Raw genomic sequence first — 240,717 nt, 5'->3', positions numbered from 1 at the left:
GTCATAAGTAGCTGGGCATTAAGGTGCAAGTGCTCCACTTTCTTGTAATTGGGGACAGGACCAAGAGTTGAAAGGGCCCATACTGCTGGGGAGGGGAGGAATCATGGAGGTGGCATAATGCTACATCTCCTCCTTTGCAGAACCTAATACAGGAAGAGCAAATTATCAGACTGAACAAATTCATGTTCTCAATGGTCCATTAGAACAGGCTGCTTCCATTTCCCTTCTGTTCTCAAGGGCTGATGCAAAACCCAGAATCAAAGGAAAAAATCACAGAATCATACACAGTTATGGTTGGAAGAGACCTCAGGAGGTCATCTAGTACAACTACCTGCTGAAACCTGGATCATCCTAGCCAAGTCTGTCCAGGTCTTAAAAACTTCCAAGAATGGAGATTCCACAACCTTTATGGGTAAACTGTTACAGCATTTTACTACTCTCCTAGTGAGAGAGCTTTTCCTAATATCTAACCTAAATTTCCCTTGCTTTAGCTTGAAACCATTTCTCCTTGTTCTGTCATCTTCCAAAGATTCCATCTGAAACCTATGGACTTTGGATCACTTCTTAAGAGATCATGACAGGTCCAGCACTTAAGATAATCTTATGTAAAATACACCAAGAACAAATCAGACTACATCAAAATATTTTAGGGGTGCACCAATAGATTCTGGGGGCCGATACCAATAGCAATTTTTAAGAAGGCATATTGGCTGATACTCATCCGATTTCCAATACAGCTACATCCAGCTGGTAAGTCTGTTGTGGTGGACAGGGAGGGGGGAGGGAAGAGGTGTGGGGGGCAGATAAATGGCCCCCATTGTGAGGGAGGGAGTGGGGCAGGGTCTGGGGCAGAGGCTACCTAGCCAGGGTGGGACAGGCATGTGACAGAGCCACAGTTCATCCGGGGGGCATGGGGAGGAGGGGGTGGCTCCCGCCACTGTGTGCACCCCAGGAGGGCATGTGCCCCCAGATCTGTGTAGGACACAGTGGGGTGAAGTGGGGCAGGCTGCAGTTGCAGACTGGGAGTGGTGCTGAGCTATTCCCAGTGCATGGGGGAGGGGCCTAGGCCATGCTGCACTTGGGGTGGGAAGTGGCAGTGCTGGGAGCGGGACTACAGGGGTGCTATGGTAAAATTTGGGGTGGCTGCAGCCCCCTCCCAAGCCCCCTTCAAGCACCGCCACTGCCTGCCCCAAGCAAAAACACAGCTCAGCCCACAGCTGAAGCTCAGCCCCTGGCCCCAACCCACAGCTGAAGCCTGCCCCACCCCACCCCATGCAGATCCGGGGGCACACCGTGTGCCCTCCCCATATGCGCGCAGCAGCGGGAGCCGCCCCCAACCCTGCACTTCCTAGACAAGCCACAGCTCTGTCACATGCCTGCCCCACCCCTGCTGGGCAGCACCTGCCCCAGCCCCACTCCTTCCTCCCCACATCCCATCCCTTCCCCTTCCCCATCTACCACAACAGACTTACCAGCTGCATGCAGCTCTCCAAGCTGCCGGGCTCTGCTCCTCACCACCTACGTGCTGCACTGCAGCTGCATGGAGGCACAGGCATTTATCAGCCACATCAGGCTAATTTCTGATATAGTCAATTTTCTTTATATAGGTGCCAATCTGATATCAGACTGATGTATCGGTGTACCTCTAAATATTTTTGCTTTTTTGACAACAACAGTCTATTGAAGTGAGTCAAATGAGTGGCACGGGGCTGGTCTGTGAGCTGGATTGGACTCCACTCCCCATACATCTGGATCTGGACCATGCATATGGATCTGGACCCTGCCCAGCCCTGCATGCCAAGATTGCTTCTGCATGCCTTGTGACCCTGCACCACCCCCACCCAGCACATATGCTGGGAACAGGGTCTAGGACCCTGAGCTGCCTCTGCCTGGCCCCAAATGCCAGGATCAGGGCTTGCAACCCTGAACTGCCTCTGCCAGGCTCTACAGTCTGGGATCCAGCCCCATGTGTGGAAGTTGGTTCTAGGGCTTACACTAACCCCACTAGGCTCCATGCACTGGGACTGGGGCCCTGCACCACTTCTGCCTGACCCTGCATGCCAGGTTCAGGCCCTGCGCCACCACGTGCACCAGATCTAGCACTCAGGACCACAGCCTATGGGGCTCCCCACAAACTGGAAGGGAGCCCTGCAGGCTCCAGGACATGGCATTGGCAGTTGGATCTGACCGTCAGGCCAGAGGTTGAGCACTAGGGTTGCCAACTCTGAATCTGTTCTGGGAGGTTTCATCATATGATGTAATGACATTAATGACTGATCTACTGCACTGTACTCAAAAAAGCAAATGTACATTTCTATTACATTTTAAAAACCCACTGGACTACTGTATAGTTTGGATTCAACATTTAATATTTATTTTAATGAATACTCTATCGTTTATCTCCCTGGAGACTCCAGAGCAATCCTGGAGGGCTGGCAACCCTATTGAGCACCCCCTGCACTATTATAATATTACTCCTAATTTTCATTAAATATTACACAAACATAGAACTTAGCATAACTAAATGAAAGGATTTCTTTTAACTTTATATGCTTTATTAAATGTACAGAAATATTTCTTATACATTTAAAGAAAAATACTGGAAATTTCCAGGGGGCCAACCTAACACTCCTTAGATCCTTGAACTGCTTGTCAGAGTATGCAAGGATGCATCTATGCATTGTGATGCCACAACAGTTAAAAATTCTTGTTCTGGCTCCAAGCAAAATTTTGTAGATATCTATATCTATAGATATATATGTTATATGCCAATTAGACAAGTTAAATGAGACAGGAATTACACACAGAACATATTAGACTCCACTGAATACCCATATGCCTTATGTTAATTATTTGCTTAAGGAGTGTGTTGGATTGGGGATGCTAATACAGAATTGAGTCCTAAGCAAACAGCACCAGAGAAGTTTCAGCCTCAGCGTGGGCTGACAGTTTTAACATGCAGAACCAGCCGTAGCATTTTTCTCTGGACCTGAGGAAACATTTCTCTCTCAACTCTTTTGTAAATATAACCATTTTCTGTCTACTGCACCAGAGTGAAGATGTGGGTGACAGCAAGGTAGTTTTTTTGTGATATACTGTAAATTAGAGATTCATTTTGAAGACAAAATAGGGACTCTGGATATTTGCCACCCTTCCCAAATCCCTGCTATGAAATGGTAACTTGGATGCTTATACTTCAACTTGAATCATCAAATTACATTTTTCAGGAGACCTGCACAAGATAAAAAGCTAAGAATGAAGCAAAGCCAAGCTTCTTTTTCCTAGGATGCTACCTCTTTTACCACTTGGCCTGTACAAATCTCTGCAAGTTCCCTGTATCTCAATGACTGGATAAACAGGTAATTGGACTATTAGCAAATAGAAGTATGTTGGTATTAACATAAATTTGCTGTGTCTCTTGAGAAGCACATACTGACTAGTGAAGAAATATTTCAAACAAGTTATGGCAGCTCTAAAGACTACATCCCAGATTGTGAGTTTCCTTTGTACTGCATTGAGACAGGACTTTAAAACTTGGCAAGTGTTATCCATTGTACAGATCCCTATCTATCTATGGTGCTATATGAAGCGTTAGTAATTGTCTATCGATCCACTGTCTTCCCCAGTCAGTGGGAAGTCAAGAATGGCCAGTGAATTATAATGATCAAGCTCTGTAATAAATGGAGACAATACCCTCAGAATCTTTTGCTAAGATGTTCAGCTCCTTTGCTATTCTAAACAGATTGTTTAAAATACTCCCACTAGCTATTCATTTTTTTTTTCTTGGTAGTGATGCCATGACAACCACCACATGACCTGCTACAAACATACCAGTCTCCAGGGCTTTGCTTAAGAAGGCTCAGACTGATATTAGTCATTCTTTTTATGAGCCACAGATTCAGAGATGTTTTATGGTGTTTAAGATGCACCGTGCCTACCAGCCAATTTTACCATGTGGCAACAAATATCTTCAGGAAAAATGGGACAGAGCAAACTATGAAGACCACAAGAAGAGGGTAGGTACAATTCTGTGATAGAGTATGGAAGCCTTCAATGAGAGAACAGGCTTTACCAAATCTGTTAAATAATGCATAAGAATTTTTGCATTAACATTAGTAGGAAGGTATATGTTAACGACAGGCAGTAAACTATCAGACAAATGAGACTTCAAAAGAATGGTATGCACCTGGAGATTGTTATCTTTTGCCACCAGTTTGAAGTCTGACATCCATAAAATTTAGAGATGGAAAAGATCTGTTCAGTCACTCAGCCTATCACAATGAAAAAGCAGGATTGTTCCCATCAGAAAATTCCTCAGTACTTTATTTAATGCAAGCCTAAATAACTCCAGTGCTTCTACTATGCTGCTACCTTAGGAAGTTGACATATAAGTATTGCAGACTTTCTTGTGAGGAAATATTTCTTATTTACAGACATGCTCTGTTTCATTTACCATACACAAACTATTTTCTTCCTGTTACTTTCCTCCTTACCTAGCACAGGAGGAGTGAATTTAAACATGAAAAATAAAATTACAAGCAGCATCCTATCTCTAACCAGAATACAAGATCCCTTTTTTTCCTTAGTGAAAATTAATCTCTTGTGAGAAGTTGAGAGCTCTGTTGTTATGTCTGACTAATGCTATTAATTTTTGTATCAGGAGACTGATCCAGAAGTGGGTGACACGGTCAACATCCATTGTGGATCTACAATAATCTCTTAAGAGTATAGCACACTTCCTATCTAGCCTATGGCATTCAAAAGTTAAGCCTATGAACTAATTTGATATTTGGAAACTGTGTAGGCTAGAAATGTATCTGTAGTGTTAACCTCCATATGCAAAGACTTATAATTTAGCTATAAAAAAGCTGCTTAAAATTAAACTTGAATGATAACATCTCAACTCAGAAGACATTTAATGGAAACATAATGTCTGGAAGTGGATGGTTCAATGGATTAGGAATTTAATTTCAAATTCATATCAGCTGAGTACTGGCCACAAATTCACTAGTCTCTGGGCACATCTACACGAGACACTACTGTACAGTGGTTACTGCACTTGTGATTATACAAGTACTAAATAAATGCACAGTAACTACTGTGTTCTTAATATGCTCTCTTTCCACTACCTCTGACTACATAGGCCCAGTGTTGCTGATAAAAAGGATAATAATGTCCCAAATGACAATACTGTGCATTTATTTAGTAGCTGTATAATGTAGTTACTGTGTATAATCAAGTACTAAATAAATGCACAGTAACTACAGTGCAGTAGCCCTGGCAAACACATTTTTAGTGATGCTACTGCACAGTAGCCTAATAATACTGTGCAGTAGTGTATTAGCGCTGTTTGTGCTATGACGTGCTACTAAGTAGTATTATTTGGCTACTGCACAGTTAGCATCTTGTGTACATGTGCCCTCTGATAGCTAAAACTTGAGCCACTACACCACTTTACATCCAAAGACCTCAAAACACTATAGAGACATTAAGGAATTAGGTCTTGATGCATAAAGCGGTTCGTTTCTCTGGAGGCCACAAAAATCACAGACACACACTCATTAGATGGCACAAAAGGTGTATTTGCAAATAGGGTCAGAGCAAATAGGGTCAGAGTCAAAAACTCCGATTACTCTGAACCAACAAAGGAATTTTGCAGTGAATATTTATCTTCTCCCTCCTGGGCACGTGTGCAGAAACAGGAACTCTTACAGCTCACTTCCGTTTCATACAAGCATACATGTGGTTACATCACTACATACATCGCATGTATAGTATAATTAACTACTTAAGTATGCAGGGCGGAGAGGTAAATATGCATCAGCTAATTAAGCATGCTCAGAGACTACTATAGGTCACCAAGAGTTTAAACCCCCCCCCCCCCTTTCAAGAACACAGTCAGTTGAATTCCAGCTTCTGTAATCTGTATGAGAAAGGCTAGGGAGAAGCTGGGGGAGAGTCTGCGATTTAGCATAAGAAAAGCTGTGGCAAGGCTGGGAAAGGAAAAAAGTCCTTGGCAGTGTTTCTTTCTTATCGGGTGCAAGATGCAAGCTGTGCATTTCTAACAATACTCCATTTCTAACAATATTCCCACCTCAAGATGCTTTCTGCTCCCTATTTTCATTTAGGCAGATCAAGATAATTACGAGGAATTTTTCTGAGTACCATGACTTTTGCTACAGTCTGCGCTTTGAGGGGGACTGCTGCAACTTGCATCCCTTCAACTGTGGTGGTTATCAGTCTAGCGACAGTACGCTCCTAATACCACTTGGGAAAGATCCCAGCTGCGGTTCTCATCCCATTCTTGACCAGTACTCTTAACATCCGCCTTATCACTTACCAACCATTTTGGGGCCAAAGGAAAAGCCCTCCAAAGCCACTGTTCTCCGGCCTCTCGGAGTCCCCCACAGGCCCAGCAGTTGGTGAGATTGAAGGTACCTGCAATTCTTTCCATCATGTCAACATACAAATTTGTCCCTGGGGGAGCAATTGGGGGAAGCGGGGATATAGGCTGGCGGCTAGGGCTGCTCAATCCTGCTTCTCTTACTACATAGATAACAACAAGGCATATTAAGATTCCCACCATATTCTCCCTTTCTTGAGATCAAATACAGCCTAAACTTTTTCTTTTTACTTTCTTGTCTAATTTTCTGAACTTTGATTAAGCCGTCTCAGGCGCACTTGGAGATCACCAGTAGGTTCACAACTCCACTTGCTGGCTTCTTGTTCCGAGGATGACTCAACTTCTGGAGTGAGTTCGTCCTGGGAGTTGGTGTCCTCTGACGCTCGTGGATGTCGTTTCACACGGGTGTGGTGTATCCAACAGTCATGGCCAGCAATCTTTACAGCGGTGTGGGTTGTTAGAAGTACCTAGAAAGGGCCACTCCACCTCTCAATCAAAGGTTCCTTTTTCTACCGCTGCACCAAGACCCAGTCTCCTGGGCAGAAGTCATGTACCGGAACGTCTAAAGGCAGACGCTGAAAGGAGGCTGCATACCTGTGAAGAGAAGACAAGACAGACTGCAAAGCAATAACGTACATATGAAGCTTGCTATTACCTAATTCAAAAGTTACATTTTCTTGCATCCCAGGGGGTAAGACTCGAGGGGGCTTGCCAAACATAATTTCATATGGGGTTAATTTAATGCCCCATCGGGGAGTGTTTCGAATGCAAGTAAGAGCTAGCGGCAGTGCTTGAGGCCACTTAAGGTGTGCTTCAATACAGATTTTGGTGAGTAGAGTCTTTAAGGTCCTATTCATGCGTTCCACTTGTCCTGAACTCTGTGGTCTCCATGGTGTGTGTAGTTTCCAAGTGATCTTGAGAGCTTGTGCAACTTCTTGAACTGCCTTTCCCACAAAGTGTTGTCCTTGATCCAAATCGATGGATTCAGGCAGAGAATACCGGGGAATGATCTCCTGCAACAAATACTTCACTACTGTAGCCGCAGTGGCAGTCCTGCTGGGCCATGCCTCGACCCAACAAGAGAGCTGGTCTACCATGACAAGTAAAAACCCATGATGTCCAGACCGTGGGAGCTCGGCAAAATCAATCTGCCATGCTTGTCCAAGGTACCCTGCCCAGGGTCTACCTCCCATTGGCACAGGGGGTTTCCTTCGAGGGTTTACTTTCTGGCATGTGATGCTCCTGGGAGCAATACGCTGAGCTTCTACATATAGCCCTGGGGCTACTGCTTGGCGGATCACTAGATCACCCATAGCCAAGCCTCCCATATGGGTTCTTGCATGAAGCTGATGCAGCACTTCCCGAAGCAATGGCCTGGGTATCATGACCTTTCCTCCCGGTACTATCCACCACCCCAGGGAGTTCTTTTCTGCACAAGCCTTCTGTGCAAATTTATCTTCTTCAGAGGAATACTGCGGGACTAAATCCCGGACGTATGGCCATATGGCATGGGACAAGGCCTGCCTGGATACTTCCTCCGCTTCTCCACCAATAAATGCGGCTTCCTTTGCTGCCGCATCAGCCTTTGCGTTTCCAAGCTTATGCTTTTCCTCAGCAGCCTTCCCATGGGCCCGCACATGAATGACTGCTACCTCTTTAGGCTGGTGGAGTGCCTCTAGTAGCTTGATAATCTGAGGGCCATTAGCAATTTTATTCCCAGAAGCCGTAATGAAACCCCTTTCTTTCTACAATAGTCCGTGCGCATGGACCGTAGAAAAAGCATAGCAAGAATCAGTGTATACATTAACCTGCTGGCCTGTCCCCAGTTGTAATGCTCGGGTGAGCGCAGTGAGTTCCACGGCCTGTGCTGACCATGAGCTCGGCAATGACTCCCTCCATACTACCTTATCCAAGGTTACCACTGCACATCCTGTTCGTCTTTTTCCATCGATGACAGAGCTGGAGCCGTCCACAAAGTATTCAGCATCTGGGTCCTCAATTGGGTCCTCAGCAAGATCAGGCCGCACCTGTGTGGTTTGATTCAGGACCTCAAGGTAGTCATGCGTCGGTTTCCCTGGCTCCGGCAGCAAGGTTGCAGGGTTCAAGGCTGTAGTATGTTTGAAAGTAAGTCCTGGATTAGAGAGCAAAAATATCTCATACCGTTATTGTCTGGAGGGGTTGAGAAACTTTCCTCCTTCAGTCCCTAGAATCTGGGGAACTCCATGTGGGGTGTGTATTTCCATATCCGCACCCATGACTATCTTCTGGGCTTCTTCAACAACCACTGCTGTGGCTGCCACAGCCGGAAGACAGGCTGGCCACCCGAGTGCAACTGGATCTAGAACCTTTGAGTAATATCCCATGGGTCTCCAGGTTGGGCCTGATGGCTGTGTCAGCACCCCGATGCGACCCCTCGATTCTCATGAACACACAGTCGATATGGCTTTTTACTATTTGGGATGGCCAGGGCAGGGGGCTGGGTTAATGCTGCCTTAAGCAGATCAAAGGCATGCTGCATTTCTTTATTCCAGTTCCATTCAGTGAGACTCTCCTTAGTCAGGGAGTCATACAGTGGTCTAGCCTTCCCACCATAATCTGGTATCCATAGTCGACAGAACCCAGTTAGCCCTAGGAATGCCCACAGCTCCTTGGGTGACTTAGGTGAGGTTAGACCTTGGATTGCCTGTATGCGATCTGCACTCAGGGCTCTGACTCCTTTTGAGAGCTTATATCCCAAAAATGTAACTTGAGGCTGACATATTTGGGCTTTCTCTCTAGAGACTTTATATCCTTTTCCCCCTAGAGTGTTTAGCAGTGACCTGGTGGCTTCCTCGCAGAGTTGCAAGTTTGGGCTTGCAACTAGCAGGTCATCCACATACTGGAGAAGGGTCACTGCGGGGTGTGATCCCTTCCACTCCTCCAAGTCCTTCTGAAGGGCAAGTCCAAAAATATGGGGGGCTGCTATGAATCCTTGTGGAAGAACTGTCCACATGAGTTGGGCTTTATGGAAAGTATCTGGATCCTCCCATTCAAAAGCAAACAATTTTTGACTCTCTCAGTGAAGGGGAATGGAGAAGAAAGCATCTTTCAAATCTAGCACTGAAAATATTTCAGCTTCCCCCGGTACTTGTGTCAAAATTGTGTGTGGGTTCGGGACTACAGGATGGTCTGAAAGGACCTTCTTATTTACTGCTCGCAGGTCTTGGACCAGTCTGTATGAGATCCCATCTGCCTTCGGCACTCCAAGAATGGGGGTATTATATGGTGAGGACCCTTCCACCAGCCATCCGCACTTCTTGTATTTCTCTATTAACGGCTTGAGTCCAGCTCTGGCCGCTCGGCTGAGTGGATACTGCTTTACCCGAATGGGCCCCTTCCCATCCTTGAGTATGATCCTTACCGGGGAGACCGACTTAGCTAGTGCAGGGGTTCCATCAGCCCATACCGAAGGGTCTACTCCAGTCATGTGATCTTCAGAACTTACTACAGGGCGTCGGTCCTCCATGAGAGCCATCTGATAGTTCGAGCTCTGCTTGACAGGTAGCTGGACCACCATCTGGTCGTCTCTGAAAAATATCTCAGCTTGCAATTTTGTGAGTAGGTCCTGCCCAAGTAGTGCAACCCGGCAACTTGGAGAATATACAAAGGAGTGCTCAAGCAAATGGTCCCCCACTTTGGTGAGAAGTGGCTTACAAACAGGGAGTCGGGATTGCGTTCCCTCAATCCCTTCCACAAGTACATGCTGTTCACTAGTTCCTGCACAGGGTGGGTTTTCTGGAATCATTGAAAATGTAGCCCCAGTATCCACCAAGGCTTCAAAGTTTTTGCCACCAACCCTAATGGTTACCATGGGATCTTCTCGGGCTCCAACCCGAAGAGTAGTGGTCTTAGATCCCCGTCCCCTTCATTCTGTGTCCTCACCCTTTTCCTCTGCCCGCATGAGGTGACCTCTTGGTTCACCCTCTCTCTTCTCCTTTAATTTGGGGCATTCCCTCTTCCAGTGTCCTTTCTCCCTGCAGTAAGCACAAACGTCTGCTCCCTCTCTTTCTCCTTTCCCTTTCTGCATCCCAGCCTTTCCAGGGTTACCTCCAGTTATAGCAGCTGCCAGCACTGCCATCTGTCGCTGAGCCTTTTTATCCTCCTTGCGCTCCTGCATATGCTCACGATTCCCATATACCTTATATGCAATTTCCACCAGCTCTGAAATCGGTTTCCCAGCACCTCCCTCAGTTTTCTGTAACTTCTTACAAATATCAGCAGCAGATTGCCCAATAAACATAAGATTTACCATGCGTTGATTATCTGGGGCTTCTGGATCTAGGTCCGAAAACCTGCGGAACGCCTCATACAGCCTCCCGAGGAAAGCTGAGGGATCCTCTTCTCTTCCCTGTCTCACTTCATACAATTTAGACAGATTAGTAACCTGAGGCACTGCCTTCCCCATTGCTTCCATTATAATCCCCAGATACCGTGCACTCAGCTCTCTTCCTTCTGCAGTATGATTATCCCATCTCGGTTCCTCAACAGGGCAGGTATCACGCAAGGTACGACCAGCAGCTCCATCCGCTTCTACCCTGACTGCTGCAATGCGCTTTGCCGTCCCCAACACTAATCTTCTCTCCTCCGGGGTCAGGAGGGTTTGGAGCATTATCTGGACATCAGCCCAAGTGGGTCGATGGGTTTGCCCAATAGAGCGAAACAGGTCCCTCATCTTTTCAGGGTCTTCAAGAAAAGAGGGGCTCTGATTCTTCCAGTTAAATAAATCTGAAGTACTAAATGGGGTGTAGACAAAAGTTGCATTGCCCCCCTCTCCGATAACCTCTCACATCGGGCAATTCAGCACCGGCTGTGATTCTACAGTCTTGCGCAAATAATAGCCCTTATTCCCTGATTCAGATGGGGCGCTCGGCTGAGGCTCACGCTCTGAATCATTAGGTATGCTTTGATACGCCGGTGGTGGTATCCCTGAGGGACGGAGCGGTGGTGCAGAGGGACTGGATCCCGAGGAAGTGTCTGATTCATCCTCGCTACCTGACAGGGTGACCGGAGAGCGGGTCCAATACTCAGCCAATTCAGAATTCTCCCCCTCCTTAGACTCAGGGAGTACAGGCGGTCCTCCTCGAGTCTTTCCTTCAACAACCATCACATGAGACTTTACTAAGCATTTCTTAATCCAAGGTGGCTGATTTTGAACCACCCACAACCAACAATCGATATAAGGAAATTGATTCCAATATCCGTTCTGCATAACTATTTCATGGATAGCTATCACTTCTTTTACTACAAAGGATCCTTTCGGGGTTCAGTGGACCCCAAATGTTGGCCACTCGAGTTGACAAAACTTAATTAAATCACCCTTTTTCATCTTCACTCCATAATCTGCCTGCTTTGCAAATTTACTGAAGTTTTGTAATATATAACTTAAAGGCGTATCCGAGTTTTCTACACAGGAGCGACCCACACCCATATTAATGCCCACAAAAGTGCGCCCAACGCACACCAAATACCAAAAGATCCTAGTTACAGACAGTTCGCAACAAAAACCAGGCCGAAAATCCCCCGGTAAATCGAACACGGTTTTGTTCCCGGATCCAGACCAAATTGGGCAAGGGAATTCGTATACTCACTCAGATACCCCAGAGATCTCGATCAGAATGCCGGAATGTGTGTCTGGCGTCCTCAGAAACCAAAAATTTTGCACAGGAGCCTTTAATCTCTCGGGTGCCCCAACTCACGTCTTAAACCCCCTGGGCAAGCCCAAAAAGGCGGCTCGATGCACACTCCCCGTGGTGGCAGAGACGATCTTGTCACTGAGCCCCGAGGTGATCCAGAGACGTCCCATCTGGGGTGCCAGATTAATGCATAAAGCAGTTCGTTTCTCTGGAGGCCACAAAAATCACAGACACACACTCATTAGATGGCACAAAAGGTGTATTTGCAAATAGGGTCAGAGCACAGTCAAAAACTCAGATTACTCTGAACCAACAAAGGAATTTTGCAGCGAATATTTATCTTCTCCCTCCTAGGCACGTGTGCAGAAACAGGAACTCTTACAGCTCACTTCCGTTTCATACAAGCATACATGTGGTTACATCACTACATACATCGCATGTATAGTATAATTAACTACTTAAGTATGCAGGGCGGAGAGGTAAATATGCATCAGCTAATTAAGCATGCTCAGAGACTACTATAGGTCACCAAGAGTTCAAACCCCCCCCTTTCAAGGACACAGTCAGTTGAATTCCAGCTTCTGTAATCTGTATGAGAAAGGCTAGGGAGAAGCTGGGGGAGAGTCTGCGATTTAGCATGAGAAAAGCTGTGGCAAGGCTGGGAAAGGAAAAAAGTCCTTGGCAGTGTTTCTTTCTTATCGGGTGCAAGATGCAAGCTGTGCATTTCTAACAATACTCCATTTCTAACAATATTCCATTTCTAACAGTCTCACCACCTCACTTAACATATTAAGTATCATTATCCTCATATAATGGATGAGAGAACTAAAATAAGAAGTGTTCAAGTGATTTGTAGCCAGTCTGTGGCACAGCCACTGTGCTTACACTTTGAGGGAGTGCTGGGGCCTACCAGGGAGCTGGCTGCTATTTCCTGATTCTTAATGTTCCGCATTTTCAGTTTTTATTAAAAAAAAAATCTGGGAATTTTTCAGGGTTTATTTTCCAAACATAAAAGCCAGGTTGAAATCAAGATAAAAGGAAGAAAAGAAAAAAATGGTTTAAATTGGGGACAATAATAATACATTCCCATGGAAGTGAGGAAGGGAAGGAGTAAGGCTGCGGCTAGGGAAGGGGTGGAGGGAGGGGTGCAGCTCCCGGGGCAGGGAGCTGTCATATGTGGAGGGAACTGTCAGTGTGTGTGGGGCGGGGGGCATGGTGATTGCTGCTACACACACCCCAGGAGGGCTGTGGGACTGTGCCAGGCTCTTCCCAGGAGGCGCATGCCCCTGGATCTGCACACAGGACAAGAGCAGGCTGCCACTGCAGGCTGGAGCCGGCAGCAGCACCGGGGTCTTCCCAGTGTCTGGGGTGGGTGGCAGCCTCCTCTCGTCTGGCACACAGATCCAGGGGCATGCGCCCCCCCAGGGACACACCTTTTGGGGTGCATGTAGCACCAAGAGCCGTGCCTCCATGCCCCACTGACTTACAATTCCCTCCGCAGCTGGCATTGGCTGTTCCTGGGGCTGCTGCAGCAGGGGCTAGAGTAAGTGGGAACAAGCGGAGCCCCAGGCAGTGTGGGACACAGCACAGCTTGTCCCCACTCACCCCAGCCCCTGCTGCAGCGGCCCCAGGAGTGGCTGATGGCAGCTGCTAGGCTGTGCCGTGCCCTGAACCCTCTGAGGCTCTGCTTGTCCCTACTCACCCCTAGATTAAAAGAACAACCAAATAAGAACATATTAAAGTAAGGTTGCATGAGACTATACATTTGGTGCATCTTTCCTCTGCAACAGTCTGCACTGAACTAAGCATTTTGCTGGAGCTAGAATAGTAGAGTAGCATATACACACAGAGTCATAACAATGAGCTACCACACAGACTAGGAAGGGGTTGGAAAATTTAGATTTTACTTTCTTACTTACTCAGTTTGAGAGAGGTATAAAATGACTTTTGGCAACTGATAAGCTCAAGAGATATTTTTACCTCCACCACCACCTTCCTTTGTATTATGAAAAAATGCAACTCATGAGTAGTTATTACTTTCCCAACAGAGAGATGAAGAGTGAGGAGATAAATAGTCTCTTTAAAACTTCCAACTCCCAAGGATATGAGCACCATTATGTACCTTGTGACCTGGGACAACTAATTATATTGATAGAATCCACAGAGAAGAGATGGCAGTATCAGTACCCCATTTCTAAATTAAACAATGGGTGCTTTACATTTTGACAACAGCTTTCACATTAATAAGCTTAAACCACAATTTGTTTAGTTGTTATGCTTTGTTATTCTATTCAGTTGAAGCCAAAACTCCTAAACTAACTGGTATAGCAACAACTGATTTTTCTAGCGGGCTATAATCACATGAGTATTTTATAGTGCAAGGTTGCTTTAAACTTGTTGTAAATTTAATGATCATGAAAAATGCTGGCCTGACAGCACAAGAAAATAAAATCTTCTAGAAAAATGCAAGAGCAGTCCACATTGCTTCTGCATAGCCTCCTTTGTGAGATTTACAAAGATCATTTTGTGGGATGAGAAGGGAAAGGTTAGTAGTACTTTAAGCTTGAAATTCTTCATGGCAAGATGCTAGACAAGTACTTTAAATGAGCAAGTAAGTGCCATTATCCCCTTTACACATGGAGAAACTAGGGAATATAAATAGCATCTTTCCCAAATCATATTGTCAGTGGTGGAAGCAAGAACAGAACTGACAGCTTCTGGCACTTGGTTCTGGACCCTTTGTACTTAGACTGGCTGCTCCCCTCAGCAATTTGGTCATCAGGCTTATTCATTCCTTGTCCTGTCTATAAAAGCTGATGATTATGACAGTTATTTTGTGCACATTGAAGCCCCAGGCACATGTTCATTTAAAGGCACCATGGGCTCTGATCCTAACCATCAAGCCTCCTGCCATGCCATACATTCATGGTAGGAGGCATGATTTTGGGATCAGGGATCACATCCCAATTGCACCCTTCCTACTTGGCAGTGCAGTGGCACTCCAGGATCATTATCATGACCTTGGGCTCCCCCTGCACTGGAAAGGTGATGGCCAGAGCTGCTACATGTTCAATTTAACAAACTATACAAACCAGTCATAAAAATGTTTCACATTTTTATGCCATTTATGCAGCAAGTATAGCATAACACATTCATTAAAGCATAAATGTAACATGTAGAGGGAGGCTGGCATGCAGACAACCAAATCGCTTCTTATCAATACAGCCAAGGACTGGCAGTAAAACCATTTGCTTTAATTCAAAAGTCACTTGCATTTGATAACTACTTGGATCATGAAAAACAGCAGGATACAGCTGAGGACAGAACAGTGATGACAGACAAGAATAGTCAAATCTTGGGGGATGCTGCAAGTGCAGCTCTGCTATTTAGTAGACTGTTTCCATTCATTAAGGCCCAATCTTGTGATACTGATGTCACCCTCAACTCCTCTTGAAATCAATGAGTATTCAGTATCTCACCAAATCAAGCTCTGTATTTAAAAACTCTAACAGGAACAAGTCAACAGTGTAATTCTAGCTCTAGTACTGCAGCTCCAAACACCACCCCAATTAGCAACATGGTTTGAAGCCAAGGGCCAGACTTGGAAGATTTCTCAGTTGTCCAGGTATCAAAGAATCAGGGTTGGTCCCTGCCACATAACAAGGCTCTTCACTGTGCCAGGCTACCTCAGGAGCTTTGGAGGGCTGTATGTAGGCTGCAAGTGAAGCTTTGAACCTTCTACTTGCAACGCAGCTGTTTTGACCTGTCGCTATAAAATTTGCATCGACTTGACAGCCCCTTTTTCTTCCTGTGTAAATATTTTACTTTTCTTTATATAGCACAGGGGTGAGCAACTTCTAAGAGGCTGAGTCAGCCAGGAAGGGCACAGTTGAAACATGATTTATATGTGATACAGAAGAAAAATGTATCACATTCTGCCCCCCCTGACTTTTCACTCCCCACCCCCTGGGTCTCTCTGACCCAAGAGGATTCACATGAACTACTGTGCACAGGGAATCACTGTCAGTGATCTCTTCCTGTCAGCCCTTATCTCAATATTCCTGCAAAGTGTCAGAAGGAAAAAGATACTTACTTTGCCTCTGAATTCGGTGCAAACCAAGCTCCACCAGTGATTGTACCAGCAGTTTAGCATCAGAGAATGGTATTATAAGGCCTTGCTGCTGGAGAGCAACACTGGGGTTACTTGCAGCAAAAGAATTCCATGGCAAAGCATTGCAGAGCTCTCCTTAAATGTAAATTGACTCCCCTAGGAGATACTAATGCAGACAGGTAGGGATGTAGTTAGGGTTTTCTTGGGTTCCAGCAGTTCTGTTCCCTTGTAACAGCCCTGGGTATCTACTGCTTCAAGGATGCAAGCTCAGGAGCCTGTACAGTGAGCTCAACAAGACCCAACAGCCCCTGCCAAGTAGAGGTGCAAGCTGTCTTCCCATTGCCTTCCTGTGCTCTCACCCCAACATTATGATTCATCTGGCCTCAAGTTTTGTTTTGTTTTTGGCTTCTCTGAGAGAAAGAAAGATTGGTTCTCCACCTCTGATACAAATGTCCTTAATATGCTCTCTTTCCACTTGCTCTGCTTACATAGGTTCAGTGTTGCTGATAAAAAGGATAATGTCCCAAATAACAATACTGCTGACAATATAAAGGACTAAATGTAAATTATGCCTATGAGAACTGGTGAGAATTTTACTTTCAACAAAAAATGAATAACAATATCTTTCCTACTGCAGATTCAGACAGCCAAAGCAACGGTGGACACTTCTTCTCCTCCCACATATGGCCATCTGCATTTGAAGTTGAAGAAGCTGAAGGTATCCTGTTGGTTATCATCACTTAATTAAACTATGGAACATATAAACTATGTCATAGTGTCTCTCTCCCACCAATCCAAAGAAAGCTGGGCATAGCAACACAGATGAGAGAGCAAATGGTTAAAGGTTTAGTCCCATTCCTTGTCCCTTCAAAGCAAGACTTCTGTGCTCTGCATAGCTGGCCCCCTGGATACTGCCTTCTCAATCTCACATCACATAAGCTCTCATTTTCTGACTGATGCCACACATTCCTTCCAATTGCTAAGTCCAGAGCCCATGGATTCTGTCTTAGGGTTTGCACAGAGGGACTGTCCACACATACCCACATACACAATTTCAGCCATTGTGAAACCCCACAACCACAAAGACACACGCACAGTGAAATTAAACAAACACCACAACATGTAGCTATTCTCATGTATAACAATGTGTCAAAATATTTTATCTTTCCACAAAGACATTTTTTAATTAAAAAAAAAAAAAGAGTGGGGAAAAAAATAATTGGTCATTTTTGTCGAACTTTTATACAATCTCTCTTAAGCAATGGGATTATCCTCCAGGTGAAAGTTTCAAGATTTAGCCTCTGAAAAATCTTGTAATACCTCATACATTTCAACACTATCCAAAGAGCTTGAGATTGTCTCACTATCAAAACGACTTTCTCCATGATGCACACAGGCTTTTATGCTATTATAGACTTGACATTAGTGCTGATTGCTGTCTAGCATTTTTCCTTTACTCTAAAAATACAAAAGCATATACCTTTGAAGGGAAATAAATAGGGGGCAAGAACCCACACAGGTAAAAAACAAAACAATAACACCCCTCTTACCTGAGCCCAACTTCTAGGAGTATCCTTTAGGGTCGCACTGTGTTTCCTATTGATCTGCATTACCAGTTCTTCAAGAGGTGTTATGTAAACATAGAGCACTTGAACACATGATGGGGATTTAGTTCCCTAAATTTTAACAATTAAAAACCCACCGTTTCAATTTAGGGTTTTCTGTCACTGTTATGGCGAGGGGCCCAATCTTTTTCTTTTTCTTTTTTTTTGTGGAGCCTGTCTGTGTTTCCCATGGCTGAGGAGCATGCTGCTGGTGGCCCCTGAGCTGTGGGGGGCCCTGGTCCTTCCTTCTGTATTGGAAGTGCCCTCCTGGGCCACCTGGGTGGGCTGCTAGCAGGTGGGTGCTGCCCCAGCTTGGGGTCAGGGAACAGTTGGATCAGGCTGGGTGCTGCCTCCAAGCTGGGGCAGCATCCGTCTACCTGGGTGGCCCTGAGGGATGCTGCTGTCACAGGGGGAACCATAGGCGACTGGTAAGGGGTGCACAGGGGTGTACATGCACGGCCAACACTGATGCTGTCAGCAGGGCTGGTGCCCCCCCTGACAGGGCCGCCACCCCCCCTGACAGGGCCGCCACCATTGGCAGCTTCTGCGGGTCCCCCCCAGATTCAGGAGGCACCAGTTGCTCATGGAGGGAAAGACCAGGGCCCCCTGCAGCTCAGGGCCTGCTGGCAGTTTGCCCCCAGCCGCAGGAAAGGCGGGCAGGCTCCATGGGGGGTGGGGAGGGTAGGATCAGGCCCTTCACCACTACTTCTTTCCCCCGGTTAAACCTGGCTGAGCAAGCTTCTTTCAGGTTGTGTAGCCCCTGAGCTGCAGTGGGGCCCAGTCCTTCTCTCCACAATGGTGGTACCACCCAAATGAGCTACTAGCTGTGGAGGTGCTGCTGCAGCTCGCAGGCAGCAACCACTGGATCCAACTCTTCCCTAAGCCAGCGTGCTGGAAGCCCGCCGGATGCTGTTTCCCTGGGCAGGCTCGGGGAATGGTTGAATCTGGCAGGTGCTTCCTGCAAGCTGGGGCAGCACCCATGCAGCTAGCACCCTGCCCAGACAATCCCAGGGGGTGCTGCCACTGTGGAGGGAAGGACTGGGCCTCCCTCAGTGGGGGAGGGTGAGCTGTCAAAAGGCTGCAACATTACAAACAGCTAGGCTGCAGACTAAACTACAATGTTTGCAATGTAACAAACTAATTTAAATCTGCACATGTACAGCGTGATGCAATTAAACCACAAAAATGGCCACTTTTCATCATATGTACAAGCACCCATAGTGAGAAGGTCTCTAACATTTCAGTGAAGCTTATCTTCCCTTCATCAGGTTCCTTTGTAATCACTACTCCTCTGGGCTTCTAGAGCTCAATGGGATTACTTAACAGCACCATTTTTAGGTACATCTATAATGCAATATAATCTACATTTACCCTGTTACAAAGCCAGGCAAACACAAAAGACAAATGAAGTGCCCCTGCAGTCACTTCCTTATAGCATTAGCCATTGAAGATTATCAGAGCAACAGAAGGCAATCTTTCATATAGGGCATGCTGAAGTGCTAGGATCTAGTAACAAAACAAAAAGGCACAGAATGAACAGGCCTGTACAGAATATGTTCTTCATTGATGCTCCAGCAGGGGCTCCTGATGGTATTATAAGCTCTGAGAGAATGATGGATTTCCCTGCCACTCCACCTCTGACTATTTTTAATTCACCCCTGCTAGAGGTAGCATCCTTGGGCCACGGACATATACTTCTGCAGAGTACATTGTTTGGTTCTTTTGGGATGGATTAAATTTCCCCAAATGGCAGATGCTCAAATAATATTCCTCCCAAATCTGGCTAGCTCTGGCAATTTCCTGTAAGATCTTCATCTTCCAGCCTATTCTCTTCTTTAGGTTCATAACCTGCTCTCATCACCTTCACGTTCCACAAGTTAGTCTGTGTTAAACTGAGGTTATGTATATTAATATTCTACAGTTATAACTTAAAAGTGATCTGAAAAATTACCCTAAATTAGCTAACTGAGAATGTAAGTAACTAGTTTATACAGCCACACATACCTATTCCACTTGCTCCCTCTGCAGCTCCTTCCATTTTTTCATCACATCCCGTTGTTGCTTCTCATCTAAAATCTCCAGGGTAGGGAAGGCCCATTACCGTAGTTCTCTGGATCCAACTGAAAGGCTGTCATTGGATTTTAGCTCAGTCTCCACTGTTTGTGCAGTGTCCAGCACAATGGAGTCCTGGATTTTGACTGGAGCCTATGATGGCCACCAGAACTAACTAGTAATAAAGTTCCTGAAAAAAAACCCCAACCTCCTATTGACTGAACATAAAGATTTTTGTTGTACACCTATTAATGCATTTGCCAAGTGGTGCAAACTGCATAACTCTCCTGGTTATAAGAAAGAGTTTCTGTTTCAGGGTGAAATTTGCCCCTTTCCAAAGAGTCCCACTTAAAACCCTATTTACTGCCAAAGCCCTAAATTAATAATTTTGCAGGATCTTCTTCAGCACCTGTGCACCAAGGTGAATCCTTACTCTAACTGGAGCATGTGACTGGTCTTTAGGGCAAAGCAACAAGAGTTGCAGCAGCTCCTTGGTAGATATGCATAGTGCATCACTGCTGCTTACACAAGGCCGTAAGAAAAACCAAATCCTTCTCTGCCTCTTCTGTACATAAAGCTTGAGGAGGAGCGACTTTCACTCATCGAAAGAGACAACCGTTTGCTGCTGGAAAAGATGTCCTGCATCATGAGGACGAAGGGACGAATTGATAACAAAAATGACTACGAGACCAAAAGGTAACATCCACCTTGACATTTGTACAAGGTTATTGAGTTATTCTGCTAGCCATAAACATAGACAATCTGCTCAGCAAGGACATATTTTTAAAAAAATTCAGGAGAGCAGTACCCAGGGGCGCTAAGATGTCTGCATGTCAGATACTCATTCTTCTGGCCAAGATGGGGGACTCCAGCTTCAAAGTCATCCTTCTCCAACTCTGCCTGGAAAAGGAGGAGCCAGCTTTAGGTTAATGCTTTAGTTTACTAGCCAAGGGAAAGTGAGAGACTGGGAAAATGTTGCCCCAGTTTAGGCAAAATAAACCAATTATATCCCAGGTAAACTGTTATTGCTAAGTGAGTCACAGACTTTTGCTTTTTCAGTCCTTTCTACAGACATCACTGGAAATATGTGGGTCCAAAGCTTCAAGAGGGAATAAAACACCCAACAAAGTAAAGTAAAATAAGAACACTGTGGAGCAGCCACATTAAATAAGAAGACTCAGAAAATAAATACAAACAAGGATTTAAGCCATAGCTCAAGAGAAATGTGTGAGACTTTTCTGGTGGGAATACCATTTATAGCATCCTAAATCAAGGAGGAAATTCTTAATTCTAATAGATCATTCCTAATTCTGATACAGCATGCTCTGCTATCTTCAACAGCACAAAAGAGAATGTAGGAATGGATGAAGGAACCCAAAACCTTCAGTGGTGGATGTCTTGTGAATTTCAAATGTTGTCTGCTACTCCTTATGACTCATGTACAGACAGACTGGGTGATAAGAGAATGATAGCTCAAATCAGGTCCCAGGGTGTCTCTGCACTGTAGAGTCTACACAGAAGGTTGCAGCTTAGCTTCAAGTAATCTAGGTGGCATCCAGAACAGCGGGTCATTATATAACCGGGAGTATCAAGGCATCATTGTGCTCCAATGGGAAGGGAGATATAATCTGAACATGCTTTAGTTAATGGTTGGATATACCTTCATCAGCATTATATTACACATATGTAAACTACTGCATTGACTTTAGGTTGCAGCAGCAATACATGTTCCCACCACGTAGATTATTGTAGCTTCTTTGGAATCAATCAGCATCTGTTAATTAACTCCGAGCACTCATGTTTGTGGATAGCATTAGGCAAGATACTTGCCTTACAACTCTTCACTTTTTCATTTCCCAATTCATTTGGTTTGTATCTGAAATTTTGATGGGACATTTTCCTTCAAGAACTAATGATACAAGGACAAAAGCCAGGCTAGGATGGCTGACTGTTGATAGTCATATCCTCTCCTTCAGTATAACAACAAAAATGATTCAGGGGCTGAAAATAACCATTTTTAATTTAAGGTGAAGGTTGAGATTTTCCTTCTTGTAAGAAGGATCTTTATAATGGACTAGCAAATTGCCCATCAAGAATGATGGGGGGGGGGAGGGGCAGGGACAGCACTACCACCTGTCACCCCATGCTACAGCCACCTTCCAGAAGTGGGGGGGAGGGGGAGGGAGCTTGCCCCACTATCTCCTCCATCCCCCTCCACCAGCATCCTGCACCGCCGCCGCCTCCAATGCTGCTGGCCTGCTCCTCAGAGGCAATGGTGCACCTCCATGATAGCAGGGATGGAGTGGGGGGAAGCTGGACGAGTGAGGCCAGCACCACCTGCCTCGCCCCCCTCCCCCCCCCCCCCATCCCCTCCATCCCCGCTATCATGGCAGTGCTCTGTACTCTGGCTGTTTCGCTAACCAATCAGAGTGCTCCAAGAGCATTATGGACAGACAGATGGACTAAAGCCTTTATTGCATAAGAATCTTTACAGCATTCCTGAAGAGACACTGTTTTTGAAGGCAGGGTGCAATGTTTCATTAAATGAAACTCCTCTCTTTCAGACAAACAGAGGGCAGATTTCTAAAGGTTGGTTAGTATACAAACAGGGTGTTCAAACTCTTATCTTGTGGGCCAATTTTGGCCCACAGAGCCATGGCATCCAGCCTGCAGCATTTCCCATGGGTCTGGAAATTTAGTGGTGGGGGAATGGTGATAATTAACAATTTGTCTCCTCCACTGCCAAATGTCCAAGCCCTGTAGGCCAGATGACATGACCTTATGTGCAGGGCTGGGATCATGGGCACAGTTGGTATGATGCAGGGACAGGGCAATGGTCATGATCCAGTGAAGGATTGGGGGCTGACCTAGTGCATGGGGCCTGGGCTGCAAGTGTGATCCAGCATCTGGGGCTGGGGCCATACACCAGCCTGGCTCGGTGTGTCAGATCAGATCCACAAACCATATCCAGCCTGTGGACCAACCCTGCACCACTCATCTGTCCCTCAAAGCCAAAAGGTTGGACACCAGTGGTATAAAGCAAGAAGAAGAGAATCCTCCTAGAAGAAGCATAAATGTTTTTGTGATTTCCAGACAGAAGATTTACAGTGGATTCAGACACTGAGGTTCCAGCTTTGACCTACACATTCTTTAAGTACATCTGTGACTGGGATTGATCTTGTTTGTGTGTTTTCTAGTTTAAATAGGGAAAAACGAGAGAAGGAACTGCTGAGAGTGAGAAAGGAAAACCGTGCCATTCTGGATAGGATTATGAAGTCTGAGCCTCAGTATCAAGTTCAGAGGTGGCATGAAGATTGGCAACAAGCTGAGAAATACATGATCAGCATTGCAAGATATCCTCCTGGCTGGTATAAACCACACAACCAAAAGGTAGCCCTGAACTTCTGGGACTTTTTTCTTCTTTTCAATTGCAGATTAGACCTATCCACTTTGTGAATGTTGCTGTATCTTTGTACTAGTAATTAGAACTAGCAGACAGTTATGTAGTTAATAATCTTACGTTTATACAGCACCTTCCATCTAATGAATACCACAGGGCTTTTCAGACTTTCTTGGGGAACTGCAGGAACTGTAGTATTTGTCCACTGATCAAATAACACCTTGTGATGCACTTGATGACTGGTGCCACAACAGAAAAAGCTAAGTACTACAGCAACTTTTTTTTTAAAGTATAAAATTATTTAATATTTTGGCATCACAAGACTCATGGTTGATTTCCACAGAACATCTGTTATTCAGAATAATCAGAATCTTGTTCTCTTCACAAAATGCACAGTTGTAAATCAGCTACAAACAATATTAAAGAAACGGGTCTTAGTGGACATGTTTACATGTGTGCTTTAATGAACAGTAGACTACTTCATTGTGCATGAAAGCATCAAGTAAAAGATCTATGCTAATTTTTTATGCATAGCTATACATTCTAGCTATACAGATATATAGCATATGCATAGCTATACATTATGCTAATACATAGTAAAATAGTCTACTGCACATTAAGTGTCACTTAAAACCATGCATGTGTGCTACTGCACATTAAGGCAGCCTAATGGGCATTAATTTAGTACCTCACATTGGAAGTGCTAAATTTAGTGAATTAGAAAAGGCGCATTAATGCACATGTAGACATCCCTAGCATCACTACAGTGTCATGTGTATAACCCCCTGCAGGTTTAAAAATGGCCATTGGGGTGCTTTAACTAAAGCTTATCAAATGAGCTTTAGTTAAAGAGTCCCACAGCCATTTTTAAATGCATGGGGGCCTAATACACATGAAGGTGTGGCATTTTAATTAGAGTGGCTCTCTGGGAACCACTCTAATTAACCCCTCCTTCCCCCCACACCCCTGAGCATGTGTATAGGCACCTGTTCAGAATTGAGGTGTAGTAATTACTAAGCATGTGTAAAATGAGATCTTCAGAAGTGTATAGCTCAGCCCAGTCTGGGTGACTTTTCCTGAAGACAGGAAAAGGCAACTTGCTAGGCCTAGGACTACCCTGGAGTACTGTGTACAGTTCTGGGCACCCCCGCTACAGAAAGAATATGGACAAATTGGAGAGAGCCCAGAGGAGGGCAACAAAAATAGTGAGGGGGCTGGGGATATGACTTATGAGGAGACACAGAGGGAACTGGGCTTATTTATTCTAGAGAAGAGAAGACTGAGGGGGGATTTAATAGCAGCCTTCAACTACCTGAAGTGAGGTCCAAAAGACAGTGGTGATGCACAGGAGGTGCGTAGGGGGTACACGGGAGTGCATATGCACCCCCGGACAGCCAGTGTTTCCACTTAGGTGATGGGTGGGGGAGCAGGCGGGAGGGGTGGTGCCCCCCCTGAGAGCACTGGCTGAGGAGTGGGGATGCCAGGAGAAGCACTGCTGGCACTTCTGGGTTGGTGTGATCATCCCTAACCCCCCTCCCCACTAGGCATGATCAGCCACGGGGGCTGACTGTGGGGGAGAACCCTCCCCTGCAGTCAGCAAGTGCCTTCCCGACTCAGGAGGTACCAGTTGCCCATGCCGAAAGTGGATGGAGCTAAACTGTTGTCAAACACAGAAGACAGAACAAGGAGCAATGGTCTCAAATTGCAGCAAAGGAAGGTTAGGCTAGATATTAAGAAAAGCTTTCACATGTGGAGTATAGTAAAACACTAGGACAGGTTATCCAGGGAACTTGAGGAATCTCCATCCTTGAAGGTTGGTAAGACCCAGCTAAACAAAGCCTCGCCTGGAATGATATAGCTGGGGGTGGTCCTGTTTAAGCAGGATGTTGGATTAAATATCGTCCTGAGATCCCCTCCAAGCCTAATTTCCTATGATTCTATGACTTGTGAGAGTGCAGCAGTGGGGGCAGGACAGTTTCCCAGATTTCCCAGATGATGTCCTGGATTTCCGGGATTTCCAGATAGTCAGCCTAACTGGTACATCCCCAGCAAAAACTATTTCAGTCCAATTAGTCAAAGCCTGGTAAAATCATAAGCATTAACAAAAAGTGGGCTTGGGAAGCATCAGGCAGCATTTATAATTAGTTGTACTATCAGCCCATCCCACAATGCACATACAGCTGTTGAACCTAGATCCATCTTTAACAAAGGATAATTTTTGCTTTTTTTTGGTCAGACCTTCCTCTCCTTCCCATTTTATGAGTGCTCAGATCTTTCTGTTGAAGCACATCTGTGTCACCAAAGATGGTATGTGTTGGGCAGGGGGGAGGCTTCCTCCCCTTTTATATTAGGGCCATTTTTACTGATCCAAGCAAATTCCCTCATCAGTGGACTGTATCATCCATTGGTGTACCTTACTCCATTCATGAGAGCCAATCCAATTCCAAAGGGCAGAACAAGTTCCCTTTCCTTGCTCCAGAAAAGGATTTTGCTTTCTCTGACCCTTGAGAACTCCACTATAACTTGTTCTAACTGTGGGTTGTGCTTGGCTGAGGAATTGCTTCTAAAATAATTAGAAAATATAAGAAACTTCAAATGCTGACATTTTGTTTACTTTAGATGAATTTTTAATGATTCCTCTCTCTTCTCTTGTAGGAACAAAAATTTAAAAAGAAGGCATCAAAACAAGAGCAAAATAGAGATAAGCAACTGAATGGAAAGAGTGTGAAAAGTGAGGAGGAGGAGGAAGAAAGAAAGCATAGTCAAAGTGCAGAGCACAATGATCACCAAAAGAAAAACAGTGTCTCAGAAAAAATATAATGCCCTCCCTCCCTTTTTGAGGGCAGAACTATGGGTGAGCAGTGGCTGCAAGAGCCTAGCATATTATCATCTTAAACAGGCTACTGTAAGTGTAGGTTTTAGGCATGTCAGGTCTTTATTATAATTAGGGAAGTGTAGGACAAGTAATGTAGGGTAGGATATGAAAACTTTTCTTTGTCATTGCCAAGAAATACCTAACACTGTATGACGGCTGATAAACACTAGTGAAATAGGGAGCAAAGCTGGACCTATGAATTGATTTTAGTATAGGTAACTAAACCAGCTGAGTTAGACTAAATTTTTCCTCTTTTTTTTAAATCATTTCAGTGTCCAAAGATCTACCAGTGAAAACTGACTTGGGTGACTGCATTTAGTTTTAAGCAGGGGGTTAAAATGTGTTTAGGGGCTGGACCATCTCTTTTGGACAGAGCAATGGCTGGATGAAGAACCTTCCCTCCTATTCACAATTACACAGACCACTTCCTTCCCTATTCATGACTGCATACCACCTTTGTGTTAGTTACAGTAGTGTCATGTGGGGTGGGCAAAGGAGCACATGCCCTGGGTGCTGCCTAAGCGGAAGCCAGAAGGACGGGGCAGAGGGACTCCGCTTTCCCCCAGGGCTACTGCCTGCTTCACCGTTACCTTTACAGGGGGCTGCAGGAAGGAGATGGCACAGATGATGTGTGTAATGAAGCTCATGGCATTCTGGGAATCACAGTTTGGCAGGGCAGCAGTGGAGTTCAGCGCTGTTGGGGGAAGAGCTGAGCTCCTTTTTTTGCCACTGAAATCAGCTTTTTTTTTTGCCCTCTGGACATGCACTTCAGTGGCCAAACTGGAGTGAAAGTTTCCCCCTGGTACTGCTCTAGAAAACTATGATTTCCAGAACACCTTGTACCGGCTGCTGCTTGCTGTTGTTCCTCCACCTGCAAGCCAGAAGGTACAGGGAGGAAGGGAGTTTAAGAGAGGGTGAGATGACTGCCCAAGGTACATTTTGTCCATGATAGGCCCCGGTCAGTTATGGTAACTGCATTCAGAGACTGTACCATTAGAAGTATATGAAATATATTCCTAGCTTCGTTTAATGGAATCAAGTGGCTTAAAGCAAGGAGACACAGCACAGTGTGACCAGCTAGCCCTATATGCACAACCAGAAAGTGTTCTACAAGCCACCAAGGGCCTACAGTATAGAGCGTGGGAACTTCCCTACTAGAGGATGCATCCCATGTTATTTAGTTTTAAAACATGACACTTCATAAGCAGGGATCCTGGTTTTCTCTGATTTAAAAAAATCCATAATTTTAGTTTTAAAAAAAGTAACCCCAAATCCACATTTTTCTATAATTTAAATGAAACACCTAAATATCTATATATTAGTGGTGTTTCATTTAAATCATGGAAAAATGTGGATTTGGGGTTACTTTTTTTTAACCAAAAATTAGGGATTTTTTTAAAATCAGAGAAAACCAGGATCTCTGTTCATAAGAAACACCCAGTAAACCCACAAACAAGTGTACTAAGCCAGTCAAATCAAGTGAAACTTCAGGTCCCTGAGGACAGAAAACCTGAAGCCAAAAAAAAGCTGTATTAAGTACTGGCTTTTGCTTGTTTGCAATAAGATTTACATCTCTGACTAACATACTCTTGGAGACTAGTAACTCTCTTTAGAGATATTCTTCTAATAATATTTTACATGTTCGAGACAGTTGAACTGTACATGTTCTCAACTGTAATGGAACTATGGTTCAAATAACTGACTCTGTGGTCATCATGTACTTTTCAACTATTACCTCCGGAAAATCCACCAACCCCTAATATGTCGTGAACCAAAGTCTACTGAAGTCAAGAGAAAAGTTAGTATTGGCTTATGTGCTTTGGATCCTGGGCAAAGCACTAAAGAGCTTAGACCAGCCCCCTTTTTCTATGGGTCAGCCATTAGAGTGCAGTATAGCTGCATAACCTTCAGCAGGTATGCTCCATATCTAATACCATTACCCATACTAGACCATTGAACAGGTTAGATGACACTTGTTCCCAAACATCCACGATTTGCAGGAGTGCTAATACAGGAGTGTCTATCCACAGCAAACCTATTGTTTCCGAGCACATATTTATTACAGGATATTATGCAAGTGCAAGAGCACAGGGTTTGATTCAGCATCATATAATTCTTAGGTAAATATTTAACATCACAATTAATCTAGCACAAAAAACCTGTAGTTCACTCTAACTCTCCCTTGGTACAGAAGAAATAGGCTGGCCTTTTTTTTTTTTCTTTTTTTTTTTAAAGAATTAATACATTTCATCAGTATATATACCAGTACCAATAAACCAAAACAAAACACAAAAAACCCCTCCAACAAATGATCCCAGGGAGTTGTTATACCATTTTTATAAAAAGGTGCAAAGTATCCCTAGCAATTTTGGTGGCTGAATCAAAATTTGTGTTTGCTTTTTGTTTGGTAAATGCATCAAAATAGGATAACACAAACCCGCCCCCCTTCCCCCCTCTCCCCCCGTCTGCTGAAGTGTAACTGATCAGAATTGCTATTCTTTTCCAAAGCCTTGGAACCAAGATGAAAAACTTTTTTACTTTAATTGTTTAGACTTTAGGTTTTATTGGAATTTCAGTATAAATGGCTATTTTGAACACAATTTAAGATTACAGAAAGAACTGTCATAGATTTGGGGTCAAATTCCACTTCCAATTATATTGGATTTTTACATCTTTAGAAATGACATAATTTATTTCTTTATGTAACTTAAACTGATTTTGTTAATTGTGTACCAAACTTGTTCGCATGGATTTGCAGTTCCTGACTTGCAACAAAATTAGCATTTGGTCTGAAACTCTTTAGGATTGTCTAACAAAAAGTTTTAAAAGCATGTGACTGGCCTCTTAAAATAATGAGATTGTATCTGAGGTCATGAGATTAACAATCTTTTGCATTTTTCTATTTGCATTGCTGTTTTGGAGCCTTTAGGTTCCATGTTTTCAAGCTCTTCTTTGCAGTCATGAGAACTGTAAACTTTCAAAATAAGGAAACTAAGATTCTAACATAATATGAGATGAACAATAAATAACCCGCCAAAATTAAAAGTCATGATAAAGTTAACAACTTTGAACTCTCACGGGAAGGGTTAACCCATGAGCAAAGTTTGAGTTCAAGCACATTCTCCTGTGTCTGAATAAGTTTATAATCAGTTCATCAGAAAAGTATTCACTTGGGAAAACACAGTGGTGGGTTTTATTTGGAAAAAGAACAAAACATATATATATTATATATATTAAAAGCAACCCCACCAAAAAAACAGTGGAGAAGTGAAAGCAGTAGACTAACGTGTAGTGACACCTGGTGGATACCCAGATAAAGTACAGCCTAGTTTCTGAGACAGTTTTATTGCAGGAAGCTATGTCATCTCCAGTCCAAATAACTTGCATGGCCTTCATCATCATTATCTGAACATGCCTAATTATTAAAAACTAATTATTGGCCCAACACACCCCTCTGCAAGGTTGCAAAGCAATATTATTTCCTTTGTAAAGAGGAGGAACTGAGGGACAGGGAACCAAGGCCTAGACGCACACAAATCAGTAGGAGTTAGGTGCCAAAATACCTTTGTGGACTGGTCCTAAGTGAATTACCCAAAGTGCCATAAGAAATTGGACTTCAACACAGTGCTGGACCCAGGTTTTACCCAAGGGAAAGTACCCTAACCACTAGACAAACCTTCCTCTTTCAGACAGACAGAACTGGCTTGATCTGAACAAGCAGGATTTACAAGGACATGGAAGCATTTTGGGGCTGTGGAAAGATAGGAGAGTATTTCCCTACAGAACGTCCTATAAACCTTGACAGATATCCTTGCAGGCCAAGAAAGAAGGAGAACTTAAACAATGGAGAGCAAGAGTAAGTAAATGGACTGGGGACTTCTGAAGGAGGCAAAAATGACTCTTAAGAAAAGGTAAAGGTGATCCAACTGCTCCCCTACTACTCTTCAACAATCCAGTGGTGTGACTGAGAAAAAGGCTCCTTGCTTCTCAGTCCTCCAGTACAGATGCATCATTTCTGCCTCAAGCAGACAAAGAAAAGTTAAATGAGGAAGGAAAATTGGAATGGAAAGTTCCAGTCAACTCCACATCCTGCATCACCCTGGCTCTCTTTACAAGACAAACATAGCCTAAATTTGTTTATTTTTGAAATGGCAGATGGCCTTCCTTTTAAATTAAACCTTACAACATCGCTAAGAAAATGTATCAGCTCAAACACAGAAGCAATTCACTTGCCCTTTGCCAAAATAATACTTGCAAAAATTATGTATACATTTACATATCTTTGAGCAACTGATCTGCCTGTCAAAAAATCCTGATACTAGCCATAGCCAAATAAAATTTTGCTATAAAAATATGTTTAACTAACAATGAGTTCTTTCTCCCAACTATAGGAGTTTGAAGTTTAATACCGCATTACAGGAATAAGAATAAAATGTATCAGCAGAAAAACTTGACATAAATTTTAGTTACCTTCATTCCATGACTTGCTGAAAGTCTTTTTGATCAGCCCTTAATGGTTGTATAAAGGAGAATTTCAGAGACAGGTGAGTGAGAAAAGCCCTGCTCTTTGAAACCTGCTTTTTCAATGTTTGCCAGCAAGACAAACATGCCCAAAACTCTGCAGCAATGTGGTGCAACAAACAGCAAGTTCTATAAGTCTTGTTTAAATTTTAAAACTTGTATTTTATCATGAATTCAATACAGAACCACGTTATAAGTACAACAGTACTGGTGGTTTTAAATTTAATAATGCATATAATTTAATACTCTCCCCTGAGTTTCAGTAAGCCAAAACTTCTGTGTTGCCATCCAACAAGTATATGAAATGGTTAGAAAGATATTTGAAATTGTGCATCTCACTTGCACAGTGCAGACACACGTCTACCTATTAAAGTGCATTGAACCAAACTACGGGGTGGTTTAATTCCAATGATTTCAGTATAGCTCAGCCCACTAAGAATTTGGTCCATTAAAAAGCAGTAGCCAATCCCTTCTTGACAATCTAATTTTGTTGCTGTTTTAGGTCTGCCTGTTCTCAACACCAGAATTTTTAGAAAATAGCATTTTATTGATAAGTAATGTTATTTACCTGCACTGTACTGCATTGCAGCAGAAACACACAAACCATTACATAGTGCCATGGTGGCCAAACCGCAGCTTGTGAGCCACATGCGGCCTGCTGGCATAGTACGTGCAGCTCTTGCCCCACTTTTTGAAGCCTCGCTCACTTCTCCTGGGACTGCTGGTTTGGGCTGCCGGGGTGGGGGCTGAAGTTGCGCTGCTTACCTCTGGGTCGCACTCCCTGAGGGAAAAGCCAGAGCAGCTCAATGCTGAACACCTCCTCCGCACTCTCTCAGTGGGTCACTCAGCACCCCCACTCCACTCCCCCGGCTTTTGAACTGTAGGGGAGAATTGGATGTGGCTCCCAGGGTGAGTAATTTTTTGACAAATTAAAAGTGTGCCTACATGGCACAATCCAACAGTAACTGAGGCAGCTCTGGTGGAGCTAATTAGCCCTGCAGAGAAGCAAGTAGAGTAGCACAAGTAGCTTTCTAAACTAGACTTCAGCAACCTGAAAATAGTGTTGCATTTTGCTGTATAGACACACCAAACAGATACCCTACCTTGTCTACAGGAAAAAAAGCAATGTGTTCATAATTTGGGTTTGTCACTCATGTTATACTAACAAAGTAGACAAGAAATTAGCAACTTAATTTCAAGCCCATGAGGTTAGGTCTACACAGCAAAATTAAAGGGGTGACTGCAAGATGCAGCTGCATGGATTTCAACCCAGCCCAGCACAGCAACAAAAGCACGAGACTTTCCAGACCCCAATTCCTTTCCCTGCTTCTGTATCATCTGCCATTGTTTCCTGTGCTAGCTAGTTTGCTGATAATGCAAGCTTGTCTACTTATGCTGCAGTCACACCTGCAACTTGCTAATGCAGTTAGTCTAGTCATGCTCTTACAGACTTGAGCTCAAGCTGCTAACCCAAGTTAAATTCCAAATTACTTTGTCTTCATGGCTACTTTAACTTTAGTTAACTCACTCATGTTAATCGAGCCAAGTTAAGAAGGATTAAGGGTCTGGGGCACATGACTTCTGAGGAGAGGCTGAGGGAACTGGGTTTATTTATTCTAGAGAAGAGAAGACTGTGAGGGGATTTAATAGCAGTCTTCAGCTTCCTGAAGTAGGGTTTGAAAGAGGATGGAGCTAGACTGTTCTTAGTGGTAGTAGATGACAGAACAAGGAGCAATGGTCTCAGGTTGTAGGAAGGGAAGTTTTGGTTAGATATTAGGAAACACTTTCTTACAATGAGGGTAGTAAAGCACTGGAACAGGTTATCCAGAGAGGTTGTAGAATGGCCATCCTTCAAGGTTTTTAAGACCTGGCTAGACAAAGCCTTGGCTGGGTTTACCTAGTTGGGGATGGTTGTGCTCTGAGCAGGGGTTGGACTAGGTAACCTCCTGAGGTCCCTTCCAACCTTAATTTTCTAAGATGCTAAGAATGCCTTTTTTTCCTGGTGTCGCTACAGAGTATGTGGAGACATTGACAGTGCCCTCATCCCCCTGCTTTACCTGTGAAGTTAGAACATTCCTGGTGTTTTGGGGCACTGTCCCTGGTAGTAGTGCAAGAGGGTTGTTCATGCTTTTTTGAGAAAGTTAGACAAACAGTTGCATAGGATAGTTTAGATAGGGCTATCCTACCTTGAGATATATGGGGGGTGCAGGTGGTAAGGTATGCAACAACTTCATAGCTCAGAAGTCACAAGTTTGAGGCCATAGTAGAAGTGCTCAGGGCTTGGCCCTGTCAGATTTTAATGAAACTGTGAATTTTGCTAAATACCTTGTCAGAGGGACATGGAAAAAGAAGGACCTTGAGCCAGGTGACCTCCTGAGGTCCTTTCCATCCCTATTTCTCTAGGATTCTGTGCCTTTGAAATGTTCCAAATCCTGGAGTATTTAAAATTTGACACACTTTAACACCATACAAATGTGCACCCCCACACTCACCCCTCCAGAGCATTTCAAAATGGTCAGGAAGGCATGCAATGACACTGCTAGCCAGTCAGAATGTAAAGCTGTGGGTGTTACGAGGTCTAAGCTAACACATTTTATAGAGCACCTTCTAAACCTGCAGCAAAAAATATAGCCGTAGATAGATGTGATTTTTGAAGTGCTCCGAGTGCCTTCGAAAGAGAAACATCTCTCCCGGATGCTGGAGAGCAGTAATCCCTGAATGTTTCTGGACCTACAGCCTCTGACCACTGGAGAGCTCAAGGACAGCCAAGCCTCAGGAGAGCAATCACTGTGTGTCCATCCTGCTCTGCTGTCTGCATAGGAAACAGGGTGGGGCACAGAACAGTGTAGCATGCCAGAGGGATACATACGTTTCAGGAAGAATTTAAGAATGAAGCACTTCAAATATTATTATTGTTATTATTATTTAGATTTATATCCTACCCTAGCCAGAAAGGCTCCAAGCAAATTACAATATACTATAGGCAACCCACAGACAAGAAAAGAAGTTTCTCTTTTTTTTTTGAGGGTCATTCATGAAGTGCTTTAGATATTTTTTGAAACACTTCTTTGGCTGTGAACATCAGTACCTTGCTGTTTAGAGCATTTCAAAGGCACTTGGAGCACATCAAGCAGCAGAGTTTCCTGCAGTTTTAGAAAGTACTACCTTAATGCAGTAACTTAGACCATTAACACCACTGCTTGAAATCTAGGCTAGGCAAAGCTTCACCTATGGAACTAAAAATAAATAACAGGCAAGATGACAGAGACTCGCAGAGCCAGATAAAATATATGAAAACAAAAGAGAGACAAGATTTCAGTGCAACTCCACTGACTTCAGTTGACTTATAACAGCAGTGAACTATGTACTTTTCCCCTCTGAGTCAAGGAAACTCAGCTGAAGTGCACCTATGTCAGGTATGAGAAGTCAGGTAAAATGATTTTGGCAGACCATCAAGTACTTTAGTTATGGTCATCTAATCGGGTGTGTAAAAAACCCAAAAAAACAAAACCCTGGTTCAAACTCAAGTCAGTGGTGAAAAACTCTGTGGCCATGTCCAGATGCGCAGGGGCACGCATTTGCAGCAGCAAAAGTAATAGCGGCACAAATTTGTGCTGCTATTTTTTGCCTTGGCGTACGCCCTTGTATGTGCGTTTTGCTGAGGGACAAATTGCTCCACTTCAGGCAAACTGCCCTTGCCCAGATTCTCTCAGTGTGCTGGAGGAGCTTAGGTACAACTGAAGGAGTGGAGATGCTTTGGCTCAGCCAAAGCATCCCCCTGGAGGACCATGACTCTCTGTCTGCCAACACATGTTCCTGTTATGTGTGCCATGCTGTGTTATTTCCCAGCATTTTTTTCTCCTATCAGGATTTTCCAGTACCAAATTATGGCCCTGCTCTGCAAATTTGCAGTGCAGGGCATGTTTTAACATTCTCCATGTGCAGTTTGTGATGCCACAAACCGCACACCCCTCCTCGTCTGGATGCAGCTGGTATCTGCACATTTTCATATACACTTAAAAGGAGACTCATGCCCATTTTTTTGCTGAAAAGTTGACACAAAATTCCAGCAAACCAGTGCCAGTGCAAAAAAACAGTCTGAACTTGACTCAATACTGATTTCAATTGTGTTAGAGGTTTGAGTTGAATACTTTGCACAGTTATAGCTTTCTCAAGCTTTGATTTTGCAAGTTGGAGGCTACAGCCCATTTATTTTATGCTGAGTGCAACTAATAACAGCTGTAAAATGGTGCTGGCTGCTTGACAGAGCATAATACTTTTATCCTCTGACCTTTCTGAGAGAAGCAGCAAGGTTGGAGTATGTGCACACACACACATTTTTTCCACAGTAGAAAATATTATACTGATGCATTTAGTTATTATACAGACTGATTAACAGTTTCCACTTTTACTAAACTAGTAAACAGCTATGTTTTAGATCATATTTACTTTTTGTACCTTACTTGGAAAGGGGCTCTATTGTAAAGGGGCTCTATTGTAATGTACGTTGAAATTACATTACCTCTGATATCAATCTGTTCTCCTTGATCTGCAAATTCTACAGCCACCAGGATAACAGAGCAGTCCTACACAGAAACCTGAAACAAATTTGGGGCACTAAAGTTAGGCACCTAACTGAATTGTCTCTGTTCAGAGATGTAAGTGGTCAGTTCCTGTGGGAGAGGGAGACACAAAATAAAACCCAGCTAACAGAGGTGTAACAACGTGGCAGGGCAACTTCTGGTTGCTGCTGCTATCAGTGCTGTGGTCACATGGGACTGGTGGCAGCCATTCCACTCCTCTCTCATCCCCCCACCCCTCCCAAGTCACCAGGGCAGAAACTCTAGGGTATTTCTTCCTCAGGATAGTAGTGGGGGTGCAATCTTCTGTACACACTGTGGTTGTAAGAGGTTTAGCTCACTAACTCCTGCAAAGGGCTTGCAGCATATGCAGAGCATGGGACTCCCACAAACCAGTTGCGCCCCAGCCCAGGTGACTGGTAGGGGGAGTATGATGGGTGGGGGGATACATGCTCCAACTGAGTTTGGCCCCTGACTTGGCACCGCTCAGGCAGGGCAGCTTTTTTGCCATGCAGGCCAGCAGCATGTTGCGGGGGTGGGGTACTAAGCCAGGGCACAGAAGTATAGGAGTAGATATGGGGCTTTTGGCCTACCCCCGGGCCCACCCACAAATTGCACCCCCCCCCCAGACTCAGGAGGCACTAGTCACCCCTGTGTCCCAGATTGCCCCAGATTTCAAGATGGAACCAGTTCTTCAGCTCTCTTTTCATGCTAAATGAGCTATGTTGCTATGTGACAACTGCTGGCAGCAGCTGCACAAAATAAATTCAAGCAAATGTAAGAGGGAATGGGTGGAGATTTGTAGTCATACAGGGAAGTATTTTGTTATCTGTCCAACCAGCAAAATCTTGTGGGAAATATGCCTGTATCCAAGAAGAATTGTTTCCTACCCTTTAAGTGGCAGGATTCTATTTTTTAATCCTGAACGGTGTGAAGAAAACTTCATCCATATCACTGTTCCCACAACATTGTGGGTTTCATCCCTCATGGTGGTGAGTGAAGTTTTCCAGAGATAAGTTTTTAGCTAATTACAGACAGTTAAAAAGCCCAAGGCTGAATCGATTCAATCTTTACAGGTTAGTCTAAGCTGTGTAGACTAAACCAATACGCAAGCAGACAGACATTCACTTGTGATTCCCAAATGCAGCCACATGCTTGCAGTGGCCCAGGCCAGAAGCCCCAGGGGGGCACTAAAGCATGCCTCCCTGCTTGGCTGGAGCTTGGGCCAAGGCTAGCCCACCTACCCTGTGGGGGCAGGAGGGGGGAAGGTTGTGGGGGGGGGGTATAAAACATCCTGGGGTGCCATGGGACTGTGAGTTAACTTGAATCTGCAGAGAATCAAGGACAGAAGTTCAATAAACAAATTTAACCTAAATCAGTTAAGTATGATACTACATTTATCCAGGTTTATCTTAAACTGGTTTTGGCCAGTTTAAAAGCAGTTTACGTGAACAGAACTTCTGTTGTGTTACAGATTGGAACCAGTTTCTGATCACTTATACTAGTTTATGTGTAATTTCTGTCCCTTATAGACAAAATGTTTACATTTTGGGTAACTGAAGCAACCAAAATTAACTGAAAAAAGTAAAAGAAGTTTAAATAGCTTGTTGACTTCTTTAATGAAAGTTTCTGATTTTGTTTCAAAGGACAAATTTTAAATATAAGAATAGAGAAATTTGAAGATGATTAATGCCCTGGCCCCCTGAAAAAGAACACTTAATTCAACCTGAAACAACCTTTCTGTTTTTCATTTCAGCATGCAAATGATGGTGGAGGTGGGAGAACAAAACAAGAACAACAACAAAAACTGTAATTGCACAGCTGTAGTCTCTAACCCAGCACACTGGGTAGAAGAAGGTAATGTACAACTCTAACTTACAGTCAGCATTCAAACTAGCTGAAATGATTGAAGAAGTAATAAGTACAATCTGACTGCATACAGAAGTGCCTAAGATTCTTGGAGGGCTCCATGTGTTGTCAGATACAATCTGTCTGTCTCTTTCTCCACCGTTCTGCAGCAATGACTTCTCCAGATGTCTCCATATTCCCAACAGGGAATTTCAGTTTCAAGGTGATTAAACATATAGATTGTTTAGTGCTCCGTGATTGTGGCTTACATCTATAAAGACATTCCAGTCAGTACAAAATTGGTAAGACACTTCATAAGTTAAATTCCAGTAGGGGATTCCAGAGTTCTCAGCCTCTTTGAGCTGAATATTTGAGTCTTTTGAGGCTCAGAATCTTGAAACCAGATAGTGCTACTTTCAGCAAAGAGAAAAGGGCTGTTGTCTAGGGCTAAATACAGTCAAAAAGCCCAAAGCTGAATCAATTCAGTTTTTGCAGGTTAGTCTAAACTGTGTAGATTGAACTGATAAGCAAGTGAACAGACATTCACTTTTGATTCCAAAAATGCAGTCACACGCCTTGCAGTGGCCAAGGCCAGAAGCCATGTTGCAGGAGGGCACTACAGCATGCCTCCCTGCTTCGCTGCAGCAGACAGCTTGGGCCAAAGCTAGCCCACCCACCCTGCAAGGGGGCAGAGGGGGTGTTGGGGAGGTGCAAAGCATCCTGGGATGCTGGGGGACTGTGTGTTAACTTGAATGCCAGAGGGCATCTGGGACAGAAGTTCAATTAAGTCTGATACTACATCCATCCAGGTTTATTTTAAACTGCTTTTGGCCATTTTGAAAGTGGTTTATGTGCACTGAACTGTTGTGTTACAAATTTGAACTGGTTTCTGATTGCTTGTACTGGTTTATGTGTAATTTTTGTTCCTAGCCTAGAAGTTAGAATGGGAAATGTTAGAGCAGTGGTTTTCAAACTGTGTTTTGTGGAACCCTGGGGTCCGCAATAGGTCATCAAGGGCTCTGGAAAGAGCCTGGAGGTAATGGTGAAGTGGGCCAGGAGGCAATGAGATGCCATTGTGGTACCAAATTTCCTGGCTTCATGTCAGTCCTTAGGGTAGGGGCAGAAGATCTGTGGCAGAAGAAGTGATACGAAAGCATTCTGTGACTTTAGGAAGTTTGAAAAGCACTGACTTAGAGGTATAAGAGTTGCCCTATTTCCCTTGTTTTGTATTTGTAGGTGACTGGGAATTTAAGATTTAAGTAGCACGAAATTTCTAGTCAAGCTGCTCCATGGTATATTTTCTCCACTCCTAGCACAGAGAATAGGATGGAAAAGAAAAGGAGCCATTGATGCATCAAGGAGAAGGCTACATCTCCCTGATCTTGGGGAGACTGTTCTCTGCTAGCCTCACTAAATAGCAAACTAGGGCCTGCTCTAACTCAGTTCGAATAACCACTCCCTCTCTGCACTAATCCCTAGGTCTAGCTCTGCCACAACCCTTGTCCCACAACCTCCAGCTGAGACCCTGTTCCATCAGAAAGGAATGCTTGTATTCATCCTTCCACCAACAGTAATCCATTTGAGTGAAGGCTACCCCAGATGGAAAAGCTCTTTCATTTGTCAGATGGAGTAGTTAACAAGTGCTGGCTTTATCAGGCGTGTAGCAGACAGATGCCACAAGTGGGTCTAATAAGAAAGGGTCACAAAGCATTTGATAACAACCTATAACAAAGCTATCCTGTTATGCTACTAAAAGAATGTGTTTAACTAAGTTGCTAGAACAATCAGATTGTCAGTTACAAAAACAAAATGCAATTCTGCCAAACCATCTGAAATGCTACCCCTGTTCCTAATATTAACAATTATGAATAGCCAAAAAAACATATTTCAGCATGAGGAAATGCAGCACTGTTATCCATGATAAATGCAGATCTCAATGAGGAGCCAAAAAGAGACAAGGGTTGTAATTGTTAAATACCACCTGTGAGACATTGTGTCAAAATTTCACCTGCTGTGTTCAATTCCTGTGATGCATCAGTAAAAGGAATGGGACCACAAAATGATTTCTGGTTCTCCCATTATAATTTAATTAATATGTAGCGTGCCTGTAGTTCAACAGTATTTTGCAGACATATTAAGAGGGGAGCTTCACTGAATATAGTAAAAGCTCTGTTATCCAGCATCCATGGGGAATGGGGGGTGCTGGTTAATTAAATATGCCAGTTATCTGAGAGCTTATCTCCAGCGGGTTGAAGGTGCCTTAGCTGGTGCACCAGGGCTTTCACTCCCTAGCATCAGTGTGCCAGTGGACAGGGAGGGGGGCCCCATGCAGGCTGCTTTGCCCCGGGCTGTGGTCCTTGAGGAAGAAGTGGGTGGCAAAACCGGAAGTGCCATGATGGGACTTTTGCCACATTGATCCACTGTCATAAACAACAGATGCCATCCATGACAAATGCTGGTTAATGGAGCATTCCGGATGGTAAAGCGCCAGATAACACAGCTTTTACTGTATTTTCAACATGGCATAAAATATGGGGGGAGGGAGTAAGTGGGGCACCAGACCCTAGCACCAACTTAGTGGGGGGCTCAAAATAGTACCCCCACCCTTGCAGCCTTTTCCATGGCAGAAACAGCCCTTCACCTATGGCTGGAAGAGCTGGGCTGGGCTGCATCAGCCCTGTACTACCAGCCAGAGGAGCCAAGTGCAGGGACACCTGGGGAAGTAAGGTGTCCCTGCACACTCCCTTTCCCTTCTTTCCAGGGCTTGGAATCTATGTGCCCTGCAGTGCACAGAACTCATTAGTTCTGTCCCTGTGGGCAAGTCTTAGTGATTTTTTTGGAACCTCACCACTTGATGACAGGAAAGAAGTTCAGAAGGTCAGGCTGAGGATTTATATGTCCTGTGGCCTTTGAGGAATGGTAACACTCCCTTGAATAACACATAGAGGAACAAGCTTTAGGACCTGTTTCCGAGTCTTTGCCCTTTTCTTGGTGGTTTTATAATCATCGGCATATTTTACTGCAGATACTAGAAGAAAGGACAAACTGAGAAATATCCTTAGAGTAAAATGCAACCCTGGGAACAAATGATGCATGAGAGGTCAGATGGTTTGTATTAAATGTGAAATTCTCACCCATGCCAATAGCCAGGCCAAGGCCTAAAAATACTTGTTTTACTTTGGCAGACAAAACTCTTGGTGTAGTAGTGATATTTTTTTATTAGACCAACTAAATAGTAGCAAAAAAAATCCTTTCTTTGCAAGCTTTTGGGCTCAAACCCCAGATTCAACTCCAAAGTGAGTCCCATTTTCCATTTCTGGTTTCCCAATTCCCTCCCTCTCCCCCACAAAAACTGCAAACCAATAGGACTGATGACTAGAATATAGCCTGAAATTTTGAGGCTGATTCCATATAATTTTTTTAAGACCTGATTATATCCAAACAAGAAGTATAATAGAGGCATCAGGATGCACTTTCTAAATCATATAATGAAGGCATCAAGACACACTTCCTAAATCTCTTTTCCTGTGAGCACTAATTTACCTTATACCTGGCCTTCCTCATTAGCTCTACCAGTCATAATTTTTCAAATTACTAGACAACTTTGTCTAGCTTTAGATATGGATACTTTTTGAGACATATTTATTGCCTTTCTATTCATTTCATACTACAAAACCAGCTATCATGTGGGCTCTATGAATGCACATACCACACTGTCCTTCCCTTCTCCTGCATGGTTGAATGGCGATGGACACATGTCAGGACCCGGTGGACTCAGAAGTGGACCAGAATTACTTCCTGAGTAGGGTTGGAGTGTTGTTGAAACAAGCAAAAGTGAAGTATGGGGATAAGCAGAGAAATCACTTGATACTTAGCAATTATGTAGTCTTCAAACTGTAAAATAGGTAGAATATTCCAAGCCAATGGTGGCTGAATTTCATTGACTCAGTGACGGAGCAGAGGAGGGCTATGGAGCACATGGAGGGCCCCCCCCCGCCCCCAACACTCCTGTGGGAGATGTGCCCCATCATCCAGGCATTCACAAGCCGCACTGGTACCTCAAGGTATGTAGAAAAAACATTTAAAGCTGTGTGCCTGTCTGAATCGTTGATTCTCCAAATCATCATCAAATCTTCAGATTTGGATTTGGTGGAATCTAATCAATGAATTGAATCACTGTCCTGGATTTGGCCCAAATCCAAATTGAATAGGATTCACGCACTCCTACCGATCATCTGAATAAGTGTTTAAAGCTGAACAGGTCCACAGACACAGTCCTGCAGAAATTCAGCACCGTGTTCAAATTTGCTGATGACACTAAGATGTAGGGGGATGTGGGCATGCTAGAAGGAAGGAATAGGCCGCAATCGGATCTAGAAAGGTTACAGGGGTGAGTGGATGAGAATAGGATGGGATTCAACACTGACAAGTGCAAGGTGCTGCACCTGGGGAGGAAGAACCAGCACCGTACCTACAGGCTGGGGAACTCCCTTCTCATCAGTGCAGAGGCAGAAAAGGATCTTGGAGTCATCATTGATGCCAAGATGAACATGGGCCGGCAGTGTGGGGAAGCAGTCAGGAAGGCCAACCACACCTTGGCATGCATCCACAGATGCATCTCAAGCAGGTCCAAAGAGGTGATCCTCCCCCTCTATGTGGCACTGGTCAGGCCACAGCTAGAGTATTGCATCCAGTTCTGGGTGCTGCACTTCAGGAGAGAGGTGGACAACATGGAGAGGGTCCAGAGGAGGGCTACTCGCATGATCGGGGGCAGCAGGGCAGGCCCTTTGACGAGAGGCTAAGGGACCTCAGTCTGTTCAGCCTCCACAAGAGAAGGCTGAGGGGGGATCTAGCGGCCTGTAACAAAGTAGTCAGGGGGGACCAGCAGGCACTGGGGGAGTCCCTGTTCCCCCAAGCACTATCAGGAGTGACTAGAAAAACGGTCACAAGCTGGCAGAGGGTAAATTCAGATTAGACATCAGGAGGCGCTACTTCACTGTCAGGGCGGCTAGGATCTGGAACCAACTTTCAAGCGAAGTGGTGCTGGATCCTACCCTGGGGGTCTTTACAACAAGGCTAGACAATCACCTTGCTGGGGTCATTTGACCCCAGTACTCTTTCCTGCCATGGCAGGGGGTTGGACTTGATGATCTGCTCAGGTCCCTTCCGACCCTACAAACTATGAAACTATGAATAATAAACGAATCAGTTGATTAAACTCTGTTCACTGAGTCAATGAAATTCAGCCACCATTGGCTTGGAATATTCTACCTATTTTACAGTTTGAAGACTACATAATTGCTAAGTATCAAGTGATTTCTCTGCTTATCCCCATACTTCACTTTTGCTTGTTTCAACAACACTCCAACCCTACTCAAGAAGTAATGGAAAGACAGTCAGTCCATGTGATGTATCAGAAGCAGCAACAAAAGCCAATGGCGTAAGTATTCACATTTACAGGGGAAAACATGAAGCCAAGGGAATAAGAAAACTGACATTTTCACTCTCTACCAGAGACATTACAAAGAGAAAGCAGAACCTCCTGATCACAATGCTCACTTTTACAAAAGCAGTTGAACAGTTTTGTTAATGTAGGCTAGTACCCTTTGAATAAATTGCTGTGCTGGCAGATACTGTCTGCTGCTAGGAACTCACATCAGCATCAAATCCTGCAGCAGTAAAAAAACCAAACTAATAGGAATACTGAGGGCCTAATCTGCAAGTAGGAGTTGAGGTTGCTTAATGTCTGGCAGTAAATTCTCAGCACTGTATAGATTGGGCTTTACAGAATACATACCTCTAGTACACTACTCTCAGGGCTGGGGTGCTGAGGGTTGGGGGGAGGGGATAGGATTGTTACCGGATTCAGGAATTTTAAAAGCCCCTGGCTGCTACTCTCATGGTGTGATCTCTCCACCCTTAGGGGAAGGGGGAGGAACTGGGAATGAAGGTGTAGCCACTCCTTCTGCACTACTCCCAAGTCTCCCTTTACAAAACCTTGGATCTGCCCATAGAAGTTGATAAAAGAATGTTGTTAAAGTAAAAAGGAAAGAAAGTAACTAATAATAACTTTCAGATAAATGGGATGAGCTTATAAAGGAAGAGCACTTTGATTTACTGATACAAATGTTGCTCAAGAAGTTTTTTAAGGCACTTGCAAAGAAGCAGCCCTTGAGCTAGCAAAGCCAACAATGGCTTGAAGTTGCATCAAGCTAGGTGTAGACTTAATATCCAGGAAAACATCTTCACTGTTAGAATAGTGAGGCAGTGGAGAAGGCTGCCTGGGGAAGTTGAAGGTGATCAAGAAGAAGAAGTTGGATAAGTACTCGTCAGGGACGAACCAGAATAGAAGTAGCTATTCCTATGCTATGTTCATAGAAAGTGTTATAGGAATTTCCTGTGCTTCTCGGTTTTGCTGGTTGCTGCCTGGGTTGGAAAAGAATATTTTCTCCCCCATTTGTTTCCGGGTTTGGTTTTTTTGTTTAGTTTGTTTGCCTCTCTCAGTAGCACTGGTTGCTGGCTGAAACCAAGGCTGAGGTGTTTGACTGGGGAGTACCAATACTCCTGCTGCAAGTAAAACTGGGAGATTCCTGGCTAGAGGGTCTTGACCCTCTACTCGGGGTCAAATCAAAAATATTTTTACCCCATTGTCAGATTGGTATGGACTGTGTCTGTTAGCTTGACCCCTGAGTAACCTCTGATAGTTGCTTTCTCTTCTACTTTTGAAAAAGAGGCTTTTAAACTACTTATAGCCTCTGGATCTGTTGGTTCTCAGCTGCGTTACTTCATCCTGGAGTAGGAAGTATGTGCTTGCCTTCAGTAACTGCCAAAAGATTGTTTATCTACTACGTTTTCCTGCTTCCCTTCCACTGTCACCTCTTAAATGAGATCAATAATTTATAAAGGGGAGGTTAATAACCACATAACCTCACCTCACATATAGTATTCATCAAGTCAATTCATAACATGTATCCACATCTGTCACACTTGTAATTCTCATAAAGGCACTGATACAGCAAAGAAATAAGCTTATGCTTAACTTTAAGTTTGGGATTAGTCATGGGCCAGGGGTGAACAAAATGTGGCCCGAGGGCCACATGTTGCCCACCAGGCCATTCTATCTGGCCTGCGGGGCCCCTAAAAAATTTAGAAAATTAATCTGCCCTGGGCTGCCTGTCACGTGGCCCTCAATGGCTTGCCGAAACTCAGTAAGTGGCCCTCTGCCCAAAATAATTGCCCGCCCCTGGCTTAGACTCTGATCCAGCAAAGCACTTTTGTCTATAGAAGTACTATAATTCTCCTCACATCAACATTTACTATTAGAAGACTGGGCAGATATGCACCTGTACAGATTGACTAAATAAGATACATATAGAGAACAAGCTTTCATGAACCCTAACTCACTTTATCAGGTGCTGTGAAAGGATATGCAGAAAGCAGAGTACAAGGAGAGAGAAATTAGAATAGAAAAACAAGGGAAGGGGTCGGGGGTAGAGAGAGAGAGAGAGAGAGAGAGAGTTTCATAGTTTCTAGGGTCAGAAGGGACCTGAGCAGATCATCGAGTCCGACCCCCTGCCATGGCAGGAAAGAGTACTGCAGTCAAACGACCCCAGCAAGGTGTACAGGCATACCTCGGAGATATTGCAGGTTCGGTTCCAGTCCACCGCAATAAAGCGAATATTGCAATAAAGTGAGTCACACGAATTTTTTGGTTTCCCAGTGCGTATAAAAGTTATGTTTACATTATACTGTAGTCTATTAAGTGTGCAATAGCATTATGTCTAAAAAAAACAATGTACATACCTTAATTAAAAAATACTTTATTGCTAAAAAATGCTAACCATCATCTGAGCCTTCAGCGAGTCGTAATCTTTTTGCTAGTGGAGGGTCTTGCCTCGATGTTGATGGCTGCTGACTGATCAGGGTGGTGGTTGCTGAAGGTTGGAGTGGCTGTGGCAACTTCTTAAAATAAGACAACAATGAAGTTTGCCGCATCGATTGACTCTTCCTTTCACGAAAGATTTCTCTGTAGCATGCGATGCTGTTTGATAGTATTTTACCCACAGTAGAACTTCTTTCAAAATTGGAGTCAATCCTCTCAAACCCTGCTGCTGCTTCATCAACTAAGTTTATGTAATATTCTAAATCCTTTGTTGTCATTTCAACAATGTTCACAGCATCTTCACCAGGAGTAGACTCCATCTCAAGAAACCACTTTCTTTGCTCATCCATAAGAAGCAACTCCTCATCCATTAAAGTTTTATCATGAGATTGCAGCAATTCAGTCACATCTTCAGGCTCCACTTCTAATTCTAGCTCTCTTGCTATTTCCACCACATCTGCACTTACTTCCTCTACTGAAGTCTTGAACCCCTCAAAGTCATCCATGAAGGCTGGAATCAACTTTTCCCAAACTCCTGTTAATGTTGATATTTTGACCTCCTCCCATGAATCACGACTGTTCTTAATGGCATCTAGAATGGCGAATCCTTTCCAGAAGGTTTTCAATTTACTTTGCCCAGATCCATCAGAGAAATCACTATCTATGGCAGCTATAGCCTTATGAAATGTATTTCTTAAATAATAAGACTTGAAAGTCGAAATTACTCCTTGATCCATGGGCTGCAGAATGGATGTTGTGTTAGCAGGCATGAAAACAACATTAATCTCTTTGTACATCTCCATCAGAGCTCTTGGGTGACCAGGTGCATTGTCAATGAGCAGAAATATTTTGAAAGGAATCTTTTTTTCTGAGCAGTAGGTCTCAACAGTGGGCTTAAAATATTCAGTAAACCATGTTGTAAACAGATGTGCTGTCATCCAGGCTTTGTTGTTCCATTTATAGAGCACAGGCAGAGTAGATTTAGCATAATTCTTAAGGGCCCTAGGATTTTCGGAATGGTAAATGAGCACAAACCTTCAATTTGTAAAAAACACAATATCTGCGAAGCGCAATAAAGTGAAGCGCAATAAAATGAGGTATGCCTGTACATCTAGCCTCCTCATAAAGACCCCCAGGGTAGGAGCCAGCACCACTTCTCTTGCAAGTAGGTTCCAGATCCTAGCTGCCCTGACAGTGAGGTATTGCCTCCTGATATCTAGCCTAAATCTACCCTCTGCCAGCTTGTGACCGTTATTCCTGGTCACTCCTGGCAATGCTCTTCCCCAGTGCCTCCTGCTCCCCTCTGACTAGTTTGTAACAGGCCACTAGATCCCCCTCAGCCTTCTCTTGTGGAGGCTGAACAGATTGAGGTCCCATAGCCTCTCGTCAAAGGGCCTGCCCTGCTGTCCCCAATCATGTGAGTGGCCCTCCTCTGGACCCTCTCCATGTTGTCCACATCCCTCTTGAAGTGCAGCGCCCAGAACTGGATGCAGTACTCCAGCTACGGCTTGACCAGTGCCGCATAGAGGGGGAGGATCACCTCCTTGGACCTGCTTGAGATGCATCTGTGGATGCATGACAAGGTGCGGCTGGCCTTCCTGACTGCTTCCCCACACTGCCGGCCCATGTTCATCTTGGAGTCAGTGATGACTCCAAGATCCTTTTCTGCCTCTGTACTGACAAGAAGGGAGTTCCCCAACCTGTAGGTATGGTGCAGGGTTGTTCCTCCCCAGGTGTATCACTTTGCACTTGTCGGTGTTGAATCCCATCCTATTCTCATCCACCCACCCCTGTAACCTGTCTAGATCAGATTGCAGCCTATTCCTCCCTTCTAGCATACCCACATCACCCCACATCTTAGTGTCATCAGCAAATTTGAACAGGGTGCTTTTTACCCCCTCATCTAAGACACTGATGAAGATGTTGAACAGTGCAGGCCCAAGGATGGAGCCCTGGGGAACCCCACTGCCCACATCCCTCCAGGCCAAAAATGGCCCATCTACCACCACTGTCTGGGTGCGGTCCTCCAGCCAGTTGGCGACCCATTTGACTGTGTGGGTGTCAACACCACAGCCCCCCAGTTTCTTAATGAGAACGGGGTGAGAGACAGTGTTGAAGGCCTTCCGAAAGTCCAGGAAGACTATGTCCACTGCTACCCCTGCATCTAAGGATTTGGTGACCTGGTCACAGAAGGCCACCAAGTTGGTCTGACAGGACCTGCCGCTAATGAACCCGTGTTGGTTGCCCCTAAGCATAATCTCCCCTGCTAGCCCCTCATAGATATGCGCCAGAATAATTTTCTCAAAAAGCTTACCCAGGATTGAGGTAAGACTAACTGACCTATAGTTTCCCGGGTTCTCCTTCTTCTCCTTTTTGAAGATGGGAACCACATTGGCCTTCTTCCTGTCCTCTGGCACCACACCAGAGCACCATGAGTGCTCATAAAGCTGTGCCAGGGGTCCTACAATGACCTCAGCCAATTCCCTCAGTACTGTAGGGTGGAGATTGTCCAGACCAGCTGACTTGAATACATCCAGTCCCTCCAGGAGTTCCCTAACTAGTTCCTCACTAACCCTTCGCCTAGGTGAGCCTCCCCTGGGGCCTGAGGGGGACCCAGCGGAATGGTGACTGTTCCAGTCCCTGCTTAGGAAAACGGAGGCAAAGAAATCGTTAAATACGATGTAGGTGAATGGGGCAGTGCTAGGAGAGAAAAGCAAATGAGCAGTAAACACATACAGACAAAGTGGGTCCTAAGATTATTATTGCTATTAGAAATAAGAAAAGAAAAACAGCGTCCCTTTGCAGTTCTCTCACCCAATAAAAACAAGTTGGATACTAGCTAAACAGCAGGATTAGCTTGAGATACAACATTTGGATCTCAGAATTTTTCCTGTCAGCATCTTATGGTCTTTTCACCTAGACTTTTTGTTTAGTCCATTATATCAAGATATAGGCCAGCCATGGAGTTTAGATCCTGACCCAATCCAAATTGCTAAAAATTGAAGAATAATCAAATATAGGTTTTGATTTGGGCCCATCTCTAAATAATATGGAATAAGATTACAAAAGTCAAAAATTACCTTCAAGGGACTCCAGTAGAAAATATCATAGCCCTGCCTAGGCATGCAAAGCACCCACATTACTTCCAGAAGAGAAGCTTTCTAATGTTGACAAAGCTGAAGAGGCAAAGGTTTGATTTCCCTTCTGTTGTAGATCAAGAGTGAAGTCAGTTGAGTTATATACCACGTACAGGACACCTGCAGAAACACTTCTTTTCAATGAACATGAAGGGCACGAGTAGTGCCCGACAGCAGTTCACAGTATGTCAAATGCATCAACTCTCTCTGCCAGAGTGGCTCCACAGTCCAATTTCACCCTTGACAAGTACCCTAGTTTCATGCCATGAAATCAAAGAGTTGCATAGTAACATTCACATTCACTCAGCAGTGATGGGAACAGAGCTTTTAAATTAATATACATTTCCCTGACTCAACAGATGTGACCCCTTGCCACATAATTAATCTTCAAAAAGTGAACAACACATTGGAACTGTGTACTCAGATGCAGGGGTGCTTAGAACTAATTCTTACTACTCACTTACTTAGATCCCCCTTTCAAACACTGGAAGTTGTAACCTTCTCATTGTACCATTTCTGTCTCATTAAACTCAGGTCTATCTACTTTGCCCTTCTAGTGAGCATAGGTGGGGAACAGTACTTCTCAACAGCAATCTTACAAAGATGCCTGGAACTGAATAAGAACTAATGTATAATGGGACTATTAGGGTAGGTCCCAGCATTCACAAAGGTGAAGATAGACTGGATCTAAGTGTAACCCTTCTGCCAGGCACTGGTCAGCAACAAAAAGGGCTGGGTTCAAAGTACCTTGTAAATTATACCAGTGGCTCAAACCCCCACCCAGAAATCTGGGAACACTAAATTTGCTAGGGCATCCCATATAGACAACTCCCACCCCTACCAAGCAGTGTAAACACAAAACACAAATTCATTACAAAGAACAACAAAAAAAGCCAGAAGATAACACTAACTATAATTTTAAAATACTATACACTACAAAACAAAGTCTGTAGGTAGCACCCCCTTGGGGAGGCTTTACCTGTGCCCAGGGAGTCTGGGGCTTGGAGCTCCCCAATGGGTAGTTCTGGGGGCCAGCACCTCTACACCTGCCCTTCAGCAATGGGCTGGGGAGTGGGGCCCACGCTGGAAAGTCCTTCTTGAGTTCACTGCACTGTGGCCAGCTGCTTGAGAACATGGGTCCTTCTGCATTGTAAGGGGCTCCTGGAGACATGGTAGAGCACCAAGCTCCACTTCTGCATGGTGGCTTTGAGGGGTTAAGTGCGATTCTCATCAGCATAGATTTCATAGACATTAGGGCTGGAAGGGATCCTGTGAGATCATTGGGTCCAGCCCGCTGCCCAAAGGGCATGAAGTCAGCTGGGGTCAGATTACCTCACCAAGGTAAGCATCCAAGTGTTTCTTAAAGGTATCCAGAGTATGTGCTTGCACCACTTCTGTGGGGGAGTCAGACGGTAAAGAATATTTTCCTTATGTCCAGTCTAAGATGGTCTTCCAGCAGTTTGTGACCATTAGACCTTGTCTTCCCTTGGGGTTCCCTGATGAATAGGCAGTCCTCCAGTTCCTGATGCACACCCCTTATATACTTATAGGATGCTACTAAGTCCCCACTGGAGCCTTCTCTTCTCCAGTCTGAAGAGTCCTACGCCTCTCAGCCTCTTCTCATAAGGCCTGTTCTCTTGACCTCTAATCATGTGCACAGCTCTCCTTTGGACTCTCTCAAGATTCACCACATCCTTTCTAAAGTGTGGAGCCCAGATCTGGATGCAGTACTCCAGCTTCAGCCTCACCAAGGCCAAATAAAGTGGGAGGATGACTTGTGTCTTGCTTGAGATGCAAAGCCGAGTGTTATTTGCTTTGCTGGCTGCAGCATTACACTGGTGGCTCATGTTCATCTCATGATCAATCATGACCCGCAAGTCTCTTTCAGTAATGGTACTAGTGAGTATAGCACTGCCAAGCCCGTAAGTATGATGTGGGTTTTTTCTCCCAAGGTGGAGCACCTTGCATTTCTCTGTGTTGAATGCCATCAGGTTTTGATCTGCCCATCTTGCAAGCCTGTCCAGGTCAGCCTGAATTGCCAGCCTATCCTCTAGAGTGATCACCCTTCCCCATAATTTGGTGTTGTCTGCGAACTTAGCCAGTCTGCTTCTGACACCCGAATCTGGATCATTTATGAATACTAAAGAGTACTGGTCTGAGTACTGAGTTCTGAGGGATGCCACTGGTCACCACATTGACTCGGTTCCATCAAGTATCACTATCTGGATCTGACCACGGAGTCAGTTTCCTAGCCACTGGACTGTAAGGTTGTTGAGGCCGCAGTTCTCCAATTTTACCATAAGGACATCATGGGAGACCAAGTCAAAGGCTTTTTTGAAATCTAAATATATGGTATATATTTAGATACCGCACCCCAAAATTGCTAGTTCCAGTCCCAGCTCTGCAGGGAACAAAACTGCCATAGGACTCAAAGGAAAGGTTGGTCCTTTCTTGGCTTGGGCCTGAGCTACAACCACACTGCTTAGTTGGGACAGAAACTACAAAAAGTGACAAAAAGGAGGCCTAGGCCTATCTCACTGGGCCTGAACTGGGCAGCAAAAAGCCAGCCATACCTATACTGCACTGAGGCCTGGATAGACAACAGGTAGTGCCAGGTCTCATCCTGGCTCAAACTGTGCCAGGCTTTACCCTGGCCCAAATGTGCCAGCCAAACTTCCGGCTGGGGTTCAGCCATACAGCTAGACTGAAATGTAACAGCTGTGAAACAGCAAAAAGGACCCAGTCCTATGGCTGCAGCTGGACATCCACTCTCAGCTATACCACAATGCTGATCTCTAAACACAGGGGCCCAGTAACTGTCAGGACCCTATTCCTGGTCAATCTGCTCCATGGATTAATACACCCATGGTATTATCCCACTCAAGAAAAATAATTGGGAAAGAGGGAGGGAAATCAGAATCTCAAACTCCAAGACAGACTTTCTCTCCCTGTACTTGAGGCTTTCCCATGACATAGCTTTTGCTTGCCTCTCCAGTGAGGAAGGGGGGAAACCCCACATGGGGAGCAGGTTTCCTGGCTCCCAGTTTAACTATGTAGCACTCAGAAGCCCCAGGAGAAAGAGAGCTCAGCCCACGTGGGCAGAACCTTAACTTTTCTGACATCATCACAGGGTCCTGATCAAGTAACAGCATCATTTGAACTCTGTCAAAAGTGGTCAGTGCTCCTGGATCTGGCCAGATTCACTAAACTGGTTTTATGGTTGTTACAATTCATAGGATACATGGAACACAATTTCTTTGGGCCTCATCTTAGGAAGTGCCAAGTAAAGCTTTTCCTACTAGAAGAAAGATAGAGCAGGCCCTTATCAATGGCATCTCTCCCTCAAAGAAAACAAAAGACATTGCAGCGTGCAACAACTAAAGTAGTTGGTGCCTTTTTCATGACTTGAAGGGGTAGAGACATGCAAATTCCCATGGCCTAATCAATTTGGAATTGTAATTGCATCAGCAGCAATTTTTAGCAGCTGGATGTGCCAGGTAATATGATACTTCCAGGAAAAAGAGAAAAAAATCTAGACTGAGAGCAGAACAAGCCAAAAGCATCTCATCTTTCTTTCCAGTATATCTAGTTTGGCTTGTCACTTTTACTATTTTTAGATTGGGTCCTCCTCTCTTGTATCCTTTTCAACCTTACTTTGCTTCTAACCTACATAACCCATTACAGTATCCTGACAAAGCAATCTAAGGGATACGAGACAAAGTAGTAAAGACAAAAATAACATGTAGGGCCAAGTCCACCTACACATGCATTAGTATAATCTGTTTAGCTTCAACAAAGAGGAGGCCAAGTTGGGTTGAACATGATCTCTATGCTAAGGGCTGCCTTTTGTTGCCTTCAGTTTTGGCTTCTGAATGTCTGGACATATCCTCACTCTGTCTGATTTTATTTATTTGATTTTATTTATTTGTTTAAAAAAACCCCCTCATTTCTTCAGAGTACCTTTTTCTTTGTCTACTTCCAAGTCAAAATTATTTAAATACATTAAGAATTCTCTGTAGACAAATAAAATAGATCTATTAAAATATAAAAATCACATAAAAATAGTATGAAACTGATTGTGAAAGCAAAACCTGTAAAATAGAATTATTTGGACAGAAAAAGAGCCAGGTTCTGATTTTGACTATTAGGGTATACATCCAATAAAAAAATTCCTAAAAGTGACTGAAATTGCTCTTAGTCTACACTATTACAATAGTTAAAAAATCTACCCAAAAGAACATCAGATACACTAAGGCTTCTTAATTTAAATAATCCAACAATAAGTTTACTTGCTGTAAAAAACATATGCAAAAATAGAGATAAAGCCAAAAGAAAAAAAGACAAAGCAAAATAGTTAAATAATGAAGGTAATTTGTAGTAAGTAAGTAGAAGGCGACAGTAAATAATTAAATAAATAAATAATGATCTGGCAGTAGAAAAGACTGTTTTACTAAAGAAGCCTATCTAGAGAAAAAGGAAGAGATGTTATTTGGTTCCTATCTAAAAAATGAACAAGTTTCCTAAAACATTTTTGTACAATAACCTGGTAGAAAATTTGGCAAAACTAATGGGAACATTTACAATCCCCCATCTCCCTGTGGGCAGGGTTTGCCTCTAATCTGCTTCAAACACAGTCCACACACTACATGTTGTCAAAACTCACCCCTTTTCTGTGGTCTGGTTTATTACACTGAGATTAACAAGTGCAACTAAGTCCGACAGCCCACTCTTACGGCTGTTCCTAATATTTCCACTGCAGGACTCCTCCCTCCCACATTCTAGCTCTTTGCCACTACAGCCACTCATACTTTCCCTATATCTAGACAGGAATAGGAGCCACCTGTGTTGGTCATTCAGCAGTAACCTCAAAACCTTTTCCCAGGAGGATCAACACTTCCCGGGCAAGGTGAGGGCTTTCAGGCAAATATTTCCACCTCCATTAAATTCCTATGAAGGCTTAATATAACTCCATCGGTTCCATTTATAGTGCACTACTTCAAAACACCACTGGGGAAGCCTTTTTAGGAGGGAAAGGAAATCTTTCAGTAGATAAAACCTGACACTCAAAAATAATTAAAATAAAGGTAAACAGTTTCAGTCGTATTTAATAATGAGTCAGAAAAATAAATCAATAAATATGGACAGACATTTGAAGGAAATAAAGTTGGGTGCAACTTTAAGGCAACTGAACCGAACTGCAAAGTATAAAAAGTTAAGAGGACAGTTGGGGGATGGGGAGGGGGGAAACCCAGGCGATATAAAATATTAGAGTTCTACTTCTGCAAACAAGTTTTTTAACCTGGCTGCCTGGACAATTTTGATAACACCCTACAACTAGGGTGGCCATCAAGGTTCATCAAGAATACAGGCATGGGTGTCTGGTGCCCTCCCACCCCCGACACCAGTCAGCGACTGCAGGGGCGTGGGAGGGGTCCCCCAGCAGCCGATCCCACTGACCAGAGGGGTGAGGATCTCACTCACCGTGACACTTCCAGAATTCCCGCGGCCACTTCTGGTTTTGCTGGCGGTCCCGCTCCCTGGCTGGCACACCCAGGGAGGGCACTGGTGGCTCCTGCCTGCCCACTGGCTAAACAGGGAGCATGGCCTGACGGGGTGCACCAGCACTCTCAGGGGTTGCATGTGTACCCCCTACGCATTGCCCCTGAATACAGGACAGAGCCCTCCCCAGCCTGCTGAGGCTGGGGGGCATGGCAAGGTCCCACAGGTGTCAGCAGCAGGGGCATGGAGGCGGCAGGGAGCAGGGAGCTCCTGAAGGCAGCCACGGCATTGTCTGTGGCAGGTGGAGAGAGGTGCTGCTGAGCGCTGAAAAACAGAGGACATAAAGGTGGCTGGTAGAGGACAAAGGCAGAGGATGAGAAAACTGGACTGTACTCTATAAAACCAAACAAATGGCCACCCTACCTACAACGGATACCATTAGCAAGGCAGTGAACAAATCAACACTTCTCAAAAGTAACAAAAATGCACATAACTTTCAAATAGTTTGGCTTATTGCTAGCAATACTACAAATCAGCTTTTGACCAGGGGAACTGTACACTCTTGGATACTAGTTCAGGGAGCTTTTTCTCTCTCATCCCAAAGTATTCACTCATGAGTGTCAGGCATCAATTCAAAGTTAGAGCACAAGGTTTTTTGGAACAGTTCACAGTGCCATGACTCCACATATGCAATACAGCACGGCCGATCTGCAGGGGGGAACTCGGGAGCTGGGTGCTCCGGTCCCGCAAGCAGGCCCTCTGCCCACTGCTGCTGTGTGCAAACAGGTCCCCACCCCCAGCCGCTCAGTAGCTTGAGCACAGCGAGCAGGGACTATGACGGAGGCAGGACACTGCGTGGGTTGCTCCAGCCCTGCTTCTCTCTGAGTCTAGAGGCAGGCTTTCTTTTTCCTGTTTTTTTGCACCGGTCCTAGAAGCACTGCAATACCAGGTCAATGCACATCACAATCACCTGCCCTGGGGAACCCGCCTACATGGTCACGCTGCTTCCCCTGCCAGGCAAATGATGCATGATATCAATCCAAAAGTCTAGAGACAGGCATTCAGTGAGGCAGAAGCACACACCCCTCAACATCTACCCCGAAGTCAAACAGCCTCCCCCTGGTTTGTACGTGCACCGGCCGCGCGCACCTAGCCCGCCCCGCCCCGCGCGCCGGGGGGAGGCGGGGCCAGCTCTGCGCCCCGCCCCCGGGCCCTGGAACCGCCCGGAACCATTCTGCCAGCGCCGCAAGTTCCGGGGGAAGGGGTGCGGTGGGGCACGGTAACGCCAGCGCGGGGCAAACGTTGGCGCGGGGCACGCGGCGTGGGACGCGGCCGCTGCTGCCGCGGAGCTGGGGCGGGGGAGGACGCCGTTACCCTGCGTGTATCCCCCTCCCCTCTCGCGAGACCTCGCGCTCCCCTGCGGCGCGCGGGAGGATGAACCTGGAGCACCTGCGGCGGCGCGTGCGGCAGTACATCGACCAGGTGCGCGCTGGGGGACGGGTACTGGCCCTGGGCATGTGCTCTGCTGGGTGCAGCCTGGGGAGGGGCGGGGAAATTCCTTCCTGCTGCTCCCTATGCCAGGTGGTTTTTAAGCCTCGAGATGCAAATCTGTCGCGGACAGGGCAGACGGGGACAGGGACACCGCTGCTCCAGCTGGGACTTGAGGCTGGAGGGTCCTGGTTGGAGGGGCTGGCCCCTTTGCTTGTGGTCAGCCCTCTGATTTGCTCCTTTTAGGGATTGTGGGCACAGGCCCACCAAGAACATGTATAACCTGCCCTTAAACAAGTGGGGACTGAGGAAGGAACCATGAATTTCTTGGGACAAACAAAACCAGGAACAGGGAAGGGAGTGAGGTCGCAAGGTCAAAATAAGGGATCCCGAAGGAGACGCTGGCCAGCACCCGCTAGCCCCTGAAGGAGTTGAGGGAGCTTGTGGACTAGGGATGGGGATATCATTTAAAAATGTGTCCATTTATCCTCTTCTAATGATAACGTTTAAATGATTAACTGATAACATAGCAGCTGGGACAGGGCTGCTGCTAGGAGCTGCTTCCCCAGGGCCTTTGTTCGTGGGATGGAGGGCGAGGGGGAGATGGAGGTGGTGGGGGTCTCCCCTGGGCCTGTGAGGTGGGAGGAGGCGGCGGTGGGCAGCAGCAGAAGGCAAACACTGGGAAGGAGCAGCTAACTGCTTAATGTGGTTCCCAAACTTTGACAGATTGAGCACCACCAATTTAAACTGATACAACTTTAAGTGCCATCAGCAAATTTTATAAAATAAAAAATAAATCTGTTAATGTGTACCACTGACAGATTGTCTGGGAACCACTGGTGGTACACAAATGCCACAGATTGGGAACCTCATAATTGAGTCATTAGGCCATCCCTTGTTTTCCTCTTAGGTTATGGGTACTAGTCCCCCCCCTTGTCCCTCCCTCTTCCCTTCTTGCTCCTTCCTGCCTGCCTTGCTGTTTTCCTGTTCTAGAGACACTGCACTGCTTCCCTTACATTAACTGGTAATGTGTTACTGGTATAAATATACTTATTATTTAAACATTTAACATTTCACATCCCTACTGTGGAGAGTGAAACTTTGCTGAGAGAGGTGAGTGGAGGAGTTACAGGACAACAGCCTCATTCACCCAGGTTCCTTCCAGCCAGAGGCTTCTTCCTGGGTTTATAGGTAGCCAGCTTGGTAAGAGCCAGGAGGAGGTTGATTAAGAGGTTTCAGGACTTGGTGAGGCCACATACGGGATGGGGAGCGCATAACAGTAAAGGTGTGGGGAAAAGTGCAGCCAGACCTCAACAGTAGGTTCAGGAAGAGGCAGAAGAGAGGCTGCAACCTGGCGCACTTGGGGTAGGCATGTGCATGTCTCGTAGAAATTGGAGAGAAGCAAGGCTAGAAGGGACCTCCAGAGACCATCTAGCATGACCCCCTGCCTGAGGCAGGATCATCCCCATCCGAGCTATCCCACAGAAACTATAACTGAACCTCTTTGTAAGATTACTGTCCATATTTCAGGTTAGCAAGGAATTTTGCCCCACGCCCAGATTAGTACAGATTAGGAGTGGGGGGGGTTGCCTTCCTCTTTAATTGGCATGCCGCTCTCCCCCTGGGATCTCTTGAGCATATGTTAACAGCCAGTTATAGCAGCTGGATGTTGGTGGTTGTCGTCTCCCTGCTTTGCCTGTGGTTGGTATGGTGGTTGTATTTTATGTTGTATCAGGGTTGACTAGAGATAAGACAGTGGATTTGGATAGTGATGATCCTGCCTCAGGCAGGGGGTTAGACTAGATGGCCTGCAGAGGTCCCTTCTGGACTTGCTTCTGTATGGGTATTTATACACGTACAGTTTTGTGATCCAGTGCACCAGAGATGCATTGCATTGCTTTGCATGAAACTGAGGTGCACTGCGCTGCACTGCAAGCAGTTGTATAAGTGGTGAAATGCATGTAAATGTGCAGAAAATGGCAGCGGTGCCATTTTGAACTAAAATACCTCGGCGTGCCACTCCCAGTACCACCTGCCTGCCTGCCTGGCACAGCCCCAGCTCTTCCCAGTGTGTGGGTGGAGGTGGGGGGTTGAAACAGGGGTGTGCAGGGTTGACAGCAGCACTGGGATCAGTGCTATGGTGATACTACAGCAAAATCTGGTGTAGGTGCAGCCCTCTCCCAGTGCCACTGCCACCCACCCTGAACCCAGCACCCACTGAGAAGAGCCTGGCTCAGCCCGCAGCTGCCGCTTGCCTGCCCTGACCCATGCAGATCCAGGGGCACCCTCCCCCTCATCATTTCCCCCACCCCAGCGAGCTGTGGCTCTGTCCCACGTGCTGCCTCACCCTGGCTGTGTAGTGCCTGCACCTGCTCCCTCCCTCCTTCACTGAGGGGGGACCTTGATCTGTCTCTGCCCCCACTCCCCTTCCCTCCCCACTCCCCTTCCATTACAACAGACTTACCAGCTGCATGCAGCTGTATCGGAAATCAGATCGGTATTGGCCAATATGCCTCCTTAAATATCGGCCATTGGTATTGGCTCCCAAAATCTCTGTCAGTGTACCCCTAATTCTGTGAGTCCCTTTGTTGGGTGCTGCCATGGCCAGGTGGAGCTGCCCCATGCATCTCCTCTACAGCCAGACTGAGGAGCAGCTGTGACCCAAACCTGTGCTCTTCTCACAGCCCTTCCCTGTCTGGCTCATGCACTCCTTCCAGAACAGGCACACCAGGCTGGTGGGACTGCCCCACACCCCTCTATTTCCAAGCAAAGCATCCAGGGTCAGCCCAGGAAGAGATGTGGCAAGAGCATGCTGCAACCTGGCCACAGCCCTTGGCTCTGCCCACTGAGGGAGATTAGGCTGGGTGGGAGCAGCCGGGTGTACTGTCTGACCAGAGAAGCTAGGTATGGGGGCACTCATGGCAGGTACAACCACCCTCCTTTTTCACCCCCATCCCCAGGGGCACGGGGGAGTTTTGCCCAGAGCATCAAATTCCTTAGGCCTCAGCTCCTGCCTGCTTTAGGCTTATCACATACCGCATACTCCTGCCTGCATTATGGTTATCACCCCGGTTGAGAACCAGTTAAGCTGAAGCAGCACAACACTGGTTCTCAACTATAGGAGGGGGACGTGAAATTAAGAAAAAAATTGGAGGGGTCACCTGACTATAAAAGGTTGAGGACCACTCTAAATAGTGAGAGCCTGAGGCAGGCAGGCAGCATGGATAATAACTGTCTGAACTTGAAGGGTTTGGTGGTGTTAAAAGCAATAAAAACAGCAACCTTTTAGTGGGATGTAATGGTAGGTGGTGCTACAGAGAAATGACTACACTTCCTGTTTATACAGTGCTCTTCTAGTTTCATAATGCCCTTTTAGGCTTTATTTATGCAGGTTTCATACAGTTGCTTTTTATCCCAGAAGAAACAGCAAACCACATGTACTGCACAAAAGCTTGAGCGGAGGAAATGTTTTGGTCAAAGATACATGACCCTTTGATCAAAAAGAAAATAAAAAATAAGGTGACAGCAACAAAAGCTGTTTTTACCACAATCTGAAAGATTTCCATTTGTCACAAATAGTATTTTAGTCAACTGCAAGATGTTATATAAATAAATAATACTTTTATATCTTCTGTGTCCCTTATTCCTAAGATTCAAGGCCCCTTCTTTCAAGCCTTGGGTAAATTGCAGGTGTTTGCGAAGTGCATAATTTGGTCTTTGTAAACATGTTAGCGGCTGTGAATTATTTGGTCATCAGTTAATTTAGCGTAAAAAATACAAAAACTAGCCTTCATAGCCATTTGTGAAGATTTTGGTGGTGATGTAGTTACTGTTGGTAATTGTAGAATATCCCAAATATATTTTAAACCAGTCTAAACACTTTTAACATTCTTCTACAGCAACAGTATCAAAGTGCCCTATTTTGGGCAGACAAAGTTGCTTCACTATCTCATGGTAAGTAATCCTTTTTATGTCAGAGTTCATATAATTTAAAATCTTAACTTCATTCAGACTTCTTCCTATTCATTTATTTTTCAGGGACTTGTATATTTGTAGGCTTTTTTGTGTAATGCTCTTCTGTGAATTTCTTTATAATTCTACCTATTCACCTAGTGCATCAATGATTCCATCTTAAAAATCAAGTGAATATAATCCATTCTTCATTCATGCATAACCCTTTTGCCAGGTACTGGGCAGCAGTAACAAGATCTGGGTTCAAATTTAGGGGTAAAGATCAGTTTTTTAAATTTAGCTCAATCCCCCACACAGAAACCTGGGAAAATAAATGTTAATGAGGTGTTCTGATGTGAACAGGCTTCCTCCCTCACAAGCAAATGTTAAATTAAACTAGGTTTTATTACAAGGGGGAGAAGGGGAGCAAATGGGCATCTTAATCAAAACCATAACTATTATAATAGTAACTAAAACTCTACAGAGGTCACAGTTACCAGCAGACCAATTCAGGGAGCTCCCACCTAGTCCAGGCAGATGGGAAGGGAGACTCCCCTAAGGGTGCCATCCAGGGCCTCTACCAGCTGTGGCGGCGAAAGTAGCAAATGCTTGGTAGGAAGGTTCACCTCAGAAACCTTGCTGCTCTTCCCTGCCAGGGGTTGCTGCTCTGCTCTTGGGGCTTTACCACATACACCAGCCAAAATAGCAAGTACTCAGGAGGAAGACCTGCTTTGGATTTACTGCCACTGATGCTGGGGACGCTGCTAGGGCGCAAGGCTGGGGTCCACTGCTCTGGCCACTGGGGTGCATTGGTAGAGATTGCTGCTAGGGAGTGCTGTGCTGACTGCTGCCTCCAGGTGTTACTGCTGCTCCACATCACTGGGGTGGCTACTGCTAGTCCCCTTCAAGTTATGCAAACCCAAGTACTTCTCAGCCTTGACCTTCAGTTTTAACTACCGTGAATGTCAGGCTTTCACTATAAGGTCCTGTGCACAGAAACACTTTTACTTTGAGGAGCTGGTGAACCACAAGGCCGTCCCAGGAATGACTCCTGTCTGGATCTCTTCTTTCCTTACACACACAACTTTGTACTAAAACTGAAGGCCACTCCATTGGATATCTCTGCACAGCTCACAGTGTGGTTTGACCTTTGTATAGCTTTGTATTAACAATGGTTCTGTGCCTACAAACTTCATACATCTGGAAGGGAGGGCTGGTGGACACGATCTGATCCAGCTGCCCTTTACTGGTGCACACTTTTACCTACCCTCAGACAGTATAAACTAAGCCCACAAGAAGTGAAACGGGCATGAATAGCCCACAAAACCTTTATACAAATGAGGCTATACAGATACAGAATATACAAAGTTACCATTATAGAACATAAACATAATCATACATGCAGAACATAAGAAGGATTACACATTTGATTCCTAACCTGAAAATATACTACTTAACTTACAGTGCTCAGTCTTTTTAGCCAATCTTTTTGAAGTACTTCTTCACTTTTCTGAATTTTGCAGGACCCCAGCTTAGAATTGCTGAGTAAGAACTTAAATTCAGCTAGGATTTAATTGATCTAGCTGGTATTAGTTAAGAGTGGGGGGGGCAGGGCCTAACCCTCCTGTGTTCTGCTATTTGCACTGTCTGCCTCGTCCCTGCTCCCCACCATCTGTACCTGAGCAGGCAAGGGAAGCACTTGCTGCTGAGACTGATCCTGTAGCGTCTCACACACCAGCAACCATTGCTGCAGCCACACCCACTGACCTCTGGATTTTGTGAGGGTGAAGGCCAAGAGCTGGGCTACATATCACATCTCTGTCTACATGTCTGCCAGCCTGCTAGAGCATGCTGCTGGGGCATGTGGGAAGGCAGCAGTGATGGCAGCCCTCAAAGAAGCAGCTGTAGGCACCAGTGGGTAGCTGCAGGGGGAGGGAGGAAACGTAGTGCAGGACTGGGAAAGAGAACATTAATGGCCTTGCACACTGGCCAGACAGCACAGGACCCATAAGCAGGGGTGGGCAATTTTATGGGCCCAGGGGCAACATAAGGAGTTTTGATGAATTGTCATGGGCTGGGTGGAGGAGGGAGCAGAGGGCGTGCACAGCAGAGCTCACCCAGGGCCAAGCCCTGCCCCCTCCCACCTGGGGCAGCCCGTGCCACACTCCCACCTGCCAGGCTGTTCCTAGTGCAGCTGCAGCCGCCTGGCTGCTGCTCAGCTCCCCTTCCTGTTCTGTTGTGCTGCTCCAGGCTGGGAGGAAGCTTTAGCCAGGCAGCTCCTTCCCTAGCTCCTGTCTGCCTTTCACCCACTCGGCTGCCTGTGCCAGACCGGTGGAGTGGGTGGAAGGCAGCTGAGAGATGGAGCACTGCAGCCAAGAGCCCTTCAAAAAGTCCAGTAAAGTCATCTCAAAGAAGTCCTTCCAAATCAATACGATTGCTATTTACAATATAAATACATTATGGAACTATATTACTCATCTATAATTGAATACAAAATCCTGGGTTATTTTTGATGAAAATAGGGTATTGGGCCTTGGTTCAGGAACCAATCCCCCGTTTACAACATTGTTTCAGGGAAAATCAGTTCTGAGTTATGTTTTGACTTCAGATGTGGTTTTCAGGAACTAATTGTATCGTAAGTCCAAGGACTGCCTGCAATAATGTGTTTTATCCGTTCCCTTTTCAGTGTAAAATTGTTTCCTACAGTGGCTTCCTAGTGCTTAGTCTGTTTTACATATATAGAACCAGCATTGCTATATTTTCTTTATTTTGAAGAATAGTAAAGTGGTGACAATTCTGAAGACTCTCCCAGTATATCATGACTTAACACAGGTTGCGTGTCACCCAGATTAATTGGATCTTTTTTCCAAATATTTCTTTTCAGTTCTTTATCTACATCTATCTTAAAATGACTTCATATAAATCCTGCAGAAGCTTGAATTACTAATGGTACATACAGTGTAACATATACATAAGTTTTTAAAGGATCTGAGCCTACTAGTATATATCTATAATTTGGAAAAAATTGTTTTATTTAAGAAGCACTTGATTCCACAAAAGTTTTAAGTGGGGGGAAGGGAAGAAGGAATAGATGACTCCTGTGTTTTCTTCTGTGGCCTCATTCAGGGACAGGATCTGCTTATAACAGTTGTGCATGCTGTTTTTCTTCTCTTTATTAATTATATTCCCATTCTATTATGATACGCAAACTGATGGTAGATTGTTTACATTCTTACTTGACAGTTATTGCTTTTGCTGGAGTCCTGGAGGGTGAACTTCAATCTCTTCTTATTTCAGACATGTAACCTAGGGTGCATTTTTAATTATCATGAAGTGAAGGTTTAATTATTAATTTCTAATTCTAGAGATGATTAGTATAAGGAAAAATAGGATAATAACTTTTTCTAATAACCTGAAAATATATGTGCCTTTCAAAAGTTCTGATATTTATAATAAAGTGGTTTAGAATTGTGTTAAATGTAATATAATATATTATGTATAATAATATAAATCTTATATTTTTGTAAAGAGGAACCTCAGGACATCTATTGGCTGGCCCAGTGTCTTTACTTGACAGCACAATATCATAGGGCAGCACATGCCCTGCGATCACGCAAGTTGGATAAGGCAAGTAATTTCAGGCAAGAAGTATGACTTCTGTTTTAAAACAAAACATCTGCTAAGCAGTTGATCTGTGCTAAATATACTATAGGGGGGTTTTTTGCCCCCCTTAGATCTTATGGTCTAAAGAAGAGTGGCCAACCTGCAGCATGGGTGCCACAAGTGACACGGGCAGCCTCTGTGGTGCACAGCAGATTGGGAGGGGACAGGTAGCACAGTACCAGATAGGGTAAGGAACAGAAAACAGTATCAGATCAGACAGAGAGCACAGGGCAGAAACCAGAATGCAGAACAACATAGCAGGTAAGAGAAAGGGATCGAACTAGCACTTGAAGAGGGTGCAGGGCTAATTTGTGGCACTCCTGCTAAAAGGCCTGGCTCTTACTGGTCTAAAGGGAAAATAACTGCATTGTATTGCGTTATGCAGTCTGTAAAAACAAATATAGCCACTTGCTCATGTAGCCACAATGCAAAGAGTAGGACCAACTAAAGTCAGAGAGAATTCTAAAGAGGAAAGAGAGGGACAAATATGAGGAAAGCAAGAAGTTGGTTAAAGGACGTGCTATTCTGTTTCTCCCACTTTGCTAGCGACAGTTATGGAGGCCTGGAAAGGAGAAAGTATTTCTGGAATAAGAGGATTTAAATAATATTGAAGAGCATCACAGGCTGGGTCTGATCATTAATAACTATGATAAGGGAGGTTCTGCTGAGATAGTAAAAGGTTAACCAGACTGCAAGATGCAAAGAAAAGAGAGCAGACTAAATCCAGTAGCTGGGTTAAACAGCATGCTGTATGACTATAAAGTCAAAAGAGAGAAAGGAAATACTGTGAGATATAAAACCATGTTGCAGTAACATAAAATGGGGATGAAAAAATAAAGAGGCTGTGTTAGACCAACTACCACCATGTTGCCAGAAGAGCAGACAGTGAGGCTGCCCTGCCCATGTATCGCTACCACCCAGGTGCTACGTTGCATCTCTGGTATGTTGATATAGAAAGGGGAAAAAGAGTGCCTAATGTGTGCAAAGAGGAATGGAGGGGGAGAAGTTCAAACCAAGGAGATAGAATGATGGCTTGAGAAATCTGGAGTCAAAGATTTAAGTAAATGATGCAAAGGTAGTACCATCTTTAGGTAGATTTTTAGTTAGAAAACGGGTTTTTTCTACAGTAGTAGCTTTTTGCTGTTGAATATTTGGGACATTTGTTTGCAGCTTCTTTAAGTCTAATATAATTTACACTTCTGTTTCTCTCTCAGTTATATGAAGCATGTCGATACCTTGCAGCAAGATGTCATGTAAGTATATATTTTAGTTAATATTAGAAACAAATCGGACTAAACAAAACTGACAATGTAAGTGTGCATCTTGCACATCAGAAGGTTGTAGACTAGAGGAGGGGATATGTATTGGTCTAAATCTGAGGTTTGCAACAATTCACTGAAGCTGTAGGTTCATATTCTCTGATGCTAGTTTTGTTTTGTCATTGTTTTAAGCTAGATTTTTTTTTTTTTTTTTTGGAACCATATTGTTTGGGTCTTTTGAATGAGACCAGAAAATACCAGCACCTCTTTGTTCAGCCCAAATGTTAAAAGTTCTGTGAGTATGGAGTTTGGTTGTTACCCATGCATCAGAATTTCCTTAGTCTACAAGGTTGTTTGTGAGGATGTCCCCCAAAGATGGTTTTGTTTTAGTGGTGCCATAAATACAAAAGTGTTGCATTTGTCTTTATATATGTAGAAGAATGAGTAAAGTAAAACTGAACAACATGTATTTCAGTAGGGTTTTGTATCGTGTTGCAATTTGTTGTTTATTTCAAGATAAATATCTTTAGACTTTTATAATCAGAGGGTGTTGAACTATATGATAAATGCCTATGAATGGTTTAATTTCCAGTTTCTGATATAATTTAATTGTTTGATTGTACAATATAGAAATATTTAATAAACTACTAGTCTACTAGTAATTATTTTTTTAAAAACTACTACTACTAGTGGGGTGCATCTGCACAGGACATTTACTGTGGAACTGCCTAATTAGCTTTGCAGTAAACACCTCAGTGTCTACAGGTGTAGTCTTATTAAACTTCTGTAAACTAATAAACTCTGCAGTAGGGTAGTAGTTGTAAATGCAAGTACTACCTGCTTCAAAGTTTTTTTTAATGCACAGCAGTGCATGTGTAGATGCTGACTTGGCTGGCTGGGGCACAAGAGTGCTTCCGTGTGAGGGCTGCCTGCTGCAATATGTTGAGCCGGGCAGGAGCAGCCCCAGGCTGACAGGCTGACCCCCGGAGGCCCCTGTCAGCCAAGGCTGCTCCAGCCCAACTCAGTGTGCTGTGGTCCTGAGCACATGTTCAGCCAGCATGCCCAGGAGCAATACACTCCAGTGTGATAGTGTTGGAGTTCATTGCTGTGCCTTAATTGCACATGCAGACAAGCATATGGACTACTAGATTATGTTGATAAATTAATCCACAACCAAAATAAAAGGTCTAAATACAAATAATGTCCTAGGTTACTAAAAGCATTTATGCTTTTCTTATGATAATATATTTATTTGTGCTTTTAATTTAAGTTATACATGCTTAAAACCTAATCCTTTTTTTTCCTGTAGTATGCTGCAAAAGAGCATCAACAGGCTCTTGATATTCTTGATATGGAAGAGCCAATCAACAAAAGACTATTTGAGAAATATGTGAAAGATGAAAGTGGGCTCAAAGACTCCAGCAGCGATTGGGAGATGTCACAATCCTCTGTAAGTATCATTTTCTAAATTATCTTATTTTAATTGTTGGAAAAAGTATTTAAGTAGTACAGGTATTTATCAAAGTACTGGCACTGCAATCAGCTTCACTCGTGTTTCCTCAGAAACCTGATTCTGAAATTGGGGTGGTATTATTATTAGTTGCCTTGGTTATTGCCTCTGTGGAATAATTATCTTGGCCAGCCAGTAGTAACAGTCCCATGCAAATGTTTCCTTAGAATTGTTAGCTGAAGATTTAAATTCTAGGCTTGTTGAGTTGTGACTTGAGATTTGACAACATAGGTTCCCTTGCACTGCAGGCTCAGAAAGCAGCAGTCCTCTGCCAATCAAATATTTTAATGAGGTATTACTTTAATTACTTAAGTACTGCTTTCAAGGGGCCATTCCTCATCTGTACTTGAAAGGTAGGAAGTGTATTTAAAGTATAGCAGTTATTCTTGCTTGATTCCATATTTAGACAGACTTGTGCTCTAACCAGAGTTAAAGGTATAAAACAATTTTATTTATAATAATACTGTTTTGTTAACTCCATAAGTTTCTGAAACATGTACGATTTGCTATACAATAAAAAATGTGCTTGGTCCTTACCCAAAATATTTTTTTAAATATTTGAACCAATTCTTAATCTCTCTTTTTTCCCTCATCCTGATTTGGGTATTCTGTTTCATATGCCTAAACTCATATTCCTACCCCCATCCAAACACAAGCAGCTGAATTCTGCTTATTCACACTTAAGCAGTCTCCTACAACCACAGTCATTCTGGGATATCTTATAGTTGTGAAAGAATACATTAAGCCAGTGGTTTCTTCAGTCTTCGTAGGCCCTTGTTTGAAATAGTGACTGCCTACCTTTTTCTAGCATATACTTTACTAGTTCTCATTTTTAGAAACCAGCTACAGTCTTTATATTGGTTTAGCTTATGAATAACATTTTTTTATTTCAAGGTAGTACTAGAAAATCAAATCGCATCATATAAAATGCTTTTTACTTTTCAGGGAGTCCATTTGCTTTGTGCTCAAAACCCAATTGCAAACATTGATTCAGTCTCTGACCTCCAGCCCTGCTTTTCCACCAGATTAAGAGCTCTATATGCCTTTTGCGAGGGAAGATCTATGATGCTTTGGATAATAGAACCCTAGCAACCTACAGCTACAAAGAGGCATTGAAGCTTGATGTTTACTGCTTTGAAGCATTTGACCTTTTAACATCACACCACATGTTAACAGCACAAGAAGGTTTGGAGAACAATACTTATTTTCTAGATGTGAACAAAATTAAACCTCCAGATTCACAGTACTGAATAAAATTAACGTTGCATTACAAATCTTGCGTTAATCGCAAATCTTAGTTCTGAACTAGTTTTGAAAGAATAGCATGTACCCAGTTTTATTTGTATTATTTATCTATTTAACATAACCAGAATCTTTAATATTCTAACTTTCTGAAATTTGCACTTAAACTTTAGATTTCAGCTCATGGGATGCAATCTCTGGGTTATGTTGGGTGATCACTACAGCTTAAAAATCAGCAAAATTCTGTAGCTATTAAGACTTGAAAAGAGCAAAGACAGACCAGCCTCTGTGGCTAGTTTCTCCAGTAACTTCCATGCCCATTACCTAGATTTAGCATCTTTTTTCTCTGTTAGCTCAGTGCCACAGTCCTTTGAAGCCACAAAGCATTATGAGATTACAGTGAAAAGCCAAAAACAGCTATGACACTGTATATGGAAAAGGGTTAAAAATAATTGTTTTATCCAGTGCCCCCCTTTTTCCGTGAAAAACCTTAACCCTAGAGTCAATATAAAACTGTAGATTGTAGTACTTCATCGAGTTGAATTTGACTCAGTTAAGTTCTGTAGAGAAGAATTTAAAAAGTAAGAATTCAGTCATTCACCTTCATGCTTAGAATTACTGTATCATAATGCAGTTGTTTATGATCATTAATAACATGATGCTTTACTTGTCATATTGGAACAGACATTTCAAAACTTTTGTGTTTCTGAGCCCTGTGCATTTTTTACTTGTTTGGGTTTTTTTGTACTTGTTTTAATTTACACAGAAAAAGAACTGCTCGAATCTCTACCTCTTAGTAAACAGTGTATGGAAGAACAAGAATTGCTACATTTTCTGTTTGAGAATAAACTGAAAAAGGTAAAAAAAAAATAAATAACAACTAAAAAAAGGAAAAGCAAAAAAATAAGTTTGAATTGGAAAACTTGTCCTAAATGCTAATTTTATATGATTGTGTTTTGTTTTGAGTTTTTGAAACATCAAAATTAAAAAAACGTATTTTTACTTTTGCTTTTAATTACCTCATGTATTAAATTACCTAATTCATTAAATTATTAAAAGTAATTACTTAATTTATATTACTGCTTTTCATGTATAGAAATATAAAAAAGACAAAGAGTTTCATGTAGACTTTATTTCACAAATTTTATAGTTTTGTTTGATGAAAATCTCTACTTGGCTGACTTGCAGTTTTTTGAGAAACATCCAAATATAGAATAATGCTGTAACAATTGCTTTAATCATGTTGGTGCACTGATGTTTGTTTGTATAAAAGGATGTAAGGGATTTTACAATAAGAATATATTATGTCTAAAGTGCTATTGCTGGAACTGACATCACAGCATTGGCCAACATGGGTCAGTAAGTGCCCTGTCACTCAGCATTGTTCTTTCAGAGACTGCACTTGAAAAACTGGTAATGAAATATCTTTCACTGTCTAAAACTTGTTGACATGAGTCAATGAACTATTAATAAATATTAGTTTTTTACTCAGCGCAGGCCTTCTAAGCACAAGTCAGAATTTAAGAGATCCAGAAAATATATTAAAATACCTTTGAATTATTATCTCAGACGGAACCTAAAAGCAGTTATTATTAAAAAAAAAAAAATTATTCTATACAAATTCTCATGGTTGTTAAAATGCCTTCTTTTTCAGTATAACAAACCTAGTGAAACAGTGATTCCGGAATCTGTAGATGGCCTCCAGGACAATCTGGATGTTGTAGTATCCTTAGCCGAAAGACATTATTATAACTGTGATTTCAAAATGTGCTACAAACTTACATCTGTGTAAGTACATAAAGCAACTGTGATATTTCAAGACTTTATTTCTGCTACTTCTCAGGTCTCATGTAGGAAATATTGTATGATCACAAATATACCCAAATCTATCATTCAGTTGTTTAATGCATCTTTTGCAAATTAATATCATCTCAGCTGAGATAAGTTTCATGGTTTCATGCCAAAGTCCCAGCTGGTTAAGAAACTGTGAAAATAATATATGTTTTGTTTTGAACAAAATACAACAAAATGTGATAGTGTTCTATAAAGCTGCTTTATCTTGAGCTCTAGATTTACTACAGGTTGGTACTCAAAATATTGGTCTTGTAAAATAAAATAAGCTTTCAGCAAAGACAGTGCTGTATTGAATATAATCTTGCTTCCAGCAGAGGCAGGACCTGAGAATGTTGTAAAGGCAGTATACTAAATTTGGCAGCAGAAATATTTGGTTGCTATCCTAATTGCATATTCCATCTGCCAAGTGTTTTGTTAACCAGTTTAGCTAAATTAATTCTATCTGGTTTTAAATCAGCTGTTGTTATGCTAGTAACATCATGTAGCTAGAACATGACTATTGGCTTATTCAAGTGCCAATTGCTTGCAGTATTACATGTTGTTATAACATTATTTTCTTTCTAATTCAGTTAAGTTACATGAACCATTTATTGTATAATATGTTTTGTTTTCAATAGGGTAATGGAAAAAGATCCCTTCCATGCAAATTGTTTACCTGTGCATATAGGGACACTTGTGGAATTGAATAAAGCAAATGGTGAGAATTGTTGTTGACTAACAATTTAATAAAACTCAAATGAATGTAGAGTTTTAAAAGCGTCATGTAGCTAATTTTGACAGTGCCTTTTGAATAGACTTCTCAACAGTCAAGCAGAAAGTAGCATTTTCCACAAATAAACCAAAAAAAGTGAGATTAAGGAAAAATATTTTAAACTTTAAATTAAAAAGTATAAACATTGCAGAGCTGGGTAAGGATCACATGAGTGGTTTTCCTGTGTTTTTAACAGTGTTTCCTGCCTCTTGGGTTATATAGCCAATAAGTTACAGGGAACCAAACTTTTTATTAATGTCTATTGTGTGTTGAATACTGTGGTAAATGTAGGTTTATTTTCCTTCCAAAAATTAAAGAAAATATATTTTTGACAAATATAAGAGGGAAATTTTTAAGAATGGCTACTTGTGACCACAAAATTTGTGGATAGATCTATTGTGTTTTTCAGGGAGGATCAGATTTATTTTCTGTAGAGTGAACTGCCTGCAGACAGAGACTGTTTCATAAGTTATCTCTTCCTATTTGCAGTTATAAACACTGCTTCAATTATTATCCTGTTCCTAACCATGGAGCCTTTTTATGATGGTTACATCAATAGTTTAGCTACAGTTTGTTTCCAGATTCTTTCCAAGAAGGGCTTGGAAGTATTTGGAAACGATCTGAAATGAGAATGAGGACCTGACATCAAATGGCCTTCAATCTTTCAGTGTATTAATCTGAAATAAAGCATGAAAATTCCACTTTCGTACAAACAGGTAGGCCATTACATATGCTAGTGTATCTGTTATATGCAGTTGGTGTACTTCGGATTCTTTAATTGCAAGAGTCAACCTTTTTTTTTTTTTTTTAATTTGGCCAGTAGTCTACTTTTTCTGAGGGTCAGTTGAGAGCCACTTCTATAAGAAGTGACTACTGTGAACAGAATTTTTATAATAGGCCTCGATTTAAAGTTTTGAACTGGAGGTAAGAACTCCAGTGCTGAGACTTGCACTGTGGATCTTTCATTACATTTAGAGAAGAAGGTTTTGGTGTTACTCCTTCCCATGGGGAGGAGAAGACCTGGGGAAAGCGGGGTAGTGTTGTTGCACTTTGTAAGTGTTATTGATAGTAAAGTGCTGGAACAGGTTACTCAGAAAGGTTGTACAGTCTCCATCGTTGAACATTTTTAAGACCTGGGCAGACAAAGCCTTGGCTGGGATGATCTCACTGGGGATGGTCTTGCTTTGAGGAGGGCGTTGAACTAGGTGACCTCCTGAAGTCTCTTCTAACCCTAATTTTCTATGATTCTATATAGTTATGGTTTTATTTATTAAAGTTATTAAGTGATAAAACACTTCAGCATTATTTTTATTCAACATACAGAAACGTTGATTACGTGTTTAGCTCCTTGATCTCTTAATTATAGTGTTTAAAGAATTCTGGCTCAGAATTACTAAGTTATCTTACATTGTCAGTGTTGAAAGTAGAAACAAGTCAGTGTAGTTAATTTATAAGAAGCTGAACTTTTAAAATTATTTCAAGTATATGTGGCAATGTTTTTTGAAAATGTAATACTATACTTCAGCTGACTATGTTCTAATTTGCTTAATATTAGGTAGGCTAGGATTTTCTTAATAACCTGGTTAAGCTGAGATGCACAACTCCTTGTCTGTTATGCTCTTCCCATACTCAGGTTGGAAACTGACATCTCATTTGAGGTGATCATGACTCAACCAGATTTTAACTTGGGTAAAAGCACAAGTGGCATAGCCATTTATACATGTAGGTTTTCCAAGATGCATTGCTGCCCCTCTAACAAGTCTGTCCTGGGGTGACTGGCAGTTAACTTGAATGAGCTGTGGTTGATTTTCAGACATACACAGCATTGTCTTAGGGGAAAAATATTATCACATTGTACCTCACTTACTTCACAGGTACTTAAAGTGGGACAATGGACTTGTGTGTCTGTGGGATCCTGGGGCAAGCAGCTTTCTCTTGGGAGAAATGCTATCTATATGCATCTACAGTGCTTTCAATTTGTATTCAAATACACACAAACTTATTCAAGCTTTAGGTTTTGTAAAAATAGATTAAAATACAAAGTTAAAGGGTCATTTTTTTAAGTATCTGTTTCAAGAGTAAAATGTTTAGCTCTGAGTTTATAGACTAACTTTCAACACGTAGTGTGAGATGCATGTAATGATACTTTATAACTATATGGTGTTCAGAATTGCCTTTTGTTTAATGTACTATAATTTTCTCTCCCCCCACCCCCTACCCTTTACAGAGCTTTTCTATCTTTCTCATAAATTGGTGGATTTGTACCCAAACAATCCTGTAAGTTTTTACTTTTCTTTTTAAATTAAAAAAAATCTTTATGTGAAATATATTTAACCTCAGGAATTGATCAAGGTTTTAAATCTAGTTTTAAAATACCTAATATTTAAACGATTCAATCTAAAATAGAATATTTTATGCTTCTGAATATAAGCACTCAAGAATTTTCTGTCATGTCAGATATTATTTAACTAATTCTTTTAAACTTCTGTGATGATGAGGGTCTTCATCATTTTTAGGAGTTTTGTTATATGGTTTAAGCCACTTTTTGAAAAGTCTTAGTCAACTTTCTGCTCCTTCATGTTGGAGATTGTGTACAGGGAAAGCATGCTTTACTACTTAGAATTGTTTTCTGTGCTTTTGATTAATTAACCAAAAAGGCTTTAACTTTTAAAACTTTCAGACTTGGCATCAGTGAGAACTTACTTTTAGATGGTTGAAGAAATGTGGTGTATAAATATCAATATTATGACAGTTTAAAAGTATACTGTGCAGGCAGTTTGCTGCTTTCTACTTATTTAAGGACATTCAGGTGTGCTGTTCCAGATGTACATATATCTGAAGCAGTTTACGTCTGAAAAAAGCATATCTGTATGTACGCCACCTTTCTGCTTTCCTGTGAAATATGAATTTTCATTTCTACCTAGGAGAAATATTACAATCTTTGTAGTCTTCTGTGTCTGAGGAAGGGTGTGTGCGCCCAAAAGCTTGCAAATAAAGATGTTTATTTTGCAACTATCTAGTTGGTCTAATAAAAGGTATCACCTCCCCAGGAGTTCTGATTACTTTTTTATTCATGTGTACACATTCAAATGAGCATCCTATATAAATCTGAAACTTATTGAAGTGTTGTCATAATTGATAAGTGAAGTTCAGATATATTTGTATGCTTACATATGAGTTGCATTTGTTCATGATTGATTGATTTTTCTCTTTTAGAAAACAAATTTTAAAAAGCTAATACAAAGTTTACATCAAGTGTGCAAAATTCAAAGCCTTCCAGGGTTACTACTGTGTAGCTTTACTTGTGGGCTGCAAACTTGTATCCAAAACTTTGTGTATTCTCACATACCACATGCCTCCAGATAAGATATGCACCTCCTTTTTAGAAGGTAAAATGTAGAGGAAAAACTATTTTTCTGGAGTCCTGCCCTACAGCTGGCTGCTTTTTGTGGAGGCAGTGCTGCAAGATGGCTGCCAACTTTTTTCTGAGACAGCAAGCATAAGGGTTGTGTTTTAATATTAACCTTTTCACAGTTAGTCACAAAGGCAAAAGAGAGAGCTGGTATATCTTGGGGTTGATTGTCCCAGACAGTTTGATGCAGCCACCATTGATATCTCAGGACAGTCATAACACACAGTGTAATTTGCAGCTCAGATGGCAGTTAACTCAAATTAACTGCTGTTGTCCCGGAGAAAAGGTGTTATCTCTGAACTTCACAGGATCCTAGGAAGAAATTAGATGTGTGTTTTAATCCAAATTTGACAGAGTCTATGAAAGGGTTAACACTGCATTTCACTCTCTTTCCTGCTTGCTGCCTGAAAGAGAAGCTGGCAGCTCTCTTACAGTACAGCATCTCCATGCTTCTGGTCTTGCATGCTTCTGTTCTTGCAAAGATAAAAAAAAAAAATAAGCTTCCTCATTTAAGAATACATATGGTATGTGGTATGTGAATACATATGGTACTGTTGAGCTTCAAGAATTTCCTGAACCTGAGGACTGTGAATATGTCCTTTTTGTGGTACTAAACGCTTGATGGAAATTTAGATTTCAATTTAACTTTTTCTGCATCACATTTCAGGTGTAAGGGATCTTCATCATGTCTGCAAAATTTTTCTAGGATTTTTAATTATGAACTGAGCCTCAGAGCCTCCTCTGACTTGATCTGGCAGTTAGCTTTCGGGATTAGCTTCATGGGATTCCAGATTCAGACAGGGACAGCAGTGGCAGCACATGGGTTCCTCCTTCCAGTGCCTGCATCTTGTCTGATTACCTTCCTCCACATCCCTCCCTGGAGTGTCTTCTGCTGCACTGGAGCAGGGCCTGGAAGGAGGAACCTGCATTCCTCTGTCACTGTTATCCCTGGCCAAGCCCAGCACCCTGTGAGCCACTCTGTGTTGTCCACAGTTGGAGCAGAGCTGGTGGGGGGAGGGGGACTCTGGGTCTCCCCCGTGCCTGCATCAGCTGTGGACAGTGGCAGGAGGGGAGTGTGGGTCCTTACTTTCAGTGCCTGCTTTTGGCTAGTGGAGATCACAGTAGGGAAGTGACAGGTGCAGAAAAGGGAAACCTTCCCACAGCTACCAGTGTCCTCACAGTACCCTACACAGCTGTAGCCTGTCCCTGGAGCAGGGCAGCCGTAGATTTGGGGCTCCACCTGCACCAAAGTTTGTCTGAAACAGCAGTGCAAGGGGGAAGGAGTGCATCTGCCTTACTGCACTCCGCTGGATCTGTCCTTGGCTGTACCTGATTTGAGTCATGTGAACATTGTTATTCCATGTATAAGCCTGTCTAAAATGGATGAGTTACAGATCATTCAATTGTTTATATATATAGTGAAAATAGAACTATTCTTGTTCTGTATCATTACTTTTAGTGTTGTGCGAGTTTAGCCACTTTTATATGCATTTTAATACTGCTTTATTTTGAATTTTATGTTTAGGTCTCATGGTTTGCTGTAGGATGTTACTATCTCATGGTTGGCCACAAAAATGAGCATGCCAGAAGGTATCTCAGGTAAGAACTTATTACTTGATAGCAGTGTAGTCTATGTGATTTTTTTTTTTTTTTGCCAGAGCAGTATTATTCAGTACTTAATTCTCAAGTAAAGGGTATAGACAAATGTACATTTGAGCTGCTCTGGAGTATGCAGCAGCTTTTACAATCAGCTGTTATATTTTCATGATCCTGTAGCAATATAAATTAGCTTTAACACCCCAACTTTAGCCTTGAGTGGAGAAAGGTTAAAGATGGAGTGGTTCAGCTACACTTCTATGGCTATAGAATCATTCAGATATAGCACTTGTATTGTAACAGCTTATATCAATATCCTTTAATAGGAATAGAATTTGTCTGTCTATACACAACAAATAGTTAATAATTAGAGTATTATGAAAGTTCCTGGATGTCTGTATTTACTTGCAATAAATCTAGGTATCCTAGCTCTCGCTAAAATATCCTGTATGTATTGACCCTTTTGATACAGTAGTTAACATGATACCATCTAAATTATATCGAAAAATGTGTACAGTTTGACTCCAAATCCTCTATCCAGTTATCATTCTGTTGCTAATGGACCCATTTCCTGCATCCTATATGCTTCCAAGCCAGTTGGGCTGGTTCTTTCTCTATCTCTTCGACTCTACGGCATAGTCTGAGCTTTATGAATCTTATGTCTTCCCATATAAAATAAACAGCACCATTCAGCTGTATCTTAGATAGCAAAAAAAGGTACACTTCAGGCTTCCCTCCCCCACAAGCCCTCAGTTTCTTAAATATGCCCCTTTAGAGTTTTACATAAGCACTCCCTTAGGAAACAACAGGGCAGGAAAATGGAAAACATGCTTATCTGAGAAATTTCTCAACTACAGTGACTTTGCAGAGCACCCACAATTACAAATCTCTGGAATGACAAAAGTGTTCCTTTCATCAGAACTTGCCCTTTCAGTGTGAATCTGTGGTTCATCAGCATTTCAGGCTGGGTAGTTCTAGTCCTATATATCCTTTGCACATTCTTCAAGTGGCATGGTCAGTTTCCTGAACAGATCAGATTCTTGGTCTTAAACAGAGCCTTCATCTGAATATAGTTTGCTCATACTGAAGTATAGCAGGAATTAATCCCCTAAAGTGACAAGAACTAATTGTAACAGTGGATTATCAGAATTCTAAATACAACCTCATTGTTAAAAACTTAACACTTTAGAAAAATGTGCAGGTACACAAATGGCTTTACTCTTACTCATTTTGATTAATATAATCATTTGATTGCTTTTTTAGCAAAGCCACTACGCTTGAGAGAACCTATGGACCTGCATGGATAGCATATGGGCATTCATTCGCAGTTGAGAGTGAGCATGACCAAGCAATGGCTGCCTACTTCACAGCAGCACAACTGATGAAAGGGTACGTCAGAAGTGGATTGTGCTATTTTATATGTAATAAAATTCTGGGAAGTTTAAAAAACTGTCCAAAAGTATTGTAGGAGTATGTTCTCTTCATTTACCAGTAAAAATACACTTAGGGCTAAACAGAAAACAAGAGAGGAAAAGAATAGGAACTTTTTTTTTTCAAATTCTGGTACACGTTGAATACATCATTTTTGTCTAAGTGTTTCTTCTCACTGGTTTCTCATCTAAATACGACTTATTTCCTGTGGTTAACAAGATTTCTCCATTTTCTACATACTGTACTCAGTTTGACTTCTAGGACTTAATGCAAGATATTCAGCCCAGACCCACATGTTGAGGTTTTTGCATAAAGCAAGAGCTCACTCATTTCTGAATTAGCAGGAGAGAGTCAAGGTCTCTTGGACAAGACCAAGTACTGAACCCCCATTGCCTTTTTCTAATTGTTTGGGATAAATTTTCTCCTGCCTCTAGCTAATCTAGTTGGTCTTTTTGGTCTAACTCAAGGTGCTCAACCCCTGGCCCATGAGCCAAACCCGGCCTGTGGAGCCATGGCATCCAGTCCATGGGGTTCCCCATGGGTCGGAAGATTTGGAGGTGGGGAGCAGTGACAATTAATACTGCCATCACTCCCCCATTGCTAAATTCCTATACCCCAAGTTGGCTGGGTCAGGGCTTGGTAGGGCCCCTTTCTTTTGTGCAGCTGGATTTTGGCTGGACCATACTTCCTTCTCCCCTACAAGGCTGGATTGGAGCTGGGCCACTCCCACTCCCCCTCCCCCTCCGTGGCTGGTTTGGGGCTGGGCTGCTCACATAACTGCTCTATGCACCAGATGCCAGCTCTGGCCTGTGAATAGACCTGGCACCGCCCATTCAACCCATAGGACAAAAAGATTGAGCACTATTGATCTAGTTTGTAGGAGTCTATACCGTGCTGTTGGAGTTTGAGCTCTACTGCAAGTGATACTTGAAAGGAATTTCATAGTTGCATGCAACACTTTTTTAAAAATCTTTTATCTTTTAAATTAATTTGCAACCTAGGACTTAATTTTAACACAACCCTATGTTAAAAAAGGTTGTTTAGGTTGTAAAATCATGCATTTTCACGTTAGACTTTGTCAGATGTCTGGCTGCATGTGGGGCATTAATTGTGCTCCTTCCTGTATGTATTGTAATATGATTATAATTTCATAACTGCATACAATGTGCCTCTTATCTTATTTGGGATGGATGTATAAAAAGAGAAAAATTAAGGTTGGCTGCACAATTTTGTTTCCTGGCCCAGTTCAAAATAAGCAGAATATAAATTAGGTAAATGAAACTCCCCTGAAGTTTTATGTGAATTGCCTATATTTCATTGCATATTAGAAGCTGCTATTAAGTTGAATAACTGTTCCATTTTATTCCAGAGGTAGTAGCAAACAAAAATAATAGTAGATTAATGGATCCTTGTATACATGCAACATTTGGGGATACAGTGTACTGTAGTCTATTTGCATGTATACATTGGATAATGACATCATTAAGTTATTTGTGTGACGATGCCAGTCATAATTTTTTTTGCCTGTTGCTTAAACCAGGCGTGTTCAACCTGCCCCGACACAGCATCATCCATCCTTCAGGTCTGTGGGGAGTCCTGTGGCTGTGGCCCTGTTTATCAATTCAAGTGCATGGAGCAGTGTGAGGTCCAGTCCTGGTGTGCATGGACCCCTAGAGCCTGATCCTTGAACATGGGATTGGGCAAGTGTGCAGGTGTTGCTGAGCCCTGGGATCCATCCTGGGATCAGGCAACAGCAGCCCGCCGACTGGCCCCATGTTCCTCATCTGGTCCATGGGGCCAAAGGTTGAGCACCACTGGCTTAAACTATAACAGATTTCAGTTACCCACATACTGGTGAAGTTCTTAAACCTTTTAAGCACATAGCATTTTTCAGGCCCACTCCTGCTTTGCATTGTGAATATAATAGTAATTTGCCTTGTGACACAAATAGTGAACAGAAAGCAACTGTTGAAGAGCTGCTGTTAGAAGCCGTGAGAACTAGGCAGTTTGGGGTGTGAGGGAGGGTGCTATTAGAAGGTTTAAAATAAGGAGAAATAGCAGCCCTGAAACTTGCTAGCTTCCCTTATTTTCAAGGCTTCTAATAGCAACCCCACATTTACTATTAGACCTATGACAATGATTGTAATCGGGCAGTTTTGGAACTGCTACTACCAGGGCCCTGACGGCACTGTGTACTTAAATAAGAATTGTTTCAGTAAATGCATACCTTTCCCCCTCTAGTCCTGAGGCTGAGGTGTTGCATCTATGAAATGGAATACTAACTACAGGATTATCAGTGTCCATCTATCTTTTTCAGTTTATAGGTGAAAAAAAAAACCTAGATTACACTCAGAATTAATTTGGGGAAAGTTAGGAAAATATCCACAGTGATTTCCAGACTAAAATAGTATTAAACGTAATGATTTTTTTTCTTGTTAACTAGCTGGATCGGGCTGTTTTTCCTCAGAAAATAACCGTTCAGTATAGGACTCTGGGAATCCATTTTGCATGGTAGTGTTACATGTAAATATTTTTAAATATTCATTATTTAAGATATACTGAAAACATTTAAGTTTTGTGATGCAGTTTATAAGATTTTTGGAAACATTTTCCATGCTGAGTATAAATATATGAAATGTCCTGTTGTCTTGTAGCTGTCATTTGCCAATGCTGTACATTGGACTGGAGTATGGTTTGACCAACAACTCAAAGTTAGCCGAAAGGTTTTTCAGCCAAGCCTTAAGCATTGCACCTGAAGATCCTTTTGTTATGCATGAAGTCGGAGTGGTTGCATTTCAAAATGGAGAGTAAGTAATGGAATAAATAGGTCTATTTTATTAAGTAATGTGTTCAGCTCACCATGGAAATAATACAAGTTCAAGACTCTGGTGCAGTGCAGGAGCTGGTACTGCCTGCCGTTGCATCAGAGCCAGTTCAAGATTGCCAACAGCACGGACCTTACTCATTTCGTGGATCGAGTGACACCCTCTCCTGGGCTTCGCTTCCTGTGACTTCCACTGCCAGTGGCAGGAACCTAGCTGGCCCCAGCATGCCAGGGGCAGGCACTCCCAAGATGGGCAGCAGGGGGAATATTGCAGGCAGGGCACAGGCTCTAAACATTGGGAGTTACTTGTCTTCATGGACAGACATGAGCTTCAGCACCCTGTGCTAGGGTTAGTACCGTGGGGCTGGGGGAGGCCTCTGCTGGCTCCAGACCTGTCCAAAGTGGGCTAAGATCATAGTAAGCATTACCATGCAACAGCTCAGGACATTTTTTTTAATATGGAACAATAATGCTTATAATGATTTCAGATTGAATATATGCAAAATCCCATGCAGTGAGGTCCATAGAGATCAGTCAGCTGTCTCTTGATTTCATGCTAAAGGTAACTAAATGTTTGAACTCATATTTGTCATAGAATAGAGCAGGGTGTCAAACTCATGCCAGGCCAGATCCAGACCTCGGGGCCCCTTAGGCTAGGTCCATGGGGTCAGCACCAGCTGTTGTGGGTCTGGTGGCAGTAGAGAGTATCTGGGAACTGTAAGGTGAGACAGTTCTGAATCAGGCTTCATACTCCCAACTTCAGGTAATGCTGTGGGCTGGATTTGACCCATGAGCCATATATATTTGTCAACCCTGGAATAAAGTATTATATAATAAACTTGGCAAATCAGGAAGTATCATAAATATTCTGCAGAAATGAACAAATATAAAAAGATTGTTTACTTGGGTCACCTTTTTAGTTGGGGATATGTGGGATGAAGAATTTAATGCATGTCCTTGGACTGTATTCTGTTTTAATTCTTGTTCGCTGCATCAGATTTAACTTAATATTCCTTTCTGGACAAGGTATTGTTAAATGTGGCTTTTGCCTTTAATTTATGAGAATAGTTGTTTGTAATAAACAATGTAAAAGTAACTTATTTTTCTATTACAGATTTTTCACAATTTCAAGGGGAAAGGACTGTTTATTAGAATCATGTAGTAGCTACTTTATAATTCCATTATTTATTTATTTATTTACTGTAGCTGGAAAACTGCAGAGAAGTGGTTTCTTGATGCATTAGAGAAAATCAAAGCTATTGGAAATGAGGTGTGTGCTAAATTAAAGTGTATTTAATTTCATACTGAAGTATTTATTAAAATTCCAGGGTCTTGTATTATTCTGCTTTATATAAATGGAACATTAAAATAAATTAAACAAGTTCTAAAACATGATCCTTCCCAACAATATAAGCCTCTGGCCGTTCAATTTTGGCATTATTTAAAACATGAGGATACTATCGCATATTTTGTTTTAGCTTTTCCCATGATATGTAGAACAAGCCTCTGGATGAAATCAGAAAGCAATACATTATAATGTATGCCTCTGATACAGTGGGAAGCAGAATCTAGGTCTGATTCCCAGTCATAGTTTTAATTTCTAGGCTAAGGGTTGGCAACCTACAGCTTGCTGGCCAGATCTTTCAAGCCGGGGCTTCAGCAGTGACATTTCAGCAGTAACATTGTGGAGGAGGGGGGTTGCCTGCACTGTGGCTGGGTAGTGGGAGAAGCTGTAGTTCCCCATTTAGACAGGCTGCCCCATCTTAAACCCCTGTTGGGTAGTTTCAGCCTACCACTCCTGAACATTGCTGGTCTCTGTCATAGACCATTCTTTTCATATCTATGTTATTGTCAACACAGATAACTCATTGCAGCAAAGTAGCAATACAAATATCCACTTTTTCAAACATTAGACAGTCGTAAAAATCAAGAATAGCATTTATAGTTGTACTGCCTGCAATAAAGCTCTGGGACTTTGTATGCTATTTAAAAGGATAGGTTAGTGTCTAACATCAAAATGAAATTTTCCTCTATGCTGTTCTTATATGTCTATGAGAATGTTGTTGGACGTCTTCAAAGAACAGACAAATACTAGGAAAGATGCACTAGGGTGCACTAGTCTTCCTGCAAGCATAAGAAATGCAAGAACCTGTAAAATACAATGAAACTGGGGAAGAAGGTTCACATTAAGTAAATAAGTAGTTCACTGGGTGACATCTTTGCTAATTTTACCTGTAAAATGCTTTTTTTGGCAGTAGGGAAGGTATGCTTAATGTTAAAGAGATTTAAAATGTTTGTCACCTTTTCATTTTCCATGGATATATTGCCTTCTACACCTCTCTTCAAATTGGGGATTATGACACCCAAAGGGGACTGAGAGTCTCAAGGAAATTCAGTTGTAGTAGTGTTTGGGCTTGTGTTAGAAATAAGGTCACCTGCATAAAAAGATTGGGGACCCACTGACTTACTGTTACTAGAGAAATCAACATAACAGGAAGATTTACCTGAAGGCTGCCAAGCATATGCTAATAGGATTGATGGAATATTTTTCAGGTAACAGTTGACAAGTGGGAGCCTTTACTGAACAACTTAGGACATGTGTGTAGAAAGCTGAAGTAAGTTGAAAAACTGAAATGTTTTAAGGCTACGTTTACCTAATACACTGTAAAATCATACGCTACATTGGTTCACTTCATAATTACACTGTGATAGCACTATAAAAGGATGTTTTATAGTAAATGAGAATGTTCCCAAGCATGTCACTCCAGGTAAAGAATTCTTCACGTGAAAATTCTGTATAAAAGTTTTTCTTACTGTGGTATTGACATCAAATCATAATGCAGGCCAGCTATAAGTATGCATGCTCGTATATTCTTTGGGTTCTAAAATTAATTATTAAAATATACAGCTAATTCTTGTTCATTCTAAATTCAAGAAAGGATAGGATACTTGAAGGGAACTGTGGATGCATGTAAATCTATATGAAGCAAGCTGAAGAATTTTATAATTGTTGAAAGCTTTAAAATATTCTAAAAACCACCATGATCCCAATAATGTCAAGATATTTATTTTGATAAATGTCATGTAATTGCCTGCTCCGTAAGGCAGAATTAGAAGCAAAGAGTAACATTCATTATTGTCTGCTCCACCACAGTAGCTTGAGCAATGACAGTAGCAGGACTGAAATAATTTTGATGCTCTTGTTTACTCTGTATGATGGCCATATCCAAATAGCAAAAAAAATTAGAGCTGATGCTGCAACATTTAGACCTCTACAACAGTTTGCTACACAAGCTGATAACCATCAACACCTACCATTTTGCAGCCAGCTACAGTTGGTCATGTGCAATGTGCTTTTCAGTAGAAAGACATTCTTTCCACACATTGGCTGTAAATTTAAACAGCCTATTCTTCTCAAAGATTTTTCATGCATAATGTTTTTTAAAGCCTTGAATTTAAGGAAAAATTGATTCCCAGTTACCTTGAATAATATCATGATTATCATGAAAGCGTGTAATGTATTCCTTTATGTTGCAAATATGAAGCAATAATTTAATTATTTCATATTGTTATCCTAGGCTAATGGGTTTAGGCCAGGATATTATTGTGTCAAATGAAATACGAATATAGGCAATCAGGACTCATTGTAGAGATGATTGCCTTTTCCTCTAGACCAATACAGCTACAACCTGGATATCTGATGTAAGAATATAGTACAGTGACCCTCTGCACCAGAAAACTTACTAATATATGCCATACTTAAACTTAACAGGAAGTATGAAGAAGCATTAGAATATCATCGGCAGGCTCTAGTATTGATTCCTCAGAATGCCTCTACCTATTCTGCCATTGGATACATACACAGTCTCATGGGCAATTTTGAAAGTGCAATTGACTATTTTCATACGGTATGTATGTGCTTTATATTAAGGCGGTGCTGCTCACAGATCCAGAATTAAGGTTAAATTTTCTTTTGCATTTAATATAGAAATTCATGAAAAATGATGTATGTGAAAAATAAATGTATTCTTCTCCAACTTAGACCAGGTTTTGAATACAGAATTAATTTTGTTTCAGTTTCCAAGTCATATGTTAATTAGGCTAAAATAGAACCTTTCAGAATTTATTTTTTATCCCAAATAAATTAAACAGATACTTCTCAGACATTTACAACTAATTGAAATACAGAGTTTATATAACAAGAAAAAGTTATAAGCCAATTTTAGTGATCACGAGGAAAAAATATTTTAAAGTAGTTTTAATTAGTTTAATTTGGGCTTCAAAACCCTAAAACGCCTTTATAATAGTTAAGATTAAAAATGAAGATTCTTTTGATTGCTCATGGACTTCTGTATTTAAATATTTGACTTTCTTAGCCCTTAATTTTGAATATTCTGAGATTGTAGTGAGTGGTTCGTTTGACAGAGTAACTGTTCTGCTGAGTTTCTTTTTACCCTTCAGTTAGTGTTACATGTATTATCATTGGCTTTTTCCTAATTTATGGTTTTTGAGCTGCATATAAATGAAGTCCATTTTATCTGTAGGGACACTTGTTCACAAATTGTTACCTTAAAAGCTTTGAATAATATACTCTGTTAGTCTTCCTTTACAGTGTATGAAAAATTGCACTGTAGTATATAGAGTAGAACAGAAGGGACGTGCACTGTAACTGGGTTTTGGGTTTTTTTTAAAATTATTATTTATAGTACTTTTCTGGCCAGTTAAATACATTCATCATCTTGGCTGAAGGGGAACCTTTTTTTCATAGTGAGGATCAGTTTACAAAACGCTAATTTAGTTGTCATGGTGTAAATATTTATTTCTGATGCTGAACATTCTATATCTTTTTACAGGCGCTTGGTCTTAGGAGGGATGATACATTTTCTGTTACCATGCTTGGACATTGCATAGAAATGTACATTGGTGATTCTGAAGCTTACATTGGTAATTCTGTTATTTATTACTATATAAGAGAGCGATATGAGTAGTAAAAAACATGACCTGTTAAGGTTCGTTAAATAAAAGATCTTACGGTGCTACAGTAGCACCCCAGCAGAAAAATTCCTTCCAAAGTCCAGCTGCTGCTGAATCTTCCTGTCTCCTCCTCCCCCCTCCCAAAAAAAAAAAAAAGGCATTTACATCTTAGTGGGAAGAACATAATGTAAAGGTCAAAAAACGATTATCGAATTTTGTACATAAAATACTGTAAAGCCTATCCAGAATAGAGGAAAATATTTACCCCAATATGGGGTTTAACACTGATAAGTGCAAGGTGTTGCACATGGGGAGGAAGAACCGGCACCACACTTACAGGTTGGGGAACTCCCCTCTTGCCAGCACGGAGACGGAAAAGGATCTTGGAGTCGTCATTGACTCCACGATGAACATGGGCCGGCAGTGTGGGGAGGCAGTCAAGAAGGCCAACCGTACCCTGTCATGCATCCACAGATGCATCTCGAGCAGGTCCAGGGAGGTGATCCTCCCCCTCTATGCGGCACTGGTCAGGCCGCAGCTGGAGTACTGCGTCCAGTTCTGGGCGCCACACTTCAAGAGGGACGTGGACAATATGGAAAGAGTTCAGAGGAGGGCCACTCGTATGATCAGGGGTCAGCAGGGCAGGCCTTATGAGGAGAGGCTACGGGACCTGAACCTGTTTAGCCTCCACAAGAGAAGGTTAAGGGGGGACCTTGTGGCCTGCTACAAACTGGTCAGGGGGGATCAGCAGGTATTGGGGGAGTCCCTGTTCCCCCGTGCGCTGCCAGGAGTGACCAGGAATAACGGTCACAAACTGGCGGAGGGTAAGTTTAGATTAGATATTAGGAGGCGCTACTTCACAGTCAGGGCGGCTAGGGCCTGGAACCAGCTTCCAGGGGAAGTGGTGCAGGCTCCTAGCCTGGGGATTTTTAAAAGGAAGTTAGATGAGCACCTTGCCGGGGTCATCTGACCCCGGTGCTCTTTCCTGCTAAGGCAGGGGGTCGGACTAGATGATCTACCTAGGTCCCTTCCGACTCTAGCTACTATGAAACTATGATGGCATGTTTGGTTACCACTTGCTGAAGTTCTAGAGAAGCTTATTTTAGAAGTCAGGGTAGATATGCACACTTACAGATTAAGATAAGCCCTCTACACATGTAGCTAAAGGCATGATTGGATCTAACGTGTGATCAGCACAGTGGCACCTCCTGTCAGGCCACACATGCATGGTAGGAGGCAGAGTTGTAGGATTGCGCATTAGATCTAAACGTGCCTTCTTGCCAGTGTAGTGAGAGCCTGATCCTGGGCTCCCCCTGGACTGGCAGATAAGTAAGCTCCCATGTCTGGGAGCCCCCTTTGCTGAGGGGGCTTCCAGCTGAAAGGGCCACATGCAGCCAGGGCCAAGAGTCCTGCACCTGCCGGGTCTCAGCCAGGACCATGAGTCCCATCAGGCCACATTCTCAGCCCCAGTTGCTGTAGTCTCTTTGCAGACTGCCTACATGTGCAAATTAAATCTGGACAGAAGCTAGCTATGAAGTTGTTATACATATTCAAGCCATAACTTTATAGCTGATTGGACTTTCTATGGTGGGATAGTTAATTTGCATGCGTAGCCTGTCTAAATTTATTGCACAGTTAACAAGGTGATTGTGCCATAGATGTCACATGTAGCAGGGGCCTAAATAACTTATTTTAGCTCACTTTTTACAAATAATTTCTGTAGCTGTTTTGCCAAGTACAGTGATGCTTAAGGCAGAGATGGTTCAAATAAAGGAACAAGTTACAGACAAGAATGAAGAATTTTGAGAGAAAAAGCAAAACAACACAGATTAAAAATAGAGTAGAAGAAATGTTTCATCTTTTCATAAGAGAGAATCAGGGATTGTTTGTTTAAAATTATATTAACTATTAGGGTTTAGAGAGAAGCCTGAAAATAATCAAAGTGTAAAAGTAATTCCACATGTAGGAGTTGGTCACAAATGATAAAAATGTGGCTGAGAATTTTGGTTTTGTTTTGTTTTTTAGTAGTCTGAATATCACAGTTGTCATTTGGAATGGGTTAGGATTAACGCATCTGTCTATCCTCCCCCGGAAATTCAGAATTATACAAGTGAAAAATAAAGTCTACATGCCTCCTAATTTTAAGATGTTTATGAAATACAAAAATATTTTTTCACTTGCAACTTCATAATGCACAATTTTTTCTGTTGTATTGGACTTATGCACTTCTCCATAGTGAATAATTATTCATTTAGTATACTGTGAAATACGGTAATGAGCATGAGCCCGGTTAGAAAGTAGCATCTGTCTACTACCTGTTGCTATTTGCATCAGTGAATGGATTTGCCAGTGTGAAAATTGGTTGGACAAGCATTTTCTCTAATTTTTATTATGGTAAATGTATTATTGCAAAGAATATATCCTAAAGTACCATATAGCTATATGATTGTAAGTTTGCGTCTCTGTCTTAAGGACAAATTAGTTGTTTCACCTGCGTTGCTAGCTGTAGCCTGCAGCCCCAGCAGTTTTTAAGCATGCCAGATGGGGGACGGACACAACAGGGGACTATACATCTGTCTGATGGTTGAAACGGCATATCTTTTTTAAATCTTTCCAAAACAGTTGCACTTGGAAATGTTTCAGATAACCACCTGAAGTGTCTCAGTTATTTGCTGATAAACTCAATATTTTATAAGATAGTAATCTTTGCAAAATTCACTTGGAGAGTAGTAATTGTTTTGTCTGTTTTTAGGAACAGAAATTAAAGACAAATTAAGATGTTATGACTTTGATGTTCACACCATGAAGACATTAAAGAACATTATTTCACCTCCCTGGGATTTCAGGGAATTTGATATAGAAAGACAGACTCTGTTTGAAAGTGGTATTGTAACATTGGAAGCACCACATCAGAAGAAAACTACAGATGCCAGTCGTCCATTAGAAGAAACCTTTGAGATTGAAATGAATGAAAGTGATATGATGTTGGAAACATCAATGTCAGATCATAGCACATGACTCTGGAACAGATCTCATCTTTGTCAAATTGTAACACATTTTGTTTTTGTGGGTTTTTTTTTCCTCTCGTCATGGATTTGGGAATTTGATATTTTTATATGAAACCCAACTACTTCTCTATATGTCACACCGAAAGTAATGCCTGCCTTAAGAATGATATAATATTAATTCCCAAAAGATTCATTCAAACTTTGTTTCTATAGAATAATCAGACACAATGAAATGAGTAAAGTGCATGTATTGTTCTTAGAACTGTTTACTGTATCCTGTGACTGCCATTAAGACTGTGAAAGCTTGAAAATAGTACTTAAAATAGTTTACAGTTCATTTCAAATCGAGTAGCTGAGACCTGTTGTAGTGTTGTTGTGGCTGCAAAGGTTTCATCTTATCTGTGAGGAACATACCATTCATTAATTGATGAAAAATAACTAGAGTTTTGATGCTAATATATGTTAGTCTTTTAAGACAGGAATTATTGCAATCTTCATTATTTTGTTTAACCCCTGCTTACATTCAGGGAGAGCAGTTTTTATCAATTCAATCTAATTTGGTATATATTAAATTAATGTCAAAGCTTTTAAAGCATGGTAGTGAATGTGTGTCGTCCTGTTTAATCACTTCTGTTCATTAAACTCATACTCGTACTTCTGTGCTATATTACTAGACGATTTAAGCAGAACTGGTTAGGCAAGAAATGTGAATTGCACATATTTAGAATAGCAAAGAAATTTTAAGTTGCATCTGATTACAATTTTCTGAAATCAGTGATGCCCTTGGAACTATTTTTTAAAGTTAGTTTGACAATAAACACAATGCTAGCCACATAGCACCGCTGTAGAGCTGTAGAAATTCTCTCTACCTTGACAAAATAAGTGAATGTAAAAGAAAAGGGGAAGTGTGTGTACAGTTTTTATGAAGTCTCTAAACCTGTGGTATTTTACTTTTGAATATGCTACTTGTTCATTGAAAATAGTGAAGCAAAGTTTGTCTTTCATGAACTGAGATGCTGACTAAACCATAAACCATTCAATAAACTTAGCAAGGCCATCTAAGCTTCTGCTTAAAAATAATATTACACATGTTTTATATAAAACTTCTCCCATCTTCCGTATCCATAACTGCTTAAGTCTAAGTTAAACAATCGGTTGTTCCCTGTTAACTGAGTTTTGTGTTTAATGTGAGGACAGCTAAGAACGAAACACATGAAATATGTAATCTTAACATCACTGCAGTCTTTCAGAGCTCAGGAACCATCAAATATACTTCATAATTTTTCTTCAAATAGGTAGGTGATTTGTATGACTAAAAGTTCATTAGGTCATAGGTCTAATAGGTCATAAGGGACTTTGAAAAGGAGCACTTTGTAGAAGAAGCAGCCCCTCTTCAGCAATAATCATTAAATTTCTGTGAAGTGGTATATCTCAGGTGGTATTTGTATTTTATGTGATCTGTTTGTGTAGGAGATGGTGTAATTTTAAGTTTATGCTAGACAGTTTTGTAGTGCAGGGTTTTAGAGGTGTTTGTTCTTTTCTCTTTGGCATCTGGGTCCCCTGGGAGCTTTGAAAGGATACAGGACAAGGGAATTTGGTGTTGTGCTTGTGAGGAAGTTTGCTTGTTTTTTTGTTTGCACAAGATTATTTATTTTTAAATGTAAAGGACAGCAGATGGCAACTGCAGCTGGAGTTAACCAGATATGAGACAGGAAATGAGACTGATGGGATTTGACAGCTGTAGAGACATTTATCATCCTTGAATAGGTTTCTGATGCCAGCTATATCTACTTGAAGTGTTGCTTGATGGAGGTGGTCAAAGGACTGGAACCTGCAGCAAGGCAGTGATGGAGGTCAGATAAGATTTGAGCAGGTAATGAAAGAAAGGAGAAATGAAGCTGCATATACAAATGAGAGACCTGATCCCTATCTAAAAAGATGATTGGATCTTCAGAGCAAGGGAGCCCATAAGATCATGCAACTAAAAATAAGGCAAAAGAAGGAACGAGCTGGTGGATGTGAAATAGAATTGAGCTTTAGTTTGTTGGTAAACAAAAAAGATGGGATGGCATGGGAGAAAAGAGAAGCTAGTCCAAAGAGAGGGGTGGGGAGAATGGAGATAATGGATCATCTCAGACCAAGAAGGATAGAGGAAGGACCAAGGAAGATAAAAAAAAGACAGAATATGGTAATTGGATACATAAAAGGAGAAAAAGGAAAAGTATCAGGGATACAAATACCAGGAAAAGGCATTTCTATGTAAACGGTGATTCACTGATTAATAATAGTAAGACCACTTACAAGGTACAACCTGGAAAACACAAAGGAATGCTATCTATTGGGAGCAAAGATATGGGATAGACCTAAGACTGAAGAGGATTTTCATGGGAGCGGACAGTAATTGGCCTTCAGGTGAGTCACAGATCACATGACAATTACTGACAGGTGTAAAGAACAACTACAGTTGTTTAAACCTCTAGAAGTTCAAGTAATTTTTTTTTCAGTGGGATTCTTCCTGTCCCAAGAGAAGATAGGAGAAGATTATGACAATTAATGGATTAATGATGACTCAGAAGATTGGTGCTGCTGGGAAGGGTTTTGGATGTTTGATCACTGGCTGGTAATCATGGATAGGGAACTTTTTCTCCAGGGATCAGCTTCACTTGAGTAAGTGAGGACAGAGTCTTTTGGGATCAAGGTTGACCTGACTGAGGAATGGCTTTAATCAAGGAACTTGAGGTGAGGGGGAAGCTGGGGAAAGTTCAGAATGAGAAATAAAAATGAGGAACACGAACTCATTATGTAGGATGTAAAACCAGATGTTATAGGAATAATGGAAACATGGTGCAATAGTAGCAACTTTTCTGTGATTCCTCCTTGATAGCTCATTTAAGAGCTCCCAATTTAGCTCAATTGGTGTCTTACTACATTTCCTTTTCTCTTTTCATTGAGTTGGTTTCTACTTGTGCTCTTCTTTAATACTGCCTCTCCCTGAATTCCTTTGTCCAATAGATGCACTTCACATGAAAGTTTTACCTACCAATTCTCTGTGTGTGTTGATTTTGTTTATTCTACTGTTCTGATTTGATTAGAAGTTTTTCACATTTATGCTTGTACAATCTTATTTGAACCTGCTTCTTAGTAATTGCTCTCGGCACTGTTAAGGAACCAAATGGTAGTTGAATTACTCTTGTAGAACCTTTCTTATTTCTTGGTATCAGGATGGATAGCGAAGTGAAAAAAGGCCTAACAAAGGTCAAACAGTTGCATGGTAGTCCTGTGGTTCCAGGAAGGTAAAAGGCATTCTGAAACTGAACTTCTGGTTAAGGTATTTAGTCATCTTCAGTCTGGAATTGGATGAACCCCTGCCCTGCACCAGATGAGAGAAAGTATTTAAAAGAAAAAAAATTGCCTTGTACTCCAGAGGAACTTCTAAGTAAATTTAAAAAAATGGCTACTCCCAAACAGAAATTAGTCAGATGCTGATGGCTGGCCTAGTGCAGAAAGATGCTGATCCATGCTGGTTGACTAAAAGGTTTCCCAAGTGCTAGCAGCTATTCTGCACTTGGCTCATTCCCTGAACAGCTTCTCCCTAACAGTCCTACATAGTTTATGTGCTGTCTGTGGGGAAACTAGCTGTCTCTGCTGCCAGGACTACTCTGCTAATCCAGCTGGGAATGGGATGTTCTAGTTGCTGTTCCCACATCTAACTTGTTTAGTATTAATATCAGGCTATGCAATGTGTTACAATGACCAAGTCAAAACCAACAAATCAATCATATGAGATGCACTGTAGAATTGGAGTCAAATGAGCAGATTAATTTAATAATCATATTAATGAAAACTCCTTATATGAGAGGTAGGCACTTCTTTTCGAACCAAGTCAGAATAACTCACCCTGAGTCAGAGGCAGGCAGGCATTTGTTAGGAGCCAGTGGTTGCACCCACTTGTCTGTGAACTGGCACAGGGAGACTGTCTGATTATTCCCACCATGCCATGGGAAGAGCACCCCAAACCACACTGTAGCCAAAGTCCCGCATCTATGTGCTGGACCCAGTGGTTCCATGGCAAATCTGGTCCATAGACTAGGTTGCCAATTTGCTGCTTTATACAAATTCTAAGATGGCCATCCTGGTTGTAAATGTAAGCCGAAGAACTTGACTGAAGTTTGTTGATTTCAGTATTACGCTACTTCTCTAATATTCTGTTATCTAATGTCTGAACACAGCTTCACAGCCAATAAAGCTTAGACTTCAGGTTTTATCTAGTGGCTTTTCCTTTTTCTCCCTTCACTGCAACAGAAATAAGATACAGACATTAACTGAATGCTGTTTGTACAGATGTTTCACAGCTTTTATTTGCTAGGATTACAAGTGCCAATCTTCTGTTTCCTAGGATGTTGAGAAGATATTTAGAGCTCTTTGAACCTGGGACTGTCAAGTCCTTCAAGTATTCATATGTCTGTTCCACTCACGGGCTTGTTAGCTCCCTGCATTTGAGCTTGGATTACTTTGAGCCACATCTGCATCCTGAATGTCTTTATAACTCTGGATCTGAGGTCATTTCTGACAGACCCTCGCATCAGCTTTTCTCTTTGAGTCAAACTTTTGTGAGTAAGCTTCACATACACTATAAAACATGTTGCTGTGATGTAAGATGGTACTTTTTTTCATAGCATTTCATTTTAAAAAATCTGAGAAACTTGCTGTGTGCAAAGTTTAGCCTTTATGGCAGACAAGAAGTCTCCAAAATCTAAAAATGTTATATTGCTTGCTCTTGCAGATGGTGTGTCCTCAGTTATGGGCATACCAGCTATTGATTATGAAGGTTGTATCCTTGAGAGAAGAGCTGTTTGCTTGTAGTTCTCCAAGGAAAATACAGAGATGAGAGAGATTTTTATTAGTCATCTTTGCAGGAGAGCTCTGTTGTCCCTCTTCAGACTTTGGAGGGGCAGAGACTGCAACCTCAGAACAGTCCTCTTCACAAATGCTTTCACCTTGTGAAAAAAAGACACTACTTTTTCAAGAGGCATAATTTTAGACTGAGCTTACTATGTTCTGGCACTAAAAAGACAGAAAAACACAAATTTGGACCCTGAAGAATCTCCCTTGCAACCACTTACACAACAATTGTCATGCCCCAGTACCAGTTCATTTGCAGTTCAATGCATCACCCAGTACCCACAATATAGTTTCACAGCTACCAGTGTTCTCATTTCTGAGTAGGGTGACACTAACATTGCCACTTCCATAATACCATTGTGTCTGATGGCATCTTCATGGCACTAAGAGATCTTGTTTTTTGCACTACCCAAATCATAACTAGAGACTGGTAGTTAATGGTGTAAGTCTGAAGTCAGGCAGAAAGCATGGCACGCTGCTACTTTAGAGACTAACTTGTTGAGCGAGGCATGCTTTTGTAGGTGCTATGCTTCATCCTAGCATCCGATGAAGTAGGCATTTGCTTATGAAAGCTTAAGTTAGTCTCTAAGGTACGGTCCTGCCCTCCTTCAGTCAAATGTGTTAATGGTGGTAAAGGTTCCACCTGCTCTATCAAGGACCCCTCCAGCTCAGTAACCAACTCGTGGATCATACAAATTTGTGTTTAAGATAATCTCTCTGTTTTTCTGGGACAATACACAAGTTTGGAAGATGTAAAGAATCTCTTGATTCTTGACCACTCCCCCCCACCCCCACGCGTGCCCCCTGCCCCAAGTAATGTTATTTTCTGATTCATTTACTGTTTCGAAAGGCTTAAAGCAAAGGCCAAATAGCCATGAAGGCCTCACAAAAGGGCAACGAACAATCATGAACTGTGGGGCGGTGTGACTTAGCACTGGGTAAGGCCTAAAATCCCAGGTAAAATTATGTGAGTCTCTAAGAATGATCAGAAACAATTCCAGGCAGCCAACCCATCTACCACATGGCATAATCTGACTGGCTTTAAAAGAGAAAGGCGTAAGGTGTGGACAATGAAACGCAGGCCTCTCACAAATTACCTAGGTCTGCAGAAATTCCCATCACAGGACCCACGAGTTGCTGAAAGTGAGTCCTCATGTTCTTACTGGGGAAGGAGTGGTTGCTGACCACAAAGCCATTGGCTTTGTGCTGCCTAATCCTGTATTTTGAAGCTGTCGCTGGAAACAGCACACATAACCTTGAGCCCCTGGCACTGAGACCCCTCAGGGCTTGCAAATTAAAAAAAATTCGTTTCTTTTCTTTTTTGTGTGTGTATGCTGGATGTAATTAACATGGGGGATTCAGTGCCACAGGAGGTGGAGTCAGGTTCCCAAAAGAACTGAGTAAATTCATGGAGGATAGGACTACAAATGGCAGGTTGAACCAGCATGGCAGGTGAGTTTTCCTCTGGTGTCTTGCGCAATTCATGGTGGGCACAAGCGAGGGCATTGAGCATGGGATACGTCACTCTAAAGCATAGTTTCTCCACCTGTAGTATGCGTATGTGAGACACGGCAGGGGTGTGTGGATATCCCAACACTTTCTGTCTCTTGCCCTCTTTTCCTCTTAAAACTATGGCAAAAAAATTGGTGTGCCGCACATTAAAACTTCCCAGTAATAATTTGGTGTTCAGCCCTCCTAGCTTTGGGCAACATCACTTCTAGCCTGGGTACATGCTTGAACTGAGCACCCTCGTGTAAAAGGTGGCAGCCCTATCTACACCAGATCAGACATCTGTCATATGGCGACCTTGTATAAACAGCCCTTCTTGCAATATATAGCATATAGTCTGTAAATATAAACTCCCCTGGAAAATTGAGTGTTGGGAAACTTCTTTAAATTTTCAGAAGTTAGGGGGTACTTGCTACTTAAAAGGTTGAGAAACACTGCTCCAGAGACAGTCACTTTTATGTTCTCTGGGCTGCTTGTGCTGCAGCCAGGAAGGCTTATTTGATGCATATTGGGGGTTCAGGCCTTATGTCCACAGTGCAAGTTAGTCCCTTCCCCCCACTATGAAAAGGGGGTGGTATGCCTGTTACCCAGAGGACTAACAGCGTACTGGGCTGCATTGGTAGGTGTGTTGCCAGCAGATGGAGGGAAGTGATTTTTTCCCCTCTATACAGCACCAGTGAGGCCACATCTGGAGTAATGTGCACAGGTTTGCCTCATGCAAAGGATGCAGGCAAATTGAAGAGTCCAGTGGATGGCGGGGGGGGGGGACTTCTGGGGAGAGGATGAAGGAAGGGGGCTTATTTATTCTGGAGGAGACTGAGGAGGGATTTGAGCAGCCTTCAGCTCCCTTAAGGGGGTCACAGAGAGGATAGAGCTGGACTGTTCTCAGTGATGGGAGATGAGAGAAAGCAGCTGCCTCAAGTTGCAGAAAGGGAGGTTTAAGTTGGACAGCAGGAAAAAACTCCCGAAGAGGGTGGTGAACAGGGATCCTGGTTTTCTCTGATAAAAAAACCCCCAATTTTCAGACTTTAAAAAAGTGACCCCAGATCCACATTTTCCATGATTAAAGTGAAGCGTACGAGCGGATTTTGGGTTACATTAGATAACTCCCATGCGGGAGGTGGGCGGTAGAAGTACCGCACAAGGGTCTCCAAGTACGCTCCTCGGATGCGGGGCGGGATTCCGAGGGAATGGCCCCCGGCACCTCGCTGACATCTCGCGAGATTTCCTTGACAACAGAGCCAGTTCCCGCGATATTTTGTTCCTCCCCTCATCCCCACCCTTCCCTGTTCCGCGGCTGCGGCTGCAGCAGCTGTAGCAGTAGTCCGATGAAGTCTGAGCGGGAGGCTGCGCCGGGGCTAGGGCCTATGCGAGGCGGCTGCAGCGGCGGAGGCGGAGGGCGGGACAAGCGGCTCATGGAGCCCCCGCTCCGTCGGGAATCGCCGCGCCGAGAACCCGAGACCCCGCCCCAACCGCCGCCGCCACCGCCCTCCTCCTCCCCCCTGGGGCCGCCGCCGCCGCCGCCGGGGCCGGGAAAAGTGCGGGACGAGAAGAAAACTGCGCTGAGCAAAGTGAGCTCTGGGCCGTGGAGCCGGGGGCGGGGTCGGGCGGGAGGGGCAGCAGCACCGGGGACAGCGCCGGGGGGCGGGGCTGTGCCGTGCCAGGGGAGCTTCCCTCCCCCCCCCCCCGCGAGCGCCGCGATTGGGTAGGGAGACGGCCCGCTCCTCACACGTCATAGTGTTCTGTTCCCCTCCCAGCCCTACTGCTCGCACGTCATAGCGTTCTATTCCCTCTTCCTCCCCCGTTCGCACGTCATAGCGTTGTTCCCCGCCTCGCTCTGCTGCTCGCACGTCATAGCATTCTATTCCCTCCTCCCCCGTTCGTACGTCATAGCGTTGTTCCCCTTCTCGCTCTGCTGCTCGCACGTCATAGCGTTTTATTCCCCCCTCCTCCCCCATTCGTAAACTGTAGTGTTCTGTTCCCCGCCTTGTGCGGCTGCTCGCACCTCATAGCGTTCTGTTCCCCCCGCCCCCTGCTTGCAGGTCATAGCTTTCTATCTCCCCAGCCCTGTGAGCCTCACCTTGGCCACCTCAGCGAGGGTGTCCCCCAGGCGATTCCCCTGCGTCCCCTGCCTGGTCCTTGGCTAGCCGTTGGGAAGCGTTGTCCTTGCTCCACGCCCTGGGTCTGCACGGGGTGGGGCCTGCCAGGCACTTGGAACCCAATGTTCTGCATCCACCCCACCAGGTTCCTTTTCTTTTTTTCCCCTCCCTACTAAGGCTGGTTGCTTCAGGCATGGTGGGCAGGGCCCGCGCTCCAGGCCCTGTCTCTGCCAGCACTCCTCTCCCAGTCCAGCTTCTTTGCCTCCTCCTTAAAGCGCCCTCAAACCAGACAAAGTCCTCTCTCAGCTGAAGCTGGACTGCCGTCAGTGGTGTGGCACCAGGGATGGCACCAAGTCTCTTCTCATTGTGGGGGCTGAGGTGGGCTAGACAGAAAAGTTGGGGGAGCAGGGGATGAGGTACACATCTTTCTGGCCAAACAAACTTACTAGTTTTTGTTTTTTTAATAACAATTCCCACTTAAACATGTGTTTTATCTATGTTATCCGCAAGAGGAGAATAAAAATATATGCTATATGTAGACAGATCATGCCAGCCTGGGAGTGCTGTGCCTCTGCAGGCAGGAGTAAGGCGGGCAGCAGCGGCTCTGGGCAGGCAGGGGGTTTGGACAGGGGCAGTGCTGGGAAAGGTGGCTACTGGGGGGGACTAAGGCAAATTTTAGGGTGGCTATTGCCGTCCCCACAGTGCCATCCCTGTGGTACTAACCTTTCCAGGGCAGTAGAGTCAGTCCAGAAGCGGAGTGGATGTGCTCCCCATGGATGCATCCACACATGCAGGCATGTGCGCTTGCAGCAGCTTAAACAGAAGTGGTACAAATTTGAGCCTCGGCACACTTTGGACATGTACTTTGAGGAGCAAATTGTGCCACTTGGGGCAAAATAACCCTGCCTGGCTCCTCCCAAACCTGCAGCCAGGGGGAGCTAGAGCCTGCGGCCAACACCTGTCCTCCCCCAACAGTACAAAAAGCTGCCCTGGCAAGTAGTTCAGGGCTACTCACTCTCAGGAGCATCTGGGACCCAGCCAATTGGCACCTGGGGACACTATCCCTTGTGCCAGCTGGACTGCTGAAGCAGCCGAGAGTTCCCTGCAACCTTACCCACTGCAGCAGTCTGGCAGTGGGGGCTGCTGCCTGGCTGTGACCTACTGCACACCTGCCAGACTGGGATGGTGATTGCACAGCCAGTAGAGGCATCTGCCCTCTGGGCCAGCTGTGGGCTGTGGCTGCAGAAGAGTTGGCCTCTGTGGCTGTACTGCCACATGTGCCCCTGCCCATCCATCTGGGCAACTATTGCCTGGAAGATGTTCTGGGTGTGGTGGCCTGCTATGAACTGTTAAAGCATGTCTTCCTGGCCCCAGCTGGCCAGGAGGTCAGTCACAGCCAGCTGGGTCCAAGGTACCAGCTCTGGGCAGGCAGGGTCCTGCCACTGGCCTCCCTAGCAGGAATTCTGGTGTTCCCTGTTGGAAAACCTGAAAAATCCCTGATAAAAAAAATCCCAAAGTCACTCTGTAAAATACCCTGAAATCCATGTTCCTCCATGATTAAAACAAAAGACCACTATAAAGAGAGAGTGAGACAGAGACTGCAATCAGTTGAGCAATATTTTATTGTTATAGCTGCAGTGTTAAAGCAGTGTGAAAGCCTACCAGTGTCTTTATCATGATAATAAAGTGAACTCTAAATACGTTTCATGAATTCATGAAACGTGTGGGGGTAGCAAAATATATATATATATTCACAAGGGCTATGGCCCCCCACACAAGAGCCAAATAGCCCCCTGCAGGGGCTACTACAAGGTCGCAAGGCCCACATGCCCCACCCCAGCCCCTGACTGCTGCCTCACTTGGTCCCATCCCCCACAAGCTGCTAGAAGCAGGGGCTGGGGGGTCTTTGGGGCCTCCTGGTACAGTCCCCCCAGGAAGCACGGGGCAGGAGGGCCCAGGCTGGAGCCACTGGGGCTGTCCCTCTGCCCCGTGTTGTGTTGGCGGGGCCCCAGTGACCCTGACAGCAGCTGAACTGCTGGTAAGTGCTGGGGGTTTTTTTGGTATGGGGATGCTGGGGTGGGGAGACTGGGATGGGGGCAGGCAGCGGGTGGGGCCGGGCAGAGCAGGAATGGGGGGGGATGTGGGAAGTGGGGGGTAGGTGGGGGTCCCACCCACAGTCCCCTCCCCCCTCCTCCAGCCCTGCCCCGACCCCTTACTTATAGCACTGGAGCCCTGATGCTGCACAGACCACGTGTTTAGCATCAGGGCAAGGGGCCAACCATAGAGATGCTCTGGCAGCCAGAACATCTTTGTGGAGGACCCAGCCTCCGGTTGCCTCAGCCTTTTTAGAGCCTGCCCTGCTTTTTTAAACTTCATTTTTTTTAGACCCCCCAGGGGTCTAATTTTCTCCCCATGGTGCAAGTTTGCAGTGCGGGGAACATTTTTGCGTTCCTGCACATGTCTTTTGCCCCGTCTCAAAGGCATGAGCATGCTCGTCTGTGTGCGCCCCTTGGGTCCAGGGGTGGGGCACACATGCCCCTTTATAGACTCTATAATACATATATGTATATATGTTTACATGTATGAGAGAGCACAAGCTCCGTGGCCTGAAGTTCACTTCATCAGTTGCTGTGGAAGGCCATGCAGAAAACAAGAGTGTAAAAAGAAGAGAGAAATGAGAATACACCCCTGCATAACATGCAACACACATTTGCATTTTTTTTGCAACATCATTGCATTGTTGACTAATACTGAGTAAGTCATCCACTGTAAGCACCCCTTTCTTCCTTAGCTATGTTATAGCCAAACCCATCATGTCCCATGTCATGTTTGTGCATATTTCTTTGTTTGTAGCACTTTATATTTGTCTTTGTTAAATGTAATCTTGGTGACTACGATCCAGTCCTCCAGTTTATAAAGACCACTTTGGATTTCAGTCCTGTCCCCTAAAGTTTTGACAAGCCCACCAACCTTGGTGGCATCTACAGGTCTGACCACCAGGGATCCTGGTTTACTTGGATTAAAAAAAAATCCCCAATTTTCAGATTAAAAAAGTAATGCCAAATCCACATTTTCCATTATTTAAATGAAACACCACTATACACAGGTCTGTAGTGGTGTTTCATTTAAATAATGGAAAAATGTGGATTTGGGGTTACTTTTTTAATCTGAAAATTGGGGATTTTTTTTTTTTGTTGGAGAAGACGAGGATCCCTGCTGATCACCATATTCTCTGTCCTTGTATCTATACCATGAATAGAAATGTTGAGCAACCTTAGCCCAAAAACAGACCACAATGAAACTCCACTTAAGACTTCCTGCCATATCCATTATTAGATATGTTTTCGTAGCAATTTGGCTTTATGTAATTTATTAATGTCTTTTATTTTTGACTGAAGTATCCTGGCTCTTAAGTTCTTTGTTGTAAGATATTTCCTGTCTCCTAGAATCACACTATATGTAATAGCTGTCAATTCCTCTCCTTTATGTGACAGAAACAGAAATTAGTTGTAGGTTATCCATTCCACTTGCCTGCTGGTGCAAGCAAAATGCATACCAAATGAAAGTTTAAATTCTAGAGAGGGTTTTTTGGAAAAATGCTATATAATTTGTTTACTATTTTTCTAATAATTTTATATCTAGATCAGTGCTAATTGTTATTTTTCTTTTCTCGTTGGTACTTTGCAGGTAGTTATTCGCCGTCTTCCTCCTTGCCTAACTAAAGAGCAACTAGAGGAGCAGCTGCATCCTCTACCTGCCCATGATTATTTTGAATTTTGCACTGCTGATCCCAGGTGAGGATAAGCTGTTTCTTAGTATTAAGAAGAAACAAGGTATTTCTGTGCTTTTGCAAGCAACCTGTCTAAGGTACCTTGGGCATAGTCACATACAAAATTGCATCTCTTGTCCCCAGAACCTCTATCTTTTTGTTATGTTGGTTACCTAGATTTTGCTTTTTTTTATGTAGGGAACTTTAAAATACTCAAGTTCTGTTCCAGCTTTCACTGGTGAAATAGAAGAGAGCTTTTCCTCAATTTATATTATGCCTTCCTAATGCTGAAAAAAACCAGAGCTGGCCAAATGTTCATTTGAATTTAAGTGAACAACTTAATTGCTTCCATATTTACATTAGCTTTTTATTGACTTTCAAAAATCTAGTTCTATTCTCATGAATATTTTTAAAAAGCAAACGTTAAAGATACACAACTAATCAGTCAAAGGTAGAGCTTTTATTTCATTCAATATATTTTGTAATTATTTCATTGGCAATTTAAAAATAATGAAACAAAGGAAGTTTACTAACTATTTGCAGTTGGTGGTATCAACTAAGTTAAGCAAACTTTCTAATGAAACAAGTTTCAGAAAGAGAGGAAATAGAACAATTAAAGTTACTGAAACACTTCTAACATTGTCATATTGCAATGGGACACATCTGTTTGAATGTTGAAGTCACAAAATATGTAGCATAGAGGTACGTATGCTTAACTATATGCTGAATTATCTCTCTAGCCAAGCTATGCATGCACCTCTGGTCACAATTCTGGAATGGTTTATTAGAGCCTGTGACTGCAAAAGCCTTGAGCCTTTCAGAAATATAATCACCAAGCACATTCAAGGAGATGGGTGGGGGGGAAGTTGCCAACAGCCAAACTTGGCTTGCCACATGCATAACATCAGAAGCTTTGGTGCCAGCAATATGTTACTAGTGAAAAATTAGGCAGAGAGCGTGTTTAGGCACCTGCAGTGCTAGGATGGGTTTTTTGAGCATCTGTTAGCAGGATCTTAGTTTCCCTATGTCTTTCTTGAGAATCTAGTCACCATGGTTTAGGAAAGCCTTTTAGGTTTGTGTTCAACTTGTGCTGCAAAAAAACAGTAAAACACCTTCTCTTAAAAAGACTCTCTGTGCCCAATACATAGTGTTTGGCCAAATGCCAGGAAATGTTCCAGGGTTTGTGTAGCTTAATGTAATTCCTTGGACATCTAGGGAATTGAGAATAGGTCCTATATTTACCTTTTTAATTCTCTCATTTTCACGCAAACTAGGCTGCAGTCAACTCCTTCTTTGCCTTATCAGATTGCCTCCACAAGGACTCTAAGTGTTTTGCAAACTCTGTCACATGCTGTATTAATCTTTGTCCTCTCCTATGTAAGAAGTAAGAAAATATGTACAAAAGAAACACTGCCATATTGCTTACATAACCAGCACAGCTCACATTTGGAGTACAAACAAAACCTTTGGTGAGGAAAGATTGTCAAGGAATTTTTAACAATAAATATGAAAAATACATTATTCTTATGGATATTGCATATGTAAAGAAAGAGCCTGAAAAGATTGAGTGAATTATTTGTTGTGAATTATTTTCCCAGCTGAATGCTTACAACACACTGACTTGCTGGTGTCGCTGTCAGCATTCAATTATTGCTTAAGAAGCAGATAATTCTGGATAACTGGGAAAAAAAGAGGAGGACATGGTTAAAGCACTTACAAAATCATCTGCTTTACAGAGTAAGCCTTAACATCTGAAAATGCAGCTTTATTTTTATTTGGTTACTATATTTTGAGAGGTTGAAAACTGACTAACATTTTAGAGACTAGCACAAAAGAGACTCTAAAGTTTCTGACATTTATTACTTGGTGTTTCAGATTTATTTAGTGGCTCTTATTAATCTTTTGGTAAAATAGTGGTCTGGAAGGCACTCTTTTCACTGTGATTTGTATTCCAGTTCCTTGCTGTCTTCTTAGAAACTAAAGCATTGTCTGTGTGGAAAAGATTTTTGGCCTAACTTTGGCTGTTTTAGAAGGAACTACCTTATATCCGTATACCCATAATTTATCTTGCACTGTATGCTATTATAATTATTTTTCCCTGCACATGACAAAATTATAATTTGGAATGAGTTATACCCCTGTAATGTTTCTATGTATGCACCCCCATTTCAGAATAATTATGAAATAGTCCTCCAGCTACTATCCCACACTGCATTGCATCACATCTGCTTTGGCTTTCCTAGTTACCTTTTCTCTCTGCTGCTTAAGGTTGCTGTTGACTCGATATTCCACCCTGTGCCCTGCATTTTGAATAATGTCACGCTCCCAAGCACATCTCTTTGTGATTTCAGCTAATGCCAAGTTCAGACACCCCAAGTGCCATGTAGTCGTTACGTTTAATGCTTCTGCGTGGATTTGTCAGGAGGTCCTGGACTTCCTTGCAATTTTGGGAAAGGAGTGAGTTCAATCTCAACTTCCTGTGGTCACTAAAATGCAAAGATCTACAAGCAACGGGCAGACCAAATGCAATAGCAGTAGCCACAGTACAATCAAGGATCTGTAATGGATTTACAAAAACAGTACTACAAAATCAAGACCTTCCGATACATGTACAGCCTACAAGGAGCTGGACTAGGTTTTTGCTCTAAAAGCTATCACATGTATCCAAGTGTATATTGGAAAATAAGGCAACAGCCTATAGTGAGTCTTCAGAATCCATATAGGCAGTTATGAACTCTCACATAGGAAGACATACACATGGACAACTAAGATCCCTTGAGCACTCTTTGACCCTAGCTGGTGACTCGGTTGGAAATTATCCGCAAGACCCATCTGGAGACATATAGTGACTGTGCAGCAGATGGGACAACATTTGTAAGTACTAAGTGGTGTACTAGAGCAGTTGATCTCATTAGTATCTGTTAGAAGACTTTCTGCCAGGTACTGTTAATATACTGTCAACAGTTATGATTAGCAGGTATTATCGCAACAGAGGCAGACATATCTGCCTCTATTCAGTGCCTTTAACCTTTCATTGGCTTGGCTATTTTTCCAGCTCCCACACTGCATCCATAAGGGTACCAAAATTGGAAAATTTGGGGAATAAAAGTTTTATATATATATTTTTTTTAATACAAAAAAAAGAAAAATTAATCCTGTGCCTATGGACCAAAATGTGAACTTCCTCGGGTCTTATTCTACTTGCTGGGCACATCTACACATGCACATTTACCGTGCAGTGACCAAAGTGACTGTGTAGTACAGGCATACATCTACATGTGCATGCACGTACTGCGCAGTAAATATGGTGACTTATGCTAGTTTGAGCGTAAATTAGATACTTGCATCATGCAGGTATCAAATTTATGCCCAATTAGTTATTGAACAGTAACATTGTGCCATACTGTGCAGTAACAGTGTGTGTGTGGACTGACTTGGGACTAACTTTCGTTTGCTGAAGAAAATGGTTGCACTGTGCTCATATGTCTCATCTTAATGATATCTTATAGTCTGTTGAGGACAAAGGAGACAAAGAACTCTCTTTCCCTGTTCCCACTGTAGAATACTGGAAGTGCCTGTGGTGTCCCATCCAGACAAGATAGAGCAACAATGCCATCTGCACACTTAAACCTAGCATCTACACAAATCTGTTAACCCTGTAGTTTGATAGTTCCTTCAGTTTTAATTGTGTTTCAGTTTCCACTATTTTGTTGCACATAAACTGTCTGCCATTTAAAAAAAATGTGGATTTGATTAAGAACAGCTGTCTTTAATGAATAGGGACCTACTGAAATCACAGTTTTTATGGAGCTGCGATTTCAGGCGTGCTCTGTGCTTTAGGTGCATCCAGTTGGCAGTGACAGGCAAAGCCACTGGGGCTCCTTGGCCAGTCAGGGGATTAAGGTGGCCTGGCATGCTCCGCCCACAAAAATGGCTGCCTGCTGTGTGATCTTCCTGTGAAATCAGCTGACAGCGTCCTCAAGTTCAATAAATCCCTATTAAAACATTGTCTTAAAGTCAGTCTATAAAGTGCATGTATTACGTTGTATGTTATTCAAATTTATTCATGACTTAATTTATTCAATTTCATTCAAATGTATTCATAAGGTGCATGCATTGCAATGTTTTTAATTTATTCAAAATCATGAATAAGCATGGAAGGTTTCTATACAGTGATGATGGCCAGATACTCTTCTCCAGTCCGAAGAACTCAAGTTGGTAATATAGCTTTGCAGTTCTGGAATGAGCTTTATATGGATTTAAGGAAAGAGGAGAGGGCTTCTACATGCTGAAGTCCTGCAGTTGCTGATGCTCATGCCAGATTTGAAGCCTTAACTCTTTGTTGAGATTACTCTTTGTTGGCTAGGCTTGCAAGCAGTGTGCTCCATTAAGTAAAATCTGTTTGGTATTATGTCTCTAGCAGATTTGGGGTTTATCCCATTTCTCTCAGGTTTCCTCCCAGTCTTTAAATCATACACAACTTTATCTTCTGGCCCCACCAGACCCTCCGGAGTTCTCTTAAACACCAATTATACCTTATTATTAAGCCTTACCATAGTCCATAAAGGGTTAACTCCTCCCTCCCCTTGTGGTCTCTTAGACCTGGAGAGAGCCTTGGCTGATGCTTGATACCTTCAGCCTCACTTCCTGCCTGTTTTTAATATCCTTTGGCCAGCCAGTTATTCTAATCAGCTGGTCTGGTCCTCCTTAGGCAGGCCTGTAACCATCCTATACTGCCTAATGCTGTGCTGCAGACCCACCAGCTTGCAGTCTGTCACGATGTCATGCAGAGGAATAACCACCTGGCTGCAGCTTTCTCAACTTTCACTACCCATGAAGCATCTTGGTTACAGTCATGGTGATCTTCCATGTCTTTCAAAACCACATGCCTTCATGATTGTCAATATAGCTAGAATACCCTATTCATCAGAGTTGTAGTACTCAGTAATGGTAATTCAATAGTTCTTGAACATGGTTTGAAATTGAAGCATTTTCAAAATGCTTCACTTGTAAAATCCAGACCCATTACAGGAAGCAAAGGATTAGATGCAGTGGATTTTATCTTGTTATGGTTGTGTATTTTATGTTGTCAAATGTTGTTCTCAACCTGCATTTTAGTATATACATGAACAGAGGAATTTACTACATACACTGATGTGAGTGAAGAACAAGGGATTGCTAACTATTCCAAGATGCAGTGAGAAACCCCTTCACTTTCTCATTTACCTCTGACACGGTATGACAGGGTTGTGTTAGGAATCTTAGCTGTGAGCCCTCATAGTTTTGGGGATATTATACTATTTTACTGTAGTTTTTATCATGTTCTATTTCAATTGAAAAATTAATTATCAATCAAATTCATGAGTGGTCAAGATGAAGACGAATGGCTGATTGGTAGGTATTTTTGCTAAATTAGAATTGCATTTCTTGTTTTTTTTATATGTTAATATTTGTTTAACAATCCTTTTCTTTTTTTATTTTAGGTAAAGGAAAACAAACTAAAATGGTTGTTCTTAATCCACACATTTATGAAGAAATATATTAGAAAAAATTAAATGGAGAATGTGTAAATTATCTGTTTACAAAACATAGAGGAATGCATTCTTCCATAGAAGTAAAGGCTTCGGTGATGATATGCAGCATGTTCATTTGTGGAAGAGATTACCTAGCAATCTAGTTGCCATATAGAGATCAGCATCAAGTGTGCTACGCATCTTTGGTGCAGTGTGCATAGGATCTCAAAGGGTTTTGTGCACAGAGAAAGTGTTGGAAGACAGGTATCCAATATATTAATTGTTAGCTAATGAGACTGTGAACATTACAGAAATTAATTTCATTCAAAAGTTATATTTCACTCATTGCTCAGCAGAAAACAAACTGTCGGGGGTGCTGAGGAAATGTATTCAGCTAGTTACATTGTTATGAGAGGCTGATTTCCATAGAAAATGTCCTAACCAGCATCTCATATCAGCAGACACTGGGTACAGTAAGTCCATCCCAAATGTGGTGTGGATGCTCAGCAGTGCAGTAGTTTTTTTGTTGGACGTGTATGGCAAAATATGGAGTGGCCTTCAAAGAATTCAATCCCATACAACTTTATGAAGAAGCATTTTAAATATAGTATGAGAGGTACACTGGTAGGTATCAAAAAAGAATGAAGTAACCCCAATCATCTTAGCTTTCCACAGTTTGAAAATTCCTAAACAATCTCATACTAGCTGACCTTACCCCTATTATTCACTTCAGAGGGTTTGGGGTAGATCCAATAAAAGAATGTATGTACCTAAAGGAGGACTGAGGTGTACATACCTAAGTCCAAAATTCCAATCTAGGACCCCTTGCTTATCTGCTCCTAAAGCTTGTAAAGGTGAAGGTGGCTGAACTTGCTATAAACCTTCCTGTGTGAAGGAAGTAGCTTAGAGTTCTGCTTCTGTAGAAGTGCCTTCGTTTGATCAACAAGGCATCTAAGCCCATACAGGATTTGGAAACTGGTTGTTCTTCTGCTGATTTTTGTGAACAGCCTAACTCAGTAGGTGTACTCTAAGAATACCTAACAGATGCAAGATCAGGCATCTCACAAACTGCAGTTATGGCAGCTTTCTTCTAAGCAGGGCTCTCAGGAGAAGTTGATGTGCCCAGGCATCTGTCTGTCTTGTGAGACAATAGTTTTGCACTGAGTGAGGTATCAGCTTCTTGAGCCTCTGAGTGTGGCTGTGGAGCCCAGTTCTTGAGTGAAAGTCCATTCCTCAGTTATCGCACGTGAACTTTGTATGTAACAGTCCTGAATGTGGTATGGGGTTCTTTCTAAGTTTTCTTTTTCCTTTGTGTATTGGGCTCTTCTTTCCTTGAGCCTCTATTCTACGCTTATAAACTGTTTACAGGCACTTTGATCTTCTCCCAGTCATTTGGCTCAGTGTTCATTGGTTTCATATTTCTCTTGTAAACATCTTTGGAATGGAGCTAAAGAGTCCCACATGGTATTCTTCCTCTAAAGATTTCTCCATACAAGACATCCATGGGTATATGGCCATCATCCAGTCTTTGCACCTCAAAGTCAATGCTGACTGAGAAGAGAATGGATACTCGGATTGTTGATATATCCAAGACCTCAGTGTGGGCAACTTTCTCCTGCCAAAAATTCCTAGAGTCCAGCGAAGGCAACGTAAGTGGAAGCCCACATTTTATATAAATACTCCAGGACTTAAGGTACTTGCCCAAGGAATGGGAGACCCACGTTTAACACTTTTGTTGGCCTGAGAAGGCTCAAACCTATGTCTACCTTCACTAACACCCCAATCACTGGAGTTTAGTTTAGATCAGGGGTGTTCAACCCTCAGTCTGTAAGCCAAATCCAGCCCATGAAGCCATTTCATCAGGCCCACAGGACTCTTTACAGGTCCAAAAATTTGGCAGGGAGGAGGGAGCAGTAGCAGCATTAATTGCTGCTCCCCTGCTGCCAAATTTCCAGACCTGGGGAGAGCCCTGTTGGCTGGATAATGTGGCTCTGCATACCAGATTGTGTCAGCATGCAGGGCTGGCCTACCACACAGCTACATTGGGGTATGCTGGCTTGGGCCAGTTCATGGCTGCTTCTTGGTGTGCAGGGCTGAGCTGGGCTGATGCATGGCCACATCTTTAGTGAAGGGTCTAGTCCTACGTGCCGGCCCTGTATGAGATCTCGCCCACAGACCAGCCCTGCACCACTTATCTGGTTCATGATGACAAAAGGTTGGGCACCACTGGCCTAAATTAAGTGAGAGCAGTCTCCATCCTTCTTGAATATGTGCCAATGTATAGCACTGAATGTCAGGTTTATAGGGCCAGAGACCTTTTATTCAAAGATGGTTGAATGTAAAATGCAGAGGTAGCCTAGGACATGTCCCTCCAGCTTTAGTGGTTAGTACGGTGCATGTACTAACCACTAAGCTAAAGAATTAGCCTTCCTGTTTGGTCACATGAACCTTGCAATATTTGCTGCATGGAGGCATACCTTTAATAATATGGGCAGACAGTGTCTCTCTAAAATATTCCATGACTTTTTCCAGTGAGGTGCAAGAAGTCAGTTTAAAGCCATCTAGCTGAAAAGGACATTGAATATGTTTTATTTTTTGGTTGAGAACCACTGGGCCTATGATTAAGAGGGGGATGGTTCAGTTTTCTCTGGCTATGTTTTAAAAGAAAATTGTGAAGCCTGCTCAGTTCTTTGAAAGAACAGTAACAGTTCTGGATTCCACCTGGGAAGATAGGCATCTGGAAGTTAGACATTGCCATATTTGATTTATAGATGCCTGAGTCCTGTGTATTTTCAGTCCAGCTATTTGCCTTTGGAGCCACCTGCATTTGAGAAACAGACCTGTAGTTGCTAATCACTCTCCTAGCCACATGCTGAAATAGCATAATGTAAAAGCTATAACAAGGGCTGTCTCAGTTTAGTAGTGTTACTAGGCACTAGGACTGTGCAAAACTTCGGTCACTGATTTGATTCGGTGGTGACTCTCCAAATCGAATCAGGAGAGCCTTTAATCTCTCCGAATCAAGTCAGAATGCTTCAAATTGATTTGGAAAGACTCAGTGATTCGGACATAGACACAGCTTTAAATGTTTTTTTGGCATACCTCAAGGTACCAGGGGGCTCGTAAATGCTGAGGTGCTGGGACAGATGGAGCATCCCACAGGAGCATGAAGGGTCCCCAGCGTGCTTGGCAGGAGACCCAGAAGTGGACCAGAAGCACTTCCAGTCCACTTCTGGGTCTGCCGTGGAGCGCGCCCCGGCTCAGCAACTGGTGCCTCCTGAGTCTGCGGGGGCACCTGGGGTCCCCTTGTGGTCAATTGCTGAGCCGGGGAGATGCAGGAGGGCCCCCCTGCATGATCGGAAGTGGACCCAGAAGTGAACCAGAAGTACTTCCACTTCTAGGTTTGCCACCAAGCATGCGGGGGGGCCCCCGCACTCCTGTGGAACGCTCTATCCACCCCACCATCACAGCCTTCATGAGCCGTGCCTGGTACCCGGAGGTGTGTAGAAAAAACATTTAAAGCTGTGTCTGTGGCTGAATCGCTGATTCTCTGAATCAGCATCGAAGCTTCAGATTTGGTCGAATCGAATCAAGACAGTGATCCAAATCAACAGATTGAATCACTGTCCCCAATTTTGGGCCGAATCCAAATTGAATATGGCCCGTTTTGCACACCCCTGATAGGCACACACTTCTATGTATCTACATTTGTATGCGTTTCTGATACTGCAGGTGATGGTTTTGGTCCTGAATATCTTTTACCATTTTATTAGTGTAAATCTGGTAGCTACACTGGATCCTGTGGCACAATATAATTCTGAAGTCTGCACTTCAGAAAATACTGTCCTGGCTACATTTTCCTATAGTCATCTTTTGCTGATCAGTAATAAATGCTTAGTTGAAAAATTAACTGTTTAAAATGTTTGGTTCTGTTTTGAAATGTATTTACTTCTACAAATCTAAGTGTAAGAAGATAGAGAAATGCTGCTGTTTTGTATGCTGAGGAGAAAGAAATCAATTGTGGTGCCAAAATGGACAGGAACCACCTGCGGGTCTAACATATCCAAAAATGTCTGAAGAATCCTATTTTTATTTCCTATAGTCTTTGGCATTTTTCAGTGTCCCAACCACATGGCTATAAGTTATTTGGGGAGGGCTGGGGCAGGCCAGTGCCTCCCCTTTCTCTTGAAGCTGTTTCACTGTGCAGAAAATGTTTGTTGACTAGAGAGAGGGAGAATTACTAGTTTATGAGTTGGTGCACTTCTCTGAATAGGAGAGTAATAAATACCCTAAATGCTAGACATAATTCCTGCTCAAAGCACTACTTATGAACTTTATGTGAAACTATAATTTAATTAAAATATTAAAACAGTCCTTGGATCAGGGTCTGAAACAAAAGACTCCACCATACCCTAAATTGGTGATTCTCAAGCAGGAGTCCATGGTATCTTGGGGTGCCTTGAGATCCTTTCAGGGGTGCTGTGGGGTGTCACACACTGTTAACCCTGTTAGGTTTATAAACAAGATTAAACCCAGATATTTTGAATATAAATCTACGGTGGTCTTTTTGAGTTCTTTGCAACAGTAAAACATACCCCCCTCCCACCTGATGAGTAGTCTGTAACTTAGTCATTAAGGCATTCTTCATGGAGGTTGTTTTGAATCCCTTCAGGCAAAGGAGTGAATACAATTTGGATTTTGTCCTCAGTAAGTGCAATACCTACTGAGTATTGTATGAAAGAAAAAGGTTGTTTTAATTAAAACTGACCCCTACTCAGTTTTTTAAAGAAGGGGCATAGGGAGTCAGCCACTAGGTTAAGATTCTGAATCCTGAGGAATAGGAAAGTGGGAATTAAAATACACGTTTGGATGCCAATACTGACATACACCTTTTATTGTTTATAAAGAAAACAAAACCAATTCAGTCTTGCACGTAAGGAGCATCTACACATGCAGTTAATGTGACTGAATAAACTCAGTGTATTTGAGCCAGAGTAAACTAATTCAGACATCACCATCTATACATGTATTTAAGCACAGTAATTTACTACGCCATCCAATAGTACTTGACAGGACTATCGGACAGCTTAGTAAATTAGTCTACGCTGGATTAATTGCTATGCACACGTAGATGGTGACACTTTACTTCATGGCAAATTAGTGTGCTGTATAGTAAAGTACATGTGTAGATGTGCCTCTTGTGAACTTTGAGTGCTGAATTTTATTTCCTATTAAAATCAGTGGGTGGGATATTGATTCTATTTCATTTTGACTTTTTTCATGGCTGCATCACTATAGTGCTATGTACTTTCTCAGAAATGTTGGAAATGTCACCAATATATTTCATTAACATTAGTTCTTATTAACATGTATTAATTTTTTTTGTGAATTTTAACGTTACTGTCACTGGAGTTTTCCTCCAAAGTGAAGTCTTTCATAAAGATATAAATGCAGCGTTTCTGTTTTTTAACTTATTTGTAAAGTAAGAGATGTCTCAGTTAAGACCCCAGTGTTGCAAACATACAGGTAAGTAACTTCATTTGCATGCATAATTATCCATCTAAGTGCTCAGGAGCAATGCTTTATCATTGTACACCATTAGCAGGATGTGTTTTTCTTTAAGTCAAGTTTTGGCTCCACAGCCAGCAATTTGACCTGGCCACCACTTAGCTTTTCTTTATTCTATAGGTCTAAGGCTTCATAGAAATGCTAGATAATAAACATTTCCAGAACAGCAAATTAGTTTATCTGTCACAACTAGAACATGGGTGGTTAGGCCTAGTAGTGTTTAGGCCTGGGGTCAGGAATTGGAGTCCAAGGTCTAGAACCAGTTGACAAGCTGGAATTCAAAGGTCAAAGTCATGGTCAAGGACAGGCAAGGGTCATGGAACTAGAATTAGGGAACTGATTCAAGCCAGAGCTGGAAGCCAGAGTCACCAGCCAGAGATCTCGCTCGGCTTAGCTAGGTTCAGGCACTAAAATCAAAGCAAGCACAAAGGTTAAGACTGTGCAAGCTCACCAGCTGTTTTGTTGTGCAGATACCTTACTGGTGTCTCCCTGCTGCTTTTAGGGCTTTATTAAGGATGGCATTGGCTTCTTGTAAATGCAGCAGCCAGTGACTGACTGCATGAGGGGTGTGCAGCTGGAGCATATCTCACTTGGGTATCCACTCCTAACAACAAACTAATTCAGAAGGATAAAAAAATTATTCCAGATATATGTCCAAGTGTATCCTGTGCATACACCCTCTGCATCCAAGACTGAAGACCTTTGAATAGCATTTGGGCTGTATTAACACTGTGCTTGTCCTCATATCTCCCTTACCCAAGGGCAAAATGGACAGAGTAGCCACAACCATTCCTCAGGCTCTTCTTACTACCTAAGTTAGGAAGACAGAACAAGCAATTGTCTTTTGCAGTTCATGCACTGCCTTTTGCAGTCTGAATAACGAACAGCTGGTAAAGTTAATTTTATTTTATTTCTCTTGTCCTCCTCCCCTCCAATACCCTTACATGTAATGTGTCCTGCCTTAATTTTCTTTGTCTCTACCCACAACCAAAAAGACATTCAAAGCTGGCAAGCTCCAAATTATCTTCATTCAATGATACATATTTTACACATGGACAGCTACTCTCTGTTCTGTCTTGCTAGTAGCAATGTGCCAGAGTACTAGTTAGTGTGCCGTTCCTTGAGCAATGTGAGGAGTGTCAAATCCTGAAGAGTGAGGGTCAGCTTTTAAGCCAGATCCAACCTTTTCTAATATCCATGTAATCCGGTATCCCAATCAACCAGTATACCACACTCACAGCTGATATTGGCAAAAAAACCCTTCAGTACCATCAGGACAGGATTTAGTGTTAATGACTGTTTTGATACTGGCTGTCACCTTGACACCAACCACCAGTTCCACACCTACCTGAGACAGAGGAGGTAGGCATGGGATAGGCACGATACTAGGTAGCAGTCCCTTTTTTTTTTCTATAAGGCGAAAGTTCAAGTCTTCACTTTCCAGGGAATAGAGCACTAGGATCATTTTTCCAACAGAAGCAAGTGACACTTCGGCTTAATATCAACAAACTGTGAATGATGTTTAGTACTCAAACTTGAAAATATTGGCAAAACACAAAATCCAGCATTGATATCAATACTGACATCAGCAATGATATCAATATCAGGTTTGATGCAAGGTACTGAGATTGGCAACATCAGTGGAAGCTGCGGCAGTACTTACTAATATAGTTTTGAAAGAAGTGACCTATACTGTCACCAGCAGGGGCGCCTTTGTTTGGCAACTATACGTTTCTGATATCACAGTACCAAGGCTGCTTCAAAGATTGGTACTGTCTTTGAATATATTTCTTCTTTGTCTCCATTACCTGGCCACATCTTCTATTTGTGATCCAGCAAGAAATCTTTTTGATCAGAAATATCAGAGATTCTCGTTTTAGAGCTCCAAGCATAGCCAGTGGCCAGGTAAATCTTGCTAGAAGCAGACTTACAAATGAATATATGAGTTGTCAGTTTTTCGTGTTGGACACTAAGAATTTTCTCTGCTTCTTCTCTTGCAAAGGCATTATTCATAGATGCATCAGGTACAGGTTGCATTGAACACTCAAGCCACATCTAAGTAAAAAGGGCTTTGTTTGGAAAGTATTCATTCACATAAATGTTCTAAAACTCAGCAATCAGATAGGCTTGTATGGCATTTCATCCTGTTTTACAGAACTTCGTAGTGTTGATTCTTACAAACAAGTTCAGTGTAGTATATATTATTATGTAACATCGAATGTATATTAGGGGTGCACTGATAAAGATTTTCTTGGCCAATACTGATAACCACTTATTCACCAGGCATATCGGCTGATACCAATCTGATAACTGATTTACAGGAATGCAGCTGGGCAGCTTGGAGAGCAGTGCCCTGCAGGCAAGTCTGTGGAGGCGAAGGAGTGGGGAGGGGCAGATTGAGGCCCCCTAGTGAGGGAGGGAGTGGGGCTGGGGCTGAGGCTGGGGCAGGGTGGTGAATGGGACCCTGGGGCCAAGGTGGGGAGTGAAACAGAGACACAGGTGGCTTGTCCAGTGTCCCGGTACTTAAAAATTGGGGGGGGGTGGCACTTGAACTAAAGCTCAAAGAATGAGCTTTAGTTCAAGTGCTCTTGCCACCATTTTTAAGCACCAGGAAGCTTTTACTAGTGGAGCCAAGTGGGACGAAGGCAAGAGGTGGGCTGCCTGCTGTGGGTTCAGGGCACTCCACTGGCCAGGGGACACTTGGCCAGTGTGCAGCTCCTGGGGTAAAGCAGCAGGGTGGGGAGCCCTGAGCCCACAGCAGGCAGCTTACATTTGCCTTCACCCTGCTTGGCTCTGATTCTAAAATATCCTAGCACTTAAAAATGGTGGTGGTGGTGCTTGAACTAAAGGTCATTCTTTGAGCTTTAGTTCAAATGCCCCTGCTGCCATTTTTAAGCACTGAGATGCTGATCTTGTGGACAAGCAACCTGTGGCTCTGTCCTGCTCCCCGCCCCTGCCCTAATTCTCATTGTGGGGACCTCAATCTGCCCTGCTCCCCTACACCCCTTCCCTTCCACAGACTTATCTGCAGAGCACTGCTCTCCACACTGCCCAGCTGTATTCCTGGCCATGTTTGGAGACCCTGGCTGGAAGGCATATTATGTTTATCGGTACATTATTGGCTACACCAGCCCATAAAAGCTGATAGCCAATAATGTTAATTTTCCTTTTATCAATGCCGATCTGATATGGCGCCAATATATCTGTGCACCTCTAATATATGTAACACTTGCGCATATGTTTGCATGTGTGTCTGTGTGTATAATGTGTGTGTGTGTGCGTAAAGCAGAGATCCCCACTCATCATCCTTGTGTCAGGACACAGTAAAATTGTTAGCCTTGTGGCAACACCACAGGCAAATCTCAGTCGTTCTTCATCTTCTCAAAGTTAGCAAAAGCCTACTGGACTTCTTAACCACCAACCAAGAGTGATGTCTGAAGAGTTCTGTCCAGTCAATGTTCCATTAGTGAGGAAATCCCCTTAGAAACTTGGTACCACCAAGGACAATATGAAATATCTGGCATTTTGTTCTAGCGAGTCATAATGATCCTCTTCATACAGTAGGAAAGGATCTCATGTATGTAGTTCTGATGCTTTTGATGCCAAGTCAGAAACAATACAACAGCACTAATTCTGATAGCTCAATATTGGAGCTAGCCATTTTTGGCTAACATCTTTTATAGATGTCTACTTGGCATCAGATAACACTTCCAAACTGGCCAGACATACTGCTGTAGAACAAAGATCAGATAATTTATTCAGAACCACTTACTACAACAGACAGCTTACCTTTTGGCTGATAGAGACTAACAGAGACTATTCGCCAAAAGCACAAGAGGTCTTACTGCAAAGTAGAAAGCTCTCCATCTAGAAGAATAAATAGAAATAATTTTCATTTGGGGCCACTTGGCACAACATCGACCTAGTGAAGGGTTCCATAAGTGAGATCCTCCATTTTATTCTGTATTTTAATTTTTTTTGGACTCCCATTTAAACTTGTTAAGGTGTCTGCTTACGTAATCATACAAACTTGGGTGGAAGGTTGGGCAGAGATGCACCTTACAGACTAATTGAATCAGATGCATACACTTTCATGAGCAAAAGCTCACTTCAGACGCTATAAAAGATGTACAGAGAGCAGACTATCAAATAGAATGCTCTAAAAAGAAAAGGGAAAAGAGCAAGGTTGGGGGCAATGCTGAACAAGGCAAGGAAGTTATACAACTTTCACCCCACCCCTCCATCAGAATGACCCTGGAATACTCCATTCAGCAAATTCATTTCTTAGACACCATGATGATGTAGGTTTGCAATGGCCAGGTTGCTACCATATTGTTTTGGAAACCTACCAGCTGCCACAGCTACCACCATGCCACTAGCTTTCATCCTAAGCACACTGCTATATCCACTGTCTACAGCCAAGCTCTTCATTAACAACTGCTTCACCTCCACCTACCTCCCTTCCCTCATTTATATTTAGTCCATTCTCTCTGATAGCCTTCTCTCTGCATGTCCTTTCATAGTATCTGCTGAAGTGAACTTTTGCTCACAAAAGTTTTTGTATTTGCATTCAATACATCTCTACTCTGCCTTCTCCGTGGCTTCACACTAACACAGCTAACTGTCTCTTTCTGCTCATATGAACTTAGAAACATAGGACTAAAAGGGAACTGCTGGATCATCAAATCCAATTCTCCACATACTCTACCCCAAAGAAACAGAAGTTGAAGTAGATAAGTAATATATTTGAAGAAGGTGGAGAATTTTCTTTTGGCCTTTTCAGACAATTTTGTAATAATCGGGTGTCCAGAATGGTCCACAGAGACATCCACTCTAGCCTATCCCATGAGCTATAGGTTCAAAGCATGCCATACAAACTTAATATCCTTTGTGCCAAAAGAAAGAAAAGGGAAAAAAACCCCACCTGCAATCTGTCACAGGAAGACAGAGGAGAGAGGGGACACAACCAGTGCTATAGTCCCTGCAAAGTAAGGAAATTAGTTATGTAAAATATACATACAATCCTAGGAAGTGGACTCTTACCTGTGCTACAGAAAGGAAAACTGCCTAATGGTCTCTGCCAATCTATCATGGGGAAAATGTCCTTCTTTATCCCAAACCTGGTGCCTAGTTTAATCCTGAGTGCATGAGGAAGACCCAGCAGCTAGCCCCTGGAGATTTCAGCTTAACATTTAGGAGCATTCTGGCCAATGTGTGATATGGCAGAAGGAGAAGGAAAGAACCACAGAAGCCAAAGAAGGTATTTATGACAGAAAGAAAATTTCTTTCTGGTTCCTGCAGGCAGCCAATCTAAGTTATGAAGCATGCAATGTAATATATTACAAAAGGAATTCAAGCATCAGGCAAATTCAAAAGTCAAAAGCATTAACAAGGAAAGAACAAGGAATCTAACCCAGAAAAGGCTATTGCAGCTACCTAATCCAGACTTCCTTATGTGCACATAAAAATATAGAAACTTAAAGCATGTATTCAAAACACAAATTGTCCCAAGAATTTGGGGATATTGAAAGCCTACCAGTGTAGAACTGTTCTAGTGTTCCACTTCGCCAGTGTTCGCAAGCTGTGTCTTATTCTGAAATTGCTTTCTCCAACTTCATTCTGTGTCTCTAAATCCTGCCCTTATATAGCCAATCCGTGCATTTATTTTCTTTTTTAGCCCTTCCTGGGAATACCAAACACCTGAAGTCTGACATTACATGTTCTGCTTACTGTTCCAAGAACATTGTTAATTTATCATACTATCCCTTCCATAAACTTAGCAAATTCCATCTTGAAGCATTTTGGGTTCCCCCGCTGCTTTATGGTGCTCTGATTGCTTTGTTTAGAAGACCATTCTAGAATTGCACTCCTCTGGTGGTTAGAAGCCACCTTTTTATTTTTAATCAGAATTTATTCATTGTTAATTATTTGACCTTGTACCAATATTGTCCTTCATCTTATATATCATCTTTCCTGAAATCCTGTTCTGTTTTTTTCTCACCCCACATTATCTGAAGGGGGCTATCCTACAGCAGAGTTAATTTACCGCACCCTAATACCAGTGCACGTATAGACTGTGACTCTTTACTGCGGAGCTAAGTTCATAGATTTCATAGAGATTAGGACTGGAAAGGACCTTGGAAAATCATCGAGTCCAGCCCCTTGCCCAAAGGGCAGGAAGTCAGCTGGGGTCAAATTCAAAAAAAAAAAAAAAGGATCCCAGCAAGATAAGCATCCTGTTTGCTCTTGAAGGTGTTCAAGGTAGGTGCTTGAACCACCTCTGATGGCAGACTGTTCCAGACCATGGGGGCTTGGACATTAAAGAAATTCTTCCTTATGTCCAGTCTGAAACGGTCATGGAGGAGTTTGTGACCGTTTGACCTCATCATCCCTTGGGGCACTCTGGTGAAAAAACGTTCCCCCAGATCCTGGTGGTCACCCCTGATAAACTTATAGGGGGCCATCAGATCACCCCTGAGCCTGAGCTTTTCCAGGCTAAACAGCCCCATGGCTCTCAGCCTGTCATTGTAAGGTCTGTTGTCCTGACCTCTGATTATGCGCGTGGCTCTTCTCTGGACTCCCTCAAGCTTCTCTGCATCCTTTTTGAATTGTGGAGCCCAAAACTGGACGCAGTACTCCAGCTGCGGTCTTACCAAAGCCGAGTACAAGGGGAGAATGATGTCCTGGGGTTTGCTTAATTAGTCAACTGCATTAAAGTGCACAAGTAGTTGCACCTAGTATGTATCAATCTGTGATTATATGATTAATATACCCATTACACCAACTATTAAATCTCACTACATGAGAGCAAAAACTTCATCCTGTTTGTTTACCCTACATCTGCAAATCTTTAGGTAAACTACAAGGCATAATTCCTTTGTTTTTGTTAAACAGTTGTTCTGGCCACAAGACCAGATGCCAAATTTGGTAGGACAGTATTACAGTCATATTTTCCTTTTTGATAAGCAGTGTTCCTCAGTCCCACATTTCACATTGGGCACTGCTTTCTACCACCCTAGTTTGTGATTCACATAGACATATACTTAGAAAAGAAAGGACAATTACTTAACTAAAAATAACCACAGTCCTTTAAAATGTGTTCTTGTGGAACCCACAGCATGCTCTTGATCCTTACTTTTTCTGAGTCTATGTTATCTGGGATTCTTAATTAGTAAGGAAACTGAGGAATAGTTGCAGCCCCTTTTTCATTTGGGTCCTTGAGTGGCAAGGGCCTGAGAACAAGCATAGGTATAGGCCAGAGGACACTGCTATTTTTTAGCTGTTGATCCAGCATACATTAAACATGTGTACTTAAGAGTGGGATCCTCATAGAAAACATCATAGCTAGCAAGCACAGGGTAGGCAACAACTGTTCTTTTTAATGGAAACCTTTGGCTGTTAGAAATGTCCTTTATGGGTGTAAACTGTCTGCTGGAGTTGTAGATAATATATATCTGCCAAGGTTCCATTGTATGTTTTTATTTTGATGCCCCTCAGAATATTCTCTTGCCACTTATTAAAATGTTTTATGGACAGATACAAAGATTCACCATGGCAGCTTTGTAGCTGCCAAGCAGCCTGATTCTTCTTTGCTCAAGAGGGGCAACAAAATATTTCATGAGCATGCTCAAAAAGTTTGCCAATAGCTCTTATGTCACTGTTACTGGAAGGAAGTCTCAAGGGACTAAAGAGGCCCTGAGATTAGAGAAAGAGGTATTTGTCTCCTAACTCAGAATTAATCTTCCTGGTATAGCTGCAACACCCAGTTCCACTTGACTTAAATCTTTGTTAAGTATATATGGAAATGTTGCCTTCTCTGATATATAAGTTTAATGCAGACTTTTCTTCAAGGAGATGAGGTTTATGAAAAATTGTTTCTTGTTGCAGCCTTTATCCACATCTCTACTCCAGAGCATACATTAACTTTAGAAATCCTGAGGACATCCTTCTTTTTAGAGATCGATTTGATGGCTATGTCTTCATTGATAATAAAGGTTGGACTATTTGTATTTTTAAAAATCTCAGTGCAACCTGTTGATCATACATGATATTTTTCCTGAAATGTCTGGAATTGACATGCGTAAAGGGATTCTGTAACTCTCAAGAATAGGAATTATTTTGGAAATTTTTGCTGAATATAAATAATTATGTCCCAAAAAACTATATTAAAAAACCTTTAGATTGTGAAATTAAGCTATAAAAGTTAGGGAATATCAGAAATAAGATTGCCTATGCAATCTTCATTTGTCTTGTGTGTGTATATAAACCATCGGACTATGGTTTTTTTTTTCTCTGGACTCCTGCTTCATTCCATTCCATGGATGATGCTCATGAAAGGAGAGTAGTTCAGTAGTTTGAATAATGGATGGGAGCAGACACTCAGAGTTGTGAATAAAAGCCACATCTCTCAATCTGTGCTCACATCCGTTGTTCTTTAAACCACCCAAACCCTGTTAATGACCGCATAGGCCTCTCTATGGCATTCATCACTGTGCTATTTGAGTAATTTATCTTCACAGTAGTCCTGTAAGATAAGATGGTATGGTTTATCTCCATTTTCTACCTGGGAAATGTAGAACAATTTTAAATCTACACTAATTTTGGGTGCTCCATTTTTGCTACATGTGGCTGTATTTTACAGAATACTTTCATTGTATACACTTTATATGTTCAGAGCAGTTTCCATTTGACTACGGTGTCAGTTGTGACACCGTACTTCTACTGATGAGACCCCAGGTGTCTCGAGTTGGGTCCCAAGAAAATGAGACTCACAAAGCTAGTTGTCATCTATGAAAAGTTTGATCAAAATAGTGTGGCCAGCATCACATAGAACTCTGTGATACAAAGTGCCATCTCTAGGTGAAGGTTTTTACTTGCATTCCCGTCTTAATTCATTTGAGCTAATTGATTACAGTATAGTAGTACAGTAGACTAATTAGTAGCAATATCAAGCTATTAACTTCTTTGTGAACCAGCCAGTAGTAGGTGATGAGGCAATTAATTAGCCAGTGGGTTTCACAGTTGTTTGCTAGCCAGCAAAGAGATGTTGTGACATAGAAATGTGTTAATTCTAGAGTCTAGAGGGAAATAGGCTCTTGTGGTTAGGGTCCCATCATATCCCTGGGCCTTTAGCCTGTCCCTGTTGTGCTCTGCTTTCTGCTCTTTCACCTCTTGAGTTTCTGGACCTGTGCTCCTGTTCCCTTCTTGAGCTAATGTTTTTGCCTCCCCTCCTGCCTCTGTTCCCTTGAACACCTCTCTCCTGCCCTCTTTCCATGCTGTTGCATCCCAGTCCCCATCCCAATCCCCAGCTATCTCAGCCATATGGGGATGGGGATGGTCCCAATCCCCATATGGCAGGGAGACAGCTGCCCTTGCAGCTGGCACAGCTCCCCTCTTCTATTGCAATGTTCCTTTCTTTACATATTCTCTCTTGCGCCTGTTCCTGTCCATCCCATACTCCTATCCCTATTTCCCAGCTATAGCACATACTCTTCCCATTCATTCTGGTCCTGTCTTACTTCATAGCTCAGACTTTTGTCCTATCCTGGCTCCTCTTTTTACCTCCATTTCTACTTAGAGACAGATTGTTTCTTCCTCCTGCACATTCTTTAGATGTAAACAGGAATAGCATTTGGAGCACAGGCAAGGTAATCTCCATGCTTTCAATTTTGGTGCTCGGTTACCAGGAAGAGTATCTCAGGGAAAGTCCAGCTTAGCTCCAGTAGTCCTGGCAAAAACCATGCTCATCTGCAGTGTAATGATGTAACTGGGACCCTGGAGCAAGCGGAAGAGGCAACTTCCAGTTGCCACCGTGATCAGGAACTCAAATGTGCAGTTACCAGCAGCAGCTGTGTTTTTCAACCCCAGTTGGTGCCCGAAGTGGTTGCCTCTATCATCTTCCCCCCCAGCCTCGTGGTTATGCCACTGATTCAGTGGCCACATCTGCATGTGTAGTTAATACCCCTAAACTTTCTTCGCAGAAAATTCAGACTCATTAAAGTGCTCCAGGGTACATGTCTGCACCTGTGCCCCCACTGGGAGCAAATTGCACCTGACGGGAGTAGCCCCAGTCCAGCCTACACATGTGTCCCACTGCAACAGCCAGGGGGAGCTCCAGGCTCCCTAGGGTACAAGCCCCAGGGCTGTCAGGGGGCACAGGGGCTGGGCCTGATCCCCATATAGCTGGGATGCAGCAGTTTCGGCTGCCAAAACAGCTCTCTCAGTCATATGGGGATCAGTATGGGACCCAGTCTCCACGTGGCTGAGACACAGCACTCTCAGCTGCTGGGACAGCTCTCCTAGCTGTGTGGATTGGGATGGTCCCAGTCCCCATATGGCAGGGAGACAGCTGCCCTTGCAGCTGGCACAGCTCCCTTCTGCCCCTCCTCCGCTGCATCAGGACTTAACTATGCAGCAGCAGGCCCCCTGCTGCCTGGGCTGTCTACATGTATGCTACTGCACAGTAGCTAATACACCCTTAATCTAGTACTTGTATTTCCTGGTACTAGCAAACAGTGCATTAGCCTAATTTACTGTGCAGTAAGTCCTGCACATGTGTAGATGGTAATGCTTTATTGCATGTTAGATTAGTCTAATGCAAAGTAAAGTGTCTCGTATAGATGTACCCAGTCACTCTTTGCAGTAATCCATGCACAGGCTAGCCCACAGAAGGGACGAAGGTATAGAGCAGGGGTGCCAACCTGTGGCATGTGTGCGACAACTGGCATGGACAACCTCTGTGTATGGCATGCAGCAGACCAGGGAGGGGACTGGCAGCACAGTTGCAAATAGGGTAGGAACAGAAAGCAGAACAGCAGATTGCGTAGTGGCACAGGGCATGGAGCGGTAAGAGCAGCTAGTCGGGTAGGGGAAGAGGATCAGATGGGCACTTGGGGAGAGTGCAAGGCTAATTGGTGGCCTGTCTGCCAAAAAGGCTTGCTCCTGCTCCCCCATTCCCACCCCAGCATAGAGCATGTTCAATGGAGGGCAAATTTTTGGATAATTTAGCTGCCAAACTCTGATAACCTTCTACTGAGTGGCTGACCCCACTGCCAGATTTCAATTCCTTTCCTCCTGTACAAAGAAAGATTAGAGCTTCCCAATAGAGCATGTTGAAAATTTTTTTAACATGGCAGAACATTACATTTTTCCTAATTTTTTTTTAAGTTAAGTGGACTGTTTTAGCTTACATTTTACACAGAAAAAAATTATCCTCAGGCAAACATTCGGGATGGACATTTTCATTCCGTATGGTTGAAGTTTGCAAAATCATAGGCAAATGAAAATAAATCTTGTAATGGGAAGTATTAGACACTTGGCTGTAGCTGACTCTATTAGCTCCACCTTTAATACAGTTTTAAGTTTGAGTACAACTAGCAAATAAAATGCTGTTAACTTATAAACTAGGGGTTGGCAGTGTTTTTGGCCAGAGTGCCAAAAACACCCAGAACTTCAACTTGGAAGATGTTGGCGAGCCAAGGGCAGATGGTGGGAGAACCACAGGAGCCCAATTCTTGTGGCATCACAGCCCTGGCCCGTGCCATGCCATCTGCCCCAAGGCACTCATGCCAAGCAAAATGCCTTCACATGCCACACTGGTACCAGTACGAGGGGTTGCCTACCCCTTTATAAACTAAGTCCTGCTACCTGCACAGACTGCAATTAGTCTGCATCGACTGTGTTTAACTGATTTTCTAGGTAGGCTTGAGCCTGTCACAGTTTTATTTTCAAACCAAATAAACGCATAATTGGTTTACCTTTGGGGGGGGTTCGTTCAAGATTTTTTTTAGAGCAGAATATAGGATTAGTTAACTCATGGAACTGAAAACAAACAAACAAAAAAGACTTGTATGATCTGCTATAAATTGAAATAACTGAGGTTCATAGGGTTCTTAGTTTTAGTATTTCATTCCGAAAGATGTTGTTTCTTTCTGGTGTATATTGCCCAGCATTATCGGCTTTCTGGTAACAAAATATCATTGAAATAGTGTTTTGGTACATTTTTTCCAGAGAATTCTTAGTATTCTTTATCCATCAGGCTGAACTCTGATATGCCATTTTTTCTACCCAATTTCTTATAAATTTATAGGTAAATAATAAAATAGGGTTTAGGATGGCTATGCAGATTTCTCTTACTTTTAAAAATCCTAGTTAGCATATCACAATAAATAAACCAAGAATGTTTTTTTTCCAATTCTTTTGTACATGCATATCCAGGAGTCAAATGTGTAGTTCAAAAGTGTGTTATTTTACTTTGTAGATTTTATGATACAAAATATTATTTATTTCTATTACAGTAGTCGTTTAAATGTATGGGTCAGGTTTGGATTTTCAAAAATACTCTTTTGACTTTAATGGAAGCAGAGTTTGGCAAATGTAGGGCACTGCTTAAAAATCTCAGTGTTAAATCACAGTTGTTCCATATTTTAAAAATATGTATTTGGTGTCTCTAAAGGTTTGGAATATCCTGCTGTGGTGGAATTTGCACCATTCCAAAAGATTTCAAAAAAGAAGCTAAAGAAAAAAGATGCAAAAGCTGGGAGCATTGAAGATGGTAAACATATTTTCTTGATGTCATCGTGTAAAACCTTTCTGTCTGTCAGGTCTTGCATACTTTTAAACATTTTTTTCAAAAATTTTCCCTCACAGATCCAGAATATAGAAAATTTTTAGAAAGTTATTGTGCCGATGAAGAGAAAATCTATGCCAATCCTGAGACTCTGTTGGGAGAGATTGAGGCAAAAACAAGGGAACTCATTGGTCTGTTTTATTTACTTTTTCCTCATTATTGAGAATTTTCAGTATTTTCTTCTTCATATTTTATAATGCTACCAGCAAGATCTACTCCATTCAGTCTGGTAAAAATTCAGACTATTGCAGAATTCAAGTTCATAGTCTCCAGGAGTGGCTGGGAAAACCTCACGTTGGTCATTCTGCTGCTTCTGCTTTCATGGAACTCATCAACTTCCATGAGAATTTTGCTGGCTCTGGTTTCAGAAAAATCCTTAGTACTTATCAGTTGATAGTTCATGAGCCTATTATTAAAAAATAGCAGAAGGGCAGAAAAGACAACCTAAAGAGAGCCTGAAAAGTGCACTCAGATTCATTCATAATTCTGGTTGTCTGATAGAAGGTGAATTACCCTCTTAGTTCTCATGGTCAAGATCATCTGGGCTCTGTCTGAAAAGGAATCAGATTAGAAATATCTTATTAACTATAAAAGCATAACTTCCCTTTTCTAGAGCAAAATTGGGTCAAGATTAATTTCTTCAGGATTAAGGTGCATCATGTTTGTTCAAGTTTCTACCACGTGAACTTTATTTAATCACATAATTTATGTGATTAAATTATTTATTCTAGGTATGAGTACATAGTTCATTGGTGTGTTGCAAGTAAGTAGCAAATTATATTTATTTCCTATTGTGCTTCATTGCACTATATAAAAATAACCTATTTTTTCATAATATGCAGCTGTTGGGCTAATCTTAATGGCTAAAATTCTGAACTTTCATGTCAGAAGTCTAGATTTGATTGCCACCCCAGGTTTCTGGCTCTAGGGGGAGGTTGTTGTTAGGCAATGCAAGGTATTTCTTACCCTTATACTACAAAATATGAAAAAACAAGTATCAGAATCAAATTAGGGTCTCTAGAATAGCAATGCTGAGTACTGACTTCTGGGCTAGCCACTACAAGTCCGCCAGTGCTAAAGGGTTGTTTTGGGTTTTTTTGGAAAAATGAACTACAAAGAGAAAAATTAAACTTTTTATAGGGAAAAAGGAGTAGGCAGGGGATAAACACAAATGTTAATTAAGAATAAGTGATGTAGAACCTCAGGGTGCAAAGAGAGGTACCTACCTGTGTTAGCCTGTAATCAGGCAGAATCTGAAGAAGGAGGCCTGCTGCTTATGAAAGCTTTAGCTATATATCTCCAATTTAGTTCATCTATAAGATGGAAATCTATCCTAAGGGTGTAAGCAGGGGTCATGACCAAAGCTACATGTCTATTGTTCCACGTTAGATGCCTGTGAAGTATGCAAAATTTATGTGATTAAATTAATTTACAAAGTATTCATTTACAACCTGGATACCTGTAAATTAATGGCTTATTCTAGTTAATTGCCAGTCATTCCAGAGATAAACCAGAAAGGCTGCTAAATTTGCACACACATTGTCATATATAAATAAGTAATTGCATGATAATGATTAATAAAAATAAATGAATAAACCAGATACTTGGATGTCTGTATTCAGATATCTTCAGGCTACAAATTTAGGTGAGGTGTAGACTTTATTATTTTAAATTTGATGGGTCAGATAAATTAAGAACAGTTTCAAGGAAATGTTCTTTTTTCCCAATGCTGTTAGTTGTTTTTAAAATTATAAAATTATACCGTACATCATGATGGTCAGATTGTCCCATGCTGTTTCTCTGTCTTCAGTGAGACCCCTCATATATATTCAAGAGCAGGTTTTGGTCCTAAATTTTCTCCTTATTATAATTTTACTCCTGTGCTAGTAAGACTAACAGAAGATACTAAACATTCTTTATAGTTCCTCTCAGCTCTAGGAACAAGTGTCAAGTTTCAGCCCACTATTAAGGACCAAGTAGGGAAATTGGGATTTAAAATTAGAAGCAGTAGTTTGGATGTGACTTCAAATTGTAAAGTACATAATGTTTCAAACTATGAGTCTCATACTTAAAATGGAAACAACGAGAGACCTGTTCACAAGAAAGGGAGTGTGGGCCAATGGATAGAACATCTGACGAGAAGCCTGGATTCTGTCACTGGCTCTGCTGCTAGCCTGTTCTGTGACTCAGGGCAAGTCACTTCACTTTTCAGTGTCTCATTATCCCCATCTTTAAAATGAGTATAATAATGTTTCCTTTGCAAGGTGCTTTGACATCAGGGGGTGAAAAGTGCCAAAATGATGGTAGTATTTCAAGAGCAGGACAGACAGGTACCAGTATTAATATTTAGGAATAAATTTTAACATACTTCTTTTTTGTAAATAATATTTTGCTGAACTATATAAAAGTTTCTTGATTGATCATGACAATATATGATTATTACTTAGTAGTTTAAAATAATCAGAAACGATCCCTTGTTCACTTCTAATTTTAATGATGTTTCAGTAACAGAATGGGAATGCTTTCCAACAAATATAAAATAAATAGCATTTATATAATTTAGTTACAATACAGTTAAGAGCTAACAGAAGGAGCAATACTTATAATAAACAAGTACATATTTTAGGAGTTGAACACTACATCATACATTTTTTGTGTTTTAGCTAGAAGAACAACACCTCTTTTGGAATATATTAAAAATAGAAAATTAGAAAAGCAGGTACGTCCAGACTTTCAACTGAAGTTCAACTTCTATGTTTTACATACGTTTTTTCTTGTGGACAATTTTATCTAAACAACATTCCAACTCTTCAGAGGATACGGGAAGAGAAAAGAGAAGAACGGAGGAGAAGGGAACTGGAAAAGAAACGTCTGAGAGAAGAAGAGAAAAGAAAGCGCAGAGAAGAAGAAAGACGTAAAAGAAAAGAAGCAGAGAAGCAAAAGAAAATTGCTGAAAAAGAAATAAGGATCAAGGTATTTTTAAGAAAAAGATTGAAATTGTTCTTTACTGGAAGTTAGATATTTTTTCTGTGTCCCAGTAACTCCCAAAGTACTAAACTCAGTCAGGTAGGATAAGGGAAAATCTAACTTGAAAACCTGTATTAAAGAAGCCCATCAAGCTGCCAGGATCATTTGGTCATAGGGCACTTTTTCCATTCTTTTATAGACATCTTAGCCTCCCTCTTTCTAAACCATTGCTTTTCTGATTCACTTCCTTTACCTTTGGTTTTTAGGTCATATTGTAGATATATTTTGGAACCTTAGCATGAAGGCTAAGTGAATTATTGCGGAACTTCTCTATTTCATTTCCACCACAGGTTCCTTGTGAGCAATGTGCTGCCCATTATTCTCTGTCATCCATAAACTAAAAGTATACTGAGCTTGGGCCACAGGAAGAGGTGCGGGCACCTCCATGCCCTCCTGGCTAGCAATAGTAGCTATTTTTACACTCCTGACCAAAGGTGTTTCACAGGGCTGCTGTCCTGGTAACCCTCCTCAGTTATTTAACTGGCCTCTTGCTACAGTGGAGTTATAGGTTAGATTAATTTGGCCAGGACTGCTTATTGGCTTAAAATAAGTTTCTCCTTGGGAAATGTAATGGTCTGTGAATCCGTTCAACTTGGCCTTTATACCATCCTTCAGAATCACAGAGAAGTACTATTCTTATTTGTGTATAAAACCATATACCTATTGTATTCTGTCAGATTTTTTTGCCAGCACTTTATTTTGACATGATTTTTTTACATGAGACTATAGTCTCATTAATTACTTATTAATGTTGTTCAGCAAAGAAGTGGGAAGCTGTGTTGGTCTTAAGTCAGGCAGAAGGCAGGGCAAGGTGACCTCTTAGGGTGCTTGTACACCTGCTCTGGGGTGGGGGTGAGGTGTTAATTAAAGCAGCTCTTGGGAGCCACTCTAATTCAGATGTCTGCAGTGTCTCTTGCATTCAGTGTCCTGCGTTTCAAAATGGTGTTGGGGGCACTTTAACTAAAGCTTGTTTGAAGCACAGAAAGCACCCTGGACTGGTCTGATTAGAACGCTCCAGCAGACTCAATTAATCAGCAACCGGGACTCAATTCATCGAGTCTGCTTCAACACATCCTAATGAGAACACATGTAAAAGTGCCCTTAGAGCAGGGGTGGGCAAAATACGGCCCACAGGCTAGATCTGGACCACAGAGGGACTTTGTCTGGCCCAGGTGCCATCTGGCCTGTGAGACATCCTGCCGGCCCTGGGATGCACAGGGAGGCTGGGGCAGCTCTGTAGCTGGACTCCATTTCTAGTTAACCCAGGTGGCGGTGGCTCCTTCTGGCTGCCTCCACCACTGATCCCAGCCCCATGGAGACTGGTGAGAACCCGTGTGCACAGCCCTGGCCCTGGCCCTGGTCCCAGCCTGCCATGTACCTGCTCTGGACTTGCCCTGGCTGGCTGGACCAGCTCTGGACCAGCTAGGACCTGTGCACACAGCCTCAACCCACTACATGCCCGCTCCAGACTTGCCCACCCATGCTGAGTAGCAACGGTAGCTATGGTGGCCAGGCAGAAGCTGCTGCTGAGTGTGGGGGGAAAAGCAGCTGCTTCCCCCCTTGCTGCTGCCAGGCCCTTCTTGCTGCAGCCACCTGGACTCCTCTCTGTCACGGTCATCACTGCCACCAGCACCGTCTCTGGGACCCCAGCGGGGCAGCAGTGGCTGTGGAGCCACAGGGCAACCTGGGCATGGGCTCCAGGTAGCCACAACAAGAAGGGCCTGGCAGGAGCAAAGTAGGAGGCAGCTGCTTTTCCTCCATGCCCAGCAGCAGGTTCTGCCATCATGGGTGTGTGGTCTGGATCAGGCAGGTGTGCAGCGTGCCAGGGTCAGGACTGCATGTGCAGGTCCTGGCTGGTCTGGAGCTGGTCTGCTCAGTCTGGGGTGAGTCCAGAGTGGGGGTGAAGTGGGGTGGGGTGGGGCCAGGACTGTGCACTCAGTTGCTGCTTGGGCACTGGTGGCAATGGCCGGGAGGAGCTGCAGGGCACATGGGCTTCGAGCTGTTGCTGGGAGTGGGGAGGTGAGACGGGTGCTGACTGGCTTGCAGTAGCTCCTCAAAACTGTCTGTTGCCCGCAGGCCCAAGTAATTGCTCACTCCTGCCTTGCAGACTGGTTCCAAGGGGCCTGTGCTTTCTTAGGCAACAACCAGAAACTTCTGCCTGACTTCAGACTAACACAGCTTACCACCTCCCTGCTGAATGCAGTATTCAGCAATCCTCCCATGTCTCCTACAAAATATGGCACCCAATTTGAATAAGAGAAGAACAGATTCCAGTTATGAGCACAAGGATTCTACTTTTTGTGATATGAGAGGCCTATATAATATTTTGAATATACTGAAGATATATATTTAATTTTATGAATTTACATGTGCTGAACTACAGCTTTATTAAGCAGTACAATAATCTGATTTAACATACAAGCAACTTAACATTGTACTAATATTATTATATTTCTTTAAAGATGTGAATAAAATAACAGGTATTTGTTAAAAACATAAACAACATTGCTCATTTTAATACAAAATTTAATGCAAATGGTCTATATTATGCTAGTTTTTAGTTAGTACTAAACAGTTTCTAGTTAGTACAAAAATGTACTTAGTGTACATGTTTTGTAATGTGTGTACTTAAAGGTATTTTTGCTTCCATCTTTGTGTCTTTTGTTCTATTTTTAACAAGATAGTTCCAATTCCAGACCAGTTTTTCTCATCTATTTTATAAGTAAATCTACATAAAGTTTTCCTTAGTTATGTTCAAGAACAGATTTTCACAGTATTTTTAGCCATATTATTACAAACACTTGCTAATTTCAGGCTTTTTTGCCTTGAATTTCTTCTGTATCAAATTGAAGTGGCCCAGTTTATGATACCCTTTATTTGTTTAATAAATGGTGGCTGCAACCAGAGGGTGGATCAGAGGAGTGCAACGATGCAGTTGTACCACCACCCCTGCTTTCATTCCTTCTCCACCCAAACTTAAAAACCAACTCCCTGAGGGTGCAGCAGCATTTTTATTCAGGCATACTGAGATAATCAATTGCCCCCATTGACTTCATGGCTCATTATCATCTCCCCAGTTCCTGCTAATCTCTCTCCAGTCCACAAGTTTTAATAATCCTCTGTACCTTTTTACTGGTCTTCATGTTCGTATTCAAACTATTCTTTTTTTCTGGAATTTTGCTGTCTGTTAGCCATTCCTGGTAATGCTTCTCTTTTATTTCACAGCCCTACAGACTCTTTTTAGCTCTAGCTAAATACCGTAACTCAGGTGTGGTAATAGTAACTCAGGAGTAGAAATGACTGATAGTGAAGGGACTATTAAGATGTTCAAGAAAGCTAGATTTTGCTTTATGAACCCAAATAAGAGATGTATACTGTACTGTAGTGACTATGGGACTAGTGATACAATGTCTTTTGACTATTTTGACTCATTTTGACTAAGTTGTTGTATTTTTTAACATAATATATAATCCAGCAAATTAGTGCACATTCAAATAGTTATATTTGCTTTTGCTTTGATCTTATACTGAATAACATAGTGCTAGCCTCCTAATTGCATTTAAATGGAGAAAAATAAGTGTTGTATTATATGTGATGATGTGCCATACCATTTGCAACCCCCCTTTTCAAAATCCTAGATCTGCCCGTGGCTATAGCCATATTTTATGCCATTATTCAGTCCACTTGCAAAGCTTTATTAACATAGGTTAATGTTAAGAACTATTCAAATGATAAAGGTTTTTGCAAGCTTTGGCCCAAATTTTACAGGAAGTTGTGTAATTAATGATATACTCTGTTGCAGCAATTTGCTTTTTTTGATCAACAAGATGCTAAACCTGTTCTAGCTCTCCAGATGGCAAGAAAAAGACAATTATTTCCTTGGAAAATTTATTGTCCCAAAAATTACTACTGCTCATGTATCCGTGGCAATTGGATCTTGAAAGCTGGTTTCTCTGCAAAGGGAAGAGAAATGTATTTTCCATTTTACAAAGTATCTATATTGCTACAAGAGGAATATAGTCGATCTTAAACATCAGTGTACTCAATTAAGACAAATTGGTGGAATGAGTAAGTAGGTATGTTTTAGTCTATGCATTGGAGCAGTAGTTAAAGAATGGTTCGTCTTTCTGCAAAAATTGTTCTTGTAATGCTGTGTAGCTCAGATCCTGCACCCACTGAGAAAATGATGGTTAAAAATCTTAGTTCCTGAAAGGAAAATGCAATTTGATTTCTTCTGCCATTTTTTCCTTCTTGTTTGTTAAGTTTTTGATTTCTTCATGCTTAATATCTACCACTTGTTGACAAAATGCTGCCAATTTCTATAAATTACAGGAGTAAACAATTGATTCTCCTTCTTTAAAGCATTATAGCTGGTTGGCCATTGATTTCATTGGGAGTAGGATTGAGCTCTGCTTTAGGATTACTCCACATAAGTGATACCATCATGTACCTGTCCCTTTGTGACTTTTGGAAGTTATTGCAGAATAAGAACCTTTGTAGGTAATACTCAAGAGAAAAAAATGGGTAAGTCTGTATTCTGTTTTTTTTCCATAAGCCTATAATTTAACAGTTGTGGCTGTATGACTTGTATTATGCTCTAATCATCTATCAGAATAAGTAAACTGTACTTTTAAAATGGCACTTTAATGTTGTACTTTGCAAAAAAATTCAAATAATTCAAGTAAAATAGAAATGAAATAGATTTTAGAGCTCAACATCAGTTGGTGCTAATTGGAATATTGCAGTAAGTTATTAACATTTCTGTAACAGTATAAAAACCTTTTATTTTATATCATAATATAAAAATTATTTCTTAGCTTCTTAAGAAGCCTGAAAAGGGAGATGAACAGGCCAGTGAAAAACACAAGGAAAAAGGAGAAGAAGCTGATATTGAAGAAGGCAAATGGGAAAAATCACCTGGATCTGGGAGTATAAAATCCAAGTCATTGGAGGGTTCTTTAAAGGAACTTAAGGAAAAGTAAGTAATATTTATTGTTCATGTTCAGGGTTGATCCTAACTTGCCCTGTTTTAAGAGCTTAAATGCGTCACAGGTCATGGTGCATGGGTCATGAGCTGTCTCATTGTGGGGTGAATTTTACTCTGAAAGGATCTCAAAATATTATGCAAGCATGGAGCAACTGTCTCACAACACCTTTACAAAGGAAATACATTATTAAAACGATAATTATAGGTCTGTGATGTAAAAGATACAGCCCACAGAGCCCCATTCTCCAGCCTCCCGTGCTGACCCTGAGCCTCAAGTTCACCCACACTGCACATGGCACATGGTAGACCAGCACACAAGGCCTGGGAATGCAAGCTGCATGTGGTGCCCACCTCAGCCAATCCAGGACACATGTCACATGCAGTGCCTGTTCCAGCCAGCCCAAGACTATGCCACACATGGCACCTTCTCTGTTCAGTCCAGGACTATACCACATGCAGGGCCTGTTCCATCTAGTCCAGGACTACACCTGCATCAGCTGTTCTGGGACCTGTGCTACATCAAGTGCCTGCCCTGGTCTGGGTGGGTTGAATACATTGGTTCTGGACCATCCAAAATGGGTGCTGCATGCAATGCACATCCTGGACTGGTCAGAGCAGGTGCCACGTGCATACAGAAAGAGTGGTGGTCTTTGGGCCCACTCTAGCCTGTGGGACTTGCTGTATACCAGTCATCCAGCTTGTGGGGGCCACATGAGTTTGAGACCCCTGCTGTAGATGATTGATTCCCACCGGTTGCACCACAACACACCAGTGTGTTACAAAAGCAGTGAGAGTGTGTCGTGAAAAGTGGACTGGATGGGATCCCAGCTGGAGCTCTGTGCTGAGTCATGTGGAGACAGGGGAGCAGGCAGCCCTGGGCTGGTTGCTCCCTGGTCTCAGGGTATGGTGTGCCTCAGTGTGGGGGCTTCACGTGCCTTAGCGAGGGGCTTTACAGCAGACCCCCATTCCAAGGTAGGTGGAGACAGGAGCAGTCAGACCAGGGCTGCCTGCTTCCCCTTCTCCAGGTACACTCCTCCCCAGCCAGCTGGGCTGCCTGCTCCCCTGTCTCCATGTTTGTCCCAGTGTATGCCACTTTGGCATGCTTTGTGACACTTTTTTATTTAGGATTTTTTTATGCTACTGGGAAATCCTGGTAGCAAATTTTGTCCTGGCACAGCAAATTAGCAGTGCCACACACAATTTAACATGCAATGCATGTGCTTTGTAGTGCCACAAAGAGGTATGTGGTGCCACAAACTGCACGTGCCTGCACATCTGGATCCAGACTTAGGGTTTTTCTGCAGTATGCAAGAGGGTGCAAATGTAACTCTACCACTTGTGTTTTCAGAGATTTGCCTCTTGGAGATATAAACAAGAAAGTTTCTTAAAACAAAAAAAAACCACAAAGGGAATTTGTTCATTCAATGTAAAATAAAATTCTGAATTAACTAGTTGGAGAAATGATTTGCCATCATGCAATACCTTTTGCATTTATTACTGAAGATTTATCATCTGTGAAATCATGGTTTACTGGAGATGCATGGAGCCCAACTGAGATGGAGCTGCAACAGAGGCAGCCTATATCATGTTATACAGGCAGCTGCACTGCTTCTGCTTTAGCCTTTTCTGATTTCTAGCCATTACCTCCTGGAAACCAAGGAATATGGAGCAATTTCACCCTGTGGCAGTGACAGCCTAGTGATAGAAGCTGCTGTCACCAGCTAGAACTACCTCATGCACCTTAGCATTTGGGAAGTATATCAGAGCCAAACTGATATAATGTAATGTATATGCATGCAGAGCCTTTCTCCTGTAGCTGTTTCTCGGTCCGGGTCCTCCTGAAAATGTAGGTGCTCAGGGCAGTTCCACCTATCCCGCATGCCTGTTTACAAGAAATACTGTGCAAGGAAGAGATGCAGCAAAAGCATATGCTCTTGCCACAGCTACTTCCCAATCTGGTTCTGCAGGAGGCACACATCTTAGATCCACCTGGCCATGGCAGCGGTAGTAGTCGGTGAGCATAAGATAAGGATCCAATTAAAAAAAAAAAAAAAAAAAGAATTAATAATTAACAATGAAATTACGCTTAGATTTTACCATGCATAATATATTGATTTCTAAAATGGAGTGCTATGAAATTTTGAGACGTGCCTTGAGTCTAAAAGGTTGAGAACCACTGAACTAGACCCTTTATATGTGCCAGGGCTTTAATTCAATGGTCTCGGGTGTAATACAGCATCAGATTTAACAAATATTAAGTTTTTTCTATCTGAGTGCTTTTAAGATGGTGATGAATGGTCCTGTTTATCTGTTCATAGACTTTAACTAGATCGGGAGCCATATCTGAAACTGTTTTGCTGTGTACTGAAAAAGCAGTAATGAATTACAGTCCCTAGAGCTACATCAGAGGGGTTGGCTGCCTCCTGGAGGTCACTTTGTAAATCCTAATGGTAATAGAGTTCCACTGTAAATGGACATTTAAAAATGTGCATGAATGTGCAGGCTCATCTCTATATCTGAAATTATGTCATGTGCAAATAAGTTTTCTCTCTCTCATTTATGCTTTTTCCCTAGCTGCCCACCCTCTTCCTTCTCCTCCTCTGTCTCTCTCCAGCTTTTAATTATTTTGTTTCTCACAACTCCCACCCATACTTATCAGTTCCTTAGAGCTCATCTTTGGAAAGATACAGCAACCCATATTAAACTTGAATTTGTTATCCAATGACCTGCCATTCTCAGAGCTACCATTAGGCAAATCTGCCCTGCCATCTTTGTTCCTGCATCATCTCTAATTGAGACATTCTCTGTACTCAGTAACAGGCAGACTAAGAAGCAATGTGCCAAGCAGGTTCAACAGCAGCAAATCCAGGAATGTTCTCCAAGCAGGTGGGAAGGTTGTTGCAGAATGAGTGGACTACAAAACTTGTCAGGAGTACAGGCACTTAGTGCCTACAATTGGCATGCTTATATTTAAACGGTTAATACATCAAGTAAAGCAGGCATGGCTTGTCATACCCTGGTAAACTAACATGGTATTTACGAATAATACACATATTTAGAAATATACCTTATAGACTTACAGACCTCATCCGTGTTTTCTGATTAAATGAGGTCTTGCTCACGAAAGCTTATGCATTTCTGATTCAGTTAGTCTATACGGTGTATCTTTACCCTGCCTTCTGCCTCACTTCTGACTACCTCTCTCTGTCCATTTAGAAATATGTGCCACTATTAATAATTGTACATTGTTTTAGTGTCTCTCTCAGTGGATGCACAATTGCACATGCACAACTACATGTACAGTTAATGTGATGCGATAACCTCTGGAGTGCTGGAATACACTACTTCCAGGCACAGCATATACACATGTGCCCAGGACAGCAGCACTGAACTATGGCAGAGCAGGCCTGGGCTGGCAGCAGGTTTATGGGGGTCAGCCCTGGGCTCCAGGTGGCAGTGTTGGGTAGCAGAGAGGCTGGCTGGGGCATGAGAGTGCAGAACATGCAGAGCCATTTGGCTAGGCAGCAGGCAGGGGTCTGGCCCCCTGGCAAAACTGAAATTCCTGTTTCAGTTTTAATTTTCCTCTTCTATTATATATAAGAAAAGTTTAAGGAACTACTAGCTACTTACCTTTGTCTGTAATTAGATTAAAATATTCTATAATCTCTTTCATAATTTCCAGTTTTGCTTTAGGAGGAAGATATCTGGTTACTGAACAAGATCAGTGAGATGAATAATGGGGCTGAAAGTTGCATCAACTTAAAAGAGCGTTGAAAGCAAAAGGCATTATTAAAAACATAAATCTCTTCAGGCATATATAAAATAAAAGATTGTGATAAAGGTAGTTTGCCTAAATAAATGTGGGTTAGATTACCTAGCAACTTGATGTGAAAAGGCTGGGGTAGAAGCATTAGCGCTTATTTTTCTAATACTTTCCATGTCTTGCAAAGTCTGTGACCAATTTTTGTGAAGAGGACCCATAATACTTTATGAATTCAGACTGGAGCTTCCATGCTCTGAATGCTGCCACTGAAGACAGGAAATTTCTCAAATGCTTACATTGTCACAGGATCAGACTCATAGGGTCTGTACTTGGAACCCTTACTCACATGAGAAATCTTATTAACATCAATGTTGTTATTTCTTTAAGGATTCCAAATATGAAAAGGACCTACAGGATAGTCTTTTTAAACAGTTCTAAAGTACATCTGGTTTTCTTTGAAAGCCACTGCAAGACTTTAATGTTTTTTTCTGTTTTGTTTTGAACTGAATGCACACCAGAGAGCTGAGTTTATCTGTACAAGATGAACAGCAAAAGTGCAGTGCATCTCATTTGCAGTGCATCTCATTTGTTCTTAAAAAGTACATGTGATTTCACTGCAGGCCTGATGTAAAGCGCATTAAAACCTATGGAAGAGTTTGTATCATATCCAGTGAGCAGAGATTCTTTTTCTAAATTATTTGGAATTTTTTTCCCTTTTTATACACATGCAGGTCACAAAATGATAGTGATAAAGAGCAAAGGGATTTGGAGAGAAGATTTCGAGAAAAAGAACCTGAAAGACAAAGGTATCGGTTGGATGATGGCAGAAAGCATAGAGCGCACTATGAGTTTGACAAGTTTGTGAGAAGGAATGAAGAAGAGCTGAAATGGGGGAAAGGATACAACCAAGACAGAGGAAAGAAAGGGAACCACAACTACAGCTTCACTGTGGAGGCAGTAGACAAACTGGGTAAAGAGGACAAGTGTGATGACATGGCATCCAAAAAGGAGCGCATAAGAAATAAGGTTCTTTTATTCATTTAGGATAATCTTTCATTAGTAAAGTATACTTCGAGGTCACAGGTTTTACTTTTGCAAAATCAGCATAAAGATGCTTTTTCAAGGAAAGCAAATTGATAATTTGATTTTCAGTAAAACCAAGACTTCTTTACAAAAATAGCTAAAATAAGGTGATTGGATATGTCTTCCCTCATTATCTATATTTACAAAATCTGGGGTACATTTTATCTTTCTTGGCATCCTAGCAGTTTACAGAACATTATTCTTGGAAGCCTAGCATTTTTTGAATGTTTTAAAACTTGTTATATCACGGTGATCAGTAGTATGATCTGAGAATTGTGGCCTGCTAATCTTTTAAGAGCTAATTTATACTGCATAGAGTCTTAAATAGTTTAGTTAATTACTGGGTGGCCATCAGTTGTCCAGTGATGCAATTGAAAATGAATCACTAAGTAATTTATCTAAAAACTAGCATATTTAGATAACTTCAGTATGAAAAATAAGGAAATAAAGAGCACATTAAGTAATCTTTCTGTACTTTGCACTGAAGTAAAAGAGGACACCTTATCATATAGAGAAGTATTGAATGGGCCTGTTTGCAAACCTGCCAAAATTTTCGTCTTTTGGTCTGGAGAGAGATATAGAAACAGCATTCTTCTTCCACCCTTGAAACCTGTGGATGAACAGGATACAGTGCTGTGTAGTTTTCTTGAAATAGCCTTTTCTGTTTCTTTTTCTAGACTGAGCCCAGTATTTTAAATTAGATGTTAAATGGTGTTTCTGCATTCCATCAAAATCTAATTTTTGTGATTAGTTAAAATAAAGAGCCTTACTCTAGAGACTTTCAAATAGTAACAGTTAACTACTGTATTTGCTCAAGTACAAGATGAACTTGATTAAATGCAGCCAATAGTGAGCATGATTATAAAACAGTGACCCCCACATTGGGCAAACTTGCTGATGGGAAACCCTTTTATTTATTTTTTTTTTGCCCTTAAAAAAACAGGCAGGTGTTCCCTCCACAGGGAACTGGCATCCGGCCTGAGAATACTGGAATACAAGGCCAGCACCGGAATGGCTAGACACAGCTGTGACACCCTCCCCTTGGTGCCAAAATTTTTTTACCTTAACCAAAAGGCTAAGGAGTTGATGGAAACCTACCACCAGAATAGGTTAGTGTAGCTCATCTGAATAAGATGTACAGTAGTGCCCATTAAGTGCAGTCCCCCTCAGCAATGACCCTTTTTCAAGTCATGGTGAGCCACAACATTACATACAGTTCAGCCAGAATCCCTCTGTTGCTCCCCTTTCTCAGTCTGGTGCATGATTAGTGTGGTCTTGCCCTCCATAAGGTAAAATCAAACCAGGTTGTCCTGTGCTTCATCTACATACAATTTTTGGACCGTGCTATGACGCATAATGACAAGAACACGTGATTCAAGTAAAATAAGTGGGGGCTTATTAGCACATAGCTCCTTTGTCTGGGGTACCTGGAATACACACATATACTGAGCAGTGCTGAGCTTTGGGGTCACCGTGGCTTGAAATGCTGTTGAGTCCGCTGGGGCCCAGCCCGATGAACTATATGGTAAGTTATGAGTCTTTGTCTTTGGCCCAATATCTTGCAAACTGTCTACATAGTTTGTACTTCGCAGCCTTTAGGCTAAGATCAAGGGAGACAGGAGTATTTGAACCTCAAGGCCTCCAGGCATGGGGCTTGCATGTAGGATGCCTGCCTGGATTTGGGGAGTATCCAAAGCCCCACACCAGTGGTAGAGCCATACAGGCTTGATGATTAAGCTCTGCTCAATTTTGGAACTTGACTATTAGGCTTTGCCCAATTGATTTTGGAACTGATTTAGCCTTGAAAAGGATTTTTTAAAGTTTTTTATACTACATATAAGTAGGTACTGAAGTGCTGCTCAGCAGTGTGTTTAAGGAATACCTCTGCTAAAAGCTGCAGTAGTTTCAAAAAAGGGTAACATGCATCAATTCTGAATAAACAAAGTGCATGGGTACTACATGCAAATTGCTACAGCCATGTTTAATTTCAAGTTTATTATTTTCAGATTTGCTCTTCATTTCCATGGGCTCATGGAAAGCAGGATCTGACTCTAAGGAGAGAGGGAAGGAGCAGCCAGCAGAAAAAGTTGGGAAGAAGCAGAGATCAAAGGGCTACCTGACCCCCCAAATTTCTTTTCCTTGCTATAGCAATGGGAAGGGGACGAATTCAAGGCAAACCTTCCATAATTAGATTCTATACCTGTAAAATTATAACAAAATTATAAATTTTCCATATATAGAATCTAATTATTGTGAGGTCATCTTATAATCAGGTATTCAAGTAAATATGGTATATTTTACTGCCATGGAAAGTCTATAGCTTAGATAGGTATGTTTTAAACAGCACTCAAGAGCTGTCAAATAGCTTTTTTGAGGGAGATTCAGGTGTTGTTTCTTACAAACTACTGATCAGCAAGTTTCTGGTGGTTTCAGTTACTATACTTCTGCAGTTAACTGTCCTTGTGTTGTCCATATTTTCTTGATTTAGTCACAGTAGGTGAAATACATTCCGCCCACACACAACATGGATATTATATAGGTGTTTATACATGTGCATCACATGTTTTAACTTTATTAATAGCTCATGAGTTGATATGGCCTTTGCACAAATATTGATGAGGGAGAAACAATAAAGGCTATATACATCAGCTGCAGGTGTATATTCTAGTTTTATCAGGCCTTGATTACCCTGGTATTATTTTATTTGTATTATTATTTTAACAGCATTTTTCACAGATGTCTCTTATCTGACAAAATAGTATAAGAAGGACAATTATATCTTTAATATTTGTCATAGCTGAAATGAAATTTGTTTATAAGGACTGTAATTTATAGTTTGCTTAATTTACTCAGAATGTTTGGCTTCCAAGAATAGCGTTTTAAACAAAGTGGATAATAAATACTAAGGCAGTTCTAATTACACTTCAGCTTTTTCCCAGTCCTTGTTTAATGTGAAGTGATTTGATACAAAATCCCCTTTTCACAAAAAATCAAGTTAATCATTTTAGAATCCCACATATGTAAATAAATGATAATTTACGGAAAAAGTTAACCTTGTGCACTTCTTTCTAGGATCGTCCAGCCATGCAGTTATACCAGCCCGGAGCTCGCATTCGAACACATATGGGGTCTACAAATAAAACCTATGACTGCTGTGGGAAGTTCTCTGAAGATACCTGTGATAGAAAATATGAGGCAGATAATTCAACTGGAGGTGGTTCTGAGAAGAGTGAAGAAGCAGAATAAAACAAAATGGATAGAAAATATGTGAAAAAGACTGACATTTAATTTTAACTTCTCCACAACATTCATAAGGCCATTTCAGAACTCCACAGATTATACCAACAAAAGTGTAATACATCTATCCCTTGCTTTCTTCAATAAGAAAAAACATGATTTGAGACAGATGTCAAATTAATATGGCAAAGAAATATAATTTTTTTTCTACAAGAAGTGTAAGCAAACACCATTTTCTTAATTTAATAGCAGTCCAATATTTTATTAGGCTTACCCCAAGATAAGAAAAACCTCTAATAGTTTTAAACTAGTATTTATATAAAACTTTTCAGATAACATTTCACCTTTTCAAGTCTATTATACTTAGAGAAATAAAGAACTGTAAGTTTGTGTCAGTTTGAAATCTAAAGCACTTTAAATGTGTTCTGTGAATGATATTAACTATACAGGACCTAGTCCTTCAAACATCACCAGGCATTAAGCTGACTATGAAGAACAGTGCTAGTTGAATCAATGGCACCATGGCTAGAAGCATGCACTGTAGCCAGTAATGTTTGCAGGATCTGGCCCAGGGTTTGCACATCTGTGAGCTGTGTCTATTGGTATTTGTAGCTCATTGTTTACATTGTTTTCAATTAGCTATAGTGTCAGGTAAGTGTAATTAAAAGCTATACTACATTGTTATAACATTTGCCATTCTCCTGACCATTTTTGCCTTGTAAGTTTTAATGTATCCCTGTGTTTAAAATGGAAACGCAATCCTCCACATTTAAATGCTGTATCTGGTTTTGCAATTGCAATTTTTTTCAAATGTTTTTGGCACTGACTTTTAAAAGGTATTGTACAGTGGTGACTTTTTACTGTTAATGTTTCATATAAGTTGCAGTTGTAGGATTTGGAAATTCTATGATGCATATAAGTTATAAAATATAATTTCTTTGAGAAAATAAAACGTCTAATAGTGACTCTGACGTACTGTTCTGAAGATTTCGGCCAAATACTGTGCTCTGATGCATCTCAGTGACTTCAGTAATAGGTATGTGTACTGAAAGACAAAAGGGCTTTTGACAATTGTCTGATGATTAATACACTTAAACTAAGATCTGCTTTATCAGTGAAGTTAAACACTAAAATATTTATTTTTGGCATCTGTCACCGACGGGCCTTCTTGTCCCCTCCGGGGAGCTCTGTTTTCCTGGTAGGTAAACCGTTTCGGAAGGGGAATAGTTGTCTCCATGGGTGATCTTCTCTTGTGTCACCAAACCCCGCTCTTGCCTGCCATGACTTGGTGTTTCCTTAGTGGGGCGGGCTAGTGCATGGGTCCCTCGGTGGCCTGGGCTTGGCCCGCCAGTTGCACACGGGGCTCCACCACCCCTTACACTCCGGCCTCCCGCCACCTCTGGGCTCTGCTTCTCTGATCCAGCTTCGCTGCTTCCGCCGGCTTCTCCCTCAGCTTACTTACTCAATCCCACAGACTGTAGGATGCCGCTACCTTTTGGTTGACCTCTTCACCGTGACCTACACCGGAGCCTAATCTGCACCCTCTATCAACCCCTCGCCACAAGCCCTCCACCCGGTGCGGCTCTTCCCCTGTGTCGTCACTAACTATATCGCTATTCCTCCACCAGATCCTACGTAGCCTGGGACGGGAGGGGAAGGGATTCCCCCCTCAGTAGATCCTTGACCCGACGTCCCTGGGTCTTGGCGGCGATCCCGCCCTGATCTCCCTTCAGCCTGGGGATTCTCGGTCTTCCGCCCCTCTTCAGTGAGTCCCGCACCCACCGTTGCAGAACTTAATTCGGAGTCCCCGAACTCTTCTTGGATCATCCCGATTCCGTCGCTTAACCGATCTGTCGCTCCTTGCATGATTGGACGTCGTCCTCGTCATCGGGCTCTCGATCAGGGTCGCCTCCTCCTCCAGTGCTCCAGCTCGGTGGGCTCTGTCCCCGGGGTCCTCTGCCAGCGCTTTCCTGTCCCACCGCATGATCCCTGAGCCATCCGCCGCTTCGGGCGGCCCCCATTTTTAAATCTCCCGGCCGTCATCTGACATCGTCAGCTGCCGGCCGCAGCTGTACATAGACGCGGCTGACAAGCCGCATGGGTTCTCCCTTCGCCACGGCATTCCTGTCCGCGCGGGTTCTCCCTTCGCCGCAGCATTCCTCTGCGCCCATCCTTCTGGTAAGTTTTCCTGGCTTCTTCGGGTCCCGGGACATAACCCCCCCCGCCAGCTGCCTTGTGGTGGTTCCCGAGGGCTTGCGTCACCGGTATCGGTGTCCCGTTGAGGACTTTGTCCACTCTGGCGGCGCCCGTTGGGATCCGAGACATCGTTGCATCTAGAGAGAAAATCCGCAGCAACATTATCGTGCCCTGGGCGATACGAGATACGAAATTTGAAGGGCTGTAATGCCAATGTCCACCTAATTATACGGCTATTATCTGTTTTGGCTGTACTGAGCCATTTCAGGGGCTCGTGGTCTGTTATAAGTGTAAATTCTCGCCCCACCAGGTAATAATGGAAGTGCTCCACCGCCCACCGGATGGCTAGGCATTCTCATTTGATGGTCGCATACCTGGTTTTGGCAGGTAACAGTTTTCTGCTGGCGTAAGCCACGGGTCGGTCCACTCCGGCATCCTGCTGTGTTAGCACAGCCCCTAATGCCACCGATGATGCATCGGTCTGTAACGAAAATGGTTTTTCGAAGTCAGGGGCGTGTATTAACACATCATCACACAGGGCCCCCTTTAAAGCATGGAAGCTATTTAACATTGTTCTGTTCCATTGTACCCCTTTTCGTCGTGCTCCTTTTAAGGCTTCCAAGAGAGGCGCCGCCAGCTCGGAAAACCGAGGTACAAATCAACGATAATAATTCACCAAGCCTAAAAAGGATCATAACTGCTTGGACGTTTGTGGGCCCTGGAACAACCGAATAGCCCATACCTTATCTTTTAACGGCCTGATGGTTCCTTGGCCTACTAGAAACCACAAATATTTGGTGTATTTGTGTGCCACTGCGCATTTCTTCGGTGTCATGGTTAAACCAGCTTTCTGTAACTCGGCTAGCACTACTCGAAGTGCCTGGATATGTTGGTCCCATGACGAGGTAAACGCCATTATATCATCTATGTATGCCACGGCATACTCAGTGTGGGGTGCCAGGAGCCAGTCCATCAACCGCTGGAATGTTGCCGCCGCCCCATGTAGTCCGAAGGGCATTTTAACGAATTCATACAGCCCCCATGGTGTTCCGAAGGCTGTCTTATGGCGGTCTTCGGGTCTCACTGGGATTTGCCAATATCTTTGGCCAGATCCAACATGGATATATATCGAGCCGCCCCTATCCGCTCTACGAGTTCCATCACCCTAGGCATGGGAAACGTATCAAACGTGGCCACTTCGTTTACTTTTCGATAATCCACGCAGAGCCTTAGGGTCCCATCGGGTTTCCGGATCGGCACCAGAGAACTTCGCCAGGGGCTCCGTGAAGTCGTTATGACGCCAAGGGCCTGCATCTTTTCTACCTCTTTACGCGCTTCCTCGCTCAGGTGATGCGGTATAGGACGCCATCAGTCTCTTACTACTACCCCAGGTGGCGTCTGGATTGCATGGAAAGTGTTCTTGACCCACCCTGGGTCCTCCAAAAAGACTCTCTGAAACTCCTTAAGGAGTTCTGTCACGCCCTGCTTCTGACGCAGGGTTAGCTCCTCGGTTACCTTGATAGCCTGCCAGGGCTCCGGCCCCCTTAGGTCTTGGGCTACTGCCCGCTACTTGGGATTTGGAGCTGTCTCTTCCTTAAAGGTCACCCACCCTTCCGGTTGCCGCCATTTGCGCAGTAGGTTGATGTGATAGGTCTGCTTTGCCTTCACATGTCCTGGATGGTACACCTCATAATTGACTGGACCCACCTGTCTCACAATTTCAAATGGCCCTTGCCACTGAGTCAACATTTTGCCTGATGAGGACGGCAACAGAACCAGCACCTTCTGACCTGGTTGAAACCTCCTTTCTTTTGCTCAAAGATCGTATCTATCTTTTTGAATTTGTTGAGCCTGTTTCAAGTTGCCTGCCGCTATCTCCCGAGCGTGTTGGACCCGATGCTGAAAGTCCTGTTGGTACTTCGATGGGCTGGAAACCTCTCCAGGGCTGTGCTCCCAATCCTCTCGGAGAATTTGTAGCAATCCCCGTGGTTGATGTCCCAACACCAGTTCAAATGGGGAGTATCCCAGGGATTCCGACGGGGCATCCCTTAGTACAAACAGGACCAGTGGAAGGAATAGGTCCCAATGTCTGGGGTCGCCTTGCATGCAGCGTCGCAGCAGTCTCTTCAAGGTCCCATTCAGCCGTTCCACCAATCAATTCAAGGGTGATCTCTCTCATAGGCCACTGATGAATCTTCAGGTAACTTCAGAGTCCAATTCTTGAGCTACAGCTCCACACACACAAGTTGCAGGTCTTTCCACAGGAGACAGTAGGCTGCAGGGCCAGATTTATGTTCTTTTCCTTTCTGTGCACTCTTCTCTGCTTTGAGGGCAAGATGCTTTACCTTGAGCAGGGTGCCACTTGGTTGACGTGGCGCCATTAGAGTTGGCTAGCAGCCAGCTCCTCCCAGGTTTTTATATCAGCATCCATTTTCTTGCGGTATGCCTTCAATGTGTCCTTGTAGTGTTTCCTCTGGCTGCTGCAAGATCTCAGGTGGCAAGATCTCTCAGCTATACTGGGAGCAGAGCACTTGTTTTGGGAGTCAAGTTAGGCAGCCTCACAGAATGTCCAGTCCAGTGAAGTTGGTGCTTGAGGATCACTGACTCAATGCTGGTAACATTTGGCTTCAGCAGGGATACTAGCATCTCTGATGCAGTCTTCCCATTTAATGTGGAGGATTTTCCAGAGGTATCATGGGTGATAGTCACAGAAGTCTGAGATGACAACAGTAGGTCGCCCTTGTTTCACATCTGTAAAGGAGAGTGGGGATGATGACTACATTGTAAACCTGGATCTTGATGTCTTTATGGAGATCGTCATCAATAAAAACACATCAAATTCCCAAAGGAGGTGCTTGCACAATGGGTCCTGCACTTGATCTCCTTATCAATGTTTACTCTCTGAAACAGTTGGCTACGAAGGCAAGGGAAGTGCTTGACTACCTCCAGGGCCTACCGCCTCAATTTGTAGTTTGAGGAGAGTGCAGTCATATTCACAGTATGACAGGCTTATAGAACACTTCCGTTTTCTCCATGTTGAGAGAGACAGCCACAGCTTGGTAGGCTTCTGCAAAGAGACCCAGCATGGTCTGGAGGTTTTCCTCAGCATGTGCAAAGGATGATGCAGTCTTTAGTGAAGGTCAAGGGTGGTTGTTTTGAATATTTTAGTCTTTGAGTGAAAAAGTCCCAGGTTGAAGAGCCCTCCATCTGTTCAGTATTCAGTGTCAGTTCTGGAAGGGAGGTGGCCCTTGATGAAAGCCAGAATGACAGTCAAAAAATGGAGAGTAGAATTGGGGTAATGAGACACATCTTTGCTTGACTCCCATATGGATGACAAAAGGATCTGTCTCTGATCTGCTACAAAGAACCATCACAGTCATCTGGTCTTGGAGAAGCCTCAGAACCTTGATGTATTTTTCATCAATAAATTCTATTTATTTATTATTTATGTAGAATAGATTGCATTCCATAAAAGTAGATTTAGGCACCGAAATGTGATTCTGATCCTCCCTGCTTGAGTCCCTGAAGAACAGTTAATGTAAAAATTGGGTGTGTCCTTTTTCTTCTCGCTGCTTTTTGTGATTTCAATCTTAAGGGCAAAAGGATGGTATGTTACAAATTAGATGCACTGATGGATTTTCAGGGACTCAAACAGGGTGGAATAGAATCTACTTAGATACCTAATAGGTGGGATTGAATCTGGTTCTTGGTGGGCACCTGTCTCATGACTTTGGGATCAGTATCTTTTGGCAAGCAGTGCGTCTTCCAGGCACATCTCTAACCTGCGCCCTGAAGGCATAAGGAACAAAGCAGAAGTGTTGACTTAAAATTCTGCTTGTGGTATTAACCATATCAATGCCAGAACTTCCAGTGCCAGGAGATCCAGCAGTGACTTTTACTGAAGACTTTTTTTTTTTTTTTTTTTTTTTTTTTTACTGAATCACCAATTATTAGCAGGAATGAACATTCCTACAGCGTACATATTTCTTCAGCACTGTCTTTATGGTACCAATGAAAGAAGCGCTCAGATTGGCCACTAGAAGTCTCACTAAACTGTCACCTCCATTAGGGGAAGAATATTCTTATCTTCAAGATACAGTGGAAGAGATCCAAGGGGATCCAAGGGGCAGGGGGGAGGCAGAGTCTGCAGGGAAGACTGTGGAGTAGGCATGGTCCATGGGGAGGTTGGTGGCACTACAGGGCTTGCAGGGTCTGTGGGGTAATGGGGGGCTGTCTTACCCCACCTGTTGGGACCAAGGTCTATTTTTAGCCCCCTGATTGCCCCTACCCCCAGACAAACTGCCCCCCCAAGTGAACCTAACTCCCTATTCCTTTTGCCCTTTCCCCCACTGGGACTTACTTCCTTGGCTTCTGCTATTGGTGAACATTGATAAAGCTAGCACCAGGAGTGGGTTGGGCGGTTTGGTGGGCTGGGGAGGACTGACTGGTCCATGGACAGGGGTGCTGTCCATCTGGGGATGGGGTGCAAGGGTGGGGCTAAAAGCCCAGTGCCAGGAGTGGGTAGGAAAAGTGCAGCCCCTGGGACTGGGGCCAGCAGTTGGGTTTTACCAGATCTGGAGCTGCACTGGGAACTATGGAACCGCAGTTCAGTTCAATCAGCCTCGCCAGACCAGAGCTGTTAGACTACCCTGGAGGTACACTTAACTTAGATTAGGTTGGCCACTTTTAGACTGATCTAACTGCCCTGAACCTTTGTACAGTTCACAAGTAGAGATGTAAATATCATTTACAAAAATAGGCAGATAGGTTCTTCGGATAGATTTGATATCTTTTATTAGACCAAATAAATAGTTGGAAAAATTGTTCCTTGCCTGCCCAGAGCAGGTGGGGTTGGCCTCTATCTTTTCAGGTCCCTTCCAGCCCTTAATTTCTATGATTTTTTTGGGCACAAACACCCGTTTTCATTTAACCTTCTCTATTATTAATTTAACCTTTAATTATATCAATTAAATGATTAACTGATAACACAGCAGCTCTCACACAGCTGCTGCAGGGATCTGCTTCCAGGGGCCTTTGCCTGGGGTAAGGAAGGGAGGAAGCAAGCCCAGACCACAGTGCAGGTGAAGCCCTGTGCTGGGCAGAAGGAAGCACCTATGAATGAGCAGCTAATTGCTTAACAGATGAGTTATTAGGCTCCTTGTTGTTTTCCTCTTAGACTGTGGGTACTAGTCCCCCCCCCCACCACCCTCACATCTCCTTGCTCCTCTCTCCCTCCCTCCTGCCTGCCCTGCTGCCTTGTGATTCCTGCTGGGGCATCATGTGGCCTCCCTTTTCCCCTTCTCTGCCAGGCTGGGCTCACCCAAAGCTAAAAGATAATTGGTAAGCTAACTGGTTATCACTGCACCTATTCGTTAAACAATTAACCATTTAACCTTTCACATCCTTATTTGCAGGTAGATCCACCTAAATAATGTACAGGCTGCATCTGGGCAAATTAAGTTAGACTGAGTAACCTTTTGCTTGTTAGGTCCTAGAAATAATCCAAATGAAATACTTGAGTTATACCATCTCCCTACTTACGCTCCTTTTCAGGGACTTCTCTTAGAAGAGGCTATTGCAACAGGAGATGAAATACATTTTTATTCTGAGAGCTAAATATATTACTATTTTAATAAAGGTGAGGGAAAATTTTTATATGTGTAATTCTTTTATTCATATTAAAAAGGGTGATAGGGCCCTGTTCTGGATGTGATTCTGCAGTAGCAAGAACACACTTGTGTGATCCATCCCCATCAATAGTACGATGTAGTATTATAAAACCTGGATTCTGTATTAGTGATGGAGACAGTTGGTCTCACTCCACCATCTATGCCCTCAGATGTGTGTGTTGTTGACTATTGAGGCAAGAAAGCTCAGGGCACAGGAAGGAAATTAAACAGGTACTGCTGGCCAAAAGGCTCTAATATCAAATATCTGGAGTACATGAGTGCCTGAAGGGAACTTTAAGGATAGCACATTTCAAACAAAAGTGATAATATAGGAATGGGAGTGTGGGTTAAAGGTTTAAAGCCGTGGAACTGAACCTTTGAGAGAGACAGGCTAGGTGCTTGTGACCTGGCTACACCGTGGGGGACCACTCCTCTCACATACAGAAAGGGGAGAAGAAGGTGGCTGCTAATACTAGAGGGTGGGGAGAGAGGAAGAGAGCTTACCCCCAGCTGTAGACAGGATCAGTGGCATTGGAAGGGGAGGCATGGGCCAGATCCAGTCATTTTGGTGGGCAGATCTGGTCTGCAGGCTATAGATTGAGTACGACTGGTTTAAAGCAACAGCAGAGGAGGCCACTGAGCAGAAAACCCAGAGTATCCACTGTTCAGCAAAAGAGCTCAGGGAGTTAATGGCCACTTCCTCGAGGAATGCAGCCTAGGGAATGAGAAAAAGGCTCCACACTTGCAAAGAACATCCCCTCATTCTGGACTGACAGCTTGGTTGACTTAGTAGGGACACACCACAGGGTACAGGAAAGAAAGGATGCTTCATGTGTTAGACAAGCACTTTAGTCTCATCAGCCAGAGTCCAGAAGGGTCTGATTCTGGTAACACCATCCAGGACCCACCTCCAATGCACTGAGGGGGCCTCCACTACTTGTACAGGAAGATTTCGTAGATTTCATAGACATTAGGGCTGGAAGGGACCTCGGAAGATCATCAAGTCCAGCCCCCCGCCCAAAGGGCAGGAAGTCATCTGGGGTCATAGGATCCCAGCAAGATAAGCATCCAATTTGCTCTTGAAGGTGTTCAGTGTAGGTGCTTGAACCACCTCCGATAGCAGGCTGTTCCAGACCTTGGGGGCTTGGACAGTAAAGAAATTTTTCCTTATGTCCAGCCTGAAATGGTCTCTCAGTAGTTTATGACCATTCGACCTCGTCATCCCTCAGGGTGCTGTGGTGAACAAACGTTCCCCCAGATCCTGGTGGTCACCCCTGATAAACTTACAGGTGGCCATCAGATCACCCCTGAGCCTGCGCTTTTCCAGGCTAAAGAGCCCCATGGCTCTCAGCCTGTCATCGTAGGGTCTGCTTTCCTGACCTCTGATCACACACATGGCTCTCCTCTGGACTCTCTCAAGCTTCTCCACATCCTTTTTGAATTGTGGAGCCCAAAACTGGACACAGTACTCCAGCTGTGGCCTCACCAAGGCCGAGTACAAGGGGAGAATGACGTCCCGGGATTTGCTTGAGAACCATCTATGGATGCAAGCCAGCATTTTGGTCGCTTTAGTAGCTGCAGCATCGCATTGCAGGTTCATGTTCATCTTGTGGTCAATGATGACTCCCAAGTCTCTTTCTTCCATAGTGCTAGCCTTATAGGCAATGCCAAGCCTATAAGGATGCTGCAGGTTTTTCTTCTCAACCCTTGCATGATCAGAGGTCAGGAAAACAGATCTTACGATGACAGGCGGAGAGCCATGGGACTCTTTAGCCTGGAAAAGCGCAGGCTCAGGGGTGATCTGATGGCCACCTATAAGTTTATCAGGGGTGGCCACCAGGATCTGGGGGAACGTCTGTTCACCAGAGCGCCCCAAGGGATGATGAGGTCGAACAGTCACAAACTCCTGCAAGACCGTTTCAGGCTGGACATAAGGAAGAATTTCTTTACTGTCCGAGCCCCCAAGGTCTGGAACAGTCTGCCAGCGGAGGTGGTTCAAGCACCTACATTGAACACCTTCAGGAGTAAACTGGATGCTTATCTTGCTGGGATCCTATGACCCCAGCTGACTTCCTGCCCTTTGGGCAGGGGGCTGGACTCAATGATCTCCCGAGGTCCCTTCCAGCTCTAATGTCTATGAAATATGAAATATAAGACCTACCTGCAACAAACCCGTTCTAGCTATCCCTTAGGATGTTGGCATTGGCCAATCCATTAAGGATGGCATCTTTAATAAACTTTTCTAAGATCTTCCCCAGGATAGAAGTCAGGCTGATGGGTCTATAGTTAGCCAGAACCACTTTCCTCCCTTTCTTGAAGATAGGCACCACATTGACTTTCTTCCAGTCTTCAGGCACTACACCAGAGCACCAGGAGTTTTCAAAGATCCATGCCAGGGGCTGGGCTATGACGCTCGCCAGCTCCTTGAGTACCCTGGGGTGTAGATTGTCAGGGCCGGCTGACTTGAAGGTATCCAGCTTCTCAAGCCGTTCCTTCACGAGGCCAGCATTTATGGAGGCAGGGGATCTTCCCCACCCGGACCTCCCTGTCCCGTAGCGGTCATGGATGTCCCATGGGACTGATGAAAGACTTGACGCAAAGTACCCATTTAATAGGTTGGCTTTTTCCTGGGCGTCAGTTGTCAGTTGCCCCATCTGGTTCAGCAGGGGTCCAATGTTACCCTTGCTTTTCCTCCTACTCCCCACATATCTGAAAAAGGACTTTTTATTGTCCTTGATGCTTGAAGCTAGTTGGAGTTCAGTTGCAGCCTTGGCTTTAAGATGGGGTTTACGTAGCAAGGGGCGAAGAGGAAGCTTTTCCTTTTGTAGCTACCATCAGTCTGACTTCTGAGCCAAGCTTCCAGGCCCTAAAATGTTCTTTGTAACCTCCATACTATGTGTCAGGACCAAATGGAAGGGAAGGTGGAAGGACTGACTCTACCAGCTCTGTGCTTGTTGAGAGCTCTTGGCTACAAAGACAACTGTCAGCTGGCCTTCTGGTACCATACACTGGCTTTCTGGTACCATCATTTTTGGAAAGAAATAGATTGCACTAAACATGACAGCTGTATTCAGAAGATGTTCACAGGGAAGGACAGACCAAGGTGTCTCTGAAAGATCTTCATCTGCTCCTCCAACTTCACTCTCAAATGACACGGTAGTTCCATAATACTACTGCTGTCAATATGCACTGTTTATTTTTCAGGAACAAACTAGATATTTGTCTCAAATGCACTTAGTGTACAGACTTTTAAAAAAGGTGTAATGGAGGGAGGGTATGAGGAACTGTTTCTGATTAGCTGTCACAACAAGCCAAATAGGCTTCCCAGTCCCTGACCCACTCCTCATTGCAGCATATGCTCTACTAGTGGCTTTTTGTGTATGTTACAGGGAGGGTAGGAGAGGCCCTTGTTAAAATCTTTGGGAACACTTCCACCTGCCTGCTGCTATGGAAAGGCAGTGCTGCCTGAAGTTTCCTTTTCCCTCCCTCTGTTCAGCCAGCAAGCTGCTGTTCTCCTGTTACTAAGCAGTAGCATGCTCAGTCTGCCCCAGAGGACAAAGAATAAAGCGCTCCTCTGCACTCCATTCTCTCACAGCTCAAACAGGAGTACAAATGTGCATCTCACCTCCATGTTTAATAAAAATAAACTGAAAGATTTTATTTCAATACCTGTAACTTATTTTGACCATTCAGCCTTGCTGTGAGTAGGTCCAGCTTCATTGACCATTGGAGAACATTGGAACTGCCTGCATTTATACCACAACTGTACTCACTTCGATATATTTTCCTGCTTTATGATGGCTGTGAGAAGTAGTATTTGGCATTTAACTTTTTCAAATGTAATGATCAACCCCTAGCCTCCCCTGCCCCCCAGCTCCTTTGTATCACTTCTAAAGTCATTATGTAGGGCTCAAGTCTTTTGTTTATAATTCCTACTGCACCGAGTGAACTATAATAAGTGTGCGTCTGTCTAGTGAGCTATTTTTATAAGGTGGAGTGAGATAGAAGCTAAATAATAGTAATATTCATGACTTGAAGCAGATTTAAAGGAATAACATTTTGGAAGATGTTATGTTTATGACTTAAAAAGCTCAATAAAGCTCAGTTACCTGACATTAAACTAAGAATTTAAAAGAGCAAACTGTTCCTTTTCCCTTGTTTCTTTATTTTTCAACGAGTCTTTTGCTGGGCCTCTTCGTTACTCTCTAAGCCTGGTCAGGATGACCCTCTTCCTCCTCCTTCATGTGTACAACTTTGTATACGTTACTGTTTACTTTAAGGTTCAACACTGTAGGGCCTGTATCAGTAGCATAACAAGAGCGGAGCAACCTGGGCAGCTGTCTCAGGTGCTGCCTTGGATGGGCGGAGGAGGGTAGCTAAAAAAAAATGCTGCTGCCACAGTTGTATAATCAGTGGTGGCATGGTAGCAACCAGAATTAGCCATTGCCCTGTGTGTAACAGCTGCCCAGCTGACACACCCAGCTGTATTGCTACTCCTCTGACCTGTATGAGAAGCTATAAAGTACACAAAAAATCCTTAACAAAAGAAAAAAAGTATAAATATTGCTGTTGTTTCCATCCCAGTAATATGATGAATTACTTATAATTAAAGAATTTCAAACAATTCAGATGGAAATGTGATTTGCAAACTAATGTTGCCATTCCAATTGTAACTAATGAGGGAAGGGACTGATGAAATCTTAATCCTCTAGAGAAATTGATATTTATTTATTTTAACTTCTTAATCTTCCTTTAGTAGTAGTGATATAATAGGAAAATGCATGATTGGCCTGTTGGGTTCATTCCAATAATACTCAAACAAGATTAAAATAGTGTAGTCTGTCTTCTCGGAATCTGACGGTGCTTTTGATTTAAGTTTATTAGCTTCTTGTAAACTGGGAATGCCATCATCCTCTTATCAAGACTGTGTTCATCTCGAAGCATTCCAACTCTCTCCCAAAATTCTTTCCTGCTGCATAACTGAAAGATAAATATTTTCAATACATATTGCACACTGTGCACTTTTTAAAGGTAGGTTCTCATCTTAGTTACACTCCATTTACTCCAGATTTATGGCAGTGGAAAGAAAAGTATTACCTGACTCATTAATGAATAGTATTATGATTATTGCCAGGGGTTTTGATATGCATATTATTCATTTTACTGAAACTAATGGGGAAAAGCTGTTTGGTTAAAATTGGCGTAAGTATAGAAAAGATTTGACTGTTATTGTCAAATAACACAGAACAAAAGGAATTTGCACAGATTCAAGGTTTTCCACAGAACAAATTCAACCTTTGGAAATTTACCCGAATCTTTCTGAAGCAACACTTCCAAAGGAAACCACAGCTTCCTTCCCAGTTCAATGCCTATTCTCCAAATAGACTAGGTAGCTTCTATGCCAAAGTTTATTTTTAGAACCAGAATCAGGGTTGAAGATTCCTCATCTGGTTTCTAAATGGAAGGTAGAAAGAACAGAGACTGATGGAAGAAAAGGAGGTGGGGAATGAGGCAGGAGAGAATACAACTACATGTTAGAAGTGGAAATCTCAGTGGAATTCAAAATAGGAGGAAAGGAAACAGTAAAAGAGATAATACAACTAGGCAGAGTTTTTCATTTGGTCAGCAAGATCCTAGGCACTACCTTCAGAGGCATAACCAGAGGTGCAATGTTCCTGGAAGCCCTGGCCCCATAGTCAGTCTTACACCCATTGCAGGGGGAAGTGTTAGCACAGTCAACAATCAGCGGCTTAATGCACCTGACAGCCACCACCCAGTACTGCTGAATCCCATTGCCACCATGACAGGGAAACACTGAATTTGGCAGCACTCCTCTGCAGTGTGGCAGCCTTGAACTTTACTCTGTCTCCAGATGTCACTCTGGCCCCTGCCCCCTTCTCAAATGCCACTTTAACCCTGCCCTCCCCACAAGTGCTACCACAACTCCTGTTATGGGTGACCCCCTGTACTGCAGCAGCCCAGGCCTCATGTCCCAGTCACCCACAACTAATTATGCTTCTGATCAGTTCTTTTGAATATGGGATGGCTGTGGACATTAGAAACATTCATCTAGCCATTCAGAATATGGCTGTAGGTTATAAAGATCTATAGTCATATTCTTATTACCATTAGGGAGATGTCTGATCCTGATACTACTGCTGCTTGGTTCCATATCTATTTACCAGAGAAATCTACAATAGCAGATCCATCAATCATAGTAATATGTTTCTTTAAATGATGCTGTAAAGCTCTACCCCCATGAATTTGGATTGATCCCAGCTGTACCTCAACCTTACCTGCTGAAATTTTTTGCAAGTTTTTGACAGTTGTCCAATGGCATCCATGTTAAGAAATGACAGGATATATATAAGCAGACTGTCAGGCATTCGAACCAGGAAATCATAATGTCCCTGACACAAGTTCAGAACATATTCCAGCATCCTCTTACTAAAGACATCCTGTACCTTCCCTGTTACAGAAAAGAGAAAGGAGACAAGAAAAATAAGTAAAAAGTACTCTGTAGATAAATAGATCTCTGGAAATTAGTTATCTAAAGAACTGATCTCCAAATTTAGGACCCTTAGGGAAATGAGACATGTCTGAAAGGTGATCTAAAAAAACTCCATATGCTAATAGGGAATGGTGAGCAAAGGGGTGTATCTGAATGTTTGTCCTCTTTCCGGAGCTCTGGCACTTGAATCAGGGCAGCAAGGGAGCAGATTCCATCTGCTTGGCAACAAGAATCTGGAACCTCCTGCTGAGAGAAGCTGTTGAGATTCAACAGACCATGTCAATACTTCAGCTAATTCTTTTATTGCAATTAAAAGGCTGGCCAACTTCTATATAGATTACTTTAAGCATGATGCTACAAATGCTAAGAGTAACCTTGGCTACACAAACCAACAAATATTACTGAAAGCATTTACCATTTAGTTACACCTACACAATAAAGTCACAAGCATTTCATCAGAATATTTACAGCCCTTAAAAGTGAAGTTAACCTTTGCCTAAATAATATATAAAAAGCTACTGATTTGTGTTTATGGGAAGGAGGCTCTGGAAGACCATGATGTTTTTAAAACCTGGGCAGAAATACTTTAAGGCTAACATGGTGAGAGTAAAGAAAAAGATAAAGGAGATAAATTCCTTAATCTCTTCAAAATTACCCTAATCCTGTCTAAGACTGTATTTATGAACATCATAAGATCTCTTCCGTTGACAAAACATTTGGCATCAACTTTAAAAGTTAAAAAAAATCCCAATTACATTAAAGGCAAATTAATATGCTCATAACCAAAGAAAAGTCACCCTACTGCTGCTATCACAAAAAAATAAAAGGTTTGGAAAGGAACTCCCATGCTACCAAGCATGATGACTAGAAAATAGTATTTAGAAGTTTGCTTTTGGGGATTGGCTTAGACAGCAGCAAGGGTTAATTGATTTCTAAAAGGCCTGTTCATGCCTTCAAAGCCCACTGTGTTTGACACAGGCAAGCAACAAGCAGACACACAGGCTAGAAAATTGAAGACATGTACCACAGTGTTCCATAACATTAGGTGCCCAACTGCAGAGCCCTTGAGATTTCCAGTTTCAGGGAACAGACTGGAGAAGACTTCTCCAGTTAGGAGAAGACTGATTTGGAAAGAATCAAATTAGGATGTGTGCATGTGTTGGGTCTGTAAAACAAAGGAATATGCTGACAGGACAGAACATGGACAGTATGCTGACTACACAGAGACCAATCAGCAATACCCAAAGATGAAGAGTCATCTCAGAGGAAAAAAAATATACCAAAGGAGGAATCTCAAAGCAGCAAAGGGTCCCCAAGAGGGGAACCCAAAGCCATCATGGATAGAGGGCATACCACTAGCTCATCTCACCCACCCTACTGGGGAGGGAGGGCCTTGGCCTCTGACCTCCAGGCTGCTGACAGCTGACATTCAAGAGAGAACCACACAGTGAAGTTTCCACTGGCCAGACATAACTTGACTCTGTGCAGCTCTAGGACTGGTAGATATAGAATTGTTTGAATTATTCTTATCTGCTATCAATAAAATTTGCCTATTATTGAATGGAGAGGTCATGGTCTATCTGAGGGTTTGGGTCTGCCAGAAACAAGGTATCTGGGTCATAAATCTAGTGCTAACAGGAGATAGAGTAGACACCACATTGTGTCTATGATTTTTGTAAGGTTTAAAGAAATCCCAGGTACAAGTAAGAGACGCTAAACTCAATAATATTATATAGTTCAGAGTAACTCCCCCAGGAAAGTAACAACTAGAGATGCAGAAATTTTGGGGGCCAATACCGATAGCCAATATTTAAGGAGGCATATCAGCCAATACCGATCCAATATCTGATACAGCTGCCATCAGGTGCTGGTGTGGTGAAAGGAGAGGAGAGAGGGAAGGGGCATGGGAGGGGCAGATCAATGCCCCCCGCGGTGAGAGAGGAGGCAGGGGCAGGCGCTGCCCAGTTGGTGGGGGCATGGGATGGAGGTGTGGCTCATGGGGTGGGGGCAGCTCCTGCCGCTGCTTGCACCCTAGGGGGGTGGGGAGGGAGCGCATGCCCCCAGATCTGTCTGGGGCGAGTGGCAGCTGCACAGTGGAGCCAGAGCTGGTGCTGCATGGTTCTTTTCACCAGGGGCTTGGCTCAGAGTGGGCTCCAGCAATACTGGGAGGAAGCTGCAGCCACCCCAAATTTCACCACAGCTCTGCTCCCAGGCCCACCACCCAGCACAGCCCTGGCTTTTCCTTGTACTTGGGTGGAGGAGGGCATTCAGCCAAGGCTGTGCCAGATGGAGGGTGGTGGTGCGGGGCTGGGAGCAGAGCTGCAGCAAAATTTGTGGTGGCTGCAGCCTTCCCCTAGTGCTGCCGGAGCCCACTCTGTGCTTGGCTCCTGGCAAGGAGAGCTCCGTGCAGCACTGGCTCGAGCTCTGCCCCACAGCAGCTACCCACTCCGCGCCATGCAAATCTGGGGGCACATGACCCCCCCCCCTCCTGGGGTACAAGCAGTGGAGGGAGCAGCCCCCAGCCCACAAGCTGTGCCTCCGTCCTATGCCCCCCCACCAGCTGGGCAGCACCTGCCCCTGCCTTCTCCCTCACCATGGGGGGCATTGATCTGCTCCCCCATACCCCTTCCCTCCCCCCTTCCCTTCTGACTTACCAACTGAAGGCAGCTTTCCACACCGGCAACTCTGCTCCATGCTGCAGTGCGGCTCCATGCTGCAGTGCGGCTGCATGCATCATGGGCATTTATCAGGCAAATTATTGTTCCCCTTGGGCCTATATCCAATAGAGGCAATTTTCTTTATATCGGTACCAATCTGATATCGGACCAATGTATCAGTGCACCTCTAGTAACAACTGAAGGTAATCCATCAAATGCAATTAACTACCAAGGAAAAATAATTTAGCACTAGGCAGAGGGCAAGTTTCCATCATAATTAAGAGTGAGGTAATAAATATGAATTGCCTAGGCATGTTAAATGAAAGATATATTGTTTCCTTCAGCTAAATAAAACACAATGCATTTTCTTTCCTTATAACAACAACCTACAATGCAAATACTGTAACCATTCTATACTGAAAGCTTTTCAGTTTCGTATGTAAACATGAAATAGCTAAGAAAACACTTTTAACTGTATTGTATTTGTTAGAAGTGGCAGGAGGATTTTCCATGTGTATTTAAGGCACTAACAATGATTAATAGATTCCTCCCTAGGTACTATTTTCTATAGTGCTTACTCTGCTATTCATTACAAACAGCACCATACAACAACAAGAAATAGGTAGTTTTATAGAGTATTTGACTAATCTAAAAAGAGACTAAAATGAATTACAATAGCCATATGCAAGGATTACAGTGTAAATCATAACATTAGTACTGAGAGTCTCATTAAGAGACCAAGTTGATTTGCTAATGCCCACAATTGTATTATTTCTACAAAATTGTATTTTGTCCCCATATTATTTCCAAGAATCTTGTGTAATAGATAGTGCTTAGTGCTGGAGGAAGAAAGAAACAGACTCAATAATACAATACAATTTCAGAAATGAGATATGGATTTAGGGGTAAAGTTTTCACAGGCAAAAGAAAGATGACTTTCTTTCCAAACCATCAGTGATCACAGGTCTTATATGTCAGAGACAATTTATCATATTTTATTCCTTGTTTTCCAACTCAATACTTGCCATGTAACAGTTTGTCCAGTAAAAAATGATTGTGGAGCTTTCTCACTTCTGTTGGAAAAACCTTTCCTTGATTTGGCCGAAAGGAAATCCTCCAAGTCCTCCAGATCACCTACAACAAACAGCAATAAGGAAGGATACGCATGGAGAAAGTTCAAAGCAGTCCCTTTTTAAGCTTTGCCAAAAACCGCAATACTAAATTCAAACAAAAAGCACCTATGCAGAAACTCATGTTGCAGCTTATTAGCAATGCACAAGAAAAGATACAGATCTGGTGCTAGATACACAAAGAAACTTTCCTCAGTGCTTATAAAGGTAGTTGTAGAATGCATAATTTATCCAGTCCATTGCAGCAATTGCAGCCCTGGAGATACATACTCAAACACATTTTCAAATCTCTAGTTACAAAAATATTACCCCCTGGACACATACAATTATCTACAGAGTTTCTTTTTTTCTGCATAGGCCAAGAAATTAAGGTGTCAATATCACCACAGCCTAATAAAGTCTATTCACTTGTTTATATTTTGACATTTTTAATTCCCTCCATTACAATAAAAAAGATCATGTAGAGAAAATTATCATATTATATTTCACAGATTGTAAGGGTCTGGAAGGGACCTCAGAAGGTCATCAGATCCAGCTCCTCTGCACTAGGCAGGAAAGACAACTGGGGTCAGGTGACCCCAGTAAGGTGATTGTCCACTCTCCTCTTGAAGATTTCCAGGGTAGGTGATTGCACCACCTCTGAGTCTATTCCACAGTCTGGACACCCTAGCTATGAAGAAGTTTTTCCTAGTGTTAAGCCTGAAACGGTCTTCCAGGAGTTTATGGCTATTACTTCTGGTTTTCCCCAAAGGTGCCCTGGTGAACAGTTGTTCACCGAGCCCTTGATGTATTCCTCTGATAGAGATAAGTTGCTACCAAGTCCCCTCTCAGCCTTCTGTTTTTTAAGCTGAAGAGACCCAAGTCCTTTAGCCTTTTCTCATATGGCTTGCCTTGCAAGTCTCTGATCATATGGGTGTCCCTTCTCTGGACTCTCTCAAGCTTTTGTATGTCCTTGTTGAAGTGCGGCGCCCAGAACTGGATGCAGTACTCCAGCTGTGGTCTCACCAATGCTGAGTAAAGTGGAAGAAGCACTTCCTTGGTTTTACTTGACAACTACAGATGCATTACTTTGACTTTCTAATTTTTTAATGTAAAAATAGCAATAGATGTGAGAGTAAAGGGAAAACTGGATAAAATGCAACATGAAAAAACAAGGTAGATTGTGTCAGATTAATTTGGTATCTTCCTTGGATACAATAACTTATTTTCTAGACAATGGAAATACGGTAGATCTAATTTCTCTAGGATTCAGTAAAGCATTTGATAGAATGCCACGTGGGAAACAATTAGTTAAAATAAAGAAGGTGAGGATTAGTATGGCAAGTGTAAAAATTTGGCTAATGGGGAGAAGACAACAGTTCATGCTGAAAGCTGAAATATCAGGCTGGAAGAAAATTACTAGAGTTTGAACTATTGATTTTGGGAACAACTTTATTTTTCATTGATGATGACATGAAAAGTAGGAGTGTACTGATGAGATATGCTGGTGACATAAGGTTAGGAGGCATTATCAGTACAGAGCAGGACTGAAATATGCAGGAAGACTTAAATGACATTGAGACTGAAGAAATAGGAATGGGATGAAAAGTAATAGTATTAAGTGCAAGGTTGCATTGCTCATATCTAACTGGCAAAGTCACTAGGCACATCTACACGTGAAATTAATTTAACTGAATAAACTCTGGTGCAGTTTGCACTGGAGTTTATTGCTCTCAGGCAGAGCATTTACATATGCACCTGGGACTGCAGCACATTGAGCCAGGGCACAGCAGCCCTGGCTTGCAGAAGGATTTTATTAGTTTACTGCAGCCTAATAGGGCTGCACCTGTAGATGCTAACGTTCTACTGCAGAGCTAATTAAGCAACTGCAGTAAACATCTTGTGTAAATACTCCCACTGTGTCCAGCAGTAGTGCCCTCAAGCATGCTACACTGTTCTTGGTTGAGCTGCCTCCTGAATCCAAAGCAACACAACCTGTCATGTGACTCTGGAGTGGACTAATTAATACTTCTGAGTGACACTGCCAAGTAGCCTATTCCCAAGCTAACTGGCCTGCCTCTGGGTCAGGAAACAGCCCACCTGGGGCAGTGAAGTATGCTTGAGGGCACTGTCCTCATTTCCAAGTATGATGAGCTAACCTTGTATGTGCCCTTGCAGACTAGCAGACTTATTACTACAAGCAGAGAACTTCCCAGAAATGACAAAGGAGAAAAAAAACCCTAAGGGGGATTGGTTGATCATAGGATGCCTTTCAGCTACTGAAAAGCAGCTATGAAAAAGCATATGAAATCCTAGGATGTATCAGGTAAGAAATGTCCATTAGATATAGGGAAGTACCAATTCCACTGAATAAGATACAAAGCTGTTAACTAGTGGTCAGCAACCTTTTCAGGCTGTGGGTCAGGATGACCCAGTGGAGCTAAGAGATGGATGGAAAGGCAGGTACCAGAGGAAAGCTCTTGCTGCTGCTGCTGCTTTTCCCTGCTGCAACATGGGAAAAACCTCTACCACCAAGCACCACCAAAGCCCAACATGTACAGGTCAGATGTAATGATTCCACAAGCCAAATCCAGCTTGCAGGCCACAAGTTGCTGATCCCTGCTGTGAACAATTCTGTATTCTTGTGCCTGAGAAAGATGGATTCCAACTAGAACTGTTGCAGAGAAGGACTTTGAGAACAATCAGAGTCTATCTTGCAAGAGAAGACTAAAAGAGTTTGGATTATCAGCCAAACAAAATATGAGAGACAATACGATTGCTCTCAATAAATACATAGCTGGTAAGAGGGAAGGGGAAGGAGAAGAGCTATTTAAGATAAAGGAATATGACAGCACAAGAACAAATGGCTATAAACTGGCCACAAGGAAATTGGAAAAAATGCTTTTAACCACCGGGGAAATGAGGTTCTGGATTGACTGTCAGTAGCAGTACTAGGAACAAAAAAACTTAAGTCATTTTAAGAGAGAGCTTGGTATACAAAGCATTTTCTGCAATAGCAGCGGAATGGATTTGGTGACCTAGGAAGTACCTTCCGATCCTATTTTCTAAATTCAAAAGGAAAGAAACTCTGAATATTAGAACCAAAATACAACATTCATATAATCCACAATTCTATCCTGTAGCTCTAGTCTGTTATTTTTTTTAGTAAATCAAGCTTAGACACACTCTTAGAAGAAAATTAATGGCCTTTAAATTTCTCTGTATAAAATAATGAGACTAAAATTTAACACCAATGGAGATTGTGTTCTTCTTTGTATCTGGAAGTTTCAGTCTATGAATACCTGAAACCTCTAGATACAAGGAAAGAAACCTTGCTAGTGTTACATTTTAGTCTTAGTGTTCTATACGGAGAAAACTACAGGTCTTTCATTTTCATCATTGTGTGCTTAAGCTTGATTCTCTAAGACAGTTTTTTGGAAGGTGTGAAATAAAACCCTAGTTAAAAAAATATGTATTTGTCAGGATTTTGTTTGCTCAAATTTTCTGTTTTGTCAGAATTTCCAAATCTCTCAGTTTCAGAGAGAGAGGAAAAATGAGGTGTGTGTGTGGGGGGGTGTCTTTCTGCTTCCCCCTGTTGTATTCTATATTCCTAATATGGAAAAGTTGAGAATTACTGAGTCAGATGTGTTTGAAATATAGGATGACATTTATAAAAATGTCCAAGTTCCATTTTCAGAAAATGGCTTAGGCCAATTTGAAGATGTAGCTCTATTGAATTTTTATAAGAGTTTAGCTCTTAATTAAGCTTAAAAGTCAGTTTGAAAAATGAGATTTATAATTTCTAAGTCATAGGTGCTGTTGAACACATTATCCATATACTGTAAGACAAGCGCATGTGAAAAACAACCAAGCTAATATTCCTGGTAAACACTTAGCTTTTGCATTTCTTACCTACATTATTTTAAATTCTTAACATTACAATCATTTTTGCATATATTGCTACAGTAACATACTATTATGGCTTTGCCCTCAAACTACTGAAAATGATAGAAACAAGTAAGTGAAAAGGACAGTCTAACTACAACACAATAAATGTCAGAAAACATCCAGCATGTCTGAAAAAAAACATGTTTATTCATTCTTTGTCCAAAGATATGCTTTGTTTTGAGAAACTTGCATTGCACAACATGAAAAAGCAGTCAGTATAACACACTTTAATTTTGCCAAGGAAAACATCTTACAACATTACTACAAAATAAAAGATGGTTGGCACAGATGTGATACTATATATAGTTAACATTTTTAGAAACCAGACCCAGAGAAGATAAACTTTCTTACAAAGCTAGTTGAATGTAAATGACACTAGAGAACAGATCTGGAACAGGAGTCCTGCTACCCTTTTACCTCTGTTTTGGTGATGGTAAGATGATGAAAATCTTTGCTGGGAGAAGGAGCCTGACAGTAGGTTTCATGAAGTTTATCATGCAGGAGGGAGGTCATGGTGGCTTTTCCCTGTTACTTGCAGGCTGCAAGGCAAACCACAGTCTCTAGACTGTTTCTATGGACTCTGGCAAGTGAGTAGTCAAACTCAGCCTATTCCACGTGGCCTTATAACAACAAGAATGATAAGCACTCACATTCCTGAAGCCATCCTGCTTCATGGGAGAGTTAAGTGTTGGGTAAACATTTTCTTAGGTGCACAATATTTACAGTATTGACTGACAATCAGGAGCTGTCAAAAAAAGAAAGAGATTAAGGGTGTATATATTGCAGTCACTGCCACAGCTGCAGCAGAGGTGTCCAACACACACGTGAGCTAGATTTAAAAACACAAGCTTGATTACCAGTAGCTATCTAGTCCTGGCGATAGGAGCTAAACAGGGGCTCCTGTTTAGCCCACCCACCCAAAAAACCCACCCAAGATTCTGAGTAAAATACCTGAGCAGCTAGTCCACACCGAACTGTGTGTTGAAGTGGTGACACAACTACCTACCTGAACTAGATAGCTTATAGCTAGCTTGGGGATGTCCACATTATGCTGAAGTCATAGTAACAACTGCAATGCAAACATATCCTAAAATGCTATGTAAGAGAGGAACTGGTAAGTGTAAAAACAATTATCATCCTTCTACCTTGAGTGGTTTATACTAGTGGCATGTTTCTCCAGTTATTGTGGATCAAAATATGTCCCATAGAGTATTTATATACATTAGTGATATAAAATATTACTTTAGAGCTAGTAAAGGAAGAAATGGACAGAGATGGCTCTCATTCTGATATTAGTATTGTGTGATCAGGTGACTAAGTACCAAGTCATCTTGTACCCAGATGACTAAGGCCCTGGTTCTGGACCTGTGTGAATATGGAGGTTTGTTCTCAATGATCCACTAGTAGGTTTGTGGCCTTAATCATAGACTGATTTTTTACGTCCTGTTTTCTAAATCTAGACTGATGTTCAGGTGAGGAGCCATTGTGCATTAATTTTTATATCACTAATATAAAAAAGCAGTGGTTTCAATATACTTGTCCTTAGCTGATACAGAATTTACTAGATATTAGTTTCTTTTAAGAAATATCTGCATGACAGCTACAGCCAGATGCCATAAGATGCTTGTTTTTATATATTAATTTTGGTCTCCAAGGCTTATATTGAGGGACACATTCTCTGTTCCCTCAATTGGTATAGCCACACTGAAATCTTGTTTAACACTTTACTAGTAGGTTGTAGACCAATTAGGTCACACAGGCCACATCTACATATGTGCTTTGCTGTGGAGTACAGTATCACCATCTACACATGCGACATTATTAGGCTGCAGTAAACTAACGTTCCAGTAAGATAGGGACAGTACTATATTACACCAGGGTAATTTATTGCAATTAAATGCATGTGTAGATGCTGACCGCAGACATAAACTGTGTCCAGTCAGCCCAGCCAGCCAGGGGCCAGACTTCTGCCTGCCACCTACCCACATGGCTTTGCACTTTCAGCACATTCATGCCCCAGCCAGCCCCTCTGCCCCCAATGCCACCACCCAGAGGCCAGGGCTGAGTGGCCCTGGTGTGAACTTCTTTGCCTCAGCTCAAATTGCTGCTGTCCTTGATGCATGTGTAGATGCTGTGCCTAGGATTCGTTTACTCCAGTTCAAACTGCTCCAGAGTTTATTGCTTCAAATTAATTGGATGTGTAAACATACCTACTGGTGGCAAAATGGGTGCATTTATGTACCAGCAAATAGACTAAAGGTAGTACTGACAGAATAGTCCCAAATAGAAATCCTAGATCTGCACACGGTTGTAATGGATCTTGACAGCTCATCATTATTGAATGAAAAGATGCAATTTGGAAGGTACCATCATTTTTAGATTTCTCCACTTCTATATTGACCATGGGTAAAGAAATATGCCAGGCAGGTATCACACCTCTGCACAATATTTACAGGTCCATTTTGTCCACAGTGCATTGGCCTTGAAGTTTACCAGCAGGTCAATGCTATACATCAGAATGACAAAGAACAGTTTATTTTAAAGACTGCCCATTATAGGTGGGGGTGGGGCAGGGGTGGCACCATTGAATATCAATAGGCAAGCAGTATGTCAAGCAATAGCTATCCAGTTTAAAGTTTTCACTGTGCAAAATTTTCTTCTAAGGCAAGGTGGGTAACAAAAACAACTTAACCTCCTGTTTACAAATTATTTATAGAGCTAACTGTTACTCATTTTGCCAAAGGAACCAAAACTAAAAGGAACTAACTGAATAGAGTATATCCCATCTCCCACAGGTTGCTTTCATATACCCCTCTTCAGATGATAAAATAGGGGTAGGCAAACCCTGTAGAGCTGAACATAAGGTTTAACAGAAGATCAACCTCTACTGGTTTATTTAGAGGTTTGTGTTCTACAGGGTGAACCTGAGGAGAGTACTTGAAACTTCAGGAAGGGATAAACATTTTGCAGAAACAGAACAGGTAGCAGATTTCCATACCTGCACTTTTTATGCCATTAATAAAAATACTCGAGTTCTCAAACATTTTACAGGGCAATGCTAGGCTAACAAGGGTGAGAGAAGAATGGGCTGGGCTGTTGTCAGTAGGGTTGCTGCCAGTAGTGTAACAATGGGTGGACAAACAGGGATTGAGCCCTGGTCACTTCCTAGGGAAAGGGGGTGCCCGAATGGAGCTAGGGGGCTGTCCCTTCCATTTCCCTACACCCTGCATTCCTCACCTTCCTGGAAGCAGCTCCAGCAGCAGGGAGGGTAAAGCAGTGGCTGGAGTTTCACTGTTTATGGGGGACATGTCTGGAGATGAGAAGACTGCTGGGGTATTTAGTAGCAGCCTTCAACTACCTGAAGGGTGGTTACAAAGAGGATGGAGCTAAACTGTTCCTAGTGGTGGCAGATGATAGAACAAAGAGCAATGGTCTCAAGTTGCAGCAAGGGAAGTTTAGGTTAGATATTAGGAAACACTTTCTAACGTGAAGGGTAGTAAAGCAGTGGAACAGGTTACCTAGAGAGGTGGTGGACTCTCTATCCTTGGAGGTTTTTAAGACCTGGCTAGACAAAGCCTTGACTGGGATGATCTAGTTGGGGATGGTCCTGTTTTGAGCAGAGGGTTAGACTAGATGACCTGAGGTCCCTTCCAACCCTCATTTTCTATGATTCTATGTCATTTCATTTTTTTGCCATTGAAAACCACTGTATAACTGGCTGCTTACATGCATGTCATCAGCAAAATAAAGGAGGTGACACCTTCCCTAGCAGCAGTGAACCTCTAGCTGTTGTTCCTGTTCCAGGGCACAATACTGGTCAGTTACACTTCCAGTTACTGTAGTGAAATTAAAGACTCCCTCATTGTGTGTGAAGCATTTCACAGGAGGTATAAAGGTAGGTCCCCTGCTCCAGGGAGCTAATCTACCCTACAAAAACTTAGGATGGGAGGATATGAACAGCTCTGAAACTGAGCAGTAAAACTGAGACATCTTAGTAGTTCTGTTTTAAAAAGAATATTAAGGCTTTCTCCATTTTCTTTTATGTCTTTTTAGCTGTCTGTGGGTTCTTTGATCCAATACAGACAGGATACTATCTTAGGACAGGATAAAAGATTTTGCTAGATCCCTTCTTCTCTTTGAAATGATACAAGCTGGTACCTTTTTCTATTCTATGGGGCACAGCTCTACTATCTTTCCATGATGCTTCCTCCAAAAGCAGATCTATGATTAGAATGCTTTTTGTTCCCCCAGAAGAATGGCAGTAGGGAAGGCAGCATGGCACCTTGGAGACTGAGTGCATCTACATGGGATGCTACACTGCCATAGCAATGAGCTATGTTACCGCAGTTCAGTGGGCTACTGCGCAGTAGGTACTAAAAATAGCCATGCAGAGTCCAGACTGCACAGTAACACTGATTACTGCACAGTCATTTAGTACTTGTTTTAGTACAGTCCACTGCACGTGTTAACGCACCCACTGGCTCCAAGAGGCATAAGCTTTTGCAGGTGACAGGCTATGTGGCTAACAGCTCTCTGGATAGTGCCTATCTGGAAAATGTGAATAAAAACAATTAGCTCTCCCCATCTCTTCCCACACATAAACATGTTCTACCATGATGTTTGCTCCTAAGAGGAACAAGAGAAGTAATTCCTTTTGAAGGCAAGTATGGAAAGAAAGAAAAATATATTATCCTTAATCATCATGATAAAAGCTAGCCAGGTAGATTTCACAGCCAGGGCATGAGTGACTGGTGCCTCCTGAATCTGACGATGGCAGTGGCTCTGTTCAGGGGGCACCAGCCCTGCTGACAGCATCAGTGTCGTCTGTAGGGTGGGAGGGGCACTGGCCCTGTCAGGGGGGCACGTGCACCCTGGTGTGCTCCCTACCAGTCGCCTATGAACCTGTAATGATGCTTTTTACTGATTGACCACTAGAGGATGATGATCAAAGTGTTTATAGCAGTTGTTCTGACTTTCCATTCAGAAGCAGGGTTATACCGTTGAGGATCCAAAAATATGTGAGAAGCAAGGGCTCTTTTTGTGGTATCATTTATTGGATCAGCTGTAGTTGAGAGATGTTACGCAAGCTTTCAGGCTCAAAACTTGGTCACAAATGAGAGCCCAGCAGTTTTTTATGCTGTATCTGTTATGTGTGCATAATTCTGTAGCAATACAACTGTGCAGAGCAACAGTTCCCCCACCCCCTTTGAAGTCAATCCAAGTGTCCATTTGTCCATACCCTGGTTTTCACTCCACCTGCTCTTGTATTGTGCACATGTTCACATTATACGATAGTGTGAAACAAGACACTGACTGGCAACTACTACATAACCTATATTTTACTGATTTAGCGAGCAGTATAAGGACACTCTGTAGCAGACACTGGAAATCTATGGATTTCCATTAAAATTATCCAGATCTTCCAAATTTTTTATCAAGATACCAAAGAACATCATAGTTATTTGAATGACTGTGATCTCCAACCAGGAATTAGCTGACTTGATGTTAGCATTGGAGTTAGACAAAAATATGTCTCTGTAGTGCTTAGAATCACCATTGATTTTGTTACATATTGAACTTCTGACATGAAAGCCAGAATTCCCTGGATAAACAAAGTGGTTGAAGACCTGGGTTTTGCTTAAATGTGCTTTCAGAATATGTCCATAAATAAAATGAAAAAAACCCCAAAAATACAGCTTAGTCAGAATAAGTAAACAGTTATTATAATCAGCGAGTCAAAATTGAAGACAAATAGTTCTTATAATCAGCGAGTCAAAATTGATGTACTCTCAGATAATATGAATCTTCTAGAAGAGGAAGTCTGTTGTTAATGAATTTATTCTAGGCTGCAGGCTCCAAAAGTCTGGTGACTGCATCTATGATGCAATGATTTGAGAGGGTAAATGTTGCAAATCTATCAGCATTAGCATTAGGCCATGAATTTTTACTCACAATGCATTAAGCATTCTCCTGCATGGGTCAGAGTTATGGATGAGCAACAAGTGTGTCCAACAGAGATTAAGCAGTTTTTAGTGCAGATGCCTGCTCCACCTATACAGAATAAAATAGTCAGAAAAAAAAGAATATATCCTGGATCAGGCCTTATTGGGTACCTCATCAAATAATACAGAGGACAAGGTAAACTTGCATTCAAGTTTAGAGCATGCCGGAGAACTGAGTTCCTAAACAATTCTTATTTTGGCAGTCCCAAGGTGAAGGAAAGATCTCCCCAGAGGAGTAGTAGTAACTTCGTAGATCAATAATTTGAACAAATTATAAAGAACTGGTCCACATAGAATCAGTCGATGACTAAACAATCTCTGCTGTATGCCGCTATGAGAAACAGATTATTCTGGACCAAATTTACAAAAGCATCATGACTTTTCTGGTTAAAGCATGATACTAATTTCAGAGAGCCTGGAGCAATCCAACGGGATTTAGTGGAAATGAGTGCAGGCAATCACTGAAGGCCTGGAAAGCTCTAAGGAGATTGCTGAAGATCTTGGATCAGAAAGAGAGATTGTGCAGACTACAGATTGATCTTCAGTCAAATTTGAATAATGTTTACTTCTATTATTCCTCTGATGGTGTTTTTGCTTAATTGTACCCCGTTCTTAGGGACTATCTTTGTTTTCCAAATCTTTATTTTGAGGAAAGTGCAAGTCTTGCAGGCCTAAAGATTTTAAATTCCTCCTGTGACTGTGAATTTAAAATTTTACAATGCTGAAATGACTGTATTCAGTGAAGTATTTTACAACTTTTTCTGAATGAAAAAATACTTTACAATTGTTTGTAGGCTCCTGGCATTTCATTACACCAACAAAACTGTAGGCCTTTGCTTGAAGAAAACTTTCAGTCTTTAACGCCTTTGTGAATCAAGTGCTATACTCTGGAATCCGGGGTGAAATAGCTGCCATTCTTTGCAAGAACAATATCAAACTGGGAACAGCAGCATCTCCCTTGAGCCAGACTGTGAGATTGCTGAGAAGCTGAGTAAATAATGCTGACTTAAAAGGGGGTTTGAATAAGCTTATGATTTTTTGCCAAAGCTCTCTTCAAATTTTTGTCACATAAAACAAAAGGTTAATATTGGTTTTTACAACTTGTAATCTTTCTATGCATAGAGCTTGATATCTGAAAATATAGACTGACCATAAGTCAGTAGATAGGAAGTTTAAAATATTCAGCAGTAGTCATTAACTACTGACCCCCGGTGACTTTGAGGCCGTCTTCCTGGCCCTCATCCAAGCATGTCTCCAGGCGGTTTCAGTAGGCAGTGGCCACTAGTTCCTTGGACTCATTCAAGTATGGTCTGCTAGATGTCCCCCCTTGGTGCACTCATTAACCTGTGACCATACTCTGGTTCCTGTTCTGTTTTTTATTTGTCCCAAGGAATCTGCTGGTGTGCCTGTAGTAGCCTGTCTTGGCAAGGAAAGCTTGTAGTTTGTCTTGGTAGATCTAGGCACACACTCCCTGGCACACCAACCAGTCCTGCATCGCACTCTGGTGCATGCCTGTTCACTGCCTCCTCAAGAGCCTCTTGTTGGGGTGCTGGCTGCACCACTTCAGCTTCTTTTTGTTTATGTGCTCCCCATGCACAGCCCTGCCAAGCCTCGCAACCTCCTGCTCAACCTCCTCCTGGATCAACCTGACCTGGGGGAAGCTCTGGCCAGGAGGACCCCCACCCCAGGACTGTGGGCTTGTTTTCCCTCTCTGCTTGTATGTCCCTCTCTGCTCATATGTCTCCAGGCAGGGCAGGGTCCCTTGGCTCTTTGGCACTCAGTCACTGGCGAGTGTGCGCTGGTCTGTCCCCCCTTATGCACCCCTTAGCAATCTCTGCCTCTCACTCCCATCTCTGTTTGCACCTTTATTCCCGCCCCCGCCATCAGCGAGTCCCTGAAATAAATGGGCCCGGGGGGAGGCAGTAGCAGGTTCTTTAAACAGGAGGGTGGCAGAAGGGGATGCTGAAAGGGGAGTGAACTGGGGATAACGAGGGTTGGTTTTTTTTCACTGCTCCTTTCCCACTTGCAGCCTTTAAGGGAGCAGTTCCCAAAATGGGGGTCACAGCATCAGGTGCTGGGCGGGGGGGGGCGGTCCTGAGGCTGGGGGTTGGAAATGAGGGGGCCACGCCGGGGAAATGTGGTGATGCTGAGGACAAATTTGGGAACCTCTACTTTGAGGTCTAGGTCCTCCGCCTGCCGAGCTGTGCCCCTCCCCTCAAGAGGCCTACTGCAACAGGCGCCCCTCCCCCCAGCAAAGGGGGAATCGCCCTGTCCCAGCAGCCCCGCCCCTCCCGTCCCCTCTCTGAGTGCGCCTGCGCACTCGCGCCCCTCCCCTTGCCCAAGCACTGCGTCTGCGCGAGGCGGGGAAAAGGAGAGAAAGGGAGAGGGGGCGGGGCGCGCGCGGTGCTCTCACTTCCGGTTGGAAGCTGAGCGGGAGCAAGACGCAATTCAGCAGCCGCCGCTCACCCGCCTGTCCCCTCCTTCTTCCTCGCCAGTGGAGGGGAAGCGCTCAGCGGCCTGTCTGCGCAGTCACCCGGCCCCCGTCCCAGCGCGGTGAGTGAGTGCGGCCCCCTCCACCCCTCGGCGCCTCCCAGCGCCGCGCGGTGCACATGGGGGGGCCCCTCCCCCCACCAGCGGCCGCCCCCAGCCTGAGGGGCAGTAACGGGGGGCGGGGCTTATCTCGCGCGCGCGGGGGGAGGAGCGGGCGGCAATGGCGCCAGCTGAGGACGGGGCTTAACGGGCGGGGCTTAGCTCAGCGTGAGGGGAGGGGCGCTGCCTCCTGGCCTGGTGGGGGAGGGGCGCGGGCAAATCTGGTCGGGGGGGGGCTCAGTGGAGAAGAGGTGGGTAGGGGGGGCTGGGCCGGGCCGTGCAGCAGAGGGCAGCAGCGGGAGAGGTGCTTCTCAGTCTTGAATTTTCCCTTGCCTGGCTTCCTTCCCCTGCCTCTGAGTAAGCAGCCCTTGGGGCCCAGAGCTGCCCAGGGTGATCAGAGGACTGTTTGTCTTATGTGTGCCATTGTCCCCCCTTCCCCCTTCCAAATGAACAGTCTCCACTGGCTGTAGCAGCTAAAGAAGCTGCTTTGGCTGCCTTGTCTCACTGAAGGCAGGGGTTTTCAAATGTCCTGAAGTCACTGGATCCTTTCCTGTTGCTGCTTCTGTTACAGAACCTGCCACTCCTGTCCTTTCCTACCCCTGTCCTACAAAGGATGTGGCAAAGTTAGAATCCAGAAGTGGGCACAAAGATGATAAAGGGCTTGGAAAGCAAGTCCCATGGAAGAGCTAAGCACTTTCAGCTTGAGAAAAAGATGGGATATGATAGCAATCTTCAAATACTTGAAGGGTGCCATAAAAGAGAGGGAAAGTGCCCATTCTCTCTGGCTGCAGAGTTGAGGATGCAGATCAATGGCTGGAAGTTGCAGCAAAGTATGTTTAGTTTGGATAGCTGGAAAAAACTTTTTTACTGTTAAAAGAGCAAGGCAGAGGAGTAGACTGGCTAGGGAAGGACTCTCCATCACTGAAAATGTTCATAAAGAGGTTGGGCAGCCACTGGTCAGGTATAGCTATGCTCATGTTATTCTGTGGGTATTTCCCATGTTTTCTGGCTTTTGGGTTACTCTTGCCCCACCCCTTTCTGCTGCATGTGTCCGGGTGTTTTTAAGCCTCCCTCATTGGGTGTTGGCTATAACCAAGGCGGGCGAATTTCACACCCAGTGCTCCTGCTGGGACCAAAGCTGGAGGTTTCTGGCTAGAGGATCTTGCCCCTCTGCTCAGGGTTGGACCATTCTTTCCTGATCCCCACCATATTTGGGGTCAGGAAGGAATTTTACCCCATGGTTAGATTGGTATGGACTGTGTGTGGGGGGGGAAGAGGGGTTCCTTCTTTTGTAGCGGGGAGCTTGGCCCTCTACCCAGAGTCTCTTCACTCCTTGTTGTGGCAAGGCAAAGGCCTGATGAGAGACAAAAGTCAGCGTGTTCCTTTTGCCTGTAAATTTTCTGCATCTCCTTGCCAGGACCCATACTGACCTGTGATTTCCACACAACCATGGGGTGGCATTGGACCTGGAGAAACCCATGGGCCCTGTGCCTCCATACTGATCCATGCCTGAAGCATGGGTTGACACAGGTCCTAGCAAGGAACCACAGGGCATCATGGGACCCAGGGAATATGCTCAGCATGGTTCCTGGTGTGGAGGCATGGGGCACTGAGGATTCCCCAGGTCCCATGCTGCTGTGTGGGTCCCAACATGGAGGCATAGAACTCCAGAAATTCCCTAGGTCCCTTGCTTCCACACCAGGACCTACACAGGCTTTACCCACTTAAGGAAAAGTGCCTCATGAGATCTCAAGGCAGGTCTCCATAAACAGGAAACCCCAACTTTCCCTGCTTAGAGGGATGCCCTAGGATTCCCTAGGATGTCTCTGTAAGTAAAGAAAGCTGGGCAGGTGCTTCCTGAGGGGGCTGATTTCTGTGTGGGAAATCCTGAGCTGTGCAAGATGGGGGCTTTTCAGTCCCATGGCACACCTGCCCAGGGTGGCTGGAGAGTTTGGGCATCTTCAAGCTTCCCGCACTCTCCCACCACAGGGCAAATAGACCCACCCACTCTTTGTGTTAATGTCTTCTTAGATTTGAGTAGGGTTGAATAGGATTACATTTAGGTGCCTAGGATCTGAACCTTTGTCTTCCGGTGTAACTGTATTGGGAGCAATGTAGCATGGAAATAAGGAAGATAGGCTTACCAAATTAGTTTTTTAATAAGTCATTTTACATGTAAGAAAATAACCGTTAATAGGTGCAATTAATTCAAAAACAAATTAACGCGTTAATTTTTTTAACGCGTGTTTAATTGCTGCTGCCAGGCCGTGTGCGCTGGGGGGGAAAGTGGCCCCTCCCTCTTGCTGCTGCCAGGCCGCATACACCCATGCATACACATGTGGCCAGCAAGCAGCCAGGCAGGGTCGTGGGAGCAGACTCAGCAGCTGGATGCAGGTAAGCATATGATGTATAGGGACTCGAGGGCTAGGTCTTGGGGATTGTCTAGCGTATGTGTATGTCTCGAGGGGTGGGTTTCCGTCAGCACTGGGGGAATCTATCCAGGTGCCAGGGCTGCAACAGAGGAGGCTGAGGTGCCTGCCCTTCCAGTGGGGGAATGGGGCAGGGGGCCCTCTGGGGGCAACGGGGAGCTCCGTGGCTGGGCTGATGGCACAGGGCCTGGTGCCTGTGCTTGCAGATGCCAGACAGGCCCAGGAGATGCTGCTAGGTGGGGGAGCAGGGGGCTATGGGTCAGGAGTGAGGGGCCCTGCCAGTGCCAGGGAGTTGCAGGTCAGGAATGAGGGTCATTGCCAGTGCCAGGGGTCTGGGGGTTGGGTGTGCCCCCAACTGATGTCCTCTTTTTTGGATTTGGAAATATATTAACCCTAGTGTTGACCCTTTTTACTTTACTGTACTTAATCACTAGGTGGAAATCATGACAGTTCTACTCTGTTCTTATGGCACTGAATGAATAATGGAGCAAAGCAGCAAAAGTTCGGGTGTTTTGAACGGGAAATTTATTTATAGAAAACTTGCGGATGGTTCTCTGGATAAAAGGACGGTTATTTGTAGCTATTGCAAGGCTGAGTTCCAGTATCATCGAAGCACCACAAGTCTGAAGTACCACCTACGTGCTAAACATACTTTCACCGCCGCTCCTCTTGCTACAGATAACCCAATGACAGCAAGTGAATCCTGTGAGCTGCGACAGAGTACGCTTACTGTGTTTCAGAATTGCTGTAAGCCCACAGATCAAACGAAGTGCAACAACTTAACCAATGCTATTGCAAAATGGATAGCTATGGACTGCAGACCACTCAACATTGTAAATGACAGAGGACTAATAGAGGTTATTCAAATTGCATCTTCCAATCAGTCATGCACCCTGCCCTCCCAAGGAACCATTGCATCACGAATACGTGACTTGTATCACAAAGAGAAGACTACTAAGTTGGAGCTGCTGAAAAATGCACAAGCTGTTGCTTTGACTGGTGATCACTGGACATCCTTGAGCAATCACAGCTATCTTGGAGTCACGGCACACCTGATTGATGCTGCATGGAGACTGCAGTCATTTGCTTTAACAGCAACGTATACTGAAGAGAGACATTATGCAGAAGCATGTGCAGAGCGTTTCTTGGAAGTTACAAAAGAATGGAATATTCAAGAAAAGGTAACAATGATTAGTACTGGTCGTGCAAGCAATATGATAGCAGCAACCAGTCATTTGCCTTTTGAACACATGACGTGCATTGCTCACAGTCTTCAGCGATCAATTACAGTAGCGCTCCGTGCTGGTGGTTTTGAAAATGTGCTGCTAAAATGTAGAAAAATTCTGGGCCGTTTCAAACACAGTCTAGCTAACAGTGCAGAGCTAAAAACAGCAGCTTGCAAATGGACAGAAACAAGAACCTCTTGGACAAGATATTTCTGCCAGATGGGACTCTATGTTGGGTATGGTTCAGCGCCTGCTTAGAAATAAAGCCACTATCACAACCACGTTAGCTCTTGAAAAGCACAATCTATCTGTGCTGACAGGTAGTGATTTTGGAAAACTGCAAAAGCTAGAAACACTACTTGAGCCCTGCAGATTTGTGACTGAACTTCTTGGAGGAGAATTATATGTCTCTTGCTCTGTGATTTTACCCGCACTCTGCCATGTATGTCGTGTTATGGCAGTCTCTGATGATGACCCAGCGTATGTTGCTCGATTTAAGAACACTTTCACTTCAGATTTAACAAAACGCAAAGAGGATACCAATATGAGATTTCTAAAAATAGCTACAGTGCTTGACCCAAGGTTTAAGAATCTGAAGTGCCTTCCAAAATCTGAGAGGGATGAGGTGTGGAACATGCTGTCAGAAGTCTTAAAAGAGCAGCACTTGAATGCGGAACCTACAGAACCTGAACCACCACAAAAGAAAATCAGCCTTTTGTTGGTGGCATCTGACTCGGATGATGAAAATGAAGGTGTGCCGGTCCGCACTGCTTTGGATCATTACAAAGCAGAACCCATCATCCCCATGGAGGCATGTCCTCTGGAATGGTGGTCGAAGCATGAAGGGGCTTATGAAAGTTTAGCATATCTGGCACGTAAATACCTTGCAACACCAGCTACAGCAGTGCCATGCGAACGACTGTTCTCACTTTCAGGTGACATTGTAAATAAGAAGCGTGCAGCATTATCTCCCGAGAATGTAAACCAACTTGTCTGTCTAAGCGATTGGCTGAAATGCAGCAAGGTTCATTGAAAAATACTATTTATTTTGTTTACCACTTTTACAGTGCAATTATTTGTAATAAAAAATAATAATATAAAGTGAGTACTCTACAGTTTGTATTCTGTGTTGTAGTTTAAATCAATTTGCAGCAAGACCTGGATAGGTTACAGGGGTGGGCTAACAAAAATAGAATGCGCTTCAATATTGACAAGTGCAGGGTGCTGGACTTGGGCAGTAGTAATCAGCAGCACACTTATAAGATGGGAAACTCCCTTCTTGAGAGCACGGAGGCAGAAGGGGATCTTGGAGTCATTATCGACTCCAAGATGAACATGGGCTGACAATGCAAGGTCATGGTTGGCAGGGCTAACCGGACCTTGTCATGCATCCACAGGTGCATCTCAAGCAGGGGCAAGGAGGTGATCCTCCCCCTCCAAGCAACACTGGCCAGGCCACACCTGGAGTACTGCGTCCAGTTCTGCACACCCCACTTCAGGAGGGATGTGGACAACATTGAAAGGGTCCAGAGGAGGGCCACCTGCATGATCCGGGGATAACAGGGCAAGACCCTACAATAAGAGACTGCGGGACCTGAACCTGTTTAGCCTTCACAAGAGAAGGCTGAGGGGGGACCTGGTGACAGTCCATAAACTCACTAGGGGGGACCAGAAGGGTTTGGGAGAGACCTTGTTTCCCCTAGCGCCCCCTGGCATGACGAGGAGTAACGGCCACAAGTTGCTGGAGAGTAGGTTTAGATTAAACATCCTTAAGAACTACTTCACAGGGCGGCTAGGATCTGAAACCAACTTCCAAGGGAGGTGGTGCTGGCTCCTACCCTGGGGGTGTTTAAGAGGAAGCTTGATCATTTGAGCCTAGCTGGGATCATTTGAGCCCAGTTTTTTTTCTCCTGCCCTGGCAGGGGGTTGGACTTAAAGATCTACAAAGTCCCTTCCGACCCTACTTCTATGATTCTATGAATTTATTTGAAAATAGAGAAAAAACATCCAAAATATTTATAATAAATTGGGATTCTATTAGCGTCTATCTGCGTATTTAAAATTGTGATTAATTTCGCAATTAATTGCAGTTAATTTTTTTCATTGTTTGGTAGCCCTATTGTAAAGTAACAAATGTTCTAAAATGAACCAGTCCCCATAGACAGGTAGTTAGCCATGTTAGTCTGAATTTAGAGAGAAGGCGGGGTAGGGTAGGGTAGCATTTATACATTAGCAACAGCCTTGAGTTAATCTCTCAATCTATAACTCACCTTCTAAGTAATTGGGGGGGGGGGGAGGGGGGCAGATGGCTGGAGGCATCACCATGGGTCACACCATTGTGCACCATAGTCCCCTCCTGGGCTGCCATGTGGGTGCCCCTCCTCTACTATTCTGTGCAGGTGGCCCAGGTCAGAGGTTCCCCCTGCCCTGTGGGCTGTGTCATGCTGGCCACCCCTGGGGCAGGGACAGGAATCGGAAGCCAGAGAAAGGATGGGGAGCTGAGATCTGGTTGCTGCTAGACCAGTGGGGGAGAAGGGCAGCTGGGTGAGAGTTTGGGGGCTGCAGATTAACCTCTCGCAAGTTGCCAGTTGGACACCATTGGACTATCTCATTTAGGGAGGCATAAACATTTGTAGGCAATGACTTACTTTTTAGATGCTTTTCTTTATGAGAGAGAGCTCTCTATCAACAGGCACAATGACAGCAAACTCCATCTGTGGAGATGCAGTTGAAATCAGCAGAAGTACTTTTTGCTCAACTATTGCATCTGTGGATTTCACAAGCCTCCCTATAATATATTTTACTTAGTGACATAAAAAAATGGCGTAAGATTTTTTTCCCCCACAGTTCAAGGGATGGTTATTTATTTATTTGCTTTATATGCCACCCTTCCCAACAAAGGCTCAGGGTGGCTTACAATAATTCCCCCATGAATAATTCAATCAAATTAACAAATTTAAAACTGAAAAGGAAACTTTTCACATAGTGCATATTTGATATGTAGAACTTATTGTGGCTGTTTACCACTGAGACAAATAGCTTAGTAGAACTCACAAAAGGTCGAACATTTATATGGATGTTAAACTAGCCAGGGTCTGGAAAGCTCAAGGGATATAAATTTCAATGTTTCAAATAAGCTTTAGTAGGAAAACTAGGAAAACATTTCCCTTAGGGCAGATTATTCCATATTTTCCTATTGTAAATTTTCTTGAACTATAGTCTGAAAGATTTGCCATTTGTCACTGTTAAGACGCAAGAGAACGCTAGTCTGATTTATTATTAGTTCCGCTACAATATTTTTATGATGTCAGTGAATTTTAAATAAAAATTGTAGTGCTGGACTAATAATTCCTCAGAATTTCTCATGTAGAGTTCCATTACACTAACTCTTGCCTATTAATGCAGAAATAGTATTTAGTAAAGTTCCAAAACTGGAGCAGAAAGTTAGAGCAGCAGATTAGATAAGGGAGAGGGGTCTAAGTGGCACTTGGGGACATGAGTTTAATTTGTCATATGTCTGCCCAAAAGGTTGGGCCTCACTTCTTTAGATAGATTAATTACTTAATCTCATCAACAGATGGAAGGATGTTGTGCAGTTTGATGGCCATTTTTCTTTTATACATATTTGAAGCACTATACCAGTGGCCTAATCCATAATTTAGTTCTCTCTCTGTCTATATATAATACATTGATATGTAGATCTAGATAGAGGACAAAATTTTTTTTTTTATACTTAGGCTTAACTTTGTGTAAGTTTTTAATTAAAAAAAAATATGCACACATATATATACATGTGCGTACACACATACATATATATGTTAAACCTAAGAATAGAAAAAAAGGGTTTTTTTGCCTTTAATGTGCACATTCAAACTAATTGCATGCGAATATAGTTTGGGAAAATGCTGTTCTGTCACCCAGAACCTTTAGCTATAAATATAAACTTGCTTTAAAACAATTCCTTACAACAGCATTTCTCAACCCTTGGGTTGTGACCTAAAAGTGGGTCTCAAGAATATATGAAGGGGTTGTGAACAAACTTTAAAAATGGGTTCTTCTTTAAAGGAGAAAAATGTGGGAAACTGGGTTTTTCCCTTGCAGGCTGGCAGAGTTTCGGCCTGTGAGGGGCTGCTTGTGGACCCCATGCCCCACCCCACACTCTGTGGGGGCTGGGGGTAGGGGGCAGTGGGTTGGGAGTGAGGGGCACTAGGTCAGGACTGGCTTATCAGTGTTTTCAGGTGGGTCCTGGTACAAAAAAGGATGAGAACCACTGCCTTACAAGATCCTTCAAATTAGGTTGAAATCCTGAAAAGGCCATTTTCCTTGCAACCAGTGTCTGTACTGCAAGAACAAAAAAAGATCTATGGTTCTCATGTTACAACTTTGAAATGTCCAAATATTATTCTCCAGCCTAAAGGTATCTATTAAAAACAAATGAAGATGATTAGTGAAATATAGTTAGAATGGATCATCTATTTCCTACAATAATTCTCTGTGTGCCTTGTATCACAATATGAGACCCAAGGAAATTAGACACTTTTTTTTTTTAAGAGTCAGTTTTCGTATGTTACACCTGTTTTAGTTTTTGTCATTTTTATGGTCTGATTATCATAATTGTTTATTTTCTAAAAATGTTGAGTTTTCTTTTGCTAGGTGAGACTTGGACAAAAAGAAACCACTTAAGTTCAGTCTTGTCAACTGTACCAAAAATGTAGAAGAAAAATATTTTTCTCTACTTTTTTAAGTGTTAGCAATCCTAGGTATTAGTTGTAGCAGGTATGCTTATTTCAGGCAGAAAGGTGATTTTTTCCTTGACAGTATTATTTTCTGAGAGGCAGACTTGTTTTTTGAGTAAAATAATCAATGAAGGGAGAGAATGGGTTAGTAGGTAAAGAGTTGACAGAGTCAAGCCTTCGAGATACTGTTTCCAGTTTTACAACAGTTAATTTCCTTTTACAGTTTATTAATCTATTAAATGAAGATAAATCTTGCAATGATTTTGCAAAGATTGACTATTTTAAAGTCCGTTCTCGTTCTTAGATTAAATGAATCTTCCGGGGGAAAATGATACTTAAGAAGTAAAGAAGTTTGTCACAAGAACCATGGCATCACAGTTAGCTGTTTGTTACGCAAATCCTTTCCTTTTGCTTTATTTACAACAGGGCTGTTCAACTTCTTGGCAGCTGGGGCCTCATGTCACATGGGCTCCCCCACAGAATGCCCTCTGGGTTCTCCCTGTCACAGTGTGGGCCTCCCCTGGCCTCTCCCTGCCACAACTTGGGTTCCACTAGATCCACAAGCTCTGGGCTCCCCAGGCCACATGATCCATGCTGCACCATGCCTGGGGCAGTAACAGGAAACAAGCTAGAGCAGGGAGGCGAAGCCTAGAGGGTCTTGCAGCAGCCGGAGCCATGGAGAAAGTGGTAGCTAGGCAGGAGTGAGTTGGACAGCCCTGATTTACACAGTCCTTCTGAAGATAAGTAGCCATGAAGACTACCTAGTAAACAGAAACAGGATTGCTAACACTGAAAACAGAAACTAGGATTGCGAACACTGAAAAAGTAGAGAGAAATATTTTTCTTCATTTTTTGTGTAGTTGACAAGACTTTGTACTTAAGTGGTTTCTTTTTGTCTAAGTCTCACCTAGCAAAAGAAAGCTCACTTGCTGTGCTGTTGTACAGTGACTTGCAGAATTGAGCGAGATTTTGTATTTGGATCTCTCCATACAGGAAGATATAGTCATGCAAATATTACATATTTTGCCACAGTAAAATCATTTATCAAATTTACATATTTTATGTTATATGGGAGGAACAGCATGGGTCAAATGTCTGGGCTGGCCTGATCTGTCTGGGATTAATTTTTAATTTAGAAACAGAAGAAAATTGTGTCAAGCTAGTTTAGAATGAAGATGTCGAAAGTAAAATTCATACCATATGTAATAATACAGTTTTCTTGACTATTTTCTGCAGGAACACAGAAGCTTGCTCTTGAAGATGTGTAGTACGGTACAAGCTGTAACTGACCATAGAAAAATGGACATGTTGCAGATACTGCGTAAAACCTCAGAGCGCTTAGAGTGTGATCATTGCAGTTTTAAAGGGACAGACTATGAAAACATACAAATTCATATGGGTACCATCCACCCTGAGTATTGTGATGAAATGGATGCTGCTGGTTTAGGCAAACTTATATTCTATCAAAAAAGTGCAAAACTATTCCATTGCCACAAATGTTTCTTCACCAGCAAGATGTATTGCAACGTTTATTATCACATCACAGCACAACATGCAGTGCCTGAGAAGTGGAATGAAGAACAGAAAGATCAGGTAGAAGCAGAGTCAGAATCCCCGAAAACAACTGTCACACTGGAGCCACAAAAATCTGCTGTCTCCTCTGAACCACACAAACCTGACCTTTCTCCTGGACCTCCAAAGCCTGAACCTGTTGTTTCCCCCAAGCTTCAGAAAACATCTGCATCCCCAGAGCCCCTGAAGCCTGCTCCAGCAGCTTCCCCAGAGCCTCCAAAGCCTGCTCCAGCAGCTTCCCCAGAGCTTCCAAAGCCTGCTCCAGCAGCTTCCCCAGAGCCTCTGAAGCCTGCCCCAGCTGTGTCTCCGGAGCCGAAGAAACCTGCTCCAGCCACATCTCCAGAGCCAAAGAAGCCTGTCCCCTCCTTGTCCCCAGAGCTGAAGAAACCTGCTCCCTCTGTGTCCCCAGAACTGAAGAAGCCTGCCCCAACTGGATCCCCCGAGCCACCAAAGCCTTCCCCAGCTGGGTCCCCAGAACCACAGAAGGCTGCTGTGACTGTGTCCCCGGAGCCGCGCAGGCATTCCCCGGCCGTGTCCCCAGAGCCGCGCAGGCATTCCCCGGCCGTGTCCCCGGAGCCGCGCAGGCATTCCCCGGCCGTGTCCCCGGAGCCGCGCAGGCATTCTCCGGCTGTGTCCCCAGAGCCAAAGAAACCTGCCCCAGCTGTGTCCCCTGAACCACGAAGGTATGCTCCAGCCGTGTCCCCTGAGCCAAGGAGGCATGTTACTCAGATGCGAAGGCCAGCTCCTACTGCTTCCCCTGAGCCACGGAGGCCTGCTTCCTCGGGTTCTCCAGAGCCATGGGGACCTGCTCCCACAGTTTCTCCTGAGCCTTGGAGATCTACCCCAGTTATTCCACATGAACTGCAGAAATCTTCCCCCAGTGTTTCACCTTGGGCCTCAAAATCTGCCCTGGCTCCACCCGTAGAGCCCCGCAGATCTGGCCCAGAGCCCCGACGGCCAGGCCCCGTTGTGTCTCCAGAGCCCCGACGGCCAGGCCCTGTTGTGTCCCCAGAACCTCGGAGGCTTGTTCCTGACCCTTGGAAATCTACATCCTTCTCAGAATCTCAGAAATCTCTTGTATCTTCTGAGCCATGGAAGCCCATCTCATCTGTTTACCCAGAAGGTTGGAAACCTGTTCTTTCCCCTGATACATGGAAGCCTTCTCCCCCTGTTTCACCTGAACTCCGAAAGCCTAGTCACACTGTTTCCTCTGAAGTTTGGAAACCTTCCTTCTTTTCTGAGATCCGCAAACCTGGTCCCTCTGTTTCTCCTGAGCCTTGGAAACATGCTGAGTCCCGGAAGTCTACTTTCTTCCCTGAGACTCAGAAGTCTGCTCCTGCTGTTTCTCCTGAGGTACAGAAACGGGCCCACTTCCCTGAACCTCGGAAACGAGCTCTCTTTCCTGAGTCTCGAAAATCTGTTCCTGCTGTTTCCTCTGAGGTGCAGAAACGTTCTTTCTTCACTGAACCTCAGACACAGATGTCTGCTGAAATGCAGAAACATGCTGTCTTTGCTGAGGCCCAGAAACCTGCTCCTGTTTCTCCTGAAATCCAGAAGTCTGCCTTTTTCCCAGAGCCTCAGAAACTTTCTGCTGTTTCCTCTGAAGCCCAAGAACATACCTGTTTCCCAGAGCCTCAGAAATCTGCTCCTGTTGCTTCTCCTGAGAGCCAGAAACATGCCCTCTTCGTGGAGTGCCAGAAACCTGCGCCTACTCTTTCGTCTGAGACCCAGAAGCAAGCTCTTTTTGTTGATTCTCAGAAATCTGCTCCTGCTGTTTCCCCTGAGACCCAGAAACATTCCCTTTCTACTGAACCCCTTAAACCTGCTCCTGTTGTTTCCTCTGAGGTACAGAAGCCTCCTCTGTCTGTCGAACCCCTCAAACCTACCCCTGCTGTTTCCTCTGAGGTCCAGAAAAATGCTGTCTTCCCTGATCTCCATAAACCTGCTCCATCTGTTTCCTCTGAGCCTCAATCACCCAGTGCACCTGATGAAAGTGACTTCTTATCTCAGAATTTAGAAGATCAAAAACCACTGGATGATCTGTTGCCTCAAGAAGAGCAGCCAGTCTTAAGTAAGGAACCTCCAGAAGATGCATTGTATTCATGTCCAAAGAAGAAGCTCAAGAAGGAGAATCAGGAGAACTCTGATTCTGAACTAAATAGCAGTGAATGTGCAAAAACAGAGATGGAGATGGATTCAGTGGAGGTAAAGGAACAAGAATCCAACAGTGATCAAGAACAATTTGATGCAGAATCATCTGAATACAGCAAAGAGAGCAAAACAGAACCAGCTACTCCCATTCAGCCACAGTGTGTACTACAGTTTACAGAAGAGAAGGAAGCTTTCATTTCAGAGGAAGAAATAGCAAAATATATGAAGCGTGGAAAGGGAAAGTATTATTGCAAAATTTGTTGCTGTCGTGCAATGAAAAAAGGTGCTGTTTTGCATCATTTAGTGAACAAGCATAATGTTCAAAGTCCATATAAATGTAAAATATGTGGGAAAGCTTTTCTTTTGGAGTCTCTTCTTAAAAACCATGTTGCTGCTCATGGTCAGAGTTTGCTTAAATGTCCACGTTGTAATTTTGAATCGAGTTTTCCCCGAGGTTTTAAGAAACATTTAACCCATTGCCAAAGCCGTCATAGTGAAGAGGCAAATAAAAAACATTTGGACAGCCTTGAACCAGTTGAGGAACAAATTTGATGCGTTTTTTCCAGAGAGGTTTAATTTAGTGAAATATTAAAAATGTTGCTCTATGTTAGTCAACTAAGTAGTTTAGCTGTTTTGACTAGTCATGCATGGTTTATTGTATTATGTTTAACTTGTCTTATAGCTGTATTACTGAAAGGATTTACTTTTCAAATGTTTTTAAAATAAATATCCATGTCTGTGTATTAATCACTGGTAAATTCATACTTTGTTATCTAGAAGTGCTACATTTCTGAAACCAAAACAGATGAAACTTAGTTTTGTAATTGTTAAGAACATGGAGGCAGTAGAGTCAAGGTGTGGCAAGCAGCCCATATGTTACTGTGAAGACTGGACAAAATTTTTCACATCTGTTAGATGTCTTATTTTTCAAAATGTGGAGCATGCTTTCAGAGTATGAAGCCTCACCAAATTGAATGTGAATGAGTAAGGCATGAGAGACTGACATTGGGGTTTTTTGAGTAATTATGCTCTGACCTTGTAATTGAGTATATAGCCATTTGTTGGAAATTTACTGTACTCAACTCTGGATTAAATGTCTTAAGATCTGAAAACGTCAAGGTACTTCTTTGTGTTGATGTATTTTGATCATGTTTTTAAGCATGTACTAATAGACTTTACATTTATGGAGTGTTATATGAGATTGATTGTATATATAACGAGAATTCTTGAGTTGATGCTGATGTTATGCCAGAAAAACCTGATTTGTATCTGGTGAAATGTTACACTTAATACTTTTAACAATAAAAGGCAAACCTGGACATTGGATATTTTTCTTGTCTACTCTTTCAAATTTAAAGCAAAGCTTTTGGTATTTCATTACATTGTAATCTTCTAAATACAGCTGACTAACAGCATATAATGTGGAATTACGTAGCATTTTTACAAGATCTGTAGATATGACAGCTGTTTTCATCAGCATATAGAAGTCAAGCTAGTCTACACCACCTCTCTACACTTTGGAAAAATATTAAGTGTTAAAAGGAGAAAATGCAGTATAGCATGGAAGGGGAAATAGAAGTATACACTGTTGTTTTGGAAGGGAGGTTGTCTCTCTTTGTGTTAACTTTAGATATTTGTCTGATAGCACAGGTGGTAAATGTTGGCCTTTATCTGTCTCTCCTAAACTGAAACAACTATTTGTAACTGATTACGTGCATTTTCATCACACTTGTTAGCATGTTACAAACAACAAAAATAATTGACTGCTGAAAATAATCCTGCATTGGTAAGGAGATGGAATAAATAATCTGTCAGGTCATTTGAGTATCTGTATTCTATTTGTAGTTCTCCCCTAATCATTTGAGAATTTTAAGATCATCTGCAGGGTTATACAAATACAAGTTCCATTATAGGCAAAGAAAACATGTTCTTGTGTTCACTATTTCACTCATTTTCTGAGTACCCTATTAATATTTTACTAGTTGGTCCATTGGTGTTACTGTTGTCAAAATATGTAGACAAAAATATTGTTAGAATTGTCAACAACTTAAAAATGAAGTTAAGTTCCTAGAAGGTTCTTTAGATGTATTGTGGACATGCATTTAGACTTGTGCATCTTGCCTCTGAGATTTGATTGGATACTTTTTGCCCTAGCAGCATGTGTAGCATGTGTTCTGGCACCAAGAGTATAAAGGGTGGCACATGCTTCTGGTTCCTCATTTCCCTCTCAGCGGCGGGGTCCCATACTACAGGCATACCTCAGAGATATTGTGGGTTCAGTTCCAGACCACTGCAATAAAGTGAATATCGCAATAAAGCAAGCCACACAAATTTTTTGGTTTCCCAGTGCATATAAAAGTTATGTTTACACTAATACTTTAGTCTATTAAGTGTGCAATAGCATTATGTCTAAAAAAACAATGTATATACCTTAATTAAAAAATACTTTATTGCTAAAAAATGCTAACCATCATCTGAGCCTTCAGCGAGTTGTAAACTTTTTGCTGGTGGAGGGTCTTGCCTCGATGTTGATGGCTGCTGACTGATCAGGGTGGTGGTTGCTGAAGGTTGGGGTGGCTGTGGCAATTTCTTAAAATAAGACAACAATGAAGTTTGCCGCATCGATTGACTCTTCCTTTCAAGCAAGATTTCTCTGTAGCATGCGATGCTGTTTGATAGCATTTTACCCACAGTAGAACTTCTTTAAAAATTGGAATCAATCCTCTCAAACCCTGCCGCTGCTTCATCAACTAAGTTTATGTAATATTCTAAATCCTTTGTTGTCATTTCAACAATGTTCACAGCATCTTCACCAGGAGTAGATTCCTTGACTTGCTCGACACAGGGTTGCCACAAACCTTCAATTTGTAAAAAACGCAATATCTGCGAAGCGCAATAAAGCGAACCGCAATAAAACGAGGTATGCCTGTATATGAAATCGGAGAAGAGGAAAAGGAGGATGGGTTGTTAATGTTCATGTGGACAACACACTTAGTAAACTCCAGTTACAGGTAAATAATTCTTGCTCCGAGTAATTGTCCACGTATACATTCATCCTCTGGGTGACTCCAAGGTGGATAACTCCTTCCTGAGTCGAGATCCGAGATGAGCAATATCTTGAGTCAACAGAATGGTGACATATACCTCAAGGTGAATCTTGAGTCTCTTACATCAGTGGTGCTCAGCCTTTTGGCTCTGTGGGACAGATGAGGGATGCAGGGCTAGGCCCACATCCCTGTATCAGGCCCTGTGTAGCCTTGGCTAGGCCCCCTCAGCCTATGTGCCAGGACTGGGCCTTGTATGTGGAGAAGGGGGAAAGGCCTTGGCCTTGGTCCCCCCACCAGGATTGGGGCTTCAGGGTTCCACATCGACCCTGTGTACCAGGATCAGGGCCCCACACTACCCCTGCCTCATCCTACATGGTGGGGTCAGGCCCTCTATTACCAATCTACAAGTCTGCAGAGCTCCCCACAGACCCACTGGCTGGATGATGCATGCCAGTGGTCAGATGTGAGGGAGGGGGGAGGTTGAGCACTTTGTCCTAGATGATCAGTAATTGAAGGACTGTCCTGTTAGATATAGCATCTATCCCAGAGACTTGTGTAATCAAATAGCAATTTGATACTCCCACAACATTCTTGCAAGCAATCTAAGGAAGTATAGGTTGGATGTATGCATGGTAAGGTGTATAGAAAACTGGCTGGAGTGTCAGGCTCAAAGCAGTCAATGGCTGGATGCCTAGCTGGCAGCCAGTATTGAGTGGAATGCCCCAAGAGTTGGTCCTGGGGCTGGTTTTGTTCAGTATCTCTATCAATGACCTGGAAGATGGGATGGTTTGCAGCCTCAGCAAGTTTGCAAATAACATCAAGCTGGGGGGAGTAGTAGATATGCTGGAGGGTAGGGCTAGGATTTAGAGAGACGTAGACAAATTGGGGGATTGGACCAAAAGATATAAGGTTCAATAAGGACAAGTGCAAAGTCATGCATTTAGAACGATCCCATGCACCAGTACATGCTGGGGACTGGCTGGATGGGCAGCAGCCCTGCAGAAAAGGTCCTGGAGGTTACAGTGGATAATAAGCTGAATATAACCCAACAGTGTGCCTGTTTTGCCAAGCAGGCTAACAGCATGCTGGGCTGCATTGGTAGAAGTGTTGCCAAAAGATAAAGGCAAGTAATCTTTCCCCTCTATTCAGCATTGGTAAAGCTACATCTGGAGTACTGTGTCCAGTTTTGTGCCCCCCAACACAGAAAGGATGTGGACAAATTGGAGAGAGTCCAGCAGAGGGCAACAAAAATGTTTAAGGCCTGGGGCACATGACTTCAGAGGAGAGGGTGAGAGAACTGGGCTTATTTTGTCTAGAGAAGAGAAGACTGAGAGTGGATTTAATAGCAGCCTTCAACTATCTGAAGGGTAGTTCCAAAAAGGATGGAGTTAAGAGTTTTTTAGATGACAGAACAACTATCAATGGTTTCAAGTTGCAGCAAGGAAAGTTTAGGTTAGATATTACAAAAAACTCTCTCATGGAGGGTAGTAAAGCACTAGAACAGATTATTGAGAAGTTGTGGAATCTCTGTCCTTGGAGGTTTTAAATCCAGCTAGACAAAGACCTGGCTGGGATGATCTAGTTGGGGATGGGCCTGCTTTGAGCAGGGGATTGGACTATATGACCTCCTGAGGTCCCTCCCAACCTAATTTTCTGTGATTCTATAATTGGTAAAGGTATATATGGTAGGGCTGTGTGAAATGGCACCATTCTGTTTCAACATGAGTTTCAAGCTTTCAACAGAACAGCATTCATTTCAAATTTCATTTTGATTCAAAACTGCTGTTCTGTTTCACTTCTTTGAAACAGTGAGGCTGTTTCAACTCTGTTTTAACATTCTGCCCATTCATTCACTTGAAGCTTGAAACAGTCTCTTTCATCTTGCAGGCAGTTGGGGGCCTGCAACTCTAGAAGGGCTCTGGGGGCTGTGCCAGTCCTCCCGGGGCTGCAGGCCCCCAATCTGCCTGCCAGATGAGGGAGGGAAGCCAGCTGTTGCCACCTGGGACTGGGGAGCTGGGGAAGGGACCTGAGTCCGATTGCTCAGTTCCCATCCCCAGTGCCAGATCAGACTGGAGAAGAATTCAGCCCAGCTGGGCTGAGTTCCCATCCCAAGCCCAATCTAGCACTGGGAATGGGAACTCTTCCCCAGCCTTATCGTAAGGCTGGGGAGGGGAACTAAGGGATTGGGCTCAGTTCCCTTCCCCAGCCCGATCACAGCACTGGGGAGGGAAGCTGAACCTGGGCTCAGTTCCCTTCCCCTACGGTGTGATTGGCTTCCTGCAGTCCGGCTGTGGGAGGTGAGGAGACCCAGGGCTGCACTCACAGCTGCTGCTGGGAGTGCAGCCCTGGTTGTCCCTTGTCTCCCACCACCTGGCTGTTGGCTGCTTCAAAACTCAAAACGTTTCAACACTTTTGAAATGTTTCGACTAGCCTCATTTTGTTAAGGCTGTTCAAAATCCTTTGTTTCGATTCAGTTTTGCTGTTTCAAGCTCGAAGTGAGTCAAAACGGTGTTGAATCAAAACAGCCAGCAAAATTTCACACAGCCTTAATATATGGATCTTTTTGGATCCACTTTGCAGTTGTCGCTTATTAGAGACATTGTGTAAGGAATTAGCCTAGGCTCTGTTGAATTGGGCCTGAATCATTGCACAATGCCATCTTGGAGGTCTCATATAACATTATTTCCTGCACCCTAATAACCAGTTGGACAGTCTATGGGTTCATGTTGTGACAACTTTAAATCTCTTGGCTATGTAAATGAACAGCCATGGAGGCTTTGGAAAAACCTTGATTCTGTTTAGATAGTTGTTGAGTATATAGAGAGCTGAGCTCAAGAGGAATGTGGCTTAAAGAATACTGATAAATGAATGGCTTTGATGGATTTCAGACTAACCACTGTGGGCAAAAGCTTTGGGTGGATCTCAAGGTCACAACAGCTGCATAAAAGTATGGGGAGGGGACTTGGAAGACATGAGGATTTGGGGCTCACTCACACTTCTTGCCAATTTAACTCCCACCAAGAATGTTATCTTCATGGACAGGTAGAGGAGCAAGCAAGTTACTATTAGTTTGAACAGCTGCCTTATCAAAAATTTGAGGACTGGGTTTAGATCCTACCCTGGGATGGGGTCCTTTTATCAGGAAAAATGTTGATCAAGTCCCCAAGAAATATGAAGACAGCTAGGTGAGAAAATATAGGTCTACCCCTGTGCTGTGGGTAATGAATTAGCTGTATAGTGAACCTATTTTGAGCTAATACTCCAATATATCAGGAATGGAAGACTGGGTGGAGTTCTTCAACTGACAACAATTATCTATGCTTGGTAGTATTCTTGTTTTATATGAAAATAGCTCTACTTTGAGCTGGACATTCTTACTCTATTTGTGAAAGCCAGCCTGTTTATATCATCCAGCCTATGAGGCAAAGGCAATGTAAATCCAGGCAGATAACTCTCCTTCCTGAGTCAACAGATCTGAGGCCTTGAGGATCCTTTCTTACAGCAGCAGCAGGAGGTCTTAGTGCCAACGTTTTCCTAGCCATGTGCAGACCAGTAGAATCAGCAATAGTCCGAGAAAAACTAATGCTGGTGTTTTCACTGAAAGCAGAGAATATATTCTGAAGGAAATAAAGTTGCCTCTGAGGGAATGTAAGTCTTGATCTACATTATAATGGAATAGTTTTGACCTCTCAAATGGAGAGTCTTCCATTGTTGTTTGGAATTCTTTACAGAGTCAGTATCCCCAAAACCATGAACTCCATGTTGCCACTGTTGCAGTCACAGAATAGGAGGTTGTGTCTGTAGCATCTAATTGTTACCCATCTGATATCAGGGAGAGGAGTGGAATAACAAGCTCCCCAAAGAGGTCATAGTGCTGTGAATCATTCAAAATTGTAAAATCATAGTGAAGGAAAAAGTGATAGTTTGCAAGTCTGAACTGCAAATTTCATAGATTCATAGGTGTTAGGAGCTGGAAGGGACCTTACATGATCATCAGGTCCAGGCCCCCTGCACTTGAGCAGAAAAGACTGCTGGGGTCAGATGACTCCAGTAAGGTGGACATCAAGATGCTTTTTGAAGATCGCCAGGGTGGGGGACTGTACCACCTCTGGTGGGGAGTCTGTTTCAGACCCTCGGCACTCAACTTGTAAAATAGTTTTTCCTTATGTCCAATCTGAAGCAATCTTCAGTCAGTTTGTTCCCATTGTTTCTTGTCTTTCCCTGGGGTGCCTTGGTGAATAGATGCTCCCCCAGGCCCCGGTGTGCGCCCCTAATATACTTATAGGCTGCCACCAAGTCCCCCCTAAGTCTTTTCTTCTCCAGGCTGAACAGTCCCATGTCTTTCAGCCTCTCCTCTCATAACCTGCTCTCCAGACCTCCAATTATATGTGTGGCCCACCTTTGGACTTTCTCAAGCTCCTCCACATCTTTCCTGAAGTGCAGCACCCAGAACTGGATGCAGTACTCCAGCTGCAGTCTCACCAAGGCCAGGTAGAGCAGAAGGATGACATCCTTAATCTTGCTTGAGATGCATCGGTAGATGCATGCCAGTGTTTGATTTGCTCTACCAGCTATGGCATTGCATTGGTGGCTCATGTTCATTCTGTGCTCTATCACGACCCCCAGGTCTCTTTCAGTTCTGGTGCTAGCAAGCATAGCACGGCTAAGCCTGTAAGTGTGTTGCAGATTATTTCTCCCCAGATGGAGCACTTTACCTTTCTCTGTGTTAAACATCATCAGGTTATAATCTGCCCACCTCACAAGCCTGTCCAGGTCAACCTGTATTGCTGGCCTATCCTCGTGCATGACCACATTCCCCCATAATTTGGTATCGTCTGCAAACTTTGCCACTACACTTTTAATACCCAAATCCAAATCATTGATGAACATGTTGAAAATCAGTGGTCCGAGTACTGAGCCCTGAGGGATGCCACTCATCACCTTCTGCCATCTTGACTCAGTTCCGTCTATTAATACTCTCTGGGAATTTGCAAAGGAGTAAGGTCATTTACCAAAAAGGTCCACCTTCTGAGATGCTTTGTCTCTGGGAACTGACCTGTATAACCTGTTTTCTCCTTTCTTACTGCTACTTCTGAGGAGTGTGGAGTGATATGAAAAAAAGAAAAACTTTCTGAGGAGTCTGATATTTTTACAGTCCACTCTTTTTTATTGGGTTGGTGAGCCCAATATCAGTTTTTGCTATGATGGTTTGGTGGGGTTAGTGACTATATGACTGATGGGCAGTAGCCATTAAGATAGCTTGAGATAGTGCAAAAAGGTCTAGTAAAATATATTAGATTAAATATATTAGCTTCTGTGGTGTAAGGTTACTGGACCTGTTGCAACTGCCTCATCAGATTAGGAATTGTACTGTATATCCTATCCAGGATGGTGAGTAGGAAACCACTGACCCAAGCAAGGAGAAGAAAGATGACTCTCACAAGGCAGTTCAAACAACTTCAGTTCCCAAGGTGGATATTCTAGAATCAAAGGCAGAAGTTGTCCCAGATCCAGCTGGAAGGATGATACAAAAGACTGGAATGGTAGTTAGATCATCTGGATCTTGAGCCTGTTTGGAAGCTCAGCATCTACATACCATGTGGCCTATGACCATGACAAAATAATTTGTTAGAAGACTGACATAATAGAGAAAATGGTTATGGTGGAGACATGCCAAACTTAGGGCCCAGAATTAGATGTGAAAGAGGAAGGAGCCATGTCTATTGGCAGTACCAGTGAGCTTGGGGCTGCAGGAGTATCAGAATCCAGAGCATCAGTAGCAGCCAATGCTGGCTAGGGACTGTTAAGGTGACAATATTTGGATCTTGGGGAGCATTGGATTTGCAGCTGAAACAAGACTTTAATCTGTGGCTTCAGCAAAGCTGCTGACCACAAGGCAGAATGATATATTAAAAGTAACATTGCAAAATGCTTAGGCAAGCATTTTTTTAAACAATATAGTAGTGTTGTAAAATATGTATCGTTAGAAGGTAAAGCAGATTTTGCTTATGAGTGCTTATGCTAAGTAACCATCTTAACTGTGTCAACCATTTTTGAGTGAGTCTGTGTAAGTCTGCATGCTGTAAATGCGATAAAGCCCCAGGAATGTGGAGATGGTATAACCTAGAACTGAAAAACAAACTGGAATGTGAAATACAGCACATGACTGATAACAGAATCCAAGATGAACATATGCAAAAAGGTGAAGGGTGATTGGTGAAGAAGCTTCCAGGTTTTGGTCAAAGTCCACCCAGTGACCGAAGAAGTGGGTTTAAGGTCTTAGACATATGCTCATAGCAAAAAGACATGTCAATAAGTGAAATGCATAGGCAATCCCATGCTAATGAAGTAAACAGTAAACAGAGGTGGAGCCTGAGAGGGGAGGAGATGTGGGTGGAACCAAGGAGGGGCGAAGGTGGAGTAAATGTTAATGAGCATGAACCAAGGTGTATAAATGTGGAAAGAACTATTGTTCAGTGTGGCTCCCCTGGTTTCACAGGCAGTGTGTTTGTGAGGGAGCTAGTTCGAACCGGTCTCCATTTTGAATAAAGCTGTTGCGAGCAATGTGTGCTGGTGTTTGCTCCCTGCTTGCTCTGGCTAATGAGTAACAGGATCCATGAACAACTGAATCTTCGTCTCCCTAGATGTTGGGCGCCGCATGCAGTTGGGGTCTAACAGGGACCAACTCTTTTTCAAAGGTCATGCAGGAGAGCAAAGATGGGCTTGTGGGAAATAATGAGATTCATTGGTACAATTTGCTTGAATACAGGGGCTTTTACAATCTCTCTTGAAAGGAAGAAGTGAACACTAACACTGCAAGCAGAACATAAGCCACAATGCAGACCAGTAAGAACGTGCTCTGACAGCTATGCTTTTGAGAGGAACTGGAGAGCAGGATGCACACACTGCCTTTTTTGCCCTCAGTTTGGGAGAGGTGTAAAGGGTTGGGGTAATAGTGCACATATGGATACCAGATTTCTGCTCAAGTTTCTCGAGCATCTATTGTTTAAAATAGCCTTCCTGGTAGTAATTGATGCTTTGATAGCTGCTCTACATTGTGGGCTCCACACGGACAAAGTCATTCTTAGACTTCATTCCAGCCTTATCCTATAAAGTAATCTCAGAATTCCATCCATTTTAAGGACGGGGAAGGCAGGAACTTGCAGGACTGTGCCCATAATGTGCGAGTGCCCAGGAATTTCACTGACTTTAGTGGAAACTGAGAGGGCTCGGCACATTATAAGAGGATAGAAGGGCAAGCAAATCATTATCACAAAAATCTGTGGTATGTCCTGTTCCTAGTTCCTTTCATAAGAGGGCCAGGAGTATTTCTTTCTCCACTTTTAAAACAGCATTTTGGTTTTGAAAACAACATTAACATGCATGTCAAAACATGTTCCCCTATAAAAGCTTCATTGTGGTGAATGCCAACTCATGAGATTAGTACAAAAAGCCCTTTAATATACAACATACTCATTTCTAATGTGCATAAATACTTGAGGAAGAAGGTGTGTTCATTGATAAAAGTAGCGATGTAGAATTCAAATATAACTTGGCATTCCCTGAAATCATTTCTTCACAAGTAAGGAATTATCTTACCACACCTATTTAATATTCATAAGGTCTAAGAGTCAGAAATAATTTAAAAAATTGGCAACCAAACACAGCACACTGCATCTTGGTTGTTTGGCTGAAGTGCTCACTACAATTTGGAAAAGATTAGTAGGGACATATATCCATATAGACCATGTAAACTAAGTACATGATACCCTGTTTAAATCACACTGGAAGGAAGTTTCGGGTACTGGTACAGTACATTTGCGTTAAGTGTGAATGTTATTTATCCTTTAAATGATTACAGGTTCTGATTCTACTACTATTAACAGTGCAATCTGATGCTGCTAATAGTTAATTGCATTACTATAATTTCCTTTTTTTGTTTGCTTTGGGACCAGTCATCACCTAGGTAGGCAAAATTCTCACTGTAAATAAGTTTGGCTGAAGAAAAAATTCATCACCTAGCTGGCATGAAGGCCAGGCAAATGGGTTTTTGTGGATAAATGCAACAGGGAAGGGGAGGGATGCAGTGCTTCCTCCCCAACTTGTAGGTGGAAGAAGACAGCCTTGCTACAGCTGCTGCTTTAGCCTTGTCCTAGAATGGACATTATAAACCATACTTGTGGCCTGTAGATAGATTCACATAATCAGGGCACCAGTGACTTACCAGGCTTTTCTTGTTGTGCTTCCAAGCCTTGATCTATGCAGAACTTGGGTGGAATTCAGCTCCACCTGGTATATGAAGTGCTTTTTATGCACATCCTGAACCTGCAATAATTTTGCTGCACTGGGAGCTTTTGACAACCTGGTTGAATTTCTCCCTATGTGCAGATGGTAGGATCAGACCCCATTACTCTGAATGTAAATCATGTTTTATAAAATAGCTTTAAAAGTATAGTAATATTTACAGAGGTAATGGCAGAAAGATTGATGGATACCAAGTGGTGACTGTATTGTGTATCCAATCCTGTGAAGAATATTGTGTTCAGTAGGTCACATTTCTGCATGAAAATAAGTTATGAACTGTTAGCAAATTTATATATATCTTCTGTAGTAAAACCATGCACTAAAGTGGCAAAGCCATAATTTGTATTTGCTCTCAGTTTGTAAGTTTAAAATCTTAACCCCGCCTCAGTCTAGACCGAAGAAAAAAAACCTTGTTGGGGGTGTGGGGGTGGGGGTTAAGCACTGGAAGAGGCCACCCAGAAAGGTTGTGAAATCTTCATCCTTGGAAGTTTTTAAGAGCAGGCTAGACAGACCCTTGACTGTGATGGTTTAATGAGGGACTGGGGAAGGTTACTGTGGTACCCTTGTCTATGGCCCTCCCAACTATATGATTGATCCAATAAAAGATACTACCCACAAAAATCTTTGCCTCTCACTGCTTTTTACGTTTACAGCTCCTCTCAACTCATGTTGTGTGACAGCCCAGTAGAGGGAGGCAGAGAGCAATTTGTTGCCAGGTAGATCATGGTAAAGGTACTGCTGTGGAATAATTAAAGCATAGATAATAAGCATATTACATATGGAATTGGGATACGTGTGCATCTAAATTAGGTGCACAAATGCAGTCAGAGCTTGTATGAGCACCAGGCCCTCAGGGGACAGAGAGTGGTGAACAGGGAGCTTAACAGTATCCTTCCTCATCACTTACTCCAGAGTTCTCAGTTGTGAGTGTGAGATATCTATCTATCTATCTATCTATCTATCTCACAAGAGGGCCTGACTCTTATCATTTAGGAGCCCTCTCACCAGGAGTTCTCTTTCTTTTAAATAACAAAAGCATATTTCATGAGGCAGCACTGAACTCCTGGTTCCTGATTTCAGTGGGTGCATCTACACATTCATTGATGTGCAGTGGTTACTTTGCATTTAAATAAATAAATGTGTAGTAACCAGAGCTGCTGCGCAGTAGTGCCAGTGAATGCCTTTTTAGTGATGCTACTGTGCAGTAGCCTAATAATGCCACGTGGTAGTGTATTAGCACTATTTGTGCTGTGACACAATACTGTGCAGTATTATTAGGCTACTGCGTACTTAGCATCTTGTGTAGATGAGCCCCATGATGTTTAGTAGATGATTCATAAGTACTTTTAGGTTTAGTTAGGGAAAATAATGATATATTAAGGATTAGGTTTCATGATCATTGGATCTGGGATTTGGTTTTGACTTGTTTATGAGACCAGACACAACGTACAGATTGAGATGCACTTTGTATAGATGTAATAACAATGAGGTATAAGGCAGGGGAGGTATAAGGTGCTGAATTGTCATTAGAGTCCTGCCATGGTGCTACCCAAATATTGTCCTTAGATTAAATCTGGCTGTGCTTATTCTAACACATTTCTTATTGCTATCAGTGGGACTTTGGCCTGAAGAAAAATTGCACCAGTTAGTTTATTGAAAGGAAATTTTATATGCAGACAGACAATAAAATCTCCATTCTTGGAAGTTTTTAAGAGCAGATTAAACAAACAGTTGGATGAGATGATGATCCTGCTTTAACTGGGAGGTTGAATTAGATGACCTCCTAAGGTCCCTTTCATCCCTATTATTTTATATAATTCAGTGTATACCAATGAACCCTGCAAGTTCTGCTCTTGCATTGCACTTTAGTTCTAATTTGGTCCTATTGCAACTTTTTTCCCCTCTTTGTTGTCATACTAGACAGCAATGAGTTTGGGGAAGTTAAATGACCTATTTAGCCTAAGATTTTTAAGCATAAGAGTTGAAATTGGAAATTAGGAATACACTGGCTTGGTTTTGTGCACCTAGGACTTTCCTCCTCTGTTTGTAGTGAAAGAAACCAAGCAAGCAAGCAAGCATGGGCCTTTGTACCCTTTTTGAACAGTAATACAATTAAAACATTGCGAGACTACTTTTTGAGGTGGCTGTGTGGTTGGGAAAAGCTGAAGTTAAAAGTAGCATGAAGTTTTCAGAATTTCCTTGTGTGATGTTTTAAAGTTTGACAAATCATTTGAAATTCAGCATTTGATTAACAAAGCCCATGAGAAGCTGAGTGCATCTTTTAACCATATTAACAAAGACAAAAGACAAGTAAAATTAAATCCATTTGAAGAAAATGTTATCTCTGAAAAATGATCTCCTACTGCTGTTTGAAGTGCCAAAATATTTATGAAAAATAAACTTTGGAGAGAGAGTGCAGACATTCAGCTGCCATTTTCAAAGGAGTGTGCACATTTTGCATATCCCTGAATTCATTTCAGAACTGGAATCTTTTATCCTGTGACAATTTTATGCTAATAAATGTATGTCTACTCTTTGACATGACTGATCCAAGGACTCAATTTTTGCTAATGAAAAATATAGAAAATGAACAGTTTCTCACTTTGGTCCAACCTATCAACACCAGTCAGAATGATCTGCACAGCTCTGGTGACTCTAAGCACCCCTAACCCCATGTATCCAGCTAGTTGGGAATCATCCTAACTTGGGGTGATGCCCAGTTTATGTCAGAAGAATGTAACAGGTCCTGCAATATCCCCAGTGCTCTGGAGCTAGGCTGGGGGCGGGGGGGGAAAGATCTACCTTTTGTGCCATTATAATCCAGAGACCACCTATCAACCATTTAAAAGATACAGCACCTCTTAAGTTGCTGAATTGTCATTAGAGTCCTGCCATGGTGCTACCCAAATGTTGTCCTTAGATTACATCACAGCTGGAGGTAAGCAGGCTCGTGGTGGGAAGGGGTTAACTCCTCGCTCCCTGGGAGGAGGCGGCTGCGTGGAGCTGGGCCGGGTCAAGCCCCTGCCCAGGCCCCTACTTGGCCCAGCCACCCAGGGAGAGAGAAGAGGAGTGGGGTACTCACCAGTCTCCCTCCTGTAGGGCAGGGCCCCCCAAATCCCAGGCAGGGCCCCCCCTGGCCTGAGAAATCAGCTTTCCCCGACGGCAGGCCCACTGCGCATGTGCACAGTTTAAAAGGGCCGCCAAACAGGGAAAACAAGCTCAGTTAGGCTCCGGAGCAGTGAGAGACGCATGGGTGAAGCCTGCTGCGCCCCCGCTCCCCCAAAACTCCCCAGACACCCCCTCAGCAGCCGCAGAGCCCCCTGCCAACCCCCGGCACAGCCGGAGGTAAGTGGGCTTGTGGTGGGAAGGGCTTAACTCCTCGCTCCCTGGGAGGAGGCAGCTGCGTGGAGCCAGGCCGGGTCAAGCCCCTGCCCAGACCCCTACTTGGCCCAGCCCCCCAGGGAGCCGCGCGAACAGGCTGCGTAAACAGGCGCTCGAGTTAGCGCAGAGTTCACGCAGGAGAGGGTGTGGGAGGGCATGAGACCCTGCCTGCGAACCCCCCAGAGTAGTCAGTCCCAGCCATAGCCAGCCTATCAGAGGCATGACACGGATGGGCACACGCCGCACCCTGAGGGTCCCCGAGGGCTCTGCGGCCCCCCCATTGGGCACCTCAGAGATGGCCGCCCAGACGGAGCCCATGGTTCCGGGCTCCACGCAGACGGAGCCCCTGGCTCTTGGCTGCGGGGGCTGCCTGTCCCTTTTTCAGGCTCTGGGGCCTGGGAGCATGGCCACCTCCCCATGCGGGGTCTGCTCCCTACCGGGGTCTCTGGCACGCCAACTGGAGGAGCTCCAGGCCACAGTCCAGAGACTGCGTGCCATCAGGGACTGTGAGCAGGAGATAGACTCCTACTGCCAGGCCCTTCTCCCCCGGGAGCCGCAGGGGAGAGCTCCGTCTCTCTCCACGACTAAGGAGGACTCTGGGACCTCCCGCTCTGCCCAGTCAGGGGCATGGACCAAGGTGGTCAAGGGCCCCAAGGCCCGCCGCACCAAGGCCCCTCCCTCGCTGGAGCTTAGCAACAGGTTCGCACCTCTTGCAGCCCCAGCAGAGCCTGCTCAGTTGCCGGCTCCCGCAGGCAACCCAGGCTCAACTGCAGCTACTGCCCCTGCTCTCCCCAAGTCAAAGCGAAAGGTGTTTGTTGTGGGAGACTCCATCCTGCGGGGGACTGAGGGGACAATCAGCCATCCCGACCCCTTAGCCTGGGAAGTCTGCTGCTTCCCGGGGGGCCTGCATCTGAGACATTGCGGAGAGGATCCCACAGCTCCTCCGGCCCACAGACCACTACCCCATGCTCCTTATTCACGTGGGCACCAATGACACGGCTCAGAGCACCCCCAGCCAGGTCATGAGGTGCTACAGGGATTTGGGAGCGGGGCTTAGGGGTCTGGGAGCTCAGGTGGTGTTTTTGTCGATCCTCCCAGTCTCAGGCTATGGGCTGAGGAGGGAGAGGAGGATCCACACAGTCAACCAAAGACTGCGGAGCTGGCGTCATTGGGAAGGCTTTGGCTTCCATGACCACAGCCCGCTCTTTGGCGAGAGAGGCAGTAAGCTGCTGGGAAGAGATGGCCTCCACCTCTGCCCCCTGGGGAGGAGGCTCTTCTCAGCCAGGCTGGCTGACCTGCTCCACCAGGCTTTAAACTAAGCCCGCTGGGGGATGGGGGGACTACTGCCACTGCTGGCCCACTGACCAACTCTTGCAAAGCCAGCAGCCCAAGGCATTTAAGGGAGCCCACCCCTGCCCCAGCCCTGGCACAATCTGTGGGCAAGGCAAGAGCCCCCAAGGGGACACTTGCCTGCCTGTACACTAATGCCAGGAGCCTGGGCAACAAGCAGGAGGAGCTCATCCTCCTGCTCAGTGCAAAGAATTATGATGTCATTGGGATAACGGAGACCTGGTGGGACTCCACCCATGACTGGACCACGGGTATAGAGGGCTATACGCTGTACAGGAGGGATCGTGTTGACAAAAGGGGCAGGGGTGTAGCTCTCTATGTCAAGGAAAGCTACATGTCCCTGCAAGCTGATGTTGGCGACCGGCATGGACAGCTAGAGACCCTCTGGGTAAAAATTCGTGAGGAATACGGCACAGGGAACAACGGTGGGAGTCTACTACAGACCTCCCACTCAAAGTCCTGAGCTTGACCAGGAGTTTGCCCAGGAACTGACTGAGGCCGCTTGCTCCAGGACCTTGGTTGTCATGGGTGACTTCAGTTACCCGGACATCTCATGGGAAGATCACTCAGCAAAATCCGAGCGGTTGCAAAGCTTTCTCTTGTGCGTGGATGACCTCTACCTGACTCAAGAAGCCTATGGGCCAATGAGAGGCAAAGCGCTGCTCGACCTGGTACTGGCTACGGGGACAACCTAATCGGCGACCTAGTGATTGATGGGAAGCTGGGTGACAGCGACCACGAGCTGATCACCTTCACCATCCGCCGTAAAGCTGGCAAGTCAGTCAGCAACACAGAAGTCCTTGACTTCAGAAAAGCCGACTTTGACAAGCTCAAGAGGCTTGTCGGTCAGGCCCTCAGGGACCATGACCCCAGGGAGATGGCAGTTCGAGAAGAGTGGTTGCTTCTCAAGGAAGCGATCCTCAATGCACAAGCTAAATCTATTCCAACACGGAGGAAAGGCAGCAAGAAGGCACAGCAGCCCTCCTGGCTCTCCAGGGACCTAGCAGACCTCCTGCGGCTAAAAAGGAAAGCCTACAAAGGATGGAGGACGGGATTCACCTCCAAGGAGAATTATTCTGCACTGGTCCGGTCCTGCAGGGAGCAAACCAGGAAAGCCAAAGCTGCAACTGAACTCCAACTAGCTTCAAGCATCAAGGACAACAAAAAGTCCTTTTTCAGATATGTGGGGAGCCGGAGGAAAAGCAAGGGCAACGTTGGACCCCTGCTAAACCATATGGGGCAACTGACAACTGACGCCCAGGAAAAAGCCAACCTATTAAATAGGTACTTTGCGTCAGTCTTTCATCAGTCCCATGGGACGCCCATGCCTGCTGTGGGACAGGGAGATCCGGGTGATGGGGATCCCCTACCCTCCATAAATGCTGATCTCGTGAAGGAACACTTGAGAAGCTGGATACCTTCAAGTCAGCCGGCCCTGACAATCTGCACCCCAGGGTACTCAAGGAGCTGGCGAGCGTCATAGCCCAGCCCCTGGCACAGATCTTTGAAAACTCCTGGCGCTCTGGTGTAGTGCCCGAAGACTGGAAGAAGGCCAATGTGGTCCGATCTTCAAGAAAGGGAGGAGAGTGGATCCGGCTAACTACAGGCCCATTAGCCTGACTTCTATCCTGGGGAAGATCTTAGAAAAGTTTATTAAGGAGGCCATCCTTGAGGGACTGGCCCAGGCTAACATCCTAAGGGATAGCCAGCACGGGTTTGTTGCGGGTAGGTCTTGTTTGACCAATCTCATTTCCTTCTATGACCGGGTGACCCATCACCTGGACGAGGGAGAAGAGATTGATGTCATATACCTTGACTTCAAAAAAGCTTTTGATCTGGTATCCCATGATCACCTCTTGGCCAAACTGCCCAGTTGTGGCCTTGGCTCCACCACGATCCGCTGGCTGGGAAATTGGCTCCGTGGTCGGACCCAGAGGGTTGTAATCAATGGCAGTCACTCATCGTGGTGCCCTGTGACCAGTGGGGTCCCTCAAGGCTCTGTCCTGGGACCAATCCTGTTCAACATCTTCGTTAATGATGTGGACATTGGAGTCAGAAGTGGACTGGCCAAGTTTGCCGATGACACCAAACTATGGGGCAAAGCATCCACGCCAGAAGATAGGCGGGTGATCCAGGCTGACCTGGACAAGCTCAGCAAATGGCCAGATGAGAACCTGATGGTATTTAACATCGAAAAATGCAAGGTTCTCCACCTTGGGAAGGAAAACCTGCAGCATCCTTATAGGCTTGGCAGTGCTACGTTGGATAGCACTACAGAAGAAAGAGACTTGGGGGTCATCATTGACCACAAGATGAACATGAACTTGCAATGCGATGCTGCGGCTAATAAAGCAACCAAAATGCTGGCTTGCATCCATAGATGCTTCTCGAGCAAATCCCGGGACGTCATTCTCCCCTTGTACTCGGCCTTGGTGAGGCCGCAGCTGGAGTACTGCGTCCAGTTTTGGGCTCCACAATTCAAAAAGGATGTGGAGAAGCTTGAGAGAGTCCAGAGGAGAGCCACACGCATGATCAGAGGTCAGGAAAACAGATCTTACGATGACAGGCTGAGAGCCATGGGACTCTTTAGCCTGGAAAAGCGTAGGGTCAGGGGTGATCTGATGGCCACCTATAAGTTGATCGGGGTGACCACCAGGATCTGGGGGAACTTTTGTTCACCAGAGCGCCCCAAGGGATGACGAGGTCGAACGGTCACAAACTCCTGTAAGACCGTTTCAGGCTGGACATAAGGAAGAATTTCTTTACTGTCCGAGCCCCCCAAGGTCTGGAACAGTCTGCCATCAGAGGTGGTTCAAGCACCTACATTGAACACCTTCAGGAGTAAATTGGATGCTTATCTTGCTGGGATCCTATGACCCCAGCTGACTTCCTGCCCTTTGGGCAGGCGGCTGGACTTGATTGATCTCCCGAGGTCCCTTCCAGCCCTGATGTCTATGAAATCTATGAAGTTGTTTTGAATTACTTCTTGACACAGAGATGGTACCCTATGACCCAAGAACCGAGGAGTCTAGAAAGGCAGAGTGAATCTTGGCATCTTTTAAGATTTAAGTGACTGATTTTGGAAAAAGGATGTGGCATAACATGAGATAGCTGTAAAGCAATTTTCCTCCCATCACCCAGCCAATGTGCCACAGCTCTAACCTAGTCAGGGGATCTCTAGGGATGAAAAGGGTAATTATCAAGCCTCTGTGCCTATTAAACCCTTAGCTTTCCTGGCAAGACTGCCAATCTGGGGGCCAACTGTGTCAGTGTCTGGCTTGCAAACCCCTGTCCATTTTGAAATACATCTACTCTCCCAACTGACTGATGAACAACAAATGGCTACCTTGACTTTTGGGTGCTACTGACCTGGGCTGTACCCTCATCAAGTGTTTTTTTTAAATAAACATTTTACTATTTGTATATAAATTATTTTCTGCAGATGCTTGGGGTTAGATGTTTTGGCTGATTCTTTTTCCACAAGGTGGGAGCAGGAAAAATCTACTGCCATCTAATAAGGCTGCTGCCATTTATTCTATCTAGAGCAATGTTGAAAACACGTAGGTTACAATAAATGTGAAAAATTCTGAAGTTAATTACAGATCCTATCTGTGCCATCAGCCCATTCTGGTTCCCATTAAATACCTCCATTGTCTACAACAGTTTAATATATTTCTGAAATTCATTCCAGCAAGGTGGATGGGTAGCAGGGGTACTATTAAACCAAAAGATTCTGTGCCTTTGCCCCTTGTCCTTTGTGGCAGACAACAATGTACTCTTGTCTGCAACAACCTTATTTCTTTCAAAGTGAGCACTGCCATGGCTTTGGTGACAACAAGCTTGGCTCTGTGCAGAAGGCCTAGGTGATTTTCTAAGGACTTATTCAAGGAAGTTTTTTTTTGTGGGAGAAGAAAATTATAGACAAAAACCATGATATGATTCAAGTCCTGTGATACTATTGCTCTCTCAAAAAAAATAATTAAAAACCTCCCTATCCCTGTTCTGAAGAGTCATGTTAAAAACAATAGGATGGTACCTTTAAAGTCCCACAAGGCACCTGTACAATAAAGCCTGTAAGGGCCATGTATGTGGGGGTTTTGTGTAGTGTAGGTGCCTTACTCTGGTACTTGCTTTCTCTGCAGTCTTAGACAAGGTATTTAACCATTCCACGTTAGCTTGGGAATAAGAACAAGGATACCACTGCATAATTGACACATAGAGGAGCTGTGAGGTTTAATAATAAACAGGGATCGAGGTTTTCTGTTTCCCACGGAAAAAAATGCAGATTTCCCCTTTTACCCGAGAAAAACGTGGATTTTTCATTTTAGCAGAGAAATGTTCAAATTTTGCACCTTTGCAAAGAGCTGTCTGCAGGCTGGCAGAGTTCTAGCCTGCAAGGGGCTGCAGGAAGTCTGGCAGGGGGAAAAGGGGGGACTGAGGCCCCCATAGGAAAGGAGGGAGTGAATTTGGCAGGGCTGGGGCTGGGTTTGCTGCCCAGTCAGACAGTACATGGGATTTGGGGCCTGGGGCTGGAAGGCGCAGCTGCAGAGCCCACCCAGGTGGCTCATCCAGGGGAAAATGGGGCCATCTCCATGCTGCTGTGCAACTCCTGCAGGCGACAGGGAGGACCCATGCCCCCCAGATCTGTGTGCGGAGTGGGGTGGGTTGGATGCGGGCTGCCCACTGCAGGCTCGGGCTCCCTTCCTTGCTGCTCTCCCCAGGGGCTCTGCAGTCCAGCGGGCGGGACCCAGTGCAGCAGGGCAGAGCGGAGCCAGGTGGGGAAGCTCTGTGCTGCTGCAAGCCCTGTGTCGTCCTGGCAAGGTGTCCTCTGCCTGCCCAGCAGTACTGGGAGCAGTGGCATAGGGTTGTGCCCCTCACTGCTGTGGAGTGGGCACGGGGTGTATTGCCAGGGCAGTGCAGAGCTCGCACCAGCAAGGAGCTTCCTTGCCCAGTCCTGCTCTGCCCTGTTGCACCAGATCCCACCCACTGGGTTGAGGATGCCCCAGAGGAGAGCATCAGCCTGCCCCTGCCAAGCCTTTAGTGAGCAGCCTTCCCCTGCACCTGCCCCCAGCTCCATCCCCACCCTCTGCACAGATCTGGAGTCACGGTTACCCCCTGCCCCCCCAGGAGTGCGTGCAGTGGCTGGAAACCACCCCCCCTCCCAAGCTCACAGCAGGCAGCCCTCCCCCCATGGGCTCCACTGCTGCCTGCGGGGGGTGGAAAGGGGTGCTGAGCTCCATGCTCCACTGCGCTGCAGCAGCCACCACCTCCTATGGGTGGTAGCCAGGGCTTGGGTGCTGCTGTGGGGGGCAGGGAGACTGCAGACCTGAGTCCCTGGCTCTGCAGCCCTGGCAGCTGGGCTGGACTCCCCCTCTGGCAGGGCTGGGGGAGGCAGGGGGCTCTGAGGGGGACAAGGGTCACCAGCATGGTTGTGGGGGGAATGGGGGGCACCAGCAGGGCTGTGGGGCCGTGGCTTGGGAGTGAGGGGCCTGGACCCACGTTCCATGAGCCAAGGAGGCAGAGGGAGCTCTAATTTTCCATGATAAAAACCCCAGAATCAAATACCAAATTTATAGTGATTGAGGCACTGGTAGCCTTCCAAATTGCTTTAAAACTATAAATATATGAATAAAACATTGTTTTCAGTTGATACAGTTTTATATATATATATATATATATATATATAAAATGGTGTTTCATTTTAATTGTGGATTTTGGGTTCCTAATCAGAGAATTTGCAATTTTTTAATCAGTGAAAACCAGGATTCCTGATAATAAGTAAATGTTAAGTATGATTAGTAGAGAGCCTGGGACAGAGACTTGTTATAGCGTGACAGCAACAGAATGGCTCTGAAATTAGTGGGTGCAAGTAAGAAAAAAAACCTTAGTGGACCCTTTTGAGACAGCATAGATATACACTACTTACACTGTCCTTAACATGAATTTGACTGGCAACCTGGAAGTGCCATTGATCTAATGGTTTCAGTATTCCATGCTCATGGCACAGTTACATTAACTAAACAATTCTAGGCACTCAAGGAAATCCCAAGGGAAATTATTTCAATTAAAAAGATATTGGTCTCTGTATAGATTACGACTGAACAACAAGAAATGTTATTACTCTTAACAATGAGGAAAAAACCACCATTACCCATAGCTGGTGAAGTGACAACTCCTTGTTGCTACTGCTTTTATAGCTTGAATAAATACAGGCCTAACTGTTGTGATAAAGAATTAGGCAATAGGATTAAAAAGAGATTGCTCCTGAATTGGTCCATAAGGATTAGCCAGGCTTTGTTCCATGGCAATTTAGCTAAGAATAATCAGTACTGTAAATAGTGTAGTTCCAGTTCTTTTGGGGCAGCTCTGAGCTACCTCTCTGGTTGCCAAACAAAATAATTAATTTAGAGCCCTTAAAAGTTAGTCACTGCTTTTAACCATGCAGTTAGAGCTGGTGTTTTATTGGCCAGTCTGGCCCTTTTCTAATGAGCAAGGGCTGGGCTCTGTCATAAAATACACACAGGGATGTACAATTTCTCAGGAGAATGGGATGCACAGTGATTTTGCTTATCACCAGGACTTTCATTAACAGCTTCCTACATTTCCTACATGCTTGGTAGGCCTGATTTTCCTTTCACAATGCCTCAAATCAGAAGTCATCCCACTAACAGCACATTGGTGTAAAATGGGGATGTAAGTGTGAGGAGAATTGTTCCATCTTCTCCCTCCAGCTAGTTATTATCATCTGCAAAATTTTGGTGGGATTAAAACAATGTTAAAATTTCTATTGCAAGGTTAATGAAGCATCATCAGTGATCACATATCCACATTAATTTGTGATCAATATTTAAAAACACAGAGCTAAATCTTCTGCACCCATATCCAGCTGTTTTGCTGAATGAGACCTATATGAGCAACTGGAGAGTCCTTCCAAGGAGAATCCCTGAGTAACATACAGATATGGTGTACTGTCTCTTGGAAGTGATGCTAATTCTTACTTTTATTATAAGGTTTGCTCTATTTGTTGCTTTTTTTCTTAAAGCCTCAACTCCTTGAGCCAGATTATTATATTAGAATCTTTACCTAAAGCATTTTAAGTAAAGCGCTAAAGGGGGCCTATACAGGTGCAGCAAGGCTGCCTCGACGTGCTGTAATTACAGTGCATCAGAACAGACCTGATTAATCAAGTCTTCTAGAGCATGGTAATTACTGCTCTTCAGCAGACTCCAGTGTCATTTTTACCAGTGTCCCCACACTGAAAAATGGCAGTGGGGGGTGCTTTAACTAAAGCTCGCCAAATGAGCTTTAGTTAAAGCACCCCCCACTGCCATTATTCAGCGTGGGGACACTGATGCACATTATGGTTTTAGAACCGCTCTAATTAAAGCAACACCCCTTCTCCCCACACTCCCCGAGTACCTGTGTAAACGCCCGGAATTACAGCACCTTTGGATATGCTTGCCCTGAATGTGTGTAGACACCTTCAGAATTCTTATTTAAAGAGGTGTCTAGGTCACACATTTGTGGAGAAAAACTTGCTTTTTGCTCCAAGAATGTTAAAAAAACAGAATGCAAATACAGGCCTCAAATTGGGGAATACTTCTAATCCCATTCTATGATTTTGCGGGGCCTGGTTCATGATTTCTCATTACTTGATGTTGGCAATACTGTCTGTGTCACCTTCTCTCAGCTATCTCAAGCTTAAGGAGCTTGTTTGGGATATATGAGGTTGTGCCCTGTGGACCTGGCATGCTGGTGATTATCAGGTGGGAGATTAGCTCTCAGAAACAGGGATTTAAGTACAACAATGGTTTAGAGTAGGTGTTCTCAAACTGGTGGGTCACGAGCAACTTAAAAGGGGGACGCAAACTTCCCAGGGGGTGCATGTGGTAGCATAAGGAAGCAGTGCGTAGCGGCAGCACTGAGTGGTGGATGGTGGTGGCGGCTGCCACGTGTGAGCTCCCTGTCCCCCGCCATTGCCATCCAGCACTCGGGGTTGTGGTATCACAAAGTTTGAGAACTCCTGGTTTACAGTCATCTTACTTCTTTCCACCACAGGGTGTACTCATGTGCATGCAAACTAACACACACACAGGTCTTGTGCTGCACGCAGCTGAACGTGACCCTATAATCTGGCCCAGACCCAATACTATATTAAAGAATATTTTCAACCAGAAAAGATAATACTATATATATGCAACATGACTAAGGTAATATTGTAAGAAACTGCAATCTTTCTGTTTCTTGTATATTGCTTTTATTTTTAATTGCACAGCATTAGATTGAAATACATTTTGTTTTTAATTCATGTGTATATCTGATCCATGCTTGGAATCTACATTAGACTTAGCATGAATGTTTTTGTACTGAAAGATACTGAAATAATCATTAAAACAATTAATGTTGAATCAATCTAATAACTTCACTGCAGGCAGTACCATACTAGCCAAGTAGTTCAGCTGTCAGTTCTGTATGTTCACGAAACAGAAGAAAAAAATGACAGGATAGAAAAAATTTATGATTTTGTGGATTTAGTAAGTATGTTCACAATTTTTCCATGTTTTGGTAGTATTGGGGTGATATTATTGCCATGATGGTCCAAAAGATATGGTAGCAGCAAGAATTCTTGTGGGTAATATCTGTTATTATTCCAACTGTATGGCTGGTATAACTATAGACAAGTTTTCAGGTATCAGAGCTTCCTTTCTCAAGCCTCTGAGACATTCTTGCCTTCAAAATACCTTTTTCCCCCCTCCCCCACAACAACACACTGTAAGAAGACATAGCTATTAATTTGATGAAGGTCACTTGATGCCCAAAGGATTGTCCACCAGTGCTGCCAGATACACGGTTGGTTCAATAAAATGTATCATTCAGATTCCTTGTCTCTCATAGCTATTAAATCCTTAGGCCAGGAAGCATCAGTATGAAGTATACCACAAGGGGGCAAGCTGCATTTCAGATATCTAATGTCCCTTGCAAGAACACTCTTTTGGGGACAGGTTTTGCTACCTTCTTCCCTTACTAAGGAACCATGCAATCCTGCCACCCTTATGCTGGATTTAGGCAGCTACCCTCCTTGCTTATTAGATGTGTTTACCAGACAGGCTGAACAGAGTTTGGCACTGGTTTGCAGTTTTCCTCTGAGAGTCTGTGACTGATTAAAAAGGCTTAAAAACAAGCTCTTCAAAACAAAGCATTATTTATTTCCCCAAAAATGCATGGCATGCACACCAGAGCATACTTCCCCTTCCTTAAATCTTAATCTTTCCTGGCATGCTCTGGGAAGTTACAGCTGGGAAACCTTGTCACTCTCATCTCTGGCTTAAGAGGGAAAGCCTGCTTACTGCCATTTCTATGCATATTTCCATGCTGTGGACCATACTGGGGTCATATTTTGTCAGTCTTGTGACAAATTAGCCCCACTCCCACTCTGATCCCCTTCGCCTCCCTGGTCTGCTGCTCTGCTTTCCACTCTTTACCCTGTACTTCATGCCTGATCTGCTTTTCTTTATTTTGCTTCCTGCCCTGATTACCAATGTGCCATGTGCCTCACACAGTTTGCCTGTGCCACTTATAGTAGACATGCCACAGGATGACCACCTCTGTCAGACTCATCTCCAGTTGCTGTGTACAGTTAGTCCAACATTTTTCCTTTGGTCAGCATCTTTCAGGTTTTAATACAGCCCTTTGTCCTAGATCAGGGTTGGGCAAATTATGGTCCATAGCCTGGATGCGGCCCACCAGGCCATTCTATCCAGCTTGCAGAACCCCTAAAAAATTTAGAAAATATTTATCTGCTCCTGGCTGCCTGTCAAAGATGACAGAATCCAGGGGCAGTAGGACCCAGGGACAGCCTCAGCAGGAATGCAGTAGCCCAGTCCCGTCCCACCCCCAGCCATTTCCCTGTCTTACTGCCCCCGCACTGCTGCAGCACCACATGGCTCCTGGCTGCATCACCGGACTGGGGAGTATGGGGCCGCACCGTTAACCTGTGTGTGTGTGTGTGTGTAGGTAGGGACCGTGTGTGTGTCTATGTGTGTTTGTAGGGCAAGTCCCACATGCACATCCCACCATGCACACTCACCCACACCCCCCCTTGAACTGCCATACATGCAGACCTCCACAACCTCTCACACACCCCAGTCCCCCTCCCCCACACACAGAGCCCCCACAAACCCCATACCCACCCACACCCCACATATCCACACATACTCCCACATGCTCCTTCACCCCACACCCATCCCCTCACACGTAGTCACCTCCCACAGACACACCCATACCCTCCCCCACACCTGACATACCTACACACCCACAGCCCCCCAACAAACTTATACCCACTCCCCCACAATATACAAGAGTAAGACTTCATTTAAGTTATTATATACAATCACCTCTATGTACCTTACACAAACACATGTAAACCAGGACAAAAATATTTTTTTAAATTAGACTATTGCATGTTTTAGATGTTCACTTTTCAGAATATAGTTTGGTATTTCTCTGGTTCTGAGATGGCAAACCCCTTGCTGAAAGGAGTACTTTTGGGGGCAATGGGAGGGACTTCTGGTGTCTAAGGTCCGGGGTTAGGGGGAAGGACTTCCAGGCACAAGATGGCAACCAGGGGGTGGGGCACCCATCAAGGGGCAGGGCTACCCATGCAGCCCTCAACAGCTTGCCAAAACTGGGTAAGCAGCCCTCTGCCCAAAATAATTGCCTGTCCCTGTCCTGCATTCACATCTGGGAAAGGTAGACCTTGCCAGCCTGGGTAGACCCCATTAATAGGTACCATATTGTTTCCTCAAAGATACCTGATATTCTCTGAATCTTATCTTTGGCATTGTTTTATTTCCCCTTTGGGCCCCCACTAACATCTTTGTTTGACTGACTATCTTGCAGTGAGGCAGAATTGATAAAATGAGGTGTACAAAATAATAATAGAACATCAATATGATGATGTATATAATAACTGCAACATGTATAAATGGTATAATACACCAATATGCTGATTATTATTATTACATTGTGAAGTATAATTTCATAAATATTATGTGCCTAATATCACACAAACTACTTAATCTCTAAAAATAATTTATTTTCAGGGTAGGGAATTTGTGGATGGCTATTTATTTTAACTATCATTGGTCAGAAGATCTGGAGATAAATGCTAATACATTAATTAAGTTCTGTCTCTTTACAAGAGTAGAAAGAGAGGCTAGAAATAATCAATGTTGCTAGTTTAGGATTTAATAGTGTTTCCAAAATGTCTGCTATTTCACCTTATCCCCCCATAAACAATAGTTAATTTAGTTTTAAAGTCCTTGACCCATGGAAGTTAGAGACGTCATGAGAGGGTGTGTCCTAGTTGTGGGGTGAGTTGCATTTCCGATAACTAATTAAGCACATAATGCTTGCTATATGGGTAAAGGCCTCAGGTTTGTGTGATTGGCCTTAAAGAATGTAGGGCTTCCACCCTTGAATACAATAACTAGACAAAAACACTTCCTTCAAAACTTGTTGGCAGAACGCAGGGCAGGGCACCTTTGAGATTAACTGATTCAGAAAGGGCATAAACTTCCATAAGAGAAAAACCTGCTTCGCCTGAAGCTGTTGCCTACCAAAGCATATACTTCTTGTAACCAGTGAGAGAAAAGTTGCTGATTCCTACAGAGCATAGATTAAATAATATAGATGAAATACTGTACTCACACTTGAGTTATAAGGCTTACCAGCAAGGAAGTGACATCATGCACTGGGGTATTTTATGATCAAAAGGTGCCCATCTCCTCTGAAATTACCCACAGGCTTATTAGTTAGCTAAGGCAGTGGTTCATGTGTCTGTTCATGAGTTTGTTGCCTATCTGTTAGTGAGGTCATTGTTTTCACTTGCCCTCTAGTCTTTTAATCCTACTAAATGTATCATTCTGTAACATATTTTCCACAGGTACAGCCAGTAAATAGCCTTTATTCAGCCCATTGTGAAAAACTACACTATTTTTTCCCCAGCATTGAGCTGATGCTAACACCAACAGCTGCTGAACACCTGCAAAATAGCATGTACATTATATTCAGCCCAATATTTGTTTTCTTCATTGCTACTACAAATGGTGTTTACAGCATAAGCCAATCAAGGCTGAAATACTATTCTGCAAAATGATGAAATAAGGATATTTTCTTGTCTGGGAACAGCAAGAAAGAATATGTAGCTATTGCAGAGCACTTAGGTGCCCTGTTCCTTTAAAGAGTGGAAACTGCTAGAAAAAGAGTCCTAGCAGTGCATGGGGAGCCCCCAGCTGCTGGTTACCAGAGCAGCTAGAATGAGCTAGTGGCCTACACCTGCCAGTGGTCAGCTGACCAGAAGGGGCAGGGCCTGGCTCATATATAAACCCCAGAGCTGGGGCCAGGAAGGCTGTTCCCTGCGGGCAGCCAAGGGGGAAGGAGCTCTCCCAGAGCAACCAAAGGAGAGAGGCCTGACTGCAGGAGCAGCTTCTGACACTGTTGAGGGGCGGAGTATTCCCTGGTATGGTTTGAATGATGTTGTACAGCTTGAATTTATACTGCAGCCCAGGGACTTGTGTTTTCTTTACTGCTGTATAAGACTGGTGGTTTGGGTGAGGCTGTTAGGGGATGGAAGAGGCCTCATAGGGGACCCACAGCAGCGTGGGGACCCCAGTGCCAGAGAGCACACAGCATTTGGGGTGCATGGACCCCAGTGCCAGAGAGTGCGCAGCATTTGGAGGTGCATGGACCTGAGTGCCAGTGAAGGCACAGTGTGAAACAGGGCTGCAGAGGGCCCAGGGAGGACTAGGGGGCTAAATCATAACAAGACCCAAACCGAACAATGTCAGTAAAGGGGTGGCTGGAGCCATGCATAGCTCATAAGGTGAGGCTGCCCCAAAACACCCATTGTGACATCCATCCTGGAGTGGGACCCACTGGGGTCTGGGGGCCCATGGGGTCCTGAGCCACAATCTCAACTGTGTCCAAGAGGACTTGGAGGTAGCCTCCCTACCAATCATTCGATCAAAGATGTGGCGGGCAAGAATCGAGGGGTGCCCATTGAGCCAACTTGGCACGGTAAGGGGGCCTTGGGAAGATCACAGCCATCCTACAGGACCCCATCCCATGACAGTAGCATCTCCAGTGGCCTTTGTCAGCAGGCTACAAAACACCTTTAACTTTTCAAGGAGAAATGTCACATTCCCGCATTCTGCAGACCAGTCACTAGAGGGTTGTCTCTGAGCAGGTTGGATTCCACCTGGTAGAGGGCAGTTGGATACCTACACATTAGGCAGGACTTTTCACACCCACTGCAGGTAGGTAGGACAGTAGTCTAAATAACAAAAGTACCCCCTTGTATAATTACCATGTTAGGTGGTAACAGAAATGTTTCTTGTTAGTCCTACATATTAATTGCATTTTTCTTTTTTTCATATCCAAGTTTCTTTTTCTGAAGTGTTTTGTGCTCACAGGAAAAAAAATCTGAGCAGTTTATTAGATCCCTTTCACTCTTTGGTTAAACGCATGAAAAACGCATAATTTTCTAACATTTTGCAGAGCACTGATATTTTTCAATGCCAAATTCTAAAGGCTGCCTTAAGCTATCTGGACTGATGGAAAACATACTGCTGAAATCTACATGAACTGTACGGGGGAATATGATCGTTTAAAAAAAACCCAACAGGATCCTCTTGGGAATAAAAGTTCATTCAAATGCAGTTGCTATACTTCCTCCTTATTTTGAAAACATTTATCTTTTACCTTTATTTACAGGGAAAGGGCTTCTCTCAGCATTTTGTCATTCTTGTTACATGTTGGTATGGTAACTGATTATTATAGAAGTTTCATACCCTGCAAATCTTGCCGTAATGGGAGAGTTCTGCTATGACAACTCTCATTTGCCACAGAAACAAGCACAGCCTTGCCTCTTTAGGCCAAGGGCCTTCAGGCAAAGACAGGAATTTGTGAGACTCGGATTTTGTCTATGCACAATTCTTGCACTGAGGTAATGATACCCATCCCATTTCAGTGGTATCAGTGCAGCTCCTAGCATGGAAACGGTTATATAAAAGTCCTTCTATTATTTTACTTTATTTTGGTAAGGTTACTCCATTAACATTTGATGTTGGAATATCTGCATCCAGACTACAGGTTCTGCTGACTTAATTTTACCAGTGCCCAAAACAAAAAGTGCAAACCAGTCATAAATAATAGAAAGGCAAGGCAGAATCTTAAATAAAGCAAAAGCATAATAATGGTAAAATATGTTTTTAAATAAATAATGCAAAGCACTAAAAAGTTAATTGGACATTTCACCAACCTCATCACTTTTTTTTTTGTTCTAATTTTTAAGGAGCAAGTTTTTGACCTGTTTTCTGTGCTATAAACCAAAAGCAACACGTAAAGCAAAACTGGTCCCTAGGCACCCACAGTAGGGTGGTGATATAAGAAAATAAACTACATGTGATGGATGTGACTAGTCTTATTTAATGCACTGCTAGAAGGGACTGTGAACTATTTGCACCAAAATAACATGGAATAGATATAGTTAGCAGTTGATACACCTTAGCATTAATAATGAGATTGTTACTAGTCCACAATCATACTTCAGCACTCAAAACAAGTAATGGGAGATTTTTGACACTAGAAAGAGGTAGCTAGCTGCAGGTTTAAGGGTGTACTCTGCATTGACTTGACATCAGAACAGTGGTTCTCAAGATTTTTAGATTCAAGGCACTCCTTGTTTGACTTGAGGCACTCCTCCATAACTTTTGTGAACTGAGAGGTGCTCCATTTTAAAAAGTAACTTTATTTAATACAGTGCTTATGTCCTTGCAGAAGAGCCAGGTCACAGGGACAAGGTAGCAGATAGGGAGAGCCTGAGCCTGTTCTTATCTCCTCACACTTTCTGCAACACCCTTCAAAGGCTGTCACAGCACCCTGGTTGAGAATCGCTGCATTAGAAAGTAGAGTTGCCTTTAGCTTTAGTCTGGGTGCTAAAAGAAATGAAACAAATAGGAATATCATTAATGGTATTCATTTATTTAAAACTAAGTCTTTATATAAAATAGTCATTTTATTTTTCCTACTCCTGGTAAAGGTTGTTATATTAAAAGAAACTATGAATAAATTATGGTCTGTCCTTATCTAGCATTCAGCCACAGGACATCTCTGCTTAGGTTTTTTAAAGGAAATCTCTATTTAAAACAAAAATCTCTATAGGTAGGTCCAGTGCCCTATATTATGCAGTACATCAGACTAAAGCATCCTAGTAGTCCCTTCTGAATTTAGTCTCTGGCTGTGTCCCAATGAGCAGGGGTGTGTGCTTAGAGTGGCACAGATAGTAGCAACACAAATTTGTGCCAAGACCTTGTACCACAGTGCGTGCCCCTGCACGTGTGCTTTTTAATGGGACATAGTGTCCATCTGTGGGCAAATGGCCCATGTCCAGCTTGTCCCAGCTCCTGGTGTGATGCTCCAACTAGGTGGAGGGGATGAAAGGTGCCTCAGAGCAGAGCTAGCCAACAGACAACCCCCATGCTGAGGCACCATGCACCCAAGCCAGCCAGGGAACAACAGGTGGAGACCGGAGCCAGCAGCCCAGGGCTGCCTGCTCCCCATCTCTGTGTGCTGCAAAGCCCCTGTGCTGAGGTGCATTGTGCCCCAGCCAGCTGCAGAGTGGAGTGGAGCAGCTAGCTGGTGCACAGTATGCTTTGAGACAGGGCTGTGTGAAGCTACTTCCTGCTCACCTTCTGGTACTGTTTTGATTTGGAGGGGATTCGGCTCCATTGTCCAAATCTGGTGGCCAAATCTCAGAATCTGAATCAAATCAGGGGACCAGTTAAAAAGTCCGAATCATCTATTTGAAGCTCTCCAAATCTATTCAGAAAAGATTCGGAGAGCTTCAGAGATTCTAGTAGTCCCTGCTGGCTGCAGCAGGAAGCTGGACCCAGACTCTGTACTCAGAAGTAGGGGGTGGGGGAGGGAGGGCTGGAGGAGGGGGCAGGGGACCATGGGGGGACCCTTGCTAGGCCCTATCCCCTGCCTGCTTCCCCAACCCCTCTGAGTGCCCCCTGACCTCCCCCACCCTGCCTGGCAGGAGCTGCTGAGTCTGGCCTTTTTTTTTTTTTTTAAAGGTGACACAGTGCTCCTGGCCTACAGCCAGACCAAGCTTAGCCATCACTGTCAGGCCTCAGACACACATGCATTCATACCACCCTCCTCTCACTAGGTACTCTCATGCTCCACCACTTCTCACAGGGTCTCTTTCATGCATCAACAACTTATACTACCTTGTTCCCCTTTGGAGTGGGCCCTTTCAACCATAGCTTTATTTAGTGCACACCTTGGGTGGCAGGCGTACCATCTTTTGGGCCTCTCCCGCAACCCTCACCAGGGTAGTGGCCAGCCAGTTACCCAACCAGGACCAAGCTTGCCCTGGCCCCTCCCAGGGCAACTCTATACAAATTCTCATACACACCAGGCTCCTAGCCCTCTGGTTTCCCCCTCTCTCGGGCTACAGATCCACCCCCTCACTGGGGCTCCACATCTCTACCTCTTCACTGGGGTCTACTCTTACTGGGGTTCCACATCTTCCACCCCCTCACTAGGGCTATAGGGCTTCCCTCCCTGATGGGGGCTCAGGTGGCAGTAGCCATGCCTGGCCCCAACTGCTACCCATAGTGATGTGGGGGCTAGGGGTAGTTGAGGCACCCCAACCCACCTTCCACCAGGGTGGTAACTAGTCTGGTATTTTCCTGCAGGCTCCTGTGCCACTGGGAGCCCCACCAGGCCACCCACTCCCGGCAGGGTGCAGTCTTAGGTCATGCCCAGGACCAAGAGCCTCCTGCTGCTACCTGTAGATGTTCTCATACAGCAGTTCAGTCTGGCTGCCAGCAGCAAACTACTCTGTTTATATAAGTGGCCATGGTCCCAAAATGGCCACGACAATCAAGCACCTGCTGGCTGCTTGACTTGGCCCTTAAAGTGGCAGGCACCAACACAGGTACTGCCACATCCATCTTTAGAGGTTTTTAAGACCCTGTTAGACAAAGCCTTGGTTGGCATGATCTAGCTGGGGATGGTCCTACTCTGAGCAGGGGGTTGGACTAGGTGGGTAGGACTTCTTGAGGTCCCTTCTGACCCTAATTTTCTCTGATTCTGTGTTGGCTAAAATGTTCAAAGGTGTGACTGTCTGTTAATAGTGTCCCACCTGAGACATGTATACCTGGAGATAGGGTAGCAGTCTTGTACATGACATATGGAAGTACTGGTAAGAGAGAAAATGGTCTTTATTCCATTGCAGCAGGCATTTAGCATGCCTCAGGATTACAAGAGGTGGTCTGATCAAGCTTTAAGTCTTATTTATGGGCTTCATAAAGAACCGGAACACTTTGCTCCCTGTAAAGGGAAGAAGGGAAAAGCAGGTCAGATGAGACTAATTTACAAAAATTATAATATAGTTTACTCAGGATTCTATCTAGCAGGGTTTATTGTTTTGCTTGCAATTTGTTTGTTTTGATTGTATAAATAATGGTATATTACTATTTAGAGGTGCACTGATACATTGGTCCGATATCAGCTCGGTACCTATATAAAGAAAATTGGTGCAGCCCCTGCTCTTCCTGGCTCAACCCCTGCCTCCCCCCATACAGGGTGTGGGACAGAGACAAGGCTCCTTGGTGGGGGCAGCTCCCTCCCAGTGCTGCTGCTGCTGTGTCTTCCCGGTATGTGGGGGGAGGTGGGTGTTGAGCCAGGCTGCACTGGGTGTGCAGCAGCAGTGCTCGGAGGGAGCTGTGGTGAAGTTTGGGATAGCTGCAGCCTCTTAGAGCCCCTGCCCCAAACTCAGCCCCCAGTGAGAAGAGCCTGGCTCAAGCCTACAGCTGCAGCCTGTCTGTTCACCCCATGCAAATCCCTCCTGCCCCTCACCACCTTTCCAGGGTGCAAGTAGTGGTGGGAGCTGCTCCCCCATGGGTCAAGCCTCTATCCTGTGCTTTGCACCACCCTGGCTAGACAGTGCCTGCCCCCTCCCTCACCACAGGGAGGGGAGGTTTGATCTTCCCCCCTCCCCTTCTATCACAATGGACTTACCGGTGAGAGGCAGCTCTCCATGCTACATCAGAAATCGGATCAGTATCGGCCGATATGCCTCCTTAAAATTCGGATATCGGTATTGGCCCCAAAAACCTTTATTGGTGCACCCCTATTATTATTATTACAGCTGGACTCATGAAAGAGTATTATGCCCTCTGAAAGGGCGCAACCCAAGTGCGTGTGCACTGGCTCTGGATCTGACAGAGGAAGATAAATTCAACAAAGGAACGGATGAAAAGTTTCTCTGTCCCTGGGAAGCCATTTCAAGGAACTGGAATTTTATGCACATAGAGGTTCTTTGCCTAGTGTGGCATGAATCTGCAGGAGCAGACCAGTAGTGGCAGAGCTCACTTCACAGCATGGCCCAAGTCTGATCAGTGGGCAATGCTGGTTTTGTACCACCCTAGGGGGACAGAGCTGGTGGTTGTGAAAGAATTAGGTGATGTCAATGTACAACCCTTCATTACACATAGAAAAAACCAGCAGTGTCTTGTGGCGGGAAACTACACCATGACTATTTTCCTCAGTGAATAATAATAAATTTGGATTTTATTATTATTATCTTTTTTCCTGATTCTAATAACAGACAAACACAATTACAATGAAGAACAACAACAAATATTGACCTTACAAAGAAAAACATTTCAAAATCAGTATGTCTGTATCTAGATCTATATATACAGTATATCTATCTATACCTATTATATTGCTCCTTGGTAGTGAATAAACTGTTAGCTGGCTTCACCGTCACTGATGTTCCTCAAATCCTGAGACTGGTGAGCAGCAGACTGAATCCACCTTCTCTGGATGGATCCAACACACTTGTGTCACTTCTTCCCACTGGTACTCAGAACAAGACACACGCTTCTCTTGAGCAGCAAGGACCCGAGCTCACACAGCCCTGAGCAGTCAAGTGTTCTCAGCAAGACAGTCTACTTCAGTCCACCAGACCTCCACAGAGAGTCCCTCTAACACCTCTCAGCTACAGCCACCATGGCCACCAACAACCTTCCCATGATAGATGCATTTTCAAAAGTTCCCTTCACAGGAAAGGTGGTTGCAGCTGCACATAGGGCCCAACGCTGTACAACAATTCCCTAAAGCTGGTAGAAGGGAATGAGCCTTGATTCCCATAGACTGTAAGTGAACATGCAAAAGGACCTTGAGGCAAGTAAGCTTCATGGTAGGACCAAGAAGTCTGTGCTTTCTGAAACAGGGCACTTATTATTTGGATCTCTGGGGTTTGCCAAACTTTAGATGGACTTTGATGCTTTTTTTTTTTTTAACTGGAACACAAAAACATATAATACACATAAAGGCCAAGCTCAAAGAACATGAAAGCTACTCATCCAAGTTCTTTTCCTGTACCATATTTTTTCATCAGATCTATCTCCCACCCCACTGGCTTCCTCTTTTTCCAGCCATCCTGTCTCTCCATCACTTTGTTTTCTCATCCAGTCTCAGTCTCCCCTTCTGCCCCCTGCTCCAGTCTCCCCAAGATCATAGGCTCAGTCTCTTTGCTCAGTCATGTCCAACCTCCTCTGCCTTCCAGGGCAGCTTCCTCGGCAAGTTTCCCCTTGTTCCATATGTATACCCCCTTGTCTGGCTCTTGTTCCATATGCATTTTAGGCTTGGGGCTGGCAGCAAAGTTCAGTAGGCAGGACAGTGAGCATGAAAGCCAGGCTTCCCGCTTCAAATTCTGGATCACAGCAACTGGGAACTGCAGTTGCAGGGAAAGTCATCCTCACCCCAAGGCTGGAGCAGGCTCAGTTTGTACAGAACTTCACAGAGTTAAACTGTTAAACACTAGCAAGTTTCTAGCAATTTGATATGTGTGACCTATGGTGGGATTTTGGGGTGGTTTTTTTTGTTTTGTTTTGCAGAGGCTTGTAACTTGGCTTGGTTTGAGTACATTTTAACATGAACGAGGAGACGCAACCCTGATATACACACTGCTTCTTGCCAAATACTGAATCCCTGCTTCAGAGTATGGGGAGATTTTAAAGTAAGAGTCATCAACCTTTTTGAACATTTTCAATATATTCCCATTGCCTCATTCTTATAAAAGGCTGCATGATTTTGGTTGAAATCTTCCTCTCTCAGCTCCTTTAAAATAGCAATAAACAACATGAGGCATGAAAAATGTCAGCCCCCTGTGTACAGTGAGGCAAAATTATAAGCAGGGATCCTAGTTTTCTCTGATTAAAAAAAAATCCCCAATTTTTGGATTTAAAAAAGTACCCCTGAATCTGAACCCAGCTGAATCTGAAGGAATCTGAACCCAGCACTCTCTCCTGCCTGGACTCAATGATCCAATATCTCCTTTCCAACCCTGAAATCTATGAAACCCAGAATCCACATTTTTCCATGATCAAAATAAGACATCACTAGTGTGTGTGTGTATATATATATTTTATTATATAATATATGTAATTTTATTATATAGATATTATATAATAAAACACCATAAATATATATCTATATAGATATTTGTGGTGTTTTATTATATAATATATTATATCATAAAATTATATAATGGTAAAATTTTATTATATAAAATAAGTGGTGTTTTATTTTAATCACAGAAAATGTGGATTTTGGGTTACTTTTTTAGTCCAAAAATTGGGGGTTTTTTAAATCATAGATCCCTGACTAGAACTGGAACCAGGGTTTTATCACGGGTAGCCTCAGGCAAACTTAATATTAGATGCTGCTGCAACAATCAGGTATTCTTGTTTTTTTGAATTGCTCTTTTCCTTTCCCCCCAGATAAACAGAGCTCTGTATTCTGTCCCCAAAGAACTCAGATCGGATGTGGTGGAGGCCTCTGTGAAGACAATTAGGGAAATTCTTTTTTTCAATTTTTCAGAGCCAAAACCAGGAGTCTGGCTCTGGACTGGGGCTCTCTTCATAATTCCATGTATTTAAAAAAGGACCTTTAGTCAGACTGAGACCAACAATTGCCATTGCCCTCGGCACCTGGCAGAAACTTGTATGTAGTTTCTTCTCTGATCCATAGCTCTGTGGAATCAGTCTCTGCCTTCAGTGGACCCCAAGGGGGTACGGTGGTGTGGTCACACCCTCCCCCTTTGGCTGCGCAATGCATGTGCCCTGAGCTCTCTGAGTTCGTTGGTATGTCAGTACAGCTGTTGGCAGCTCCAGATGTGCTGTAATGAGCTTACTAGCTGGTCGGAGCAGGTTCTGTCTACAGCTGCTGCTTGTACACAGCTCTGGAGCTCAGGGAGTGATTGCTGATTGCCCTTTCCCTCCTTCCCCCAGCTGGGAGCACTACTCAATCCTATTTTCACCAGCATCTCAGCTCAGAGGCGGAGTGCTGCTGTCACTCCTCCCCTGCTCTTTCCCCTGCAGCTGAATTTGGTGGTGGGAGAACAGAGGTTCACCCCCTAGGCTCCCAAGCTGTATGCAAGCAGGGGCTCTGGGTGGGCCCTGCATCAACCAGCTCATAGAGCTCATGGCACACGTGGAGCTCATAGCAGGAGCTGAACTACCATGTTGGTGAACGATCTTCACTGTGTATTTGCCACACCACCTAAGGGGTGTGGGTGTACCCATGTCAACCCGAACCTGGATCTGCCTCTGGTGGAAGGCCGGAGAGATTAGCAACACAGAACCTTCATGCACTCATATAAGAATTAAAATAGAGCTTTTCCATAACTTATTGTAACCCGGGTGGTACTCCAAGAGGAACCCCCTGTCCAATTGAAGGGATCAAAGCAGGTGCACAAGCGCTGTGGGAGGTGTAGGGACTCTCCTCCCCCTACAGAGCAGAGCCAGACCATCAATGGGGACTTAACCATATACCTTTTAATGACAGAACAATACTGGGAACATAACCAGTATAAACCAGGGGTATAGGGTACACTACAGTGCCCCAAGAGGGCAGGATTCAACAAAGGTTAGACACTTACAATCATAGACATATTCATCCAGTTGACAAAAGACAGGGTTAACAAAATATAAAACAGCAATAGCAGAGCAAACAATACTGGTTGGTGAAATATGAAAGGCACAAAATGTCAAATAACAAGGAATATAGGGCCTAGGTACCTGGAGGAGGAGAAAGGGGAAAACACAATGACCCCTTTCCACTGCAAGAAGAATTTCTCCCTCTTACTTCACACACCCTGGCTAAAACTTGAACCCAGATCTCCCACATGGTAGACAGAAACGCTACCATACAGACACCACTGGTAGCACTACTCCAGCCTCCTAGGGGTCTTGACCTTCCTGGAGCCCTGGCCTCATGTCGAGCTGCCTGGCCTCTGATCGGAGGAGCTGGAAGCAGAGCTGGGAACCTCTCAGGTCGCTGCTCAGATCCTTGAAGGAGCGGGGGAGCCTCTCCTGCTGGCTGCAGCCTCTTTTAGGGGATCCTGGAGCTCAGTGGGGAGTCTTTCCTGCTGGCTGTACAGCACGTTGCTGAGGGTCCAACTTCTGCCTGCAGGTCCCACTGCTTCTCGGGCAACGTCTCCCACCCCACTGGCCCAGCTCTTTGAATCTCCTTCCTTGTCCCTCACTGGTCTTCCCTGAATCAGCTGCACTGCCCCTTTTATCCCCCTCCAGGTGACCGAAGGGGCCAAGCAGGGGGCATGGAGGGTGAGCCTCTGCGGCCTGATTGGTGAGGAAAGGGAATCCCAAGTCCTCCAATCATCTTTTACCCCTTCAAAACTCCTGGGCTAAGTCACTGCCAGCTAGCCCATCACATTATGTTGTGGTGTGTTGATTTTTTTGACTGTTGCATAACAGGTGCAGGGGGCCTGCATGCATTAACATGCTTTTGTGGTTACAAAACATCTCAACTTCTCTCTGGCACTCCACAAACCTCACCAGACACTTTTGTATGATATATTCTGCCCCCATAAGTATTACTCTCTAATTAACCACATCCTCGATATCTTATGATTAGATGCAGGCACATCTGGCTGCTGTATTGCATTGGTACAGTGATTTGTTCACTAGAAAGGAATGTGAGAGTAGAAGAATTCAGTGTCCAAACCTGCTAACATAACCCACTGAACTTGCTGTGTGTTATAATGAGCTTACGGTAACCTGCAGTAGCAGAACCAGGGTTGGGTGAGCAGGGCACTTCACCCAGGCACCAATTTAAAGGAGGCCAGTCCCCCACCCATTTATTATCCTCTTCCCCACTCTCTGGCATTGTTGCCCAGAGCTCCAAAAATGCTAATTATGCTTCTGGTAGTCTGGCCATTGTGTGGCTAGACATGATGCTAGTCTCATCATCCTCTTGTGTGGCATCCAGTACAGAAACTAGCACAACTTCACTATATCAGGCTGGTAGGCTCGGGTAGACTTTTGCTTTTGGCTTTTGAATTGAAGAAGGCAGAAGGTGTGAAAATACTTGCTTTTTATTGCACCAGGTGAGCTCAAGTGCCTTCTGTGAAAATCTTGCAAGAAAATACTCAGTGATGGGGTAAGGGAGAAGTGTGGTGAGAGTCTCCATGATTATCTCTTTGTGGTGATTCCCACATTGTTCTTCTGTAGAGACTGACTCCACAAGAGCTTGGAACCTCTTCTTCCCTCCTGAACTTTTCTGTTGGGACACAAACAATTAGTTGCATATCCAAAATATGTGTATATTTGGCAGGTGCAACTTAGTTTCCACTTGGAAAATATGGCTCTTGTTCCAAACATGGCACCAAATATTAGACTTCTGATATAGTAGAGGAAAGAAAAGTATTTTACTTGTGAAATATTTTCCACACATTTCATTTCTACCCATATGTGTATTTGCAAATGTCCCCACAAGCAGGAGTGTGAGTTGCAAATCAAGGGAAATGATTCTTTGGCTCTATTCAGCAATGGTGAGGCCTCACCTGGAACACTCTGTACAGTTTTGGTCTCCACATGTCAAGAAGGATGTGGACAGTTTGGAAAGAGTCCAGTGCAGAGCAACAAAAAAGATAAGGGGTCTGGGATGCAAGATTCATGCAGAAAGGCTGAAAGAACTGGGGTTATTTAGCCTGGAGAAAAGAAGCCTGAGGGGGAATTTAATAAAAGTGTTCAAATACTTATAAGTTATAAGTATTTAACTTATAAATGAAAATAAGTTATAGAGAGGATGGAGATGGGCTTTTTCTGTGGCTGTAGGACAGTGGTTTTTAACTTGTGGTCTGTGGATCCCTGGGGGTCCACAAACTATGTCTAAGGGGTTTGAAAAATATGACTATGATCAATCAAAAGTATGTGAATACCCATGCTTACAGTTCAGAAGAGTCTCCATTCAAAGTTTCCAAAGGGGTCTGCAAATGAAAAAAGTTGAAAACCACTGCTGTAGGTGATAGGGCCAGAAGCAATGGCCATAAGATACAGAAAGAAAAATTTAGACTGGAGATTAGGGGGAACTTTCTGACTATGAGGGTGGTCAAGCACTGGAATACATTAGGTAGAGAAATTGTGGATTCTTCATCCCAGAAAATATTTAACAGCAGGTTAGACAGGCACTTGGCTGGGGTAATTTAGTTTGGGATGATCCTGCCTTGAACAAGGGACTGGACTAGATGACCTTGTAAGGTCCCTTCCAGCCCTACTTTCCTATAATCCTGTGAAAGTACCTTATGTTCAAAGTGCAGTCTAAAATATGGGCCGTTACTTTCCCCAGGTAAATTATTTCCAATTTAAAAAAGGCCTATGCTTAGAAAGAAGAGAGCTCTCTTAACATAAATCTTTGCAACAGCATAGCATTATCCTGGGCAAAATATTTGTCAACCTCTTTTGAAGGGGCTTCATTGGGAACTCTAGTGACCCTGTATTCTTTGAAAATCAAAAACAGGATTCACATGGGTAGATCTAGGATTCTGAAAAGGGGGATGCAGTTGGTGTGGCACATCATTGCATATAACGCAACACTATTTTATCTAGTTAAAGAGAACCTAGAAGTCTTATTAATATGTTAGGGGCTAGCACTATATTACATAGTTTAAGATCAAAACAAAAACAAACACAACTGTATGCACTAATTTTTTAGATTCAGAGGTGCAGTGATATATCGGTTGTATATTGGATCAGCACCGATAAAAGGAAAATTAACACTATCAGCTATCAGCCAAGTGTAGCCGATAATGTCACTGATAAATGCCACATGTATGTGTGCAGCTGCAGCATGCACGTGGCCAGGAATGCAACCCAGCAGCTTGGAGAGCAGCATCCTGCCAGTAAGCCTACAGGGGACAAGGGACATGGGGGAGGGGAGGGGCACTGGGGGGCAGATCAACGCCCCCACCGTGGGGGAAGGAGTGGGGAAGGGTCAGCGGCTGGTGCTGCCTAGCCAGGGTAGTGAATGGGACCTTGGGGCTGGGAGTGGGACAGAGCTGTGGGAGGGTTGCCCAGGCGACACAGGGAGAAAGGGGGGGGGGTCAGTTCCCTGCCAGTGCACACAACCCTGGGGGAGGCATGGGGGGACACTTGGTTTGTGTGTAGGGTGGTGGGATGCCCATTGCAGGCTCAGGGCCAGGGACCGTGCCAACCTTTTTACTGAGCAGGCAGGAGTGGGGCAGGCTCAGCTGTGTGGGGCAGGCAGTGGTGGCACTGAGAGGGGTGGCTATAGGCAGCTACAGGGAATTTTGAGGTGGCTATAGCCCCTCAAACTCTCCTTAGTGGTGTCCCTGTTTGGGGCTCTCCGCTCTACTGCCTTTCCCTTGGGACTCCCCTGCTGCAGGGCAGGCAGGGGGCACACAGCCAGTGGAGGGCTCCTGAGGGAGAGTGCCCCAAGCAAGGGTGGTGTAGGGAAAGGCTTGGGGGGTGATAGCCACCCCGCAATTCCCTGTTTTTACCCCTCCCAGCACCACTGCAGCTGCCTGCCCCACACAGCTAAGTCTGCCCCACTCCAGCTTGCTCGAGGCCAGTACAAGCCCAGCCCCACTACTAGGAAAAGGCTGGCACAGCCCTTGGCCCTGAGCCCACAGTGGGCAACCTACCTCCACACTGTGAACAAATCTGGGGGGGCACATATCCCCCATGCCTCCCCTGAGGGTGGCACAGCAGCAGGGAGCCACTCTCACTCTCCACCACCCTGAGCCCCTTGGACGAGCTTCCCACAGCTCCATCCTACTCCCTGCCCAAGGATCCCATTCACTGCCCTGGCTGGGCAACACCTATCCCTGCCCCTGCCCCACTCCCTCACCAAGGGGTCCTTGATCTGCCCCCACTATTTCCCTGCTCTCTCCCAGATCCCTTCCTCTCCAACAGACTTACTAGCAGGATGTTGCTCTCCAGGCTGCCAGGCTGCATTCCTGTAAATCAGCTGTCAGACAGGTTTTGGCCAATATGGCTGGTTAATAATCGGCTATTGGTATTGGCCAAGAAAATCATTATTGGTGCATCCCTAAAGTTAGATTATATATAAAGTTTAAAAACACAAGCTAAAAAGAGTCAAAATATTTTGTGTCAGTCCCGTAGTCAAGGTACATCTCCTATGCAGATTCATAAAACTAAATCCAGCATTTTGAGTGCCTCCAGTACTTCACTATCAATATTGCTGATATTGACTCAGTACACCTGAGTCAATATTGCTACACCTGATTTAAGGTTTTTAGGTACAGCTGAAAACAGTCTGCAGGGATGTGAAATAGGAGAGAGACAGTACCAGGAATGACTAACAGAAAAAAAATTGCAGAAGGATAGTTTGAATAGTGGAACATCAATATCATTAAAAAGGATAGAGGGTTGTTAACACTTGTGGAATAAATAGAGATTAGCAGGAATCAGGTTGATGATAATGAGCCAAGAAGTCAAGTGACTCTGTCAGTACTGTCTGACTAGAAATGGCACTGCTCCTCCCAGGCACTAGATTTAAAGTTTGGTTGGAACAGGAATCAAAGGGGTGGAGGTGGGGGTGCAACTGTACCAATTACCCCCCTGCCTCAAGATTCAGTATTTTAAGTATTTTTGAATTTTTTGGATTGTTTTACCCACAGGATTTTGGAGAAAGACACATACCTGCTTATGGACATGTATGTACACCCATGCCTACACATCTACACAAGTGCTTGAATACACACATACATATACACACACACACGAATGCATGCTACTAACTATTGCTTGTGACTGTGAGCTAAGCTAATAGCTCATGGTAGTAACTGGAGTTGCAGCTAGCAAGGGATATGAAGGATAACAAGAAAGGTTTCTACAAGTATGTCAGTAATAAGAGGAAGATCAGGGAAAGTGTGGGTCCCTTACTGAATGGGGGAGGCAACCATGTGACAGAGGATACAGAAAAGACTGAAGTTACTCAATGCCTTTTTACCTCAGTCTTCACAGGCAAGGTCAGCTCCAGACAATTGCACCTGGCAGCAAAGTCTGGGGAGGAGGTGAGCAGCCAACCATGGTGAAAAAACAGGTTAAGCTGGTTATATACAAGTCCATGGGGCCAGATGGAATGAACATGAGGTTGCTGAGGGTGTTGAACAATGTGACTGCAGAGCCACTGGCCATTATCTTTGAAAACTCATTGTGATCAGGAGAGGTCGCAGATGATTGGAAAAGGGCAAATATAGTGCCTATATTTAAGACAGGAACAAAGGAAGATCCAGGGAACTACAGACTGGTTTGCTTCAGTTCCAGGAAAAATCATGGAGTAGATCCTCAAGGAATCTATTTCTAGGTACTTGGAGGTGGAGAAGGTGATTAGAACAGTCAGCATGGATTCACCAAGGGCAAGTCATGCCAGACCAACCTGATTGCCTTCTATGATGGGATGACTGGCTCTGTGGATGCGGGGAGATCAGTGGAAGTGGTATACCTTGACTTTAGCAAGTGTTTTAATATGGTCTCCCACAACATTCTCATGGGCAAGCTAAGGAAGTACAGGCTGGATGAATGGATTGGCTGGAGCATAAGGCTCAAAACATAGTAATGGCTCAATGTCTAGTTGGCAGCAGGTATCAAGTAGAGTGCCCCAGAGCTCAGTTCTGGGGCTGTTTTTGCTCAATATCTTCATCAGTAACTTGGAAGATGGGATGAAGTGCATCCTCAACAAGTTTGCAGATAACACCAAGCTGGGGGGACTCCAGCAGAGGGCAACAAAAATGGTTAGGGGGCTGGGGCACATGACTTCTGAGGACAGACTGGGGGAACTGGGCTTATTTATAGTATCTAGAAGAGAAGACAGAGAGGGGATTTATTAACAGCTTTCAACTACCTGAAGTGGGGTTCAAAAGACGATGGAGCTAGACTCTTCTCAGTGGTGGCAGATGACAGAGCAAGGAGCAATGGTCTCAAGTTGTGGCAAGGGAAGTTTAGGTTAGATATTAGGAAAAGCTTTCTCACTAGGAGGGTAGTAAAATACTAAAACAGGTTACCCAGAGAGGTGGTGAAAGCACCATCCTTGGAGGTTTTTAAAGCCTAGCTAGACAAAGCCTTGGCTGGGATGAGATAGTTCGGGTTGGTCCTGCTTTGAGCAGGGGGTTGAACTAGATGACCTCCTGAGGTCCCTTCTTTTCTAGGATTCTATGATTTGTAACTGTTACATAGATGTCCCTTTGGGATTACAGGGACTCAATAAAAATGCCCATTATTTTTCTTCTAAAGTTTTCAGTGTCACTGGGAGAGATGTATGTTTACTTCACTGCGTGTTTGAATATCTCAAACGTCCTCACTGGTCCAAATGACATGAAAAGGTGGTTACAATATTTTTTATGTACCCATTGTAACAATAAAGCAGTGAGAATACTGGTATCATTGTTACTTTGGAATGTTTTGCATGTTTCTTATCTCCTACAGCAACTGCATAAAAAGGCCGTTTGTTCATTATCTAAATACTTTGGCTTTCAAGTTTGGCTTTCAAGAGACTGATATTCTGAGTTTTACTGGTAAAGTTAATTGCAAATGGATTTCTTTTGTTTACACAAATCCAGGATAAGCAAAGTTCATAATATTTGATTATTTTGGTTTAACCACTACAATACTTTCTATAATTAGGAAGTGAAAGATTCCTGTTTTCCTAAACAAATATTGTTCTCATATCTAAATACTGCTTTTTTCCGGTACACTGGGTAGTTCTACATGAGATGCTGACTGTGATGTAGCTGAATAATATTGCGGAGTAGTGCATCACAACACCGACAGTGTTAATATGCTACTGCAAAGTATTATTAGGCTACCGTGCAGTAGTGTCACTTAAAAGGCATTTACCAGTGCTAATGAGCACTAATTCTGGTTACTACAGATTCATTTAGTACCTGATTATACAAGTATACAAAATAAATTTTGTACAAAATAAATTTATACAAAATAAATGCTCAGTAACCACCATTGCTTTTTCCCACCTAAAAACTTTCAAAAGCTGAGTTCCAGCTGGTATTATGGGAAGGACATAATGTCAAACACACTTATTATATTTTACCTAGAAAGCTGTACAATATAGAAAAATGGAAAACAAAAAAGCTGCAGTTTCTCAGTATACTCATATGTAGAAACTGTAGTCAAAGAACTGTGTCAGTCTACCAGTAAAACATGTTAAGTTTCTAACACCTTTTTCATTCTGCTTCCTTCCCTGCTGGATCATGATTTATTTTGAATACAGTCCATTGTAACTTCTACATCCCTAAATCCCTTCTTGCTAATAAAAAGTAGTAATTAAACTCAGCTGGAATTCACTGTTGCACAATACTGCAGAGTATAAAGCCACCATGGTTGGGTGTATGTGTGAAAGTTCAATGAATATGCTTTGTGCATCAAAGCTTTGTCTCCTACTGTCCATACTTAAATTTTAGCCTCTCTCTCTCCCACCTCTCCATGGATGTGTAGTTGCTAGCTCAGGCTCAATTTGGCTAAAGCAGATTTTAATCCTCCCTGTAAACCCTCCCTCCTACTTCCTTTATTTATCACGGTGGACAGCAACACAGTCCTACTTGTCACCTAGGCTAGTAACTATGGGTCCTCACATCCAGGCTATGTCTAAGTATGGGAGATTCTTTCAGTATAACATGAATCTAAAGTTGGCCTTTCCTATCTATCCACACAGGTAACAATTTCCTTCAGATTCTCTACATCTCACCTTCTCACTATTACAATATCCTTCCCTCTGATCTTGCTAAATATAAGTGCCAAATGCTCAAATTAATCTACAATGCTTCTGCAAAGAGCCTCTGCCCATGTCATTTGTCTGATCATGTTACCTCTGTCTTTACATTGCTTTACTACATATTTTTATGCCAAATGTAAACTGCAGCTGCACACAGACATTTGTGGAGGTTAGGAGGAGGTTAGATCAAGTTAAGAATAGCCACCTGATCTAAGGTAAGTCAGGATGGGGGGATAGCAGGGTGCTTAGGGGGTCAGGGGGACAGGTAGGCTCCAGGGGGGTCAGGGGTCCTATGGGGAATCTGGGGAGCTGGTAGAGTTCATGGAGGAGACTAGGAGGGCATGGGGGGGTTGCTGGGGTATGGAAGTGTTTGGCAAGACAAACCACCTCTCCCCTGGCTAACCTGCCTGCCCATCCCACCTGCCCCTCTCCCCACCCCGACTTACTTCTGCAGGTCCTCAGTTTATGCTAATCATTAGGAGCAGCTTGCAGGGTGGAGGGTTTGGTGGGTTGGGGAGGGGGAGCTGGCTGGTCTGTGGGGTGGGGTTGTCCATCTGGGTGTGGGGAGAGGCTGGGGCTAAAAATAGCCCAGTACCAGGGAGAAGATAGGAAAAGTCCAGCTCCAAGGCTGGGGCCAGCTGCTAAGCTTTCCCAGCGCTGGGGCTGTGCTAGGAAGTGTACAGAAGTTTAGTTAGACTGGTCTCACTGGACCTGAGCTAAGTTAGACTACTTCCAAGGTAGGGTTGATTTAGATTGGGTTGGCCTTTTTTAGACCCATCTAACTGTCCTGAACTTATGTACAGTTTGCATGTAGATCCACCTAACTAGTGTAAGGTCTACACCTGGGGAAACTACATTGGATTGCAGAGCCATTTTTAACAGTCTAACCTCCCTCTAACCTCTTTGAATGTCTGTACACAGCCTGCATGCCCTCACTTTTTAGGTCCTCCTATCAGCTTATGCTGACCCAGCTTATCATCTTTCATTTACTATAGAGATGTTGATTCCTGCCTCGCATTATCAGCCTCCATTGCCCACTTGTTAAAAATGCATAAATGTGCCTGTTTTAATATTCATATTTTGTTTATGGGAGTTCTTGCATTGTATTGTTCTTGTATCATCACTGTAGTATCTCAGTGCTTGCTGGTAGTACATTTAAGTGTCATGACTAAAATCTATCTTCTGGGTTTTTTCACGTGCTTTCCAGAAAGAGAAAAATGCACAGTGGAACATCTTAATTTGCCAGGGAGTTTTGTTCATATCTTTTTATTTTAAAAAAGAAAAATAAATGTCTTTTGTTTTTTCTTAATATGTTCAGAAAGTCAAAGCTCTGAGGCTTGTCCTTCGTATGAAAGGCAATGAAGTTTGTAATGATGCAAGGACCTCAGGGAGTTTGTTCCATAGTTTCAGATCAACTTCAGGGCTAAGAACAGACATTATACATAAACTGGTTTAAGTGATCAGAAACTGGTTTAAACTTGTAACAGAACAGATGTTCAGTGCACACAAACCAGTCTGAAAATGGTTGAAATTAGTTTGAGATAAACCTGGTTGAATGTAGTATCAGACTTAACTGATTTGGGTCAAACAGGTCTGTTTCAGACCCCTTGCTGGTTTAAGTTAAACCAGACTTCCCCAGCATCTAGGCATACTCTCTGGGCTGGATGGGGCTCTCTGCTCCACAGCAGAGCTGGCACCACCCTTCTGCTCCCTGGCTGGAGCTTGGCAGAGACTGCAGGCATCTGCCTGGCTTCCCCCTGCTCTCTCCCCCCCCTCCTTGCGAAGCAGGGATTCCACCATCCCCTCTGTCTTACACAGATACCTCTCAGCATTATCTAGCAGACCACGTGCTGGCTATGGTCAGTGCTGTGGCAGATGGGCCAAAGGCAGAATCAACTTCCGGAAGGCTTTTGACACTGTCTCTCACCCTGTTCTCATTAAGAAACTGGGGGGCTGTGGTGTAGACACCCACACAGTCAAATGGGTCGCCAACTGGCTGGTGGGCCGCACCCAGAGGGTGGTAGTAGATGGGTCCTTCTCAACCTGGAAGGACGTGGGCAGTGGGGTCCCCCAGGGCTCGGTCCTCGGGCCCGCGCTGTTCAACATCTTCATCAGCGATTTGGATGAGGGGTTAAAAAGCACTCTGTTCAAATTTGCTGATGACACTAAGATGTGGGGGGATGTGGGCACACTGGAAGGATGCAACAGGCTACAATCAGACCTAGACAGGTTACAAGGGTGGGCAGATGAGAATAGGATGGGTTTCAACACAGACAAGTGCAAGGTGATACACCTCGGGAGGAACAACCGGCACCATACCTACAGGTGAGGGAACTCCCCTCTTGTCAGCACGGAGGCAGAAAGGGATCTGGGGGTCATCATTGACTCCAAGATGAACATGGGCCAGCAGTGTGGAGAGGCAGTTAGGAAGGCCAACCGCACCTTGGCATGTATCCACAGATGCATCTCGAGCAGGTCCAAGGAGGTGATCCTCCTCCTCTATGTGGCATTGGTCAGGCTGCAGCTGAAGTATTGCGTCCAGTTCTGGGCGCCACACTTCAAGAGGGATGTCGACAGCATGGAGAGGGTCCAGAGGAGGGCCACTCGTATGATCAGGGGACAGCAGGGCAGGCCCTATGAGGAGAAGCTACGGGACCTGAACCTGTTCAGCCTCCAAAAGAGGGGGGATCTTGTGGCCTGTTAGAAACTAGTCAGGGGGGATCAGCAGGCATTGGGGGAGTCACTGTTTCCCCGAGCACTGCCAAGAGTGACCAGGAATAATGATCACAAGCTGGCAGAGAGTAGGTTTAGGTTAGATATCAGGAGGCGCTACTTCACGGTCAGGGCGGCTAGGGTCTGGAACCAGCTTCCAAGAGAAGTGCTGCAGGTTTCTACCCTGGGGGTGTTTAAGAGGAGGTTAGATGAACATCTTGCTGGGGTCATTTGACCCCAGTATTCTTTCCTGCCATGGCAGGGGGTCGGACTAGATGATCTGTTCAGGTCCCTTCCGACCCTAGAAACTATGAAACTATGAAACAGGTAGCTGGTAATGTCTCTCTGTTGTTTTCTTAATGGAGTGATAAACATTGTGTTATCAATTCCCTGCTGGGCTGGTCAGAAGCGGCGGGGGAGTGGGGAACCTCTCCCGAATCAGAGCATCCTGGGGGGGCCTGGCCAGGCCCCTCCCTCAGCTCAGCACTGTCAAAGGATATGGAGGGCCGCTGTAGTGCTCCCTGGTTTCTAGCCTGAGCCACTGCAGGCATGTGCCTGCATTTCTGGGTTGTCCCTTGCAGTTGCAAACTGATTCAGCCTAGCCAGGTTAGACTAACCTGCAAAGATTGAATCAATTCAAGCTCACGCTTTTTGAATGTCTGTCCCTAGCCTAAGAAAGTTTTGTCTTCCACAGACATTCTTTGCCCTTATGGCAGAGAAGCAAAGATGTTATCACATCTTTCATCCTAGAATGAAGGAGGTAGTCTTCTAGATATCCTTAGTCCAGTCCATGGACTGCCTGATGGCAGAGACTGAGGTCTTTCTCCTGACACTTAGGAAAGGTCCCCATAAACATCTGTAAAGCTTCTTCCTTCAAACTCCCCAAAATTTTTCTTTACCATACAGCCTATGGAGTTTGTCATATCTTCATCACTGAAGGTATGTAAGAATATGTTAGGCAAACATCTGTTAGGTTTTGATGACCATTCAGAGTCTGCCTAGACATCTTTTATGATGCCTGCAAAGCACTCAGCAATAATTAGGTCACTGGTTAGGCTGCCATTCACCTCAGGAACCATTTCTCCTGCTCCACACAGCTCTTCATCTGGGCACACACTACTGCTGGGAGCCAGATTTTCCCTTCCCCAGTGCCTGGCTTTTTATTGATGTGACAGTAGAGTGAGGTTTGTAGAATGGGGTCCAAGCAATTGGTAGGAAGTGCCTGTAGTGCCTAATCTTTCATTTTAAAACAAAGTTCAATGTTATATTAGTGAAGATACCAGCTTTAAAAAAGGCTATATTAAGGAGCACAGTGGTTACAAGCAGCTTTTTTTCCCATGTGATTGAACCTAAAGAGACTGATCCAAAGGACTTGTGGTTACAGTAACTGCGTACATGAAATACAAGTTCATATGTAGTGTATAGAGAGACTGGGCCACTTGGTGCTGCTCCATCAGCTAACTATAATGCATCAACTGGAATTTAATGATCTGAGAAACTTTTTCAGGCATACTTATTGTATGAGCTTGTCTGTGTAAGAAATGTTAAGAAAATGCTTGAATGAATGAGGTTGTAGAAGCCTTCTCTATAAGTATCATATATTGTCAACAAGTTGCCCACAAAAATAAGCCTTAACCCTTCCTGCAAGCACTCCTGCAAAGTGATCCACAAACTTAAAAGCACTAACATTCATGTTTATAAAATGGTAGTGGGATGAGCAAGTGCCTGGGAATTTCAGTGCCGTCTACTGCGGGGGTGTACTCTCTATAACTACAAAAACAATTAGTTTACTTTCCTGATTTTTGGGATTTGGACCAGCTGTCTGATGCATGTTGCCATGTGTTATCCTTTTGTTTCTTTATTTTCTTGCAGAATTGGCAAAAGAGAGTTTATCTGGGCTTGAAGGTTCATATGGTGTAATTTGATTATGGAATTAGGAAACATACTTTACTGTTCCCCTTGGAAATCTCTGTATAGAAGGGGAAAACCATGATCAAACAACTGAGGGAGTACACTGCAGATTACTGCTATGAGATTAAATGCTGTGGTAGTATCAAATCTATCTAGAGTGCTTCGAAGACACCTCTGACCTTTAAATCTAAATCTGATCATGCAGCTCTTGTTAAAGGCTGTGATCCGACAATTCATTACTCCAGCAAAACAGAATGGAGTTAATTGGGCTCTTGCTAAAGGCCCTGGTTACACAATGAGACCCAGACCTATGAAGAGATCCATTCACATGAATCTCATTGCTGGGGTAGTACCCGTAAAAGGACTGTGGGATGGGCTCTGTAAGGTAAACTTCTTATTACTATGACAGCCGTGGCTTAGGGACAGTATGTTTCTCCTCAGTATGAATGTTTTTCATCATGATGATTATGATTATTCTAAATATTTCCTGTCATTTGAAGCTATTTTTAGCAGCATGTTTTAATGAGTTTGCAGCATTTTTCAGAGAATAATACTTTATTTGATCAAACCATGTGGTCTGTTTCAAGTAGAAAGCAACTGTTTACGACCAGGGATCTTGGTTTTCTCTTATAAAGTGCAAATTCTCTGATTAAATACCCACAAATCCTCATTTTTCTGTGATTAAAATGAAATGCCACTATATATAAAGGTATAAGTTGAACACAATGTTGTATTGATATATTTACAATTTTAAAGTAATTTGGAAGCCTACCAGTGCCTCATTCACTATAATGAAATAAATTATGTATACATGTACATTTTGGCATTTGTTTTGGGTTTTTTATCATGGAAAATCACAGCTCCCCCTTCACTCACTAGGACATGGGTCCAGCTGTGGTTGTCCCCTACCACTGCTTTGCGGTGCTGAGCAGCTCTGATGTGCTGGTGCCCTGCCCATGCCATTGCCCCTCACTCCTAACCCACAGCCCTCTGGGCCCTGTTGGTGCCCCTCACACCCCACCCCCAGCCTCCCCAGCCCTGTTGGTTCCCCTCACTCCTGACCCACAACCCCCTGGCCCTGCTGCTGCCCCTCATTCCCCACACACAGCCCCCTGCCCCCTACTAGTGTCCCTAATTCCCTAACTACAGTCCTGCTGTAGGGGACCCTCAGGTGCCAGGGCTATGGGGCCAGAGGTCTGCAGCTCTCTGCCCCCCCCACAGCAATGCCTGAGCTCTGGCTGCTGAATGTGGGAGGCAACAGTTGCTGCAGTGGAGCAGAACGAGGCTCCCCTGCCCTGACAGATGGCATGGCCAGAGCAAAGCCCATGTGCAGATGTGGACCACTCACTGTGGGCTCAGGGTCCCCGCCATGCTGCCCTGCCCCTCAGGCCTCCATGGCCCAGCAGGCAAAACCCAGTGCAGCATGGCAGAGCGGGGCTGGGTGGGAAGCTCAGTGCTGCTGCTGCAAGGCCTGCACCTCCATGGTGAGGCACCCCCTGTTGGCCCAGTAGCACCGAAGGGCAGAATTCCATGCTGCCACCCTCACTGCCATGAAGGTGTGGGGCTCACAGTAGTGGCACCAAGCTTTCCCACTGCTTTCTGCCATGCTGTGCCAGGTCTTGCCCACTTGGCCCTAGAGGCCCCAGGGGGAGGGCAGCAGGGTGGGGAGCCCCAAGCCTGCAGCCACCAGCCTGTATTTGCCCATGCTCTGCACACAAATCTGGGGGGGCATGTGCCCCTATTCCTCCCCCGAGGAGTGAATGCAGCAGCAGGGAGCCGGCCCTCTGCTGCCCCCTGGATGAGTTGCCTGTGGTTCTGTCCCACTTCCTGCCTGGGCACTGCGGCTGCAAATTCTGGCCCCAGGTCCCAAGCCTGGCAACCAGGAAACCCAGAACCCTGGGACTCTTTTGACCTCTGTTTGGACTGGTTTTTTAAAAAAAATAAATCTTTAAAATCTTTAGTCATGTCTCCCCATATCCTTTGAAAATCAGGTAAGCCATTGACCAACTTCTGCAATAAGAATGCATCAAGGAACAGATGTTAAAGGACTCAGGTAATTAGTCCATTAGGAGAACCTGTCTGTAGGGATAATTGAGAGCTTATAGATAAGCTACCTCCAGCATTGTTTGGTGTTTATTGAAGTTCTCTTTTGAGGCTTGTATTCATACAGAAGTGGAATAAAAGGGTGTGCATGCTGAGAAATAACCTTTAGGACTGACGCTATTATCAAGGTATTTCTGGGGTAGACTGTTGCAAGCAACTGGGATTTTTTGTGAAAATAAAGAAGTGATGGCTCATTTGATCTATCCTTTGGGCATGAACTCTTCCCACTAGTAGTGGGGGGGAAAAGTCTAAAAACCCCAAAGGCTACTCTGGTTTCTCAAGTCTCCCTTGAAAAAGTAACAACTTACTATGGAGCAGCACGTTCTGCTTCCTAGTGCCTGTGTTAACCACTTCCTTATTGTTTGGCTGGGTGTGTGTTAACCTAGAATTTAAATGCAACAAGCCTGTCTCTGAAACATAAAACAGTTCTGCAAGGAAGAGTTTAGGACCATGTAGAGAGAGAAGCTAGAAGTGTGGACAGAATTTGGATTTGCCCCAAAGAAAAGAATGGGGACATAATTACCTAAATGAACAATTTGCAGTGAATACAAGGCTGCCAGTGGTGAATGAAAACCATCCTTTTAAACCAGGCTTCTTTCAGAGGAAAGAGAGCTGCTGTGGGGCTTTTGTGTGCAAGGAACCTGTTTTTATTCAAAGTATCCTTCTTCACAAAACATTGCACATGTTCAAAGGCAGGCATATCTCCCACATCCCATTGTACCACTGTGTGACAGTGAGACTCCAGTGAACAAGCTCTACTGTTTGAACATCCAAGGAAATGAAATAACCCAGCTGAAAACTCTGCCTATGCAGCAATGTGAGAACAGGATTTGCTGTTCCCAGAATAGTCTCATGCAAAAGTGAACACAAAGGGCTTGCATAAAGTTTTGCCGTATTAACTATATTTAAATAGCTGATTGACCAGTTTAGTTAAAGTGGTAACCCGCCCTCCAGGACATATAGAACCTTACTGGTTTTAAAATGTGAATATGGTTTTAAAATGTGAATATTATGTCTGTTATAAACTATACCCAATACAAAGTACATACATTATAACTACATTGACAAAAACCCATTCCTAACCATCATAGTTATACCTGTCAAATTTTAAGTGTAGACTGCAAGAAGCATCAGGAAGTTTTTTATTAGCTATTCCCATAGGAAAACTTGCATAAGATTCATCTGTCTATCCAGTTTAAAACCTGCTGCCCCTGGAACTTCAGATGCCAGAAGCCTGACAGAGGAAAGACACTGTTTACTAACATTATCACAAAAAAGAGGTGTTTCTCATTTGGCATATGCCATTTCCCTAACTGTCAGATATTGTTTTATTCACCCCATGATATTAAAGGATATTTTTAAGAATTATATGTTCACAACATCTGCCAAAATTTGGCACCACTGAAGATGGGAGACAAATTGGAAAACGTAGAGGTTTGGTACAGAAAATATGATATTTTTATGTATTTATACAACACTCCAAGCATAGATGGTCTTAGACAGAGAAAAAGCTGACAGGCCCATTTGAAAGGTCTTATCTAAATTAGACATGACATAGCAAAGGACTACCATAAACGAGCAGAGAAGAGAGAAGGTCAAGATAAGAGCAGTGAAGGATCATTAAATAGGCTCTTATTATTGTGGACCTCTCTTGGTAGTTATTTGGATTACTTTAAATGGGGCTGAGGAACTGCTCTCTCTGTTGGGAATTCCATGGACTATCTGGGTCGAATAGTTACGAAGCCATTAAATCTCACTCATTTAAACAATATTTCCTGTGCATAAACATGCATTTGATACTCTCTTTTTACCAGCAGCTCTTTAACTTTAACCAGGGGAGGTTAATCAGTTTACATTTTTGATGCAAAAGAAATCCATCAAGTCATGTTATATCATGCCAGCTGTTCTCTCATGCAGCAGCAAGGACTGTGGCTGGGTGGAGTGAAGAAATGGTTACTACAGCAGCAATACAAACGATAAAACTCTTCCAATCTGGCTCAGGGTTTGTGAGCTAGTTTTAAAGTGCCAGTTTTTTGTTTTCCCTCTGTACAGTCGCAACTTGTCTGTAGCTGCCAGACTCTCCTGCTTGTTCGTGGATTGTGAAAGAGTCAAGACCAAAGACCAGTAAGTTAATTTGGAAAGTGATCTCTCAGCACTATTATGTGACTGTCTGTTAATCTGTGGATATTTTCTCTTATTGCAATGGATGTTAAGAAATCGGTTCCAAATATCAGTGCCAGTGAGAACAGAAGAAGTGGATAGCAAAATGCATGGGACAAAAAATCTCTTCTCTTGGAATTGTTAGTGACACATACAGGCTCTGAAATGTGTCAGTTAAAGCAGAGAGACCTAGTTAGCTATGTTAGTCTGAAGTCAAGCAGAAGGCTAGTTAGATTTGCACACCTCACAGACCAACTAAATTACAGAAATATCTAGCACAAGCTTTCCTGATCCAGAGACCACTTCATCAGCTTCAGCTTAGGAAAGCTTGTGCTAGATATCTCTCTAATTCAGTTGGTCTCTAATTTAGTTGGTCTATAAGGTGTGCAAATCTACCTTGCCTTCTACTAAAGCAGTACTTTGCCTGTCTGTGCAGGTACAATGCACTGACATTTCCTGTCAAGCTTTGCCAGAAAAGCAGTCTGTAAAAATACTGGTTAAACAGTAACATTCCCTTTGTTTCTAGTATTGGTGTAGTAGTCCCCTGCAGAGGAGCAAGTATGGATGAATGATCACAGCTTTGTCAGTCTCTCACCTCTCATGGTTTCAGTGTTAAACCTGGGCTCTTAAAGGGACTGTTTATGTTCTGTAATCCTGTATCCTTCTGCTGCACCTGATAGCATGAAGGAGGCTCTGGCCTTGTCAACAGAGAGATTTTAGCCACTGATATAGCTTCATTATGCAAATCCCTTGTGTAGGGATGACTCAAACTGCATCAGGATAGCCAAGTAATAGAAGCAGGTCTCCAATCACAGGAACATGCCCTATACAATAAGTGCATGGTAGAAGGAAATGTTCTCTTTGAATATATAGCGCCATCCATTTAAAATAGACCTCCAAATTTACAACAGTACAGAAAAAATAGTTGAAAAATTTGGAAAGAGCCTTATTTAAGGTACTTATATTACATATCCACATGAATGACTTTTACTAGACCTCCCCCAAAAAGTTGAGAAGGACAGGAAGATAGACAAGAAGAGAGTCTTTAAAGAGGATCGGGAGTTCATTCATAGCATCTGAAAAAGTATGCTGCTGCCTACAAGATGAATTTGTCTCTAAAGGCTTGCATCCATAGATGCTTCTCGAGCAAATCCCGGGATGTCATTCTCCCCTTGTACTCGGCCTTGGTGAGGCCGCAGCTGGAGTACTGCGTCCAGTTTTGGGCTCCACAATTCAAAAAGGATGTGGGAAGCTTGAGAGAGTCCAGAGGACAGCCACGCACATGATCAGAGGTCAGGAAAACAGATCTTACGATGACAGGCTGAGAGCCATGGGACTCTTTAGCCTGGAAATCGTAGGCTCAGGGGTAATCTGATGGCCACCTATAAGTTTATCAGGGGTGACCACCAGGATCTGGGGGAACATTTGTTCACCAGAGTGCCCCAAGGGATGACGAGGTCGAACGGTCACAAACTCCTGCAAGGCCGTTTCAGGCTGGACATAAGGAAGAATTTCTTTACTGTCCGAGCCCCCCAGGTCTGGAACAGTCTGCCAGCGGAGGTGGTTCAAGCACCTACATTGAACACCTTAAAGAGTAAATTGGATGCTTATCTTGCTGGGATCCTATGACCCCAGCTGACTTCCTGCCCTTTGGGCAGGCGGCTGGACTTGATGATCTCCCGAGGTCCCTTCCAGCCCTAATGTCTATGAAATCTATGAAACCTGCCCTACCTATTTTAAGAGGATGGCAGAGTGAAAGTAGATTTTTCTCCTTTCCATCTCGGTAATAGAAGTCCAGTATTCTACTCTCAGATGTTAAGCCCCATATTTCCATACTTTTATTTGTAAGGGCCTATTTTGTTCTAAAACCCTCCTGACTTTAAGTGAACCTCCCAGTTTTGAGAAGTGTCTCCATTTTTTTTGTCAGGAAAATGGAGTCATATAGAATCATAGGAAATTAGGGTTGGAAGGGATGTCAGGAGTTCATCTAGTCCAACCCCCTGCTCAAAGCAGGACTATCTCCAAATAGATCATCCTAGCCAAAGCATTGTCTAGCCAGGTCTTTAAAACTTCCAAGGATGGAGAGTCCAGAACCGCTCTGGGTAACCCGTTACAGTGTTTTACTACCATCCTAGTGAGAGAATATTTCCTAATATCTACCTAAACTTCCCTTGGTGACCCTCCCCTCTGCTGCAGCTGCCCAGAGCCCACACCCAGGCTGCCCTGTGGCCCTCTGAGACTGTTGTTCCTTGCTCTGTCATCTGCTACCACTGAGAACAGTCTAGCTCCATCCTCTTTTGAACCCCACTTCAGGAAGTCGAAGGCTGCTCTTAAATCCCATCTGTATCCTCTTCTCTAGCCTGAATAAGCGCAGTTCCCTCAGTATCTCCTCATAAGTCATGTGCCACAGCCTGCTAACCATTTTTGTTGCCCTCTGCTGGACTCTCTCCAATTTGTACACATCTTTTCTGTAGTGGGAACCCAAAACTGAACATGGTACTCCAGATGTGGCCTCACCAATGCTGAATAGAGGGGAAGAATCACTTCTCTTGACCTGCTGGCAACACTCCTGCTGATGCAGGCCAGTATGCTGTTGGCTTTCTTCGCAACAAGGGCACCCTGCTGGCTCATATTCAGCATATTGTCCACTGTAATACCCAGGGCTTTTTCTACAGAGCTGCTGCCCAGCCAGTCAGCCCCCGGCCTGTACTGGTGCATGGGATTGTTCCATCCTATGTGCAGGACTTTGCACTTGTCCTTGTTGAACCTCATAAGACTTCTTCTGGCTCAATCCTCCAATTTGTCTAGGTCACTCTGAATCCTAGCCCTACCCTCCAACACATCTACTACTCCCCCCTGCTTGGTGTCAACTGCAAAGTTGCTGAAGGTACACTCTGTACCATCTTTCAGGTTGTTGATGAAGACACTGTACAAAACTGGTCCCAGGACTGACCCTTGGAGCACTCCACTTGATACTTGCTGCCATCGAGCTATTGATTACTGCCATTGAGCTATTGATTAGTGCCATAGGCAGAAGGAGCAAATATTATTTGTGGTCACTGAGTGTACACACACATGCCTAGCAGGTCTCTAGAGGGGAAGAGCCTGGGGAGAGGGAATGGGTAGTGGGGGGCAGACTGAGGCCCCCACAGTGAGGGAGGTGGTGGGGCAGAGGCAAGGACTGAGGTGAATGGGGCCCTCGGGCAGGTTCTGGGATGCTCGGAGCCCCGGTGGCTCATCCAGGGGTGCAGGGAAGACCTTTTCACACACCCTGGGGGAGGCACAGGGGGCACGTACCTCTGGATTTGTGAGTGGGATGGAGGCAGGCTGCCCACTGCATGCTGGGGCTCTGTGCCCTGCTGCTATGGGAACCATGTGATGCCATGTGCCTGCCACCGCCAGGCTGTGCTGTTTTCATTGCCTGCCCAGCAGAGGCAGGTATATGGCATTGCATGGCTCCTGAGGCAGCAGCAGTGGGGTGCAGAGCCCCAGCATGCAGCAGCAGCTCACCTCCGCCCAACACACAGATGTGGGGGGCATGTTCCCCTGTGCCTTCCCCAGGATGCGTGCAGCGGTGGGAAGCCTTGGTGTCCCTGGATGAGCTGCCTGAGCTCTGACTATCCCACAACCTGCCCTGACCTCAGGGCCTCATTCACCCCAGGCCCTGCCCCTGCCTCTGCCCCACTCCCTTCCTCACCACAGGGACTTGATCTGGGTTCTCCCCCCCACCATGCCTCTTCCCCTTCACAGACTTGCCTGCTGTGGTAGACAATGCTCCACAGCCACTGGGCTGTGATCCTGGCTGTGTGCAGTCTGTGGCTGTGTGTCTAAGTCTGTGCATGACCCCCCCCGCTGCAGCTGCAGCTGCCCAGAGCCCACACCCAGGCTGCCCTGTGGCCCTCTGTGCTGCCACCGCTGTCCTGCATTTGTGGGGGCTAAGCCCTGTTAGCCCTGGCCTTCCACCATCTGTGATTACTACCCTCTGAGCTCAATGCTCCAGCCAGTTTTCTATCCACATTACAGTCCATTTATCCAGCCCATACTGCCTTAGCTTGCCTGCGAGAATGTTGTGAGAGACTATTAGCAAAAGCCTTGCTTAAGTCAAGGTACACCACATGCACTGGTCTCCCCACATCCACAGAGCCAGACACTTCGTCATAGAAGGCAAT

At 43.6% G+C, this 240,717-nt stretch overlaps 5 protein-coding genes across 13 annotated transcripts; 4 read left to right on the top strand and 1 right to left on the bottom strand.

Moving 5' to 3' along the window:
- The first annotated feature begins 3,871 nt into the window (after positions 1-3,871).
- CFAP97D2 (CFAP97 domain containing 2) lies at positions 3,872-26,773 on the top strand. The gene is made up of 5 exons (XM_090031684.1): positions 3,872-4,016; positions 16,824-16,904; positions 20,420-20,538; positions 23,040-23,232; positions 25,898-26,773. Exons 1-5 carry the CDS (start codon positions 3,912-3,914, stop codon positions 26,060-26,062), a joined length of 663 nt encoding a protein of 220 aa, XP_089887810.1. The 5' UTR covers positions 3,872-3,911; the 3' UTR covers positions 26,063-26,773.
- Positions 26,774-54,836: 28,063 nt separating this feature from the next.
- CDC16 (cell division cycle 16) lies at positions 54,837-90,793 on the top strand. Of its 2 annotated transcripts, XM_090021620.1 has the most exons (18): positions 54,837-55,066; positions 58,972-59,026; positions 62,553-62,650; positions 63,901-63,939; positions 65,255-65,395; positions 66,481-66,640; positions 67,464-67,555; positions 68,352-68,485; positions 69,169-69,248; positions 71,530-71,579; positions 74,240-74,313; positions 75,574-75,699; positions 78,396-78,548; positions 79,772-79,835; positions 81,119-81,180; positions 82,338-82,473; positions 83,419-83,509; positions 86,292-90,793. In XM_090021620.1, the coding sequence occupies exons 1-18, from the start codon at positions 55,019-55,021 to the stop codon at positions 86,555-86,557; spliced, it is 1,869 nt and encodes a 622-aa protein (XP_089877746.1). In that variant the 5' UTR covers positions 54,837-55,018; the 3' UTR covers positions 86,558-90,793. The 2 variants fall into 2 exon arrangements, with proteins under 2 accessions (XP_089877746.1, XP_089877755.1); XM_090021629.1 differs by lacking the exon at positions 58,972-59,026.
- Positions 90,794-94,239: 3,446 nt separating this feature from the next.
- Positions 94,240-139,597, top strand: UPF3A (UPF3A regulator of nonsense mediated mRNA decay). Of its 5 annotated transcripts, XM_090021605.1 has the most exons (11): positions 94,240-94,529; positions 98,745-98,850; positions 111,718-111,807; positions 117,791-117,901; positions 122,362-122,460; positions 122,556-122,666; positions 125,199-125,254; positions 125,350-125,508; positions 130,380-130,540; positions 135,044-135,338; positions 138,468-139,597. In XM_090021605.1, the coding sequence occupies exons 1-11, from the start codon at positions 94,287-94,289 to the stop codon at positions 138,639-138,641; spliced, it is 1,605 nt and encodes a 534-aa protein (XP_089877731.1). In that variant the 5' UTR covers positions 94,240-94,286; the 3' UTR covers positions 138,642-139,597. The 5 variants fall into 5 exon arrangements, with proteins under 5 accessions (XP_089877731.1, XP_089877723.1, XP_089877713.1 ...); XM_090021597.1 differs by lacking the exon at positions 111,718-111,807 and having other exon boundaries at positions 98,745-98,851; positions 117,795-117,901; positions 135,044-135,118; XM_090021587.1 differs by lacking the exon at positions 111,718-111,807 and having other exon boundaries at positions 98,745-98,851; positions 117,795-117,901; positions 135,044-135,282.
- A 10,174-nt stretch (positions 139,598-149,771) lies between these two features.
- Positions 149,772-169,495, bottom strand: LOC149874721 (F-box only protein 36-like). 2 transcript variants are annotated; one of them, XM_090021550.1, is made up of 6 exons: positions 169,191-169,495; positions 161,373-161,467; positions 161,140-161,261; positions 156,691-156,799; positions 152,794-152,966; positions 149,772-151,477 (listed from the first exon to the last, which is right to left on the bottom strand). In XM_090021550.1, exons 3-6 carry the CDS (start codon positions 161,233-161,235, stop codon positions 151,322-151,324), a joined length of 534 nt encoding a protein of 177 aa, XP_089877676.1. In that variant the 5' UTR covers positions 161,236-161,261; positions 161,373-161,467; positions 169,191-169,495; the 3' UTR covers positions 149,772-151,321. The 2 variants fall into 2 exon arrangements, with proteins under 2 accessions (XP_089877676.1, XP_089877686.1); XM_090021560.1 differs by lacking the exon at positions 161,140-161,261.
- On the top strand, positions 169,098-182,751 carry CHAMP1 (chromosome alignment maintaining phosphoprotein 1). 3 transcript variants are annotated; one of them, XM_090021534.1, is made up of 4 exons: positions 169,098-169,277; positions 171,578-171,707; positions 172,177-174,069; positions 178,941-182,751. In XM_090021534.1, exon 4 carries the CDS (start codon positions 178,965-178,967, stop codon positions 181,977-181,979), a length of 3,015 nt encoding a protein of 1,004 aa, XP_089877660.1. In that variant the 5' UTR covers positions 169,098-169,277; positions 171,578-171,707; positions 172,177-174,069; positions 178,941-178,964; the 3' UTR covers positions 181,980-182,751. The 3 variants fall into 3 exon arrangements, with proteins under 3 accessions (XP_089877660.1, XP_089877650.1, XP_089877639.1); XM_090021524.1 differs by lacking the exon at positions 171,578-171,707; XM_090021513.1 differs by lacking the exons at positions 171,578-171,707; positions 172,177-174,069.
- Positions 182,752-240,717: the final 57,966 nt, after the last annotated feature.

The sequence above is a fragment of the Crocodylus siamensis genome, chromosome 1 (genome assembly GCF_052110815.1).
Source record: "Crocodylus siamensis isolate JL-2025a chromosome 1, ASM5211081v1, whole genome shotgun sequence".
Classification (NCBI taxonomy): Eukaryota; Metazoa; Chordata; order Crocodylia; family Crocodylidae; genus Crocodylus; species Crocodylus siamensis.
The sequence above is the reverse complement of the archived record's forward strand: the minus strand, read 5'-3'. Positions and strand labels throughout refer to the sequence as shown.

Bases quoted from the DNA above. Each gene is read 5' to 3' on its own strand.
- CFAP97D2 (XM_090031684.1), top strand. From the start codon at position 3,912: ATGGTGTTTAAGATGCACCGTGCCTACCAGCCAATTTTACCATGTGGC. The intron at 16,905-20,419 runs GTATCCTGTTGG...CTGTACATAAAG, and splicing joins TGAAGTTGAAGAAGCTGAAG to CTTGAGGAGGAGCGACTTTC. The intron at 23,233-25,897 runs GTAGCCCTGAAC...CTTCTCTTGTAG, and splicing joins ATAAACCACACAACCAAAAG to GAACAAAAATTTAAAAAGAA.
- CDC16 (XM_090021620.1), top strand. From the start codon at position 55,019: ATGAACCTGGAGCACCTGCGGCGGCGCGTGCGGCAGTACATCGACCAG. The intron at 62,651-63,900 runs GCAAGTAATTTC...TTTCTCTCTCAG, and splicing joins GATCACGCAAGTTGGATAAG to TTATATGAAGCATGTCGATA. The intron at 79,836-81,118 runs GTGTGTGCTAAA...AATATTTTTCAG, and splicing joins TCAAAGCTATTGGAAATGAG to GTAACAGTTGACAAGTGGGA.
- UPF3A (XM_090021605.1), top strand. From the start codon at position 94,287: ATGAAGTCTGAGCGGGAGGCTGCGCCGGGGCTAGGGCCTATGCGAGGC. The intron at 98,851-111,717 runs GGTGAGGATAAG...TCTCCATTACCT, and splicing joins ATTTTGCACTGCTGATCCCA to GGCCACATCTTCTATTTGTG. The intron at 122,461-122,555 runs GTAAACATATTT...TTTCCCTCACAG, and splicing joins AGCTGGGAGCATTGAAGATG to ATCCAGAATATAGAAAATTT.
- LOC149874721 (XM_090021550.1), bottom strand. From the start codon at position 161,235: ATGACCTCCCTCCTGCATGATAAACTTCATGAAACCTACTGTCAGGCT. The intron at 156,800-161,139 runs GTAAAAGGGTAG...TGTTTGTTGTAG, and splicing joins TTACCATCACCAAAACAGAG to GTGATCTGGAGGACTTGGAG. The intron at 151,478-152,793 runs GTAAGGTTGAGG...TTTATCTTTCAG, and splicing joins CTTGCAAAAAATTTCAGCAG to TTATGCAGCAGGAAAGAATT.
- CHAMP1 (XM_090021513.1), top strand. From the start codon at position 178,965: ATGTGTAGTACGGTACAAGCTGTAACTGACCATAGAAAAATGGACATG.